The 288,358-nt window shown below is 39.7% G+C and overlaps 3 protein-coding genes and 2 long non-coding RNA genes across 8 annotated transcripts in view; 3 read left to right on the top strand and 2 right to left on the bottom strand.

Moving 5' to 3' along the window:
* Nucleotides 1–72,460, top strand: part of LOC128663604 (uncharacterized) — a 156,857-nt gene extending 84,397 nt beyond the window's left edge. The window contains exons 2-3 of the long non-coding RNA XR_008402889.1: nucleotides 37,618–37,742; nucleotides 72,417–72,460. This is a non-coding gene — a long non-coding RNA (uncharacterized LOC128663604). The remainder of the gene's footprint in view (nucleotides 1–37,617; nucleotides 37,743–72,416) is intronic.
* LOC128663603 (oocyte zinc finger protein XlCOF6-like) lies at nucleotides 23,026–109,611 on the bottom strand. Its single transcript, XM_053718008.1, has 4 exons — nucleotides 109,529–109,611; nucleotides 86,786–86,990; nucleotides 60,317–60,422; nucleotides 23,026–28,405 (listed from the first exon to the last, which is right to left on the bottom strand). Exons 2-4 carry the CDS (start codon nucleotides 86,957–86,959, stop codon nucleotides 26,775–26,777), a joined length of 1,911 nt encoding a protein of 636 aa, XP_053573983.1. The 5' UTR covers nucleotides 86,960–86,990; nucleotides 109,529–109,611; the 3' UTR covers nucleotides 23,026–26,774.
* Nucleotides 109,612–109,831: 220 nt separating this feature from the next.
* LOC128663602 (zinc finger protein 883) lies at nucleotides 109,832–127,333 on the top strand. Of its 4 annotated transcripts, none has more exons than XM_053718004.1 (6): nucleotides 109,835–110,286; nucleotides 111,381–111,468; nucleotides 117,472–117,538; nucleotides 122,627–122,753; nucleotides 123,571–123,648; nucleotides 125,579–127,333. In XM_053718004.1, exons 3-6 carry the CDS (start codon nucleotides 117,512–117,514, stop codon nucleotides 127,171–127,173), a joined length of 1,827 nt encoding a protein of 608 aa, XP_053573979.1. In that variant the 5' UTR covers nucleotides 109,835–110,286; nucleotides 111,381–111,468; nucleotides 117,472–117,511; the 3' UTR covers nucleotides 127,174–127,333. The 4 variants fall into 4 exon arrangements, with proteins under 4 accessions (XP_053573981.1, XP_053573979.1, XP_053573982.1 ...); XM_053718007.1 differs by having other exon boundaries at nucleotides 109,836–110,286; nucleotides 122,667–122,753; XM_053718006.1 differs by lacking the exon at nucleotides 123,571–123,648 and having other exon boundaries at nucleotides 109,832–110,286.
* Nucleotides 127,334–143,823: 16,490 nt separating this feature from the next.
* On the top strand, nucleotides 143,824–287,395 carry POLB (DNA polymerase beta). Its single transcript, XM_053718003.1, has 14 exons — nucleotides 143,824–143,975; nucleotides 167,739–167,796; nucleotides 167,896–167,962; nucleotides 201,441–201,515; nucleotides 202,597–202,655; nucleotides 211,141–211,190; nucleotides 220,007–220,058; nucleotides 232,584–232,638; nucleotides 237,781–237,853; nucleotides 238,727–238,797; nucleotides 241,133–241,219; nucleotides 271,201–271,262; nucleotides 272,128–272,267; nucleotides 285,861–287,395. Exons 1-14 carry the CDS (start codon nucleotides 143,915–143,917, stop codon nucleotides 285,953–285,955), a joined length of 1,005 nt encoding a protein of 334 aa, XP_053573978.1. The 5' UTR covers nucleotides 143,824–143,914; the 3' UTR covers nucleotides 285,956–287,395.
* Nucleotides 162,836–163,441, bottom strand: LOC128663601 (uncharacterized). The gene is made up of 3 exons (XR_008402888.1): nucleotides 163,388–163,441; nucleotides 163,035–163,196; nucleotides 162,836–162,920 (listed from the first exon to the last, which is right to left on the bottom strand). It is a non-coding gene; the product is annotated as an uncharacterized LOC128663601 (long non-coding RNA).
* Nucleotides 287,396–288,358: the final 963 nt, after the last annotated feature.

Here is a 288,358-nt window from a genome sequence, read left to right as displayed (position 1 = left end):
CGGAACTGGATGGATCACTCCCATTACTAGGAGGTCTTGCACACAGCTTAGGAATGCCTCTTTCTTTATCTGGTTTGCTGATAACCTTGAAAGATGAAATCTCCCTTGTGGAGGAGAAGCTTTGAAGTCCAGAAGATATCCCTGAGATATGATCTCCAACGCCCAGGGATCCTGAACATCTCTTGCCCACGCCTGGGCGAAGAGAGAAAGTCTGCCCCCCACTAGATCCGTTTCCGGATAGGGGGGCATTCCTTCATGCTGTCTTGGGGACAGCAGCAGGCTTTCTGGCCTGCTTGCCCTTGTTCCAGGACTGGTTAGGTTTCCAGGCCTGTCTGGAATGAGCAACAGTTCCCTCTTGTTTTGAAGCGGAGGAAGTTGATGCTGCTCCTGCCTTGAAATTTCGAAAGGCACGAAAATTAGACTGTTTGGCCTTTGATTTGGCCCTGTCCTGAGGAAGGGTATGACCCTTGCCTCCAGTAATGTCAGCAATAATTTCCTTCAAGCCAGGCCCGAATAAGGTCTGCCCCTTGAAAGGAATGTTGAGTAATTTAGACTTTGAAGTCACGTCAGCTGACCAGGATTTAAGCCATAGCGCCCTACGCGCCTGGATGGCGAATCCGGAATTCTTAGCCGTTAGTTTAGTCAAATGAACAATGGCATCAGAAACAAATGAGTTAGCTAGCTTAAGCGTTCTAAGCTTGTCAATAATTTCATTCAATGGAGCTGTCTGGATGGCCTCTTCCAGGGCCTCAAACCAGAATGCCGCCGCAGCAGTGACAGACGCAATGCATGCAAGGGGCTGTAAAATAAAACCTTGTTGAATAAACATTTTCTTAAGGTAACCCTCTAATTTTTTATCCATTGGATATGAAAAAGCACAACTGTCCTCAACCGGGATAGTGGTACGCTTTGCTAAAGTAGAAACTGCTCCCTCCACCTTAGGGACCGTCTGCCATAAGTCCCGTGTAGTGGCGTCTATTGGAAACATTTTTCTAAATATAGGAGGTATGGAAAAGGGCACACCGGGTCTATCCCACTCCTTGCTAATAATTTCTGTAAGCCTTTTAGGTATAGGAAAAACGTCAGTACACACCGGCACCGCATAGTATCTATCCAGCCTACACAATTTCTCTGGAATTGCAACTGTGTTACAGTCATTCAGAGCAGCTAATACCTCCCCAAGCAATACACGGAGGTTCTCAAACTGAAATTTAAAATTAGAAATCTCTGAATCAGGTTTCCCCGAGTCAGAGATGTCACCCACAGACTGAAGCTCTCGTCCTCATGTTCTGCATACTGTGACGCAGTATCAGACATGGCTCTAACAGCATTTGCGCGCTCTGTATCTCTCCTAACCCCAGAGCTATCGCGCTTGCCTCTTAATTCAGGCAATCTAGATAATACCTCTGACAGGGTATTATTCATGATTGCAGCCATGTCCTGCAAGGTAATCGCTATGGGCGTCCCTGATGTAATTGGCGCCATATTAGCGTGCGTCCCCTGAGCAGGAGGCGAAGGGTCTGACACGTGGGGAGAGTTAGTCGGCATAACTTCCCCCTCGACAGAACCCTCTGGTGATAATTATTTTATAGATAAAGACTGATCTTTACTGTTTAAGGTGAAATCAATACATTTAGTACACATTCTCCTATGGGGCTCCACCATGGCTTTCAAACATAATGAACAAGTAGGTTCCTCTGTGTCAGACATGTTTAAACAGACTAGCAATGAGACTAGCAAGCTTGGAAAACACTTTAAAACAAGTTTACAAGCAATATAAAAAACGTTACTGCGCCTTTAAGAAACACAAATTTTCCCAAATTTTGAAATAACAGTGAAAAAATGCAGTTACACTAACGAAATTTTTACAGTGTATGTAATAAGTTAGCAGAGCATTGCACCCACTTGCAAATGGATGATTAACCCCTTAATACCAAAAACGGAATAACAAATGACAAAAACGTTTTTTAAACAGTCACAACAACTGCCACAGCTCTACTGTGGCTTTTTACCTCCCTCAATACGACTTTTGAAGCCTTTTGAGCCCTTCAGAGAAGTCCTGGATAATGCAGGAAGAAGCTGGATGTCTGTGTCTGTAATTTTTGCTGTGCAAAAAAACGCCAAAATAGGCCCCTCCCACTCGTATTACAACAGTGGGAAGCCCCAGGGAACTGTTTCTAGGCAAAATTCAAACCAGCCGTGTGGAAAAAACTAGGCCCCAATAAGTTTTATCACCAAACATATGTAAAAAACGAAAAATTGAAGAAATAAACTAAGTATAAAACACCACAGTCCTCTTACGACCTCCATCTTAGTTGAGAGTTGCAAGAGAATGACTGGATATGACAGTGAGGGGAGGAGCTATATAGCAGCTCTGCTGTGGGTGATCCTCTTGCAACTTCCTGTTGGGAAGGAGAATATCCCACAAGTAATGGATGATCCGTGGACTGGATACACTTAACAAGAGAAATACATCTACATGTTAGTCATAGACTAATCTTTTCTTTGAATGCATCATTCTATCTAGCATGTATTTGGTGTTTAATGTCCCTTTAACCAACCACTTGTAATGTCTGGTGTGCGCCTGTAAACGGCAAATTTGCCCCTTTACGGTTGCAAGTTAAGACAGCGCTCCACTCTGGCCCTTCTCTGGACAGTATCACTAGACTTATATTAAAAAAGGTTGTTTTGTTCCGGAGATAGGAGCTGGTGCTTTCTTGACTCAAAGGGATCCTTCAACCTCCAAATCGTATCCGGTAGTCTTTTTCTCCAAACGTTTTTCCCCTGCAAAGAGGAACTACGATGTGGGGAATCATGAACTCCTAGCCATTAAAATGGCTCTTACTGAGAGGCTACATTGGCTAGAGGAAACTACCAACCCTATTCAGATTCTTACCGATCATAAGAACCTGACATACTTGGAAACATCTCATTAACTCAATCCCTGACAGGCCAGGAGGGCCTTATTCCTTTCTCAATTTAATTTTACAGTCTTTTATCTTCCTGGGACCAAGAAAAAGAAGGTTGACACACTCTCCCATCAGTTTCCCCACTCTATGACTCTTCTGAAGCCCCACATCATTCCTTCCTCCTTCCTCCTCTGTGATTGCGATTTTGTGATTCAGATAGAGCATGCAATTTTAAGCAATTTTCTAATTTACTCCTATTATCAATTTTTCTTCGTTCTCTTGCTATCTTTATTTGAAAAAGAAGGCATCTAAGGTTCAGAACTCTGGACAGCACTTTTTTATTGGTGGATTAATTTATCCACCAATTAGCAAGAACAACCCAGGTTGTTCACCAAAAATGGGCCGGCATCTAAACTTACATTCTTGCATTTCAAATAAAGATTCCAAGAGAATAAAGACAATTTGATAATAGGAGTAAATTAGAAAGTTGCTTAAAATGTCATGCTCTATCTGAATCACAAAAGAAAATTTTTGGGTTCAGTGTTCCTTTAACACCTCTCTACTGAAGAGATTATAACATGCTCAGTCATGGAAACCTCCCAAAGCCCCTACTACTCCTGAGATCCTTTTTGTACCTCCTAACCTACGCACTCCTGTGCTATACTAGGCCCATGATACCAAACTATCAGGTCATCCTGGTTTGACAAGAACCTTTAAACTTCTTTCTCTGCATGTTTGGTGGCCTACCATGAATTCCGACTTTCAAGATTATGTCAAGGCTTGTCAGACTTGTTCTGTCAATAAAACTCCCGGATCTTTACCTCATGGCTTACTTCAACCTTTTACCATACCCAAACAACCCTGGACACACATAACCATGGATTTTATTGTGGACCTCCCTCCTTCTGACAGTCATACGGTTATATGGGTTATGGTGGATCAATTTTCCAGGCTTGCTCATTTTGTGCCCTTGGTCAAGTTACCTACTGCCCAAGAGTTAACAACTCTGTTTTTTCTTCATGTAGTACATCTTCATGGTATACCCGTAAATATTGTTTCTGACAGAGGACCTCAATTTGTTTCCACCTTCTGGAGAGCTTTTTACAAATTGAATGGGACAAGGGTTTCCTTGTCTTCCGGTTATCATCCCCAGACCAATGGTCTGACGGACAGAACGAATCATGATCCCAAAACCTATCTTAGAGCTTATGTTGATTCCCAACATACCAATTAGTCTGGACTGTTGCCCTTAGTGGAACTGGCAAGGAACATTCATTGACATTCATCTTTACAATGCTCTCCATTTCAAAGCAATTTACCATCCCTGTGTCTTTCCCCTTTCAGCTCAGTCTATGGGGGTTCCTGCTGCTGATAGTCATTTCACTGACCTTACTACTCATTGGCAGCGTATATGCTCTCAGTTACATTCAACTGTCTCCAGATAAAAGAAGCATGCTGACCATCATCAAGCTACTATTCGTGCCTTTGCAGTAGGTGAGCGAGTCTGGTTCTCTACTCGACATGTTCGCTTATGTCCGCCCTGTTACAAATTGGGTCCTTGCTACATCGGTCCCTACAAGGTCCTCAAAAGACTTTCTCCAGTGGCCTACAAAGTGGCCTTACCCAGAAACATGCATATCCATCTGGTCTTCCACATCTCTCTGCTCAAACCCTACATCACAAACAGATTTACCTCCTCCTCCATGAGATTGCCAGGATCCTAGACTCCAGGTACAGACGCAGGCAACTTCAATACCTCATGCACTGGAAGGGTTACTCTGTGGCAGATAGTTACTGGGTTCCTGTATGTCATGTGCATGCTCCTTCTCTGGTCTCCAGTTTTCATACTGCTCATCCCGCCAAGCCGCATTAAGGGTCCCAACGGAACCCCTTTGATGGGGTGCTTTGTCACGCCTCGCGCTCCGTTGTGGCCATTGCCACAGATGCAGGCGGCTACTTCCGCTTTATATGGCCGTTGCCGTGGACGCAGGTGGCTGCTTCCTGTTACCCTGCCCCTTACTATGGACTCTGCGGTGCTCTGGCGCATTGGATCTGATGTCACCACCACTCCTGGATGTCTCCCTTGGCGCGAACCTGGGTCTATGTAAGTACTTTCTCCCTTACTTACATTGCCCAAGTTTAGGTGTTACTGTTTATGCTCCTGGGTGCATATTTTGCTGATTAACCTCTGAACTGCTGATTGCCTTATTGTTGCTGAACTCTGCCTGTCTCAAGACTATTCTATTGATAAACTTCTGAACTGCTGATTGCCTTATTGTTGCTGAATTCTGCCTGTCTTAAGACCACTCTACTGATTACCCCTGAACTGCTGACTGCCTTATTGTTGCTGAACTCTGCTTACCTGACTACTCTCCAGTTATCCTCTGTAGTGCCGTGAAGGATTGCCCTCTACTGCTTACCTCCTTTACTTACCTGTAATTTTGTTCTGGGATATTTTGTTATCCTTCCACTTGACGCCAGGATAAGAAGACTACTGGCCAAGTTTGGTCTGATATGGAAATATCCCTCGAGCACTACAGGCGAGACTCTCTTATCCTCCAGTTGAAACCAAACCCTTGATGAGAACATTTTGGCTATTTTGTACTGTGTGTCCCAGACCCCTCTCTTACTTAATCCAGGTAATCGAGTTGTCATTCAGGTTACAGTTCAGAAACTCTCTTATTCTGGTACATGGAGGACTAAATGCCTCAAAATATCAAGTGGGCTAAAGCTATATTTATTCTCTGGAATTAACTTGAGAAGGTTTCTAAGGTTTGTCCTAGATTTAAATGTTTATTAAGTGACACCTTTATATTGGACTTAAGTTCATTAATATGATTTACAATTATGTTGTTTATAGTGTTTTCTACTTGAGGTTTTATTATAGCTAGTGTTAGACATTTATTAACTCAAACATAATAGCTTTAGCATCAGCCTATTAGTTAACTTCTTTTCCCATATCCCTGACATGGGTTGGTGGGTTACTTAATAATGGTTGCGATGTATATACCATGCTCTCTGTGGCTGAGACAGTAAGGCTTAGCTGACCCCTCCCCCCCCCCCCATATGTTTATTTTTCTTCTTTTCCTTTTTTGAGTCTATAACCATCTCACTGACCTAATGCGCCTCAATTATATTAGACAGGCTCTATTTTTTTCAATTAATCAATGTATAATATGGTGAACTAGGTCTAACTTCATTGGTACTGATTTAAACTCTTTTATAAAATAATAAAGTGAGAGGAAATAAAAATAAGAACAATAAAGAAAGAATATACCTAACATAAACTGGAAGCCCACAATATTCAGAATTAATTTACAGGAAAGGAGAACAAAATAAATAATGAAAGTATATTGCAAAGTTGTTTTACTACTTATTTTAGAACACCGGTGTAGCTTTTCATTTTTATCCTTTTTGTTGTTGAAATGGAGACTCAGCTGCTTTTCAATCATTCTTGGTGTGTTCTCTAACATGCTAGATTCCAGACTATTGTTTCAAAATGAAGGAGCCATAAAAAACAAAAATGTTCTTTCATGGTTCAGCTAGCATGTGCAATTTAAAAAAGGTTTATGATTAACTTCTGTTGTCAAATATACTTCCCCCCCCCGGTATTCTTTGTTGAAAGGCAGGTAGGTATGCGCAGAAGCACTTTATGCTAACCATTTTATACATTGGCAAGAGTATTATCTGGCGGCAGTGTTTGCTGCCATGTAATGCTCCAACAGGTACACACTACCTACTATAGTATGTTCTTCAACAAAGGATACCATAAGAACTAAACAAAATTGATATCAGAAGTAAAACTTTTTTTTATTTATTTTTATTGTACACTATCTGAATCATGAAAGAAAATGTCTGGCTTTCATGTCCCTTTAATATAGCAATTCTTTTTTAATTGGTTGATGAATTGTTTATACATGGTAACTTCACATTATGTAGCAGTTTGATTCTTCTTTAATGAAACCTACATAATCAGGTGCTATTGAGCACATTGGCTGATTGTTAATATTGGGTATATATATATATACACACAGTTTGTGTACAGAACATGTCGGATCATTTTGAATGTTTTCTCCTTTCCCTTTGAGAATTATAGACTGTTTATGATTGCTACCACTGATACAGCTAGCGGAATTTTTTGAATAAGAATAAGGCTTCCTAACTAAAATACCCAGAACCCTAGCACTTGTGTAACGATTCCCATCTGGAACGTTTACTTGAAATATTTACCACCTCATTTTGAAAAGACATACAGAGATTAACGTTAAATAGGATTTTTTTTCTCCGCTGCTGCTTCACACATCCCTGGAATTCAGGGGTGGACAAGGACAGAATCCTCAGAAGTGGATCTATCACTTTTCAGATCCAAGCAGCACTGTTGCACTAGGTAACCCCTTAATGACCACAGTACTTTTCCATTTTCTGTCCGTTTGGGACCAGGGCTATTTTTACATTTTTGCGGTGAATCAGGCCCATTTATCAAGCTCTGTACGGAGCTTGAAGGGCCGTGTTTCTGGCGAGTCTTCAGACTTGCCAGAAACACAAGTTATGAAGCAGCGGTCTAAAGACCGCTGCTCCATAACCCTGTTCGCCTGCTCTGATCAGGCGGACAGGAATCGCCGGAAATCAACCCGATCGAATACGATCGGGTTGATTAACACCTCCCTGCTGGCGGCCAGCAGGGGGTGGCGTTGCACCAGCAGCTCTTGTGAGCTGCTGGTGAAATGTTAAATGCGGAGAGCGTATTGTTTAGAAATACCCAATGTTTACATGTTCTTTGCAAGTTATAGAGCCATAAATAGCACTTTGCTATTTCTAAACCAGTTTTTTGTCAAAATTAGCGCTAGTTACATTGGAACACTAATATCTTTCAGGAATCCCTGAATATCCATTGACATGTATATATATATTTTTTTAGAAGACATCCCCAAGTATTGATCTAGGTATTGATCTAGGCCCATTTTGCTATATTTCATGCCACCATTTCACCGCCAAATGTGATCAAATTAAAAAAAGTGTTCACTTTTTCACAAACTTTAGGATTCGCACTGAAATTATTTACTAACAACCTATGCAATTATGGAATAAATGGTTGTAAATGCTTCTCTGGGATCCCCTTTGTTCATAAACAGCAGACATATATGGCTTTGGTTTGCTTTTTGGTAATTAGAAGGCCGCTAAATGCCAATGCGCACCACACGTGTATTATGCCTAACAGTGAAGGGGTTAATTAGGGAGCATGTAGGGAGCTTCTAGGGTTAATTTTAGCTTTAGTGTAGTGTAGTAGAGAACCCCAAGTATTGATCTAGGCCCATTTTGGTATAGTTCATGCCACCATTTCACCGCCAAATGCAATCAAATAAAAAAAATTGTTCACATTTTCACTAACTTTTTCACAAACCTTTATGTTTCTCACTGAAATTATTTACAAACAGCTTGTGCAATTATGGCACAAATGGTTGTAAATGCTTCTCTGGGATCCCCTTTATTCAGAAATAGCAGACATATATGACTTTGGCGTTGCTTTTTGGTAATTAGAAGGCTGCTAAATGCTGCTGCGCATCACACATGTATTATGGCTAGCAGTAAAGGGGTTAATTAGGTAGTTTGTATGGAGCTTGCAGGGTTAATTTTAGCTTTAGTGTAGAGATCAGCCTCCCACCTGACACATCCCACCCCCTGATCCCTCCCAAACAGCTTCCTTCCCTCTCCCACAATTGTCCACAAGTACTGGCAGAAAGTCTGCCAGTACTAAAATAAAAGGTATCTTTTTTTTTTTAAGCATATTTACATATGCTGCTGTGTAGAATCCCTCTTTAGCCCCCAACCTCCCTGATTCCCCCCCCCAAACAGCTCTCTAACCCTCCCCCTTTGCCTTATTGGGTGCCATCTTGGGTACTGGCAGAAAAAAATGTTTTTTTATTATTTTTCTCCCGTTTTTTTCTGTAGTGTAGCTTCCCCCATCCAGAGAGCAACCCAACACCCCCTGATGATCATTTGTTTATTTATTTTTTACCTCCTCCCCCCCTTTCCCCACTATTCACTTAAAATTTTCTGTAATGTAGCGGTTCCCACGCACTCCCTCCCCGTGCGCGCGCACGCCCCCACCTCCCCGTGCACGTGCGCACATTCGTGTCCGCCCCAGGTCATCCCCGCACACGATCCCGCCCCCCTCCACATTACCAGGGCCATCGATGGCTGCCATCCGCCTCCCACACAGGCTCCCACCCACCAACGAAGATAGCCATCGATGTCCGGTGCAGAGAGGGCCACAGAGTGGCTCTCTCTGCATCGGATGGCTAAAAAAGGTTATTGCAGGTTGCCTCGATATCGAGGCATCACTGCAATAACCGGAAAGCAGCTGGAAGCAAGCAGGATCGCTTCCAGCTGCTTTCCAGACCAAGGACGTGCAGGGTACCTCCTTTGTCGTTAACTGACTTTTCTCTTGTTAAGTGTAGTCAGTCCACGGGTCATCCATTACTTATGGAATATATCTCTTCCTAACAGGAAGCTGCAAGAGGATCACCCAGCAGAGCTTGCTACATAGCTCCTCCCCTCACATGTCATATTCAGTCATTCTCTTGCAGCCTAACTAGATAGGTCGCTGTGAGAGGTCTGTGGTGTTTTTTAACTTAGTTTATTTCTACAATCAAAAGTTTGTTATTTTAAATGGCACCGGAGTGTGCTGTTTATTCTCAGGCAGCATTAGAAGAAGAATCTGCCTGCGTTTTCTATGATCTTAGCAGACGTAACTAAGATCCACTGGCTGTTCTCATCTGAGGAGTGAGGTAACTTCAGAGAAGGGGAATAGCATGCAGGGCCCCCCTGCAAATGAGGTATGTGCAGTAATTATTTTTCTGAGGAATGGAATTGACTGAGAAAATACTGCTGATACCAATGTAAAGTAAGTTCAGCCTTAAATGCAGTGATAGCGACTGGTATTAGGCTGATGAGTGTGTGTACACTAAATGTATTTTTTCTAAGGAATGGAATTGACTCTGAAAATACTGTTAATACTGAAATAATGTATGAGCCTTAACTGCAGTAAAAGCAACAGGTAGCAGGCTTATTAATAACAATTCATAACTTTTCAAATGTATGTTTAAAACGTTTACTGGCATGTTAATCGTTTTTTGTGAGGTACTTGGTGATAAAACTTATTGGGGCATGATTTTTACCACATGGCCATCTTTGTTTTCTGCATAGAAACAGTTTTCTGAGCTTCCCCACTGTTGTAATATGAGTGGGAGGGGCCTATTTTAGCGCTTTTTTGCGCAGTAAAAATTCAGTCACAATCTGTCTACTTCATCCTCCATGATCCAGATCGTCTCTAGAGAGCTCAGGGGTCTTCAAAATTCATTTTGAGGGAGGTAATCAGTCACAGAGACCTGTGACAGTGTGTTTTGACTGTGAGAAAAACGTTAATTATTAAATTGTTAATCCGTTTTTGGGTATTAAGGGGTTAATCATCCATTTGCTGGTGGGTGCAATCCTTTGCTAACTTAATACATTTACTGTGAAAAAGTGGTTGCTATAACTATTTTGGTTCATTGTTATTTCAACTGTGACAGCTTTTTGTGCTTCTTAAAGGCACAGTAGCGTTTTTTATATTGCTTGTAAATTTATTTAGAAAAGTATTTCCAAGCTTGCTAGTCTCATTGCTAGTCTGTTTAAACATGTCTGACACAGATGAATCTCTTTGTTCACTATGTTTAAAGGCCAATGTGGAGCCCAATAGAAATTTATGTACTAATTGCATTGATGCTACTTTAAATAAAAGTCAATCTTTACATGTAAAGAAATTATCACCAGACAACGAGGGGGAAGTTATGCCGACTAACTCTCTTCACGTGTCAGTACCTTCGCCTCCCGCTCAGGAGGTGCGTGATTTTGTGGCGCCAAGTACATCAGGGAGGCCCTTACAAATCACTTTGCAAGACATGGCTACTGTTATGACAGAAGTATTATCTAAATTGCCAGAATTAAGAGGCAAGCGCGATAGCTCTGGGTTAAGGACAGAGCGCGCGGATGAAGTGAGAGCCATGTCAGATACTGCGTCACAGTTTGCAGAACGTGAAGACGGAGAGCTTCATTCTGTGGGTGACCGATATGATCCAGGGAGACTGGATTCAGAGATTTCTAATTTTAAATATAAGCTTGAGAACCTCCGCATATATCTAGGGGAGGTATTAGCGGCTCTGAATGATTGTAACACGGTTGCAATTCCAGAAAAATTATGTAGGTTGGATAGATACTATGCGGTACCGGTGTGTACTGACGTGTTTCCTATACCTAAAAGGCTTACAGAGATTATTAGCAAGGAGTGGGATAGACCTGGTGTGCCCTTTTCCCCTCCTCCCATATTTAGGAAAATGTTTCCTATAGACGCCACCACACGAGACTTATGGCAGACGGTCCCTAAGGTGGAGGGAGCAGTTTCTACTTTAGCTAAGCGTACCACTATCCCGGTGGAGGATAGTTGTGCCTTTTCAGATCCAATGGATAAGAAATTAGAGGGTTACCTTAAGAAAATGTTTGTTCAACAAGGTTTTATCTTACAGCCCCTTGCATGCATTGCGCCTGTCACTGCTGCGGCAGCATTCTGGTTTGAGTCTCTGGAAGAGACCATTCGCACAGCTCCATTGGATGAAATTATGAACAAGCTTAAAGCACTTAAGCTAGCTAACGCATTTGTTTCTGATGCCGTCGTACATTTAACCAAACTTACGGCTAAGAACTCCGGATTCGCCATCCAAGCGCGCAGAGCGCTATGGCTTAAATCCTGGTCAGCTGACGTGACTTCTAAATCTAAATTGCTTAATATTCCTTTCAAAGGGCAGACCTTATTCGGGCCCGGCTTGAAAGAAATTATAGCTGACATTACGGGAGGTAAGGGCCATGCTCTACCTCAGGACAGGGCCAAATCAAAAGGCCAAACAGTCTAATTTTCGTGCCTTTCGTAACTTCAAGGCTGGAGCAGCATCAACTTCCTCCGCTCCAAAACAGGAAGGAGCTGTTGCTCGTTACAGGCAGGGCTGGAAAGTTAACCAGTCCTGGAACAAGGGCAAGCAGGCCAAGAAACCTGCTGCTGCCCCCAAGACAGCATGAAGAGAGGGCCCCCTATCCGGAAACGGATCTAGTGGGGGGCAGACTTTCTCTCTTCGCCCAGGCTTGGGCAAGAGATGTCCAGGATCCCTGGGCGTTGGAGATCATATCTCAGGGATATCTCCTGGACTTCAAAACTTCTCCTCCACGAGGGAGATTTCATCTTTCAAGGTTATCAGCAAACCAAATAAAGAAAGAGGCGTTTCTACGCTGTGTACAAGACCTTTTACTAATGGGGGTGATCCACCCAGTTCCGCGGACGGAACACGGGCAGGGATTCTATTCAAATCTATTTGTGGTTCCCAAGAAAGAGGGAACCTTCAGACCAATCTTGGACTTAAAAATCCTAAACAAATTTCTAAGAGTTCCATCATTCAAAATGGAAACTATTCGAACCATCCTTCCCATGATCCAAGAGGGTCAGTACATGACCACAGTGGATTTAAAGGATGCCTACCTTCACATACCGATTCACAAGGATCATTATCGGTACCTAAGATTTGCTTTCCTAGACAGGCATTACCAGTTTGTAGCTCTTCCCTTCGGATTAGCTACGGCTCCAAGAATCTTTACAAAAGTTCTGGGCTCACTTCTGGCGGTACTAAGACCGCGAGGCATAGCGGTGACTCCGTACCTAGACGACATTCTGATACAAGCGTCAAGTTTTCAAACTGCCAAGTCTCATACAGAGATAGTTCTGGCATTTCTGAGGTCGCATGGGTGGAAGGTGAACGTGGAAAAGAGTTCTCTATTACCACTTACAAGAGTTCCCTTTCTAGGGACTCTTATAGATTCTGTAGAGATGAAAATTTACCTGACAGAGGCCAGGTTATCAAAACTTCTAAATGCTTGCCGTGTCCTTCATTCCATTCCACACCCGTCAGTAGCTCAGTGCATGGAAGTAATCGGCTTAATGGTAGCGGCAATGGACATAGTACCATTTGCGCGCCTGCATCTCAGACCGCTGCAATTGTGCATGCTAAGTCAGTGGAACGGGGATTACTCAGATTTGTCCCCCCTACTAAGTCTGGATCAAGAGACCAGAGATTCTCTTCATAGGTTGGCTCTCTAGGCCACATCTGTCCAAGGGGATGACCTTTCGCAGGCCAGATTGGACAATTGTAACAACAGACGCCAGCCTTCTAGGCTGGGGCGCAGTCTGGAACTCCCTGAAAGCTCAGGGATTATGGACTCAGGAGGAGAAACTCCTCCCAATAAATATTCTGGAATTAAGACCAATATTCAATGCTCTCCTAGCTTGGCCTCAGTTAGCAACTCTGAGGTTCATCAGATTTCAGTCGGACAACATCACGACTGTGGCTTACATCAACCATCAAGGGGGAACCAGAAGTTCCCTAGCGATGTTGGAAGTCTCAAAGATAATTCGCTGGGCAGAGTCTCACTCTTGCCACCTGTCAGCGATTTACATCCCAGGCGTAGAGAACTGGGAGGCGGATTTTCTAAGTCGCCAGACTTTTCATCCGGGGGAGTGGGAACTTCATCCGGAGGTCTTTGCTCAACTGATTCTTCGTTGGGGCAAACCAGATCTGGATCTCATGGCGTCTCGCCAGAACGCCAAGCTTCCTTGTTACGGATCCAGGTCCAGGGACCCGGGAGCGGTGCTGATAGATGCTCTGACAGCCCCTTGGGTCTTCAACATGGCTTATGTGTTTCCACCATTCCCGATGCTTCCTCGTTTGATTGTCAAGATCAAACAGGAGAGAGCTTCGGTGATTCGTGGCCATGCAGGACCTGGTATGCAGACCTAGTGGACATGTCGTCCTGTCCACCGTGGTCTCTACCTCTGAGACAGGACCTTCTAATTCAGGGTCCTTTCAAACATCCAAATCTAATTTCTCTGAGGCTGACTGCATGGAGATTGAATGCTTGATTCTATCAAAGCGTGGCTTCTCGGAGTCGGTTATTGATACCTTAATACAGGCTAGGAAGCCTGTTACCAGAAAAATTTACCATAAGATATGGCGTAAATATTTATATTGGTGCGAATCCAAGAGTTACTCATGGAGTAAGGTTAGGATTCCTAGGATATAGTCCTTTCTACAAGAGGGTTTAAAAAAGGGCTTATCTGCTAGTTCGTTAAAGGGACAGATTTCTGCTCTGTCTATTCTTCTACACAAACGTCTGGCTGAAGTTCCAGACGTTCAGGTTTTTTGTCAGGCTTTAACTAGGATTAAGCCTGTGTTTAAGACTGTTGCTCCGCCGTGGAGCTTAAACTTAGTTCTTAATGTTCTTCAAGGCGTTCCATTTGAACCCCTTCATTCCATTGATATCAAGCTGTTATCCTGGAAGGTTTTGTTTTTGATGGCTATTTCCTCGGCTCGAAGAGTCTCTGAGTTATCTGCCTTACATTGTGATTCTCCTTATCTGATTTTTCATTCAGACAAGGTAGTTCTGCGTACTAAACCTGGGTTCTTACCTAAGGTAGTTACTAACAGGAATATCAATCAAGAGATTGTTGTTCCATCACTGTGTTCTAACCCTTCTTCAAAGAAGGAACGACTTTTGCATAATTTGGACGTAGTCCGTGCCTTGAAGTTCTATTTGCAGGCAACTAAAGATTTTCGTCAAACTTCTTCCCTGTTTGTCGTTTACTCTGGACAGAGAAGAGGTCAAAAGGCTTCGGCTTCCTCTCTCTCTTTTTGGCTTCGTAGCATAATACGTTTAGCCTATGAGACTGCTGGACAGCAGACTCCTGAAAGGATTACAGCTCATTCTACTAGAGCTGTGGCTTCCACCTGGGCCTTTAAAAATGAGGCCTCTGTTGAACAGATTTGCAAGGCTGCGACTTGGTCTTCGCTTCACACCTTTTCAAAATTTTACAAATTTGACACTTTTGCTTCTTCGGAGGCTATTTTTGGGAGAAAGGTACTTCAGGCAGTGGTTCCTTCTGTTTAATGTTCCTGCCTTGTCCCTCCCTTCATCCGTGTACTTTAGCTTTGGTATTGGTATTCCATAAGTAATGGATGACCCGTGGACTGACTACACTTAACAAGAGAAAACATAATTTCTCCAACATTGGTGTGTCCGGTCCACGGCGTCATCCTTACTTGTGGGATATTCTCTTCCCCAACAGGAAATGGCAAAGAGTCCCAGCAAAGCTGGTCACATGATCTCTCCTAGGCTCCGCCCACCCCAGTCATTCTCTTTGCCGTTGCACAGGCAACATCTCCACGGAGATGGTTAAGAGTTTTTTGGTGTTTAAATTTAGTTTTATTCTTCTATCAAGTGTTTGTTATTTTAAAATAGTGCTGGTATGTACTATTTACTCTGAAACAGAAAAGGATGAAGATTTCTGTTTGTAAGAGGAAGATGATTTTAGCAGACAGTAACTAAAATCGATTGCTGTTTCCACACAGGACTGTTGAGATGAAGTAACTTCAGTTGGGGGAAACAGTTAGCAGACTTTTCTGCTTAAGGTATGACTAGCCATATTTCTAACAAGACCATGTAATGCTGGAAGGCTGTCATTTCCCCTCATGGGGACCGGTAAGCCATTTTCTTAGTTAAACATAAAAAGAATAAAGGGCTTCAAAAAGGGCTTAAAAACTGGTAGACATTTTTCTGGGCTAAAACGATTGCTTTACTAGGCATATTATGTAGATTCTAACTAATATTTGGTATTATAATCTTGGGGAACGTTTAGAAAAACGGCAGGCACTGTGTTGGACGCCTTTTTCAGATGGGGGCCTTTCTAGTTATAGACAGAGCCTCATTTTCGCGCCATTAATGCGCAGTTGTTTTTGGAGAGCAAGGCATGCAGATGCATGTGTCAGGAGCTAAGAATCACTGAAAAAGCTTATAGAAGGCGTCATTTGGTATCGTATTCCCCTCTGGGCTTGGTTGGGTCTCAGCAAAGCATATAGCTGGGACTGTATAGGGGTTAAATGTAAAAATGGCTCCGGTTCCGTTAATTTAAGGGTTAAAGCTCTGAAATTTGGTGTGCAATACTTTTAATGCCTTAAGACACTGTGGTGAAATTTTGGTGAATTTTGAACAATTCCTTCATACTTTTTCACATATTCAGTAATAAAGTGTTTTCAGTTTGAAATTTAAAGTGACAGTAACGGTTTTATTTTAAAACGTTTTTTGTGCTTTGTTGACAAGTTTAAGCCTGTTTAACATGTCTGTACCATCAGATAAGCTATGTTCTATATGTATGAAAGCCAATGTGTCTCCCCATTTAAATTTATGTGATAATTGTGCCATAGTGTCCAAACAAAGTAAGGACAGTAATGCCACAGATAATGATATTGCCCAAGATGATTCCTCAAATGAGGGGAGTAAACATGATACTACATCATCCCCTACTGTGTCTACACCAGTTATGCCCACACAGGAGGCCCCTAGTACATCTAGTGCGCCAATACTTATTACCATGCAACAATTAACGGCTGTAATGGATAACTCCATAGCAAATCTTTTATCCAAAATGCCTACTTATCAGAAAAAGCGCGATTGCTCTGTTTTAAACACTGAAGAGCAAGAGGACGCTGATGATAACTGTTCTGACATACCCTCACACCAATCTCAAGGGGCCATGAGGGAGGTTTTGTCTGATGGAGAAATCTCAGATTCAGGAAAAATTTCTCATCAAGCTGAACCTGATGTTGTGACATTTAAATTTAAATTAGAACATCTCCGCGCACTGCTTAAGGAGGTGTTATCTACTCTGGATGATTGTGACAATTTGGTCATTCCAGAGAAATTATGTAAGATGGACAAGTTCCTAGAGGTTCCGGTGCCCCCCAACGCTTTTCCTATACCCAAGCGGGTGGCGGACATAGTAAATAAAGAGTGGGAAAGGCCCGGCATACCTTTTGTTCCCCCCCTTATATTTAAGAAATTATTTCCTATAGTCGACCCCAGAAAGGACTTATGGCAGACAGTCCCCAAGGTCGAGGGGGCGGTTTCTACTCTAAACAAACGCACTACTATTCCTATCGAAGATAGTTGTGCTTTCAAAGATCCTATGGATAAGAAATTAGAGGGTTTGCTTAAAAAGATTTTTGTACAGCAAGGTTACCTTCTACAACCAATTTCATGCATTGTTCCTGTCACTACGGCAGCGTGTTTCTGGTTCGAGGAACTAGAAAAATCGCTCAGTAAAGAATCTTCGTATGAGGAGGTTATGGACAGAGTTCAAGCACTTAAATTGGCTAACTCTTTTGTTTTAGATGCCGCTTTGCAATTAGCTAGATTAGCGGCGAAAAATTCAGGGTTTGCTATCGTGGCGGGCAGAGCGCTTTGGCTAAAGTCTTGGTCAGCGGATGTGTCTTCCAAGACAAAATTGCTTAACATTCCTTTCAAAGGTAAAACATTATTTGGACCTGATTTGAAAGAGATTATTTCAGACATCACTGGGGGAAAGGGCCACGCCCTCCCACAGGATAGGTCTTTTAAGGCTAAAAATAAGCCTAATTTTCGTCCCTTTCGCAGAAACGGACCAGTCTCTAATTCTGTATCCTCTAAGCAAGAGGGTAATACTTCACAACCCAAACCAGCCTGGAAACCAATGCAAGGCTGGAACAAGGGTAAGCAGGCCAAGAAGCCTACCACTGCTACCAAAACAGCATGAAGGGATAGCCCCCGATCCGGGACCGGATCTAGTGGGGGGCAGACTTTCTCTCTTTGCTCAGGCTTGGGCAAGAGATGTTCAGGATCCTTGGGCGCTAGAAATAGTTTCTCAAGTTTATCTCCTGGAATTCAAGGAACTACCCCCAAGGGGAAGGTTCCACAGGTCTCAATTATCTTCAAACCAAATAAAGAGACAGGCATTCTTACATTGTGTAGAAGACCTGTTAAAGATGGGAGTGATACATCCAGTTCCAATAAGAGAACAAGGAATGGGATTTTATTCCAATCTGTTCATAGTTCCCAAAAAAGAGGGAACATTCAGACCAATTTTGGATCTAAAGATCCTAAACAAATTTCTCAGGGTACCATCGTTCAAAATGGAAACTATTCGAATGATCCTACCTACTATCCAGGAAAATCAATTTATGACTAACGTGGATTTAAAGGATGCGTACCTACATATTCCTATCCACAAGGAACATCATCAGTTCCTAAGGTTCGCTTTTCTGGACAAGCATTACCAGTTTGTGGCACTTCCATTCGGATTAGCCACTGCTCCAAGGATTTTCACAAAGGTACTAGGGTCCCTTCTAGCGGTTCTAAGACCAAGGGGCATTGCAGTAGTACCTTACTTGGACGACATCCTGATTCAAGCGTCGTCCATGTCAAAAGCAAAGGCTCATACGGACATCGTCCTAGCCTTTCTCAGATCTCACGGATGGAAGGTGAACAAAGAAAAAAGTTCTCTGTCCCCGTCAACAAGAGTTCCCTTCTTGGGAACAATAATAGATTCCTTAGAAATGAGGATTTTTCTGACAGAGGTCAGAAAATCAAAACTTCTAAGCTCTTGTCAAGTACTTCACTCTGTTCCTCGTCCTTCCATAGCGCAGTGCATGGAAGTAATAGGATTGATGGTTGCAACAATGGACATAGTTCCTTTTGCACGAATTCATCTAAGACCATTACAACTGTGCATGCTCAGACAGTGGAATGGGGATTATACAGACTTGTCTCCGACGATTCAAGTAGATCAAAAGACCAGAGATTCACTCCGTTGGTGGCTGACCCTGGACAATCTGTCACAGGGAATGAGCTTCCGCAGACCAGAGTGGGTCATTGTCACGACCGACGCCAGTCTAGTGGGCTGGGGCGCGGTCTGGGAATCCCTGAAAGCTCAGGGTCTATGGTCTCGGGAAGAGTCTCTTCTCCCGATAAACATTCTGGAACTGAGAGCGATATTCAATGCTCTCAGAGCTTGGCCTCAACTAGCAAAGGCCAAATTCATAAGGTTTCAGTCAGACAACATGACGACCGTTGCATATATAAATCATCAGGGGGGAACAAGGAGTTCCCTGGCGATGAAAGAAGTGACCAAGATAATTCAATGGGCGGAGGATCACTCCTGCCACTTGTCTGCGATCCACATCCCAGGAGTGGAAAATTGGGAAGCGGATTTTCTGAGTCGTCAGACATTCCATCCGGGGGAGTGGGAACTCCATCCGGAAATCTTTGCCCAAATAACTCAATTATGGAGCATTCCAGACATGGATCTGATGGCCTCTCGTCAGAACTTCAAGGTTCCTTGCTACGGGTCCAGATCCAGGGATCCCAAGGCGACTCTAGTAGATGCACTAGTAGCACCTTGGACCTTCAACCTAGCTTATGTATTCCCACCGTTTCCTCTCATCCCCAGGCTGGTAGCCAGGATCAATCAGGAGAGGGCCTCGGTGATCTTGATAGCTCCTGCGTGGCCACGCAGGACTTGGTATGCAGACCTGGTGATTATGTCATCGGCTCCACCATGGAAGCTACCTTTGAGACAGGACCTTCTTGTTCAGGGTCCATTCGAACATCCGAATCTGGTTTCCCTCCAACTGACGGCTTGGAGATTGAACGCTTGATTTTATCAAAGCGTGGGTTTTCAGATTCTGTAATAGATACTCTGATTCAGGCTAGAAAGCCTGTAACTAGAAAAATTTACCATAAAATATGGAAAAAATATATCTGTTGGTGTGAATCTAAAGGATCCCCATGGAACAAGACAAAAATTCCTAAGATTCTATCCTTTCTACAAGAAGGTTTGGAGAAAGGATTATCTGCAAGTTCTCTGAAGGGACAGATCTCTGCTTTATCTGTTTTACTTCACAAAAGACTGGCAGCTGTGCCAGATGTTCAAGCATTTGTTCAGGCTCTGGTTAGGATCAAGCCTGTTTACAGACCTTTGACTCCTCCCTGGAGTCTAAATCTAGTTCTTTCAGTTCTTCAAGGGGTTCCGTTTGAACCCTTACATTCCGTAGATATTAAGTTATTATCTTGGAAAGTTTTGTTTTTGGTTGCAATTTCTTCTGCAAGAAGAGTTTCAGAGTTATCTGCTCTGCAGTGTTCTCCGCCCTATCTGGTGTTCCATGCAGATAAGGTGGTTTTGCGTACTAAGCCTGGTTTTCTTCCGAAAGTTGTTTCCAACAAAAATATTAACCAGGAGATAGTTGTACCTTCTTTGTGTCCGAATCCAGTTTCAAAGAAGGAACGTTTGTTACACAATTTGGACGTAGTCCGTGCTCTAAAATTCTATTTAGAGGCTACTAAAGATTTCAGACAAACATCTTCCTTGTTTGTTGTTTATTCTGGTAAAAGGAGAGGTCAAAAAGCGACTTCTACCTCTCTTTCCTTTTGGCTTAAAAGCATTATCCGATTGGCTTATGAGACTGCCGGACGGCAGCCTCCTGAAAGAATCACAGCTCACTCCACTAGGGCTGTGGCTTCCACATGGGCCTTCAAGAACGAGGCTTCTGTTGACCAGATATGTAAGGCAGCGACTTGGTCTTCACTGCACACTTTTGCCAAATTTTACAAATTTGATACTTTTGCTTCTTCGGAGGCTATTTTTGGGAGAAAGGTTTTGCAAGCCGTGGTGCCTTCCATTTAGGTGACCTGATTTGCTCCCTCCCTTCATCCGTGTCCTAAAGCTTTGGTATTGGTTCCCACAAGTAAGGATGACGCCGTGGACCGGACACACCAATGTTGGAGAAAACAGAATTTATGCTTACCTGATAAATTACTTTCTCCAACGGTGTGTCCGGTCCACGGCCCGCCCTGGTTTTTTTGATCAGGTCTGATGAATTATTTTCTCTAACCACGGTATCATATGGTTTCTCCTATATATATTTCCTCCTGTCCGTCGGTCGAATGACTGGGGTGGGCGGAGCCTAGGAGGGATCATGTGACCAGCTTTGCTGGGACTCTTTGCCATTTCCTGTTGGGGAAGAGAATATCCCACAAGTAAGGATGACGCCGTGGACCGGACACACCGTTGGAGAAAGTAATTTATCAGGTAAGCATAAATTCTGTTTTATGCTTACCTGATAAATTTATTTCTCTTGTAGTGTAGTCAGTCCACGGCCCGCCCTGTCTTTAAGGCAGACCTAAATTTTAATTAAACTCCAGTCACCACTGCACCCTATGGTTTCTCCTTTCTCGTCTGCTTTGGTCGAATGACTGAATATGACATGTGAGGGGAGGAGCTATGTAGCAAGCTCTGCTGGGTGATCCTCTTGCAGCTTCCTGTTAGGAAGAGATATATTCCATAAGTAATGGATGACCCGTGGACTGACTACACTACAAGAGAAATAAATTTATCAGGTAAGCATAAATTATGTTTTTTTAGACGTACCCTGCACGTCCTCGGTTATTAAAGGGTTAAAAGGGAAACTAAACACATCTCATGCACCACCCTCTAATCATGGGCGCTGCCATTATGGGACCTAAGTTACACTACAGGTATCTACAGGCCGGTGTTCTGTCAGAAAAGCAAATTTATCAGACTAGCGAATGAAAGTGACGTTCCGTCAGCTGTCTGATAGCAAATCCATACTGCGCATGCGCTCCAAAGCGACCTTGTCACAACCTAAAGTTCGTTCTTTATATCTTATTTATATGTGTCTTGTCAGAAGAGCAAATTCATCAAAAAACCGTGCAGCGAGTGGACATAAGTATTATTACTGTACACACGTAATAAAGGTAACACTATCAGTATTTAGTAACACAGCAGTGAGTACCACACGCTCACTGACAAGTGACACGTTAGTGTCCAACGACTGTCAGAAGAGCAAACTTAAGGTTGTGACGTAGTCGCTTTGGAATGAGACGATGAGGAGCGCATGCGCGGTATGGATTTGTTATCAGACAGCTGACGGAGCGTCACTTCCGCTTGCTAGTCTGATGAATTCGCTCTTCTAACAGAACACCGGCACTGGAATGTAATTAAAGTCAGATCTCAACATGGCAGCACCTATGACTAGAGGGAGGCAGGGAATAACCTCAAAACTGTACTATGCTGTATAAAATGTATTTAGTGTTTACTGTCCCTTTTTAAATACTAAATAAATCATTGCTTGAATGTTGTATTCAAAGCAAAGATTAGCCCGTAAAAATGTGTACATGTGTTTTTAAATATTGAAAAAATAATTCCCATAAAGTAGTGGGCATCTCCATATTGGAACTTAGGTTACCTTTTCTGCTGAGGCCAATTAGGAATGGCTTACTAGAGTGTGCAACCAATGACTTGTGGAATAGAGCTGTGTCGGAACTTTCATGTTTAAATAAAACTCAATTTTTTTTCTTTAATGATTCAGATAAATCTTGTGATTTTAAACAATTTTCCAAATTACTTATATTATCTAATTAATTTGTTCTCTCTATATCCTTTGTTGAAATGGATACCTAGGTAGACTTAAAAGGTGCTGATTGGTAGCTGCACATATATGCCTCTTGTCATTGGCTTTCAGCCTCCTGTAGTGCATTGCTGCTTCCTCCACAAAGGATACCAAGAGAATGAAACAAATTAGATAATAGATCATACAGTTTTAAACAACTTTCCAATTTACTTCTATCTGAATCATGAAATAAAAATCATGGGTTTCATGTCCCTTTAACATGAATTGGAAAGCCCACAATATTCAGAATTAATTTACAGGAAAGGAGAACAAAATAAATAATGAAAGTATATTGCAAAGTTGTTTTACTACACGTAATTAAACAATTTATATTAATATCTTAAGGTATTTAATGTCCTTTTAAGCTTTTCTAGTACTCTCACTACATTTTTTCTCACATTGCTATTATTGCTTTTCCATCTCTAGTCTCAAAAGCTGTTCCACTTTCTGCAGTGTTTCCTTTTTTTATCGTCTTCTTGTCTGCTATGCCTCCTCCATGTGTCCTCTCTACATCTTTATGATCATTTCTCTGTACTAAATGTCTCTCTTAATGGTGAGTGCCAAACGGAACTGATTAAAAATATTAGAATTTCAAGTGATAATTCAAAAATAATCTATAATTACCAAAGTCGGTTATGGGCTTCCTAGCATGTGCATATATGTTTAACTATATAAACAAACAAAAAAAGAGGAAACCGAGAAAGTGTTTTTCCCAAGTTTATGAATATACCATACATTACGTAAGCACATAATCATGAAAACATAATTCATACACAATATAGGAACAGTTCAGAAATATAATGAGCCAGAACCTATGAATAACACAATCTTGATATTGCAGTTTAACTCCCCTTGCACCAAATACAGAAAATGTCATCAATATAAAGTTATTTTTTTTATTTATTTTCCTTGGCAATTAGCAATAAAACACTGAGACAATCCTTTGGTGTTCCTCAAAAAGCTACCAGGAACCAAGAAACCAGGCAAAAAACATCATTATAGATAACTTGAAGCAAGTGATTTAATTTCACAAGCTAATTCTGGATGGTCATCGTTTCTCTATTTTAAGTAATATGGTGCTGTACAGTTTTCCCCCTTTAGAGGGCCATTATAGTAAAACAAATTACACGCTCTAATCCGTTGCTGGCTGAGCATCATGGGAAATGTAGTTCCAAAACCTCTGGAGGGCCAAGTTTGAGGATGTCTGCGTTAGAGGATGTAATTTTATGACTATCGACCCTGCAGTACTGGGTTTTTAAACCCAACAAGGGGAAAAACACACAGTAGAACCCACCACTGATCCAATTAGCATCGCTCGTTGCATATCGGAGTTGAGCGGCTAGCACTGCTAATTGACCCAGCGCTAGTTCCACTCGGGACCAGCAGCGCTCTGTGGGTCTTGAGCAGCACTTCTATTGTCTGTTTAACCTGTTGGCAGGGATTAAACACACAGCACTGCAGGGTTTATAGTCATAAAATGACATGCTCTAATGGATTCCAGCATGCACTTTTTCCACTATAATGACCTTTTTAAGTGTTCCCAATTATCAATTTTACCTCCTGGAGTGTAATACATTGTTGTTGTTTTTTGTTTTTACAAACAGCTCCTTTACCTTTATTTTTAAATTTGAAACATCTGTTTTTGCCAGTTGAAACTGCCATCTATACTTAAAATATGAATGTTTGCATGCTCTGTAGAAAAGCTATGTAAACAGTGGGTTAAAGAGCAAATTAACCTCCTGGTTTTAATAAGCAAAAACATATATTTCAAATACAAAAGTAAAACACAAAGGAACACATATACATTTCACAATCTACAGTAGGTATAACAAGTCATTTGGAACACATTAATTTTACAGTACAAATTCCCTTTAAGTTATCTACCAGGATTTGAAATACTTTTTTTAAAACCATTTGATAAAAACGTAAGAATATTATGTTTTATAAAATGACTTTTTTGTGAGTCTACTGCTACAAGGAATGTAGTTACTCTTTTGAAGTGTTAAAATACTTAACAGTTTAAAAGTATATAAGTTGATTTCACACAGTTTTTTTAGGTCTCCTGATTTTAACCACCATAAAACCATAATTTGCAAGTTGCATATTGGTAAAGTATAAAATCACTATAGCACTTAAAGGGACATTATACACTAGATTTGTCTTTGCATAAGTGTTTTCTAGAAGATCCATTTGTATAGCCCAACTGGGAGTTTTTTTTTGTAACAATGTATAGCTTTGTTATTTTTTACTAACATCGTGCTGGTTTTCAGACTCCTAACCAAGCCCCACAGTGTCAGATGTATACACGCGTTTACAGACTCCTGCTGGCTTCTGTTTGTGTTATCTGTCTTTTCATATGCAGGGAAGGGGGGAGAGGAAGAGTCCACCCAGGAACCCAGCCCCTTTTAATTGGGTGTTCCAGCTAATCTCATAAACCGTGCTAAACTGGGAGCTTTTAAGTACGTTTTTAAAAGGTTTTATACTGGATTGTTAGATCAGTATCTGTGCATATTCTTCTTTATAGTAGTATCTATTAAATGCAGTTATATGAAAATGGGTGTATTACATTTAAAGGGATATTCCGATCAAAATTTAAATGCACATAGATGAATTACATTTTTTAATAGAAACCTATTTGCAATATACATGTATTGGCAAAAATGCTTCTAGTAAAAGTTATCACGCACGTGCATGTGAAGCAGAGTTAGATATTTACAGTGCACCAGCATTTTAAATATTGCAGCTGATCAGAGCGTCAGTGGGGTTTGTATCATGTCAGTAATTAACAAATTGAGTCATTATGCGATGATACAAGCACCTTAGTCTCTCTGAGCAAGTGCTGTGTTTAAAATGCTGGTGCACGGTGCATATTTAAATACATTTTTGAAGCAGCTATAGCTTTTATTAGAAGCATATTTGCTAATACCTGTATATTACAAAAATGCTTCTATTCAAAACTGAAATGCATCTATGTGGATTCTGTACGGTCATTTTAAAGTCTTTCAAAAGACCAAGATTCTATGCTTTCCTTGCTTTGTAAAAGGGGACTAATCAATAACATCTTAGGTAGGGATTCTGCTAAAGCATAACTTGACAAGCGTTCAGATCTGGTCCTAAAATAATTGTACAAGTCAAAGTGATTCATTCTCCCTACCTGATAAAGTTAGCCATATTCACTGACCTGCTGATGAGCTCATGTAGGTAAACACTTAAATCAGGTCTGTTCGGGGTACTTGAGGACTGGAGTTGAGAAATGCTACACATTGGACCATCTTACTCAATAAAACTTTGAGCTATTTGTATGTCAATCGCCATCTATTTAATTGGTAGCGCTAGATTAAACATTACTATTTGCAGATTAAAGGGGCATTAAACACTAAATACATTTTGTTATTCCCCGCCTCCCTCTAGTTATTGGTGCGGCCATGTTGAAATCTATCTTTTACTGCATTCTACTGCTGATTTTGCACATGTGCAGCAACTCTCCTTCAGATACTTGCAGTGAAATCTAGGTTCCAATATGGCAGCGCCCATAATTAGAGGGAGGTGCAGAAAATGTATTTAGTGTTTAATGTCCGTTTAAAACCTCATGATGGTTTTTTTTTCCATTCTTGAAATAAATTACAAAACCAATTATTAAAAGAAGGGTTTCCTCTTTTTCTTAACGTGAGATCCTAAAACAAAACGAGCAAAGAAAAATACACAATACTTTTAAGCAGTCATTGGAAGTCAGACCTGATTTAAAATTCTGCATTCCCAAAGAGACACATAAATGTATATAATCACCAGCACATTCTGCTTTCATGTTCTGTTAAAGTATCGGAAACTTATATATGATGTCTCGTTCTACTGATTCAGATTTCTGTATCTCCAATGCTCACACTTGATATGGAAAAACAACCACAAATTGTAATGAGCACAGAATATTACATTCATACATTAAAAATGAAAGGCTTTGTTTGAATATACATATCAATGTTTATGCATTACCATATTTCTGTGTTGAAAGCTCAACGATCAACCTGCTCTTTCCTTCATGTTTAATAAAAGAAATGAACAATATAAAAAAACCAAACAAGTTCACTTAATAGTTACATGTGAAATTCACACAAGTATTTTGAGGATATGGAAGGCTTTCTTGAAACCAGTATTAGAAGTCACAATTGGAGACAATATAGCATGCCAAAAACACCGCATGATGATCTTGCCATATATAGTTAGTACATTTCTGTTTGATGTGCATTTTTGATGAAAAAACAAATAACATAATTATGAGTCCTCAGTTAAACCAAATATCTGTTTTAGATGTACGTTTGTATGCACGAAAAGTTCTTCATAATTCTTTACAGTCTAGGTTGAGTTTGCCTGTGCATGCAATTGTGTAGCTTATCCATGAATATTCTCCTGATCGAAAGAATATATATATCAGCACACCATTTTCTTACATCTAAGATCATGGCTTTAACTCTTTATCACTAACTGGCTCTGCATTTCCAGTCTCACTTTTCGCTTTCGCTACTCCAGTGTTTGGTAATGCATTCCCTCTATTGTGTATTCTCTTATGCTTAATAAGAGTTGAACAATCAGTAAAACTCCTTCCGCAATCATTGCATGTATATGGCTTGACTCCTGTATGGATTCTTTGGTGTTTGGTCAGTGTTGAACTATCTGTAAAGCATTTCCCACAAACATTGCAAGAGTAAGGTCTTTCTCCTGTGTGTATTCTTTGGTGTTTGATCAGTGTTGAATTGTCAATAAAGCTTTTACCACAATCGTTACATACAAATGGCCTTTCACCTGTGTGTATCCTCTGGTGCTTGACAAGAGTTGAGCTATCAGTAAAGCTTTTACCACATACTGTGCAAGGAAATGGTTTTTCACCAGTATGGAACCTCTGGTGAACTATCAGATGAGAATTACAAGAGAAAGCTTTCCCACACACAGTACATATATACGGTTTTTCACCTGTATGAGTCCTCTGATGCTTAACAAGAGTGGACCTGGCAGCAAAGTTTCTTCCACATAAAAGACAAGAAAAAGGTTTTTCCCCTGTATGTGTCCTTCTGTGTTTAATTAGAGATGAACCATCGATAAAGCACTTCTCACACTGTGAACATGCAAAAGGCTTTTCACCTGTGTGCGTTCTCTGATGTTTAACAAGGGCAGATTTCTTAGTGTATCTATTTCCACACGTAGGACATACAAAAGGTTTTTCACCAGTATGTACCCGCTGATGTATTACAAGTGTGGAGCTATCCGTAAAACTTTTACCACATTCCCTACAAACAAATGGTCTTTCTCCTGTGTGAGACCTCTGGTGGACAATAAGATGGGAATTGCATGCATAGGTTTTGCCACATTCATTGCAAGCATAGGGTTTCTCCCCTGTATGACTTCTACGGTGGACTACTAGTGTAGAATTTTCAGTGAACCTTTTTCCACAGTCCGTGCATTCAAAAGACTTTTCTCCTGTGTGAATTCTTTGATGCTTAACAAGATTTGAGCGGTCAGTAAAACTTTTCCCACACACTATGCACATAAACGACTTCTCTCTAGTGTGGATTCTGTGATGTTTTACTAAATTTGATCTATCTGTAAAACATTTTCCACATACACTACACGGAAATGGTTTCTCTCCTGTATGAATCCTCTCGTGTTTTACTAAAGATGGGCGATCAGTAAAACTCTTTGTGCAGTAACTACAAGAGAACGGTCTTTCTCCTGCATGGATCCTCTGGTGTATCACAAGGTGCGAGTTGTATGAAAAAGCCTTTCCGCATACATTGCATGCATGTGGTTTCTCATTAGTGTGAGTCTTTTGGTGTTTAAGAAACTGAGTGCTATCTGTAAAACTCCTTCCACATTCAATGCACAAATAAGTTGTAACGTCTAGAGGGCTAATAATTTTCCCTGTTTTTGAATCAATTGTTTTGTATGTACCAGAACCACCTACTCCAAAGGTTTCCTCTATATTGTACCCATACATTTCTGATTCATTTTGAATCAATTCATCATCTTCTACAGTAAAATGCTGTGGCTTGCTTGTACTTTGAGACTCCGCTTCATTGTTTGCAGTCTCTGAATCTATATGTCAAGAAAAAAAAAATTATTTTACAAAAAATAAGTTAAATTTAATATACCCACCAACATAGCCTGCACCCTTTAGATAAAATTATGTATACCAAAACTAAGCAAACCAACAGAAAAAAAGTATTTCTAAGAATAGAAGAAAAGTCTGTATAAGGCCAAATTGAAAAAAATATATATAATTAAAGTTCAAATCTACTTCACATCTCCGAAGAAAGGTTACTGCCCAGGCGCTCCTCGTCCTCCTCATTCACAATGTGTATCTGAAATCAAATAACACGAGGGCGCCACATGGCCTAGTACAGTCACAAACAAGTTATAGAAGTAATACAACAATAACACTCACAAGTGTTTAGCACCTCCAGGTGCTGTATAAACAGACTGGGACCTATCAGTCTCACAGCTAACTGCGCTCCACATCAATGCAGCAACCAGAGACTTCCACTCTCATAGCGGCAGGCAGCAGCAGCAACTCTATACCTTTTTTATGACTGTACTAGGCCATGTGGCGCCCTTGAGTTATTGGACTTCAAATGTAATATACAGCCCCCCCAATTGTAGAATCCTTATATAAAAAAACTGTAATAAATTCTACACATACAAAACTTTTGTATACAAACAGATATTAAACAGGATATTCTAATGTGCTTTGAGCGTGTCATTTTTGCATTACTCATCCTCTTTAGTATGTGTTAAAGCCCCACAAAAGGGTTACACATAGGTCCTGCCCAGGGTCCACAAGCACGAAACGGTAGGTGATTGGCAGATATATGTGACTGCCACTTCTGACTGGCTCACTAGCCATGTTCTGCTCCAGCGCTACCTTTCCAGGGATTAAACACAGAGGGTTGATCACATTCCTTTAGAGAAGTTTAATTAAAGGGACATGAAACCCAAAAATGTTCTTTCATGATTTAGGTAGAACATACAATTTTAAACAACTTTCTTATTTACTTCTATTATCTAATTTGTTTTATTATCTTGGTATAATTTGTTGAAGTAGCAGCAATGCACTACTGGTTGCTGACTGAACACATGGGTGAGTCAATGACAATCGGTATATATATATATATATATGCAGCCACCAATCAGCAGCTAGAACCTAGGTTCTTTGCTGCTCCTGAGCTTACATAGATAAACCTTTTCAGCAAAGGATAACAAGAGAAGGAAGCAAATTAAATAAAAGAAGTACATCGCAAAGTTGTTAAAAAAATGTATTCTATATCTGAATTATGAAAGAAAAATTTTGGTTTTCATGTCCCTTTAATAATTTTTCTACAAAATTCACCATTAAAGTTTATGTAGATTTTTTTATTGCTGAATCATTTGAAAAGCTTTTCTAAAGGATTGTGATGAAATCCAAAAGTAAGTTAAAAGGGATATGAACCCAAAAAATGTATTTTGTGATTCAGAGCATACAATTAAAAATATTTTTTTTTTTTTCCTATTGACTTCTATTATCAAATGTGTTTCATCTTCGTTCCATGATATTCTGTGTTAAAGAGATACCTAGTTGGGCACCTGGAGCACTAAATAGCAAAACATAGTGCTGCCATCTAATGCTCTTGCAAATGGATAACATTCTTGCAAAACTGCTGCCGTATTGTGCTCTAGAAATGGGCCGGCTCCTAAGCTTATGTCCTTACTTTTTAACAAAATATACCAAGATACCGAATTAAAATTGATAATAGCAGTAAATTAGAAGGTTGTTTAAAGGGATAGGAAACCCAAAGATTTTCTTTCATGATTCAGATAGAGCATGCAATTTTAAGCAAGTTTCAAATGTACTCCTATTTTAAAATTTTCTTTGTTCTCTTGGTATCTTTATTTGAAAAGCAGGAATGTAAGCTTAAGAGCCAGCCCATTTTTGGTTTAGCACCTGGGTAACGCTTGCTTGATTGGTAGCTAAATGAGAAAGTTCTGGATTTCATGTCCCTTTAAGTATTGACATTTTTAGTTTAGGTTGGGATACCACGGGTAAAAACAGCTTTTTCAAATGATGAAATAAAAAGGTAAATGAGTTATTTGTGAACAATTTAACCCCTTAGTGACCACAGCACTTTCCAATTTTCTTACCATTTTGGACCAGTGCTATTTTTGCATTTCTGCAATGTTTGCGTTTAGCTGTAATTTTCCATTTACTGTACCCACACATATTATATACCGTTTTTCTCACTATTAAATGGACTTTCTAAAGATAATATTATTTTCATCATCCTATAATATAAAAAGGCCAAGTGTGTTTGTCCGAAGCTGTCATGCACAGTAGAGACAGCGCGAGGACAAACACACCTAGCCTTAGAGTCTACCTGATCATCATCTGCTGTCCGCAACGTGACAACGGTGGGTGGGAGTGGGTGTGGCTGGGAGTGATGTGGGCGGAACTGGGTGTGGTCGCGAAAAAGAGATCAAAAGAGTGTGGGAGAGAGAAAGATCGAGAGAGCAAAAGAGAGGGGAGAGAGCAAAAGAGAGGGAAAAGAGCAAAATAGGGGGAGAGAGAGCAAAATAGGGGGGGAGAGAGCGCGAGAGCAAAATAGGGGAAGAGAGAGCGAGAGCAAAAGAGGGGGGGAGAGAGAGAAAAAGAGGGGAGAGAGAGAAAAAGAGGGGAGAGAGCAAAAGAGAGGGGGAGAGAGAGCGAGCAAAAGAGGGGGGGAGAAAGGAAAAAAAAGAGAGAGAGAGAGGGGGAGAACAAAAGAGAGGGGGAGAGAGAGCAAAAGAGGGGGGAAAAGAGAGGTGGAAGAGAGAGAGAGAACAAAAGAGAGGGGGGGGATCAAAAGAGGGGGGGGAGAAAGAAAAAAAAAAGAAAGAGAGGGGGGAGAGAGAGCAAAAGAGAGGGGGGAGAAAGAGAGCAAAAGAGAGGGGGGAGAGAGCGCAAAAGAGAGGGGGGAGAGAGAGAGCGCAAAAGAGAGGGGGGAGAGAGAGCGCAAAAGAGAGGGGGGGAGAGAGAGCGCACAAGAGAGGGGGAGAGAGGGCAAAAGAGAGGGGGGAGAGAGCAAAAGAGAGGGGTGGGAGAGAGAGCAAAGGGTGGGACCGCTGTACTGCAAAAAATGGCCCATGTGAACGGGCTTTAGGACTAGTATCTTATAATTTACTATAAATGTTTTTATAAAATATGATGAAAAAATGGAAAAAAACAACACACTTTTTCTAACTTTGACCCCCAAAATCTGTTACACATCTACAGCCACCAAAAAACACCCATGCTAAATAGTTTCAAAATTTTGTCCTGAGTTTAGAAATACCCAATGTTTACATGTTCTTTGCTTTTTTTGCACGTCATAGGGCAATAAGTACAAGTGCTATTTCCAAATCATTTTTTTCTCTCCAAAATTAGAGATAGTTACATTGTAACACTGATATCTGTTAGGAATCCCTGACTATCCCTTGACATGTATATATTTTTTTGTAGTAGACAACCCAAAGTATTGATCTAGGCCCATGTTGGTATACTTCATTCCACCATTTCACCGCCAAATGCAAACAAAAAAAAATTGTTCACTTTTTCACAAACTTTAGGTTTCTCACTGAAATTATTTACAAACAGCTTGTGCAATTATGCCACAAATGGTTGTAAATGCTTCTCGGAGATCCCATTTGTTAAGAAATAGCAGACATATATGGCTTTGGCATTGCTTTTTGGTAATTAGAAGGCCGCTAAATGCTGCTGCGCACCACATTTGTATTATGCCCAGCAGTGAAGGGGTTAATTAGGTAGCTTGTAGGGAGCTTACAGGGTTAATTTTAGTGTAGTAGACAACCCAAAGTATTGATCTAGGCCCATTTTGGTATATTTCATGCCACCATTGCACTGCTAAATTAGATCAAATAAAAAAGAAACAAATGTTCACTTTTTCACAAACTTTAGGTTTCTACCTGAAATTATTTATAAACAGCTTGTGCAATTATGGCACAAATGGTTGTAAATGCTTCTCTGGGATCCCCTTTGTTCAGAAATAGCAGACATATATGGTTTTGGCTATGCTTTTTGGTAATTAGAAAGCTGCTAAATGCCGCTGCGCACGACACGTGTAGTATGCCCAGCAGTGAAGGAGTTAATTAGGGCGCATGTAGGGTTAATTTTAGCTTTAGTGTAGAGATCAGCCTCCCACCTGACACATCCCACCCCCGATCCCTCCCTGACCACTCTCAAACAGCTCTCTTCCCTCCCCCACCCCACAATTGTCATCCCCATCTTAAGTACTGGCATAAAGTCTGCCAGTACTAAAATAAAAGCATTTAAAAAAAAAATATATATATATATATATATATATATATATTATTTTTTTTTTATATATATTTTGCAGTGTAGGATCCCCCGTAGCCCCCAACCTCCCTGAACCCCCCCAAACAGCTCTCTAACCCACCCCTCTCTACCTACTTGCCACCATCTCGGGTACTGGCAGCTGCCTGCCAGTACCCACTTTGTAACATGTTTTATTTTTAAAAGACCCCATTCCGTAGTGTAGCTGCCCCCCCCAATACCCTCCCCCTCCCAGATCCATTTAGCAACCCTGATTCCCCCCTCTCCAAACTACCCGGCACTCACATCTAGGGGCAGGAGTGGTCCCACCCACCTCCTGCCCCTCACACACAGGGTGGCCCTCTCAGCATTGGATGGTTAGTAAAGGGTATTGCACAATGCCTCAACATCGAGGCATCGCTGCAATACCCAGAAATCAGCTTGAAGCGATCATGATCGCTTCCAGTGCTTGAAACCCCAGAAGATGTGTCAGGCACGTCCTTAATCCGTAACTGTATTTTTTTCGTAGGACGTGCCTGACACGTCCTCGGTCCCCAAGGGGTTAATACACTCCAGCAGATAAGCCGGATAATTGGCAACAAATTAAAGGGGAGAAAAATACACTGTCCCTTTAATTGTAGTCTTTACTGTCCCTTAATCATATGACCCTGCAGAGTAATGGAAATAGTGGCAACGGTGTTAGTTTAAGCAAATATCAACCCCTTCATTTTTGGTTTGCTATTTGAAATGTGATACGCATTACGTGATATTATTCATAAATCTTACATATATATTTTTGATATCAAGCTATTTTATGCACTTAATCTACTAGGGACACACAAGAAGATTCCGTTTCAATAGAGTCAATATACTTATTCGTGTTAACATTACTCTTTGCTCTGACAAATAAGAAGAGTGTGTCTTATTTAAGTTAATTTGTGAATGAGTTTTGACATCATTCCCTCATGATCATTTTTTTTGAAAAACGCAATTAAAATTTAAATTTTCTTTCAATATACATGGAGAGGCATAAGAGGAGGAGATATAGAACAAATGCTGCTCCAATCTGAATGCCGCTGGATTTTTTGGCTTAATACCCTTACACCCAATGGGATTAACGAACAGGATGGATTTGCGGCATTCCTGTAAATGAACAATAGGTGACTTTTAATGTGCATATAGATCAATAATCCATGACTGAAGGAACAGTAACACTATTGTAATAACTCATATAGGGATAAACTACCATACTGGCACGAATGATAGTCCTAGAATTGTAGCAGATGACGTTTGGGAAATTACAGTACAAAATAAATTATGATTATAACCACTGTAATAAGAGATACACTTTAGCATATTTCATCTTATGATTGCATAACAATACTCTTTGCTTTTATAAATAAGAATAGTGTGTTCAATTTAAGTCAATTGGTGGATTAGTGTTGACATTATTCTTTTATTATCGTTTGTTGAAAAACGCAATTACATTTGGTTAATCCACTAATGGGCAGGATCTGCACTATAGTGATAATATTGGCTGAAATATTGCAAACAATGTCCCCCCTTTTTTGATTTGCTATTTGAAATGTGATACGCATTACGTGATATTATTCATAAATCTTACATATAGATTTTTGATATCAAGCTATTTTATGCACTTAATCTACTAGGGACACACAAGAAGATTCCGTTTCAATAGAGTCACTATACTTATTCGTGTTAACATTACTCTTTGCTCTGACAGATAAGAAGAGTGTGTCTTATTTAAGTCAATTTGTGAATGAGTTTTGACATCATTCTCTCATGATCGTTTTTTGAAAAACGCAATTAAAATTTAAATTTTCTATCAATATATATGGAGAGGCTTTATTTATTTATTTTTCTACATCAATAGAGTATTTACATTCGTGTGATATAGGAAGGATGTTGACATCATTCTCTTATGATCGTTTTTTGAAAAACGCAATCAAATTTTCTATCAACATACATGGAGAGGATTTATGCATCAATTGAGGATTTTCCTATGTGTGACATAGGAAGGATGAATCTCATTATATGTGTGTTGAAATGTGTGAATGAAAATCTGTCATTGGTAATGAATGCAGATTTTTGTATTGTAAGACACTTTCGAATCCAATTAGTGGATAGAATTAATCTTAATCTGACCAGGTGGGAGTGACAATTTTGAGTAAGCTAGGCTGACATCTTTCAATGCTCCTGACACCTATTACTTGATTTTGAAACAATGTAGCGAATATCTAATATCTTATATTACAAAATTGTTTCAACATGTTACTAGCCTGACATCTGCTTGATGTGATCATGTGATGAATCTTTAACCAATTATGTTAAGCCTCTTGTGATAGGCTGCATCTAGAGGTGTGTGCTTAGAACCAATTTCTATTGGTCAATGACGATACAAATACCGGGTTGGGGCCCTGACTCTGGTTAGCCTCTGAGAAAGCCGTGCTAGCGGCGAAATGTACATCAGGCATTGTCTGTGTGCATGAGACTTGCTAATTTGTGTTTACCTGGGACCTTTCTAAGCTCATATTGATATGGCAATTGCCTTCCTTAATCAGTCATTTATAAACCGTTTCCTCTCCTGCTCTAGATACCAGTATTGCTCAGATTAGGTAATGTTGTTGGGGTCAATCCCCTTTTTAGATTAGCTTTAGAGCAATCCGTGTATTCTCTGAGCCCTGAGGGTTACGGTGTATTTGAACTATTACCCAGGGAAGTAATTCTGTTTTTGAAGTCTCACACACACAGTCCTGATCTGTTTCTTAATCTAAGTTTTAAATGTATGTCTCACATATTTATGTTATACATTTGGTACTATTTACCACCCTTTTTATTCTATCATTAGTAAAAGTTACGTTTTAATAACCAGTTCTTGACACAATCCGGTTTTCAATGCATACTGTTACTATATAGTGTTTTGTGAGTGCTGGGTACTGTCAAACTTCTCTCTCTTTTTTGGACCCTGCAGAGTACAAGACGCGTAAGGGATTCATTCCTTTACCTTGCTGGACACTTTTTTAAAATTTTTAATATGTTACAATAAAGCCTAGCTTTTAACTTTATTGTTTTCCGGAGTGCTGCCTTTTCCCACTTTGTATTTTGCTATGCGCGGCTTCCACAGCCGTTTGGCTTGCACCACGCCACAGTGTTTCAGTTTCTGACCTCCTTCGCCACCCATAGCTCTGTGCCACTCTCAAGATGGAAGCATAAGGATCGTTAGCAGCTCTTTGGAGCTGTGCTGTTTGCTTGCTTATATCTCATTAGAGCTGGACATATCCCTGTAACTAGAGCGCTTTTGGAACACACACACACACACACATATATATATATATATATATATATATATATATATATATATACATACATACACACACACACAATTCAAAAATGAAAAGCACTCACCGGGTCTTAAATGCTGAAAAGTTTTACTTTATTAAGGTGGCATTTTGGGTTTTATCCCGTCCTCAAACCAACATCAAACATACATACATTACCTACCAAACTTAAATACAAGCCAAATCCCCACCCGCAGTGCTGTCTGTGGCGTACCGGAAATCACAGCAACCACGTGGTGCATCTTCATGTCATGCGTTGCTATGGTGACCGGACGCCACTCGGCAGCCCTGGTGAAATTAAAAACAAAATGATCAGATGGTTAAAAACAAAGGAGACAGTAGCAGGTAAGCATACATTGCGCTATGTAACAAAGGGATGTAGAAGATCTGCCGCAGTCCGCAGATACAAAAATCAAAATAACAGCATGCAAGCTAAATTGTGATACAATTGGCTAAGGCTAAGCAATCACCATGTAGTGTATAGCTAACGCCCCTAAGCAAAGAAATAGCTGTAAACTACTGCTGGATATCCCGAATCTACTCCAATGGTTGCCATGGACGGATAATAGTGCAAGCTTACGCTCAAATATATTAGTCCCAATGGCAACCTGCACTTTAAAGTTCCCAACGAAATGTACTTATACAACACTATCATTAAAATAAGGCATATACCAAAACAGAAAGAACAAGAGGGCATGTAAGAGAGTACAATCCAAAAAACATAATGTAATCAAACAAATTTTGAGATATTAACATTATAGGTGTACCTCCAAATATAGATGTACCCTCATGGAAATGAAAAATATTGCAAAAAAATTGATAAAATATCCAACAATTATCCAAAAACGTATCTTGTAAATATATAAGAACCAAAAATCAAAAAATTTTATTAAATTGAAACATGTTTCTATATGTTAGTAATTGACATAGAAAAATTGTTACTACAAAAAAATTAATTAAATAAATAAATTAAAAAAAAATATGTGTAATGAATCCAATGGATCAAGGCCTCTCATAAATAGCAATGCCAATCAAAGTGGACATTTAGTCCTTGTGGTGACATGGTGCCCAGTTCAAATATCCATCTGGCTTCTTGTTGCAGCAACATCTTAGCACGGTCCCCTCCTCTAAGTGGCACAGGTATGTGGTCGATAATTATATATTTGAGGTCGGACACTTTGTGATTTGCTTGAGCAAAGTGCCTGGCCACAGGCTAATCTGATGTACCCTTTTCTAGGGCCGTGAAGCAAATCACAAAGTACCCTCTTGTTCTTTCTGTTTTGGTATATGCCTTATTTTAATGATAGTGTTGTATAGGTACATTTCGTTGGGAACTTTAAAGTCCAAGTTGCCATTGGGACGAATATATTTGGGATATCCAGCAATAGTTTACAGCTGTTTCTTTGCTTAGGGGCGTTGGCTATACACTACATGGTGATTGACTTAGCCTTAGCCAATTGTATCACAATTTAGCTTGCATGCTGTTATTTTGAGTTTTGTATCTGCGGAAGATTTTCTACATCCCGTTGTTACATAGCACAATGTATGCTTACCTGCTATTGTCTCCTTTGTTTTTAACCATCTGATCATTTTGTTTTTAATTTCACCAGGGTTGCCGAGTGGAGTCAAGTCACCATAGCAACGCATGACGTGTAGATGCACCACGTGGTTGCTGTGATTTGCGGTACGCCAAGGACAGCACTGCGGGTGGCGATTTGGTTCGTATTTAAGTTTGGTAGGTAATGTATGTATGTTTGATGTTGTTTTGAGGACAGGATAAAACCCGAAACGTCACCTTAACCCCTTAATGACCACAGCGCTTTTCAATTTTCTGTCCGTTTGGGACCAAGGCTATTTTTACATTTTTGCAGTGTTTGTGTTTAGCTGTAATTTTCCTCTTACTCATTTACTGTACCCACACATATTATATACCGTTTTTCTCGCCATTAAATGGACTTTCAAAAGATACCATTATTTTCATCATATCTTATAATTTACTATTAAATTTTTTATAAAATATGAGGAAAAAATGGAAAAAAAACACACTTTTTCTAACATTGACCCCCAAAATCTGTTACACATCTACAACCACCAAATAAAAACCATGCTAAATAGTTTCTAAATTTTGTCCTGAGTTTAGAAATACCCAATGTTTACATGTTCTTTGTTTTTTTTGCAAGTTATAGGGGCATAAATACAAGTAGCACTTTGCTATTTCCAAACCACTTTTTTTCAAAATTAGCGCTAGTTACATTGGGACGCTGATATCTTTCAGGAATCAGATATTTTAAATATATGAAAGGCGCTTTATGGAGCTGAGGGAAAAAAAGGTTTGTTTTTTATATCAAAAATTTGATAAATGAAGTATTAGCTACCATGTATCAATATATAAGACCCCTATGGGTATAAGAGGCAATGTGTATAATAAATCACACTATTTTTGTTGAAATAATAAATAGAATTTAATCAATACAGATATTCAATAAAAAGTATGTTGTGGCCACAACTGTTATAAAATCGTATATTGATAACATAACTATGTTTACACTGTACTGTTCTAATGGACCTGATATATTCAGCGTTAAATCTAATAGTGACTGTTTTAAAAAAAACAATGTAGTTCAATTCAAATATTGCAAAATAATGCCAACAATATTGTGAGAATACAGGTAGATTAACACTAATAGTGAAGAAATGCAGATAGAATAACACTAGCTACGTATCTATAAGCTGCACGAATAACTGACATTTTACTCACATGAAAACACGGATAAAAATATCTGCACTGATTTAACTACTCACACAATTTTGGAATGTGTTAAAACAATCTTTGGAGATCAACTGCACTTTAACATTGCCGTCACATTAAAGTATTGGCAAACAGCCATATTGGATGCCATTTAAATTTGTATCAGTGTTCAAAGACACTCACGATGTATTGATACATATTGAATAGTGCATTTCTTCACTATTAGTGTTATTCTATCTGCATTTCTTCACTATTAGCGTTATTCTATCTGCATTTCTTCACTATTAGTGTTAATCTACCTGTATTCTCACAATATTGTTGGCATTATTTTGCAATATTTGAATTGAACTACATTGTTTTGTTTTTTTAAAACAGTCACTATTAGATTTAACTCTGAATATATCAGGTCCATTAGAACAGTACAGTGTAAACATAGTTATGTTATCAATATACGATTTTATAACAGTTGTGGCCACAACATACTTTTTATTGAATATTTGTATATTTGTATTGATTAAATTCTATTTATTATTTCAACAAAATAGTGTGATTTATTATACACATTGCCTCTTATACCCATAGGGGTCTTATATATCGATACATGGTAGCTAATACTTAATTTATCAATTTTTTTATATAAAAAACAAACCTTTTTTTCCCTCAGCTCCATAAAGCGCCTTTCATATATTTAAAATATCTGATTCCTGTCAATTGACTAAGTTAAAAGATCTTAGTCTATTCTGAAAAGCTAAGAGGGTGAGACAGTGTCCAGACTACTTTTGTTAATTTCACTGATATCTTTTAGGAATCCCTGAATATCCAGTGACATGTATATATTTTTTTTTTAGAAGACATCCCAAAGTATAGATCTAGGCCCATTTTGCTATATTTTATGTCACCATTTCACGCCAAATGCGATCAAATAAAAACATAATTTATGCTTACCTGATAAATTCCTTTCTCCTGTAGTGTGATCAGTCCACGGGTCATCATTACTTCTGGGATATTAACTCCTCCCCAACAGGAAGTGCAAGAGGATCACCCAGCAGAGCTGCTATATAGCTCCTCCCCTCTACGTCACACCCAGTCATTCGACCAAGAACCAACGAGAAAGGAGAAGCTAAAGGGTGCAGTGGTGACTGGAGTAGAATTTAAAATTTCAGACCTGCCATAAAAAACAGGGCGGGCCGTGGACTGATCACACTACAGGAGAAAGGAATTTATCAGGTAAGCATAAATTATGTTTTCTCCTGTTAAGTGTGATCAGTCCACGGGTCATCATTACTTCTGGGATACCAATACCAAAGCAAAAGTACACGGATGACGGGAGGGATAGGCAGGATCTTTATACAGAAGGAACCACTGCCTGAAGAACCTTTCTCCCAAAAATAGCCTCCGAAGAAGCAAAAGTGTCAAATTTGTAAAATTTGGAAAAAGTATGAAGCGAAGACCAAGTTGCAGCCTTTCAAATCTGTTCAACAGAGGCCTCATTCTTAAAGACCCAAGTGGAAGCCACAGCTCTAGTGGAATGAGCTGTAATTCTTTCAGGAGGCTGCTGTCCAGCAGTCTCATAGGCTAAACGTATTATGCTACGAAGCCAAAAAGAGAGAGAGGTAGCCGAAGCTTTTTGACCTCTCCTCTGACCAGAGTAAATGACAAACAGGGAAGATGTTTGTCGAAAATCTTTAGTTGCCTGTAAATAAAATTTTAGGGCACGAACTACATCTAGATTGTGCAGAAGTCGTTCCTTCTTTGAGGAAGGATTAGGACACAAGGATGGAACAACAATCTCCTGATTGATATTCCTGTTAGTGACTACCTTAGGTAAGAACCCAGGTTTAGTACGCAGAACTACCTTATCCGAGTGAAAAATCAGATAAGGAGAATCACAATGTAAGGCTGATAACTCAGAGACTCTCGAGCCGAGGAAATAGCCATTAGGAATAGAACTTTCCAAGATAACAATTTTATATCAACTGAATGAAGGGGTTCAAACGGAACGCCCTGTAAAACGTTAAGAACAAGGTTTAAACTCCATGGCGGAGCAACAGTTTTAAACACAGGCTTAATCCTGGCCAAAGCCTGACAAAAAGCCTGAACGTCTGGAACTTCTGACAGACGTTTGTGTAACAAAATGGACAGAGCTGAGATCTGTCCCTTTAAAGAACTAGCGGATAAACCCTTTTCTAAACCCTCTTGTAGAAAAGACAATATCCTAGGAATCCTAACCTTACTCCAAGAGTAACCTTTGGATTCGCACCAATACAGGTATTTACGCCATATTTTATGATAAATCTTTCTGGTAACAGGTTTCCTAGCCTGTATCAGGGTATCAATTACTGACTCAGAGAATCCACGCTTTGATAAAATCAAGCGTTCAATCTCCAGGCAGTCAGCTTCAGAGAAATTAGATTTTGATGTTTGAAAGGACCCTGAATCAGAAGGTCCTGTCTCAGAGGCAGAGACCAAGGTGGACAGGATGACATGTCCACTAGATCTGCATACCAAGTCCTGCGTGGCCATGCAGGCGCTATTAGAATCACTGATGCTCTCTCCTGTTTGATTCTGGCAATCAATTGAGGAAGCATCGGGAAGGGTGGAAACACATAAGCCATCCCGAAGGTCCAAGGTGCTGTCAAAGCATCTATCAGAACCGCTCCCAGATCCCTGGATCTGGACCCGTAACGAGGAAGCTTGGCGTTCTGTCGAGACGCCATGAGATCTATCTCTGGTTTGCCCCAACGTCGAAGTATTTGGGCAAAGACCTCCGGATGAAGTTCCCACTCCCCCGGATGAAAAGTCTGACGACTTAGGAAATCCGCCTCCCAGTTCTCCACTCCCGGGATGTGGATTGCTGACAGGTGGCAAGAGTGAGACTCTGCCCAGCGAATTATCTTTGATACTTCCATCATAGCTAGGGAGCTTCTTGTCCCTCCCTGATGGTTGATGTAGGCTACAGTCGTGATGTTGTCCGACTGAAACCTGATGAACCCCCGAGTTGTTAACTGGGGCCAAGCCAGAAGGGCATTGAGAACTGCTCTCAATTCCAGAATGTTTATTGGCAGGAGACTCTCCTCCTGAGTCCATGATCCCTGAGCCTTCAGGGAATTCCAGACAGCGCCCCAACCTAACAGGCTGGCGTCTGTTGTTACAATTGTCCAATTTGGCCTGCTGAATGGCATCCCCTTGGACAGATGTGGCCGAGAAAGCCACCACAGAAGAGAATTCCTGGTCTCTTGATCCAGATTCAGAGTGGGGGACAAGTCTGAGTAATCCCCATTCCACTGACTTAGCATGCACAATTGCAGCGGTCTGAGGTGTAGGCGTGCAAAGGGGACTATGTCCATTGCCGCTACCATTAAGCCGATTACCTCCATACATTGAGCCACTGACGGGTGTTGAATGGAATGAAGGGCACGGCAGGCGTTTTGAAGTTTTGTTAACCTGTCTTCTGTCAGGTAAATCTTCATTTCTACAGAATCTATAAGAGTCCCCAAGAAGGGAACTGTTGTGAGTGGAACGAGAGAACTCTTCTTTTCGTTTACCTTCCACCCATGCGATCTTAGAAATGCCAGTACAAATTCTGTATGAGACTTGGCAGTTTGAAAGCTTGAAGCTTGAATCAGAATGTCGTCTAGGTATGGAGCTACCGAGATTCCTCGCGGTCTTAGTACCGCCAGAAGAGCCCCCAGAACCTTTGTGAAGATTCTTGGAGCCGTAGCCAACCCGAATGGAAGAGCTACAAACTGGTAATGCCTGTCTAGGAAGGCAAACCTTAGATACCGGAAATGATCTCTGTGAATCGGTATGTGAAGGTAAGCATCCTTTAAATCCACTGTGGTCATGTACTGACCCTTTTGGATCATGGGTAGGATTGTCCGAATAGTTTCCATTTTGAACGATGGAACTTTTAGGAATTTGTTTAGGATCTTTAAATCCAAGATTGGTCTGAAGGTTCCTTCTTTCTTGGGAACCACAAACAGATTTGAGTAAAACCCCTGTCCGTGTTCCGACCGCGGAACCGGATGGATCACACCCATTAATAAAAGATCTTGTACACAGCGTAGAAATGCCTCTTTCTTTATTTGGTTTGTTGACAACCTTGACAGATGGAATCTCCCTTTTGGGGGAGAGGATTTGAAGTCCAGAAGATATCCCTGAGATATGATCTCTAACGCCCAGGGATCCTGGACATCTCTTGCCCAAGCCTGGGCGAAGAGAGAAAGTCTGCCCCCCACTAGATCCGGTCCCGGATCGGGGGCCCTCAATTCATGCTGTCTTAGGGGCAGCAGCAGGTTTTCTGGCCTGCTTGCCCTTGTTCCAGGACTGGTTAGGTCTCCAGCCTTGTCTGTAGCGAGCAACAGCTCCTTCCTGTTTTGGTGCAGAGGAAGTTGATGCTGCTCCTGTCTTGAAATTACGAAAGGAACGAAAATTAGACTGTCTAGCCTTCGGCTTGGCTCTGTCTTGAGGCAGGGCGTGGCCTTTACCTCCTGTAATGTCAGCGATAATTTCCTTCAAACCGGGCCCGAATAAGGTCTGCCCTTTGAAAGGTATGTTGAGTAACTTAGATTTTGAAGTAACATCAGCTGACCAGGATTTTAGCCACAGTGCTCTGCGTGCCTGAATGGCGAATCCGGAATTCTTAGCCGTAAGTTTAGTTAAATGTACAACGGCGTCTGAAACAAATGAATTAGCTAGCTTAATTGTTTTAAGCTTGTTTGAAATTTCCTCTATAGTTATTGAGTCAAGAGTCTCTTCCAGGGACTCGGACCAAAAGGCTGATGCGGCCGTGACAGACGCAATACATGCAAGAGGTTGTAATATAAAACCTTGTTGAACAAACATTTTCTTAAGGTAACCTTCTAATTTTTTATCCATTGGATCAGAAAAAGCACAGCTATCCTCCACCGGGATAGTGGTACGCTTAGCCAGAGTCGAAACCGCTCCCTCCACCTTAGGGATCGTCTGCCATAAGTCCTGTGTGGTGGCGTCTATTGGAAACATTTTTCTAAATACAGGAGGGGGGGAAAAGGGCACACCGGGCCTATCCCACTCCTTAGTAATTATCTCTGTAAGCCTCTTAGGTATAGGAAATACGTCAGTACTCGCCGGTACCGCATAGTATCTATCCAGCCTACATAATTTCTCTGGAATTGCAACGGTGTTACAATCATTCAGAGCCGCTAATACCTCCCCTAACAGTACGCGGAGGTTATCAAGCTTAAACTTAAAATTAGAAATGTCTGAATCCACTCTAATGGGATCAGAACCGTCACCTGCAGATTGAAGCTCTCCGTCCTCATGTTCCGCATACTGTGACCCAGTATCTGACATGGCCCTAGTATTATCAGCGCACTCTGTTCTCACCCCAGAGTGGTCCCGCTTCCCTCTAAGTTCTGGCAATTTTGACAAAACCTCAGTCATAACATTAGCCATGTCCTGCAATGTGATTTGTAATGGCCGCCCTGAAGTACTCGGCGCTACAATATCACGCACCCCCCGAGCGGGAGATGCAGGTACTGACACGTGAGGGGAGTTAGACGGCATAACTTTCCTCTCGTTGTCTGGTGAAAGCTGTTCAATTTGTACAGATTGACTTTTATTTAAAGTAGCATCAATACAATTAGTACATAAATTTCTATTGGGCTCCACTTTGGCTTTAGCACATATAGCACAGAGATATTCCTCTGAGTCAGACATGTTTTAACACACTAGCAAATAACCAGCAAACTTGGAAATACTTTTCAATTCACTTTTATAAATAGTATGCAAAAACGCACTGTGCCTTTAAGAAGCACAGAAGGATATGACAGTTGAGTACAATAAAACAGATAATTTTATGAAAAACAAACTTTTTTCTCAGTAAAAATACAATCTTAGCAAAGGATTGCTCCCATTAGTAATGGATAACTAGCCCTTTAATAGCAGAAAAAAAGTACAGAATGTAACGTTTTTTATCACAGTCAAGCACAATCTCACAGGTCTGCTGTGAGTGATTACCTCCCTCAAAATAACTTTTGAAGACCCCTGAGCTCTGTAGAGACGAACCGGATCATGCAGGGAAGAAAAAACAGACTTGTGACTGAATTTCTGATGCGTAGTAAAAGCGCCAAATTCAGCCCCTCCCCCTCACACACAACAGTAAGTAAACTGTCATAAATCCAACAAAATGCCCGCCAAGTGGATAAAACTAATGCCCAAATAAGTTTTCACCCAGTACCTCAGAAATATAAACGATTTTACATCAATAAATGTATTTGTCATAAAAAGCCTGCTGCAAGCCGTTTTAACTGCAAAATAGGCTAAAGTTTTATGTAAACAGTATTATTTCAGTGAAATGCCATTCCCCAGAATACTGAAGTGAAAATATACATACATTACAGCCTGATACCAGTTACTACTACTGCATTTAAGGCTGAACTTACTTTATATAGGTATTTGCAGTATTTTCTAGTCAATTCCATTCTCAGAAAATAATATGCTGCTACATACCTCTTTGAAGGTGAACCTGCCCGCTGTCCCCTGATCTGAAGTTTACCTCACCCCTCAGATGGCCGAGAACAGCAACATGATCTTAACTACTCCGGTTAAAATCATATAGAAACTCAGGTAGATTCTTCTTCAAATTCTCCCTGAGAATGAACAACACACTCCGGTGCTGTTTTAAAATAACAAACTTTTGATTGAAGTTATAAAAACTAAGTATAATCACCACAGTCCTCTCACACATCCTATCTATTAGTTGGGTGCAAGAGAATGACTAGGTGTGACGTAGAGGGGAGGAGCTATATAGCAGCTCTGCTGGGTGATCCTCTTGCACTTCCTGTTGGGGAGGAGTTAATATCCCAGAAGTAATGATGACCCGTGGACTGATCACACTTAACAGGAGAAATAAATTGTTCACTTTTTCACAAATGTTTTCACAAACTTTAGGTTTCTCACTGAAATTATTTACAAACAACTTATGCAATTATAGCATACATGGTTGTAAATGCTTCTCTGGGATCCCCTTTGTTCAGAAATAGCAGACATATATGGCTTTGGCTTTGCTTTTTGGTAATTAGAAGGCTGCTAAATGCCACTGCGCACCACACGTGTATTATGCCCAGCAGTGAAGGGGTTAATTAGGGAGCATAAATAATAAATTTTAAATTATCCCAAAATAAAAAGTGCAAAAAGCATATAATACTAGCTGACTTTTAAAGGGGTATGTTAGAAACGACTTGAACAAATAATCCAACACTGTTGTGACAATAAGGCAATTCACTGATTACAATTTGATAAATAACATTTAATGAAAAACAAACAAAAAATTAAAAAACATTTAATACATTTCTCTGATTTAATAGAACAGTTAATAAGCTTCACTTCAACATAAAAACCATATGGTAATACTAATCCACACTAAAAAATAGCACTCAATCTAAGTTAACCTAGATAGCAGGCTTTCTATGTGTACCTAATATTCACAGTATAATAATAGAATGGTAAAAAAGTTAAAACCAATAAGCAGAGTAAGATGTAGGGCTAATCGTTTCTGCTCGCTAGTTTGGAACCGGATGTTGTAAACCTGAAACACTGTCTGTAATGTTATTGGTGACTAAATTTTGACAGGCACAGTCTCTCAAGTCACAGTTGATAGGACTCCAAATAGATCGTTTTCTGTTTATGAAGAAGGTGAAATAACAGTAGTTCTTAAAGTGCAATATAACCAAAAGAATTCAAATCTTCACCCTAACTTTTAAGGGTCCTTGTAAAAGTCAGTAGTGAGCACTTACCCGGTGCTCCGGTGCTATGGGCGGGGCTTTATCTTCCGCTCACCTGTAACGCACCTTGTGTATCTTTTCGTCGGTGACAATCTTACAATTATTCAGTAGGTAGATTGTAAGCTTCAAAGTGTGCACACTTTCGATCCTCCTTAGATTGATGCTCCTACCGTCTTCGCTCAGTAGTCAAATCCACTTGGTTCTGGCATTACGGTCCTGGGAGCTTCTTGATTACAAGTCTTTTTCAAAACAAGCCGGATACTGGTATGGTCTACGTGTTTCAGCTCACCAGGGAGCCTTTGTCAAGATACCTTCCTCCAGCTGTGATCCCTTTTTAAAGGATTCCTCCATTAACCCTATATGTGCCTTCAAAATAATCAGTTGTTCCTTCTTTCATTATTTAATGTGCCCTGTATTTTTGTGCATTACAAGTCACCAATTTCAGTGCAGGTTATACCGGTTAGCAAGTTACTAAAATGTCCTCATGTAAACAATGTCAGTGTAAAAATTATGACTTTATTCTAGTTTCTACATTTGTTAATCTATTTTAAAAATATAACAGTTAATTGCCTCACAATCGCCAACTAATGGTTCACAACCCTACAAACATATCTATCCCTAATATTAAGATTTCAGTCTTTTTTAAAAAATTATTATCTGTTTATTTAAATAAAAAATAATTCCACAAAAAATTATTTTCCTGCTTGGGTTCGAACTCGCAGACCTTATAACTGCAGTCTGACCATCTAACCATTATGCTATATTGGGAGTTATCTCGATAGGATTTCAATTTTAAAATTTGGCCTTTAACTAGCTTATATGTAATCCGATAAGTAATCATAGATTATCTATTTGTCATATATCTTAATGGTTGATTGGCTTAAATTAGATTTGTAAAAACAAATCTTTCCTAACTAGGGCTCGAACTCATAGCCCTTACGGTCAGAGTCTAACTTCTTATCCATTGTGCTATGATGGAAGTTCAAAGGGATCGAATTCTCTCCTTCTATATAACCTTGAGTTGTTAAATATTTAGATACAACAGATGGTCTATAAAGAAAATAAAATAAATATATTTTCTCCAACATAGGTGTGTCCGGTCCACGGCGTCATCCTTACTTGTGGGATATTCTCTTCCCCAACAGGAAATGGCAAAGAGCCCAGCAAAGCTGGTCACATGATCCCTCCTAGGCTCCGCCTACCCCAGTCATTCTCTTTGCCGTTGTACAGGCAACATCTCCACGGAGATGGCTTAGAGTTTTTTAGTGTTTAACTGTAGTTTTTATTATTCAATCAAGAGTTTGTTATTTTAAAATAGTGCTGGTATGTACTATTTACTCAGAAACAGAAAAGAGATGAAGATTTCTGTTTGTATGAGGAAAATGATTTTAGCACCGTAACTAAAATCCATGGCTGTTCCACACAGGACTGTTGAGAGCAATTAACTTCAGTTGGGGGAACAGTGTGCAGTCTCTTACTGCTTGAGGTATGACACATTCTAACAAGACGATGTAATGCTGGAAGCTGTCATTTTCCCTATGGGATCCGGTAAGCCATGTTTATTAAGATAGTAAATAAGGGCTTCACAAGGGCTTATTAAGACTGTAGACTTTTTCTGGGCTAAATCGATTCATTATTAACACTTATTTAGCCTTGAGGAATCATTTATTCTGGGTATTTTGATATGATTATATCGGCAGGCACTGTTTTAGACACCTTATTCTTTAGGGACTTTCCCTAATCATAGTCAGAGCCTCATTTTCGCGCCGGTATGGCGCACTTGTTTTTGAGGACAGCATGGCATGCAGCTGCATGTGTGTGGAGCTCTGATACATAGAAAAGTCTTTCTGAAGGCATCATTTGGTATCGTATTCCCCTTTGGGCTTGGTTGGGTCTCAGCAAAGCAGATTCCAGGGACTGTAAAGGGGTTAAATATAAAAACGGCTCCGGTTCCGTTATTTTAAGGGTTAAAGCTTCCAAATTTGGTGTGCAATACTTTTAAGGCTTTAAGACAATGTGGTGAAATTTTGGTGAATTTTGAACAATTCCTTCATACTTTTTCGCAATTGCAATAATAAAGTGTGTTTAGTTTAAAATTTAAAGTGACAGTAACGGTTTTATTTTAAAACGTTTTTTGTGCTTTGTTATCAAGTTTATGCCTGTTTAACATGTCTGAACTACCAGATAGATTGTGTTCTGACTGTGGGGAAACCAAGGTTCCTTCTCATTTAACTATATGTATTTTATGTCATAAAAAAATTTAGTAAAAATGATGCCCAAGATGATTCCTCAAGTGAGGGGAGTAAGCATGGTACTGCATCATCCCCTCCTTCGTCTACACCAGTCTTGCCCATACAGGAGGCCCCTAGTACATCTAGTGCGCCAATACTCCTTACTATGCAACATTTAACGGCTGTAATGGATAATTCTATCAAAAACATTTTAGCCAATATGCCCACTTATCAGCGAAAGCGCGACTGCTCTGTTTTAGAAAATTCTGTAGAGCATGAGAACGCTGATGATATGGTTTCTGAAGGGCCCCTACACCAATCTGAGGGGGCCAGGGAGGTTTTGTCTGAGGGAGAAATTTCAGATTCAGGAAACATTTCTCAACAAGCTGAACCTGATGTGATTACTTTTAAATTTAAGTTGGAACATCTCCGCGCTCTGCTTAAGGAGGTGTTATCCAATTTGGATGATTGTGATTATCTGGTCATTCCAGAACCACTATGTAAAATGGAAAAGTTCTTAGTGGCCCCGGGGCCCCCCGAAGCTTTTCCTATATCCAAGCGGGTGGCGTACATTGTTAGAAAGAATGGGACAGGCCCGGTATACCTTTAGTACCTCCCCCCATATTTATAAAATTGTTTTCCTATAGTCGACCCCAGAAAGGACTGATGGCAGACAGTCCCCAAGGTCGAGGGGGCGGTTTCTACTCTACACAAGCGCGCCACTATACCCATAGAAGATAGTTGTGCTTTCCAAGATCCTATGGATAAAAAATTAGAAGGTCTGCTAAAGATGTTTGTTCAGCAAGGTTCCCTTCTACAACCAATTGCATGCATTGTCCCTGTCACTGCAGCCGCGTGTTTCTAGTTTGATGAGCTAGGAAAGGCGATTATTAGTAATTCTTCTTCTTATGAGGAGATTATGGACAGAATTCGTGCTCTTAAATTGGCTAATTCTTTCACCCTAGACGCCACCTTGCAATTGACTAGGTTAGCGGCGAAAAAATTCTGGGTTTGCTATTGTGGCGCAGAGCGCTTGGTTAAAATCTTGGGCAGCGGATGCGTCTTCCAAGAACAAATTGCTTGACATTCCTTTCAAGGGGAAAACACTCTTTGGCCCTGACTTGAAAGAGATTATCTCTGATATCACTGGGGGCAAGGGCCACGCCCTTCCTCAGGATAGGTCTTTTCAAGACCAAAAATAAACCTAAGTTTCGTCCCTTTCGCAGAAACGGATCAGCCCCAAGGGCTACGTCCTCTAAGCAGGAAGGTAATACTTCTCAAGCCAATCCAGCCTGGAGACCTATGCAAGGCTGGAGCAAAGGAAAGCAGGCCAGGAAACCTGCCACTGCTACCAAGACAGCATGAAATGCGGGCCCCCGATCCGGGACCGGATCTGGTGGGGGGCAGACTCTCTCTCTTCGCTCAGGCTTGGGAAAGAGATGTTCTGGATCCTTGGGCGCTAGAAATAGTCTCCCAAGGTTATTCTCTGGAGTTCAAGGGGCTTCCTCCAAGGGGGAGGTTCCACAGGTCTCAGTTGTCTTCAGACCACATAAGAAGACAGGCATTCTTACATTGGGTAGAAGACCTGCTAAAAATGGGAGTGATTCATCCTGTTCCATTAGGAGAACAAGGGATGGGGTTCTACTCCAATCTGTTCATAGTTCCCAAAAAAGAGGGAACGTTCAGACCAATCTTAGATCTCAAGATCTTGAACAAGTTTCTCAAGGTTCCATCGTTCAAGATGGAAACCATTCGAAAACTTCTTCCTTCCATCCAGGAAGGTCAATTCATGACCAAGGTGGATTTCAAGGATGCGTATCTACATATTCCTATCCACAAGGAACATCATCGGTTCCTAAGGTTTGCATTCCTGGACAAGCATTTCCAGTTCGTGGCATTTTCTTTCGGATTAGCCACTGCTCCTAGGATTTTCTCATAGGTACTAGGGTCCCTTCTGGCGGTGCTAAGACCAAGGGGCATTGCTGTAGTACCTTACTTGGACGACATTCTGATTCGAGCGTCGTCCCTTCCTCAAGTAAAGGCTCACACGGACATTGTCCTGGCCTTTCTCAGATCTCACGGATGGAAAGTGAACGTGGAAAAGAGTTCTCTATCTCCGTCAACGAGGGTTCCCTTCTTGGGAACTATAATAGACTCCTTAGAAATGAGGATTTTTCTGACAGAAGCCAGTAAAACAAAACTTCTAGACTCTTGTCGGATACTTCATTCCGTTCCTCTTCCTTCCATAGCGCAGTGCATGGAAGTGATAGGTTTGATGGTAGCGGCAATGGACATAGTTCCTTTTGTGCGCATTCATCTAAGACCATTACAACTGTTCATGCTCAGTCAGTGGAATGGGGACTATTCAGACTTGTCTCCGAAGATACAAGTAAATCAGAGGACCAGAGACTCATTCCGTTGGTGGCTGTCCCTGGACAACCTGTCACAAGGGATGACCTTCCGCAGACCAGAGTGGGTCATTGTCACGACCGACGCCAGTCTGATGGGCTGGGGCGCGGTCTGGGGATCCCTGAAAGCTCAGGGTCTTTGGTCTCGGGTAGAATCTCTTCTACCGATAAATATTCTGGAACTGAGAGCGATATTCAATGCTCTCAAAGCTTGGCCTCAGCTAGCGAGGGCCAAGTTCATACATCAACCATCAGGGGGGAACAAGGAGTTCCCTAGCGATGGAAGAAGTGACCAAAATCATTCTATGGGCGGAGTCTCACTCCTGCCACCTGTCTGCTATCCACATCCCAGGAGTGGAAAATTGGGAAGCGGATTTTCTGAGTCGTCAGACATTGCATCCGGGGGAGTGGGAACTCCATCCGGAAATCTTTGCCCAAGTCACTCAACCGTGGGGCATTCCAGACATGGATCTGATGGCCTCTCGTCAGAACTTCAGAGTTCCTTACTACGGGTACAGATCCAGGGATCCCAAGGCGGCTCTAGTGGATGCACTAGTAGCACCTTGGACCTTCAAACTAGCTTATGTGTTCCCGCCGTTTCCTCTCATCCCCAGGCTGGTAGCCAGGATCAATCAGGAGAGGGCGTCGGTGATTTTGATAGCTCCTGCGTGGCCACGCAGGACTTGGTATGCAGATCTGGTGAATATGTCATCGGCTCCACCATGGAAGCTACCTTTGACAGACCTTCTTGTTCTAGGTCCGTTCGACCCACTCCAGCTGACTGTTTGGAGATTGAACGCTTGATCTTATCAAAGCGAGGGTTTTCAGATTCTGTTATTAATACTCTTGTTCAGGCCTGAAAGCCTGTAACCAGAAAAATTACCACATAATTTGGTATATCTGTTGGTGTGAATCTGCAGGATTCCCTTGGGACAAGGTTAAGATTCCTAAGAGTCTATCCTTCCTTCGAGAAGGATTGAAAAAAGGATTATCTGCAAGTTCCTTGATGGGACAGATTTCTGCCTTGTCTGTGTTACTTCACAAAAAAGCTGGCAGCTGTGCCGGATGTTCTAGCCTTTGTTCAGGCTCTGGTTAAAATCAAGCCTGTTTACAAAATTTTGACTCCTCCTGGGAGTCTCAACCTAGTTCTTTCAGTTCTTCAGGGGGTTCCGTTTGAACCCTTACATTCCGTTGATATTAAGTTATTATCTTGGAAAGTTTTGTTTTTGGTTGCAATTTCTTCTGCTAGAAGAGTTTCAGAATTATCTGCTCTGCAGTGTTCTTCTCCTTATCTGGTGTTCCATGCAGATAAGGTGGTTTTGCGTACTAAACCTGGTTTTCTTCCAAAAGTTGTTTCTAACAAAAACATTAACCAGGAGATAGTTGTGCCTTCTTTGTGTCCTAATCCAGTTTCAAAGAAGGAACGTTTGTTGCACAACTTGGATGTAGTTCGTGCTCTCAAGGTTTACTTAGCAGCTACTAAGGATTTCAGACAAACTTTGTCTTTGTTTGTTGTTTATTCTGGTAAACGGAGAGGTCAAAAAGCAACTTCTACCTCTCTCTCCTTCTGGATTAAAAGCATTATCCGATTGGCTTATGAGACTGCCGGACGGCAGCCTCCTGAAAGAATCACAGCTCACTCCACTAGGGCTGTGGCTTCCACATGGGCCTTCAAGAACGAGGCTTCTGTTGATCAGATATGTAAGGCAGCGACTTGGTCTTCACTGCACACTTTTTCTAAATTTTACAAATTTGATACTTTTGCTTCTTCTGAGGCTATTTTTGGGAGAAAGGTTTTGCAAGCCGTGGTGCCTTCCATTTAGGTGACCTGATTTGCTCCCTCCCTTCATCCGTGTCCTAAAGCTTTGGTATTGGTTCCCACAAGTAAGGATGACGCCGTGGACCGGACACACCTATGTTGGAGAAAACAGAATTTATGTTTACCTGATAAATTACTTTCTCCAACGGTGTGTCCGGTCCACGGCCCGCCCTGGTTTTTTTAATCAGGTCTGATAATTTATTTTCTTTAACTACAGTCACCACGGTAACATATGGTTTCTCCTATGCAAATATTCCTCCTTAACGTCGGTCGAATGACTGGGGTAGGCGGAGCCTAGGAGGGATCATGTGACCAGCTTTGCTGGGCTCTTTGCCATTTCCTGTTGGGGAAGAGAATATCCCACAAGTAAGGATGACGCCGTGGACCGGACACACCGTTGGAGAAAGTAATTTATCAGGTAAACATAAATTCTGTTTTTATTTTAAAGATATTTTTTAAAATAACAGGGTGGACTCGAACCTCGGACCTATTGTGTGTAAAGCCTAAGCACTAGCCACTCAACTATTAGCTCGTTGGAGAATTCTTACTTCTATTTGGGTATTTAAAGGATAAATTATTATATTAATGGGCTTTGTTCTTAGACATTTGGTTGTGAATCGTGGACAATTATTGTTCCTAAAAGGGACATAGAAGTGTTATTTCGTGGATGTTAATCATAGTCAATCTGTTAATTCACCCCAAGGACATATATATATTTGATCAACTTTCTTAACCAGTATGTTATCTACAATATTTAAATACAGTATAATCTCGTTAGTTTTGATGGACATACTAAATCCTTCTATTTATATAAGGGCATTCAAGTCCATTTCACTATTCAGCCCTTTGGGGTGGAGTGTACCGAAATTATATATAAATTCTGCTTCTTGTCTGAGCAACTTTTTATTAGTATTCCCTCTTCTTCCATCCTGCACTATTTTCTTAATGCCCCAGAATTTTAGTGTTTCTGTGTTGCCTTTATGAACCTCTTTGAAATGTTTATACAGAGTTGTGTCTTCTCTTTCGTGCTCTATTGCTAACAGGTGTTCACGTATACGGTCTTTCAATTTCCGTCCTGTTTGGCCAAAATACCTTAGATTACAGTCACATTGTAGCATATAGATAATATTTGTATCAGTGCATCTTATGATATCTGTTATATTCGTGATTCTCCCGTCTTTCTCGGACTTGATCTGTTTTAATTTCGTACTATGTTTACAGGACTTACATTGGTGGCAGGGGAAAAACCCCTCTATCTTATTACCCTCAAGTGTTCTATATCCTCTATTGCACATTTCATTCCCCCTTTTGTACTCACTCGGAGCCAATATCGTTTTTAAATTCTTAGCTTTTCTGTAAATAAAATTGGGGTTTCTTCCTAAGTTTGGGCCTATTATGGGGTCTTTCAATAAAAGATGCCAGTGTTTTCTAACCAATTTTTGAAACTGTTTGTGATGGGCTGAATAGGTCGTGATTATGGGTATATCCATTGTCTCTTTTAGGAGTCTGTTTTGAACAGAGGGCTTTCCTTTGCTCCCACCTCCAAACTTAATAAGTTTGAACATTATGTAAACATTAATCAATTCATAAGAAAATTAACTTTAAAAAAGTACTTTTTAAAGAATTCTATCAAAGATACCAAACCCTCAGAGACTGAAGATAAATTTATTCACACTAATTTTAGACAAAAATCCCAGTTCTTCCCAACACAAGAAAAAGGGAACTATATAGAATCCTTCGAGAAATTGGTTAAGCAGGATTTGGAGGATATTGATACCAAACAAACCAAGAATATGAAGTGGAATCTGAGTCTGAAGGAAAAATCGATATTAAAAGATTTACAAGACAGGACCGATATAGTCATTAAACAGGCCGATAAAGGGGGTGGAGTGGTAATTATGAGTAATACTTATTATTTAACTGAAGCATACAGACTACTGAATGATACAACAACATATAAAAAATTGCTTAGTGACCCAGGGGATGAATTTCAAGGGAGACTTAAAATATTGCTTGATGATGCAAAACTAACTAATTTGGTGACTGATTCAGAGTATAATTTCTTGTTGATTAAGAACTTCAGAACCCCCATATTTTACTTCTTACCAAAGATCCACAAGGATCTCAAGGAACCCCCAGGACGCCCGATTATATCGGGCATAGATTCAATAACGTCTAATATGTCCCAATATATTGACTATTTCTTGCAAAACTACGTGAAAGAACTTCCCTCATATCTATCAGATTCGGCACATTTCTTAAGAATACTCAAAGAGATCCAATGGGAACCAAATTTTGTGCTGGTCACCTGCGATGTTAGCTCACTTTATACTAACATAGAGCATAATTTAGGAATACAAGCTATAGAAGACTTTATGAGACAGGACTCAGAGATGACCAGCACACAAAGAGATTTCCTATTGAAATGTATAAAATTTATCTTGAATAACAATTATTTCAAGTTTGAGAACAGTTATTTTTTGCAGATAAAGGGTACGGCTATGGGCACAAGGTTCGCACCAAGTTATGCTAACTTATTCATGGGGGTCTTTGAAAGAGAACTAATAACAAGATCCCCATGGGGTGCGAACCTTGTGCTCTACAGACGTTATATTGACGATTTGTTTTTCGTCTGGAAGGGGGACATAGAATTATTAGATATTTTCATTAATGACCTTAACTCCAATAACTTTGGTTTACAATTCACATATGAATCTAGTAAGGAAAAAATTAATTATTCAGACATAGAAATTGAGATAATCAATAATGCAATTAAAACAAAGACCTTTTTTAAAAAGGTTGATTCTAACAATTATATTGATTCTGCGAGTTGTCACCATAGCCAATGGAAAAAGAACATACCAAAGGGTCAACTGATGCGTGTTAGGAGGAATTGCACAGATCTAGTGGACTTTGAGAAACAATCAAAAGTACTAATAAAAAGATTTGAAGAGAAGGGTTATGACACTTTAAAGATCTTAGAGACTGTGGATGAAGTTAAAAAGATGGACAGGGAGGAACTACTAAGAAAAAAGAAAAACCTCATAAGGGGAAGCTAAAAGAGACAATGGATATACCCATAATCATGACCTATTCAGCCCATCACAAACAGTTTCAAAAATTGGTTAGAAAACACTGGCATCTTTTATTGAAAGACCCCATAATAGGCCCAAACTTAGGAAGAAACCCCAATTTTATTTACAGAAAAGCTAATAATTTAAAAACGATATTGGCTCCGAGTGAGTACAAAAGGGGGAATGAAATGTGCAATAGAGGATATAGAACACTTGAGGGTAATAAGATAGAGGGGTTTTTCCCCTGCCACCAATGTAAGTCCTGTAAACATAGTACGAAATTAAAACAGATCAAGTCCGAGAAAGACGGGAGAATCACGAATATAACAGATATCATAAGATGCACTGATACAAATATTATCTATATGCTACAATGTGACTGTAATCTAAGGTATTTTGGCCAAACAGGACGGAAATTGAAAGACCGTATACGTGAACACCTGTTAGCAATAGAGCACGAAAGAGAAGACACAACTCTGTATAAACATTTCAAAGAGGTTCATAAAGGCAACACAGAAACACTAAAATTCTGGGGCATTAAGAAAATAGTGCAGGATGGAAGAAGAGGGAATACTAATAAAAAGTTGCTCAGACAAGAAGCAGAATTTATATATAATTTCGGTACACTCCACCCCAAAGGGCTGAATAGTGAAATGGACTTGAATGCCCTTATATAAATAGAAGGATTTAGTATGTCCATCAAAACTAACAAGATTATACTGTATTTAAATATTGTAGATAACATACTGGTTAAGAAAGTTGATCAAATATATATATGTCCTTGGGGTGAATTAACAGATTGACTATGATTAACATCCACGAAATAACACTTCTATGTCCCTTTTAGGAACAATAATTGTCCACGATTCACAACCAAATGTCTAAGAACAAAGCCCATTAATATAATAATTTATCCTTTAAATACCCAAATAGAAGTAAGAATTCTCCAACGAGCTAATAGTTGAGTGGCTAGTGCTTAGGCTTTACACACAATAGGTCCGAGGTTCGAGTCCACCCTGTTATTTTAAAAAATATCTTTAAAATAAAAATATATTTATTTTATTTTCTTTACAGACCATCTGTTGTATCTAAATATTTAACAACTCAAGGTTATATAGAAGGAGAGAATTCGATCCCTTTGAACTTCCATCATAGCACAATGGATAAGAAGTTAGACTCTGACCGTAAGGGCTATGAGTTCGAGCCCTAGTTAGGAAAGATTTGTTTTTACAAATCTAATTTAAGCCAATCAACCATTAAGATATATGACAAATAGATAATCTATGATTACTTATCGGATTATATATAAGCTAGTTAAAGGCCAAATTTTAAAATTGAAATCCTATCGAGATAACTCCCAATATAGCATAATGGTTAGATGGTCAGACTGCAGTTATAAGGTCTGCGAGTTCGAACCCAAGCAGGAAAATAATTTTTTGTGGAATTATTTTTTATTTAAATAAACAGATAATAATTTTTTAAAAAAGACTGGAATCTTAATATTAGGGATAGATATGTTTGTAGGGTTGTGAACCATTAGTTGGCGATTGTGAGGCAATTAACTGTTATATTTTTAAAATAGATTAACAAATGTAGAAACTAGAATAAAGTCATAATTTTTACACTGACATTGTTTACATGAGGACATTTTAGTAACTTGCTAACCGGTATAACCTGCACTGAAATTGGTGACTTGTAATGCACAAAAATACAGGGCACATTAAATAATGAAAGAAGGAAGGAACAACTGATTATTTTGAAGGCACATATAGGGTTAATGGAGGAATCCTTTAAAAAGGGATCACAGCTGGAGGAAGGTATCTTGACAAAGGCTCCCTGGTGAGCTGAAACGCGTAGACCATACCAGTATCCGGCTTGTTTTGAAAAAGACTTGTAATCAAGAAGCTCCCAGGACCGTAATGCCAGAACCAAGTGGATTTGACTACTGAGCGAAGACGGTAGGAGCATCAATCTAAGGAGGATCGAAAGTGTGCACACTTTGAAGCTTACAATCTACCTACTGAATAATTGTAAGATTGTCACCGACGAAAAGATACACAAGGTGCGTTACAGGTGAGCGGAAGATAAAGCCCCGCCCATAGCACCGGAGCACCGGGTAAGTGCTCACTACTGACTTTTACAAGGACCCTTAAAAGTTAGGGTGAAGATTTGAATTCTTTTGGTTATATTGCACTTTAAGAACTACTGTTATTTCACCTTCTTCATAAACAGAAAACGATCTATTTGGAGTCCTATCAACTGTGACTTGAGAGACTGTGCCTGTCAAAATTTAGTCACCAATAACATTACAGACAGTGTTTCAGGTTTACAACATCCGGTTCCAAACTAGCGAGCAGAAACGATTAGCCCTACATCTTACTCTGCTTATTGGTTTTAACTTTTTTACCATTCTATTATTATACTGTGAATATTAGGTACACATAGAAAGCCTGCTATCTATTAGGTTAACTTAGATTGAGTGCTATTTTTTAGTGTGGATTAGTATTACCATATGGTTTTTATGTTGAAGTGAAGCTTATTAACTGTTCTATTAAATCAGAGAAATGTATTAAATGTTTTTTAATTTTTTGTTTGTTTTCATTAAATGTTATTTATCAAATTGTAATCAGTGAATTGCCTTATTGTCACAACAGTGTTGGATTATTTGTTCAAGTCGTTTCTAACATACCCCTTTAAAAGTCAGCTAGTATTATATGCTTTTTGCACTTTTTATTTTGGGATAATTTAAAATTTATTATTTAGGTTTAAACACCAGATAGCCTTTGGCGCCTTCTCCAACCACCTTTTTCTCTTCTTTTAGATATTATTGCACTAATTGTGAGAAGTGCAATTAGGAGAAAGGCATTTCTGGTTTAGCTTGTTCACAGCATACACACCTCCTTTTTTGTACTTAATTAGGGAGCTTTTAGGGTTAATTTTAGATTTAGTGTAGTGTAGTAGACAACCCCAAGTATTGATCTAGGCCCATTTTGGTATATTTCATGCCACCATTTCACCGTCAAATGCGATCAAATTAAAAAAAACAACTAAATTTTTCACAATTTTAGGTTTCTCACTGAAATTATTTACAAACAGCTTGTGCAATTATGGCACAAATGTTTGTAAATGCTTCTCTGGAATCCCCTTTGTTCAGAAATAGCAGACATATATGAGTTTGGCGTTGCTTTTTGGTAATTAGAAGGCCGCTAAATACTGCTGCGCATCACACGTGTATTATGGCTAACAGTGAAGGGGTTAATTAGGTAGTTTGTAGGGAGCTTTCAGGGTTAATTTTAGCTTTAGTGTAGAGATCTGCCTCCCACCTGACACATCCCACCCCCTGATCCCTCCCAAACAGCTCCCTTCCATCCCCCACCCCACAATTGTCCCCGCCATCTTAAGTACTGGCAGAAAGTCTGCCAGTACTAAAATAAAAGTTTTGTTTTTTTTTTTTAAAAAAATTATAGCATATTTACATATGCTACTGTGTAGGATCCCCCCCTTAGCCCCCAACCTCCCTGATCCCCCCCCCAAAAACAGCTCTCTAACCCTCCCCCTCTGCCTTATTGGGGGCCATCTTGGGTACTGGCAGCTGTTTTTTTTTCTTTTTTTTTTTGCCGTTTTTTTCTGTAGTGTAGCTCCCCCCCACACACACACACAGACTAACCCCCACCACCTAACAGATGGTTTTTTTAAATATATTTTCCCCGCATTTTTTCATTTTTGTACACTTTTTTTCTGTAGTGTAGCGGTTCCCACCCGCTCCGCCCCCCTCCAGATCAGCAGGGCCATCGATGGCCGCCACCCGCCAACGAAAATAGCCACCGATCTACGGTGCAGAGAGGGCCACAGAGTGGCTCTCTCTGCACCAGATGGCTAAAAATTTTTATTGCAGGATGCCTTGATATCGAGGCATCCTGCAATAACCGGAAAGCAGCTGGAAGTGATCAGGATCGCTTCCAGCTGCTTTCCAGACCGAGGACGTGCAGGGTACGTCCTTGGTCGTTAACTGACTTTCTTTTGAGGACGTACCCTGCATGTCCTTGGTCGTTAAGGGGTTAATAAAGTAAAAACTTTTCAGCATTTAAGACCCGGTGAGTGCCTTTCATTTTTGAATTGTGTATATTTGACTTAAAGTGTACCCTGGCTAGAAGCTATGGATTATTATAATTGGTACTGTGAGTGCTGCACCACCAATGACTGTATATGTGTATATAATAAATATTTAATAAACCTTTATCTAATCCCTCTTTATTATATACCTCTAGTGCAGTTATTATCTGATATCACAGTCTTCTGCTTGTCTGCTAAATGCTGATTATCTTCTTCCAATAAGTCCTCTTCATCTCCGTAATACATAACAGGAATCTAAAATAAGCAAAAAATTAAAGTAAATGGCAGTATGAAAATGTTACGTATGTTGAGGTCTCACTTGTGTACAAACTCATTGTCCATTGTATTTGTTTATGGTTTCATAAAATTATACCTCTAAGACATAAGAATGATGATGATGATGAGATATCTACCCTGACACTCTACCCTGTCTAGAGGATATCAGGAAAAAAATGGATACTATTAAGGTAAATAAAACTCCAGGACCAGATGGAATACACCCAAGGGTGTTACGGGAACTTAGCACTGTTATAGAAAAACATATCTTAATTTTTCAAGACTCATTGGGGGGTAGTTATCAAGCCGTCAACCTCAAATACGCTGGAATTCCGCAGCGTATTTGTGGCGAGGCTGATTCGCCTTAGTTATCAAAGGCTTCAGACCGGCAAAAGTAGAATTTTGTCACGTAAATTTCGATCCGCCGGACTCCGTCCGACACAGATCGATTCTTATGTCACTCCAGATGTTCCGCACACAAGTGCGGCACAATCTCACTACTTTTGCTAGTTATCAAAAAACTAGCAGGTACGCTCGGCACTTTTCCGGCCCAGCTTACCTGGTTTTCAAACCGCCAGGCTGGAGGCGGCGGATCCCATAGGAATCAATGGGAGTCTGACCATAGCGAAAGTAGAAGTTCGCTGCTGCCAGACATCCCATTCATTCCTATGGGAGCTGTCTACACCTAACACCCTAACATGTACCCCGAGTCTAAACACCTCTAATCTGTCCCCCCTACACCGCCGCAACTAAATAAATGTATTACCCCCTAAACCGCCGCTCCCGGAGCCCACCGCAAGCTACTCTATACCTATTAACCCCTAAACCGCCGCTCCCGGAGCCCACCGCCAACTACATTATACCTAGTAACCCCTATCCTGCCCCCCCTATACCGCCGCCCTCTATAATAAATGTATTAACCCCTATCCTGCCGATCCCGCACCTCACCGCAACTAAATAAATAGTTTAACCCCTAAACCGCCGCTCCCGGACCCCGCAACCTATAATACATTTATTAACCCCTATCCTGCCCCCCCTACACTGTTGCCACCTATATTAAATTTATTAACCCCTATCCTGCCCACCACTACACCGCCGCCACTGTAATAAAATTATTAACCCCTAAACCTAAGTCTAACACTAACACCCCCCTAACTTAAATATTAATTAAATAAATCTAAATAATATTTCTATTATTAACTAAGTTAATCCTATTTAAAACTAAATACTTACCTTTAAAATAAACCCTAATATAGCTACAATATAAATAATAATTATATTGTAGCTATATTAGGATTTATTTTTAGTTTACAGGTAACTTTCAATTTATTTTAACTAGGTACAATAGCTATTAAATAGTTATTAACTATCTAATAGCTTACCTAGCTAAAATAAAGAGAAATTTACCTGTAAAATAAAAACTAACCTAAGTTACAATTACACCTAACACTACACTATACTTTAATAAATTATTCCTATTTAAAACTAAATACTTACCTGTAAAATAAACCCTAAGATAGCTACAATGTAATTAATAATTACATTGTAGCTATCTTAGGATTTATATTTATTTTACAGGTAACTTTGTATTTATTTTAGCTAGTTAGAATAGTTATTAAATAGTTATTAACTATTTAATAACTACCTAGCTAAAAGAAATACAAAATTACCTGTAAAATAAATCCTAACCTAATTTACAATTAAACCTAACACTACACTATCATTAAATAAATTAAATAAACTACCTACAAATAACTACAATTATATACAATTACATAAACTAACTAAAGTACAAAAAATAAAAAAAGCTTAGTTACAAAAAATAAAAAAAATAAGTTACAAACATTTAAAAACATATTACAACAATTTTAAGCTACTTACACCTAATCTAAGCCCCCTAATAAAATAACAAACCCCCCAAAATAAAAAAATGCCCTACCCTATTCTACATTAAAAAAGTTCAAAGCTCTTTTACCTTACCAGCCCTTAAAAGGGCCTTTTGTGGGGGCATGCCCCAAAGTTCAGCTCTTTTGCCTGTAAAAGAAAAATACAACCCCCCCCAACATTAAAACCCACCACCCACATACCCCTAATCTAACCCAAACCCCCCTTAAAATAACCTAACACTAATCCCCTGAAGATCATCCTACCTTTAGTTGTCTTCACTCAGCCGAGCCACCGATGGAACTGAAGAGGACATCCGGACCGGCAGAAGTTATCCTCCAAGGGGAGCTGAAGAAATCTTCCATCCGATGAAGTGATCCTCCAAGCGGCGCTGAAGAAATCTTCCATCCGGGCGAGGTCATCTTCCAAGAGGCGCTGAAGAAGTCTTCTATCCGGGCGAGGTCATCGGCGAAGCCGGGTCTTGAATCTTCATCCCGCCGACGCGGAACATCCTCCTTTCCCGACGAACTACCGACGAATGAAGGTTCCTTTAAGGGACGTCTTCCAAGATGGCGTCCCTTCAATTCCGATTGGCTGATAGGATTCTATCAGCCAATCGGAATTAAGGTAGGAAAAATCTGATTGGCTGATGAAATCAGCCAATCAGATTCAAGTTCAATCCGATTGGCTGATCCAATCAGCCAATCAGATTGAGCTCGCATTCTATTGGCTGATTGGAACAGCCAATAGAATGCGAGCTCAATCTGATAGGCTGATTGGATCAGCCAATCGGATTGAACTTGAATCTGATTGGCTGATTCCATCAGCCAATCAGAATTTTCCTACCTTAATTCCGATTGGCTGATAGAATCCTATCAGCCAATCGGAATTGAAGGGACGCCATCTTGGATGACGTCCCTTAAAGGAGCCTTCATTCGTCGGTAGTTCGTCGGGAAAGGAGGGGGTTTGTTATTTTATTAGGGGGCTTAGATTAGGTGTAAGTAGCTTAAAATTGTTGTAATATGTTTTTAAATGTTTGTAACTTATTTTTTTTATTTTTTGTACTTTATTTAGTTTATGTAATTGTATTTAATTGTAGTTATTTGTAGGTAGTTTATTTAATTTATTTAATGATAGTGTAGTGTTAGGTTTAATTGTAAATTAGGTTAGGATTTATTTTACAGGTAATTTTGTATTTCTTTTAGCTAGGTAGTTATTAAATAGTTAATAACTATTTAATAACTATTCTAACTAGCTAAAATTGAAAGTTACCTGTAAACTAAAAATAAATCCTAAGATGGCTACAATATAATTATTATTTATATTGTAGCTATATTAGGGTTTATTTTAAAGGTAAGTAATTAGTTTTAAATAGGATTAACTTAGTTAATAATAGAAATATTATTTAGATTTATTTAATTAATATTTAAGTTAGGGGGGTGTTAGGGTTAGTGTTAGACTTAGGTTTAGGGGTTAATAATTTTATTGTAGTGGGGGGCAGGATAGGGGTTAATAAATTTAATATAGGTTGCGGCGGGTTCAGGGAGCGGCGGTTTAGGGGCTAAACTATTTATTTATTTGCGGCGAGGTGCGGGATCAGCAGGATAGGGGTTAATAACTTTATTATAGAGGGCGACGGTATAGGGGGGGCAGGATAGGGGTTACTAGGTATAATGTAGGTGGCAGCGGTGTCCGGGAGCGGAGGTTTAGGGGTTAATACATTTATAAGACTTGCGGCGGGGTCTAGGAGCGGCGGATTAGGGGTTAATACATTTATAAGACTTGCGGCAGGGTCTAGGAGCGGCGGTTTAGGGGTTAGTAACTTTATTTAGTTGCGGGGGGCTCCGGGGGCGCCAGTATAGGGGTTAGAGCAGTGTAGTTTAGTGTGAGTGCTTAGTGACAGGCTAGCAAGAAAGCTGTCAAACAGCCGAAGAGCAGCGAGATCGGATGAGTGATAACTCTCACAGTCCGCTGCTCATCGCCCCGCGGCTTTTTGACAGCTTTTTTTGATAACTTAGGCGTATTTTTTCAGGTCCGCGGCGGCGAAGGTAGGCGAGCTTAGGCGGGCGTATTGGGCCGAAGAAGGCAGGAAAGTTGACACGATGATAACTACCCCCCATTATCCTCAGGCATAGTACCCCAGGACTGGTGCAAAGCTGATGTGGTGCCACTCTTCAAAAAGGGAAGCAGGGATGATCTAGGAAGCTATAGACCAGTTAGTCTGAAATCAATAGTGGGGAAGTTATTTGAAGGGATTATATTGATGAGCATATTTGTGTAAACAAGATTATGAGTTCTAATCAGCATGGTTTTATGAGAAATAGATCATGTCAAACTAATCTAATTAGATTCTATGAGGAAGGAAGTAAAAATATAGCTAAAGGGGAATCAGTTGATGTGATATACTTAGATTTTGACAAGGGGTTTGATACAGTGCCACATGAGAGATTAATGCACACAATTAAGGGACTGGGAATAGTTGAAAATGTTAGTTTATGGATAAATAACTGGATAAAAGATAGGGAGCAACGAGTAGTAGTGAATGGGTCATACTCAGATTGGACAAAGGTAATCAGTGGAGTCCCCCAGGGATCAGTACTGGGCCCTGTTCTTTTTAATACTTTTATTAACGACTTGGAGCAAGGATTAAATAGCGACATCTCTATTTTTGCAGATGATACTAAGTAAGGTCATTAGGTCTGAGCAGGATGAACTTTCTTTACAAAGGTATCTGCAATAATTATATGTATGGGCAGGGAAATGGAAAATTTAATTTAATACGGGAAAATGAAAGGTTCTACATTTTAGAAGATAAAATAAGCAGGCAACTTATTATTTAAATGGGACAAGATTTGAGAGTAGTTATAGATAACAAGCTAAAGTGCGTGCACAATGAAGGGCAGCAGCTTGAAAGGCTAATAAGATACTAGCATGTATTAAAAGAGGCATTGATTAAAAGGAGGAAAGCATAATTCTGTCACTATATAAATCCCTGGTAAGACCTCACCTTGAGTATGGAGTGCAGTTCTGGGGACCGATTACAAAAAAAATATTGCGGAACTAGAAAAAGTTCAGAGAAGGGCCACAAAGCTAATAAGGGGAATGGAGAATTTTATCTATGAGGAGAGGCTAGCCAAACTGGGTCTGTTTTCTCTAGAAAAAAGGCGCTTGAGAGGTGACATGATTACTTTATATAAATATATTCAAGGCCCATTTACAGAGATGGCAGAAGCTCCATTTATTCCAAGAAAATTGTTTGTGACAAGAGGTTGCAATTTAAGGTTGTATGTTTAATGTCCCTTTAAGCTCAACTGAAGCTTTTTGTAAGTATATTAGATTTGTATAGGTTGAACTCGATTGGACTTCGGTCTTTTTTGAACCTCTTCTACTATGTTTCTCAGTTTCCAAATAATAATTTTATGCATTATTTCATATCCATAGCTTTATTTAGGACACAAATTCTATAAACCATTGACACAGTAAACTGATCAAATTCATTGGATATAATAAACTGACCAAATTGATGCTCACACACTTTTTTCCTTGATGCTTCATGATGATTGACTCAAAAAGTGGAATTAGCCCAAACCGACATAAAACCCAATTTTTTTTTATCATGATTAAGACAGAGCATGCAATGTTAAACAACTTTTCAATTTGTTTCTATTATCAGATATGTGTCATTCTTTTGTTATCCTTTGTTGAAGGAGCAGCAATACACTACTTGGTGCTAGCTGAACCCATGAGGTGAGACAATGACAAGAGGCATATATGTACAGCCACTAATCAGCAGCTAGCTCCCAGTAGTGCACTGCTGTTCCTGAGCTAGGTATGCTTTTAACAAATGATCCCAACCGAACAAAGAAGATAATAGAAGTAAATTAGAAAGTTGTTGCATGCCCTGTCTGAATCGTGAAAGTCTAATTTTGACTTTACTTTTCTTTTGAAAAGTAAATAACTTTATTTAAAATGATGACACTAAAGAATACAATTTAGATATCAGCGAGAAATTTGAACTTTTAAAGGCAGAGAATTGTTTCCAGCTTGACGTAGAATGTCACAACATTATAATAAAAAACTAAAAATAAAGTGGATTTTCAGTGGTCGCTTAGCAAAGTGCTAAACTTACCCTTTCTGTACTACAGCCCCTTGCTAAAATCAGTGCCCACGGCACAGAGCTCTGCTCTCAATGAGGTGATGTTTCAACCTATAAACTAATAGCCATGCTAGTCATTTGATAGTGTTCTGTATGCTAGCACGGCTATTGGAGCTACGGAACAGAAAGGGTGAGTTTAGCAACCTTTTTTTTACCAAGTGATCACTGAAAGTCTAATTTATTATTAATGATAGTAAATCCTAGCGTTTTTCTTTTTCAAAAGGCTCACTTTAAAGGCAATCTTCAACTGAAAAAAAAAAAGGAAAGAACTGAAACTGTAGAAATATGAACGTATCCACGCGATTTTGGAGAAAATTCAAAATTTGTGGAATTGATAAGGAATTGCAAGGGAAATTCCGGTCTTTACATCACTAACCAAAAATTGTCTCAGTCCTTAAAGGACCAGTCAACACAGTAGATTTGCATAATCAACAAATGCAAGATAACAAGACAATGCAATAGCACTTAGTCTGAAATTCAAATGAGTAGTAGATTTTTTTTTCTGACAATTTTAAAAGTTATGTCTTTTTCCACTCCCCCTGTACCATGTGACAGCCATCAGCCAATCACAAATGCATACACGTACCATGTGACAGCCATCAGCCATTTGCAAATGCATACACATTTATTCTTGCACATGCTCAATAGGACCTGGTGACTCAAAAAGTTTAAATATAAAAATATTGTGCACATTTTTTTAAATGGAAGTAAATTGGAAAGTTGTTTAAAATGGCATGCTCTATGTGAATAATTAAAGTTTAATTTTGATTGAGTGTCCCTTTAAAGTATACCTTATCTGTTACAGGTTTATAGCTTTCAGATATGTAGAAATTACTATAGGTGATAACTGTTGCCTATAAGAACGAATGATTCTATAACCAACTCCTCAGTGCAAGCTATGTTTTGGTAACTAAATTAAACTAATACTAAAAAAAGCTAAAACTGTGTCTTTGTGCCTCTTGATCTTTGAAATCACTTAGAGATTGCATCCAGAGCAAAAATAGATTTGGGGCCCAGCTGTTGCACAATACTTGGGCTTCTTGTTTTCCCTTGCTGTGATCAGATCTACTTCCAGAAAAAACCTAAATTGGAATTTTCTGATACATTCCAAAAGTTTAAATAACATGGAATATGAATTGCATAAAAATGTCTGATAATGCCTATAGCTTCTTTCTTTGAAATCCTTTTTTGAACACCCTCCCTGATGTTTTATGTAGGCCATTGTCATTTCAGGTATTTGGAACCAGAAATACCTTTCTGAGCACTAAAACATTTATAGAAAAGTTAACTCCAAAGGAGACCAGCTTCCATATTTTTTAAACTGGGAGAAATGTGTGTCTAGATCAGAGCTTTCCAAACTTTTCATGTCCGCGGCGGCGAAGGTAGGCGAGCTTAGGCGGGCGTATTGGGCCGAAGAAGGCAGGAAAGTTGACACGATGATAACTACCCCCCATTATCCTCAGGCATAGTACCCCAGGACTGGTGCAAAGCTGATGTGGTGCCACTCTTCAAAAAGGGAAGCAGGGATGATCTAGGAAGCTATAGACCAGTTAGTCTGAAATCAATAGTGGGGAAGTTATTTGAAGGGATTATATTGATGAGCATATTTGTGTAAACAAGATTATGAGTTCTAATCAGCATGGTTTTATGAGAAATAGATCATGTCAAACTAATCTAATTAGATTCTATGAGGAAGGAAGTAAAAATATAGCTAAAGGGGAATCAGTTGATGTGATATACTTAGATTTTGACAAGGGGTTTGATACAGTGCCACATGAGAGATTAATGCACACAATTAAGGGACTGGGAATAGTTGAAAATGTTAGTTTATGGATAAATAACTGGATAAAAGATAGGGAGCAACGAGTAGTAGTGAATGGGTCATACTCAGATTGGACAAAGGTAATCAGTGGAGTCCCCCAGGGATCAGTACTGGGCCCTGTTCTTTTTAATACTTTTATTAACGACTTGGAGCAAGGATTAAATAGCGACATCTCTATTTTTGCAGATGATACTAAGTAAGGTCATTAGGTCTGAGCAGGATGAACTTTCTTTACAAAGGTATCTGCAATAATTATATGTATGGGCAGGGAAATGGAAAATTTAATTTAATACGGGAAAATGAAAGGTTCTACATTTTAGAAGATAAAATAAGCAGGCAACTTATTATTTAAATGGGACAAGATTTGAGAGTAGTTATAGATAACAAGCTAAAGTGCGTGCACAATGAAGGGCAGCAGCTTGAAAGGCTAATAAGATACTAGCATGTATTAAAAGAGGCATTGATTAAAAGGAGGAAAGCATAATTCTGTCACTATATAAATCCCTGGTAAGACCTCACCTTGAGTATGGAGTGCAGTTCTGGGGACCGATTACAAAAAAAATATTGCGGAACTAGAAAAAGTTCAGAGAAGGGCCACAAAGCTAATAAGGGGAATGGAGAATTTTATCTATGAGGAGAGGCTAGCCAAACTGGGTCTGTTTTCTCTAGAAAAAAGGCGCTTGAAAGGTGACATGATTACTTTATATAAATATATTCAAGGCCCATTTACAGAGATGGCAGAAGCTCCATTTATTCCAAGAAAATTGTTTGTGACAAGAGGTTGCAATTTAAGGTTGTATGTTTAATGTCCCTTTAAGCTCAACTGAAGCTTTTTGTAAGTATATTAGATTTGTATAGGTTGAACTCGATTGGACTTCGGTCTTTTTTGAACCTCTTCTACTATGTTTCTCAGTTTCCAAATAATAATTTTATGCATTATTTCATATCCATAGCTTTATTTAGGACACAAATTCTATAAACTATTGACACAGTAAACTGATCAAATTCATTGGATATAATAAACTGACCAAATTGATGCTCACACACTTTTTTCCTTGATGCTTCATGATGATTGACTCAAAAAGTGGAATTAGCCCAAACCGACATAAAACCCAATTTTTTTTTTATCATGATTAAGACAGAGCATGCAATGTTAAACAACTTTTCAATTTGTTTCTATTATCAGATATGTGTCATTCTTTTGTTATCCTTTGTTGAAGGAGCAGCAATACACTACTTGGTGCTAGCTGAACCCATGAGGTGAGACAATGACAAGAGGCATATATGTACAGCCACTAATCAGCAGCTAGCTCCCAGTAGTGCACTGCTGTTCCTGAGCTAGGTATGCTTTTAACAAATGATCCCAACCGAACAAAGAAGATAATAGAAGTAAATTAGAAAGTTGTTGCATGCCCTGTCTGAATCGTGAAAGTCTAATTTTGACTTTACTTTTCTTTTGAAAAGTAAATAACTTTATTTAAAATGATGACACTAAAGAATACAATTTAGATATCAGCGAGAAATTTGAACTTTTAAAGGCAGAGAATTGTTTCCAGCTTGACGTAGAATGTCACAACATTATAATAAAAAACTAAAAATAAAGTGGATTTAGCAACCTTTTTTTTACCAAGTGATCACTGAAAGTCTAATTTATTATTAATGATAGTAAATCCTAGCGTTTTTCTTTTTCAAAAGGCTCACTTTAAAGGCAATCTTCAACTGAAAAAAAAAAAGGAAAGAACTGAAACTGTAGAAATATGAACGTATCCACGCGATTTTGGAGAAAATTCAAAATTTGTGGAATTGATAAGGAATTGCAAGGGAAATTCCGGTCTTTACATCACTAACCAAAAATTGTCTCAGTCCTTAAAGGACCAGTCAACACAGTAGATTTGCATAATCAACAAATGCAAGATAACAAGACAATGCAATAGCACTTAGTCTGAAATTCAAATGAGTAGTAGATTTTTTTTTCTGACAATTTTAAAAGTTATGTCTTTTTCCACTCCCCCTGTACCATGTGACAGCCATCAGCCAATCACAAATGCATACACGTACCATGTGACAGCCATCAGCCATTTGCAAATGCATACACATTTATTCTTGCACATGCTCAATAGGACCTGGTGACTCAAAAAGTTTAAATATAAAAATATTGTGCACATTTTTTTAAATGGAAGTAAATTGGAAAGTTGTTTAAAATGGCATGCTCTATGTGAATAATTAAAGTTTAATTTTGATTGAGTGTCCCTTTAAAGTATACCTTATCTGTTACAGGTTTATAGCTTTCAGATATGTAGAAATTACTATAGGTGATAACTGTTGCCTATAAGAACGAATGATTCTATAACCAACTCCTCAGTGCAAGCTATGTTTTGGTAACTAAATTAAACTAATACTAAAAAAAGCTAAAACTGTGTCTTTGTGCCTCTTGATCTTTGAAATCACTTAGAGATTGCATCCAGAGCAAAAATAGATTTGGGGCCCAGCTGTTGCACAATACTTGGGCTTCTTGTTTTCCCTTGCTGTGATCAGATCTACTTCCAGAAAAAACCTAAATTGGAATTTTCTGATACATTCCAAAAGTTTAAATAACATGGAATATGAATTGCATAAAAATGTCTGATAATGCCTATAGCTTCTTTCTTTGAAATCCTTTTTTGAACACCCTCCCTGATGTTTTATGTAGGCCATTGTCATTTCAGGTATTTGGAACCAGAAATACCTTTCTGAGCACTAAAACATTTATAGAAAAGTTAACTCCAAAGGAGACCAGCTTCCATATTTTTTAAACTGGGAGAAATGTGTGTCTAGATCAGAGCTTTCCAAACTTTTCATGTCGGCGACACACTTTTTAGACCTACATCATTTCGCGACACAGTAATTCAGTTGTACTAGCAAACAGGAGGTTAAACTAACTTGTTTTAAGAGAAACGGACACATACATAAATGATATAATAACAAAATATATTTACAAGTAGCAGTACAACAGTAACAGTGCAAGAATTCAAAAAAAGTTTAATAACACCAATAGTTACTTACTATTTTAATGGGATGAACACAGTTTCTGAATATTTGGTGGAATATTAGACACTCGCATTTTTAAGCTTCCCCTTCCTATCCATATATCAAGAGCAGGAACAGCAATGCACTACTGGGAGCTAGCTGCAAAAAAAATCCACTGACTTCAGCTCAGCGTTTAAGCTGCCGCCCTCAGAGCTCGGTGAGTCCGATTGACTACTGCCCACGCTGCAAACACACTGCTGTCCCACTCACTGATTACACGTGCAGCCACGAGCCGATTGAGGAGACTACACGTGCAGTCATTTAAAAAAATTAAAATTTTAAAAAAATTGTGCTGAAGCAGGGACACACCTACACACTGCTGCCGACACACAGTTTGGAAAGCACTGGTCTAGATCAATGCCCAAAAAGCCAATCTGCTTCATCATTGCTGATGTCACACTTTGGTTTACTGAGATCTCATGAGATTTCACCAAAATCTCAAGAGATTTTATAGATGCACACTCCCTTGTAAGTCCCGGAATTAGCATCCTGATTGGCTGTGTAAAGTCCCTTTATAATGGGATGAGGCTATTTGTAGGCAAAATATCTTCGTTTTTTTACATAGTGATGTTCAAGTGATTATTTTTTACTCAGCTTTTCATAGATTTGCTGCATCACTTTCAAGTGCTTCAACATTTGAATATCAGGTTCCTTTAATGGCACTAAAGAGTTCTTGAAATGATTAACCTTTAAAACATATAGTATATGAATCACATTAGATGCGTGACAATAATGTAGTTCAGTTTCTGTACCTTCTTACCTACTTAAAGGGATTTCCACTAACGTGGAAAAATAATCATTGAAACAGTGGGCAATGCAAGGGGAACAAATGCAAAATAAAACATTTTCACTACAAAATCAAATAAATGTCATTTGTAATTCATTATTAAGACCTGTTATTCTGAACTAAGTGATACACTTTTATTTGGATGTTTTGTGAGTTGTGTGATTCTCTGTATTATTTTTAGTTATCTGTAATAGCTTGTTGTTTGTATTCCATCACTGGATTGCAGATTTGTTTCATTAATATAAGTTTTCTCCACAGAAAATTTTGCAAGCTAGCTGTCAATATGAAGTAGCCAGGTGGGGGCAGTGTAATATTTTCTAATACAGGTATTATATATTTTTTTTCTATCCAAAGCAGCCATTAATTGCATAATTTAACATAACTGTATTTAATGATAATTAGTGCAATAAAAATGAACATTTCAAAAAAGGATATCAAGAGAATCAAGCAAATTAGATAATAGAACTTGGAAAGATGTTTAAAATTGTATGCTCTTTCTAAATCAAGAAAGAAAAAAAATGTGGTTTTCATGTCCCTTTAAAAGGGACAGTCAGAGGAGGAGCTAGCCTAGCAAAGGAGACAGACGTGCTGTGCATGAGCTCTCACACAAGCTGCCTATATTTGCACAATAAAGGTGCTTTTCTATACATATTTTAAAAAGAAATCGACATGGCTGAACAGTGGGGGATCTGAGGCATCCGGCAGACAAGAGATTTGCAACTCTGCAAGCAATTAACAGGAAATTTCTGACCGGACCCTGCAGAAACCCAGACGCTACACCGGAGACCAGAGAACCTACACCCCTTCAAAGCCACACCACAAACAATCAGAGCGGTTGAGCAGAAAAACTCCGGTGAGTTAAAAATACATTGGGGGACTCACCCGGGAGTTATTGCAATTAGCGGCAACGAAAAGGCGCGAAACGGCGCCATTACCCAGGGACACCACACTCAGAAACCGGAAGTGAAGGTGGGAGCGAGCTCTGTAACAGACATTTGACTAGGGAACTGTGGGCTGATTTGAGTCGAGAGGGGAAGCGGAGTAAAGTGCCAATAGTAAAGAATTAGCACATACAGCTACAAACACGCCAACTGATCTGTACTAGAGCCTCTTAATCAGATACTCAGACGGCTCAGAAGTGCTAAAGCGATATCAGCAGTTAAAGCACCCGCTCCTTCTCTAGGTTTAAAAACAAACAAGTTGAAAGCAGGGAGGCCTCAGATTCAACCCCTACAGTTACACCAAACACGCCACCCTGTCAATAAAAAGGGAGAAGGTTATTTCTACACTACACACCGTTCACTGCTTTTCCCTTACAATACAGTGTAGCTACCTTAAAGGCTCCATTGCATAGCTGAACCTTCACACTGACTCCTTAACCACAAGACAGAAGTATACATTCAACTACCACTACAAAAGAGCCCTCAAAGTAACGTTCTGCAGGCACATCAGAATCACCTTATCCACTCCTTATCCACATTCTAACGTCTGCTCCTATCACTAAGTGGACATTTAAAAGCTCCCTCCAACAATCAGCTATAGCATAGCAGCAGTGCTATAGGAGGACTTCCTGTCACCTCCCTCTCCTCCCCCCTTTCCTGCCAGCCCAAAGTGGTGGCAGGTCATACCCCTTGAACCTTTTCCCGAGATCATCCTGTGAGGATACCTACCCTGAGGAGAGGGAGATCAATAATTTACAATATTTTATAACTAACCTTGAAGTCACCCTACAACTGAGAAAAGTAACCTACAGTAGACACATTGGGTGCTAAAACACATACCTCTCAGCACTCCCCAGAGTCCAACTACCCTTAACCTACCTCCTGATATACTCCTGGGATACAATAACATAGGAGTACAAGGGTAATAAAATGTAAACTACATCCTAAGAAGAAAAAATTTCTAATGGGGGAACCGAAGGAGATCTAAAATAATAAACATAACACTGATATGAGCCATACCATGTTTTAAAGATTGATAAACATACCTCTTGTTATCCTAAATGAGCTGCCTCCCCGAGACAAACAATTAAAACTGAATCTGGGTTACCACAATCAAAATACAAGTACATACACTGTAAGGCTTTTGATCTGGCAAAAAACAGCTACTCCAGAAGATAGCAGATTCATCCCTAGCAGTAAACAATACCACTCTTTTAGCTATATCTGTGATACGACAAGATGTCCACTAAAAGGCTCACTAAGGGAGACAAAACAACCAAAACAACAGCTGTGTCCACATTCTTCAAGCCATCACAGACAGCTAAACACTTGACAGACACAGAAGCAGAGGAGGAGCTGGACGCTGACCATCAACAATCACCACAAGACAAAAGTCCTTTAACAAAAGCTGACCTCAGAAATTTAGTATCTAAGCAGGACATTGCAGAGAATTTTGACAGGCTATGGGAGAAAATTGACACTATTCACTCATCTGTGACCAGCAGCCTATCCGAAATCAAATCCGACCTACAAGAGATGGGCAATAGAATTGAAACACTAGAAGATCAAAAAGACTCCATGGTGGAACAAATGGACGAAATGTCCCAAACCATGTCCTCACAACAACAACTATTGGAGGAATTCCAGGATAAAATGGAAGATCTGGAGAACAGGAGCAGGAGGAATAACATTCGACTTAAAGGAGTTCCTGAGGAGGTGGGCCCCACAGAAATCCCACGCTATCTTGCCCAACTCTTCACCCAAATCACAAACTCCCCAGCTGACTATGTTTTCCACTTAGAAAGAGCACACAGGGCACTAAAAGCCAAACCCAAACCAGGCCTGCCCCCAAGGGACATAATAATTAAACTAACTTTCTTCCCAGACAAAGAAAAAATCCTACAAGCAGCAAGAAAAAACCCAACTTATAAACACCAGGGCAACGTTATACAATTTTATCAAGACCTCAGTGTCAGAACACTGCAGAGAAGAGGATCCCTGCGCCCTCTTACCACAATGCTCAGAAAACACCAGATACCATATAGATGGGGGTTCCCGTTTGCCCTACACATTATTAAAGACTCCAAAACAATCACACTAAAAGACCCTGAGGATATTCCTGAGATCTGCAACATCCTATCACTGGAGACACCCAGTATCCCAAACACAACACCAAATCAAGAGAAAAACAAAGGCCAAGACAAACACCCAGATTCTCTAAAATGGCAGAATATCAACTATAAAAAACAAAAAATAAAGGAAACAAGAGGGAAAACCTCCTAGATGGTATCCTCTTTGTGGCATGGATACAGGAACTCAAACTATACTTCTTTAGGAGCCTGAGAGTCAGAAAGATTGACTGAGGGAACAATATCCAGAGATAGCCTTCGCTCACCTTGAAAGCATCTGCAACTACAAATCTCTGGACCTTTCCCACCTATCACTCAGAGACTCCTGTTAAGTTTCACTACTAGAAAAGTTATCAGTTGTTATAGAAATTTAATTTCCCCCAAGACAATTTAGTATCATACTAGTTTATGTTTACTCTTAGAATGCATAATATTTTTACTCCTAGGAATCCTCCTGTTGAGGATTCCACAGCACTGTTTGCTATGTTATTAACATTGTATTTTGTTCCTAGCTTCCCTCCCATCCCCAGTGACGACACAACATTCCCTATCAATCACATTTCAGATCGACTACAGCCGGTAATGTCAGGTTTACAGCCCGGAGATCCTCAGGTAATAAAAATCTCACTACACCAATCCAAAACAAACACACTAACATGATCCCCAAAATAAAACTAATATCCCATAATGTTAGGGGACTAAATACTAATATAAAAAGACGGATGGCGATGACACAGTACACCTCTTTACATGCCAACATTCTATTTCTTCAGGAGACCCACCTTCTTAAAGATAATATCCCAAAGTATTGGGCAAAAAATTTTAATACCCATTTTCACTCAACTGCCACATCTAAAAAGCGGGGCACATCCATCCTCATTCATTCTTCACTTAATTTCAAACAGGAAGACACTATCGCAGATACTGAAGGGAGGTATATAATAGTGAAAGGTAGAATTTCAGATACCGAAATTACCCTATGCAATGTTTATGCTCCAAATGAGAATCAGCACAGCTTCTTCCAACAAATTTCAAACTTACTAACACAATGGTCCCACACCAAAATATTTATAGCAGGAGATTTTAACATCACCATGAGACCTATTAACCCGACCGAATCCAAACCCTTAACCAACAAACAAAACAGACACAATCGCATTGTCAAATCAATCCAGGAACACCTACTACCTCATTCCCTCATAGAAACTTGGACAACACTATATGGCTCGACCAACGACACTACATTTTACTCCGCTGCACATAAATCCTACATCAGATTAGATTACATTTATGTAAGTCAGATATTACAACCCTTATTACACAACTCCCAGATACACACTTGCGTATGGTCGGACCACTCGATCCTCACTCTTCAGGTAGAAGGTTTGTGTGACCCAAACAGAAGTAAAACTTGGACCTTTGACAAATCATACATTAGAGACCCCCAAACACATGACAAGGTACTGAGATTACTAACTGAATACTGGCATATAAATATAGATACAGCAACCAATCCAGGTATCACGTGGGCGGCTCATAAAGCGGTCCTAAGGGGGATACTTATTAAGGAAAAAGCGCAGCAGATTAGAAAATATAGACAACAACTAGAACAGTTCTACTCAGAAATTGAGGAATTGGAAAAACGACATAAGCTCACTAAGACAAAGGCCAATGCAAATGCTCTCCACTTAAAAAAAACAGCATTAGCTACACTGCTTCATTCGCAAGCCACCAGAACAATACAACGCCAACAATCACAATATTTTATATTTGCTAATAAGCCTGACAGATTCATGGCGCATAAAATCCGAGAACGCTGTAGAGCCTTAGTAATCTCCGCGATTGAAACACCTCATAACACAGTAACCTCACACCCACAAGAAATTGTAGACACCTTCGCAACATATTACGGTGCCCTATACGATGGGGAAAAAGTCCTACACAACACAGACACTGAAAAACTTACCTCAACCTTCTTCAACCACGACTTACTACAGACTATATCTAAGGAACAATTAGAATCCCTGAATTCCCCCATATCCACTGTAGAGGTACTAGGGGCTATCAAAGACCTCAAACCGGGAAAAGCGGCGGGCCCAGATGGCTTCCCAGGCGACTATTATAAATTGTTTAAAGTAACACTGATTCCACACCTTGTCAAACTATGTAATCATCTCATGGAAGGGGGGGCCATCCCACCTGAGCTCCTGGCAGCAAAGATAGTTGTAATTCCCAAACCAGGGAGAGATCACAAGAAATGCCAAAATTACCGCCCAATATCCCTGATTAACCAAGATCTTAAAATATTTACAAAGATATTGGCAAACAGATTAAAACATATTATACCACACCTAGTCCACCCAGATCAGGTGGGCTTTGTCAAAGGTAGGGAAGCTCCAGACAATATCCGCAAAGTCACCAACTTAATTCAGACCTTAAATGAAACACAAACGCCTTCTCTGCTCTTATCATTAGACGCGGAGAAGGCGTTTGATAGAATTGACTGGAATTATATGTTTGTAGTAATGCATAAAATGGGGTTTGAGGGGGCATTCATTAAGGCACTAAAAGCTGTCTATTCCATGCCGGGAGCTCAGGTTTCATCTGCAGGATACAAATCACAACCCTTCCCAATTCGTAATGGGACTAGACAAGGTTGCCCTTTGTCTCCATTACTTTTCGCTCTTTGCATTGAACCTCTGGCCGCCAAAATCCGCTCTCAATTAGACATCTCGGGAGTTAAGTTAGCTAAGGTGGAACATAAATTGGCTTTGTTTGCGGACGATATTTTATTGACTGTGACTAACCCCTTAGTATCATTACCCAACCTTTACCAAACATTAGCAACCTTCTCTGCCATATCGGGATTCAAAATAAACACAGAAAAGTGTGAAGCTCTACCCATTGCACTACCACAAATGACTCAGACGCTATTAGAAACTAATTTCAATTTTAAATGGATGAAACATTCATTAAAATACCTTGGAGTTCACCTTCCTTCCTGCCCTTCACATCTATACAAAGTAAATTATATCCCATTGTTCAAACAAATTAAAAAAGATTTATCAAAGTGGAAAACCTATAAATTTTCATGGCTAGACAGAGTGGCCGCGGTTAAGATGACAATCTTGCCAAGGATCTTGTATCTCTTTAGAACACTCCCTATCCAAATTGTCAAAACAGATATAGACTCATTGCAAAAAGAGATACTAATTTATATAAGAGGAGACAAAACGAACAGGATTGCTAAATCAATCCTGACTAGACACAGGACTCTGGGAGGCATTGGGGTCCCCAATTTAATGGAATATTACCACGCCGCCAGATTAGCACAAGATAGTCTATTACTAAAAAGAAATAAAGAAATTATCTGGCCCACTCTAGAAACAATGCTAGGTGGTTGGGGGGAAATGGATACCATTATCTGGGATCCTGAGAAAACACAATCCAAACAAGAATCATATAGACCTTACACTACAAACACCACAATAACAACTTGGAAGAAAGCAAAAACCAAATACAATCTTATTCCACAATATTCCTTATATATCCCGATAAAATATATTTTGCCCAGAGAGCTCTGGGATCAACTGCAGAAATGGGAAAATAAGGGTCTCTATAGAGTAGCAGACTTTATAGAGGGAGGAACTACACTTACATTTAACCAACTTCAAGAAAAATTATCCCCCTTGAAATTGAGATGGTATTTATACCTACAGAGTCATTCAGCCACCCAGATATATCTGAAACACCCAAGAGAAAGGTACACCGCGCCACTAGAACATCTTTGTAAATCGCAAGAACGAGATAAACATACTATTTCTATCCTCTATACAAATATTCAAATATCACAGAATAAAATCAAAACCCCTGCTATGATAGCTTGGGAAAGGGATCTCCACATTTCTAAAGAAACTAAAGAATGGGAAACGATATTTCTAAAGGCTGAGAAGGGACTTATAAGTGTAGACCTTAAGGAGAACATAATCAAGACTATACACCGATGGTATCTAACACCCATTAGAACGGCTCATATGCACACACAGGGAAGTCCCTTATGTTACAGAGGGTGTGGAGAGGCAGGAACATATAAACATATGTGGTGGGACTGCAAAGAAATTACAGGGATATGGCAACAGCTATCCTCCTTCCTTAGTCACATACTGAACGAAAATATAGATCTTACCATACAACAGGCCCTTCTACACATAAATATTAGTACACTTAATAAACATATCAACACATTTATTAGGATATTGTGTACAATCACAAGGACATGTATAGCCAGATATTGGAAGACAGGCAGCCCAACCTGGACAGAAATTTATAATAAAATCCAATATACATATACTATGTATGAGCTGGCATCTCACACCTTAGACAATAGAGAAACTTTCCTAGCGATATGGTATTACTGGATAGCTAAATAAAACATTGAAACACAAAAATAATGAGCGATCTTACCTACTGCGAAATCACTCCCTAATAATTACAACAGGTTGTGTCGTCACTCCCCCCCCCCCCCCCCCCTTCCCCTTTTTATACCCTATTTATATAATTTTACCTCCTAAGGAGGATATACCTCTTTAAAGTTAATTTATGTAGAGTTAATTCAGGTGACCTCAGATACTGTGAAACTGCTACCGTAACTCAACAACAGGTTAATATGGAAGTTAAATTAGATATTTGCTCTACCCCTTAAGAGAGATTCCCTAACACTATAGAAGATACTCAAATAAATCATCACGTGAAAAAGATGACCTACGAATATTACCACCTATCTATCATCCCAGAACTTAAAAGGACATTCAAATATCTTTGGGAATGTGTAGAGCACGGTAAACCTTACCACATTAGCTATATTGTTTGCTACATAAATGATGTTATATTGATTGTCTTCTTCCTAACCTTCATGCAGAGGGAACTACATGGAGGGGAAGGTATGTCTGTAATTGGTTTTCAAAGTTTCAAAATAATGACAATAAAAAAATATTTAAACATAAAAGGGACAGTCAACACAAAAATTGTTGTTGTTTAAAAAGATAGATAATGCCTTTACTACCCATTCCTCAACTATGCACAACCAACATGGTTATTATTAATATACTTTACAACCTTTAAATCTCTTAATTTCTGTCAGTTTCTAAGTCCCTAAAGACAGCCCCATAATCACAAGCTTTTGTATTTGCTTTTCACATCAGGGGAAGCTAGTTCATGTGAGCCATATAGATAACATTGTGCTGACGCCCGTGGATTCTAAAAACACAGCACTAATTGGCTTAAATGCAAGTCAATAGATAAAGTCATGTGATCGGGGGCCGTCAGAAGATGCTTAAAAACAAGGTAATCACAGAAGTAAAAAGTGTATTAAATTAACCATGTTTTCTGTGCAAAACAAAGGGAATCAGTAATAAAGGAATTACCTATCTTTTATAACAACAATAAAAAAATTGAATTTACTGTCCCTTTAATGTTAGTTTTCATACTTCCTTTACGGCGGCCAATTATGCAGGAGCTTGTTTATATTGGTTCCTATGCCAGCCAATCACTATATAAGAATGTATTTCTGCATTCCGCAGACTTTTGGAGTTAAATACAGGTACAATAAATAATAAAAGTGCATTGCAAAGTTTTGTGATTTAACTTAAATTAAACATTGTACTAGGAATGACATTTTGAGTTTACTGATGTCCCTTTAAGCTTCTACAGCAAACATATTTTTATTCTCTATTTATTGATAACTGAAGTATAAAAGAAGCACAAAAAAAGTCAATAAGGAAACAAAATCCACATTCTTTTATAATTGGCATCATCTATGGAAAAATAAATACAAGTGAGCTCAAGCATAACTAACAGGAAACATTCCAGAATGAATGTGAGAATATAAAGGTAGATAGCTATTTCTGCAGGCGGACAGGCTCGCAAGTAGTGAACCTGTCCTCCTGCAATCGCCACTTGCGATGTTGTATCGCATGGCAACATTTAACATTGCACAAGGGGAGTGTCGGGGTGATTTATCTCGCCACTTCTAAGGTGGCAGAGAAAAAAAAGAAGTGGTTTCTGGTTCTTAATTCTCCACATAGCCGAAAAAGCTGCAAATGTAGTTTAAAAAATGTAGCCGTATGAGTACACAAAAATTTGAGTAGCCCTTCATTTTCACTAAAATATTCTTCCTCCTACTAAATAATTGCAGCATCTGTCTTTTACATTTAAAGGGACACTAAATGCAAATGTTTTCTTTAATGATTCAGATAGAGCATGCAATTTTAAGCAACTTTTTAATTTACTTCTGATATCAATTTTTCTTTGTTCTCTTGCTATCTTTATTTAAATAGCAGGAATGTGATGCATAGGAGCCGGCCCATTTTTGGTTGAGAACCTGGGTTATGCTTGCTTATTGGTGGGTAAATGTCAGCCTCCAATAAGCAAGAGCTATCCATGGTGCTGACCCTAAAATGGTCTGGCTGCTAAGATTTACATTCATGATTTTCAAATAAAGATAGCAAGAGAACAAAGAAAAATTGATAATAGGAGTAAATTAGAAAGCTATTTAAAATTGCATGCTCTATCTGAATCATGAAAGTTTCATTTTGACTCTCAAGTCTCTTGTCCTCAAATAGTTAAATGATTAGCTTTCATGATCTATTTCTTCCAACTATTAACATAGTGAACTTTTTATATGGTATCTTCAATTTGATGATTTTTTTCCAGTTCATACAATAAAAACAGAATTTATGTTTACCTGATAAATTACTTTCTCCAACGGTGTGTCCGGTCCACGGCGTCATCCTTACTTGTGGGATATTCTCTTCCCCAACAGGAAATGGCAAAGAGCCCAGCAAAGCTGGTCACATGATCCCTCCTAGGCTCCGCCTACCCCAGTCATTCGACCGACGTTAAGGAGGAATATTTGCATAGGAGAAACCATATGATACCGTGGTGACTGTAGTTAAAGAAAATAAATTATCAGACCTGATTAAAAAACCAGGGCGGGCCGTGGACCGGACACACCGTTGGAGAAAGTAATTTATCAGGTAAACATAAATTCTGTTTTCTCCAACATAGGTGTGTCCGGTCCACGGCGTCATCCTTACTTGTGGGAACCAATACCAAAGCTTTAGGACACGGATGAAGGGAGGGAGCAAATCAGGTCACCTAAAAGGAAGGCACCACGGCTTGCAAAACCTTTCTCCCAAAAATAGCCTCAGAAGAAGCAAAAGTATCAAACTTGTAAAATTTGGTAAAAGTGTGCAGTGAAGACCAAGTCGCTGCCCTACATATCTGATCAACAGAAGCCTCGTTCTTGAAGGCCCATGTGGAAGCCACAGCCCTAGTGGAATGAGCTGTGATTCTTTCAGGAGGCTGCCGTCCGGCAGTCACATAAGCCAATCTGATGATGCTTTTAATCCAAAAAGAGAGAGAGGTAGAAGTTGCTTTTTGACCTCTCCTTTTACCAGAATAAACAACAAACAAGGAAGATGTTTGTCTAAAATCCTTTGTAGCATCTAAATAGAATTTTAGAGCGCGAACAACATCCAAATTGTGCAACAAACGTTCCTTCTTCGAAACTGGTTTCGGACACAAAGAAGGCACGACTATCTCCTGGTTAATGTTTTTGTTAGAAACAACTTTTGGAAGAAAACCAGGTTTAGTACGTAAAACCAACTTATCTGCATGGAACACCAGATAAGGAGGAGAACACTGCAGAGCAGATAATTCTGAAACTCTTCTAGCAGAAGAAATTGCAACCAAAAACAAAACTTTCCAAGATAATAACTTAATATCAACGGAATGTAAGGGTTCAAACGGAACCCCCTGAAGAACTGAAAGAACTAAGTTGAGACTCCAAGGAGGAGTCAAAGGTTTGTAAACAGGCTTGATTCTAACCAGAGCCTGAACAAAGGCTTGAACATCTGGCACAGCTGCCAGCTTTTTGTGAAGTAACACAGACAAGGCAGAAATCTGTCCCTTCAAGGAACTTGCAGATAATCCTTTCTCCAATCCTTCTTGAAGAAAGGATAGAATCTTAGGAATCTTTACCTTGTCCCAAGGGAATCCTTTAGATTCACACCAACAGATATATTTTTTCCATATTTTGTGGAAAATTTTTCTAGTTACAGGCTTTCTGGCCTGAACAAGAGTATCAATAACAGAATCTGAGAACCCTCGTTTTGATAAGATCAAGCGTTTGACAAGAGTTTAGAAGTTTTGTTTTTCTGGCCTCTGTCAGAAAAATCCTCATTTCTAAGGAGTCTATTATTGTTCCCAAGAAGGGAACCCTTGTCGACGGAGATAGAGAACTCTTTTCCACGTTCACTTTCCATCCGTGAGATCTGAGAAAGGCCAGGACTATGTCCGTGTGAGCCTTTGCTTGAGGAAGGGACGACGCTTGAATCAGAATGTCGTCCAAGTAAGGAACTACTGCAATGCCCCTTGGTCTTAGTACCGCTAGAAGGGACTCTAGTACCTTTGTGAAAATCCTTGGAGCAGTGGCTAATCCGAAAGGAAGCGCCACGAACTGGTAATGCTTGTCCAGGAATGCGAACCTTAGGAACCGATGATGTTCCTTGTGGATAGGAATATGTAGATACGCATCCTTTAAATCCACCGTGGTCATGAATTGACCTTCCTGGATGGAAGGAAGAATTGTTCGAATGGTTTCCATTTTGAACGATGGAACCTTGAGAAACTTGTTTAAGATCTTGAGATCTAAAATTGGTCTGAACGTTCCCTCTTTTTTGGGAACTATGAACAGATTGGAGTAGAACCCCATCCCTTGTTCTCCTAATGGAACAGGATGAATCACTCCCATTTTTAACAGGTCTTCTACACAATGTAAGAATGCCTGTCTCTTTATGTGGTCTGAAGACAATTGAGACCTGTGGAACCTCCCCCTTGGGGGAAGCCCCTTGAATTCCAGAAGATAACCTTGGGAGACTATTTCTAGTGCCCAAGGATCCAGAACATCTCTTGCCCAAGCCTGAGCGAAGAGAGAGAGTCTGCCCCCCACCAGATCCGGTCCCGGATCGGGGGCCAACATTTCATGCTGTCTTGGTAGCAGTGGCAGGTTTCTTGGCCTGCTTTCCCTTGTTCCAGCCTTGCATTGGTCTCCAGGCTGGCTTGGCTTGAGAAGTATTACCCTCTTGCTTAGAGGACGTAGCACTTGGGGCTGGTCCGTTTCTACGAAAGGGACGAAAATTAGGTTTATTTTTGGCCTTGAAAGACCTATCCTGAGGAAGGGCGTGGCCCTTACCCCCAGTGATATCAGAGATAATCTCTTTCAAGTCAGGGCCAAACAGCGTTTTCCCCTTGAAAGGAATGTTAAGTAGTTTGTTCTTGGAAGACGCATCCGCTGACCAAGATTTCAACCAAAGCGCTCTGCGCGCCACAATAGCAAACCCAGAATTTTTCGCCGCTAACCTAGCCAATTGCAAAGTGGCGTCTAGGGTGAAAGAATTAGCCAATTTGAGAGCACGGATTCTGTCCATAATCTCCTCATAAGGAGGAGAATCACTATCGATCGCCTTTACTAGCTCATCGAACCAGAAACACGCGGCTGTAGTGACAGGGACAATGCATGAAATTGGTTGTAGAAGGTAACCTTGCTGAACAAACATCTTTTTAAGCAAACCTTCTAATTTTTTATCCATAGGATCTTTGAAAGCACAACTATCTTCTATGGGTATAGTGGTGCGTTTGTTTAAAGTAGAAACCGCTCCCTCGACCTTGGGGACTGTCTGCCATAAGTCCTTTCTGGGGTCGACCATAGGAAACAATTTTTTAAATATGGGGGGAGGGACGAAAGGTATACCGGGCCTTTCCCATTCTTTATTTACAATGTCCGCCACCCGCTTGGGTATAGGAAAAGCTTCTGGGAGCCCCGGGACCTCTAGGAACTTGTCCATTTTACATAGTTTCTCTGGGATGATCAAATTCTCACAATCATCCAGAGTGGATAATACCTCCTTAAGCAGAGCGCGGAGATGTTCCAACTTAAATTTAAATGTAATCACATCGGGTTCAGCTTGTTGAGAAATTTTCCCTGAATCTGAAATTTCTCCCTCAGACAAAACCTCCCTGGCCCCCTCAGACTGGTGTAGGGGCATTTCAGAACCATTATCATCAGCGTCCTCATGCTCTTCAGTATCTAAAACAGAGCAGTCGCGCTTACGCTGATAAGTGGGCATTTTGGCTAAAATGTTTTTGATAGAATTATCCATTACAGCCGTTAATTGTTGCATAGTAAGGAGTATTGGCGCGCTAGATGTACTAGGGGCCTCCTGAGTGGGCAAGACTGGTGTAGACGAAGGAGGGAATGATGCAGTACCATGCTTACTCCCCTCACTTGAGGAATCATCTTGGGCATCATTTTCAGTGTCACATAAATCACATCTATTTAAATGAGAAGGAACCTTGGCTTCCCCACATACAGAACACAGTCTATCTGGTAGTTCAGACATGTTAAACAGGCATAAACTTGATAACAAAGTACAAAAAACGTTTTAAAATAAAACCGTTACTGTCACTTTAAATTTTAAACTGAACACACTTTATTACTGCAATTGCGAAAAAGTATGAAGGAATTGTTCAAAATTTCACCACAGTGTCTTAAAGCCTTAAAAATATTGCACACCAAATTTGGAAGCTTTAACCCTTAAAATAACGGAACCGGAGCCGTTTTTATCTTTAACCCCTTTACAGTCCCTGGTATCTGCTTTGCTGAGACCCAACCAAGCCCAAAGGGGAATACGATACCAAATGACGCCTTCAGAAAGTCTTTTCTATGTATCAGAGCTCCTCACACATGCGACTGCATGTCATGCTTCTCAAAAACAAGTGCGCAATACCGGCGCGAAAATGAGGCTCTGCCTATGATTAGGGAAAGCCCCTAGAGAATAAGGAGTCTAAAACAGTGCCTGCCGATATTATTTTACAAAAATACCCAGATTAAATGATTCCTCAAGGCTAAATATGTGTATATATGAATCGATTTAGCCCAGAAAATGTCTACAGTCTTAATAAGCCCTTGTGAAGCCCTTATTTACTGTCTGAATAAAAATGGCTTACCGGATCCCATAGGGAAAATGACAGCTTCCAGCATTACATCGTCTTGTTAGAATGTGTCATACCTCAAGCAGCAAAAGACTGCTCACTGTTCCCCCAACTGAAGTTAATTCCTCTCAACAGTCCTGTGTTGAACAGCCATGGATTTTAGTAACGGTTGCTAAAATCATTTTCCTCTTACAAACAGAAATCTTCATCTCTTTTCTGTTTCAGAGTAAATAGTACATACCAGCACTATTTTAAAATAACAAACTCTTGATTGAATAATAAAAACTACAGTTAAACACTAAAAAACTCTAAGCCATCTCCGTGGAGATGTTGCCTGTACAACGGCAAAGAGAATGACTGGGGTAGGCGGAGCCTAGGAGGGATCATGTGACCAGCTTTGCTGGGCTCTTTGCCATTTCCTGTTGGGGAAGAGAATATCCCACAAGTAAGGATGACGCCGTGGACCGGACACACCTATGTTGGAGAAAATTGGTTTCTACTTTACCTCCTCCGAATTGTCAGGTGTCTGCTCATTATCAGAAACTGCATCATTAAAGGACGGCTCGTTATACAGAGGTTCTTTGTCAGAGGCGTCTTCATCAGATATGTGCACATTATCCAGGGCCTGGTCAGCATCAGACGTCTGCTCCTCGATCAAACCGGTTTCACCATCGGACATCTTGAGCAGATGGAAAATTCCAAATGAAACACTAGAAAATAAAAAACAAATATGAAGATACATTATGAATGAAAAAGGTGATATATAAATATATATATAATGGGAAACAAAACATTACACTACCCCCCTATTTAAATATCCCATTCGTTGCTCCTCTTTCGACACTACCTATAATTCTTAGCCAGAGGCAATTAGGCAAGGAAAAGAATAGATTTACCCAGTGCCCCATGCAGGGTTTGTAGATAATATCATACACAAAATTATTTACACACAATAACCTAATATATCTTTTAAAAGACAACAAATGATGACATTTCAAAATACTTCTTAAATCACATTATTATTAATGTGTTTCACATTTTTTTGGAGTAAAATGGATGTTCCAGTACTGAAGGGGAAAAAAAAGCATGTAACATTATGACTATTGAACCTACTGTTCTGTTTAACCACAGCAAAAGAGAATGCCACTAGGGACTCGCAGAGCACTGCTCATCCAATCAGCAACTGTTTCCGCTCATGGACCAGCAGTGCTTTGGAAGTCCCAAGCAGCACTTTTACTGTGTGTTTAACCCTTATGGTTAAACAGCACCAGTAGTGTAGGGTGAATAGTCTTAAAATGATATGCTTCTAAAGCTTTTGGGCAATTGTGAGGGATTAAACACAAAGTTTCACTAGCAGTTTAAAAAACATAATTTATGTAAGAACTTACCTGATAAATTCATTTCTTTCATATTAGCAAGAGTCCATGAGCTAGTGACGTATGGGATATACATTCCTACCAGGAGGGGCAAAGTTTCCCAAACCTCAAAATGCCTATAAATACACCCCTCACCACACCCACAATTCAGTTTAACGAATAGCCAAGAAGTGGGGTGATAAGAAAAAAGTGCGAAAGCATATAAAATAAGGAATTGGAATAATTGTGCTTTATACAAAAAAATCAAAACCACCACAAAAAAGGGCGGGCCTCATGGACTCTTGCTAATATGAAAGAAATGAATTTATCAGGTAAGTTCTTACATAAATTATGTTTTCTTTCATGTGATTAGCAAGAGTCCATGAGCTAGTGACGTATGGGATAATGATTACCCAAGATGTGGATCTTTCCACGCAAGAGTCACTAGAGAGGGAGGGATAAAATAAAGACAGCCAATTCCTGCTGAAAATAATCCACACCCAAAATAAAGTTTAATGAAAAACATAAGCAGAAGATTCAAAACTGAAACCGCTGCCTGAAGTACTTTTCTACCAAAAACTGCTTCAGAAGAAGAAAATACATCAAAATGGTAGAATTTAGTAAAAGTATGCAAAGAGGACCAAGTTGCTGCTTTGCAAATCTGATCAATCGAAGCTTCATTCCTAAACGCCCAGGAAGTAGAAACTGACCTAGTAGAATGAGCTGTAATCCTTTGAGGCGGAGATTTACCCGACTCAACATAGGCAAGATGAATTAAAGATTTCAACCAAGATGCCAAAGAAATGGCAGAAGCTTTCTGGCCTTTTCTAGAACCAGAAAAGATAACAAATAAACTAGAAGTCTTTCGGAAAGACTTAGTAGCTTCAACATAATATTTCAAAGCTCTAACAACATCCAAAGAATGCAATGAGTTCTCCTTAGAATTCTTAGGATTAGGACATAATGAAGGAACCACAATTTCCCTACTAATGTTGTTAGAATTCACAACTTTAGGTAAAAATTCAAAAGAAGTTCGCAACACTGCCTTATCCTGATGAAAAATCAGAAAAGGAGACTCACAAGAAAGAGCAGATAATTCAGAAACTCTTCTGGCAGAAGAGATTGCCAAAAGGAACAAAACTTTCCAAGAAAGTAATTTAATGTCCAATGAATGCATAGGTTCAAACGGAGGAGCTTGAAGAGCCCCTAGAACCAAATTCAAACTCCAAGGAGGAGAAATTGACTTAATGACAGGTTTTATACGAACCAAAGCTTGTACAAAACAATGAATATCAGGAAGATTAGCAATCTTTCTGTGAAAAAGAACAGAAAGAGCAGAGATTTGTCCTTTCAAGGAACTTGCGGACAAACCTTTATCTAAACCATCCTGAAGAAACTGTAAAATTCTTGGAATTCTAAAAGAATGCCAAGAAAAATGATGAGAAAGACACCAAGAAATATAAGTCTTCCAGACTCTATAATATATCTCTCTGGATACAGATTTACGAGCCTGTAACATAGTATTAATCACAGAGTCAGAGAAACCTCTTTGACTAAGAATCAAGCGTTCAATCTCCATACCTTTAAATTTAAGGATTTGAGATCCTGATGGAAAAAAGGACCTTGCGACAGAAGGTCTGGTCATAGCGGAAGAGTCAACGGATGGCAAGAGGCCATCCGGACAAGATCCGCATACCAAAACCTGTGAGGCCATGCCGGAGCTACCAGCAGAACAAACGAGCATTCCTTCAGAATCTTGGAGATTACTCTTGGAAGAAGAACTAGAGGCGGAAAGATATAGGCAGGATGATACTTCCAAGGAAGTGACAATGCATCCACTGCTTCCGCTTGAGGATCCCTGGATCTGGACAGATACCTGGGAAGTTTCTTGTTTAGATGAGAGGCCATCAGATCTATTTCTGTAAGTCCCCACATTTGAACAATCTGAAGAAATACCTCTGGGTGAAGAGACCATTCGCCCGGATGTAACGTTTGGCGACTGAGATAATCCGCTTCCCAATTGTCTATACCTGGGATATGAACCGCAGAGATTAGACAGGAGCTGGATTCCGCCCAAACCAGAATTCGAGATACTTCTTTCATAGCCAGAGGACTGCGAGTCCCTCCTTGATGATTGATGTATGCCACAGTTGTGACATTGTCTGTCTGAAAACAAATGAACGATTCTCTCTTCAGAAGAGGCCAAGACTGAAGAGCTCTGAAAATTGCACGGAGTTCCAAAATATTGATCGGTAATCTCACCTCCTGAGATTCCCAAACTCCTTGTGCCGTCAGAGATCCCCACACAGCTCCCCAACCTGTGAGACTTGCATCTGTTGAAATTACAGTCCAGGTCGGAAGCACAAAAGAAGCCCCCTGAATTAAACGATGGTGATCTGTCCACCACGTTAGAGAGTGTCGTACAATCGGTTTTAAAGATATTAATTGAGATATCTTTGTGTAATCCCTGCACCATTGATTCAGCATACAGAGCTGAAGAGGTCGCATGTGAAAACGAGCAAAGGGGATCGCGTCCGATGCAGCAGTCATAAGACCTAGAATTTCCATGCATAAGGCTACCGAAGGGAATGATTGTGACTGAAGGTTTCGACAAGCTGATATCAATTTTAGACGTCTCTTGTCTGTTAAAGACAGAGTCATGGACACTGAATCTATCTGGAAACCCAGAAAAGTTACCCTTGTCTGAGGAATCAATGAACTTTTTGGTAAATTGATCCTCCAACCATGATCTTGAAGAAACAACACAAGTCGATTCGTATGAGATTCTGCTAAATGTAAAGACTGAGCAAGTACCAAGATATCGTCCAAATAAGGAAATACCACAATACCCTGTTCTCTGATTACAGACAGAAGGGCACCGAAAACTTTTGTAAAAATTTTTGGAGCTGTAGCTAGGCCAAACGGCAGAGCCACAAACTGGTAATGCTTGTCCAGAAAAGAGAATCTCAGGAACTGATAATGATCTGGATGAATCGGAATATGCAGATAAGCATCCTGTAAATCTATTGTGGACATATAATGCCCTTGCTAAACAAAAGGCAAGATAGTCCTTACAGTTACCATTTTGAACGTTGGTATCCTTACATAACGATTCAATATTTTTAGATCCAGAACTGGTCTGAAGGAATTCTCCTTCTTTGGTACAATGAAGAGATTTGAATAAAACCCCATCCCCTGTTCCAGAACTGGAACTGGCATAATTACTCCAGCCAACTCTAGATCTGAAACACAATTCAGAAATGCTTGAGCTTTCACTGGATTTACTGGGACACGGGAAAGAAAAAATCTCTTTGCAGGAGGTCTCATCTTGAAACCAATTCTGTACCCTTCTGAAACAATGTTCTGAATCCAAAGATTGTGAACAGAATTGATCCAAATTTCTTTGAAAAAACGTAACCTGCCCCCTACCAGCTGAGCTGGAATGAGGGCCGCACGTTCATGTGGACTTAGAAGCAGGCTTTGCCTTTCTAGAAGGCTTGGATTTATTCCAGACTGGAGATGGTTTCCAAACTGAAACTGCTCCTGAGGATGAAGGATCAGGCTTTTGTTCTTTGTTGAAACGAAAGGAACGAAAACGATTATTAGCCCTGTTTTTACCCTTAGATTTTTTATCCTGTGGTAAAAAAGTTCCTTTCCCACCAGTAACAGTTGAGATAATAGAATCCAACTGAGAACCAAATAATTTGTTACCCTGGAAAGAAATGGAAAGTAGAGTTGATTTAGAAGCCATATCAGCATTCCAAGTTTTAAGCCATAAAGCTCTTCTAGCTAAAATAGCTAGAGACATAAACCTGACATCAACTCTGATAATATCAAAAATGGCATTACAGATAAAATTATTAGCATGCTGAAGAAGAATAATAATATTATGAGAATCATGATCTGTTACTTGTTGCGCTAAAGTCTCCAACCAAAAAGTTGAAGCTGCAGCAACATCAGCCAAAGATATAGCAGGTCTAAGAAGATTACCTGAACACAGATAAGCTTTTCTTAGAAAGGATTCAATTTTCCTATCTAAAGGATCTTTAAACGAAGTACCATCTGACGTAGGAATAGTAGTACGTTTAGCAAGGGTAGAAATAGCCCCATCAACTTTAGGGATTTTGTCCCAAAATTCTAATCTGTCAGACGGCACAGGATATAATTGCTTAAAACGTTTAGAAGGAGTAAATGAATTACCCAATTTATCCCATTCTCTGGAAATTACTTCAGAAATAGCATTAGGAACAGGAAAAACTTCTGGAATAACCACAGGAGATTTAAACACCTTATCTAAACGTTTAGAATTAGTATCAAGAGGACCAGAATCCTCTATTTCTAAAGCAATTAGTACTTCTTTAAGTAAAGAACGAATAAATTCCATTTTAAATAAATATGAAGATTTATCAGCATCAATCTCTGAGACAGAATCCTCTGAACCAGAAGAGTCATCAGAATCAGAATGATGATGTTCATTTAAAAATTCATCTGTAGAGAGAGAAGTTTTAAAAGATTTTTTATGTTTCCTAGAAGGAGAAATAACAGACATAGCCTTCTTGATGGATTCAGAAACAAAATCTCTTATATTATCAGGAACATTCTGCACCTTAGATGTTGAGGGAACTGCAACAGGCAATGGTACATTACTAAAGGAAATATTATCTGCTTTAACAAGTTTGTCATGACAATTAATACAAACAACAGCCGGAGGAATAGCTACCAAAAGTTTACAGCAGATACACTTAGCTTTGGTAGTTCCAGCACTAGACAGCGATTTTCCTGAAGTATCTTCTGACTCAGATGCAACGTGAGACATCTTGCAATATGTAAGAGAAAAAAACAACATATAAAGCAAAATTGATCAAATTCCTTAAATGACAGTTTCAGGAATGGGAAAAAATGCCAATAAACAAGCTTCTAGTAACCAGAAGCAAAGAAAAAATCAGACTGAAATAATGTGGAGACAAAAGCGACGCCCATATTTTTTGGCGCCAAATAATACGCCCACATTGTTTGGCGCCTAAATGCTTTTTGGCGCCAAAAATGATGCCACATCCGGAACGCCGACATTTTTGGCGCAAAAGGACGTCAAAAAATGACGCAACTTCCGGCGACACGTATGACGCCGGAAACAGAAAAGATTTTTTGCGCCAAAAAAGTCTGCGCCAAGAATGACGCAATAAAATGAAGCATTTTCAGCCCCCGCGAGCCTAACAGCCCACAGGGAAAAAAAAGTCAAATTTTTAAGGTAAGAAAAAATGATTGATTCAAACGCATTATCCCAAATATGAAACTGACTGTCTGAAAATAAGGAATGTTGAACATTCTGAGTCAAGGCAAATAAATGTTTGAATACATATATTTAGAACTTTATAAATAAAGTGCCCAACCATAGCTTAGAGTGTCACAGAAAATAAGATTTACTTACCCCAGGACACTCATCTACACGTTTGTAGAAAGCCAAACCAGTACTGAAACGAAAATCAGCAGAGGTAATGGTATATAAATAAGAGTATATCGTCGATCTGAAAAGGGAGGTAAGAGATGAATCTCTACGACCGATAACAGAGAACCTATGAAATAGACCCCGTAGAAGGAGATCACTGCATTCAAATAGGCAATACTCTCCTCACATCCCTCTGACAATCACTGCACGCTGAGAGGAAAACCGGGCTCCAACTTGCTCCGGAGCGCATATCAACGTAGAATCTAGCACAAACTTACTTCACCACCTCCATAGGAGGCAAAGTTTGTAAAACTGAATTGTGGGTGTGGTGAGGGCTGTATTTATAGGCATTTTGAGGTTTGGGAAACTTTGCCCCTCCTGGTAGGAATGTATATCCCATACGTCACTAGCTCATGGACTCTTGCTAATTACATGAAAGAAATGATATATTGTAACAAATTAATAACACTTCGGAGCATTTCATTTGTGCTCTACATACAACATGCCTTTAAAATGGATATGAAACCCAATTTTGTTCTTTCATGATTCAGATAGAGCATGCAATTCTCAGCAACTTTCTAATTTACTCCCATTATATTTTTTTCTTCGTTCTCTTGGTATCTTTATTTGAAAAAGCAAAAATGTAAGCCTAGGAGCCAGCCACCAATCAGCAAGTGCTACCCAGGGTCTGAACCAAAAATGATCCGGCTCCTAAGCTTACATTCCTGCTTTTCAAATAAAGATATCAAGAGAACAAAGCCAAATTTATAATAGGAGTAAATTAGAAAGTTGCTTAAAATTATACCCAATGTGCAATGGTAAGAGGTGTGTATATACTGTATATATATATATATATATATATATATATATATATATATATATATATACACACAGTATATAGCCACCAGTCAGCAGCTAGATCCCAGCTCATGAGCCAACTCAGGTATGCTTTTCAACAAAGGATACCAAATAGAACAAAGCATATTTGGAAAGTTGTTTAAAATGGTATCCTTTCTCTGAACCATGAAATTAAATGTTTGGGTTTCATATCCCTTTAATGGGTTGCAACTGACAATGGACAAGCTCACCTTGCTGGTTTCTCTAAGAAAGGAAACATCAAAGCTCATTTATAAGTCGCCATAGTAACCTGGGGCCATGGATTTGTTGAGTACCATTGTAATTTACTCAATTTTATAATCATATGTAACATTGTTACAGTGCTGTTGGATATGTTGATGCCATTGCCTATAAATAATTATAATTTCTCTTGCAAGATGTATCGAGTCCACGGATTCATCCATACTTCTGGGATACTGGGATATTCTCCTTCCTAACAGGAAGTGGCAAAGAGAGCACCCACAGCAGAGCTGTCTATATAGCTCCTCCCTTAGCTCCACCCCCAGTCATTCTCTTTGCCTACTCTAATGTTAGGAAGGGTAAAGTGAGTGTGGTGACAAAAATGTTAGTTTTTATTTTCTCAAGCAAAAGTTTGTTATTTTAAATGGTACCGGTGTGTACTATTCCCTCTCTGGCAGAAAAGGGATGAAGATTTCTGCAAGGAGGATGACGATCTTAGCACTTTGTAACTAAGATCCACTGCTGTTCCCACAGAGGCTGAGGAGTACAGGAAAACTTCAGTTGGGGGAAAAACGTTTTTCTTTTTATTGAACACTTAACATTTTTTGAGGGACTTTAAGGGGTCATTGTGGTTTATTTAAGGGTTATTAACCCACATGGCTAGTTTAGAAACACTTTGGTGTGTTTCTTTTAGGCCCCACTAACATCGAGTGAGGTGGGAGGGGCCTATTTTCGCGCCTCAGTTGCGCAGTTTCTTTTACTCTGAAGACATCCAGCTGCTTCTCCAGAGGGTCCTGCTGTGTTTGAGGGCCTAAAAGAAGTTTTTTCCCCACAAATCTATCCTAAAGGGCAGGTAGGCGCCACAGCAGAGCTGTGGCAAGGTGCTGAACGTTTTTATACCGGTTTTTGACGTTTTGTCAATCCCGTTTTTCCATTTTCCATTAATCGTTTATTTGTCTGGTTGTGCAAACTTACTAAGGCTTTATCATTCTACTGTAAAAATTTCGTAAAGTTTACTGCTTTTTTACACTGTTTTGCAGAGTTTCTGCATCTTTTTTTTCTCTTAAAGGCACAGTGCCGTTTTTTTTTCTAAGTATTATTTACTTTGAATAAACTGTTTTCCAAGCTTGCTTGTTTCATTACTAGCCTGTTTAACATGTCTGACATCAAGGAAAATCCTTGTTCAATGTGTTTAGAAGCCATTGTGGAACCCCCTCTTAGAATGTGTCCCACTTGCACTGATATGTCTATAAATTATAAAATGCATATTATAGCACTTAAAAATATAGCAATAGATGATTCTCAGACAGAAGGAAATGAGGATTTGCCATCTAGCTCTCCCCAAGTGTCACAACCAGTAACGCCCGCACAAGTGACGCCAAGTACCTCTAGTGCGTCGACTTCATTTACTTTACAAGACATGGCCACAGTTATGAATACAACCCTCACAGAGGTTTTATCTAAACTGCCTGGTTTACAAGGAAAGCATGACAGCTCTGGATTAAGATCAAATGCTGAGCCTTCTGACGCTTTAGTAGCCGTATCCGATATACCCTCACAAGGTTCTGAAGTAGGGGTAAGGGATTTGCTATCTGAGGGAGAGATTTCTGATTCAGGAAAGACGCTTCCTCAGACAGATTCTGATATGACGGCCTTTAAATTTAAGCTTGAACACCTCCGCTTGTTGCTCAGGGAGGTATTAGCGACTCTGGATGATTGTGACCCTATAGTGGTCCCAGAGAAATTGTGTAAAATGGACAAATACTTAGAGGTTCCTGTTTACACTGATGTTTTTCCAGTCCCTAAGAGGATTGTGAATATTGTTACTAAGGACTGGGATAGACCAGGTATACCGTTCGCTCCCCCTCCTGTTTTTAAGAAAATGTTTCCCATATCTGACACCATGCGGGACTCGTGGCAGACGGTTCCTAAGGTGGAGGGAGCTATGTCTACTCTCGCTAAGCGTACAACTATACCTATCGAGGACAGTTGTGCTTTCAAAGATCCTATGGATAAAAAATTAGAGGGTCTCCTAAAGCAAATTTTTGTTCATCAAGGTTTTCTTCTCCAACCTATTGCGTGCATTGTTCCTGTAACTACTGCAGCTGCTTTCTGGTTCGAGGCTCTAGAAGAGGCTCTTCAGATGGAGACTCCATTAGAAGATATTATGGATAGAATTAAGGCACTTAAGTTGGCTAATTCTTTCATTACAGATGCCGCTTTCCAACTGGCTAAATTAGCGGCAAAGAATTCAGGTTTTGCCATTTTAGCATGCAGGGCGTTATGGCTTAAGTCCTGGTCTGCTGATGTGTCATCAAAATCTAAACTTTTGAACATCCCTTTCAAAGGAAAGACCCTATTCGGGCCTGAACTGAAAGAGATTATTTCAGACATCACTGGAGGTAAAGGCCACGCCTTCCCTAAGGATAAAACAAATAAAATGAGGACCAAACAAAATAATTTACGTTCCTTTCGGAACTGCAAGGGTGGTCCCGCTTCAGCTTCCCCTGCTGCAAAGCAAGAGGGGAATTTCACCCAATCCAAGTCAGTCTGGATATATAACCAGGCTTGGAACAAGGGTAAACAGGCCAAGAAGCCTGCTGCTGCCTCCAAGACAGCATGAAGGGGTAGCCCCCGATCCGGGACCGGATCTAGTAGGGGGCAGACTCTATCTCTTCGCTCAGGCTTGGGCAAGAGATGTTCACGATTCCTGGGCTTTAGAAATTGTGTCCCAGGGATATCTTCTGGACTTCAAAGACTCCCCCAAGGGGGAGATTTCACGTTTCTCAATTGTCTGCAAACCAGACAAAGAGAGAGGCGTTCTTACACTGTGTAGAATACCTACATACCATGGGAGTAATCCGCCCAGTTCCAAAAGCGGAACAAGTGTTAGGTTTTTACTCAAACCTGTTTGTGGTTCCCAAAAAAGAGGGAACTTTCAGACCAATCTTGGATCTCAAAATTATAAACAAATTCCTCAGAGTACCATCATTCAAGATGGAGACTATTCGGACTATTCTACCTCTGATCCAGGAGGGTCAATATATGACTACCGTGGACTTAAAGGATGCGTATCTACACATCCCTATTCACAGAAATCATCAATTCTTCAGATTCGCCTTTCTGGACAGGCATTACTAGTTTGTGGCCCTTCCCTTTGGGTTGGCCACGGCTCACAGAATTTTCACAAAGGTGCTAGGGTCCCTTTTGGCTGTTCTAAGACCGCGGGGCATAGCAGTGGCGCCTTATCTAGATGACATCTTAATTCAGGCGTCGACTTTCCAGCTAACCAAGTCTCACACGGACATCGTGTTGGCTTTTCTGAGATCTCACGGGTGGAAGGTGAACATAAAAAAGAGTTCTCTCTTCCCTCTCACAAGAGTTTCCTTCCTAGGGACTCTGATAGACTCGGTAGAAATGAAAATATTTCTGACGGAGGTCAGAAAATCAAAACTCTTAACCACTTGCCGAGCTCTTCATTCCATTCCTCGGCCATCAGTGGCTCAGTGTATGGAGGTAATCGGACTCATGGTAGCGGCAATGGACATAGTTGCCCGCCTACACCTCAGACCACTGCAACTATGCATGCTCAAACAGTGGAATGGGGATTATGCAGATTTATCTCCTCAAATACATCTGGATCAGGAGACCAGAGATTCTCTTCTCTGGTGGTTGTCTCAGGACCACCTGTCTCAGGGAATGTGTTACCTCAGGCCAGAGTGGCTCATAGTAATTACAGATGCCCGCCTGCTAGGCTGGGGTGCAGTCTGGGACTCCCTTAAAGCACAGGGCTTATGGTCTCGGGAGGAAACTCTCCTCCCGATTAACATTCTAGAACTGAGAGCAATATTCAATGCTCTTCAGGGGTGGCCTCAGCTAGCTGCAGCCAAATTCATCAGGTTCCAGTCGGACATCACGACTGTAGCTTATATCAATCATCAAGGAGGAACACAGAGTTCTCTAGTGATGATGGAAGTAACCAAAATAATCCGATGGGCGGAGACTCACTCTTGCCATCTTTCAGCAATCCATATCCCAGGGGTAGAGAACTGGGAGGCGGATTTCCTAAGTCGTCAGACTTTTCATCCGGGGGAGTGGGAGCTCCATCCGGAAGTATTTGCCCAGCTGACTCAGCTATGGGGCACACCAGAATTGGATCTAATGGCGTCCCGTCAGAACGCCAAGCTTCCTTGTTACGGGTCCAGGTCCCAGGATCCCCAGGCGGTACAGGAAAATCTATCTTACAATTTGGCGCAAATATCTTTATGGGTGTGAATCCAAGGGTTACTCATGGAGTAAGATTAGGATTCCTAGAATATTGTCTTTTCTCCAAGAAGGATTGGAGAAGGGATTATCAGCTAGCTCCTTAAAAGGACAGATTTCTGCTTTGTCTATTCTTTTACACAAGCGTCTGGCAGATGTCCCAGACGTTCAAGCATTTAGTCAGGCTTTAGTCAGAATCAAGCCTGTATTCAAACCTATTGCTCCGCCATGGAGCCTAAACTTAGTTCTTAAAGTGAAGGTCAATTTTTGCTAATAGCAATACACCAATCGAAAGCTTAACATCCAAGTATTAAAGTCGCTGATTTTATATTTCTAAAAAACTATTCATTTTCAAATAAAATAGATATATAAAATACCTCCGTTATTGCTATTAGCTCCTCCCCTACCACACTTCCGTATTTCTCTGTAGTGACATCGCTTTCGTTCCTACAAGCGGACTACGCTCGAGCACAACAGCCTATTTTAAATGTGCATTCGTATCTCCCACTCAGTAGCGCATGCGTTTAATAATTCAATGTATCCAAAATAATGAGAGCGGACTACGCATGCGCGTTTCATGAACGAGCATGACGATGATGACGCTACAGAAAAGGGGCTGGACGCCACGGGGGTAGGTAATAGATTGGATCAAAGAATTGTCAATCAATAACGGCAATATGGCGGGCGGATAAAAAAACTGACACAGAGCCGATTTAAAAGGTTAAAAATAAAACTTTTAATATTAGTTATAAAGAATTTCATGAATGAACATCATACTTAATTTACCGAAGCTATTTGAAACTGTTAACCACTACTCCAGACTTGACCTTCACTTTAAAGTTCTTCAAGGGGTTCCGTTTGAACCTATGCATTCCATAGATATTAAGCTTCTATCTTGGAAAGTTCTGTTTTTAGTAGCTATCTCTTCGGCTCAAAGAGTTTCTGAGTTATCTGCTTTACAGTGTGACTCACCTTATCTTGTTTTCCATGCAGATAAGGTGGTTTTGCGTACCAAACCTGGATTCCTTCCTAAAGTTGTTTCTAATAGGAATATAAATCAGGAAATTGTTGTTCCTTCACTGTGTCCTAATCCTTCTTCAAAGAAGGAACGTCTGTTGCACAATCTTGATGTGGTTCGTGCTTTAAAGTTCTACTTACAAGCAACCAAAGATTTCCGTCAAACATCTTCATTGTTTGTTGTTTATTCTGGTAAGCGGAGAGGCCAAAAGGCTACGGCTACCTCTCTTTCTTTTTGGCTGAAAAGCATCATCCGTTTGGCTTATGAGACTGCTGGCCAGCAGCCTCCTGAAAGGATTACTGCTCATTCTACTAGAGCAGTGGATTCCACATGGGCAGCGACTTGGTCTTCGCTTCATACTTTTTCCAAATTTTACAAATTCGATACTTTTGCTTCTTCGGAGGCTATTTTTGGGAGAAAGGTTCTACAAGCAGTGGTGCCTTCCGTTTAAGGTACCTGTCTTGTCCCTCCCTTCATCCGTGTCCTAAAGCTTTGGTATTGGTATCCCACAAGTATGGATGAATCCGTGGACTCGATACATCTTGCCAGAGAAAACAGAATTTATGCTTACCTGATAAATTTCTTTCTCTTGCGATGTATCGAGTCCACGGCCCGCCCTGTTTAAGACAGGTAGTATATTTTTATTTTAAAAAACTTCAGTCACCTCTGCACCTTATAGTTTCTCCTTTTTCTTCCTAGCCTTCGGTCGAATGACTGGGGGGTGGAGCTAAGGTAGGAGCTATATAGACAGCTCTGCTGTGGGTGCTCTTTTTGCCACTTCCTGTTGGGAAGGAGAATATCCCACAAGTATGGACTTGATACATCGCAAGAGAAAGAAATTTATCAGGTAAGCATAAATTATTTATTTTTTTCCACATGGTTTCTACAATCAAGCAAAAACTGGATGTATTATTTCATATATAGACACATAGAATTTGATGTCCTTGTGTTTACCACCTGTATTGGAAATTTATTCCATGAAACTGCCACCCTTTCTGGAAAAAAAATAAAAATAATGCTTCCTCACATTTCACCTGAATCTGTGACCCATAGTTTTGGTATTTCTCTTTTTGTGGGAAATACTTTTAGCTTCCATTTTATTAAGTCACTTCATATACATATTTTGACCATAGAGTCTTTATTAGTACATTTTGGGCCAGATTATAAGTGGAGCGCAATATATCAATTTAGACACAAATGTGCACTGGTATTACGAGTTAGGCGAGTTCGCATTGCACTAAAGCAGTGCGCTATCAAGAGCGCGCTTTCATAGACTCCAATTGGAGCCTTGTTCTGATGTCATCATACACGGCACAGAACCTAAGTGCAGCAAAGGGGTTAAGTAGCGCAGCGATGGGCAACAATTGTAAATATATACTTATATAATATAATATATTTATTTATTGTAATATATATATATTTATGTGTTTATATGTGTATATACAGTATCTCACAAAAGTGAGTACACCCTTCACATTTTTTCATGTGACAACACTGAAGAAATTACACTTTGCTACAATGTAAAGTAGTGAGTGTACAGCCTGTATAACAGTGTAAATTTGCTGTCCCCTCAAAATAACTCAACAAACAGCCATTAATGTCTAAACTGTTGGCAACAAAAGTGAGTACACCCCTAAGTGGACATGTCCAAATTGGGCCCAAAGTGTCAATATTTTGTGTGGCCACCATTATTTTCCAGCATTGAGTTCACCTGTCCTGTGAAACCACTGTATGGTCTTGCCCACCGTGCTGCAGCTCAGTTTCAGGGTCTTGGCAATCTTTTTATAGCCTAGGCCATCTTTATGTAGAGCAACAATTCTTTTTTCCAGTTCCTCAGAGAGTTCTTTGCCATGAGGTGCCATGTTGAACTTCCAGTGACCAGTATGAGAGAGTGTGAGAGAGATAACACCAAATTTAACACACCTGCTCCCCATTCACACCTGTGACCTTGTAACACTAACGAGTCACATGACACCGGGGAAGGAAAATGGCTAATTGGGCCAAATTTGGACATTTCCACTTAGGGGTGTACTCACTTTTGTTGCCAACGGTTTAGACATTAATGGCTGTTTGTTGAGTTATTTTGAGGGGACAGCAAATGTACACTGTTATCTCTGATGAAGCGCATGTGCTCATGCGCGAAACGCGTAAGATTGGAGCTTACCTTGCATCCAGAAAGCCTACTCTGCAATAAACCTTTTTACTGACACTTGGACTCAGCCTTCCTTTTTCCTCATCTTAAATGTACACTGTTATACAGGCTGTACACTCACTACTTTACATTGTAGCAAAGTTTCATTTCTTCAGTGTTGTCACATGAAAAGATATAATAAAATATTTACAAAAATGTAAAGGGTGTACAAACTTTTGTTAAATACTGTACATATATATTTACAGGGAACATACAGTTCACATAGACCGCAATGTAAGAGGTGCTTTTCAGTGCCGTTTACCCCACACCCGCCAACTTTTAACCCCTTAAAAGGGACACTGAACCCAATTTTTTTTCTTTTGTGATTCAGATAGAGCATGCAATTTTAAGCAACTTTCTAATTTACTCCTATTATCAAATTTTCTTCATTCTCTTGGTATCTTTATTTGAAATGCAAGAATGTAAGTTTAGATGCCGGCCCATTTTTGGTGAACAACCTGGGTTGTTCTTGCTGATTGGTGGATAAATTCACCCACCAATAAAAAGTGCTGTCCAGTGGTCTGAACCAAAAAAATAGCTTAGATGCCTTCTTTTTCAAATAAAGATAGCAGGAGGATGAAGAAAAATGAGGATGAAGAAAAATTGATAATAGGAGTAAATTCGAACGTTGCTTAAAATTGCATGTTTTATCTGAATCATGAAAGAAAAAAATTGGGTTCAGTGTCCCTTTAAAACTGCCTAGTGCAATATATATATTTTTTTATGGAAAAAAAAAGAAAAGCTACATTTGCGGAACTTTTAACAAATTAACCAGAGATATGATCTGTGGTAAATGTTCTGAGCGCTAATTACTACCGCGAGGTCACGGTAGCAATAATCAGCCACTTTATTATTTTATTTATTACGCGCCCACATAAAGGGCAAATGTGCCTGTTTGCCGGTACGCAAATAAATTAGTGCTCCACTTGTAATGTAGCCCTTTATATTTTAGACCATGTACTATTTTAGTAGCCCTACTTTGAATAGTTTCTAGTCTATTTATATCCTTCTAGAGATCTGTAAAGTGGCATAAGAACCTTGCTATTTCTGCTGCTGATACCTCTCCCAATGCAACCAAGTATTCTATTGGCTGCAATGCTGTATTGTCTACCAAATGTTAAATCATCTGAAAGAATAAAGTTTGTTTTTTCATGAGGATATCCAGCCAGGGAAACAAATTATGACTTACCAGATAATTTCCTTTCCTTCGATACAGGGAGAGTCCACAGCTGCATTCATTACTGTGGGAAATACAGAAGCTGGCCACCAGGAGGAGGCAAAGAAACCCTAGCCAAAGGCTTAGATGCCTCCCCCACTTCCCTCATCCCCCAGTCATTCTGCCGAGGGAACAAGGAACAGTAGGAGAAATATGAGGGTGAAAAAGGTGCCAGAAGAAAACAACTTAAATTTAGGGCAGCCCACCAGAGAGCACTGGCGGGAGCTGTGGACTCTCCCTGTGTCGAAGGAAAGGAAATTATCTGGTAAGTCATAATTTATGTTTTCCTTCTAAATACAGGGAGAGTCCACCGCTGTATTCATTACTTGTGGGAAATTATACCCAAGCTACAGAGGACACTTAATGCTAACGGGAGGGTACAAATAAGAGGCGGCCCAACCTGAGGGCACCACAGCCTGCAAAAAAAACGAACTCCCGAAGGCTTCCTTGATAGAAGCAAAAAATGAAAAAGAATAAGAATTTTAGGAGGACCAAGCAGCCGCCCAACAATCAGAACCATAGGATCTCCTGTCAGAGACCCAAAAATATGGCACTGCACTCGGACTGAGCCATAAACCTCTGGATAGTCAGATCAAACAGATGATCGTAAGAAACTTCCGTTCAGGAGGAGCACACTCAGAGAATGGATTTCTGCCAGAGCCGTAGTAGGCCTCCGCCCACCACCAAATTCGAGACCCTCCCGTCTACACAGGAGGGACTCACTAACTCAGAAATAATCTTCTCACCAAGAGGTCCCGACTAGCATGGACCCAGAATATCAGACCTCAGAGCAAAATGCTCTACTGAAAAAAAAAACAAGGATAATTGGAAGGAAAATTCTGATATACATATCCCAGAAAACATTCTCACCCTGCTGACAGGAAAGAGACCAAGACAAAACTGCCCCGTGTGAACTAGGATAAAAAAATCCCTAACACTGGTAGATCTGGACCGAACACTGGAGAACGATTCCCCAACCAGTCACCCAAAAAGACTGCCAAGACAGAGACAAAAACCCATCGCTATGTTGAACACTCAGCCTGGGCTGAATCCATCACCACCCACCACAGCGCCAACAAAGGCCTGAAGGTGAATAGGAGGGCAGAACCTATAGTAATTCTAACTTTGTAAGCTGTAAGACAAAGAGCCTTCCTGTCTGACAGACCAAGCCGCATCCAAAGGGTCCAACCTGGTGCCAACCCCAGAACTCAGGTCTAGGTCCACCTCTGAGGATGGATCCGGCAGGAAGCAAATCCCAAAGGTCTACAAGCAGACGCTGGAAAAAACACACGTCCTTGAGAGGTGAAAAAGCAAAATCTGTAACCTTATATTTGAAAATGGTTCAAATTTCCTAAACCAGCCATTTTGTTTTCAGTATTTACACTTTACAGTTATTTGCTTTTTGGCCTCTCTGGGAATCATGTAAAAAGCACAATTATTAGACAAACGCATGAGTAAAGTAGTTTTAATTCCCATGACACACTAGTAAAAACCTTGGTTATTGCTGCTTCGTTAAATTTTAGGATGTATCCCTCCTGAAGATTCAACAGTACTGACAAATTAGATTACATTGAATGTGTTAGTGTATTTAAAAAAAATTAAAAAAAATACTAAAAATAGTTGGACCCTGATAATATTTGACTATGTCTGTTAAAAAATAAACCAACAGGTGGCGTGTCTGCACGGCGATCTTAACCGGTCGCATATTTCAGATCTCCTGCTGAATCTCTTCTAAATCATCATCCCGAAATCAGCTGTATTCCTGACGCCGGAGCCCAGACGCAGACAATAAAGGCCTAGGGTGGCGGCCCATTGTAAGCAGCGCTTCCCCCTTGAGATAGAGGTTTTCAACCGCAACTATCCATCCCAGTAAACCTGCAACGACGTTCCCAACACATTCGATTGCAAAGGAGAAAAGCAAGCGAGAGCGATCACTACGAATAGAAACCATTATATTATACCTAAGATGGCTAACATAAGATGCTTCAGGTTACTACCACTGTCTGCTGGCACGAATTTGTGGCAATCTGCAAGAAGCTCATTAATAATGCTCCTATGAATTTCCTGATGAACAAAATAAATGCTAGCCGTAGATTACTTACAACAGCAGCAGAGGACACATTGGAAAATAAGCGTTGCGCAATGGAATCCCAACTGACATGTCCACAACACGTAAAAACAGCTTCTAATCTACTGCATGGCTCCCTGTGTAACAAACAGGTCTTCATGGTTCCAGAGGAACCCTTAACAATTTTACCAAGGGACTTGACAATGTTAAGCTCAGTGCAACTAACTGGTGCACCACGGAAGGCTCCAAATAAAACCACACAGATGGAAGAATACATGTCACAGACGGAGGCCACAAGGGAGTTAATGGGGTGCTCCACAAAAGGACACCACAAATATATTGTTGCACCTAACATCCGTGATTACCACTGCATCTAAAATCAGCATGGGAGACATTGATCAAACCAAGAGCCCGTATCAACAACAAGCACAACAATCAGATGTATCTTGGACCGTCTCAAAAAAACCTACATGAATGGAAGTAAATTTACTACAGAAAATAGCTGCGAGGGAGTTTAAGGGGGGCTCCCAAAAGACTACTGGCAACAAACCTTTATATCCACCATTTGGGATCAACAAGTTGTCTGAATTCAAAGAAGACATCCCCGAAAGAACCAAGAGCTCACATCACAAGCAGGACATCATAAAACAGATGGACATGTCTGGGGGGAAGCCAAAAAATGAAAACACTGGACTTATCCAGATAATAATGCAGTACAATTACCGTCCGTATGACGATAACAAGGTTTTTATGCAGGCCTTTTCTATCTCATAACCAAATATGCTGTATAAATACATCTTATAAAAGATAGAAATGTTTTTGAGTCACTTGATTGTATTCTATTCTGTTGTTTTTTTTTTAGCATGGCTCTGTTAATTCGTTTGAGAATGTTAAACTATAATCCTAACAGCCGTGTTACACTTCATATTTTGGCAAGCTTATTATTATGACAATATATAGATTATGCAGCAAGCAATATTATCCCATTGCTGACATCAGTATTGCAGGTTCTGTCAACACACTAATGCTATCCCTTTTGCTTGGGTGTTCATGTTGGGGGTCCCTGATGGGACACTTTAGATAAAGCCAGCACATCTAGGGATATTATGCCATCACACTAGCCTGTAAACCGGTATAACACCAGCTTCTCCCCCAAGGCCTGCGGCCGAGGTCAGAAGAGAGACACAATTAGGACATACCTTGTACCTAACAAAGGGATATATAGTAGGCCTTAGAAGATATTGCACAGGAATAACGTATGTTAAACACAATAATTGCTGCAATGAAAATGAAATATCTCTTGTGAAACATATATCACACATACACAGACCAAACATGGCTTCCTCAATTAATCAGGATAATCAGAGTTAGGACCATCTGATTAATATTCTCTTTATTATTATTATTATTGTATAATATGTGTAATCCCTTAGTATAATGCCAAATGCAGAGTTTACTCTTTCTTTCAGATTGTTAAATGATGGCTTAGTTTGGGCCTTTCTTTTTCTTTCTTATTTTATTCTACAAAAACCCCTATACCTAGCAATTGTAAGGATCCAAGAGTGTTCCTCAGCTTTAGTAAAGGGGTCTAAAATGAGGACATCTAGAAAAGGTATACAATCTTGTTGTTTGTTTCTTCTTCAATATTTGTTCCCTTGATGAAATGTATATCTTTATGAGAAATCAGTCTCTGTAATGTTTAACTCCTCAATAAAAATATTTAAAAAAATAAATAAACCAACAGACCAGGGAATTAGAAGACGCAACACAACTTATCATCAAAGTTGTTTACAGTGTGCACGTGACATACTAAAACTGTCAGCACAAGAAGAGTTGTCAAATTAATTTCAATTTTAGAAGGCAAAAATAATATTGAGGAGCCAGACACACTTAGTAGTATACAGACTATAACTATGTGCAGCATAAATGTGCATGGGTGCATTTCAATTTTCAATAGAAGCATTTTTGCAATATACTTCCATTAGCTAAAATGTTTCTAGTAAAATGTATTAGTTTATCAGCAACACGTGCACACATGTTGTGAACACCTGTGCACCAGAATTCAAGCTCAGAGAACTGGTGGTGGTGTGTATTGTGTCTGTGAAGATGTAATTTGTGTCATACAATCCACTGCTTAGTCTCGGCGGTGTGGTGTTTGAATAATGGTGTCCAAGATCTTACAGCATATGTGAGTATACTACAAAAAACCTGTAATAACTTTTACTAGAAGCATTTTTGCTTGTTAATGGAAGAATATTGTAAATATGCTTATATTTAAAAATGCACCCATGCAGATTTCAATTTAAACTTTTTATCCCATTAAAGGGACATTAAACTCAAAACGTTTCATTATTATTATTATCGGTTATTTGTAGAGTGCCAACAGATTCTGCAGCGCTATAAACATAGGCGGAATACAAGGAAACATTTATAGGGATCAGGAGGGTAGAGGGCCCTGCCAAGAGACGCACTGTTGTAGTCAGCTCTAAAGAAGGTGATCTACAAACAGCTGGACTCTTAGGCTTACATGCTAAGGGGGTTCAAGGGGATAGCAATGGAGGAGAGGAAATGGTATAAAGAAAGATTAGTGTAGGTTGTATGCATCCCTGAACAGTATAGTTTTTAGGGAGCGCTTGAAGCTTTCAAAACTAGGGGAGAGTCTTGTTGAGTGAGGCAGAGAGTTCCACAAGATGGGAGCTAGTCTGGAGAAGTCCTGTAAGCGGGAGTGTGAGGAGGTCATGAGCAGAGCGAAGGGGACGGGAGGGAGAGTATCTGGAGACAAGTGTGACCCCAAGACATCGGGCATGCGGGGTAGGGGTAATGATGGAGTTGTCGACAGTTATAGAGAGATTGAGGGTGGAGATTTTGGAAGAAGGAGGGAAAATGAGGAGCTCAGTTTTGGAGAGATTTAGCTTGAGATAGTGAGAGGACATCCAGGAAGAGATGTGAGAAAGACAGTTAATGACACGGATTAGCAAGGAAGGAGATAGGTCTAGTGCAGAGAAGTAGATTTTGGTGTCGTCTACATACAAATGATATACTGGAACGAACCCGTGGGACTTTATTAGGGAACCTAATGATGATGTGTAGATTGAGAAGAGAAGGGGACCGAGGACAGAACCTTGCAGTACCCTAACAGAAAGTGGTGACAGTGCAGAGGAGGCCCCAGAGAAGGCTACACTAAAGGTACGGTTTGACAGGTAGGAAAAGAACCACTGCTGAAGGAGTGGAGGGTTTGGAGCAAAAGAGGGTAGTCAACAGTATCAAAGGCTGCGGACAGATCAAGGAGGATAAGTAGAGAGAAGTGGTAACCCTAACGATTGCTGTCTCTGTGGAGTGATAGGGACAAAATCCAGATTGCAGTGGGTCGAGGAGGGAGTTTAATGTTAGGAAATGGGATAGGCATGCATATACTAGCTTTTCGAGAAGCTTTGAGGCAAGAGGGAGGAGGGAAATACGGCGGTAGTTGGATGGGGAGGTTGGATCGAGAGAAGGTTTTTTGAGGATAGGTGTGACCAGTGCATGTTTCAGAGATGAGAGAAATATACTGGTGCTGAGGGAGAGGTTGTAAATGTGTGTGAGTATAGAGGTAAGGGTAGAAGAGAGGGAGGGGAGCAGCTTTGAGGGAATAGGGTCAAGAGGACACGTAGTGAGGTGAGAGCTCAGTATAGGTGCCAAAACTTCTTCCTCAGTAACAGGGGAGAAAGAGCTAAATTTATGGCTTTGTGGGTTGTGGTTGATTGCGAGAGGATGGAAGTATGGTGAGAGCTGATTTCGTTTTTGATGGAGTCGATTTTGTTATTGAAGTAGCTGGCAAAGTCTTGAGCTGACAGAGAAGTTGTATTAGGGGGTGGGCTTTCATGATTTAGGTAGAACATACAATTTTAAACAACTTTCCAGTTTACTTCTATTATCAAATTGGCTTCATTCTCTTGGCATGTTTTGTTGAAGGAGCAGCAATGCACTACTGGTTCCTAACTGAACACATGGATAAGCCAATGACAAATCTGTATATACAGTATATGCAGCCACCCATGAGCAGCTAGAACCTAGGTTCTTTGCTGCACCTGAGCTTACTTAGATAAACCTTTCAGCAAAGGACAACGAGAGAAGGAAGCAAATTAAATAATAGAAGTAAATTGGAAAGTTGTTTAAAATGTATTCTCTGTCTAAACCATGAATGCCTAATTATGACTTTACCGTCCCTTTAAGATTATCATAAATGTTGACTATAATGCAGATTTCAAAGTCTTATAACGATCCCGGTACGTATAAAATTATAAAAAAAAGAATCTAAAATACTAGGGGTATTAATATGTAAAACATCCTAACCAGTTAACACAAAATAGAATATTTGTCTTACTGATCCAGGGGGACAACATATAATGATACATAGAGATGGAGGATACCTATATATATATATATAGCATCACAAAATAAGGAAAAGCATAAGTCATGTAAACTAAAAATGCAGAAGGTCTTATAATTTATTATATGGGGCTATTTTTAAAAAACATATTTAAATTAGTCATAAAAGATAACTGCGCGTTACAGTACAAATACATGAGTATACAATAACCTTCGCTATACAATCCATTTTTGTAGATTTCTTACCGGAAAAAATCTGGAAGCCTTTGTGTGTTATGGGGAAGGGGGTGTGGCCGGAAATGCGGCCGCTGATTGGTTCTAGCCACGGTAATGGTCTCTTGTCGCTTTGTGTGCTCGGAGTTGTAGTACGTTGAAAAAGCTCTTTCGAGAATCCTTCGTGCTGATTGGCTACACTACTTCCCTTGTGACTAGGGGGGACTTTATTTCCCAATGTGCATTGTATAATAGTGACGATTAAGCTAACTACGTATGTCACATCACTTGAGCTACGCATTGTGGGATTTGTAGTTTTCTAATGCTTTTTATACAAAAGATGTGATGAGCTACTGGACCTCTACTTCCAGAGTGCATTGCTATACAAAGTCTATGCGTTTCATTTCTATCTGTAAACTTATCACTTTTCCACGGTGGTTGCCGGGAATAGTAGTTTTTATTTGCGTACTGCAGGACGGTAACTCCCATAATCTGCTGAGTTTACGCTATTACTTCTTGAAGGACAATTTCAAATATGGAACCACAATTCCCAAGACTCTCTGCAATGTCACATTTCCTTTGTCTAGTTTTAGCCTAAACAACACTCTCTGACCTTTGGTATTTTATACGAATAATAATAGTTTAATTTCAAGCAATTCTTACACGGTGAAAATCAAACGGACTATGGGAATCCATGAACCCACAAGTAATCAAAGCAGATCTTATGAATATTGTACGCGTTAAAAAAGGGGGGATGAGATCTGGCCAAAACAACATACCCCTCGGATCAGGTAACACTAAATCTATATGACTGTGAGCTGCAATGATAACTAGAATTATTATTGTTTTTTGCAAACACGAACAGTAAATTACATGTGCAGTTTTAGCCATTTGTATGGATTAATTAAATAGATTTCTTATTGTTTCTAATTGTGTCACATTTTAATTTTCCTGTGAACTATGTGTTTATTTTCTGATTAATGCTTTATCATCTTTTTACGTGATTTTATATTAGAAGAGTTTCTAATATCATTCAAAATTATCATCAACTAGGTGCACTGACAAGCTACAGGGTTTGACGAGGATGATCTGTTAAAGTAATGGTAAACCCAAGCATTTAACAAACGCTAGTATTTCCCATCACTAAAAATAAACATTTGTTTCTGCCATAGTTTCCTAAAAAAACTGTGTTAAACTCACCCTATCTGTAAGGCAAGTAGACCGCTAACTCAGTGCCTCCGACCGCCCACGGCACAGTGCTTTCTTCAATGAAGTGACATTTTCACCTCTAAACCAATAGCAATGCGTGTCAACTGACATCCTAGCACAGCTATTGGTCTAGATGTGGAAACATCACCTCATTGGAGAAGAGCGCTGTGCCGTGGGCGGCCGGAGGCGCTGAGTTAGCAATATACTGGCCTTACAGATAGGGTGAGTTTAACGCAGTGTTTTAGGAAATAATGACAGAAACTAATGTTTATTTTTAGTGATAGTAAATCCTTGCGTTTGTTATACGCTTGGGTTTACCATCACTTTAATGAAAATATAAAAGGCAGTGTTTGACATTAAAAAGTGAGTTTGTATCTCCCAAATAACTATGCTGAAACCAAACTAATTTGTTTCTTAAAGGGAAATGAAACCCACAAGTTTTCTTTCACTATTCAGATAGAGCATGCAATTTTAAGCAATTGTCTAATTTACCCCTATTATTAATCTTTCTTAATTCTCTTGGTATCTTTATTTGAAAAATCAAGAATGTAAGCTTAGGAGCTGGCCTATTTTTGGTTTAGTACCTAGGTAGTGCTTGCTGATTGGTAACTGCATTAAGTGGCTACATGTACTTGCAGCTTTTTTCAAAGTCTTTTTCTTTTTTTACCCATTACAGATGCCTTTTGGTGAAGCTCAACGTCTTCATACTGGGCACTGCCCTCCTGGAGTGCACATATTCTTGCATCCCAATTGGAACACAGCAGGTGACTGGGAGGATTGCACTGTGGCCACAGTTGATTGGCTCCTGTTCGGGACTAGCAGTTCTTTGTGGCTCCTGCTTGGGACTTTATATATGTGTTTATCCCCTTTGCATGAGTTAAAAACATAGGGCTCCATGATCTAAATTTCACAGGCTCTCTGGGCCTGTGACATTTTCTAAGAAATCTCACCAGTGTTATGAAGTCCCTGCCCTAATTCTATAAAGGTAAAGGGGTGTTCCGTGCTATGTGAAGGTGATGCATACATTACAATAGGACTCACAAGTAATGGCAATCTAAATTGTTCTGCAAAAAATTGTATTGTATGGAAAAATTTAAATTGATATTGAAATTAAGTAAGAAATAACTTTAAGGCATCCAGTAGAAATCATAACAAAACTATACTACACATGCAAAAACCACTGTGAAAATCATATTCATAATACAGAACTTAAAGCGTAAAGTTTTCCTAATTGTTAAAGTGATGGTAAATTCAAGCGTTTAACAAACGCTAGTATTTACCATCACTATAAATCAAGGGGAGTTTAAGTTTTCAAATCTAAAAAAAAAAGTGTGCTAAACTCTGTGATGTTGCACAGCGCTAAGCTCAGCGGCTATGGCCACTCACGGCACATTGGTCTCCTTCAATGAGGTGACGTACCTCTGAACCAATAGCCGTGCATGTCAACTGACAAGGTTCTGTATGCACACAGGGTTATTGGTACAGAGGTGCAAGCGGCACCTCATTGATAGAACACTGGCGGCTGGAACTGCTGAGTTTAGCTTATGTGCAGCAACACAGAAAGGGTGAGTTTAGCACCTTTTTTTTTTAACTGATCACTTAACCCCTTAATGACCGCAGCACTTTTCCATTTTCTGTCCGTTTGGGACCAAGGCTATTTTTACATTTCTGCGGTGTTTGTGTTTAGCTGTAATTTTCCTCTTACTCATTTACTGTACCCACACATATTATATACCGTTTTTCTCGCCATTAAATGGACTTTCTAAAGATACCATTATTTTCATCATATCTTATAATTTACTATTAAAAAAATTATAAAATATGAGGAAAAAATGGAAAAAAAACAATTTTTTCAAACTTTGACCCCCAAAATCTGTTGCACATCTACAACCACCAAAAAACACCCATGCTAAATAGTTTCTAAATTTTGTCCTGAGTTTAGAAATATCCAATGTTTACATGTTCTTTGCTTTTTTTGCAAGTTATAGGGCACTAAATAAAAGTAGCACTTTGCTATTTCCAAACCACTTTTTTTCAAAATTAGCGCTAGTTACATTGGGACACTGATATCTGTCAGGAATCCCTGAATATCCTTTAACATGTGTATATATATATTTTTAGAAGACATTCCAAAGTATTGATCTAGGCCCATTTTGGTATATTTCATGCCACCCTTTCACCGCCAAATGCGATCAAATAAAAAAAAATGTTCACTTTTTCACAAATTTTTTCACAAACTTTAGGTTTCTCACTGAAATCATTTACAAACATCTTGTGCAATTATTGCACAAATGGTTTTAAATGCTTCTCTGGGATCCCCTTTGTTCAGAAATAGCAGACATATATGGCTTTTACGTTGCTTTTTGGTAATTAGAAGGCCGCTAAATGCCACTGCGCACCACACGTGTATTATGTGCAGCAGTGAAGGGGTTAATTAGGGAGCATGTAGGGAGCTTGTAGGGTTAATTTTAGCTTTAGTGTAGTGTAGTAAACAACCCCAAGTATTGATCTAGGCCCATTTTGGTATATTTCATGCCACCATTTCACCGCCAAATGCGATCAAATTAAAAAAAACTTTAAATATTTCACAATTTTAGGTTTCTCACTGAAATTATTTACAAACAGCTTGTGCAATTATGGCACAAATTGTTGTAAATGCTTCTCTGGGATCCCCTTTGTTCAGAAATAGCAGACATATATGGCTTTGGCGTTGATTTTTGGTAGTTAGAAGGTCGCTAAATGCCGCTGCGCATCACACGTATATTATGTCTAGCAGTGAAGGAGTTAATTAGGTAGCTTGTAGGGAGCTTGCAGGGTTAATTTTAGCTTTAGTGTAGAGATCAGACTCCCACCTGACACATCCCACCCCCTGATCCCTCCCAAACAGCTCACTTCCCTCCCCCACCCCACAATTGTCCCCGCCATCTTAAGTACTGGCAGAAAATCTGCCAGTACTAAAATAAAAGTTTTAGGTTTTTAAAAAAAATAAAAAAATAATTCTTCTGCTGTGTAGGACCCCCCTTAGCCCCCAACCTCCCTCATCCCCCCTCAAACAGCTCTTTAACCCCCCCCCCCTCTGCCTTTATTGGGCACCATATTGGGTACTGGCAGCTGTCTGCCAGTACCCAGTTTGAAAAATAATAATGTATTTTTTTATTTTTTTAAAAATATTTTATTTATTTCTGTAGTGTAGCTGCCCCCCCCCTCAACATCCAACCCCCCACCCTCTCCCTGATGCCTTGATTTCAAAATCCCACCCTCCCCAGTCCTCTCTCCCACCCTCCAGATCTACAGCATATTGATGCTGTTTTGATAGACATCACGTGCACGCGCGCGCCCGTGCACGCACCCGCACTAGATCCCTCCCCCCTCCTCCACCAATAACTGCACACCCGCCTCCCTGGATGAGCTCCCACCCACCAACCATAACGGCCATCGGTAGCCGATGCAGAGAGGGCCACAGAGTGGCTCTCTCTGCATCGGATGGCTAAAAACAGTTATTGCAGGATGCCTCAATATTGAGGCATCACTGCAATAACATGAAAGCAGCTGGAAGCTATCAGGATCGCTTCCACTGCTTTCAAAGACCAACGACGTATGGGGTACGTCCTTGGTCATTAACTGCATTTTTTTGCAGGACGTACCCCATACGTCGTTGGTCGTTAAGGGGTTAAACTCACCTTGATTTTTAGTGATGGTAAATCCTAGCACTTGTTAAACACTTGGATTTACCATCACTTTAAATCAGGTCCACTGGCTCTGCTAGTAGGTAGAACAATTGTGTTCCATGGGTGTATTTGAAATTTCTCCGGCAGGTCTGGTGTATTCTCTTACTTAAAGTAATAGTGTAGTCAAAATTAAACTTTCATGATTCAGATAGAGCAGGCAATTTTAAGCAACTTTTTAATTTACTCCTATTAGCAATTTATCTTCGTTCTTTTGGTATCTTTATTTAAAAAAGCAAGCATGTAAGCTTAAAGGGACAGTCTAGTATAAATTAAACTTTCATTATTCAGATAGGACTTTTAATTTTAATCAACTTTCCAATTTACTTTTATCATCAAATTTGCTTTTTTCTCTTGGTATTCTTAGTTTAAACTAAACCTAGGTAGGCTCATATGCTAATTTCTAAACCTTTGAGGGCTGCCTCTTATCTTTTATCTTATCTTTTTAAATCTCTTTTCAACACAAAGAGACAGAAAGTACACATGGACCATATAGATAACACTGTGTTCAGGCACAGAAAGTTATTTAAGATTTAGCACAAAACAATGCTAAATTTAAGACAATAGATAATAAACAGTCACAGTCATGTGATCAGGGGGCTGGAAGAAGGTTCCTAGATACAAGGTAATCACAGAGGTAAAACGTATATTAATATAACTGTGTTGGTTATGCAAAACTGGGGAATGGGTAAAACAATAACAATTCTATGGTAGATTGTCCCTTTAAGATCCAGCCTGTTTTTGGTTCAGCACCTGGGTAGCGCTTGCTGATTAGTGGCTACATTTAGACACCAATCAGCAACCGCTACCCATGTGCTGAACGAAAAATGGGCTGGCTCCTAAACTTACATTCTTGCTTTTTCAAATAAAGATACCAAGAGAAAGAAGAAAAATTGATAAAAGGAGTAAATTAGAAAGTTGCTTAAAATTGCCTGCTCTATCTGAAACCCAAAAGTTTAATTTTGACTAGATTATTCCTTTAACATTTCCCCTGCAGATCGCTCGTTTTTTTCACACAAACTGAAAGGTAGCGAGATTGTGTCAAAATATGCAAAACACTTATTACCTTCACAGAAAAAACTTGTATATGAAAATAGAAGCAATTGTAAGGTACTATACCCTGAAAGCAGATTTGTATTGGCTCCAGTATTTAAAGTGCGCCGCCCCTACTCCCTGCTAACTTTGTTTTCCCTGCAAAGTTTCCCTTTCCATTGCTTTTTATGGGAGACATCTCACAACTTGCAGGGACAGCCCCTTTTTTAGATACTTTTCTGAGGGCAGCCCCTGCAAGTTTCGGCTTGATTTTTCACTTCTGCCCTGGCGATGTTTAGGTCATCTGCATTATTCCCTAAATTTTGTGAGTGGCCCAGCAGTGAAACGATAAATGGATATGAAACCCACAATTTGTCTTTCATGATTCAGATAGAGCTTGCAATTTTAAACAACTTTCTAATTTACTTCTATTATCAAATTGTCTTTGTTCTCAGTATGTATTGTTGAAAAGTAGGGATGTATGCTTAGGAGCCTTCACATTTCTGGAGCACTATGGGGTCGATTTATTAAAGCCTTCAGCAGGCTTCGCCCCCCTACGACTGCAAGTTCTCACAAGAGAACCTGCAGTCCGTATTTAACAAGCAACGTACATTAGACCGCTGCTTCCCTAACCTTTTGCCACCTCTTAGGTGGCGAATTTCAATCTCCCTGGTCTTGTCCGGCCGGGGAGATGAACAGCTCCTGCCCACGCGTGATTGGCTGTGCGTGGTTAGGGAGTGCTAATTAACCCTTCTGCTTGAGCGTTGACTGCGCTAGCAGTAAGCTTTTTGCGCTTTTATTATGAGTTGTTTTTTGCCCGTGTGCTAACCCGAAGAGCGCAAAAAGCCAAACTTTGAATATTGCATGCGCTTTCACATAAATATATGAATATTTCACATTCCAATTTTCTTCACATAGAAGAATATGTTCTATTTAAATGTTCTATTTAAAGAAATATGTTGGTACAATATATATATATATATATATATATATATATATATATATATATATATATATGTGTGTGTATATAGATATAGGAATATCTATTTAGAAACACTTAGAACAAATTCTGCTATGTACAGAACTTTGGAATTTGAAATATTTACAGTATAATACTTTTTTTTTTCTCAAATATGAATATATGATTTTACATGTTTTCATCTAACTGGAAAGGGATCCATTGCACTTATATATATATATATGTGTGTACATATGTATTTATGTGTTTATATGTGTGTGTATGTGTATATATATATATTTGTTTATATGTGTGTACATATGTATATATTGTCTGTTAATACATATATACACATAGTACATATGTACACACATATAAACAAATATATATATATATATATACATATACATCTTTAAACATGTATATGCACGTATCTCTATGTTAAAGCCCTTTGCCTGCCTGATACCTCATATTTGTGAGCCCTTATAACTTTTGTGTGCCATATTTTTTGTGAATTATTTTTTATTAGATAGTGTTATTATGAGTGTAACTTAGGTTACCTTCCCTGCTGTGGCCAATTAGAGACAATTATAAATAGGTCACTAGAGTGTGCAGCCAATGGCTGTGTGGAATAGAACAGTGTTCTGCACTTCCATTTCTAACAGGAACCGAAAAGCTCACAATTTCAGAATGGAATTATAGGAAAAAGGGTCAAAATAAATAATGAAAGTATATCTCAGATATTTTTTATAATATATACAATGTATCATTTTATATTACCAACTCAAAGTGTTCAATACCCCTTTAAGCATCATGCAGCCCCTTCACAATAATTTTTATTCACAAAATAGAAACCATATTATTTCAGCAATTACCAGATATGCACTTTTTAAAAAGCGTCTTATTTTCTTTTTTCTTTTTATCATAATTGATTTGTAGAGTGCCAACAGATTCTGCAGCGCTGTATTATAATTGTTCACTGTATATTTATAACATAAATTTTGTAAAAAAATAATAATAATAATTCTATTTTTAACTTTTTTTCTGTTTAGATGTTATAGATACCTTAAGCTCTGGATTAACAGACGAAAAATGCAGCTAAGCAATTCATTTGAAGAGGTAAGGTACCAATATAGAAGTGGAGGTGTTATGAAGTGGAGAACAAGACGTTAAAGGGACAGTCTAGTAAAAAATTAACTTGCATGATTCAGAAAGAGCATTCAATTTTAAACAACTTTTCTATTGACTTTTAGCATCAAAGTTGCTTTCTTCTCTTGGTAATTCTTTGTTGAAAGCTAAACCTAGGTAGGCTCATATGCTAATTGCTAAGCCCCCTGAGGCCGCCTCTTATCTGAAGAGAGAGAGAGAACGAGAGAGAGAGAGATAACGAGAACTCACAGGAACAAACAACTGGCTCAATAAGGCTACACCTCACTGACGAAGCCCAATGAAGGCCCGAAACGATCGTCTGGGGTTGTTGTGTTCCTTGTTCAGAGTGGAATTGCCTGGTATTTTGGAGCTGGACTGACCGTTATAGGCGGGATCAGACTGATATACTACAGGAAAGTTCTACTCTTTGAAAAGCATTACTGGGCTAAAAAGCTGCACCCAGGTGGTAAATCGCCATAGAACCGGCTGACAAAGGTATTGAGCCGGTTGTTTGTTCCTGTGAGTGCACTTCTCTCTGTATGTATGTATGTATGTATGTGTGTATATATATATATATATATGTATGAATGTGTATATATATATATATATATATATATATATATATATATATATATATATATATATATATATACTGTATATAGGTAGAAAACCCTTTATTGAAACTGCTTGGGACCAGAAAAGGTTTGGATTTTGGAATATTTAAATTAACATTAAAATGGGACAGTTTGGAGAGGTGATGGGACCAAGTGTAAACAACAATATCTTATGTCAGGCAATATTTACATAATATACAGCTTATACATGTAGCCTAAATGTAGTTTTATATCATTTTTAATAGTTTTGTATACATAGTAACACCTACAGGTAGTGATGTGCATGACGAGAACGCCTCGTTGTGTGCATCAAAGGATTTAAATAAATATAGACTAGCATTTGCATTTTGTAATACAAAAACAAACCAAAGACTCAGGCAGAGAAGATTGCTACTTGCAGGCAGGGAAAATAAGTTATTTTTGATCATTTTATTTAAAAAAAAAAAAAAATTAATTAAAAAGTTTGGATTTCAGAATATGTTTGGATTTTGGAATTCTGGGTGGAGAACAGGGTAACAATATTTAGCAATGCTAATTACTTTTGCTAGTGACAGAATAACATAATCAGTAGCTGAAGAATCTGAAACCTTAGACTGGTTGTTTTTCTTAAAGGGATAATGAGGCAGGAAGTTCATGTTGGTTGTGGTTCAAAGTTATACATTTTGTTCTTCTCTCCAACAACCCAAAATAAGAGACCCCAGGTGTCAGATTTTGCTCTGGGAATATATAAGAAGTTAATAAATAGTTTTGGAACATTACTAAGGATGCCACTTAAAATCAAATAGGATTTAATATACATTTTATTATATATTTATGTAATTCATTGTAGAATAGCGCTATCTTCTAATTGACAAATTACAATAAACCAATTACTATTACTCTACCCATTTGCAACACACAGATTTTTTTTTTGTGTACACCCACTGTATTTTTTTTGTAGGATGGGGGCTATATATTTAAAGGGACAGTCTACCATAAAAGATAATCCCTTTATTACCCATTCCCCAGTTTTGCATAACCAACACAGTTATATTAATATACGTTTTACCTCTGTGATTACCTTGTATCTAGGAACCTTCTTCCAGCCCCCTGATCACATGACTGTGACTGTTTATTATCTATTGTCTTAAATTTAGCATTGTTTTGTGCTAAATCTTAAATAACCCCCTATGCCTGAACACAGCGTTATCTATATGGCCCACTTGTACTTTCTGTCTCTTTGTGTTGAAAAGAGATTTAAAAAGCATGGGATAAGAGGCAGCCCTCAAAAGCTTAGAAATTAGCATATGAGCCTACCTAAGTTTAGTTTAAACTAAGAATACCAAGAGAAAAAAGCAAATTTGATGATAAAAGTAAATTGGAAAGTTGATTAAAATTAAAAGTCCTATCTGAATAATGAAAGTTTAATTTATACTAGGCTGTCCCTTTAAGTAGGTTGTCTCACCAACCATGCTAAAATATTACTATTTTTAAAGAGGCATTGATTTTTTATGCACACATGTTTAACGTTTGCAATGCCTGCTGCGTTATATACATGATAGAACATTTTTGAATGTGTTGTCCCTTTAAAGGGACATGAAACCCAAATGTTAAAGGGTCTAGTCCAAAAAAAGAATTAAAAGCGACCGTGTATCTGGCACAGTCATTTTTTTTCCCTCCTCAGTTTAAGGAAGTTTGCAATGAAATCTCATGAGATCACAGTATAGTATAAACTCAGCACTGATTAAGCTTTTTATCCCCAACATCCAGCAGTAGCTGAAAGATAACTGTTCACAGAGCACTTAGTTTTGTGAGCTTAATAAATGTTGAAGTAAAATATTTTCCTTCTTTAGATAAATATGTTCAGGTGATATTTTCTTGTCACCTCAATACAGTTATGTTGCATCACTTTTAAGTGAGTTTGCATTGGGTGTTATGTTCCTTTAAGTATATAAAAGCTAAATTATTGTGTTGGAAAGAATCAGGGAATTGACATCTCGATTGTTACACCATGAAGGGGAGAGATGTATTAGTCCAGGGGTCAGCAACCTTGGGTCCCCAGATGTTTTTGGACTACATTTCCCATAATGCTGAGACACTCTTTAAGGCCCTGTTATTAGTCAGTCAGTCATCCCTCTTGTTCCATGGAGTAATGCACTGGCACTTAGGGGTCGATTTATGGAAGGCTTTCGCCAGCCTTTGACCCCCTACAACTGCAGGTTCTTGCAGTCCCTATTTACAGGGAGTGCAGAATTATTAGGCATATGAGTATTTTGACCACATCATCCTCTTTATGCATGTTGTCTTACTCCAAGCTGTATAGGCTCGAAAGCCTACTACCAATTAAGCATATTAGGTGATGTGCATCTCTGTAATGAGAAGGGGTGTGGTCTAATGACATCAACACCCTATATCAGGTGTGCATAATTATTAGGCAACTTCCTTTCCTTTTGCAAAATGGGTCAAAAGAAGGACTTGACAGGCTCAGAAAAGTCAAAAATAGTGAGATATCTTGCAGAGGGATGCAGCACTCTTAAAATTGCAAAGCTTCTGAAGCGTGATCATCGAACAATCAAGCGTTTCATTCAAAATAGTCAACAGGGTCGCAAGAAGCGTGTGGAAAAACCAAAGCGCAAAATAACTGCCCATGAACTGAGAAAAGTCAAGCGTGCAGCTGCCAAGATGCCACTTGCCACCAGTTTGGCCATATTTCAGAGCTGCAACATCAGTGGAGTGCCCAAAAGCACAAGGTGTGCAATACTCAGAGACATGGCCAAGGTAAGAAAGGCTGAAAGACGACCACCACTGAACAAGACACACAAGCTGAAACGTCAAGACTGGGCCAAGAAATATCTCAAGACTGATTTTTCTAAGGTTTTATGGACTGATGAAATGAGAGTGAGTCTTGATGGACCAGATGGATGGGCCCGTGGCTGGATTGGTAAAGGGCAGAGAGCTCCAGTCCGACTCAGACGCCAGCGAGGTGGAGTACTGGTTTGGGCTGGTATCATCAAAGATGAGCTTGTGGGGCCTTTTCGGGTTGAGGATGGAGTCAAGCTAAACTCCCAATCCTACTGCCAGTTTCTGGAAGACACCTTCTTCAAGCAGTGGTAAAGGAAGAAGTCTGCATCCTTCAAGAAAAACATGATTTTCATGCAGGACAATGCTCCATCACACGCGTCCAAGTACTCCACAGCGTGGCTGGCAAGAAAGGGTATAAAATAAGAAAATCTAATGACATGGCCTCCTTGTTCACCTGATCTGAACCCCATTGAGAACCTTTGGTCCATCATCAAATGTGAGATTTACAAGGAGGGAAAACAGTACACCTCTCTGAACAGTGTCTGGGAGGCTGTGGTTGCTGCTGCACGCAATGTTGATGGTGAACAGATCAAAACACTGACAGAATCCATGGATGGCAGGCTTTTGAGTGTCCTTTCAAAGAAAGGTGGCTATATTGGTCACTGATTTGTTTTTGTTTTGTTTTTTAATGTCAGAAATGTATATTTGTGAATGTTGAGATGTTATATTGGTTTCACTGGTAAAAATAAATAATTGAAATGGGTATATATTTGTTTTTTGTTAAGTTGCCTAATAATTATGCACAGTAATAGTCACCTGCACACACAGATATCCCCCTAAAATAGCTATAACTAAAAACAAACTAAAAACTACTTCCAAAACTATTCAGCTTTGCTATTAATGAGTTTTTTGGGTTCATTGAGAACATGGTTGTTGTTCAATAATAAAATTAATCCTCAAAAATACAACTTGCCTAATAATTCTGCACTCCCTGTATGAAACAGCGGTCATCAGAACGCTGCTTCTCTAACCTTTCACCACCCTTTAGGTGGCGAATTTCAATATCGTCCGACCAGAGAGATTGACTGCTCCTACCCATGCGTGATTGGCTGTGCGCGGGCAGGGGGCAGCATTGCACAAGAGTGCAAAATTACGTTTTTGTGCAATGCTGAATTCCGGCAGTGGAATTCAGTCTGCCAGAGGTGAGCTGCGGTGGACAGGGGCACGTATGTGCGCCCCTGTCCGCTGCAGCTTGCTAAATAAACCCCTTACCGGGGAGGCAGGAGCGATTTTCTTGGTGCCATTAGCACCTTGGCTACTGGAATTGTTGAACCTTGCTTTAAGGAGACAGTGGGATGACAGCATATAGTTAGTTATAAATTCAACTTGATGAGAATATATTCACAATTATGTTTTATTTGGACAGTCCCTTTATCTACACATACCGTTACTTTACTCACATGTTCATGAGCTACTATAACTCAATGATAAGTGCCTAATCTGAGATACCAAACGGTGACCCCGCACTGTACTATTTTTTTGTGACTATTGTTTTTGTATAATTTATTTGTTTTGTGTTCACTTTTATTTTTTTGTTGGCGCTGTTCTAAATTACTGCCATACACTTACATCTCAGATGAACAGTCCAATTAATGTATTTTAGGAACGTATAACATTTGATGATGTGGCTGTGTATTTCTCAGAGGAAGAATGGAAATATTTAGGAGATCGGCAAAGGCTGCTTTATATGGATGTGATGATGGAAAACTTCTTGACTCTTCACTCATTGGGTAAGCCACTGATGATGCCAAGGAACTTCGTTTTTTATAACAGTGAGTTGAGATTCTTCACAAGGGCAATAGAATGTTTAAAGGGACAGCCTAGTCAAAATTAAACTTTCACGGTTCAGATAGGGCATGCAATTTTAAACAACTTTCCAATTTACTTTTATCATCAAATTTGCTTTGTTCCTTTGATATCCTTAGTTGAAAGCTAAACCTAGGTAGGCTCATATGCTAATTTCTAAGCCCTTGAAGGCTACCTCTTATCTCAATGCATTTTGACAGTTTTTTACAGCTAGACTGCACTAGTTCATGTATTTTATATAGATAACATTGTACTAGTTATGAGTCGGCACTTATTGGCTAAAATTCAAGTCTGTCAAAATAACTGAAATAAGGGGTCAGTCTGCAGAGGCTTAGATACAAAGTAATCTCAGAGGTAAAAAGTATATTAATATAACAGTTTTAGTTATGCAAACCTGGGTAATGGGTAATACAAGGATTATTTATATTTTTAAACAATACAAATTCTGGAGAAGACCGTCCCATTAAATATTACACATGATTGGCTTTAGTGTAGGTGAAAAATCCTGACTATGACCCTAGAATACCTAAGGCCAGACACTCTGAGTGTATAAGGTCTCAGAGATACCTTTTGTCCTATCCAGCGAGGTCACTTTACTACTTCACAGCTCTGTTGATGGACAAGGACTTGTCTGTGTTTAAAGAACAACAAAAGTAGCTTTAGTCTGAATCAAGAATATGTAATTTGACTTTAATGTCCATTTTAAGAAATGCTAAAATACATAATTATGTTTTCAAACAGGCTATATACATGAAAGGCCAGAAATCATATCCAGGATTAAACAGGGTCTGGAGGCATTTTGTATGTCTGCACATAGAGGTGAGTCTTTATACTGACTATGATTTATTGACTATAAGCCCATTAAAAATACATTATTTTCATTGCTATTTCTTAAGATCAGGGGGTGCCCATTTTTTTTTGTATGGAAAGGTTAGGTGGTCTCTCTGAAATAAATCCAACTGCTGCTCTTGAAAATTCCAATACCACATGTGGCTGTAATTTGTAGACAAGAAGAAAGGTGGCGAGAGAGTAGAGACATTCTGATTATTAATGAAAAATTACATTATTATTGAAAGAATGCTCTAAACTCTCAATACAACATTAAGAAACTTGCCCCCCTTGATGTAACCTCAGCTCTTGAAGTATGGATTGCGTTCGAAGAGGATTTAAATCCCTGTAGTACATGATTCAGATAGAGCATGCACTTTTAAGCAACTTGCAGGTTCTGAACCAAAAATTGCCCTCCTAAGCTTTACATCCCTGCTTTTCAAATAAAGATACCAAGAGAAAGAAGAAAAAGGAATAGGAGTAAATAAGAAAGTTGCATAAAATTGCATGCATTATCTGAACCATGAAAGAAAAAAAATTTGGGTTTCGTATCCCTTTATTGTGTGAAAAAAATGCTTCTTTGGTTGTCACCCTCTAATGCGAGGAAAAAACCTTTCCAGTTAAAAAAAAAGAGTTCCAATTTGTTGTCATTTAAGCTCTTTTATCTGTTTCTGACATGCATTTACAACAATAAAAAATATATAAAATGGTAATAAAAGACTATTGTCTTTTGATTTAAACCCCTTATTTATAGAGGGGAGTTTAATGGTTTGTTTGAAAAAGTCCCTTTTAGGGAGTAGATCATTTTCATTAAAAGCCTTTAAACGTCCTTGGAGGGTATTTTGTTCAGATTATCTGGAGTGAAATGGAGACCTCTTTTTCGTGCCACCACCCGTTTCCGACACAATCGGAAGGGACGTCACAAGTGGGCTGATCATGCTGTACTATCAGAGTGTGTCTACTCTCTCTCCCTCTTCCTGTGCGCGGTCTCTACCACCTCTATTGATGAATATGATAGATATATTTATATATATTTATATATATATATATATATATATATATATATATATATATGCGAGAGAGAGATATTGCACATATATTAATTGAAAATACAGACATTTAAATGGACAGTAAACACTGTTATATTAATATACTTTTTACCTCTATGACTACCTTGTATCTAAGACTCTGTAGACTGCCTCCTTATCTCAGATCTTTTGACAGACTGCATTTTAGCTACCTTATCTCAGATCTTTTGCCAGACTTGCATTTTAGCCAATTAGTGCAGACTCTTAAATAACTCCCTGGGAGAGAGCAGAATGTTATCTATATAGAACACATTAACAAACATTACATGTTATTAGCTATTCCAGACAGTGAGATAAGAGGTGGACTTCAGAGTCTTAGAAATCGGCCTATAAGCCAATCTAGGTGGGTGGACCACTTAATGCAGTAGAATTACATAATTAACAAGTACATAATAAAATGGCAATGCAATAGCACTCACTCTGAATTTCAATTAAGCAGTAGATTTTTTTTTCCGGCCCCCTGTATCATGTGATAGACATCAGCCAATCATAGACTAGTATATGTATACCCTGTGAGCTTGTGCACATGCTCAGTAGGATCTTGTTCCCTAGAACATGTGAATATAAAGAGATTTGATAATGGAAGTCAATTGGAAAGTGTCTTAAAACTGCATGTTCTATCTGAATCATAAAAGTTTATATTGACTTGAGTGTCCCTTTAACTAAAAATACCAAGAGAAAAAAGTAAATTTGACGATAAAAGTAAATTGGAAAGTTGTTTAAAATGTCATGCCCTATCTGAATCATAAAAGTTTAATTTGGACTGTGCCTTTAACCAATAAAAGTTTTATAAGTGATGAATGTATTTTATAGATAAATGTTCTTTATTGCAGATCTTGGATCCATAAAAATTAAGGAAGAGCCAATAAGTGTGCCAGTAAACCACGTAGATTTGTCAAAGCAAGAGATGAACATATTATTAAAATACCGGCATGTAGAAGATGTTATCGAAAGAAAACAAAGCGATGCTTTTCAGAACTGCAGAGAAAGTTTTGGGGAAGAAATGTCTCAACATAATACAGAAGTTGATGGAAGAGAATATGCAAGAATAGAATTCACATCTTTGTATAATGATACATGCACAGCTAGAAATACTACATCTATACAAGGATACAGTAATAAAGATAATCAGAGCTCCTACATTTTGCAGGATAGTCCCACTTTGAGATCACTGTCACTCTGTCCCTCCAGTAGCACACCTTCCCATGTAAATGATCCAGTTTCACAAAGAAAAACTGAGGAATACCTAACCACACCTCAGGAATACACTGACTCCACCATGCATGACTCCTCCCACATCACACAACAGTTTCCCCCTTGGGTTGTCAGGGCTCAACCCACAGATCTCTCTGACTCTGCCTCTAGCCTCACAGTCCCACATACAGTTGGGGAAATGTTGGAAGATATGGATACATCTGACCATGAAAGTAATGTATGGCATGAAGCAAATCCCAGTAACACTGTTTTTCATAATTCTACTACAGTAGAGAAACTTTATGCTTGCACAGAATGTGGCAAAAACTTTAATCGTAGTTCCCATCTCTTAAGACACAAGAGAATTCATTTAGGTGAGAGACCTTTCTTCTGTGGGAAATGTGGGAAAAGTTTTATTGATAGTTCCCAGCTGGTTATACACCACAGAACCCATACTGGAGAAAAACCTTATGCTTGCAATGGATGTGAAAAAACTTTTATATGTAAGTTACACCTTGTTAGACACCAGAGATCCCACACAGGAGAGAGGCCATATGTCTGTAGTATATGTGAAAAAGGGTTTGCGCAAAGCTCCAATCTGCTGACCCATTTAAGAACGCACACGGGGGAAAAACCGTATTCCTGCATGCATTGTGGAAAGTGCTTTATTAGGAGGTCGCACGTTGTTAGGCATCAGCGCATACACACTGGAGAGGGACCTTACCTTTGTACTGAATGTGGAAAAAGCTTTACTGAAAGCTCAGCTCTTCTAAAACACCAGAGATCTCACACTGGAGAAAAGCCCTATGCGTGTACCAAATGCCAGAAAAACTTCATAGACAAGTCTGCTCTTGCCAATCACCTGAGGACTCACACTGGGGAAAGACCTTACCTATGTAGAGTATGTGGAAAATCATTTACTCACGGCTCGGCTCTCATAAAGCATCGGCGAATTCATACGGGTGAAAAGCCATACACCTGTGGAAACTGTGGGAAAAGTTTTTCTCAGACCTCTGCACTTGCTAACCATGAAAGAACACATACTGGAGAGAAACCATTTTCGTGTACTGACTGTGGTAAATGTTTTACCCAAAGTTCATCTCTCGTCAAACACCAGAGAACACACACTGGGGAGAGGCCGTATTCGTGCACTGAATGTGGCAAAAGCTTTACATACAGTTCAGTTCTTGTAAAACACAGAAGGACACATAACAAAGAGAGACTTTGTACTTAAAGAACGGCATCCACAGACATTTTCCAAAATAGTAAAATGCCCCTTGCCTAATAAAACCAGTGGAAACATGAGTAGAGGGAGAGAGTTGCTTGTTGTAAACACATAACATAAAATTACTGTTAAACCTGAATTGTTTCATAGTAAAGAAATATATTATATAGCAGTGAGTCATGTCTTAGTTTTATTTATATCAAAGTATTAAAACATTATCTTTATACATATTCTAGAGTTTAAATTAACATAGGGCTGCATAAAGTTATTATAATTAAACGGATTGTAAAGTCAAAATTAAACTTTCATGATTCAGATAAAGCATGCAATTTTATACAATTTCCAATTCTATTATGAAATTTGCTTAATTCTCTTGGTATCCTTTGCTTAAGAAGCAACAATGCACTACTGAGAGCTAGCTGAACCCATCTGGTGAGCCAAAGACGAGAGGCATATATATGCTGCCACAAGTTACCAGATAAGGGCAAATGCATAGGTCTGTGTAGGTGGTACAGAGTGTCTCATGAAACAGCATTCAGCTATAACTTCCAGAGGACCTTAAGCACTGTGTATTATCTCGTTTACAGGGCATCTTTTTTGTTAAAATCAATATGGAAAAAACACTTTCAGTGCAAGGAGGCTGTATTAAATTAGTGCTGCAGCCCACTTCTGCAACATATATTTTAATTCTGAGAAGTATTTAGAATTTATTATTTCTAGAGCTTTTCAACTTTAAAGTGAAAGTCAACCCTAGCGTTTGTTAAACGCTAGGATTGACTATTTAAAGAAATAAAGGGGACTTTCATTCATGAAGTATAACATCCTGCAGAAAGCTCCTTTATTTTGTAAGCAATTGCCATTCTTAGCTGCTCAGGCAGCCCATGGCAGAAATGTATTTTGCTAAGAGGTGACATTTTCACCTCCTTAGCAAATACTGTGCGAGAAATCCGGGTCCCAAGGGTGCCAAGCCAGCTTTACCACTCAGCTATTGGCTAAGAAGTGAAAATGTCACCTCTAAAGCAAACAGCGATCTGCAGTGGTCTTCCTTAGCAGATGAGAACGGCGATCGCTTGAAACAAATAAAGGAACTTTCTGCATTAAGTATCTTATACTTCATGAATGAAAGTTCCCTTTATTTGTTTCAATAGTCAATCCTAGCGTTTCAAAAACACTAGGTTTGACTTTCACTTTAAGTATTTGTGGCTGCCCCAATTAAATATGAAGTTCTATTGACAGGTGGGGTTGGTATCGTGGGTCAATGTTCAAGTGTAACCATTTTAAGACAAATAAGTTGTTTTCGTGTTAAGGTTTGAGGTATAACGAGGGTTGTAACAAGGAATTCAGATATGAGACTATACAGTGTTAATGTTGATACTTTGTAAATAAATTTGATAGTTGTTAAAGGTATGGATTTCCGTCGAACAAGATATTTTAGGAATTATAAGCAGTAGTTAGGATTGAGATCTTGAATATAAACTTAGTAAGCAATGATTAGTAAACAACAGTTCAAGGTAACGGTCATTTGTATACTTAAAAGAAAGATGGTAGTTGAATAGAACAATACTCTGCAGACTGCAAATATACTTGCGGTTTTCCTGAGAAGAAGAGTTCCAAATATCTGACTGGCGTCTGGAAGGCCGTTATGAGCAGGGTGTTAGCTGAGAGGATTGAAGCAATATAAACAGCGCGGTTAACTGAGCGGTGCTCCGGTCGCTGTCTGAACAGCGTCTTAGGTGTGAGGAACTAAAGAGGCTGTGTAAACAGCATGACAGGTGAGCAGAGAAGTGAAGCAGCTTGAAGGCAGAAGTTGCAGATCCGGAATACTTGGTAAGTCAAGAAAACAATGGAAGTTGAATTTACAGAATATTAGCACACAGGTAACAAAAGTACTGTAATGAGTGGAAGGTGAAAACAACAAAGTAAAAAGTATATTAACTCCGGACAGTAGTAGCAAAACTAATGCAAAGATCACAAGGCTTTAGCGTTGATCCAAAGAGATTCATAAGGAACAAAATAATCAAGCAACGTTGGTAAAAGGAAGTGACCTTTTATAGGGAGATGAAAAGGAGGTGCCAGTCCTAAATAAACAATACGGAGTATTACACTACCTGAACCATGAAAGTTTAATTTTGACTACTGCTCCTTTAATGTGTTTTCTATTCAACCTTATTTTTACCTTCTTTCTGTCAATGCTGGTCTTGCTGTCAGGTACAAACGATGGTTGCTTTCACGTAGGAAGAACCAGGCTAAAACTGGAAATATTGTCCAAGCTTTGAGTGACAATACTCTTAGCCACTGTCTGTTGCTTTCTTTAGGTTTGCCAAACTAGGTTTGGATAGAGTTGCCTTAGTGGCAAGAATATTATGGCTGTGTCATCTCTCAGTTTATTTGTATTTAAGTATAGAAATAAATTTGTGGGGTTTTTTAAACCTATAATTGTTTATAAGTAGCTAATTTGGCTGAGCCCAATGTTCTCATACATCAAATCCATTTTCATCCCTCAGTTTAAATACATACATAATAAATATTAAAATAAATAAACTAATACAATAAATAATACATAAATACACTTATGACTTTTCTTCAAATCTTCATTAGGGCAACATGTAACAACCATGACAAAATTCTCTAAGCCTAATGTGGAGATCCTATAGCGCACATGCCGAAGGTGGCACACAAAAGATCTTTGCTGGCACACCAACCCTGGACTTCCTCTGCAAATGGGAAACTACAGTTCCCTGCATGCTTTGCCTTAGGAGCAGAACCCTGCGCTTGCTCCCACCGGAAATTATGGGCAAAATGATCTAAATCTCTCCACTCTGCTGAGATTATCTAAGCAGTCTTGTCAGTATTGTGAGGCCCCTCAAAGAATTTTAGAATGACAAATTGTAACTTAAAAATTATTTATCTTACTATGCAGAGTTCTGAAAGTAAATATAAATTGTAGAGTAGCAGTGCACTCCTGGGACCTAGCTGGACACATCAGATGAGCCAATGACAAAGCATATGTGTGTATGCACCAGTAACCAGCTAGCTCTAAGGTTGCTGGTCCTCCACAAAAAAATAACTGAATGACCTGTTTGTGGACAATCGTAGGTGGGGTCACACAATGACCCCCAAAAACTCTATCTTAACCCTTGCTCTTGATCTCATCATGTGTATTTTTCATAGGCTACCAGTTACATAAAAAAACAATACTTTTACCTTTGTGGACTGCCAGTGACACAGATAAACAGAAGTGATTTGATCCCTTTAGTGCACCTCACTTCTTTCTTTTCCATATTTGTAACCTGTTGAGGCTTAGGATGACCTTTTTACACTTAGCTCTCAGGGACTTTAAAAAACTGGACATATAAGTGTCCAGTATTTTTGTGAAGATTCTTCTGGACAGTCTTATAAAATACCAGATTGTCCAGTTAAATACTGGGCACCTGACAAACCCAGCTAGCTCCCAATAGTGCATTGCTGCTCCACATAGTTAAAGGGACCGTAAACACCAAACATTTTATTGTTTAAAAAGGTAGATAATCCCTTTATTTAGCATTCCCCAGTTTTGCACAGCCAACACTGTTATATTAAAGGGATAGTATAGTCAAACTTAAACTTTCATGATTCAGATAGAACCTGTAATTTTAAGAAACTTTCTAATTTACTACTATTATCAAATGTCTTTGTTCTCTTGGTATCTTTATTTTAAAAAGTTAAAGCAGTAAGCTTAGAAGACCATTTTTGGTTCAGCGGTTGCTGATTGGTCTCTAAATGTAACCATCTAATCAGAAAGCGCTACCCAGTTGCTGAACCAAAAATCGTCCTACTCCTAAACTTACTTTCCAGCCTTTTTATAATAAAGATACCAAGAGAACAAATACAAATGTATAATAGGAGTAAATTAGAAAGTCGCTTAAAATTGCATTCTTTATCTGAATCACAAAAGTTTAATTTTGACTACACTGTCCCTTTAATATACCTTTTACCTCTGTGATTACCTTGTATCTAAGCTTCTGCAGACTGGCTCCTTATCTAAGATCGTTTGGCAGACTTGCATGTCAGGCACTTAGTTCTTATTAATTAACTCCACGGGCGTGAGCACAAAGTTTTCTATATGAAACACGTGAACTAACGCCGTCTAGCTGTGAAAAGCTGTCAAATGTATTCAGATAAGAGGTGGCCTTCAAGGGCTTAGAAATTAGTATATGAGTCTACCTAGGTTTAGCTTTCAACTAAGAATACCAAGAGAACAAAGCAAATTTGATGATAAAAGTAAATTGGAGAGTTGCTAAAAATTACATGCCCTATCTGAATCATGAAAGTTTAATTTGGACTTTACTGTCCCTTTAATTTCAGCTTCAGAGTAGCAATGCACTAATGGGATGTAGCCCATCCAGTCTACCCATATTATATGTTATTTTTTCTTAGCATAGCCTTATGCACGTCATAGGCATTTTTTAATTCCTTTACAGTCTTTGTGTTTACCACCTCAATTGGAAGTTTGATCTATGAACCCATCACCCTTTCTGTAAAAAAAAAAAAAATCCTTCCTCACATTTCTCCTGAATCTGCTACCCTCTAACTTGTGACCCCTTGTTTTGGCATTTGTTTTTTTTATGGAAAATGCTTTCATCTTCCACTTTATTAAAGGGACATAAAACACTAAATAAATGCTATATAGAAAGAATAGTCTGAGAATAACAAGTAGATGTATTTTTTAAAGTTTCCTTGGTGGTTTAAATATTGACAAAATAAGTGTAAAGTTTTAGTGTCTATAAAACAACGGGAGCTGCCATGTTGCAACTTAGGTTACCTTCTTTGCTATGGCCAAATAAGGACAGCTATAAATAGGTCACTAGAGTGTGCAGCGAATGGCTGTGTGGAATATAACCATGTTCTGCACTTTAATTTCTAACAGGAGTTGAAAAGCACATGACTGTCAGAATGGAATTACAGGAAAAGGGGATACAATAAATAAAGTATATTGCAGGCTTTACATATGTGTATGTATGTATGTATATATATATATATACACAGAGAGAAATGCACTCACAGGAACGAACAACCAGCTCAATACCATTGTTAGCCTGTTCTATGGTGATTTACCACCTGGGTGCAACTTCTTTTAGCCCAGCAATGCTTTTCACAGAGTAGAACTTTCCTGTAGTATAGCTGAACAAGGAACAAAGCAATACCAGATGATCGTTTCGGCCTTCATTGGGCCTTGTCAGTGAGGTGTAGCAGTATTCCTCTAAGCACACTGAGCAAGGAGTCCACGTCTGGTTTCCCCTTTTTTCCCATAGGGTATACACACAGAGAGAAATGCAGGAAAATTCTACTCTGTGAAAAGCATTGCTGGGCTAAAAGAAGTTGCACCCAGGTGGTAAATCGCCATAGAACAGGCTAACAATGGTATTGAGCTGGTTGTTCGTTCCTGTGAGTGCATTTCTCTCTGTGTGTATTTAGTCTCCCTATGGGAAAAAGGGGAAACCAGACGTGGACTCCTTGCTCAGTGTGCTTAGAGGAATACTGCTACACCTCACTGACGAGGCCCAATGAAGGCCGAAACGATCATCTGGGGTTGCTTTGTTCCTTGTTCAGAGAGGAATTGCCTGGTATTTCGGTGCTGGACTGACCGTAATAGGCGGGATCGGACTGATATACTACTGATATACTACAGGAAAGTTCTACTCTGTGAAAAGCATTGCTGGGCTAAAATAAGTTGCACCCAGGGGGTAAATCGCCATTGAACAGGCTAACAATGGTATTGAGCTGGTTGTTCGTTCCTGTGAGTGCATTTCTCTCTGTGTGTGTATATATATATATATATATATATATATATATATATATATATATATATATATATATATTAGTAAAGAATGGGGATGCACTCCCCAGGATTTCCAAAGTTACCTTTAATGTATTGTTTCGGGGTGTTAACCCCTTCGTTAGACAATACAAAATAACAATACACAACCTACTTACCACCGTGCCTTTTAACCCTTTAATGACCAGACCATTTTTCAATTTTCTTACCCTTAATGACAAAGGCTATTTTTACATTTCTGCTGTGTTTGTGTTTAGCTGTAATTTTCCTCTTATTAATTTACTGTACCCACACATATTATATACCGTTTTTCTCGCCATTAAATGGACTTTCTAAAGATACCATTATTTTCATCATATCTTATAATTTCCTATAAAATTTTTTATAAAATATGAGGAAAAAATTGAAAAAAAACACACTTTTTCTAACCCCCAAAATCTGTTACATATCTACAACCACCAAAAAACACCCATGCTAAATAGTTTCTAAATTTTGTCCTGAGTTTAGAAATACCCAATGTTTACATGTTCTTTACTTTTTTTGCAAGTTATAGGGCAATAAATACAAGTAGCGCTTTGCTATTTCCAAACCACTTTTTTTCAAAATTAGCGCTAGTTACATTGGAACACTGATATCTGTCAGGAAAACCTGAATATCCCTTGACATGTGTATATTTTTTTTTTAGTAGACAACCCCAAGTATTGATCTAGGCCCATTTTGATATATTTCATGCCACCATTTCACCGCCAAATGCGAGCAAATAATAAAAAAAAATTTCATTTTTCACAATTTTAGGTTTCTCACTGAAAGTATTTACAAACAGCTTGTGCTATTATGGCACAAATTGTTGTAAATGCTTCTCTGGGATCCCCTTTGATCAGAAATAGCAGACTTATATGGCTTTGGCATTGCTTTTTGGTAATTAGAAGGCCGCTAAATGCTGCTGAGCACCACACGTAAATTATGCCCAGCAGTGAAGGGGTTAATTAGGTAGGTTGTAGGGAGCTTGCAGGGTTAATTTTAGCTTTAGGGTAGAGATCAGCCTCCCACCTGACACATCCCACCCCCTGATCCCTCCCAAACAGCTCTCTTCCCTCCCCACCCCACAATTGTCCCGCCATCTTAAGTACTGGCAGAAAGTCTGCCAGTACTAAATAAAAGGAGTTTTTTTTTTTTTTTTAATAAAAAAAATAAAATATTTTAGCTGTGATGGACCCCTGCCTTAGCCCCAACCTCCATGATCCCCCCCCCCCCCCCCCCCAGCTCTCTAACCCTCTCCCCTACCTAATTGCTGCCATCTTGGGTACTGGCAGCTGTCTGCCAGTACCCAATTTGCCCCAAAAACAAAAGTATTTTTTTCTCTTTTTGCAATTCTTAATGTTTTCTGTAGTGTAGCAGCCCCCCACAATACCCCCATCCCCCTCCCAGATCCTTATATATTTATTTTTTTTAAATCTTTTTCCCCCCTCTTCCCTCCTCATTGGTGTCAGTGGCCAGCTAATGCGCAAACACACGCGCGCCCTCCGCACGCTCCCGGCATGCACATTGGACTTACAGGAACCGGATGCTGGGTAGCGATGGGCCGCCCACCCGCCTCCCTGTTACGCTCCCACCCACCAACGAATGGCACCATTGCTTCCGGTGCAGAGAGGGCCACAGAGTGGCTCTCTCTGCATCGGAGTCTTCTAAAAAGGTATTGCAGGATGCCTCCATATGGAGGCATCACTGCAATACCCTGAGAGCTGCTGGAAGCGATTGCGATCGTTTCCAGCACTCTGTTAGACAACTGACGTACCAGGTACGTCTATTGTCATTAACTGGTTGTTTTTGCATGACGTTCCTGGTACGTCAGTTGTCATTAAGGGGTTAAACTAACCTAAGTGATACAGTTCCAGGTCAACACCTGCGATGCCACTCCCACAATCAGCAATCAACAGCTGTAGACCCACACTGACCTCTCAGTGTATGTGACTACCTAATCATACAAACACATTATCTAAAAGTGAACACCAAGTGCCCAGAATAATAAGACATTCTGTGAGCGCTGGTGTAACATTTTGAACAAATGTTCACTGGATCTCATACTCCTGGTGGTACAGGAGGTGGGTCGACTACTGCAGGTAACCAGAGTCGAGATTAAAAAATATGAAGGCCAGAATCTACAGAAACTGCAACTGGATACTACGGAGGACTGGCTCAAGAAACTGAATGAACAGGTGAAAGCATATGAAAAAGAGCTTATTGAGTTTAAGAACAACAAGCTGGAGGCGGTCACGAATGACTACAGGGACAAATGGCTGAACCCAAGACCAGAACGATGCCGGGACCAGGGTGGAAGGCAGAAAAGATTCTACTACAGAAAACCCAAGAACCTACAAACAGTGGACAGTTCGGGATCTGCTTCTGAGGGAGAAAATGCCCCACAGCCTAGAAATAACACGGTAACTGAGACCCAAGGGGTAGTTACACTGTCACGCTCAGCTGCTGGGAAGCTCTGCAGTCCTCTCTGTGTGCTTGATTGACAGGTGTCTGAGCCACCCCTTCCTGATGATGTCACAACCAGGCTTTTTATTCTGGCTTCCTGTTTCTCCAGTGTCCGTTTGTTTGTTAACTTTGAGGCTTCTGTTAGGATTTCGCTGAGGAATCTCTCTAACTGCTGCTTTTCTGTTGCCAATCTCTTCAAGGATTTACTATGCTGGATTAACCTTCAACCTCCTGAATACCTGTCTCCAAACAATGCAAGTACTGTTTGTTTTGTGAAACTTTCAAACTTCCTGTTTACCTGCTGCAAACCCTGCATATTCAGACTACTCTGTGTAGTGCAAACTATTCAAATACTGTTATTTCTGTGAATCCTTCAATCTGCATGTTTACCTGTTTCCAAACTCTGCAAATACTATTATTCAGTGTAAACCTTCAAACTGCTGGATATCCTGTTGCCAATCTCCACAAGTACTGATTATCTGTGTTAACCTTCAAACTACCAGCTTACCTGTTGCTATCACTGCAAGTTCTGACAACACAGTGTTAACCTTCAAGCTACCTGATTACATGTTATTAATTCTGCAAGTTCTGACTACACAGTGTTTACCCTCAAACTGCCTGATTACCTGTTGCATACTCTGCAAAGACTGTCTACACAGTGTTAACTCTCAAGCTGCCTGATTACCTGTTGCATACTCTGCAAAGACTGTCTACACAGTGTTAACTCTCAAACTGCCTGATTACCTATTGCATACTCTGCAAAGACTGTCTACTCAGTGTTAACCCTCAAACTGCCTGATTACCTGTTGCATATTCTGCAAAGACTGTCTACACAGTGTTAACCTTCAGACTGCCTGATAACAAATGACCTACTCCTGCATTATTAACTGTTTCCTGTTTTACCCTTCTTCTGTCTGAGTATAAGTGACTATCCCTGCTCTCCTGATTCTGTGGAAGGCATTTCCTGAAACCAGTTCCTTATTCAGAAGCCTATCTGGCTGATATCATGAATTACTTTGGCACAGGCTAACCCTGCTCCATATCGTGAGTACTTTGTTTTTTGGAGGTTGTCGTGGGGTCACGTCCTGGATTAAACTCAGAGTGCAAGGGTGTTGTTTAAGTTCGCCCTTGCATTTGGGTCTACTTCTGGATATTTCCTAACCTGACAGTACAAACGGAACATAATATGGACCCTGACGAGTTATCCAGGGCTGTGGCTCTACAAGGGCAACTTCTAGGAAATCATTCTGCACATTTGCAATCTTTGGATTCCAAGCTTGACCAGATTACTACTCTGCTACATAACCTCTCCGCTCCTTCTCAAGCGACGGTGACTCCTGCTGCCACTGCTACTAGCACCAATGCTGTCTTTAATCCACCTCAAACTGTTGGACAGAATATACCACGAATCCCACTTCCAGATAAATATGACGGTAATCCTGAAGAATGCCGTGGATTCCTTAATCAGTGTCGTTTACACTTCAGAAACAATCCTTAAGTTTTTTCCAATTCTACTTCCAAAATCACCTTTATTATTTTTCTCTTGAAGGGTAAGGCTCTAGCCTGGGTGTCCCCTCTTTTAGAGAAGAATGATCCGTTACTACAGGATGTGGAATTATTTGTGTCCATTTTTTCTTCTGTTTTTGACAAGCCTGGGAGGTCTGCAGCTGCTGAGGCAGGATTGTTGGATCTGAGACAGGGATCCCTTTCGGTAGCTCAATATGCTATTGAATTCAGGACTTTAGCCGCAGAAACTGATTGGAACCATGGAGCCTTACGGGCAGCCTTTCGCAAAGGACTTTGCAAACGCCTTAAGGATGAACTAGTATTTCGGGAACTCCCCGATTCATTGGAGGGTCTTATCAATTTATGTATTACTCTTGACGCCCGGCATTCTGAACGTCTTCAGGAGAGAGATAGGAATCGGAGATCCTTTGTTAAATCTTCATTTCGTCCTCCTATTCGAACCTCAAGTCTTTCTAATAATAATTCCCAATCTCCTGAGTCTGTGGAACCCATGGAAGTAGGAGCTATTAAATTGTCAGAAGCTGAACGCCATAGAAGGCGTACTCTTGGGTTATGTCTGTATTGTGGTACCAAAGGACATTTACTGAAGGACTGTCCTATCCGGCCAGTAAAAGCCAAGGCTTAACTTTTGATAGAGGGACAGAGTTAAGCCAGAATCCCATGTCTTCCCACAATTCTAAACTTTTTGTTCCTGTAACTATCTCTTTTGGAAACACCAAGTTTCGAGCTCAAGCTCTCATCGATTCTGGAGCTCCTGGAGTATTCATTGATTCAAACTTTGCTGACTCTCTCAGGATTCCTCTTCAAGCCAAGAAACAGTTAATTAAGGTAACTACTGTCAGTGGACAGCCTCTAGGTACTGGTATCATAAAACATTCTACCATTCCTCTTCTTTTGACTGTGGGCATACTTCATTCTGAAATTATTCGTTTTGATGTCATCTCTTCTCCCCACATACCATTGATTCTGGGGTTACCTTGGTTGCAGCTTCATGATCCAGTTTTCTCATGGTCTAAAGGAGAACTTATTTCCTGGGGAACTACCTGTTTCAAGCATTGCCTGCAAAATCCCTCTAAACCATCCTGTCCTGTCGTAGCTATGGTGGAAGTTCCTGAATCATTGCCCAATTACTATCATGCCTTTAGTGATGTGTTTTCTAAAAAAGAGGCTGAGACGTTACCTCCACACCGGCTATTTGACTGTCCTATTAAATTGTATTCAGGGGCTCCTCTACCTAAGGGAAGGACCTATCCCCTCTCTCGTCAAGAAAATGTCTCTCTTGAGGAATACATAAAGGACAACTTAGCCAGAGGATTCATTCGTCCTTCCTCTTCACCTGTGGGTGCAGGTTTTTTCTTCATTGGGAAAAAAGATGGAGGTCTTCGTCCCTGTATTGATTATCGAGCCTTGAATCAGATTACTGTCAAAAACAGCTATCCTTTGCCGCTCATTTCTGAGTTATTCGATCGTCTTCAAGGTGCTTCTATTTTTTCCAAGTTAGATCTCCATGGGGCCTACAATCTGGTCAGAATCCGTAAAGGAGACGAATGGAAGACGGCATTTAACACTAGATTTGGTCACTATGAGTATCTAGTAATGCCATTTGGATTATGCAATGCACCAACAGTATTTCAGCACTTTGTTAACGAAATCTTCAGAGATTATCTAAATCAATTTGTTATCATTTACCTCGATGACATTCTAATCTATTCAAAAACATTACAGGAACATGTACATCATGTAAGACTGGTTCTTCAGAGGTTACGAGACAATTCCCTGTTCTCTAAATTGGAGAAATGCTCTTTTCATCAGAGTTCCATCCCCTTTTTGGGGTATATCATTTCTGAATCAGGTTTTGAGATGGATCCTGCTAAACTGTCGGCTATCAAGGACTGGCCCAGAGCAACTACTCTCAAATCCCTGCAGAGGTTTCTTGGCTTTGCCAATTACTATAGAAAGTTTATAAAGAACTTTGCTGACATCACGTCTCCACTCACTTCTCTTACTAAGAAAATGCAAAATTGTAAGAACTGGTCCTCTTCGGCAGTACAGGCTTTTGAAACGCTAAAATCAGCATTTTCTTCTGCACCTCTTCTCAGTCATCCAATTCCTGATTTCCAGTTTATTTTGGAGGTTGATGCTTCCTCTATAGCAGCTGGAGCTGTTCTCTCCCAACGTGATCCGACTACCAGCAAGATACATCCTGTGGCGTTCTTTTCGAAAAAATTCAATCCTGCCGAGTTAAATTATGATGTGGGCAATAAGGAGCTTTTGGCTATAAAATTAGCTTTGGATGAATGGAGGCATTGGTTAGAGGGTACCAGTCAACCTTTTTTCATTCTGACAGATCACAAGAATCTTTTATACCTCCAAACAGCTACACGTCTCAATCCTCGTCAGGCTCGGTGGGCCTTGTTCTTCTCCAGGTTTAATTTTGTACTTTCCTATGTTCCTGGTTCAAAAAATTCCAAGGCAGATGCTTTAACTAGGCAGTTCCAATCTTCTGAACCTTCTCCATTGGATTCAGAACCTATACTACGTCCAGTCAAAGTTTTGGCTCAAGTATCCTCTTTTCCAGTACAGGCTTTACATGCTGCTCAAGTCCGGGTACCATCTTCTTGCAAACTACCTTCTGGTATCCTGTATGTACCCAAAGGATTACGTCTTCAGATTCTACGTTGGGCTCATGACAACATTTCAGCAGGTCATCCGGGAATAACCAATACATTGTGGAAATGAGGGATGTTAAGGATTATATTGCTGCTTGTAGTTCTTGTGCTTCGAACAAACAATCTTCTCATCGACCGTTTGGTCTATTACACCCTCTTCCTATTCCTCATTAACCTTGGTCTCACTTATCCATGGACTTTGTTACAGATCTTCCTGTTTCTGCTGGAAATACGACCATTTGGGTAGTGGTGGATCGGTTCTCCAAGTCTGCTCACTTCATACCTCTTCCAGGCTTGCCTACAGCTCAAAGACTTTCTGAACTCTTTGTTCTACATATATCTCGTTTACATGGTTTTCCCACTGACATAGACTCAGATCGTGGAGTCCAATTTGTTTCCAAATTTTGGAGGTCTTTTTGTAAACACTTCAGAATCAACATATCACTTTCTACTGCACACCATCCTCAATCCAACGAACAGACTGAGCGTGTAAATCAAGCCTTGGAATCTTTTCTAAGACATTATGTAGACCATCACCACTCCAACTGGTCTCAGTTATTGCCTTTGGCGGAATTAGCTCACAACTCACGTTATAACGCCTCATTACAGACCTCTCCCTTTAAGGCAGCTTATGGATTTGAACCTAGAACCTTTCCTATGATTACCAGTTCTACTGAAGTCCCTGGAGCAGATCGTATAGTGAAAAATCTCAGTAATCACTGGCAACTCATTCGTCAAAATCTACTCTCTTCTTCCTTAAGACATAAGAAATATGCTGATCGCAGAAGGTGCAAGGCTCCTTTACTTCGTACTGGAGACAGAGTATTTTTATCCACCAGATTCATACGTCTAAAACAACCTTGTACCAAGTTGGGTCCTAAGTACATTGGACCTTTTCGAATTGTTTCCAGAGTTTGTTCTTCTGCATACCGCCTGGCCTTACCCAAGACTCTCAAGATCCATCCAGTGTTTCATGTCTCCCTACTCAAGCCAGTCATCTACAATCGGTACTCTATCAAGAGTAAACCACCTCCTCCACTTTCCGTAGAGGGAACTTCTGAGTTTGAAGTCAGCCAGATTCTCGATTCCAAGCTACGGGGCAATCGGCTGTACTACCTGGTCCATTGGAAGGGTTATCCTATCTCTGAACGATCTTGGGAACCGGCCTCTCATGTTCATGCTCCAGCTCTTGTCAAGTCTTTTCACAAGAAATACCCTGCCAGGCCCGGTCGGGTCCCCCGGAGGGGTCCTTGAGGAGGGGGCACTGTCACGCTCAGCTGCTGGGAAGCTCTGCAGTCCTCTCTGTGTGCTTGATTGACAGGTGTCTGAGCCACCCCTTCCTGATGATGTCACAACCAGGCTTTTTATTCTGGCTTCCTGTTTCTCCAGTGTCCGTTTGTTTGTTAACTTTGAGGCTTCTGTTAGGATTTCGCTGAGGAATCTCTCTAACTGCTGCTTTTCTGTTGCCAATCTCTTCAAGGACTTACTATGCTGGATTAACCTTCAACCTCCTGAATACCTGTCTCCAAACAATGCAAGTACTGTTTGTTTTGTGAAACTTTCAAACTTCCTGTTTACCTGCTGCAAACCCTGCATATTCAGACTACTCTGTGTAGTGCAAACTATTCAAATACTGTTATTTCTGTAAATCCTTCAATCTGCATGTTTACCTGTTTCCAAACTCTGCAAATACTATTATTCAGTGTAAACCTTCAAACTGCTGGATATCCTGTTGCCAATCTCCACAAGTACTGATTATCTGTGTTAACCTTCAAACTACCAGCTTACCTGTTGCTATCACTGCAAGTTCTGACAACACAGTGTTAACCTTCAAACTACCTGATTACATGCTATTAATTCTGCAAGTTCTGACTACACAGTGTTTACCCTCAAACTGCCTGATTACCTGTTGCATACTCTGCAAAGACTGTCTACACAGTGTTAACTCTCAAGCTGCCTGATTACCTGTTGCATACTCTGCAAAGACTGTCTACACAGTGTTAACTCTCAAACTGCCTGATTACCTATTGCATACTCTGCAAAGACTGTCTACTCAGTGTTAACCCTCAAACTGCCTGATTACCTGTTGCATATTCTGCAAAGACTGTCTACACAGTGTTAACCTTCAGACTGCCTGATAACAAATGACCTACTCCTGCATTATTAACTGTTTCCTGTTTTACCCTTCTTCTGTCTGAGTATAAGTGACTATCCCTGCTCTCCTGATTCTGTGGAAGGCATTTCCTGAAACCAGTTCCTTATTCAGAAGTCTATCTGGCTGATATCATGAATTACTTTGGCACAGGCTAACCCTGCTCCATATCGTGAGTACTTTGTTTTTTGGAGGTTGTCGTGGGGTCACGTCCTGGATTAAACTCAGAGTGCAAGGGTGTTGTTTAAGTTCGCCCTTGCATTTGGGTCTACTTCTGGATATTTCCTAACCTGACATACACGGTCAAAAAACGGAGGAGGCCGAGACCCCCACCCCAGACGTGGGTGGTACAAAGCAAAAGTCGCTCAGACCCCCACGGTAATGAAGAAAAGCATTGTGATTAACCTCAGCTCTTACACGCTCTCAGATACGGAAAAGGACATTTTGAACAAAGGACTATCTTTTATTCCAACACAGAAGACAGATGACTTTGAATTATATACAAAACACATTTCTTAATCATATTTCAGGGTTTATTTTTGTTTTATTATTTGAAGAGTAACAATTGCCTTTAATGTATACAAGTGTATTTGACAACCTGAGCGATTGTGTGTATAGACTCAGCAAGTGTTACCATAGCAGTAATAACCTGTCTGCTGCTAGATCAACTTTCTAACAGAAAACAGGCTGACAAAGATGCTACACAGGAGGGGTGAGAGAAGGGGGGTGCTAGGGTCTTTCCTCCAGCTTCATTACACAAACTAAGCTCCTGTGTCTGACAATTCAGCCCTTCACATTAAAAAACACAAAGTTGAAGATTGTGTCATACCACTGACTTCCAGCAACTCCAGAAGTGAATCAGCTTTCAACATGTGTGGTCTTTTTTTCTTTTTTTTTAACAGAAGTATGGAATTCAGACTAACTTACTAATTCTAGTCGTCTTCTTCTAGTGCATGGTCGAGACTTGCCTGGCTCTTTCCGGAGCCTCCCTCCTCGTCACTGATAGAGTGACATTCCCGCCACTCACTACTGCCTCTCCTCTGAGTCTGAATGCGGGCTGCGCTGCGTCAGGTGTTATGGGCACGCCCCCCCCCAACCCCAGGAAACAAACGTGCTGATGCATGCTTCAAGCCCTCCACTGTACTTACACTTGAGTGTCCAATGTGCACCCGCCGCCAACTTTTTTAATTTACTCCTATTATACATTTTTCTTCATTCTCTTGGTATCTTTATTTGAGCGTAAGCTTTGGAGCCGGCCCATTTTTGGTTCAGCACCTGGGTCGGACTTGCTGATTGGTGGCTACATTTAGATACCAATCAGAAAGCGCTACTCAGGTTCTGAACCAAAAATGGTCCGGATCCTATGCTTACATTCCTGCTGTTTAAATAAAGATACTAAGAGAACGAAGAAAAATTGATAATAGGAGTAAATTAGAAATGTGCTTAAAATTGCATGCTTTATCTGAATCATGAAAGTTTAATTTTGACTAGACTATCCCTTTAAATGAATCTCACTACCTTTACTATCTGTTGTAAAGACTGAACAAAAGTAATTATTTAGACAATTTGCTATTTATCTCCTGCCACTACTGTCTTGAGTCTTACTATCTCTCTAAGCTTTCCTCTTTTCACTGATATGATTTTGTCACTTCTTTTTTTTTTACTACATATTATTGTGCTATATATGCATAGTATTTACCAGCAATTAATAAACAAGGCTCTAGTACACACTTTTTGTGGACAATAGACAATAAAGATTTTGCCTTATACTGGACTGTTTCTTACTTTTCCCTAACCAAGAACAAAATACATTTGTTTGTTTTTTTGTTTTTGTTTTAAATTCTATTTACTACAATAGCCGTGCATGCTTATTTATAGTATTTCAATCGATACTTCCAGGTAAAACATAATTTCAAAAGTATACCTCTGTTTTCTTTTCCCTATACAAAAATGGCTACTGAATATACTAGTTGCCAGGTCTGAGCAGTCTTACGCTTATGACGTATCAACGTGTTACGGCGGCCTGCACTTGCAGAGAAAGTGAATCCACGGCCTCTAGTGGAAAACGTATCCGCAGACAGATACTTAAAAGCCGGTTCCACAATGAGCAAGCGAAAGGCTCCGCAAGAGAGTCTGAATGAAGGGATAACAGATTTCCTGACCGGTGAGAACACGATTAGGGGTTGTCATATGTACATCTGATAAGTTATTGTAACAATGGCTGATGTGGCTGCATTAGTGTAAATGTATAGTATAGCTATATATATGAGCCATGTATGAATTTAGTGGCACTCACAACCAAACATATTAATTATGTCATAATACTGTTACCTTGTTATTATATTTTTACGTGTTATTGATATATTTTCGCTTGACGTGATAAAATAAATGCCATAAAAATGTAAAGTGAATAAAATAGAAAAAAAAGTACCAATAGAACAAAAGACCTCTACAGTGTGGATAAGCATAGCTTAGCTTTATATCCCACACAGCACTACATAATAATGCTATACCTAACACATATTACCATTAAAAATAGTATGTTTTTAAATATGAACACATAATAATGGATCTTGTTCTTTGCATTACAATTTATATTAATTTTATTATTGTACAAAATAAACAAGAATATATATAATACATGTAACAATTGCAAAATCATCATACAAATAAATCTGTGTTGAAAACGTAGTTATACTAACAAGAAACTCATATAGAGTCTACTGTTAAAGAAACACAATTACAGAGTCTAAATAATTGTAACCACATTATGTCAGCATTCAAAATTAACTGTTCATATTGCTGCTATTACATTTGAAAACATGCTTTATGGGATGTTATTTTTATTTGCATATGAGTCAGTGAGCATTTCTTTTATGTTTAGTATAAACTACAGCAGACACAACCAAATGCATTTTTATGAAAATTAAAGGGACATTCTGGTGAAAATTTAAATGCACATAGATGAATTACATCTTTAAATAGAACAATATTTCCAATATACTGTACATGTATTTACAAAAATGTTTCTATTAAAAGTTATAACTGTTTTAGTGTTAATATTTTTTCTATGCACGTGCATGTGAAGCATAACTAGATATTCTCAGTGCACACCAGCATTTTAAGTGCTACAGCTGCTCAGAGTGCCAGTGGGGTTTGTATCATGTCAGCAATTAACAAATGAAACCATTACCAGATGGTAGAAGAACCTTAGGCTTTCTGAGCCGTTGCTGTATTTAAAATGCTGGTGCACGGTGCATACTTAGATACACATTTGAAACAGCTATAGCTTTTATTATAAGCATATTTGCTAATACATGTATATTACAAAAATGCTTATATTCAAATCTGAAATGTATCCATATGTATTCCAGTTGTGTCCCTTTAACTTGATATTATATGTTTTACTTGATCTAATGTATTTTGACCGTCTGAGAGTATACAATTTATTATTTTATAGATATTTCAGAAAAACTGACTAATATACAGTATATACAAACATGTGTATGATGTTGATGTATATGTTTGTTAACCCCTTAAGGACCAAGGACCAAGGACGTACGCCGTACATCCTAAAAATAAATACAGTTAATGACTGAGGACGTATGGCGTACGTCCTTGGTCTTGGAAAGCGGTGGAAGCGATCCTGATCGCTTCCAGCCGCTTTCCGGTTATTGCAGTGATGCCTCGATATCGAGGCATCCTGCAATAACCCCCCTTGGCCATCCGATGCAGAGAAAGCCACTCTGTGGCCATCCCTGCACCGGACATCGATGGCCGGTATCGTTGGTGGGTGGGAGCTAGTCTGGGAGGTGGGTGGGCGGCCATCAATGGGCCGTGTGATGTGGAGGGAGGCAGAATCGTGGGTGGGATTGCCAGGGGATGGACACACGCACGTGCACAGGGGTTGGGCTAGTGCACGGGTAGGAACCGCTACACTACAGAAAAAATATTGTAAAAAAAAGTGGCAGAGAGGGGGCTACAAAAATAAAATTAAAATTATGTAAGGGATCTGGGAGGGGCTGGGGGGTTGGTCTTTGAGGGGACAAGCTACACTACAGAAAAAATATGAAAAATATTAAAAAATATATATTTTACTGTAAACTGGGTGGGGGGTTAGAGAGCTGTTTGGGGGGATCAGGGAGGTTGGGGGCTAAGGGGGGATCCTACAGAGCAGCATATGTAAATATGCCAATTTTTAAAATATATATATATATATATATCAAAGATAGCTTTTATTTTAGTACTGGCAGACTTTCTGCCAGTACTTAACATGGCAGGGACAATTTGTGGGGTGGGGGAGGGAAGAGAGCTGTTTGGGAGGGATCAGGGGGTGTAATGTGTCAGGTGGGAGGCTGATCTCTACACTAAAGCTAAAATTAACCCTGCAAGCTCCCTACATGCTACCTAATTAACCCCTCCACTGCTAGTCATAATACACGTGTAATGCGCAGCGACATTTAGCCGCCTTCTAATTACCAAAAAGCAACGCCAAAGCCATGTATGTCTGCTATTTCTCAACAAAGGGGATCCCAGAGAAGCATTTACAACCATTTGTGCCATAATTGCACAAGCTGTTTGTAAATAATTTCAGTGAGAAGCCTAAACTTAGTGAAAAAGTTTGTAAAAAAAGCGAAGATTTTTTTTTATTTGATCGCATTTGGCGGTGAAATGGTGGCTAGGGTTGCCAGTAGTCTTCCGCAAAAATACCGGACACTCTGCCAGTCACTGGGCACAATCCCCCCCCCCCCCCAAAAAAAAGCTCTACCATAGCCCTTACTCTTGATCCCGCCATCTATATTTATTCAAAAGTGAGCAGTCATTCTACCCCTTGGCTACCATTAACAAACAAATAAATAATTTTACCAGTGACTGACATGAACACATGCAAACAGAATTGATTTGACCCCCTTGACTGCCCCTCACTTCTAACGGAAATATTTTTCTGTTGCCAATTATTGACAAACATAAATGAGCTTCCAAAGTGATCAATAAATCACTGAGTAAAATGTTGTCTCAGAGTCATTGGGAAGGCAAAATAGTTAAATTACATGAAAAATCTGTCAAATTAAATCATAAAAGAACATTCCAAATGTTTACACGTTTCATTAAACAAATCCAAATCCATAAAGCGGAATGCATGTTGTATTTTTTTTTTTTTTAAGGATATTTAGTTAAAATGGTTACCCATTTTAACTGAATATCTTAAAAAAAAAAAATACAACATGCATTACATTTTATGGCTTTGGATTTGTTTTATAGAGTGACCAAGTGTACAGAACACTGGGATGAAAAGCAGTAGCTTGCATCTGCTAACTTTGCTTATAGAACGTGACTATTAATTTATATTTTTATATATTGTTTGATGTAAAATAGAAGATTGGCAGCTTGATAGTAGAGAGTATAAAATTATTATTTATAGGATTGATAGCAGTGTTCAATACCCCTAACGAGTCTTACAATACTTTATAAACTCATGTATTAAGAATCATCTTGCACTGTTGTCAGTTGCAGCTACTTTACAGTCTATTCATTTAAACTGTAAAGCCGACATCCCATCCTGCAAAAACTCATTTCAGGGAGGTGCCCCCCCCCCCGTGCCCCAATTCAATAGTTTAAAATGTTATCACAAAAAGTATGTGAGGAAAAAAATACCCATATAATAAAAAAAAGACAAGATGAACCTTGCATGTATAAATATATATGTAAACAATTTTATAGCTATAAAGTCAGGGGTCAAGTCGAGTGGAAATGCATGGAAACGGAGTTCTTGCACTATTTTAGCAGGAGGAACTAAATTCTGAATTGACAGAGAACAGAAATGCTACAGTAAACACTGCTGCTGCTGGTAGGAGAAGCTGGAGCACAGTCTGGTTAAAGGGATAGCGAGATCCTCTAGTAATGGGCAGTAACACTTCCTATAATACACTAAATGCGGTCCTTCTGTGTGATCACTGCACTGTGGTGCTTACATTTCTGTGTGACTTGCTCTGGGGTTATTTAGCTTCCCTCAGCATAAATAGGACTATTGCACCTTAAGTGGGTGAGATTCTGTGGCAGAGGAGGATTCTCAGGCCCAAAGGCAACCATTCAACCCTTTATTGGATTTAATTTGCTTTCATTAACCAAAGTTTATAGATTATATACATATAAATACAGTGTGTGTGTGTATATTTAAAACAATATTAATTGTGAGGGGGGTGAATGTATTGGCGAGTTCCCACACTTTTTTTTGTAGGATTTGACCCCTGTATAAAGTATGGGAGTCTGCACAATATACAGTATGGGAGTCTGCACAATATACAGTATGGGAGTCTGCACAATATACAGTATGGGAGTCTGCACAATATACAGTTTGGGAGTCTGCACAATATACAGTTTGGGAGTCTGCACAATATAAAGTACGGGAGTCTGCACAATATATAGTATAGAAGTCTGCACAATATACAGTATGGGAATCTGCACAATATAGAGAGTATGGGAGTCTGCACAACTCACCTATATCAAGTCTACTATGTCTCACACTGCACAGGAAGGGGGAGAAAAGTCCAGAGAGGAACGCAGTAACTTTTAACATTGAGCTATAATGGAACAGTGACACCTACAGGTAGAAATGAAAAGTGCAGAAATGAAAAACTTGATTTTCTCTTGCACTGCTCTTTCTGGGATATAGTGTTTAATTTGCGGGTGTCATGGAGCCGCTATTTAAATGCAGGAGACTCCCGGATCTTCCGGGAGAGTTGTGATGTCTGGTAAAGTCTAAAATCAAAGTATGTATCTTTAAATGCACTTTATACACACTCATATGTAATCCTCTAGCGTTCTTCTAAAAGTTCTTCTGAAAGTTGTAGATGCAAGGAAAGGACTAAGAATTAAAAATAGTACTGGGATGCAGTTTCTTAATTTGATTCTTTTTTCTACCTTAATAAAAACAAATGGCTGTCACTAGACCCAAATAGCATAGATGCAGCTAGACATACTGTTAAACAACGTTTACAGTAATGTTGGAATAGTTCCCCTTTAAAACAGCAAAACCCCACTGACAATTTGCTGCTCTTTATTTACATACCTCACATCAGTGATGTGCGCTGACTTCAGAGGCTGGTGAGGCAGTGGCTAGGAATTGGATACGCCTTCATTCTTTAGATATCCTTTGTTGAATCTATCTATATGCAGCCACCAATCAGTAGCTACTGAGCATATTTAGATATGATCAACAAAGGATATCTGGTTTTCTTCATTCTTTTGATATCCTTTGTTGAAAATCATATCTAAATATGCTCAGTAGCTACTGAGCATATTTAGATATGATTTTCAACAAATGATATCAAAAGAATGAAGAAAGCCAGCTATTAGATGTAAATTGGAAAGTTATTTAAAATTGCATGCTCTTTCTAAATCATGAAAGAAAACATATGGGTTTCATGTCCCTTTAAATGGTGTCTTGGAAAACTGGTCAACTTAGTAAACATCTGATTTTAGTCTAAAGGATTGTAACAGAAACTCTTGCCAGATAACAAAATGCTTGCTCTGATTATGAGATCTAGAAATCCAGGCCCATTAAAATATGTTTAAAACATACTTTTTACTTTAATGCTGCAAATTATACTTATAGATTCCTTCATTATCATGGATCTACTTTTTTTGTGTGACTGTTGCAATGTAATTTCAAACATGTGTGAGAAATATCAGGGAATATAAATAGGCACCAAAGTATGTATTTTTCTTTTATTTAATCACTTTCATGCAAAAATACCAATTTTTACTTGAATTCACACTGTCAATTCAAGTAAAAATTTGTATTTTTGCATGAAAGTGATTAAATAAAAGAAAAATACATACTTTTGGTGCCTACTGCCTAATCCTATTTATATTCCCTGATATTTCTCACACATGCTGCCTTGAAATTACATTGCAACAGTCACACAAAAAAAAGTAGATCCATGTCTGATCTCATAGAAGAATCATGGGTTGGGCATCGTGAATATAGATTTAATACTAACAATATATACTCTGTCTCTGGATGAGCATTTTTGTTTTAGTATCACGATGAGACACACTGTAATTGGTGGAGTGCAAAGACACATTTTATTTGTAGCTTGAGCAAGTTGAGCTTCAGGTTCAACTCTAATAAATATATATATATATATATATATATATATATATATATATATATTCCAAATAGATGTATCACCTATAACAATTTTACATTCATTAAAGACAAAATATAAAGGTGTGTATATATATATATATATATATATATATATATATATATATATATATATATATAAAAATATAAACACACATACATATATACACACACACACTCCAAATAGATGTATCACCCATAACAAAGACTAAATATATAAGTGTGTGTGTATATATGTGTATATATATATATATATATATATATATATATATATATATATATATATACACACACACACAGTCACTACACACAAATATAAAAAATAGATGTACCACCTATAACAATTTTACATCTATTAAAAAGAAAATATATAGGTGTGTGTGTGTGTGTGTATATATATATATATATATATATATATATATATATATATATATATATATATATATATATATATATATATATACACACACACACACACATACAGTCACTACACACATATTAAAAATAGATGTACCACCAATAACAAGTTTACATCCATTAAAGACTAAATCTATAAGTGTGTGTATATATATATATATGTGTGTGTGTGTGTACCACCAATAACAAGTTTACACATCCATTAAAGACTAAATATATATGTGTGTGTGTGTATGACTATGTATATATGTGTGTGTGTGTATATATATATATATATATATATATATATATATATATATACATATATATATATATATATATATATATATATATATATATATATATATATATATATATATATATATATATATATATATATATATATATATATATATATATATATATATACATACACACACAGTCACTACACACACATTACAAATAGATGTATCACCACACACTAAACTGGCTATTTTAATAGCTATTCAGAATTTCAGAGTATCCTATACTGTACAAAAAAAAAATCCAGAGTTCATACTAGTGCAGCATTGTAAATTAGACTGTTTTATATATTTAAATGCAATAGTCACACTTGTTAAAACAAAATGAAAGCAGAGCATACTCACTTCAGCAAGAGACAGGATATGATGATGCAGTGAAGATTGAAGCAACAAGCCCCTCCCATGTAAGCTACTGTCCGGTAGCTAGAAGTTGGAGTGTAATTAACCCCCATAGTTGCCAGAAAGGCTGCAATACAGTTGTTGCAGTCCTCTCTGGTAGCTAAGGGTTAAAAGTAGCAAGTTTTTTTTTAATGCAGTGTACTGAGCCAAAAGTAAAGATAAGCAGCAGGATGTGGAGAGGAAAGTTGTGCTCTGTAGCTCTCTCCCTGCCAATTACCCTGCATTTTTCACGGAAGCAGCACATCACTGAGGCTGAGCAGCTTCCTGAGCAAGTCATACAATGATTCTTACAAACTTACACTCACATTTCACTCTATATATGATACACAGAGTGACAACACATAGCCATAAGAGGCTCATACACAGTCTCAGATTAGGCTGGGGAAACTGTCAGCTGTCAGCACGCTGTTGCTGTTGTGGTGGTAGGCACTGCTAGCTGACAATCTGCTGTGCTAGTGCGGCGCGCAACTACCTAATCACATCTGATACTCTTCTATCTAGCTAGTGCTTGCATGATAGTACTGTCTGTCTGCCTGGACTCTGTAACTATACTATTAACCATACCCACGTGCAGCCCCACAACATGTATATACAAGCCATTATTTTATAAGGATATTTTTACTGTGCAGCTAGAGAGTAAGGGAACAGTAAAAATATCCTTATAAAATAATTCACAACTACCCACAATCAGCTGCCGCCTGCCAGTAGAGAGTCACTAGCCAGACTGAACTTACACAACCGGACCGGACACCGGAGGGGGGAAGCAGGTGGAGTCTCAGTCTCACTCCCTTCTCAGTCAAAGTGCACTGCTGTAAATCAATCGTGCAGTCATGAATGTGCTGGTCACTGTCAGCTGCTGCAACGGCTAAGGGCTGCACTGCTATCAATGTCATTGTCAAGGCAGCTAGAGACCCACAGTCTCACTCACTTGCTAATGCGGCGCGCCTGAGCCTCTCTCTTCTGGTCTAGCTCTAGTGTCTCTTCCGGACGTCCCTGTCTCTTCCGGATTGACAAGTTCAATCGCTGATTGGCTGGCGGCACTTGGCTGCGCTCACTCACTGCTCCCGAGGCGTTTAGAGAGCAGCCTCTTGGGAGTGATATGGGCCACGAACTTAGAGACTTAGCCACTGGGTGGCAGTCTCTGCGGGTCTCATAAGAAAACAATCCTCAGACATCCATATTGCGCAACGGGATGGCAGCTGAACAGCTCACAGTCTCCCCTTCGTTGCGCAATATGGATGATTAATTAAAAAAAAAAAAAGAATACGTTTTCATTTGAAGTTTTATAGTGGTTGCGGGCATTGCGGGGGTGGGGGGGGTAGGGTATACAAAAAAAATTAAAATAAAATAAAAAAAAAAGTTCAAAATATATAATATATTTTTATTACAAATTATAACAAAAAAAGTGTAATTACCCACATAGGACAGGTGAGGCGCTGCCTCACCTGCCTCCTATGACTGCACGTCACTGCCTCACATGCTGCTCGCACAGCTGCTCTCTACTACACACTACACAACCTGAACTGTGTTTGATTGCAAGTGGCTGGCAGTGTTAAGTGCAATCTGAACTCAGCTTCTTCACCTAACTAGCATTTGATCTACTTTGAGTGACACCTATCTTCAGCTTTTGGAACTGCTTTTTCTTCAGATTTTACCGGACAGCTGGTCAAATTCCGGACACCTGGCAACCCTAATGGTGGCATGAAATATACCAAAATGGGCCTAGATCAATACTTTGGGTTGTCTTCTACACTACACTAAATCTAAAATTAACCCTACAAGCTCCCTAATTTAACCCCTGCTCTGCTGGACATAATACACGTGTGGAAGCCTTCTAATTACCAAAAAGCAACGTCAAAGCCATATAAATCTGCTATTTTTGAAGAAAGGGGATCCCAGAGAAGCATTTACAACCATTTATGCCATAATTGCATTTCTAAATGATTTCAGTGAGAAACCTAAAATTGTGAATTTTTTTTTTTTTTTAAATTTAATCGCATTTGGCGGTGAAATGGTGGCATGAAATATACCAAAATGGGCCTAGATCAATACTTGGGGTTGTCTACTACACTACACTAAAGCTAAAATCATACCTCCCAAAATTTCAAAATTCAAAAGAGGGACACCCCCCCCCCCCAGCAAAAAATTTAAATGTGGTAGGCGGGGCTTAAAAAATCATAAGACCAAAGTAATATAAATAAAATTCTTAATAAAGTCATACATTTTAATACACTTAGGCAGCAAATCAAACACAAGCTCAAACCACTGGTATGGCTATATGAGCTATGTATTTAATTAGCCTTTGCAAAGACATTGTTAAATATTTTTATCTTAATTGGACATTTAATAATAAATTCTTTAAAACTGCTCTCTGCATTCCCCATTAATATTCTAGATTCTGGCCTTTAAAGTCAGCGAAAATGCACAGTAGCACACTACATAGCATACACTTACACATGCAGATACATACACACACACTACATAGCATACACTTATACATGCAGATACACACACTACATAGCATACATTTATACATGCAGATACACACACACTACATAGCATACCACCAACGACCCAAAACTCAAGGAACACAACAGGCAAACCAACCAACTGCTAGCATAAGACCATTAATAACCTTCAAGCACATCTATAAATGATGAGGCTAAAGCAGACATACCAACAGAGGCAATTAAAATTGCTTTACACACCCTACAGGCAACCCCCCCATAAATCCCAATCAGCTCAAAATATATTGATAGATCGGACCCGATTCCACCTAACCTAGGAGGTACAACAATAAATGGTACAAATCACCAGTCCTGAACCATAACCTCATACAAAATGAAAAAACTACCCTCGCTGTACAAACAAAAAATGACTCATCCCTCTTCTCTAACCCTAATGAAACCACCCAAAAATTTCCAACCCGATTCTATAATCCTGAAACAGGAAAAAAACTGCACCAGAACCAATGATATAAACCACCCATACAATTTTATTACTACATTCACACAAATTACACCCCTGAAGCCAGACACAAACCCAACTAGTAACCAAACCAGCTCAACACAAAGAACCAAAAATCTTCATACTCAAAAATGACTATAAAATATGCAAAGGGGGAACACAATGACACATATGAAGGAAAGAAGAGACATTGAACAGGGCAAAAGGAGGACCTGAACCAAAGAAGTGGAATTACCACCGTCCCTAACTAACATGGCAATGGCCACCACCCAGACAAGTAACCTGACACCTGCCTAAACCTACCCACTACAAAAACTATACTCAAGAGAAGTTGGAATCACTAACAAGACAAGACCCATGTACCACTTAACCCAAAATTCAAGCAGAATGCTCGCACCGGCTCCACAACGGCACCACATGACAAATAAAACCAATCACCAAGAATTGCCACCCAATCAAGAAATATAGCTACCAGAAAGCACACAAAAATTAGAACATTTTAAATTCACTCACACCAAGCATGAACACACACATGATCCCAAATCTTCAACTCAAAGCAAAAGAAGAATACTTAAAAACAAACACCAAAAACTTATCATTATCTTTTTTTTTTTTTTAAATACACACCTAAACATAAAACAATACCCAATACATATATAGTTAAACATATGCATACACAAATACATACATACAAAAAAATACAAGAAAACAGGCATCCAAAGATACACCAACAAAGAGAACCATAAACAGCGGCACAATATACAATTATACACAGAATCCCAAACATCACTTATCAGGGAGTCCCAAAACCTGAAACTCACGACATCCCCAAGCCAGATATCTAAGCCAACCACAGATCAAACTGGATCACAAAAAAAAAATAAGGAGATGGAGCACACAAAAACATAATTTATGTAAGAACTTACCTGATAAATTCATTTCTTTCATATTGGCAAGAGTCCATGAGCTAGTGACATATGGGATATACCATCCTACCAGGAGGGGCAAAGTTTCCCAAACCTCAAAATGCCTATAAATACACCCCTCACCACACCCACAATTCAGTTTAACAAATAGCCAAGCAGTGGGGTAATAAAGAAAGGAGTAGAAAGCATCAACAAAGGAAATTTGGAAATAATTGTGCTTTATACAAAAAATCATAACCACCATAAAAAGGGTGGGCCTCATGGACTCTTGCCAATATGAAAGAAATGAATTTATCAGGTAAGTTCTTACATAAATTATGTTTTCTTTCATGTAATTGGCAAGAGTCCATGAGCTAGTGACATATGGGATATCAATACCCAAGATGTGGAGTCTTCCACTCAAGAGTCACTAGAGAGGGAGGGAATAAAATAAAAACAGCCATATACTGCTGAAAAAATTAGTCCACAACCAAAAAAAATAAGTTTATTTCCATTTGAAAGAAAAAAACTTAAATCAAAAGCAGAAGAAAGGCCTTCTGACCTTTCCTAGGAAAATATAACAAAAAGACTAGTAGTCTTCCTGAAATCTTTAGTAGCTTCAACATAATATTTCAAAGCTCTCACCACATCCAAAGAATGTAAGGATCTTTCCAAAGGATTCTTAGGATTAGGAGACAAGGAAGGGACAACAATTTCTCTACTAATGTTGTTAGAATTCACAACCTTAGGAAAAAATTCAAAAGAAGCACGCAAAACCGCCTTATCCTGATGAAAAATTAGAAAAGGAGATTCACAAGAAAGAGCAGATAGCTCAGAAACTCTTCTAGCAGAAGAGATGGCCAAAAGGAACAACACTTTCCAAGAAAGTAGTTTAATGCCCAAAGAATGCATAGGCTCAAATAGAGGAGCCTGTAAAGCCTTCAGAACCAAATTAAGACTCCAATGAAGAGAAATTGATTTAATGACAGGCTGAATACGAACTAAAGCCTGTACAAAGCAGTGTATATCAGGACGTATAGCAATCTTTCTGTGAAATAAAACAGAAAGAGCAGAGATTTGTCCTTTCAAGGAACTTGCAGACAAAACCTTATCCAAACCATCCTGAAGAAACTGTAAAATTCTAGGAATTCTAAAAGAATGCCAAGAAAATTTATGAGAAGAACACCATGAAATGTAAGTCTTCCAAACTCTATAATAAATCTTTCTAGAGACAGATTTACGAGCTTGTAACATAGTATTAATCACTAAGTCAGAGAAACCTCTATGACTTAGAACTAAGCGTTCAATTTCCATACTTTCAAATTTAATGATTTGAAATCCTGATGGAAAAACGGACCTATACCTACTAGGTCTGGCCGTAACGAAAGTGGCCAAGGCGGGCAACTGGACATCCGAACCAGATACGCATACCAAAACCTGTGTGGCCATGCTGGCGCCACCAGGAACACAAATTATTGTTCCATGATGATTTTGGAAATCACTCTTGGAAGGAGAACTAGAGGCGGGAAGATGTAAGCAGGTTGATAACACCAAGGAAGTGTCAGCGCATCCACTGCTTCCGCCTGAACATCCCTGGACCTGGACAGGTATCTGGGAAGTTTCTTGTTTAGATGAGAGGCCATGAGATCTATCTCTGCAAGACCCCACATCTGAACAAACTGAGAAAACAAATGAACGGTTCTCTCTTTAACAGAGGCCAAAACTGAAGAGATCTGAGAATTGCACGGAGTTCTAAAATATTTAATGGTAATCTTGCCTCTTGAGATTTCCAAACCCCTTCTGCTGTCAGAGATCCCCAAACAGCTCCCCAACCTGAGATACTCACATCTGTTGTGATCACAGTCCAGGTTGGCCGAACAAAAGAAGCCCCTTGAACTAAATGATGGTGATCTATCCACCATGTCAGAGAGTGTCGTACATTGGGATTTAAGGATATTAATTGTGATATCTTTGTATAATCCCTGCATCATTGATTCAGCATACAAAGCTGAAGAGGTGTCATGTGAAAACGAGCAAAGGGGATCGCATCCGATGCTGCAGTCATGAGACCTAAAACTTCCATGCACATAGCCACTTTTTTGAAGGGAATGACTGAGACTGAAGGTGCCGGCAGGCTGCAACCAATTTTAAACGTCTCTTGTCTGTTAGAGACAGAGTCATGGACACTGAATCTATCTGGAAGCCTAAAAAGGTGACCCTTGTCTGAGGAATCAAGAAACTCTTTGGTAAATTGATCCTCTAACCATGTTTCTGAAGAAACAACACTAGTTTATTTGTGTGAGATTTTGCAGAACGTAAAGACTGAGCTAGTACCAAGATATCGTCCAATAAGGAAACACTGCAATACCCTGTTCTCTGATTACTGAGAGTAGGGCACCCAGAACTTTTAAAAAGATTCTTGGAGCTGTTGCTATGCCAAATGGTAATGCTTGTCTAGAAAAAAGAATCTCAGAAACTAATAATGTTCTGGATGAATCGGAATATGAAGGTATGCATCCTGTAAGTCTATTGTGGACATATAATGTCCTTGCTGAACAAAAGGCAGAATAGTCCTTATAGTCACCAACTTGAAAGTTGGTACTCTTACATAACGATTCAAAATTTTCAGATCCAGAACTGGTCTGAATAAATTTTCCTTCTTTGGGACAAAGAATAGATTTGAATAAAACCCCAAACCTTGTTCCAGAAGAGGAACTGGCATGATTACCCCTGAAGACTCCAGGTCTGAAACACACTTCAGGAAAGCCTGAGCTTTTACTGGATTTACTGGGATACGTGAGAGAAAAAATCTTCTCACAGGAGGTCTTACTCTGAATCCTATTCGATACCCTTGAGAGAAAATGCTCTGAATCCATTGATTTTGAACAGATTTTATCCAAATATCCTTGAAAAACCTTAATCTGACCCCTACCAGCTAAACTGGAATGAGGGCCGCACCTTCATGTGGACTTAGGGGTTGACTTTGGTTTCCTAAAAGGCTTGGATTTATTCCAATTTGAGGAAGGCTTCCAATTGGAGGCAGATTCCTTGGAGGAAGGATTTAATTTTTGTTCCTTATTCTGAGGAAAGGAACGAAAACAGTTAGAATCCTTAGATTTACCCTTAGGTTTTTTTATCCTGAGGCAGAAAAACTCCCTTTCCCTTTGAAATAATAGAATCCAACTGGGACCCAAATAAATTATTACCTTGGAAAGAAAGAGATAGTAATCTTAGAAATAGATGTCATATCAGCATTCCAGGATTTAAGCCACAAAGCTCTTCTAGCTAAAATAGCTAAAGACATGGATCTAACATCAATTTTGATATAAAAAAATAGCATCATAAATAAAATGATTAGCATATTGCAGTAAGCAAATAATGCTAGATAAGTCAGAATCCAATTCCTGTTGCGCTAAATTCTCCAACCATAAAGTTAATGCAGCCGCAACATCAGCCAAAGAAATTGCCGGTCTAAGAAGATGACCTGAATATAAATAGGCCTTCCTTAGATAAGATTCAAGCTTCCTATCTAAAGGATCCTTAAAGGAAGTACTATCTTCCATAGGAATAGTGGTACGTTTATCAAGAGTAGAAATAGCCCCATCAACTCTGGGGATCTTTTCCCAAAACTCTATAGATTTTGCTGGTAAAGGATACAATGTTTTAAACCTTGAAGAAGGAAAAAGAAGTACCTGGCTTATTCTATTCCTTTAGAAATCAGAAATAGCCTCAGCAATAGGAAAAACCCCTGGAGAAACCACAGGAGGTTTAAAAACAGCATTTAAACGTTTATTAGACTGAACGTCAAGAGGCCTGGTTACCTCAATATCCAAAGTAATTAACACTTCTTTTAATAAAGAACGCATATACTCAATTTTAAATAAATAAGTAGATTTGTTAGTGTCAATGTCTGAGGAAGGATCTTCTGAATCAGATAGATCCTCATCAGAAGAGGATAAATTATTATGTTGTTGGTCATTTGAAATTTCATCAACTAAATGAGAAGTTTTAAAAGACCTTTTACATTTATTTGAAGGTGGAAATGCAGACAAAGCCTTCAGAATAAAATCAGAAACAAATTCTTTAAAATTTACAGGTATATCATACACATTAGAAGTTGAAGGAACTGCAACTGGCAATGTACTATTACTAATGGATACACTATCTGCATGTAAAAGTTTATCATGATAACTATTACAAATGACATTTGGCGAGATAATTTCTACAATTTTACAACAAATGCACTTAGCTTTGGTTGAACCGATGTCACGCAGCAATGTTCCAGTAGAAGCTTCTGAGGCAGGATCATGTTGAGACATCTTGCAAAATGTAAGATAAAAAACAACATATAAAGCAAAATTATCTATTTCCTTATATGACAGTTTCAGGAATGGGAAAAAATGCAAATAGCCTAGCCCTCTGATAGAAAAAAGCAAGAGGCAAACATCAATGGGGTATTGAAATAATAAAAAAGTTTGGCGCCAAGTATGACGCACAACGTAACTAAACTTTTTTGGCGCCAAAAAAATAACCGGAAATGACACACTCGCGTCACTAATGACGCAACAGTGTGAAAGGTCTCGGCGTCAAGTATGACGCCGGAAGTGACGAACTTGCGTCATAGACGTACTTTTCCGCGCCAAAAAAAATTTTGCGCCAAGAATGACGCAATAAAGTTTAACATTTATCGCACCCGCGGGCCTAATACCGTCCGCAATTTGTAAGAAGTAGTCAATTGAAAAAAAGACTAAACCCCAGGTAAGAAAAAAATTTCATATTAAAAAGATGTTTATATTCCCCAAATATGAAACTGTCAGTCTGCAGAAGGAAATACATGAACCTGACTCATGGCAAATATAAGTACAATACATATATTTAGAACTTTATATAAATGCATAAAGTGCCAAACCATAGCTGAGGTGTCTTAAGAAATAAAAAACATACTTACCAAAAGACACCCATCCACATATAGCAGATAGCCAAACCAGTACTAAAACAGGTATTAGTAGAGGTAATGGTAAATTGAGAGTATATCGTCGATCTGAAAAGGGAGGTAGGAGATGAATCTCTACGACCGATAACAGAGAACCTATGAAATAGACCCCCGTTAGGGAAATCATCGTATTCAATAAGTGATACTCCCTTCACGTCCCTCTGACATTTGCTGTACTCTGAGAGGAATCGGGCTTCAACAATGCTGAGAAGCGCATATCAATGTAGAAATCTTAGCACAACCTTACTTCACCACCTCCATAGGAGGCAAAGTTTGTAAAACTGAATTGTGGGTGTGGTGAGGGGTGTATTTATAGGCATTTTGAGGTTTGGGAAACTTTTCCCCTCCTGGTAGGATTATATATCCCATATGTCACTAGCTCATGGACTCTTGCCAATTACATGAAAGAAAACACACTATATACACAACCACATACAGTATATCCAGCTATATACACATACTGCCTAACCCAAACCCAGGAAAAACCCTACATAAAAAACATAAACGTGACCCAAATTATTCCCCACACCAAACATCCATATAGACCTAACCAAAATATCCCAGGTCTCCTAGCAAGGACCCCAAAACATGTAACCAGCCCACCAACTCCTGACACCTTGCAAAGTGCTGTCAAACATAGTTCTGGGTCCATCTCCCACCAGTCACTTCAGCTGGTCTGTGAGGCATGAATCCTGAACCCAAAGTTGAACGCAGGAAGCCAGAATATCCCAATCTTTGTATAAACATCCCTTTAACTCTTAGCTATGGTACCTTTTTGTTAATTTTTTATTGTTATGATTTGATTGTGTATGTGTGTGTGTATATATATATATATATATATATATATATATATATATATAGTCTCTTTTTTAATTTTTATTTTACAATATGAGTGCTAGCAGTGGCAGATGATGTCTATCTGGTCATCTGCCATAATACTCCTGAGTGGCTGCCTGAAGCTCCTCTTGCGAACAGGCCATAATGCCCCCACAACAGCTACCTGTAGCTCCCCCCATCCTGTACCTGCTCCCGACTCACTCATCTGAAATATGAGGCCCTCACACCCCCATACTATGAACTCCATACCCCTTCCCACTGTCTAACCACTGCTCTGAGAACCTGTACCCTGCCATTCATCTATCTGTCCTCCTGTGGAAATCCCAGTATACTTTACCCTTCAATCTTATGCCACTGTGAAATCCAGCAAGGATGAAATCCTCCAATCAAAGCCTAAGGAAACAAGGGCACCAACCACCAGATCCCTGACATGTTTGTGAACTAGTAAAACAATGGGGCCCCAACAAACTTCATCCAAGGTGCCACATGATAATCCCTCTTAATACCCTCCTCACCTCTACTGTCAACCCGACAAACTCCCATCCATACCTCCCCTAGAGTAACCTATGCTTGTCTCTGCATCCCTCTACCCCTCTAATCAAGCCCCACCACCTCACCTATCAGGCCTCCCAGCCCCCAGGTTCTAGGGTAACCTGTCAAGCTAAAAGTGAAACCATCCCACCCAACCTATCCCTGCCTCTGGAATACCTGCTGCAACAGTTCAGTTGCAGTTCAAGCCCATGATGTGCACACATGGCTCCACATTCTGCTGGTCCACCTACATAAGTCCAAGATCCACTCCTTTCATGGCCCAGTTGCCTACAGATGAAAGCAAATGGGCAAAGACAGCCTGTAACCTGCTCCAGAAGATGCACAGTACCAACTTCCATCACCACATGCTTCCACCCTAGCGAGCCTTTTCCCGCCACCACACTGCTCCTGCTCTCAGCCGTCTGCCTCACTGCACTTGTCCCATGGGGAGTGTGAACCTATTCTCATGTAGTTCAGCCTACTGGCCTCAAGATGACCCCTCCACTTGGCCTACATGGGTTCACGAACCCTTACATTAAATGCTTTTCATTCAGGGTAACCCTGTTTGGCTACCATTAAACATAGCCATCTTTATTTTAAATGAATATTGTTTTACAGGAAAGAGCTTTGTTTCATCTAATAAAATCCACATCAACATGATAAGAAAACTCAATAAATACCCAGAAACTAAAATTCGGTTAACAGAACTGTGCATTTATTCAGAAAATACAATGTGACCAGTGCCAAGGGACACCAGACATGTAAAGGACATCTTTGAAAGCAGTGGAACTGGTTGGAGCTTTCTGCTTGATGATCGTTGTCTTTAGTTAACACAGCACCTGTAAAGATACATATGAGATAGGACAAATTAGATGACAACAGTGGACAAATAGAAAAGATAAAAGAAACAGGCTTGCTATATAGGGACATACATTAAAATTACTGTTTCTTTTTGCTTCTGTTACCCATAAGTAACAACAACATTTAAAAAATTCCATTTTTTTTCATTTAAAATGTGACAAATTCTTTTTTACATTTTAATTTAAACAAATACAGCTGTATCTGGGAAGTTGTTTACATTTTAATGCTTTTTCTATAAAATAATAATAATATAATAAAGGGGAGATACTTCTTTGAGAGAAACAATATTAGGTGCCAAATTTACAGAGAATGTTGAACAAAAAGTGAAGGACTGAGTGGGGGTTATGGCGGATGGACAATATGACATTGGGGGAAGCATTGGATGATGAAGATGAGTGATCCAAATGGTTAAAGGGGAAGAGATAACACAGAGAGACTGATGATCTAAAGCTTCACCAATTCTTTGGGGTCCCTCACAATGTTTTAGAAAACAAATTTAGTTTGAGAGTTGCTTCTCTACCTCTGCAGGAGAGGCACCTATGTAATAATAATATAACAATATAATGGTGAATTTTTTTTTTGTATTTCTCTTTATGCCAGCGAGTTTTTGATAATCAGGCCCTGAATAAGAAGGGGTGAAATGAGGGGTCTAGAGGAGTAATAAAAGCAGCAGATACTTACAGTCTGAGTAATATCTGTGACACAACAACAAAACCGAAAACTCCAAGTCCTCCAAAGGTGATCCACAGCAAAATTTTGGGAAATTTATCTGTGTGGGAAAAGGACATGAAGAATATGTTACACACAGGTTGTTACCGTGGGCCATATTGCTATGTGAGCTCTTTCTATGATACTCTGCTTGTATTACTCAAGCACTAATTACCTGTGGTGAAGATCTTGGGTATCTCGCCAATTGCCTGATACACAGAAGCCACCTTATCCGAGTTGTCATCCGGATAATCAAACCAAAAAGGGGTGGTCTGGGCAGAAGCTGGAGCCAGAGTACTTCCAGTTGGTGTTGGGGCCCTGACATCCTGCAACTGATCTGTGGATAGAAAAAAGACAGAAAGTCAGTATTGAGGACAAAGTGTAATAGTATCTTGTTTTCACCAACATAGTACAAAAAGAAAGTCAAATTAAACAGACAGGAAACTTAAAATTCAGCTCCATATAAAAAGTCTGTGTCTGTTTCTCTTGTCTCTCTCTCTCTGCAGAATTTATTTATTGATAACTCACCTGCTGACAGATCCTGCCAGTTCACGGCTTTTCTCCTTATGGGACGGGATTCTGTAAAGACAAAAAAAAAAATAATCTGATGATTTTCCTCACATTTCTTATCCTCTTGTCCCATTGGGGATGGGAGGCTTCAACAACCTGAATAACATGGAAGTAAAGGGGTTATTTAGTTATATCTACCAAGATCCTTTGTCCTGTCAGCTCCATTACCATAATCTATTTTTTTTTTTTTTCTTATCCACTATTTTTATTTTTAAATCTACTATATTTATTAAGATGATGTGAACCCCTTCACATTATAGTGAGTAACCTCTATATTATATTATAAGAAATTGAAAGCTTTTTAAAAAAATAAAATGTGAATTTAGCACAAAGCTTCTCATTACTATTATTCTATTTTCTTTCAATTATCTGTTTAACTGACATCTTCTCTGATAAAGAGCTGTCCCTTGTGCTATAGCTAAAGCAAAGTTTTATGTAATAGCACAAAGGTATTTCCCCTTCTCATTCTCACTGACATGATACTATATCCTATCCTCCCACCACCCTGTTCCCCCTGTGTCTTTACCTGTGCCCGAAAAAATCAGTAGAGAGATTCCTAAACAAACAGCAAATGCTTGAATCGCCATCATCTTGCAATGAATATGAACATTTACTTGCCTCCTGCCATTATATAGTATACATGTGACATCACTATGACATCATATAGGACAAGGGACAATGGGAAACTGATACTGCATAAACAACAGAGCATTGTACTATAATGTCCTTTATTTATTGTCAATTCAAATTTAGAACATGAACTCTCCCTAGAAATTCTCCTTACACATAGTTTAACATCTCTATTTAGTGTTTCCTATTGCCCCATATAAAGCTTCCTCATATTTCCCTATATAACTTTTCCTATAACTTCTAATGTGCCATATAACATTCCTTAGAACTAGTGGCAGCAAGTGCTTTCCGAGGTTGTTAGGCAGTGGCGGCTCTAGGAACAATATATAGGGGGGGCACATAAGATACCACAGTCAGAACTGGGGGGGCACTAATAATTTTCACCACTAAATATTATTGTATATACATACAAACACACACACACATATATATATATATATATATACACACACTTATATCAACATAGATATAAATACACATACTACACACTCACTCATATATACACACACTCTCATAAACACACATACACACACCCTTACATACACATACATACCCAATCATGCATTACATACATACAAACACTAGACACTCATACATACATACATACGCATACACTCACTCACACTCTCGCTTCATGCACAGCAAAACAATTATATGTATAACATTGACAAACTCAGTTTATCTCACACATTAACACACACAGATACTCACAGACCCGCAAAGACACTGACAAACACACACACCAAGACACACTCACACATACTCACAAACAGACAGAGATACATTTAAAAGTGAAGATTGTGCAGAAGAAAACAAAGTGTGTTTTTTTTGGTTTGTGTTTTATTTACACAGTTTTTACACATCTTGCAAAAGGATTTTTGTACACAAGCCCTGTACGTTGAAACTTTAGGACAAATACGATGGGAATTTAAGGCTATCATAAGAACAAATCTTACACATAGGTAAAAAATTCATTAACGTGATTAAACACATAGGTAAAGTCCTGAACATAGTGCTGCAAGTAATTGCTTTTCTGATTGACTCGCTATGTACTGTTTAAAAGTGGCAATATATAAACTTCTTTCATTGGATTAAACACAATGTCTACCTAGGTCAGTACTGCAAACATTAGATTATTTAACTGATTTGAGCATATAATTTTTGCAGCAGATTATCCGTAAAGTCTGTGGAGCTTTAAGGCTGTGACACACTGCAAGCGGAGCGGTGCGCAGTATGTAGATGCGGCTGTGCGCGCTCAGTGTGTCCTGCCTTTTCATCTCTGAGCACTCTGAATTGAACTTCAGAAGCGATGCGACGCGGCTGCTTTGCCTCGCGCCGCATCGCTTACAGTGTGTCCCAGCCTTTACGAACAGACTATAGCATAGTTTATGTCTATGAAGTACTGTAACTTGTCCAATCTGTATATCCTCCAGTTTTTTTTTTTTTTTTTTTTTTTTTTTTTGCTCTTTGGGGATCCTGGGTGTTTTCCCACAGAAGCAGAGTTTTTTTTGTGACTTTTGAGACTTTTCCAATTAGTTAAAACCCCTAGTTATCACATTGTCATTTCTCATTTTATCCTAAAATTCATAATCACTTAGGATTGTACAGTTTCCCACTAAACATAGTCACTTTTCCAATCATCAATTTAAATAGCATTAATAGTTGTGCCATTAAATAAACCCTTATGATATAGCAATATTTATAGCAAATAGTCAGTTGTATTTGCCAGTGTTCAGTAACATTTTGCAGCGATATCATGAGGCACATTAGCTCAGCCTCTCTAAGAAGACCCCAGGCACCTTCAGCTAGAACTCACTCACTGTTTATGATGCACAATTGCACATGGCCATGCTGCCTCTCCGTAATACACACACAGCTCTTTCCTCTCCCTGTACAGTCAGGAGGAATGGATAGGATACAGCCTTCAGAGCCCAGAGGGCGGGAGCTCCGCCCCCCAGCTGTTGCTATGACAACATATTGCTGCTAGCTGGGTCTGTTAGGGGGAAGGCTATTGATGTAACACAGATCCTGTCAGTGTGTAATAGAGGATACCTGCGTTAGCTTGGAGGGTCACCCGGTGGGGAGAAGTGTAAAATGTCAGTTTCTTCTATGTAGGCAGCAGGTTCCAGAACAGCAGCTGTGCACAATAAACAACTGTGTGCAGCTGTTTAAACTGATCTGGTTTTGGTCATGGCTGTCATCTCTGCTGGGGGGGTACATGGTAGGGTAAAGACTGATCTGGGGGGGGGCACTTGTCCTCCCTAGCCCCCCCCCTAGTGACGCCTATGTTGTTAGGGCAAAAATTCTCACCTCTGAGAACGCCCAAACTCCACCTCATTCAGGACAGTGTACACTCATTTTCATATAACTGCATGTAATAGACACTACTATAAAGAATAAGATACCGATATAAAAATCCAGTATAAAACTGTTTAAAAACTTACTTAGAAGCTCTCAGTTTAGTTCTGTTAAAAAGGTAGCTGGAAAGCCCATATGAAAAGACCCTTTACACAAACAGGAGCAAGCTGGAGAAGGTAGCTGACGGTATTCTCATAAAACTTTGGGGCTTGGTTAGGAGTCTGAAAATCAGAGCAATGTTATTTAAAAATAAGCAAAACTATACATTTATTTAAAAAAAACACTTTATGGGCTATATAAATAGATCATCTACAAAACATTTACTCAAAGAAAAAATGAGTGTATAATGTCCCTTTAAGCTGCATACCCAGCTTTTCTGGCTATGCGGAGCAGGTTTGCATAAGCAAGCCTGCTGCACCATATTTAAAGCGACAGTCTACTTGAAAATGTTAATTGTTTAAAAAGATAAATAATTCCTTTATTACCCATTCCCCAGTTTTGCAAAATCAACACTGTTATATTAATACATGTTTTACCTCTGTGATTACCTTGTATCTAAGCCTCTGCAGATTGTCCCCTTATCTCAGTTCTTTTGACAGACTTGCATTTTAGCCAATCAGTGCTGACTCATAAATAACTCCACAGGAATGAGCACAATGTTATCTATATGACACACATGAACTAGCACTGTCTAGCTGTGGAAAAACTGTCAAAATCCACTGAGATAAGAGTCGTCTTTCAAGGGCTTAAAAATGATCATATGATCCTACCTAAACTTAGCTTTCAACAAAGAATACCAATGGAACAAAGCCAATTTGATGATAACGTAAATTCGAAAGTTGTTTACAATTGAATGCCCTATCTGAATCCTAAAAGTTTAATTTTGAATAGACTGTCCCTTTCAGAAGCAGAAACTGCTTATTTTTTTTCCTCTCTAACACCTCAGAAGTAGCAAGATCCATTACCCCCGACACACACTCATTTGGAGTGATTGACATACCCTGCTCTAGCGCAATTGGTTGTGGCGGAGTAGGGAATTCTCTTGTGCAATGATAAATTTTGCTCTCTGATGAAACATTGCAAGTGGCAATTGCAGGCGACCGGTTCACTACTTGTAAACCTGTCCACCTGCAGGGACAGTACATTGTTCCTCTAGTCTTCATTTACTACACGATTAGTGTAAAATATATTATGTTTGGCAGATAATTGTCTGTTTATAATGGAGAAGACTCAATGAATGAAGAATTTTCTTTCTGGCTTATATTTTAATTCACATACATCTCCTTACTTATTTTGTTTATACATTTTACTTTATTTTCAGAACTTGCCAACTACGAACGCAATGTGAATAGAGCAATCCATAAATATAATGCATACAGGTGAGAGTCTCAATGTGTCTCTATAATTCCAAGTATCTTTGCATGTTGTCTTTTTTTGTTTTCTTCTTATTTTAAGTAAACCGATTTTTCTTCCAATAGGAAAGCTGCATCTGTGATCTCAAAATACCCCACAAAAATCAAGAGCGGGACAGAAGCTAAAAAACTGGTGAGCATGGTGCTTTTTGTATAATGTAGATATAGCTCTCTGTTATTAACTTGGCCTTAAAGGGACATGAAACCCAATTTTTTCTCTCTCATGATTTAGAAAGAGCATGCAATTTTAAACAACTTTCTAATTTACTTCAATTATCTATTTTGCTTCATTCTCTTGATATCCTTTGCTGAAAAGCATATCTAGATAGGCTCAGAAGCTGCTGATTGGTAGCTGCACACAGATGCCTTGTGTGATTGGCTCTCCCATGTGCATTGCTATTTCTTAAACAAAAGATATCTAAAACATGAAGAAAATTAGATAATAGAAGTAAATTGGAATGATGTTTAAAATTGTATTATCTACCTGAATTATGAAAGAAACATTTTGAGTTTGGTGTTCCTGTAATATAATGCTCGCTTCCAGCTGCTTTCCGGTTATTGCAGTGATGCCTCGATATCGAGGCATCCTGCAATAACCATTTTTAGCCATCTGATGCAGAGAGAGCCACTCTGTGGCCCTCTCTGCACCGGACATTAACGGCTAAGTTCGTTGGTGGGTGGGAGGCGGGTGGCGGCCATCGATGGCCTTTGTGATGCGGAGGGGGGCGGGATCGGAGGCGGGGACGACCGGGGGGGCGCGCACGGACACGGGGAGGCCGGGCGGGCGCGTGCACGGGGAGGGAGCGGGTGGGAACCACTACGCTACAGAACATTTTTACCTAGAAGTGGGGATCAAGGGGGGGATTTTATTTGGTGATCGGTTTGGCTTGTGGGATATTGGACTGTGGGGGGGAAGCTACACTACAGAAACAAATAAAAAAAAAAATAATAAAAAAACATTTTTATTTGCAAACTGGGTACTGGCAGACAGCTGCCAGTACCCAAGATGGCCCCCAATAAGGCAGAGGGGGAGGGTTAGGAAGCTATTTTGGGGGGATCAGGGAGGTTGGGGGCTAAGGGGGGATCCTACATAGCAGCATATGTAAATATGCTAAACATTTTTCTCCTGTTAAGTGTAGTCAGTCCACGGGTCATCCATTACTTATGGGATTATATCTCCTCCCTAACAGGAAGTGCAAGAGGATCACCCAAGCAGAGCTGCTATATAGCTCCTCCCCTCTACGTCATACCCAGTCATTCTCTTGCACCTAACTAATAGATAGGACGTGTGAGAGGACTGTGGTTATTAAAATTAGTTTTTATATCTTCAATCAAAAGTTTGTTATTTTAAACAGCACCGGAGTGTGTTGTTTTTCCTCAGGCAGCTTTAGAAGAAGAATCTACCTGAGTTTATGTATGATCTTAGCGGTCGTAACTAAGATCCATTTGCTGTTCTCGGCCATTCTGAGGAGTGAGGTAACTTCAGAACAGGGGACAGCGGGCAGGGTTCACCTGCAAGGAGGTATGTTGCAGTATATTATTTTCTAGGAATGGAATTGACTAAGAAAATACTGCTAATACCCATATAATGTAAGTGCAGCCTTAAATGCAGTAGTAGCGACTGGTATCAGGCTGATATGTATGTATGTTACACTGAGGTATTTCTGGGGAATGGAACTTCACTAAGAAAATACTGTATACATTTAACTTATATTTGAGCCCCCACTGCAGTGAAATCGAGTAGCAGCAGGCTTATTAGTATCATTTCATAATTTTATTTAAAACGGTTTTCTGGCATGTTAATCGTTTTTCTCTGAGGTACTTGGTGATAAAATTTTTGGGCATTATTTTTCCACATGGCTGTCGTTTATTTATGAATAAATTCAGTTTACTGAGCTTCCCCACTGTTATAATATGAGTGGGAGGGGCTTATTTTGGCGCTTTCTTGCGCAGTAAGAATTCACTCACAGTCTTCCTATTCCTTCCTCCATGATCCAGGACGTCTCTACAGAGCCCAGGGGTCTCCAAAACTAGTTTTGAGGGAGGTAATCACTCACAGCAGACCTGTGAGACTGTGCTTTTGACTGTGATAAAAACGTTTTATATCTGTTATCCGTTTTTTGGGTATTAAGGGGTTAATCATCCATTTGCTGGTGGGTGCAATCCTTTGCTAACTTAATGCATTTACTGTGAAAATTTTGGTTGCTATAACTAATTTGGTTCATTGTTATTTCAACTGTGACAGTTTTTTGTGCTTCTTAAAGGCGAAGTAACGTTTTTTATATTGCTTGTAAATTTATTTCAAAAGTATTTTCCAAGCTTGCTAGTTTCATTGCTAGTCTGTTAAACATGTCTGACACAGAGGAAACTCTTTGTGCAATATGTTCAAAGGCCAATGTGGAGCCCAATAGAAATTTGTGTACTAATTGCATTGATGCTACTTTAAATAAAAGTGTACATGTAAAGAAAATTTCACCAGACAACGAGGGGGAAGTTATGCCGACTAACTCTCCTCACGTGTCAGTACCTTCATCTCCCGCTCGGGAGGTGCGTGATATTGTGGCGCCAAGTACATCAGGGCGGCCCATACAAATCACTTTGCAAGACATGGCTAATGTTATGACTGAAGTATTATCTAAATTGCCAGAAATTAGGGGTAAACGCGACCACTCTGGGGTGAGAACAGAGTGTGCTGATAATATTAGAGCCATGTCTGATACTGCGTCACAATATGCAGAACATGAGGACGGAGAGCTTCATTCTGTGGGTGACGGATCTGATCCAAGTAAACTGGACTCAGACATTTCAAATTTTAAATTTAAGCTTGAGAACCTCCGTGTATTGTTAGGGGAGGTATTAGCGGCTCTGAATGATTGTAACACGGTTGCAATTCCAGAGAAAATGTGTAGGCTGGATAAATATTTTGCGGTACCGACGTGTACTGACGTTTTTCCTATTCCTAAAAGGCTTACAGAAATTATTAACAAGGAGTGGGATAGACCTGGTATGCCCTTTTCTCCCCCTCCTATATTTAGAAAAATGTTTCCAATAGACGCCACCACACGGGACTTATGGCAGACGGTCCCTAAGGTGGAAGGAGCAGTTTCTACTCTGGCTAAACGCACCACTATCCCGGTGGAGGATAGCTGTGCTTTTTCAGATCCAATGGATAAAAAGTTAGAGGGTTACCTTAAGAAAATGTTTGTTCAACAAGGTTTTATATTACAACCCCTTGCATGCATTGCGCCTGTCACGGCTGCGGCGGCATTCTGGTTTGAGTCTCTGGAAGAGACCATTAACTCAGTTACATTGGATGAGATTACAGACAAGCTTAGAGTACTTAAGCTAGCCAATTCATTTATTTCCGATGCCGTAGTACATTTAATTAAACTTACGGCTAAGATTTCAGGATTCGCCATTCAGGCGCGCAGGGCGCTGTGGCTTAAATTTTGGTCAGCCTGTGTGACATCTAAATCTAAATTGCTTAACATACCTTTCAAAGGGCAGACATTGTTCGGGCCCGGTTTGAAAGAAATTATCGCTGACATTACTGGAGGTAAGGGTCATGCCCTGCCTCAAGACAGAGCCAAACCAAGGGCTAGACAGTCTAATTTTCGTGCCTTTCGTAACTTCAAGGCAGGAGCAGCATCAACTTCCTCAGCCCCAAAGCAGGAAGGAACTGTTGCTCGCTACAGACAGGGCTGGAAACCTAACCAGTCCTGGAACAAGGGCAAGCAGGCCAGAAAACCTGCTGCTGCCCCTAAGACAGCATGAAGTGAGGGCCCCCGATCCGGAAACGGATCTAGTGGGGGGCAGACTTTCGCTCTTCGCCCAGGCTTGGGCAAGAGATGTCCAGGATCCCTGGGCGTTAGAGATCATATCTCAGGGATACCTTCTGGACTTCAAAGCTTCTCCTCCAAAAGGGAGATTTCATCTTTCAAGGCTGTCAGCAAACCAGCTAAAGAGAGAAGCGTTTCTACGCTGTGTACAAGACCTTTTACTAATGGGAGTGATCCATCCAGTTCCGCGGTCGGAACACGGACAAGGGTTTTACTCAAATCTGTTCGTGGTTCCCAAAAAAGAGGGAACCTTCAGACCAATTTTGGACTTAAAGATCCTAAACAAGTTCCTAAGAGTTCCATCGTTCAAAATGGAAACTATTCGGACAATCTTACCTATGATCCAAAGGGGTCAATACATGACCACAGTGGATTTAAAGGATGCCTACCTTCACATACCGATTCACAAGGATCATTATCGGTACCTAAGGTTTGCCTTCCTAGACAGGCATTACCAATTTGTTGCTCTTCCCTTCGGGTTAGCCACGGCTCCAAGAATCTTTACAAAGGTTCTGGGCTCTCTTCTGGCGGTACTAAGACCGCAAGGAATTTCGGTAGCTCCGTACCTAGACGACATTCTGATACAAGCGTCAAGTTTCCAGACTGCCAAGTCTCATACAGAGTTAGTTCTGGCATTTCTAAGGTCGCATGGGTGGAAGGTGAACGTAGAAAAGAGTTCCCTGTTGCCACTCACAAGAGTTCCCTTCTTGGGGACTCTTATAGATTCTGTAGAAATGAAAATTTACCTGACAGAAGACAGGTTAACAAAACTTCTAAATGCTTGCCGTGTCCTTCATTCCATTCAACACCCGTCAGTGGCTCAATGCATGGAGGTAATCGGCTTAATGGTAGCGGCAATGGACATAGTACCTTTTGCACGCCTGCATCTCAGACCACTACAATTGTGCATGCTAAGTCAGTGGAATGGGGATTACTCAGATTTGTCCCCTATGCTGAATCTGGATCAAGGGACCAGAGATTCTCTTCTATGGTGGCTTTCTCGGCCACATCTGTCCAGGGGGATGCCCTTCAGCAGGGAAGGCTCAGGGATCATGGACTCAGGAGGAGAGTCTCCTTCCAATAAACATTCTGGAATTGAGAGCAGTTCTCAATGCTCTTCTGGCTTGGCCTCAGCTAGCAACTCTGAGGTTCATCAGGTTCCAGTCGGACAACATCACGACTGTGGCTTACATCAACCATCAGGGAGGGACAAGGAGTTCCCTAGCGATGATGGAAGTCTCAAAGATAATTCGCTGAGTCTCACTCTTGCCACCTGTCAGCGATCCACATCCCAGGCGTGGAGAACTGGGAGGCGGATTTCCTAAGTCGCCAGACTTTTCATCCGGGGGAGTGGGAACTTCACCCGGAGATTTTTGCACAACTGCTTCGGCGTTGGGGCAAAGCAGATCTGGATCTCATGGCGTCTCGCCAGAACGCCAAGCTTCCTTGTTACGGATCAAGATCCAGGGATCCGGAAGCGGTTCTGATAGATGCTCTGACAGCACCCTGGGTCTTCAACATGGCTTATGTGTTTCCACCCTTCCCGATACTTCCTCGTCTGATTGCCAGGATCAAACAGGAGAGAGCATCGGTGATTCTAATAGCGCCTGCGTGGCCACGCAGGACCTGGTATGCAGATCTAGTGGACATGTCGTCCTGTCCACCATGGTCTCTGCCTCTGAGACAGGACCTTCTGGTTCAGGGTCCTTTCAAACATCCAAATCTAATTTCTCTGAGGCTGACTGCTTGGAGATTGAACGCTTGATTCTATCAAAGCGTGGATTCTCGGAGTCAGTGATTGATACCTTGATACAGGCTAGGAAACCTGTTACCAGGAAAATTTACCAAAAAATATGGCGTAAATACTTACATTGGTGCGAATCCAAGAGTTACTCATGGAGTAAGGTCAGGATTCCTAGGATATTGTCTTTTCTACAAGAAGGCTTAGAAAAGGGTTTATCTGCTCGTTCGTTAAAGGGACAGATCTCAGCTCTGTCCATTCTTTTGCACAAGTGTCTGTCAGAAGTTCCAGACGTTCAGGCTTTTTGTCAGGCTTTAGCCAGGATTAAGCCTGTGTTTAAAACTGTTGCTCCGCCATGGAGCTTAAACTTAGTTCTTAACGTTTTGCAGGGTGTTCCGTTTGAACCCCTTCATTCCATTGATATCAAGCTGTTATCTTGGAAAGTTCTGTTTTTAATGGCTATTTCCTCGGCTCGAAGAGTCTCTGAGTTATCAGCCTTACATTGTGATTCCCCTTATCTGATTTTTCATTCAGACAAGGTAGTTCTGCGTACTAAACCTGGGTTCTTACCTAAGGTAGTCACTAACAAGAATATCAATCAAGAGATTGTTGTTCCTTCATTGTGCCCTAATCCTTCCTCAAAGAAGGAAAGACTTCTGCACAATCTGGACGTTGTCCGGGCCCTGAAATTCTATTTACAGGCAACTAAAGATTTTCGACAAACTTCTTCCCTGTTTGTCGTTTATTCGGGACAGAGGAGAGGTCAAAAGGCTTCGGCTACCTCTCTCTCTTTTTGGCTTCGTAGCATAATACGTTTAGCCTATGAGACTGCTGGACAGCAGCCTCCTGAAAGAATTACAGCTCATTCTACCAGAGCTGTGGCTTCCACTTGGGCCTTTAAAAATGAGGCCTCTGTTGAACAGATTTGCAAGGCTGCAACTTGGTCTTCACTTCACACCTTTTCAAAATTTTAGAAATTTGACACTTTTGCTTCTTCGGAGGCTGTTTTTGGGAGAAAGGTTCTTCAGGCAGTGGTTCCTTCCGTGTAAAGGTCCTGCCTGTCCCTCCCGTCATCCGTGTACTTTTAGCTTTGGTATTGGTATCCCATAAGTAATGGATGACCCGTGGACTGACTACACTTAACAGGAGAAAACATAATTTATGCTTACCTGATAAATTCCTTTCTCCTGTAGTGTAGTCAGTCCACGGCCCGCCCTGTTTTTTACGGCAGGTCTAAATTTTAAATTAAACTCCAGTCACCACTGCACCCTATAGTTTCTCCTTTCTCGTTTGGTTTTGGTCGAATGACTGGGTATGACGTAGAGGGGAGGAGCTATATAGCAGCTCTGCTTGGGTGATCCTCTTGCACTTCCTGTTAGGGAGGAGATATAATCCCATAAGTAATGGATGACCCGTGGACTGACTACACTACAGGAGAAAGGAATTTATCAGGTAAGCATAAATTATGTTTGTTTTTGTTTTTTTTTTAAATACCTTTTATTTTAGTACTGGCAGACTTTCTGCCAGTACTTAAGATGGCGGGGACAATTGTGGGGTGGGGGAGGGAAGAGAGCTGTTTGGGAGGGATCAGGGGGTGGGATGTGTCAGGTGGGAGTCTGATCTCTACACTAAAGCTAACATTAACCCTGAAAGCTCCCTACAAACTACCTAATTAACCCCTTCACTGCTGGCCATAATACACATGTGATGCGCAGCAGCATTTAGCGGCCTTCTAATTACCAAAAAGCAACGCCAAAGCCATATATGTCTGCTATTTCTGAACAAAGGGGATCCCAGAAAAGCATTTACAACCATTTGTGCCATAATTGCACAAGCTGTTTGTAAATAATTTTAGTGAGAAACCTAAAGTTTGAAAAAGTTAACAATTTTTTTTTATTTGATTGCTTTTGGCGGTGAAATGGTGGCATGAAATATACCAAAATGGGCCTAGATCAATACTTGGGGTTGTCTACTACACTACACTAGAGCTAAAATTAACCATAGAAGCTCCCTACATGCTCCCTAATTAACCCATTCACTGCTGGGCATAATACACGTGTGGTGCGCAGTGGCATTTAGCAGCCTTCTAATTACCAAAAAGCAAAGCCAAAGCCATATATGTCTGCTATTTATAAACAAAGGGGATCCCAGAGAAGCATTTACAACCATTTATGCCATAATTTCATGAGTTGTTTGTAAATAATTTCAGTGAGAAACCTAAAGTTTGTGAAAAAGTGAAAAAAATTTTTTATTTGATCGCATTTGGCGGTGAAATGGTGGCATGAAATATAGCAAAATGGGCCTAGATCAATACTTTGGGATGTCTTCTAAAAAAAAATATATACATGTCAATGGATATTCAGAGATTCCTGAAAGATATTAGTGTCCCAATGTAACTAGCGCTAATTTTGAAAAAAAGTGGTTTGGAAATGGCAAAGTGCTACTTGTATTTATTGCCCTATAACTTGCAAAAAAAGTACATAACATGTAAACATTTGGTATTTCTAAACTCAGGACAAAATTTAGAAACTATTTAGCATGGGTGTTTTTTGGTGGTTGTAGATGTGTAACAGATTTTGGGGGTCAACGTTAGAAAAAGTGGGTTTTTTTTGGTTTTTTTCATCATATTTTGTATTTTTTTTTTATAGCAAATTATAAGATATGATGAAAATAATTGTAGATTTTGAAAGTCCATTTAATGGCGAGAAAAACGGTATATAATATGTGTGGGTACAGTAAATGAGTAAGAGGAAAATTACAGCTAAACACAAACACCGCAAAAATGTAAAAATAGCCTTGGTCCCAAACGGACAGAAAATGGGAAAGTGCTGTGGTCATTAAGGGGTTAAACATGGCACTTGCTCAGAGAGCCTAAGGTTCTTGTCACATCTGGTAATGACTCAATTTGTTAATTGCTGACATGAAACAAGCCCCCCTGTCTCCCTGTGCTGCTGCAGTATTTAAAATACTGGTGCACTGAGAATATCTAGCTATGCTTCACATGCACGTGCAGAGAAAAACGCTAACACTAAAACAGTGATAACTTTTTCTAGAAGCATTTTTGGCAATACATTTATATAACAAATTTGTTTATATTACAAAATGTAATTCATCTATGTAAATTACAATTTTCACCATAATCTCCATTTAATGTGTTTTAAAGGGACATGAAATACTTTTTTTTTTTTTGTGTGTGTGATTCAGATAGAGAATACAATTTTAAACAACTTTATAATTTACTTCTATTATATAACTTGCTTAACCCCTTAATGACCTGCACGTCCTCTGTCTGGAAAGCAGCTGGAAGCGATCCTGCTCACTTCCAGCCGCTTTTTCGGTTATTGCAGTGATGCCTCGATATCGAGGCATCCTGCAATAACCCTGCATGGCCATCCGATGCAGAGAGAGCAACTCTGTGGCCCTCTCTGCACCGGACATCGATGGCCGGTATCGTTGGTGGGTGGGAGGCGGGTGGGCGCCCATCAATGGGCCGTGTGATGTGGAGGGGGGTGGGACCGACGGGGGCGGCGCATGGATGCGTGCGCGTGCACAGGGGGCGACAGGCGTGTACGGGCGGGAGCGGGTGCGAACCGCTACACTACAGAAAAGGTTAACGTTAATAAGTGGGAGAAAAGGGGGGATTTAATATTATTATATAAAGAATCTAAGGGAACTGGCAGGGGTGGGGGGGTAGGTCTTTGGGGGGAAAGCTACACTACAGAAAAGGGCAATTTAAAAAAAAAAAAAAAAAAAAAAAAGAGCATAATTTCTGTCTAAACTGGGTACTGGCAGACAGCTGCCAGTACCCAAGATGGCGCCCATTAAGGTCGAGAGGGAGGGTTAGAGAGCTATCTGGTGGGGGATCAGTGAGGTTGGGGGCTAAGGGGGGATTCTACACAGCAGCATATGTAAATATGCTAAAAAAAACACAACCCCAAATATACCTTTTTATTTTAATACTGGCAGACTTTCTGCCAGTACTTAAAGTGAAGGTAAACTTACCTATATATTGAAATAGAATTCAATTATATGTCACAAATAAATATGAGTTTCATTCATCAACCTGTATGAAATGATCTTAGAAATAAAGTTATAGCCGTATAAAAGCTATATTTTAAGCTGATAACAATCAACCCATTTTTTTTTTGTTTTTTTTTCCTCTTGATCACGTTCTTCAAACTACCAACTGAAATTCTGGCCGTTAGGCGGCCGTGGATCTACGTCACCCGCCTACTATTCAAAAAGCGCATGCGCTACTGTCCTATTCTACATCTTGTACTCCAGCGCGCGCTCCCGTTTGCGCATGCGTAGTAGCTTTAATTCAGACCACCTACAGCAAATATTGTTACAAACGTGTCCGGTCAAAAAAAAAAAATGCTGATCTCTCAATCGCACAACATAGCACTGAATGAACAGTGTATAGTTGTTCCTTCAGCGCTATGTTGCTGTTAGGGTTGGGTGCTGTACTTTAATTTCACCTTACTTATCCTGAAATTGTGCTACTCACAAGACCTTCAGATTGAAGCCTTACTAACTAATTCTTACACGGACTTCTACAAACTAATGTCTGTGTGCACAGCTCACGATAACTGTTTCCTGACGATCATCCAAGGACTCACCCGGTCTCATACCGGCTCCAGAGGTACCACTTCAGTACTCACCTCGCTAGGAAGGCATTGCTCAAATACGTCCAAGAGACCAGTCAAATACAAGTTGCCACATCCGATAACGGTAACTCCGCTCTCAGCTGACTCTGTCTCAGGCTATCCTGCACATCACTCGCTTAGCCTGTCAGCAATTCCAGCAAGCTGATTGGACATCTCAAACACACCCCCAGGGACACTGAACGGCTCGCACCAAACGCACTCAGAACAGCCATGCGCATTGGTCATAGAAATCGGAGGTTTACGCATGCGCAATGCTTACGATCGTCGTGTACGAGCTTTGGAGATGCGCATAGAGCGGGTGGGACCGCTCTATACGTAACAGCCTAAAAAATCCAGAAGCTGAGGTGGGGTGGAGTTTACACGCTAACGGTAGGCAGCTTACTATAGTAAAAAAAAATAGAAATAAGTGATATAAAATAGAATAAATTTAGCGAACAGCTTATTATGTTAGCCAATGATGCATTAATGTCTTGAAAACATGAAAACTTTACCTTCACTTTAAGATGGCGGGGACAATTGTGGGGTGGGAGAGGGAAGAGAGCTGTTTGGGAGGGATCAGGGGTTCTGATGTTTCAGGTGGGAGGCTGATCTCTATACTAAAGCTAAAATTAACCCTGCAAGCTACCTACAAGCTACCTAATTAACCCCTTCACTGCTAGCCATAATACACGTGTGATGAGCTGCGGCATTTAGCGGCCTTCTAATTACCAAAAAGCAACGCCAAAACCATATATGTCTGCTATTGCTAAACAAAGGGGGTCCCAGAGAAGCATTTACAACCATTTGTGCCATAATTGCACAAGCTGTTTGTAAATAATTTCAGTGAGAAACCTAAAGTTTGTGAAAAAGGGAACAATTTATTTTATTTTATCGCATTTAGCAGTGAAATGGTGGCATGAAATATACCAAAATGGGCCTAGATCAATACTTTGGGTTGTCTACTACACTAAAGCTACTATTGGGGGCTACTATTATTATTGCCTCTGCATCATTTTATTATTCGGTGTTTTAATATAGATATATTCAATATTCAATTTGTACAAGAGTGGATCCACATCTTATTGTTTTTATTGTCATTTATTACCACTGTACCCACTGTGGCATGTTTTATTCTTGTGTAAAGTACTAGATTTACAATTAAAATATTTCTAAATACACACTCTACACATTGTACAACACCTAGCCCATTTGAGGCGCTCTGAACACATTTATTTTCTTAGTACATTTTCCAAGCTAGCTAGTTAGCCCACTGTTCAGAGCTATAGGTGCTCGTCCTTGGCGCTATACCCCATCGAAATCCAAAGCTAAAATTAACTCTACAAGCTCCCTAATTTACCCCTGCACTGCTGGGCATAATACACGTGTGGTGCGCAGCGGCATTTAGCGGCCTTCTACCAAAAAGCAACGCCAAAGCCATATATCTACAAAGAAAAAACAAAACTAATGGCACTACTATATAGTAGTGCCATTAGTTCTGTTTTTTCTTTGTAGAAATCAAATTACCTAGTTTCACTAGGTTTATCTAATAGAGCACACTAGAAAATCTAATCCAACATGGCAAATAAGTTAGAACAAGATAGAATTACTAGAAATAACAAACGCCTGACAGACTTTCAAGAGGTGTTCAATGAACCACAATCTCAAAACTTGGAACCAACCCCTGATAGATTAGATCACTGATTTTCAACCTTTTTTTTGCCGTGGCATACTTTTTTACATTAAAAAAATCCTGCGGCACACCACCATCCCAAAATTTTACAAAATCACACATTGTAGCCTAATACAGCATATATATATATATATATATATATATATATATATATACACACTGTACTGTGCTGTCATGCTATGCCTTCTACAAACTATATATGGCATATTGACATTCATTCACAAACAATCATAATGATTGTCTGTGAATGAATGTCAATATGTCATGGTTGTAAATGATGCCTGGTGAGCCTTTCACATACCTCCCAATATTTCAAAATTTGAAAGAGGGACACCCCGCACTGGGAAAAGTGTTATCTGTGGAGCACAAGTTTATATGTGGAGCACCTCCCTCTTCCTCTCCAGTGAGTCTCCAGTCATGTTCCTTGTGCTGAGAAGGAATGTGAGTGACGTGACCTGGCTGGAACTGTTCTGGAGGAGGAGCAAAGCTGCGCCAGCATGCATGGGGGATTGAAGTGTCGCGTGGTGCCGGCTCTAGGCATGTGTTGTGGTGGGTGGGGGTTCCTTCCAAGTGTGAACACAGGTCGGGGAGGCGAGCTGTTGCTGCGCAGTTACCCTCAGTCATCATCTCACTCAAAATAAAAAAATGGCCCAGAATAAAAAACAAGCAAAATTTAAAAAATATGTCACACTGTTGTCAGTCTGCCGCGGCACACCTGAGGATCTCTCACGGCACACTGGTTGAAAAACACTGGATAAGATACACTATTACGAGAACTCCACAAGAAAAGTGTGGTGGAATCACCATTTCTTTGACAAGTATATAGAGAGAAACCTAATCCCCAGGGGGCTTAGAATACAGCTGTTCCTAGCATTTGAATTTAAACAACCAGAATTGACTACTGAATGGGAAACAGCATTATCAGAGTGCTCTAATAAATTAATGGGCATTCTGATAAAACATGATATAGCAGAGTATGACAGACTCGAAGAGCTTATTAAAACTCAGAATACACAACTTAATTTGAAACATTAAAAGAATTTGATACCTCCTATAAAAAATACCAGAAAGAACTGGACAAATATGAGGCAGACATAAAGCAGACAAAAATGGGAAAATTAAACAGAGATATAGAGGACTTCCAGAATAATAGGGTTTACAAATGGAAAAGAAAATTTAACCCCAAGAACACTTCTAATCACCAGAGAATAACCATCATCCACAGTGATACAGATACAGAAGGGGAGGAATCTGATAATCCCAATACTGAACTATCTAATTATAATCCCTCTGCTGAAACCTCGACTCACTCTGAAATTAGAAAGAGAGTTTTTTTTTAGAGGAAGGTACAAATTTAAATTCAGACCCACCAGAAGAGGTAGGGGGGCCAACAAAAAGGCAACAAGAACGAGAAGTGTAAGAGAAACACGACAAGGGAACAAGCCATACAAGAGAAGTCCCAGCCCCTTCTCAAGAATCAAAATGAAACAATGAAACTTTTGAATCTATCTAATAAAATGTTATCTGAAGACCACATTTCATTATTATCTAAAGGTCTGTCTTTTTGCCCCAGTGTTTCACTTGATAAATTCGAAAATATCAAAGACATACAACTATATCTAAGAAAACTACTTTTGAGGAAACAATATTCGGATATGCAAAATCAAAGATATTCAGGCATAGAATATAATTGGACTGTAGAAGATTTATCTCTCCTACAAGACATGGAAGATTTATTACAAGAAAATGAACCAGACCCACAACATAACTGGCGGAATAACTTGACAGTTAAATCCAAATACATACCAACTTCCTCAAAAAGTCCAAGTATACAGATATTTAATAACATTGTATGCAAAGAAATATCTGAGTTATCAGTAAGACCACCGCCAATGAATTTAACTAAACAAGAAAAACGAGCTCTATCTGAAATCCAAGATTGGGATGATGTCATTATACATAAAGCTGACAAGGGTGGCAATATTGTCATCTGGCCCACTGAACAGTACCTTAAAGAAGCCAACAAACAACTAACCGATCAGACCTGCTACAAAAAATTGTGGTGTAATCCAACTGAACAGTTCCATACTCAGTATAATGATCTGATAACTAACGCCAGAGTCAATAATATTATCACAAACAAGGAGAAAAGGTTTCTGACAGTAAACCATCCTAAAGTAGCCACCTTCTATTTAATCCCCAAAGTGCACAAAAACCTAAAACACCCACCAGGCCGCCCCATAGTGTTGGGTAATGAAAATCTTACAGAGAAAGCAAGTCAATACATTGACATAAGATTGAGAGAATTTTTAACTCAAATACCCTTCTTCATCAAGGACACTATGGAAACCTTACAGCAACTTCAAGACATTCAACTTGGACCCTCTATGTGGCTGGTGACTGCAGATGTAGAAGCCCTCTACACTAGCGTTAAACACGACTTTGGCTTGGAAGCAGTACAATACTATCTCAATATGACAAATGAGGAAGATCTGAATCATAATAATTTTATTTTAAAATTATTAGAATTTGTACACAAAAAGAATTACTTTGTCTTTAACAACCAATTTTACCTGCAGTGTAGAGGGACGGCCATGGGCACCGCCTGTGCACCCACTTACGCCAACCTATTTTTAGGTTGGTGGGAACATAATACAGTCTTTACTACAAACAACGATGAATTCACTCAGCATGTCCCTCTCTGGCTGAGATACATTGACGATATCCTAATGATATGGGAAGGACCGGAAGAGAAACTGAAGAGGTTCCTAGACATCTTGAATCACAATAATCTAAATATCAAACTAACATATGAATGTAGTCAAACGGAGATCACATTCTTGGATTTGAGATTGTTTAAAAAAGCAAATGGGAAGCTAGGAACAGACTTATTCCGAAAGGAGACAGCTACTAACACATTACTGTTTAGCACAAGTGCACATGCTCCATGTACAATCAAATCCCTCCCAATAGGGGAATTTTTACGAACAAGGAGGAATTGTTCAGAAGATGAACTATACCAGAAGAGAGCAACAGAAGTAGCCAGTCGTCTCAGCCAGAGAGGGTACAGCAGATCCTCTATCAAGAAGGCCAAGCATAGAGCCTACAAGACAAACCGACAAGATCTATTAAAACCTAAATCACGAAAGAAGGATGATAAAACAAGACTTGTATTAACTTACAATGCACAGAGCAATGAGATAATTAAAATAATCCAAAAACATTGGCATATCCTACAATCAGACAAGGTGTTGGAAAAACTGATAGGACCCAAAATAGAGGTGAGCTACAGAAGAACAAAAAACCTAAAAGATCTATTGAGTCCCAGTCACTTTGTGCTTAAAAACAAGAAAACCATGAGAGGTAAGATACCCAATGGTTCATATTCATGTGGATCCTGTTCAAGTTGTAAATTCTTGAAAAAGACCACGACAGTGAAAGATAGATTCAACAAAATACATAACATCAAATCTTTCATTAACTGCAATACCACTGGAGTAATTTATGTCCTAAGCTGCCAATGTCCGAAGATCTATGTCGGAATGACGACCCGCAAACTACACACACGGTTGCAGGAACACGTACGAAATATAAACAATGCAGCAAAGGACCTAAAAAACAAAAAAAACATCACATCAGTGGCACAAAATTTCTACAAATACCATCAGGGCAAACCGAATACTCTACAGTGTTTTGGAGTGCAAAAAGTCAAATTTGGCATAAGAGGTGGAGACAAAGAGAAACTACTGCTACAATACGAAAGTAGATGGATCTACCTATTAAATGCCATCCAACCTAATGGGTTGAATGAACATAACAATTATGTTTCCTATCTGTAAATTAAGCAGCATGCTATAAGTCAATAAGAATGACAATAAAGCATATACATATAAACTGTAGATATAAGAAAGTTATCAGGATTGACTATTGCTGCAGATTTTACGTAATAGTAAAATCAAACAGACATAAGACAACTTAAAAATACATAAAAAATGAAAACCTATAAAATACAAGACATAGTAACTCAGACATCTTATCATACTCACAATTAATTTCCATGGTCTATGTAATAGACAAGATATGGGACATCATTCACTGCCTAATAACGATCAATGATGAATGACATCATTCACTGCCTAATAACGTTCAATGATGAATGAGATTGAAATAAATCTCACACTAGTTGGGTTATTATAACACTACAATCAAGTTTTGCACATAATAGAAGAATAATATGTTACACTAATATATCACATATGCAATGTCATCGCATATATTGTATTACACACGTGGCACGTCACATGGTTTACCTTTTTCTCACTCTCATGAGGACACGTTTATCAATTTTTTAAATTTTTTATTATTATTTTTTATTTTATGTTCATCATCTTTTCCTTAATCCAGCACTCGTCATTAGTATAATCACATATAGTATAATTTTTAATAACGTATCATCAATTATTTCCAGGCACATTATCATCATGTTAAGTTCACTTTTTATAAGATGTTATTTCACTTTCATTCCTATTTCCATCCATAATCTACAACTTTTTAATTTTAAATCCGAACTATGTAAAATAACTTTATATGTACTACCTTTTATCATTGTTTATTTTCCATCCCTTATTCTTCATTTTCTATGTTTAATGATATCCTCTTAGGCAAGACAACAAGACTTATCTAACATTGTTTGCATTGATTTGCACTTAATTTGAATATACAGGTAGTCCTCAGTTTACGCCGGGGTTAGGTTCCAGAAGGAATGGTTGTAAATCAAAACCGTTGTAAATTGAAACCCAGTTTATAATGTAAGTCAATGGGAGGTGAGGGAGATAGGTTCCAGGCCCCTCTCAAAATTGTCATAAGTAACACCTAATACATTATTTTTAAAGCTTTGAAATGAAGACTTTACATGGTAGACAGCATTACAAACCTAATAAAATAATCACACAACACAGAATATATAATTAAACTAAGTTAAATGAACAAAAAACATTTGCTAAAGAGCATTATAAACCTAATAAAATAATCACACAACACAGACTTCACTTACATTTTTCTGCAAACAGTTTTTCTATGCAGTCCAATCTGGACTGAGTTATAGACAGGAAGATCTTGTTCCTTTGAAATCTGCTCGATAGCTCAGGTCTGGTTAAACTGATTAATTTCAGCTTGCTTGGCTTTGCTGCAACACAAGCGGCACCTACTGGCTATTTTAATACATGCACTGCTTCTCAATGCTTTTCAATAGCAGTCACATGACTGGAAAAAACCTGTTCCATTTCTCATGTTTGACATTGTAATATGAAGCATAGGTAACAAACAACCAGTGGATACATTTAATATGAATAGTGAAGCATGTAATCATTATCCATTATAAAGCACTTACAATACTCTAATGACGATTATTATAGTCATATTATGATACCAATTCTACACTTTTATAAACTGACAATGGACAATTAATCAGTGCTATCAAATGTTATGTATTGATGAATTTTAATAGGATTTCCTAAATAATATCTAATTCCATACAAAGATCTGCATTCATTTGTCATCTGAATTTCTTAAGAGTGTCTCCCACCTTATAAATTCATTTAATTATAATATCCCCTTAACACTACTTAATATCAACCAGTATACAATAATTAAGCACAATTTCCCCAAAGCAGCAAATGGACATACATTGATATACTGTAATCACTTACAGAAACAACTCAATAACATTAATATAGATAGAATTTCTATAATTCTATTCACGACAAGTTCAGAACCCTTGCTGACAACTATCCAATAAGGTATCAGATAACATCCAGCCGGAACGTCAGAATGATTATGATTGGCCCATAAAAACACCCACTCTGATAGGCGATGTCGTCATAACAAGGGGAGGAATGGGAGTCGATAAAAGACCGCGCCGAACGCCGCGCCGTACCCTTTGAGAAAGCCACGATGGTGGCGAAACATGTTAGGGCTTAGCTAGTTGATATGCTTAAAAGCACAACTTTTTAATAGCAGATGGTTAGATGAGTGGTTATACCGATTAGCGTGGTTGATAAAAAATATAAAAACTTTTCTGATACTAGTCATGTTGCGGCTGTGAGCCGATAATAATCACACATTGTGGTCAGTTTGTTTAATTGAACGCTAAACGGACAATACACTCCTGAAGCGTTGTTGATTTTAAAACAAACTTCTCTGACACAAGTTATGTTGTGGCTGCCAGCCGATAATAATTAATTATATAGTGTGTTCAGCATGTTGAATTGAATGCTATTCGGACAACACACTCTCTTTAAGCTGCAGCAGTATCAATATAGAAACGGAACACAGACTTTCTTAACTGATGTAGTCTTTACTAATACTGAATTATAATGCATCCTGAGTTGGAGATTTATTGAATAACAACATTATTCGAATAGAAATATATAGCTATTACATACTTTAATCGCTGTACCCTATCATTAAAAGTTATCTTAGTATATACCGTTGAAACCTCCATAACAACTATAACATTCAGAATTATTATAGCAGAAGTCTCTGAAATCTATAAAACTGTTGTAGTTTTGTGTGATAATATTAAATTGGTAACACGATAGCAAGCTATTTTTATAACTAACTTAAAACTCCCATATATTGACCTCCAATTGGGAGTGAGCAGGTATCAGTCTTAGGAATCTCCATAGATAACTATATATTTACAGCCCAGACATTTATATGATATCCCTATAAGAATTATTTATCACTAATGACAACAGTGATTGGAGGAGGAGTATTCAATTTCCTCTAACCTAAGAACATATTACTAGTGATAATTTAACGGCATTATATCTATACTATAGAGTATCCTATGAAACTATACATTGAGGTCTATTTAATGTGACTTTATATAAAAGATACTATCAACTGATGACAATTTACATCAAAGACTAAAATTGATATGAAATAACGCTATTATAGCGCAAGATTGAATCTTAGCCTACTGAATATCAATACAAAGTTGCACCTAACACGAATACCCATACCTAAAAATATTCTATAATTTCTATGTATTAGAATAAAATACTTCCTCCACTTTGTTGTGAATTATCATCAGTTGATAATACCAAAGGCTAAAATAGATATGAAATAACGCTATTAGAGCGCAATATTGATTCTTAGCCTACTTAATACCAATATTAAGTTGTACCTAACACGAATTCCCATATCCAAAAATATTCTATAATCTCTACGTATTAGAATATAATAATTTCCCCACTTTGGAAATTTGATCCCAGATAAAGACTGCACATCATAAGTCACTGTCTGTGTTGAACAGAATACGCAGCACATTATAACCTCATCTACATTCTGTGTTTTTAATATATTATATGTTTGTTTGTGGATTAATTTTTAAGTGATACCTAATAAAGGTTATATTTTAATTGTTTCACGGGTAACACCGTTTCCCTCCCCCCTACCGATTGTTCTAACCCTGAGCCACTTTTCTTAGGATAGAGTGCTTCACAAGTGTACATCTCTTTCAATCCAAGGATTGAAATTCCCTGTTTCTTGCCAAAGCCATATATGTCTGCTATTTCTGAACAAAGGGGATCCCAGAGAAGCATTTACAACCATTTATGCCATAATTGCACAAGCTGTTTGTAAATGATTTCAGTGAGAAACCTAAAATTGTGAAAAAGGGAACGTTTTTTTTTTTATTTGGTGTTGAAATGGTGGCATGAAATATACCAAAATGGGCCTAGATCAATACTTGGGGTTGTCTACTACACTACACTAAAGCTAAAATTACCCCAAAAGCTCCCTACATGCTCCCTAATTAACCCCTTCACTCCTGGGCATAATTCACGTGTGGTGCGCAGCAGCATTTAGTGGCCTAATTACCAAAAAGCAATGCCAAAGCCATATATGTCTGCTATTTCTGAACAAATGGGATCCCAGAGAAAAATTTACAACCATTTAAGCCATAATTGCACAAGCTGTTTGTAAATAATTTCAGTGAGAAACCGAAAGTTTGTGAAAAAATTTGTGAAAAAGTGAACGATTTTTTGTATTTGATCGCATTTGGCCATGAAATGGTGGTATGAAATATACTAAAATGGGTCCAGATCAATACTTTGGGATGTCTTCTAAAAAAAATATATACATGTTAAGGGTTATTCAGGGATTCCTGAGAGATATCAGTGTTCCAATGTAACTAGCGCTAATTTTGAAAAAAGTGGTTTGGAAATAGCAAAGTGCTACTTGTATTTATTGCCCTATAACTTGCAAAAAAAGCAAAGAACATGTAAACATTGGATATTTCTAAACTCAGGACAAAATTTAGAAACTATTTAGCATGGGTGTTTTTTGGTGGTTGTAGATGTGTAACAAATTTTGGGGGTCAAAGTTAGAAAAAGTGTGTTTTTTTTTCAAATTTTTTCCTCATATTTTATAAAAATTTTTTATAGTAAATTATAAGATATGATGAAAATAATGGTATCTTTAGAAAGTCCATTTAATGGCGAGAAAAACGGTATATAATATGTGTGGGTACAGTAAATAAGTAAGAGAAAAATTACAGATAAACACAAACACCGCAAAAATGTAAAAATAGCCTTGGTCCTTAAAGGGACATGAAAATGGAAAAGTGCTGTGGTCATAAACCCCTTAACGACTGAGGACGTGCAGGGTACGTCCTCAAAAGAAAGTCAGTTAACGACCAAGGACGTACCCTGCACTTCCTCATTCTGGAAAGCAGCTGGAAGCGATCCTGATCACTTCCAGCTGCTTTCCGGTTATTGCAGGATGCCTCGATATCGAGGCTTCCTGCAATAAATTTTTTTAGCCATCCGGTGTAGAGAGAGCCACTCTGTGGCCCTCTCTGCACCAGAGATCCGTGGCTATTTTCGTTGGTGGGTGGGAGGCGGGTGGCGTCCATCGATGGCCATGCTGATCTGGAGGGGGCGGGATCGTGGGCGGGGATGGCCGGGGGGGCGCGCAGGGACGCGCGCACGTGCACGGGGGGCGGGGGCGTGCACAGGGAGGGAGCGGGTGGGAACGGCTACACTACAAAAAAAAATTGTACAAAACTGAAACAATGGGGGAAAATTATATTAAAATATAAATCTCAGTTAGGTGGTGGGGGTTGGTTTGTGTGGGGGGGAAGCTACACTACAGAAAAAATAGAAAATAAATGAAAAAAAAACACATTTCTCCTGTTAAGTGTGGTCAGTCCACGGGTCATCATTACTTCTGGGATATTATCTCCTCCCCTACAGGAAGTGCAAGAGGATTCACCCAGCAGAGCTGCTATATAGCCCCTCCCCTCTACGTCACCTCCAGTCATTCTCTTGCACCCAACGAATAGATAGGATGTGTGAGAGGACTGTGGTGATTTAATTAGTTTATTACCTTCAATCAAAAGTTTGTTATTTTATAATAGCACCGGAGTGTGTTATTCATTCTCTGGTAGAATTTGAAGAAGAATCTACCTGAGTTTTTTTCTATGATTTTAGCCGGAGTAGTTAAGATCATATTGCTGTTTCTCGGCCATCTGAGGAGAGGTAAACTTCAGATCAGGGGACAGCGGGCAGATTAATCTGCAAAGAGGTATGTAGCAGTTTGTTATTTTCTGACATGGAATTGATGAGAAAATCCTGCCATACCGTTATAATGTAAACTCAGCCTTAAATGCAGTAGATGTAGCTGGTATCAGGCTGTCATGTATGTATATTTTACACTTCAGTATTCTGGGGGATGGTACTTCACTGGATTTATACTGTATGCATAGACTTAACCTAATTTGCAGGGACTTGCAATAGGTTTTAAATAACAATTAATTTATTGAGGTTAAACGTTTTTTTGCTGGCATGTAAAAACGTTTATTTCTCTGAGGTACTGGGTGAAAAAATGTTTTGGGCACTATTTTTTCCACTTGGCAATAGTTTTGTTTAATTTAAAGCAGTTCACTGATCTCTCTCACTGTTATGTGTGAGGGGGAGGGGCCATTTTTGGCGCTTTTACTACGCATCAAAAAACTCAGTCAGAGGTTCATTTTCTTCCTGCATGATCCGGTTCATCTCTACAGAACTCAGGGATCTCCAAAGCCTTTTTTGAGGGAGGTAATCATCACAGCAGAGCTGTGAAGAGTGTAGTTGACTGTGATAAAAAACGTTTGTTTGTGTATTTTTTCTGCTGCCAGGGTTAGTTATCCTTGCTAATGGGAACAATCCTTTGCTAAAATTGTTTATTTCTTACAAGGATTTGATGCTATAACTTAATTATTTTCAACTGTCATAATTTTTTCTGTGCTTCTTATAAGCACAGTTCGTTTTCATATTATTGTAAATTACTTAAAAAAGCATTTCCAAATTGCTAGTTAATTGCTAGTGTGTTAAACATGTCTGATTCAGAGGAAGATACATGTGCTATATGTGCTAATGCCAAAGTGGAGCCCAATAGAAATTTATGTACTAACTGTATTGATGCTACTTTAAATAAAAGTCAATCTGTACAAATTGAACATATTTCACCAGACAACGAGGGGAGAGTTATGCCGACTAACTCGCCTCACGTGTCAGTACCTACATCTCCCGCTCGGGAGGTGCGTGATATTGTAGCGCCGAGTACATCTGGGCGGCCATTTCAAATCACATTACAGGATATGGCTACTGTTATGACTGAAGTTTTGGCTAAATTACCAGAACTTAGAGGCAAGCGTGATCACTCTGGGGTGAGAACAGAGTGTGCTGATAATATTAGGGCCATGTCAGACACTGCGTCACAGGCGGCAGAACATGAGGACGGAGAACTTCATTCTGTGGGTGACGGTTCTGATCCAAATAGATTGGATTCAGATATTTCAAACTTTAAATTTAAGCTGGAAAACCTCTGTGTATTACTAGGGGAGGTGTTAGCGGCTCTGAATGATTGTAACACAGTTGCAATACCAGAGAAAATGTGTAGGTTGGATAAATATTTTGCGGTACCGGCGAGTACTGATGTTTTTCCTATACCTAAGAGACTTACTGAAATTGTTACTAAGGAGTGGGATAGGCCCGGTGTACCGTTCTCACCCCCTCCGATATTTAGAAAAATGTTTCCAATAGACGCCACCACACGGGACTTATGGCAAACGGTCCCTAAGGTGGAGGGAGCAGTTTCTACTTTAGCTAAGCGTACCACTATCCCGGTGGAGGATAGCTGTGCCTTTTCAGATCCAATGGATAAAAAATTAGAGGGTTACCTTAAGAAAATGTTTGTTCAACAAGGTTTTATATTGCAACCTCTTGCATGTATTGCGCCTGTCACGGCTGCAGCAGCATTTTGGTTTGAGTCTCTGGAAGAGACACTTCAATCATCTACACTAGATGAGATTACAGACAAACTTAAAGCCCTTAAGTTAGCTAACTCATTTATTTCAGATGCCGTAGTACATTTAACTAAACTTACGGCTAAGAATTCCGGATTTGCCATTCAGGCACGCAGAGCACTGTGGCTAAAATCCTGGTCAGCTGATGTTACTTCTAAATCTAAATTGCTTAATATACCTTTCAAAGGGCAAACCTTGTTCGGGCCCGGGTTGAAGGAGATTATCGCTGACATTACAGGAGGTAAAGGCCATGCCCTGCCTCAGGACAAAGCCAAACCTAGGGCTAGACAGTCTAATTTTCGTTCCTTTCGTAATTTCAAAGCAGGAACAGCATCAACCTCCTCTGCACCAAAACAGGAAGGAGCTGTTGCTCGCTACAGACAAGGCTGGAAACCTAACCAGTCCTGGAACAAGGGCAAGCAGGCCAGGAAACCTGCTGCTGCCCCTAAGACAGCATGAATCGAGGGCCCCCGATCCGGGACCGGATCTAGTAGGGGGCAGACTTTCTCTCTTCGCCCAGGCTTGGGCAAGAGATGTTCAGGATCCCTGGGCGTTAGAGATCATATCTCAGGGATACCTTCTGGACTTCAAATCCTCTCCCCCAAGAGGGAGATTTCATCTGTCAAGGTTATCAACAAACCAAATAAAGAAAGCAGTGTTCCTACGCTGCGTACAAGATCTTTTATTAATGGGAGTGATCCATCCAGTTCCGCGGTCGGAACAAGGACAAGGGTTTTACTCAAATCTGTTTGTAGTTCCCAAAAAAGAGGGAACTTTCAGGCCAATCTTGGATTTAAAGATCCTAAACAAATTCCTAAGAGTTCCATCGTTCAAGATGGAAACGATTCGAACAATTTTGCCCATGATCCAAGAGGGTCAGTACATGACCACAGTGGATTTAAAGGATGCTTACCTTCACATACCGATTCACAGAGATCATTACCGGTATCTAAGGTTTGCCTTTCTAGACAGGCATTACCAGTTTGTAGCTCTTCCATTCGGACTGGCTACGGCTCCAAGAATCTTCACAAAGGTTCTGGGTACTCTTCTGGCGGTACTAAGACCGCGAGGAATTTCGGTAGCTCCGTACCTAGACGACATTCTGATACAAGCTTCAAGCTTTCAAACTGCCAAGTCTCATACAGAGTTAGTACTGGCATTTCTAAGGTCGCATGGATGGAAGGTGAACGAAAAGAAGAGTTCTCTCTTTCCACTCACAAGAGTTCCCTTCTTGGGGACTCTGATAGATTCTGTAGAAATGAAGATTTACCTGACAGAAGACAGGTTAACAAAGCTTCAAAATGCATGCCGGGTCCTTCATTCCATTCAACACCCGTCAGTAGCTCAATGCATGGAGGTGATCGGCTTAATGGTAGCGGCAATGGACGTAGTACCTTTTGCACGCCTACATCTCAGACCGCTGCAATTGTGCATGCTAAGTCAGTGGAATGGGGATTACTCAGATTTGTCCCCCACTCTGAATCTGAATCAAGAGACCAGAAACTCTCTTCTATGGTGGCTTTATCGGCCACACCTGTCCAGGGGGATGCCATTCAGCAGGCCAGACTGGTCAATTGTAACAACAGACGTCAGCCTACTAGGTTGGGGCGCTGTCTGGAATTCTCTGAAGGCTCAGGGACTATGGAATCAGGAGGAGAGTCTCCTTCCAATAAACATTCTGGAATTGAGAGCAGTTCTCAATGCCCTTCTGGCTTGGCCCCAGTTAACAACTCGGGGGTTCATCAGGTTTCAGTCGGACAACATCACGACTGTAGCTTACATCAACCATCAGGGAGGGACAAGAAGCTCCCTAGCAATGATGGAAGTATCAAAGATAATTCGCTGGGCAGAGTCTCACTCTTGCCATCTGTCTGCAATCCACATCCCGGGAGTGGAGAACTGGGAGGCGGATTTCTTAAGTCGTCAGACTTTTCATCCGGGGGAGTGGGAACTTCATCCGGAGGTCTTTGCCCAGATACTTCGACGTTGGGGCAAACCAGAGATAGATCTCATGGCGTCTCGTCAGAACGCCAAGCTTCCTCGCTACGGGTCCAGATCCAGGGATCCGGGAGCGGTTCTGATAGATGCTTTGACAGCACCTTGGACCTTCGGGATGGCTTATGTGTTTCCACCCTTCCCGATGCTTCCTCGATTGATTGCCAGAATCAAGCAGGAGAGAGCATCAGTGATTCTAATAGCACCTGCATGGCCACGCAGGACTTGGTATGCAGATCTAGTGGACATGTCATCCTGTCCGCCTTGGTCTCTACCTCTGAAACAGGACCTTCTGATCCAGGGTCCATTCAAACATCAAAATCTAACTTCTCTGAAGCTGACTGCTTGGAAATTGAACGCTTGATTTTATCAAAACGTGGGTTTTCTGAGCCAGTTATTGATACCTTAATACAGGCTAGGAAGCCTGTTACCAGAAGGATTTACCATAAAATATGGCGTAAATACTTATATTGGTGCGAATCCAAGAGTTACTCATGGAGTAAGGTTAGGATTCCAAGGATATTGTCTTTTCTACAAGAAGGTTTAGAAAAGGGGTTATCCGCTAGTTCTTTAAAGGGACAGATTTCAGCTCTGTCCATTCTTTTACACAAACGTCTGTCAGAAGTTCCGGACGTTCAAGCTTTTTGTCAGGCTTTAGCTAGGATCAAGCCTGTGTTTAAAACTGTTGCTCCACCATGGAGTTTGAACTTAGTTCTTAATGTTTTACAGGGTGTTCCGTTTGAACCTCTTCATTCCATTGATATCAAGTTGTTATCTTGGAAAGTTCTGTTTTTAATGGCTATTTCCTCAGCTCGAAGAGTCTCTGAGTTATCTGCCTTACATTGTGATTCTCCTTATCTGATTTTTCATTCAGACAAGGTAGTTCTGCGTTCTAAACCTGGGTTCCTACCTAAGGTGGTCACTAACAGGAATATCAATCAAGAGATTGTTGTTCCATCCTTGTGTCCTAATCCTTCCTCGAAGAAGGAACGTCTGCTACACAATCTAGATGTAGTCCGTGCCCTGAAATTTTATCTACAGGCAACTAAGGAGTTTCGGCAAACGTCTTCTCTGTTTGTCGTTTATTCTGGCCAGAGGAGAGGTCAAAAAGCTTCGGCTACCTCTCTCTCGTTTTGGCTTCGTAGCATAATACGATTAGCCTATGAGACTGCTGGACAGCAGCCTCCTGAAAGAATTACAGCTCATTCTACTAGAGCTGTGGCTTCCACTTGGGCCTTTAAGAATGAGGCTTCTGTTGAACAGATTTGCAAGGCTGCAACTTGGTCTTCTCTTCATACTTTTTACAAATTTTACAAATTTGACACTTTTGCTTCTTCGGAGGCTGTTTTTGGGAGAAAGGTTCTTCAGGCAGTGGTTCCCTCCGTATAAAGAGCCTGCCTGTCCCTCCCGTCATCCGTGTACTTTTGCTTTGGTATTGGTATCCCAGAAGTAATGATGACCCGTGGACTGACCACACTTAACAGGAGAAAACAAAATTTATGCTTACCTGATAAATTCCTTTCTCCTGTAGTGTGGTCAGTCCACGGCCCGCCCTGTTTTTTATGGCAGGCTAAAGATTTTTTTGGATTATACTCCAGTCACCACTACACCCTTGGGCTTCTCCTTTCTCGTTGGTCCTTTGGTCGAATGACTGGAGGTGACGTAGAGGGGAGGAGCTATATAGCAGCTCTGCTGGGTGAATCCTCTTGCACTTCCTGTGGGGGAGGAGATAATATCCCAGAAGTAATGATGACCCGTGGACTGACCACACTACAGGAGAAAGGAATTTATCAGGTAAGCATAAATTTTGTTTTTTTTTCTGCAAACTGGGTACTGGCAGACAGCTGACAGTACCCAAGATGGCCCCCAATAAGGCAGAGGGGGAGGGTTAGAGAGCTGTTTTGGGGGGGAACAGGGAGGTTGGGGGCTAAGGGGGGGATCCTACACAGTAGCATATGTAAATATGCTAAAAAATGTTTTTGTTGTTTTTTTTTTTTTTTTTTTTTTTAAAAAACCTTTTATTTGAGTACTGGCAGAATTTCTGCCAGTACTTAAGATGGCTGGGACAATTGTGGGGTGGGGGAGGGAAGGGAGCTGTTTGGGAGGGATCAGGGGGTGGGATGTGTCAGGTGGGAGGCTGATCTCTACACTAAAGCTAAAATTTACCCTGCAAGCTCCCTACAAACTACCTAATTAACCCCTTCACTGCTAGCCATAATACACGTGTGATGCGCAGCAGTATTTAGCGGCCTTCTAATTACCAAAAAGCAATGCCAAAGTCATATATGTTTGCTATTTCTGAACAAAGGGGATCCCAGAGAAGCATTTACAACCATTTATGCCATAATTGAAAAAGCTGTTTGTAAATAATTTCAGTGAGAAACCTAAAATTGTGAAAAATTTAGCATTTTTTTTTAATTTGATCGCATTTGGCGGTGAAATAGTGGCATGAAATATACCAAAATGGGCCTAGATCAAGGGTTGTCTACTACACTACACTAAATCTAAAATTAACCCTAGAAGCTCCCTAATTAACCCCTTTACTGCTGGGTATAATACATGTGTGGTGCGCAGTGGTATTTAGCAGCCTTCTAATTACCAAAAAGCAAAGCCAAAGCCATATATGTCTGCTATTTCTGAACAAAGGGGATCCCAGAGAAGCATTTACAACCATTTATGCTATAATTGCATAAGTTGTTTGTAAATAATTTCAGTGAGAAACCTAAAGTTTGTGAAAAAAATTGTGAAAAAGTGAACAATTTTTTTTCTATTTTTTATTTGATCGCATTTGGCGGTAAAATGGTGGCATGAAATATAGCAAAATGGGCCTAGATCAATACTTTGGGATGTCTTCTAAAAAAAAATATATACATGTCAATGTATATTCAGGGATTCCTGAAAGATATCAGTGTTCCAATGTAACTAGCGCTAATTTTGAAAAAAAGTGGTTTGGAAATAGCAAAGTGCTACTTGTATTTATGGGCCTATAACTTGCAAAAAAAACAAAGTGCATGTAAACATTGGGTATTTCTAAACTCTGGATAAAATTTAGAAACTATTTAGCATGGTTTTTTTTTTGGTGGTTGTAGATGTGTAACAAATTTTGGGGGTCAAAGTTAGAAAAAGTGTTTTTTTTTTTCATTTTTTCCTCATATTTTATAATTTTTTTATAGTAAATTATAAGATATGATGAAAATAATGGTATTTTTAGAAAGTCCATTTAATGGCGAGAAAAACGGTATATAATATGTGTGGGTACAGTAAATGAGTAAGAGGAAAATTACAGCTAAACACAAACACCGCAGAAATGTAAAAATAGCCTTGGTCCCAAACGGACAGAAAATGGAAAAGTGCTGCGGTCATTAAGGGGTTAAAGGGATTACTGAACCCAATTTTTTTTTTTCCGTGATTCAGATAGAGCATGCGATTTTAAGCAACTTTCTAATTTACTTCCATTATCATTTTTTCTTTGTTCTCTTGGTATCTTTATTTGAAAAAGCAGGAATGTAAGCTTACGAGACGGTTTACCACCCTGGATAGTGCCAATCAGAATCAAGTTCAATCCGATTGGCTGATTCAATCAGCCAATAAGATTGAGCTCGCATTCTATTGGCTGTTCCAATCAGCCAATAGAATGCGAGCTCAATCTGATTGGCTGATCGGATCAGCCAATCGGATTGAACTTGATTCTGATTGGCTGATTCCATCAGCCAATCAGAATTTTCCTACCTTAATTCCGATTGGCTGATAGAATCCTATCAACCAATCGGAATTTGAGGGACGCCATCTTGGATGACGTCCCTTAAAGGAACCGTCATTCGTCGGGAAGTCGTCGGAAGAAGAAGATAGGTCCGCGGTGGAGGTCTTCAAGATGGAGCCGGTCCTCATCGGATGAAGATAGAAGATGCCGCTTGGAAGAAGATGGTTGCCGTTCCTGATCTACTCTTCTTCCCGGATAGGATGAAGACTTTGGAGCCTCTTCTGGACTTCTTCAGCCGTCGGATGATGGATGTCTAGCCCCCGCTTGGGCTTGGATGAAGATTTCGGAGCCTGGAACGATCAGTGATACCTGGCATGGTGAAGACAAGGTAGGAAGATCTTCAGGGGCTTAGTGTTAGGTTTATTTAAGGGGGGTTTGGGTTAGATTAAGGGTATGTGGGTGGTGGGTTGTAATGTTGGGGGGGGTATTGTATGTTTTTTTTTTTACAGGCAAAAGAGCTGAATTATTTGGGGCATGCCCCGCAAATGGCCCTTTTCAGGGCTGGTAAGGTAAAAGAGCTTTGAACTTTTGTAATTTAGAATAGGGTAGGGCAATTTTTTATTTTGGGGGTCTTTGTTATTTTATTAGGGGGCTTAGAGTAGGTGTAATTAGTTTAAAATTGTTGTAATTTTTTTCTAATGTTTGTAAATATTTTTTTATTTTTTGTAACTTAGTTCTTTTTTTATTTTTTGTACTTTAGTTAGTTTATTTAATTGTATTTATTTGTAGGAATTGTATTTAATTTATTTATTGATAGTGTAGTGTTAGGTTTAATTGTAACTTAGGTTAGGATTTATTTTACAGGTAATTTTGTAATTATTTTAACTAGGTAGCTATTAACTAGTAAATAACTATTTAATAGCTATTGTACCTGGTTAAAATTATTACAAAGTTGCCTGTAAAATAAATATTAATCCTAAAATAGCTGAGATATAATTATAATTTATATTGTAGCTATATTAGGATTTATTTTACAGGTAAGTATTTAGATTTAAATAGGAATAATTTATTTAATAAGACTTAATTTATTTCGTTAGATAAAAATTATATTTAACTTAGGGGGGTGTTAGTGTTAGGGTTAGAATTAGCTTAACCCCTTAACGACCGAGGACGTGCAGGGTACGTCCTCAAAAAAAAGGCAGTTAATGCCTGAGAACGTACCCTGCACGTCCTCGGTTTGGAAAGCAGCTGGAAGCGATCCTGCTCGCTTCCAGCTGCTTTCCGGTTATTGCAGTGATGCCTCGATATGGAGGCATCCTGCAATAACCTTTGGTAGCCATCCGGTGCAGAGAGAGCCACTCTGTGGCCCTCTCTGCACCGGAGATCGGTGGCTACCTGCGTTGGTGGGTGGGAGCCGGACCGGGAGGCGGGTGGCGGCCATCGATGGCCCTGGTTATGTGCAGGGGGGGCGGGATCGTGGGCGGGGACGAGCAGGGGCGCGCACGGACGCGCGCGCGTGCACGGGAGGGCGGGGGCGGGCGCGTGCACGGGGAGGGAGCGGGTGGGAACCGCTACACTACAGAAAATGATTTAATAAAAAATGTATAAATTTCGAAATCTTTAAAAAAAAAAAAGATCAGCAAGGTGGTGGGGGTTTGTCTGTGTGGGGGGGGGAAGCTACACTACAGAAAAAAGCCCCAAAAAAATAAAAAAGCACTTTTTTTTGCAAACTGGGTACTGGCAGACAGCTGCCAGTACCCAAGATGGCCCCCAATGAGGCAGAGGGGAGGGTTAGAGAGCGGTTTTGGGGGGGATCAGGGAGGTTGGGGGCTAAGGGGGGGATCCTACACCCTAGCATATGTAAATATGCTAAAAAATTTTTTATTTTTTTTAAAAAACCCTTTTATTTTAGTACTGGCAGACTTTCTGCCAGTACTTAAGATGGCGGGGACAATTGTGGGGTGGGGGAGGGAAGGGAGCTGTTTGGGAGGGATCAGGGGGTGGGATGTGTCAGGTGGGAGGCTGATCTCTACACTAAAGCTAAAATTAACCCTGCAAGCTCCCTACAAACTCCCTAATTAACCCCTTCACTGCTAGCCATAATACACGTGTGAGGCGCAGCAGGATTTAGCGGCCTTCTAATTACCAGAAAGCAACGCCAAAGTCATATATGTCTGCTATTTCTGAACAAAGGGGATCCCAGACAAGTATTTACAACCATTTGTGCCATAAGTGCACAAGCTGTTTGTAAATTATTTCAGTGAGAAACCTAAAATTGTGAAAAATTTAACTTTTTTTTCAATTTGATCGCATTTGGCGGTGAAATGGTGGCATGAAATATACCAAAATGTGCCTAGATCAATACTTGGGGTTGTCTACTATACTACACTAAAGCTAAAATTAACCCTACAAGCTCCCTAAAAGCTCCCTAATTAACCCCTTAACTGCTGGGCATAATACACTTGTGGTGCGCAGTGGCATTTAGCGGCCTTCTAATTACCAAAAAGCAACGCCAAAGCCATATATGTCTGCTATTTCTGAACAAAGGGGATCCCAGAGAAGAATTTACAACCATGTATGCCATAATTGCACAAGTTGTTTGTAAATAATTTCAGTGAGAAACCAAAAGTTTGTGAAAAAATTTGTGAAAAAGTGAACGATTTTTTGTATTTGATCGCATTTGGCGGTGAAATGGTGGTATGAAATATACCAAAATTGTCCTAGATCAATACTTTGGGATGTCTACTAAAAAAAAATATATACATGTCAAGGGATATTCAGGGATTCCTGAAAGATATTAGTGTTCTAATGTAACTAGCGCTAATTTTGGAAAAAAGTGGTTTGGAAATAGCAAAGTGCTACTTGTATTTATGGCCCTATAACTTGCACAAAAAGCAAAGAACATGTAAACATTGGGTATTTCTAAACTCAGGACAAAATTTTGAAACTATTTAGCATGGGTGTTTTTTGGTGGTTGTAGATATGTAACAGATTTTGGGGGTCAAAGTTAGAAAAAGTGTGTTTTTTTCAATTTTTCCTCATATTTTATATTTTTTTTTATAGTAAATTATAAGATATGATGAAAATAATGGTATCTTTAGAAAGTCCATTTAGTGGCGAGAAAAACGGTATATAATATGTGTGGGTACAGTAAATGAGTAAGAGGAAAATTACAGCTAAACACAAACACCGCAAAAATGTAAAAATAGCCTTGGTCCCAAACGGACAGAAAATGGAAAAGTGCTGTGGTCATTAAGGGGTTAATGGGTTAAACAATTTATTAGAGTAGCGTGAGCTCCGATCGGCAGATTAGGGGTTAATACTTGAAGTTAGGTGTCGGCGATGTTAGGGAGGGCAGATTAGGGGTTAATACTATTTATTATAGGGTTATTGAGGCGGGAGTGACGCGGATTAGGGGTTAATACATTTATTATACTAGCGGTGAGCTCCGGTCGGCAGATTAGGGGTTAATAATTGTAGGTAGCTGGCGGCGACGTTGTGGGGGGCAGATTAGGGGTTAATAAATATAATATAGGGGTCAGCGGTGTTAGGGGCAGCAGATTAGGGGTACATAGGGATAACGTAGTTGGCGGCGGTATACAGAGCGGCAGATTAGGGGTTAAAAAAAATAAATATAGTGGCGGCGATGTGGGGGGACCTCGGTTTAGGGGTACATAGGTAGTTTATGGGTGTTAGTGTACTTTAGAGCACAGTAGTTAAGAGCTTTATAAACCGGCGTTAGCCCAGAAAGCTCATAACTACTGACTTTTTTCTGCGGCTGGAGTTTTGTCGTTAGATTTCTAACGCTCAGTTCAGCCACGACTCTAAATACCAGCGTTAGAAAGATCCCATTGAAAAGATAGGATACGCAAATGGCGTAGGGGGATCTGCGGTATGGAAAAGTTGCGGCTGGAAAGTGAGCGTTAGACCCTTTAATGACTGGCTCCAAATACCAGAGGGCGGTAAAAACCAGCGTTAGGAGCCTCTAACGCTGGTTTTGACGGCTACCGCCCAACTCTAAATCTAGGCCTTAGAAAATTATCAAAATATGTTATCTGGTATGAGGTGCAGCTGTATATTCCTATCAGTTCATACAGATCAACATAGTTCTCACACTTTGGTTTATAGTGTATATGTGTGTGTGTGTATATATATATATATATATATATATATATATATATATATATACACACACTTTATCACAAAATAGCCTCATAATTAAGCTAACATTACTTGCACAATTTAGAAAGTTAGATTATTCATTGTTTTGATGTCAAAGATATTAAAAGTGGCATAAATAGCAACAGTGATCAAGAACTAAGCGGTAAAATAGATGGATGTGCATTAAATAACGGTTTATATATACCTATTCAATTTGTATGTCTTGGATTTTGAATCAAACCCAGACAAATTAAACAACCTCAAATTTCAAAGCAACATATTGCAGGTTACATTTGATCTCCATGGTAGGGAGTATCGTAAAGTAATAGAACAAAATACTTATTCTTATTTCAATTTGGTATAAGCAAGAGGTTTTAACTAAACAAAACATATGTAATATAAAACTGATGCTGTATGGAAATTAGTAACATTCTGCACATAAGCCACAGACTGGCAATCTAAGAGAATTTTATCCTTTTTTTGCAGGATGGAGTTGGAGCCAAAATAGCTGAGAAGATTGATGAATTTTTGGCAACGGGAAAGCTCCGCAAACTTGAAAAGGTACAGTTCCCTACCTTGTTATATACGATGTAGGTATTAAAAAGTGTTCTGTGCCATTGCTTCAGAGGAACTTGAATTCATGCAGGAAAATTGTCAAAGAGAAAGGTCAAAAATAAAAAAATGTACATGGATGCATTGCAATTTTAAATAGAAGCATTTTTGCAATATACTTCCATTAGCAAAAATGCTTCTATAAAAGTTATTACAGATTTTCTGCACCATACGCACATATCCTGCTAGGGCCTGTGAACCAGTAGTGCAGGGTCGATAGTCATAAAATTACATGCTCTAACGCATTTTAATTTTTCAGTAATTATGTTCCTTTTAAGGGACATTACACACCTTCTATATTTAATAATTTTTCTTTTTTAAAAGAAAATAACTTGCTGATTAATGTTTTTTTAATATGCTGTTGATGGCTTACCTTCATATGCAATTTTTTGTGCTTTTAAAAATTCTGACTAAACCATCGCCTGCATAACACAGTGAGCGCCGCATTATTGTAATGTACATTACTCTGATGACGAGTCACGTGATACACGCTCCTGTGACCATTAATGTGCATGCACATAACCTTTTCCACTGCATCTATTAGGCTCACTCACGCATTTGATTTGATTTGAGAGCAAACTTCATAGAGATTTGAATAACAGCTGTGTTTGAGGAGCGCATCAGTCATTTACATTATACATTTACAATAATTTATTCTTATTAAAATATTGTATAATACATTTAGGGGGAATAGATTTGAATAGGGGAGCTTCAGCTGGCAGACCTCTTGAGCCAGCGAGGTACAGTCATGATCGCAGCAACCGAAGTGAAGTGTGTCTTGGCTAATGCTGGAGAGCACAATATCTGCATGCGTGTGCGCTCACAGCTATATACAAAGACATCCGGATTAATGCACATCATCACTATATGTTTACTTGATGTAAAGTTTCTGTATTGCAATATTTAGTTTTTATAAATCGTGATGATTCAGTTGCAGTGTAGAAAGAGTATATTGTCCCATTTTGTTTTAATCTATCCATGCTACTATATTATATATAGAAATTAAAGCCTGACTTGTGTTTTTCTGCAGATCCGCAAAGATGACACAAGCTCATCCATTAATTTTCTCACCAGGGTTACTGGAATAGGGTGAGTACCTCTGCTTCGTTTAACTTGTTATTAGGAGGTGAGAGAGCATAGCAGAATGTTAGTAATATTTAGTTGTTTTTTTTTCACATCCCTGAGCTATGTTTGAACAGCAATATGAGTCTTGCATTTGAGTCTGGAAAACCAATAAATTATTATAGGGAAAGGAAACCCCAAAATGTTCTTGATTTGGATAGAACATACAATTTTAAACAACTTTCCAATTTACTTATATTATCAAATTTGCTTCATTCTCTTGTTATCCATTACTGAAGGAACAGCATTGCACTAAAGGTAGCTAGCTGAACAGATCTAATCAGCCAATCACAAGAGACAAATGTGTGCAGGCACCAATCAGCAGCTAGCTCCCACTAGTGTATGATATGAGCGTATTTTTTTTCAAAAAGGGATACCAAGAGAACGAAGCACATTTGAAAATTGAAGTGAATTTAAAAGTGTCTTAAAATGACCTGCTCTATCTGAATCATGCAAGTTTAATTTTGGCTTTCCTATCCCTTTAAATAATGCAATGTAGAAAAAAAACTAGGTAGAATTATGGTGGCAAAGCTTTATTTCTGGTTTTAATGACAGAATAAAACAGACAAAGTTATTAGATAATAAAAGGGACATGAAATCCACAATTTTTCTTTCATGATTTACACAGAGATAGAAAGAAAACAAAGTACCATAGATTTTTTTTTTCTCCCAAATTATCGAATTAACTTGTACACTTGTCTGGAGCACTTTATGGCAGCAATTTATGTAAGCTTTTGTTTACTTTTCCCTCCCACCCTAAGCTTCTATGTTGTCACATGCTTTTAAAAGGTGGATTATCGGTTTTACATTAACAATCATGATAGCAAAATCATTATTTGCAATAGTAACCAAGTTGAATCAATACAAGGGCAGGCTACCAGTCTGCACATGTGCAAACAGAGTTTGTGCTATATCTGAATATTAGTTTGTGATTGGTTAGCAGGGGTTCTTTTGTTCTGGTGGACAGGGAAATCCGTGAAAAGAATAAACTTAAAACAATATACTTATCTGACCAAAATAATGCTGCAGTTTTCATTAAAAAAAGGTTCATAATCATGTAGTTTATAATTTTGTGTTTAATGTTCGATCTTAGAGTTTAATTTTAGAGGGTTGTAACCACTGTTACTGTTAGTTTTTCCATTAATTGGATCCAAGTCCATATGGTACCTTATACCAGCGAGAATCATGGACTGTAAGACAGAATGGTTCCGGGAATTTGTAGAAGGCTTCATTTTCTTTCCTAAGACATGGAGAGTCCACAACGTCATTCCAATTACTAGTGGGAATATCACTCCTGGCCAGCAGGAGGAGGCAAAGAGCACCACAGCAAAGCTGTTAAGTGTCACTCCCCTACCCATAATCCCCAGTCATTCTCTTTGCCTCTGTCAATGGAGTAGGTGAAGTTTGGTGTCTGAAGAAATTAATTCTTTTTTCGGGTATTTTTTACTGCAAGCAAGGATTTGGGTTTAGCTGAGTCCACGTCAATCTCTTCAGTAGAGTAGTGGTGGCTTTTAAGCAGTTAAGAAGTTGTGAGGTGGTCCTTACTTTGTTTCCTAACATATTGCTGCCCTAGTTATAGAAAGCCAGAGTTGGTTACTCTGTTCTTTCTTTTTTCTACAGGTCAATGTAAGGAGTATGTGTCCTTTCACACCTTGTAAGCGGTCGTCCTGCCTGACAGCTGGATTGCAGGTAAGTGCTTTTGTCTTTTAGGTAGAGACTTTCACTTAAAGGGAAAGTCTACACCAGAATGTTTATTGTTTGAAAAGATAGATAATCCCTTTATTACCAATTCCCTAGTTTTGCATAACCAATACAGTTATAATAATACACCTTTTATCTTTGTGATTACCTTGTATCTAAGCCTTTTACAAACTGCCCCCTTATTTCAATTCTTTTGACAGACATCCATTTTAGCCAATAAGAGCTTGCTCACTGGAACTCCACGTGCGTGAGCACAGTGTTATCTATATGATAAACGTGAACTAACACCCTCTAGTGGTGAAAAACTGTCAAAATGCCCTGAGAGAAGAGGCGGCCTTCAAGGGCTTAGAAATTAGCATATGAATCTCCTAGGTTTAGCTTTCAACTAAGAATACCAAGAGAACAAAGCAACATTGGTGATAAAAGTAAATTGGAAAATTATTTAAAATTACATTCTCTATCTGAATCATGAAAGTTTATTTTGGACTAGACTGTCCCCCCCTTTAATGAAGAATATCTGCAACTTTTATTGTGACATGCTGTATAATTTATATAGGATACTTATAGGCAGGGTGCAGGCACTGTATTGTGACTAATGCTTCCTCTGTGGAAGTGGAGACTAAGGGGTTAATTCTTTATTATGTAATAAGGCATTTCCCTCATTGCGTTCCTTTTTATGGCTCATATATTTTATATTCATATGGGTTTATGAATAGTAGGAGGTGTTTATGTGCCAGGGACTCTGGCGGTTAAACTGTCTCTTAGAAAAGCGCACTTTTTATTTTAGCTGTGCAGTTTCTAGCCGGAAGGTCATGTGACCCGCTTTTCCGCTTCAGCGTGTTAAGCTGAGCAGCGTCTTCTCTGTTACAGGCATTTCTGGGGTTCCCTTGTTCGTCAGGAGAGCTCTGTTTCTTTTTGGCATATTTCAAAACGGAGGTCAGGTAAGACACCTAAGTCAGGCTGAGGTGTGGAGGTCCTGATTTAGTTTTTGTTAGCTTGCAATACGTAGCGTTAAACGCTCTGAGGTACTTAAAGTGACAGTACCAATTTAAAATTATTTAATAAAATGTCTCAATTATTTTTGGGGGTTTTCTTATTGAATATTATGGACATGGAGCAATACTCTGTGTCTTTTGACAAATGCTTACTATGCCTTGAGGCACAGATTGTTTTGCCTATGCAATTCTGTGCTGCATGCTTAGCTAAAACTCTTGAATGTAAATATAGATTGTTGCCCTCTGAGCCCAATGTCTCTCAGGATGATGCTGTTCAGGCAATTCCACAGCTTTCTCCTCAAACGTCCCAAGCCTCAATGGCGTCGCATACAGTGCCCTGCAGTTCCTCTCAGCGTCCTGGAGGAGTTTATGTGCCATCAGATTTTGCGGCTCAGACTTCTTCTGCAAGAGGAAATCTAAAAAAAAATCAGTGTGTAAGGTGTCTGTTCCGTCTGCTGCTACGCAGGTTGTCCTCCCTCATAAGTTTGATGGGGAGGATACCTCGGTAGCCTCTGAGGGTGAAATCTCAGATTCGGACAGTATAATTCCTTCATCTTATACTGAAGAAGTTAACCTCAGATTTAAGCTTGAACATCTTCGTGTACTGTTAAAGAAGGTATTGGCTACTTTGTACGACTCCAGTACTTCTATTGTTGTCAACCCTAAGAAATCTAGTAAACTTAATAAATACTATGATGTTCCTTCCTCTGTAGAAGTATTTCCTGTTCCAGACCGTGTGACGGAGATTATTATTTTACAGGAATGGGAGAAGCCAGGGATACCTTTTCTCCCCGTTTCCCGTTTTTAAAAAGATGTTTCCTGTTGCTGACTCCATTAAAGATTCATTGCGCACGGTGCCTAAAGTAGAAGAGAATATTTTTTCTCTGGCTAAGAGGACTATGATCCCTATAGAGGATAGCTGATCTTTTAAGGATCCAATGGACAAGAAGCTGGGGGCTTATTTGAAAAAGATGTATGTTCATCAGGGTCTTCAATGGCAACCTGCAGTTTGTATTGCCACAGTAGCAAGTGCTGCATCTTATTGGTGCAATGCCTTGTCTTAATAAATTTTAGTTGAAACTCCTTTTAGAGGAGATCCAAAATAGGATTAAGGCTCTCAAACTAGCCAATTCCTTTATTTCTGATGCTAACATGCAAGTTATTAGACTGGGAGCTAAGATGTCTGGCTTCACTGTACTAGCCCGCAGAGCTTTGTGGCTAAAATCTTGGTCAGCAGATGTTACCTCCAAGTCTAAGCTTCTGGCGCTTCCTTACAAGGGTAAAACCTTGTTTGGACCTGGTCTAGCAGAAATAATTTTTAAGATTACGGGTGGACTTAGAGGATGTCAAAGTAATTTTCGTTCCTTTCGTAACTTCAAAGGTCAAAAGTCTTCCTTTCTTCCTCTTCCAAGCAGGAACAGTCCAAGTCTTCTTGGAAACCCAATCAGTCTTGGAACAAGAGGAAGCAATCAAAGAAACCTGCAGCTGAGTCTAAGTCAGCATGAAGGGTCAGCTCCTGGTCCGGGATCGGATCAGGTGGGGGGCAGACTTTCCCTGTTTTGTCAACAATGGATATGAGATGTTCCAGATTCTTGGGCTGTGAACATAGTATCTCAGAGCTACAAAATATAATTCAAATCTCTTTCAGTTCAACTAAGAGAACAGGGTCTAGGATTTTACTCAAATCTGTTTGTGGTCCCCAAAAAAGATGGAACTTTTCGACCCATTTTAGATCTGAAGTGTCTCAACAAATTTCTCAGGGTACCGTCCTTCAAAATGGAAACCATTCGTTCCATTCTTCCTTTGGTCCAAGAGGGTCAGTTAATGACGACCATAGACCTGAAGGATGCGTATCTTCATGTTCCCATCCACAGGGATCATCACAAATTCCTGAGGTTCACTTTTCTAGACAAGCACTTTCAGTTTGTGGCTCTTCCGTTTGGCCTTGCCACAGCTCCCAGAATTTTCTCAAAGGCTCTCTTGGCAGTGGTCAGGTCTCGGGGTATTGCAGTAGCACCCTACCTGGATGACGTATTGGTTCAGGCACCATCTTTTCAACAAGCAAACTCTCATACAGAGATCTTGTTGTCTTTTCTACGTTCCCACGGATGGAAAGTGAATCTGGAGAATAGTTCCCTTGTTCCAGCTACAAGGGTGGTTTTCTTAGGGACCATAATAGATTCCCTTATCTATGAAAATATTTCTAACAGAGGTCAGGAAATCCAAAATTCTCTCTTCTTGCCTCTCTTTACAGTCTTCTGTTCGGCCATCAGTGGCTCAATGTATGGAGGTAATTGGTCTGATGGTCACTTCCATGGACATCATTCCCTTTGCTCGATTCCATTTGAGAGCTCTACAATTATGCATGCTCAGACAATGGAACGGAGACCATTCGGATCTGTCTCAGAGGATAGATCTAGACCAGTCGACAAGAGATTCTCTCCTGTGGTGGTTTTCTCAGGAGCATCTGTCTCAGGGCACATGCTTCCGGAGACCTTCCTGGGCGATTGTGACCACGGACGCCAGCTTGCTAGGCTGGGAAGGAGTCTGGGACTCGTTAAAGGCGCAGGAACTATGGACTCGGGAGGAGTCTGCTCTCCCCATAAACATCTTGGAGTTGAGAGCGATTTACAATGCTCTAATGGCTTGGTCTCAATTGTCCCTTGGAGTATGGTCAGGATTCCTAGAATTTTGTCCTTTCTCCATTATCTGCATTTCTGCACTATCTATTCTTTTACATAAGCGTCTGGCAGATGTGCCAGATGTTCAATCTTTTTGTCAAGCCCTGGTCAGAATCAGGCCTGTGTTTAAACCTGTTGCTCCCCCTTGGAGCCTTAACCTTGCTCTTAAAGTTTTGCAGCAGGCTCCGTTTGAGCCAATGCATTTCATAGATATAAAGTTGTTATCTTGGAAGGTTTGTTTCTTATTGCTATCTCTTCTGCTCGGAGAGTTTCGGAACTCTCAGCTTTGCAGTGTGATTCGCCTTACCTTATCTTTCATGCGGATAAGGCGGTTCTTTTTACTAAATTGGGTTTTTTCCATAAAGTGGTTTCGGGATAGAAATATTAATCAGGAAATTGTTGTTCCTTCTCTCTATCCTAATCCTTCTTCTCATAAAGAACGTCTGTTGCACAACTTGGATGTTGTGCGTGCTCTAAAATTCTACCTACAGGCGACTAAGAATTTTCGCCAGTCTTCTGCCCTGTTTGTTTGTTTTTTAGAAAGCGTAAGGGTCAGAAGGCTACCTCTACTTATCTTTCCCTCTGGTTGAGAAGTATAATTCTCCTGAGAGAATTACAGCTCATTCCACTAGGGCTGTCTCCTCTTCTTGGGCTTTCAAAAATGAAGCTTCTGTGGAACAGATTTGCAGCGCTGCAACTTGGTCCTCTCTGCATACTTTTTCCAAATTTGATACTTTTGCCTCGGCTGAGGCCTCTTGGGAGAAAGGTTCTTCAAGCGGTGGTGCCTTCTATTAAGTCTGCCCGTCTTGTTCTCCCTCCCTATTCATTCCGTGTCCTCTAGCTTGGGTATTGGTTCCCACTAGTAATTGGAATGACGTTGTGGACTCTCCATGTCTTAGGAAAGAAAACAAAATGTATGCTTACCTGATAAATTTCTTTCTTTCTTTCCGGACATGGAGAGTCCACGACCCCACCCTTATTTAAGACAATTATTTTTTACTAAACCTCAGGCACCTCTACACCTTTGTGTTATTCCTTTTTCCATTTCCCTTTGATCGAATGACTGGGGATTATGGGTAGGGGAGGGACACTTAACAGCTTTGCTGTGGTACTCTTTGCCTCCTCCTGCTGGCCAGGAGTGATATCCCCACTAGTAATTGGAATGATGTTGTGGTCTCCCCATGTCCGGAAAGAAATTTATCAGGTAAGCATAAATGTTGTTTTTATCTTGAATTGTCATAAGGACAACTGCAGCAAAAGAAAATCAAGGATGCACATGTTTATACGTAAACCTATTCAGATCTAGGGTTCCCAGCTCAGCCATGTTTTCCTGGACATTTATGAGTTATACATGCTGCAGGGTTTGCAGAGAGGAACATTAATAGTGCTGATGAGTGTCACTATTTGTGTGCTGTCCAGGGTTGAAATTCATAGTCCTACCTGCTTACCCTGCAGCATGTATAACACCTAAATTTACAAGTAAACATGGCTGAGGTGGCAACCCTATTCAGAGCATTGTAGGTTAGTGTGAAAATTAAAACACAAACAAAATAAATGGTGACTAAACATCATATCACTTTACTAACACAGGACTTTTCCTATAAAGCTTAAACGAAACCGGCTTCCTCTAATCATGTTGTGCACCCCGTCCATCTCGTGAGGCCACGCCGTGATTGGAGGAAGCCAGTTTCGTCATTGCTGTGCTAAGTACAGCATGAGAAGTGGCAGAGGATTGCCAGTCCGGGTTTACTAAAGAATAGGTAAGTATTTAAAAAACAAAACACACGCTGCAATGTAAAGTTTTATGAATGAAAGTGCCCCTGTTTTTAATAGTATTTGTAAAAACTGGGCACTCATTCATTCAACTTTACATTCACTTTAATGAGACTAAAGATACAATTAAGCTTTCATGATTCAGATAGAGCAGGCAATTTTATACAACTTTCCAATGTAGTTCTATTATCTAATTTGCGTTGTTCTCTTGGTATTCTTTGTTAAAGAGTACACCTAGGTAGGCTGATAGCAGCTCAAGAGTGTGCACGTGTCTATAACGGTCTATGGCAGCAGTGTTTGTAACTACTGTATGTATAACTGATAACATTGCTATAAACAATGTTGCAAGCACTGCTGTGAGATGGCTAAAGACACGTGCACTCCCTAAGCTCAGCTAGGTGTACTCTATAACAAAGGATACCAAGAGAACTAAGTAAAAGTAATTATAAGGAAGTTGCTTAAAACGTCTCTAGCCAATCAAAGTTTAATTTTAACTTTACTGTCCCTTTAACAATAGTGTACATCAGCAATTAAACACTGTGTTGTAAATTATCTATATTTGAAATAAATACATTAGAATATTTAAAAAGTGTTGTTTTATTATTGTGATTTACATTGTTTTGCAGTTCAGGGGCATACCACTTGTAAAAAAAAAAATGAATATTAGATAAAGCTATATAATAACTAAGTAGTAGATAGATATCCTAGACTGAGGGTTCCACCTGAAAATATTGTTTATTCTGAAAAACAAAAATAAAATGGGGTGCCACAAAGCATATCCTGTGCACAGGAAACACTGTATTGCTACTCATATTTATATTTTCTTATATAATAATACCCCTTCTAAAGCTCCTTAAATACATATTAAAGTTCCACTTTATTGAAGCATATCATTTTAGCACCTGCAACTCTGTGTTTTAAGCGCCACAAAGTGTTTAAACACATTGTTAAAGAACTACTTGGGAGCCACTGAGAACTGCTGGTCCTGAATCGAAACTGCCAAAGACCCAGTCAAATTGAAATAATATTTTTTTTAGCAATTTGCATCTGAACCATGAAAGTTTATTTTTTATTTTCATGCCCCTATAACTGTTTCATCATATTGTTGTTATGGTGCATCTCATTGTCCCTTTAAACTGAGTATAAAAATACTATTAAAAACGGGGCACTTTCATTCATGAAATTACTGTTATTTTTTCTTTAGCTAACATGGATACCAGTGCTTTACCTCTATATGTCTCTCTCTCTCTCTCTCTCTCTACCCATGGTTATTAGATTAGTAATACTCCTTTTTTTATTCAGGCCTGCAGCTGCTCGCAAGTTGTTTGATGAAGGAATCAAAACATTAGATGGTAAGTATTATACAGATTTATTTAGTATTTACAGACATGGGTCAGAACTTTCTGTTTCAAAGTGCACAAATTTACATAGTTACATAGGAGATGAGGTTGAAAGAAGACAAAAATTGTTATCATGTTTAATTATTTTGCTCTTGTTAGCAACAAAACAAACTTAGAATGTATTTATCTTTGGATATACTATCCAAGTTGATGGTATCGACAGTATTTCTGATTCTTTTAAGTAAATAGTACCAATGTTAAAGGGATGGTAAACTCAATGTAATGTGAGATGCATGAATCAGATTCATATATTTAAACACTAGTGTTTTATTCTATTTTATACTTGCATTTTCTTATTTTATTATATTCTAATCTTGATCCGTTACGTTATCCAAATCGGCCCCATGATATAGTGCTTGTTCTTCTCTGTGACATGTACAGCAGTTTCTCCAGCTTTATATGTCACTCACCAAGCATGCTCCTGACATCGATAGTAAATAGCGCATGCGCAAATTCTAACTTGTCAATGAACCAAGTAAACATTAAATCACGAGATTCATTGTTTACTTCGTTCATGGATAGAGAACAAGAACGCTGTTTAGGTTTTCTTACCCCTAGCAAAAACAAGCAATCAAATTTATCAGCATAAGTATGTTACCTGCGTAGCCAGACAATTGAACGCATGTGCAAAAAAATCGTGAACGCGCATAGTGTCTAAATAACTGCTTGTTTTTGATTCGCTGAACGTAATGAATGAATTTTGCACTTGCACATTTTTAACCAAGATGCTAGTTGCCTCGCATAATGACAAATGTAAACAAGCCCGTAGACACGTATTTTGATTGGACGCGTCTGAGCAATAGATTTCTTCTAGCGAGGGGGGCCGGAGGGGAAACACAATGAATATAAAAGTAATTGATTAATTTACATAACATTTTTACATACACTTCATTAAGAGAAAAAAACATACGCAAATTTATTCTGCTACAAACTATTTGTTACTGATAGATGACAGAACGGAGTTTACCATCCCTTTAAATATAACTGAACAAATGTAAAAGTTAGTGGAGGAGCTGAAAATATGTTGTAAAGTTTATTCCACTTTTTTGTGGTAAAATTTAATTTAAAGGGACATAAAAGTGCAAAAAGAAATTTCTGTAATATATTTGAAAATGTTATTATTGTACGATTGTCTGTATATAAAAATGTGTTTAACTCCAGAGCAGCAATACACTACTGGGAGCTAGCTGAACACATCTGGTGAGACAATGACAAGAGGCATATGTGCCTATCTACTACTGCTTGCTTTTAATACAGTTAAAACTAGATTTTAACTTGGCAGCACCCATGACTAGAGGGAAGGGAGAAATAACCTCAGTACTAAGCATATCAAATATGTTTGTGTTATCCAGCTGTGTGGGGGCAGTGTAATATTATAACAAATATTTCTGTTATTTAAAAATGTTAATTAAGCTATCCAAAGCACAAATCAATTGCATTATGTAACAAAAATTGATTTAAAGGGACAGTCTACACCAACATTTTTATTGTTTAAATTTAAAAAGATAAATAATCCCTTTATTCCCCATTCCCAAGTTTTGCATAACTATGTTGTATTAATATGTTTTACCTCTGTGATTACTTAGTCTCAGTTACTTAGTCACAGTCTAAGACTGCTTGTGACTGACATGCAGTTTAGCCAATCAGTGCAGACTCTTAAATAACTTCACGGGAGTGAGCACAATGTTATCTATATGACACACATGAACTAGTACTGTCTAACTGTGAAAAACTTTCAGAATGCTCTGAGCTAAGAGGCGGTTTTCAACGGTTTAGAAATCAGTTTGAGCCTAGATAGGTTTAGCTTTTCAAAAATACCACCAAGGGAACAAAGCAAATTTCTCTTGTTAAGTGTATCCAGTCCACGGATCATCCATTACTTATGGGATATTAACTCCTCCCCAACAGGAAGTGCAAGAGGATTCACCCAGCAGAGCTGCTATATAGCTCCTCCCCTAACTGCCATTACCAGTCATTCTCTTGCACCCAACGAATAGATAGGATGTGTGAGAGGACTGTGGTGATTATACTTAGTTTCATACCTTCAATCAAAAGTTTGTTATTTTATAATAGCACCGGAGTGTGTTATTCCTTCTCTGGTAGAATTTGAAGAAGAATCTACCTGAGTTTTTCTATGATTTTAGCCGGAGTAGTTAAGATCATATTGCTGTTTCTCGGCCATCTGAGGAGAGGTAAACTTCAGATCAGGGGACAGCGGGCAGATTAATCTGCAAAGAGGTATGTAGCAGCTTATTATTTTCTGACAATGGAATTGATGAGAAAATTCTGCCATACCGATATAATGTAAACTCAGCCTTAAATGCAGTAGCAGCAACTGGTATCAGGCTGTCATGTATGTATATTTTACACTTCAGTATTCTGGGGAATGGCACTTCACTGGAATTATACTGTATGCATAAAACTTTAGCCTAATTTGCAGGGACTAGCAACAGGCTTTTTAATAACACTCAATTTATTAATGTTAAACGTTTTTTGCTGGCATGTAAAATCGTTTAATTTTCTGAGGTACTGGGTGAAAAAATGTTTTGGGCACTATTTTTTTCCACTTGGCAGTCGTTTTATTTAATTTATGACAGTTTACTGATCTCTCTCACTGTTATGTGTGAGGGGGAGGGACCTTTTTTGGTGCTTTTGCTACGCATCAAAAAATTCAGTCAGAAGTTTATTGTCTTCCCTGCATGATCCGGTTCATCTCTACAGAACTCAGGGGTCTTCAAAACTTGTTTTGAGGGAGGTAATCACTCACAGCAGAGCTGTGAGATTGTAGTTGACTGTGATAAAAAAAAAAAAAACGTTTATTTCTGTATTTTTTTTTATTTTTTTTTTCTGCTATCAGGGTTAGTTATCCTTTGCTAATGGGAGCAATCCTTTGCTAAAATTGTGTTTTTTTACAAAGATTTGATGCTATAACTTTTCAGTTTATTAATTTTCAACTGTCATAACTTTTTCTGTGCTTCTTATAGGCACAGTACGTTTTCATATTATAGTAAATTACTTGAAAAGTATTTCCAAGTTGCTAGTTTATTTGCTAGTGTGTTAAACATGTCTGATTCAGAGGAAGATATCTGTGCTATATGTGCTAAAGCCAAAGTGGAGCCCAATAGAAATTTATGTACTAACTGTATTGATGCTACTTTAAATAAAAGTCAATCTGTACAAATTGAACATATTTCACCAAACAACGAGGGGAGAGTTATGCCGACTAACTCGCCTCACGTGTCAGTACCTGCATCTCCCGCTCGGGAGGTGCGTGATATTGTAGCGCCGAGTACATCTGGGCGGCCATTACAAATCACATTACAGGATATGGCTACTGTTATGACTGAAGTTTTGGCTAAATTACCAGAACTAAGAGGTAAGCGTGATCACTCTGGGGTGAGAACAGAGTGCGCTGATAATATTAGGGCCATGTCAGACACTGCGTCACAATTTGCAGAACATGAGGACGGAGAGCTTCATTCTGCGGGTGACGGTTCTGATCCAAACAAACTGGATTCAGATATTTCAAATTTGAAATTTAAGCTGGAAAACCTCCGTGTATTACTAGGGGAGGTGTTAGCGGCTCTGAATGATTGTAACACAGTTGCAATACCAGAGAAAATGTGTAGGTTGGATAAATATTTTGCGGTACCGGCGAGTACTGACGTTTTTCCTATACCTAAGAGACTTACTGAAATTGTTACTAAGGAGTGGGATAGACCCGGTGTGCCGTTCTCACCCCCTCCGATATTTAGAAAGATGTTTCCAATAGACGCCACCACACGGGACTTATGGCAAACGGTCCCTAAGGTGGAGGGAGCAGTTTCTACTTTAGCTAAGCGTACCACTATCCCGGTGGAGGATAGCTGTGCCTTTTCAGATCCAATGGATAAAAAGTTAGAGGGTTACCTTAAGAAAATGTTTGTTCAACAAGGTTTTATATTGCAACCTCTTGCATGCATTGCGCCTGTCACGGCTGCAGCAGCATTTTGGTTTGAGTCTCTGGAAGAGACACTTGAATCAGCTCCATTAGATGAGATTACACACAAGCTTAAAGCCCTTAAGTTAGCTAACTCATTTATTTCAGATGCCGTAGTACATTTAACTAAACTTACGGCTAAGAATTCCGGATTCGCCATTCAGGCACGCAGAGCACTGTGGCTAAAATCCTGGTCAGCTGACGTTACTTCTAAATCTAAATTGCTTAATATACCTTTCAAAGGGCAGACCTTATTCGGGCCCGGGTTGAAAGAAATTATCGCTGACATTACAGGAGGTAAAGGCCATGCCCTGCCTCAAGACAGAGCCAAACCTAAGGCTAGACAGTCTAATTTTCGTTCCTTTCGTAATTTCAAAGCAGGAGCAGCATCAACTTCCTCTGCACCAAAACAGGAAGGAGCTGTTGCTCGCTACAGACAAGGCTGGAGACCTAACCAGTCCTGGAACAAGGGCAAGCAGGCCAGGAAACCTGCTGCTGCCCCTAAGACAGCATGAATCGAGGGCCCCCGATCCGGGAACGGATCTAGTGGGGGGCAGACTTTCTCTCTTCGCCCAGGCTTGGGCAAGAGATGTCCAGGATCCCTGGGCGTTAGAGATCATATCTCAGGGATACCTTCTAGACTTCAAATTCTCTCCCCCAAGAGGGAGATTTCATCTGTCAAGGTTGTCAACAAACCAAATAAAGAAAGAGGCGTTTCTACGCTGCGTACAAGATCTTTTATTAATGGGAGTGATCCATCCGGTTCCGCGGTCGGAACAAGGACAAGGGTTTTACTCAAATCTGTTTGTGGTTCCCAAAAAAGAGGGAACTTTCAGGCCAATCTTGGATTTAAAGATCCTAAACAAATTCCTAAGAGTTCCATCGTTCAAAATGGAAACTATTCGGACAATTTTACCCATGATCCAAAAGGGTCAGTACATGACCACAGTGGATTTAAAGGATGCTTACCTTCACATACCGATTCACAAAGATCATTACCGGTATCTAAGGTTTGCCTTTCTAGACAGGCATTACCAGTTTGTAGCTCTTCCATTCGGATTGGCTACGGCTCCGAGAATCTTCACAAAGGTTCTGTGTGCTCTTCTGGCGGTACTAAGACCGCGAGGAATTGCGGTAGCTCCGTACCTAGACGACATTCTGATACAAGCTTCAAGCTTTCAAACTGCCAAGTCTCATACAGAGTTAGTACTGGCATTTCTAAGGTCGCATGGATGGAAGGTGAACGAAAAGAAGAGTTCTCTCTTTCCACTCACAAGAGTTCCCTTCTTGGGGACTCTTATAGATTCTGTAGAAATGAAGATTTACCTGACAGAAGACAGGTTAACAAAGCTTCAAAATGCATGCCGTGTCCTTCATTGCATTCAACACCCGTCAGTAGCTCAATGCATGGAGGTGATCGGCTTAATGGTAGCAGCAATGGACATAGTACCCTTTGCACGTCTACATCTCAGACCGCTGCAATTGTGCATGCTAAGTCAGTGGAATGGGGATTACTCAGACTTGTCCCCTACTCTGAATCTGGATCAAGAGACCAGAAATTCTCTTCTATGGTGGCTTTCTCGGCCACATCTGTCCAGGGGGATGCCATTCAGCAGGCCGGACTGGACAATTGTAACAACAGACGCCAGCCTACTAGGTTGGGGCGCTGTCTGGAATTCTCTGAAGGCTCAGGGACAATGGAATCAGGAGGAGAGTCTCCTACCAATAAACATTCTGGAATTGAGAGCAGTTCTCAATGCCCTTCTGGCTTGGCCCCAGTTAACAACTCGGGGGTTCATCAGGTTTCAGTCGGACAACATCACGACTGTAGCTTACATCAACCATCAGGGAGGGACAAGAAGCTCCCTAGCAATGATGGAAGTATCAAAGATAATTCGCTGGGCAGAGTCTCACTCTTGCCACCTGTCAGCAATCCACATCCCGGGAGTGGAGAACTGGGAGGCGGATTTCTTAAGTCGTCAGACTTTTCATCCGGGGGAGTGGGAACTTCATCCGGAGGTCTTTGCCCAAATACTTCGACGTTGGGGCAAACCAGAGATAGATCTCAAGGCGTCTCGACAGAACGCCAAGCTTCCTCGTTACGGGTCCAGATCCAGGGATCCGGGAGCGGTTCTGATAGATGCTTTGACAGCACCTTGGACCTTCGGGATGGCTTATGTGTTTCCACCCTTCCCGATGCTTCCTCGATTGATTGCCAGAATCAAACAGGAGAGAGCATCAGTGATTCTAATAACGCCTGCATGGCCACGCAGGACTTGGTATGCAGATCTAGTGGACATGTCATCCTGTCCACCTTGGTCGCTACCTCTGAAACAGGACCTTCTGATCCAGGGTCCCTTCAAACATCAAAATCTAATTTCTCTGAAGCTGACTGCTTGGAAATTGAACGCTTGATTTTATCAAAACGTGGTTTTTCTGAGTCAGTTATTGATACCTTAATACAGGCTAGGAAGCCTGTTACCAGAAAGATTTACCATAAGATATGGCGCAAATACTTATATTGGTGCGAATCCAAGAGTTACTCATGGAGTAAGGTTAGGATTCCGAGGATATTGTCTTTTCTACAAGAAGGTTTAGAAAAGGGTTTATCCGCTAGTTCCTTAAAGGGACAGATTTCAGCTCTGTCCATTCTTTTACACAACGTCTGTCAGAAGTTCCGGACGTTCAAGCTTTTTGTCAGGCTTTAGCTAGGATCAAGCCTGTGTTTAAAACTGTTGCTCCACCATGGAGTTTGAACTTAGTTCTTAATGTTTTACAGGGGGTTTCGTTTGAACCCCTTCATTCCATTGATATCAAGTTGTTATCTTGGAAAGTTCTGTTTTTAATGGCGATTTCCTCGGCTCGAAGAGTCTCTGAGTTATCTGCCTTACATTGTGATTCTCCTTATCTGATTTTTCATTCAGACAAGGTAGTTCTGCGTACTAAACCTGGGTTCCTACCTAAGGTGGTCACTAACAGGAATATCAATCAAGAGATTGTGGTTACATCTTTGTGTCCTAATCCTTCTTCGAAAAAGGAACGTCTGCTACACAATCTAGATGTAGTCCGTGCCCTGAAATTTTATCTACAGGCAACTAAGGATTTTCGACAAACGTCTTCCCTGTTTGTCGTTTATTCTGGTCAGAGGAGAGGTCAAAAAGCTTCGGCTACCTCTCTCTCCTTTTGGCTTCGTAGCATAATACGGTTAGCCTATGAGACTGCTGGACAGCAGCCTCCTGAAAGAATTACAGCACATTCTACTAAAGCTGTGGCTTCCACTTGGGCCTTTAAGAATGAGGCTTCTGTTGAACAGATTTGCAAGGCTGCAACTTGGTCTTCTCTTCATACTTTTTCCAAATTTTACAAATTTGACACTTTTGCTTCTTCGGAGGCTGTTTTTGGGAGAAAGGTTCTTCAGGCAGTGGTTCCTTCCGTATAAAGAGCCTGCCTGTCCCTCCCGTCATCCGTGTACTTTAGCTTTGGTATTGGTATCCCATAAGTAATGGATGATCCGTGGACTGGATACACTTAACAAGAGAAAACATAATTTATGCTTACCTGATAAATTTATTTCTCTTGTAGTGTATCCAGTCCACGGCCCGCCCTGTCACTTTAAGGCAGGTAATTTTTCCATTAAACTACAGTCACCACTGTACCCTATGGTTTTCCTTTCTCTGCATGTTTTCGGTCGAATGACTGGTAATGGCAGTTAGGGGAGGAGCTATATAGCAGCTCTGCTGGGTGAATCCTCTTGCACTTCCTGTTGGGGAGGAGTTAATATCCCATAAGTAATGGATGATCCGTGGACTGGATACACTACAAGAGAAATAAATTTATCAGGTAAGCATAAATTATGTTTTTATGTTAAAAGTAAATGGAAAAGTTGTTTAAAATTGCATGCCCTATCTGAATCATGAAAGTTTAATTTTGACTAGACTACCCCTTTAATGATCATTTATGAAACATACATTGAAAAAATGAAATATTAGCCAACTTTACCTTGATATTACCTTACATTTTAGCCGGTTGGTCAATAAAATCAGCTGGGTGGTGTTCCTGAGGAGAACACTGTATTTTAGTGTTTAATGTCCCTTTAAAATAAGTTCCATATAAAAAAAAAACTTTTCAGGAAAAAAAAAATACTGTGATACTTTACTTAAAATTATTTTCTATAAGTAAAAATCTTCAAGTGGGAGCTGTATTTTTGGCTTTTCAATTTTAACCTATAACAAATAAAGAATTACAACAATTACTTTTAGTGCGCCAGTCAGCAGTCTTTATTTTGCCTTAAAAATATGAAGTAAAATAGTTAAACTGAATATAGTACAGCAGTATCAGTTGTGTACTGTCTACTAATTCTCATTTGTACCTATGAATAAATGAACATTAGCAGGAAGTACCTATCAGCCAATGACAATTAGCAGGAAGTGACTATTATCCAATGAGCATTAGCAGGAAGTACCTATTAGTAAATGAGCATTAGTAGGTATTGTACAATTTCATTTTCAATGTAAACATTTTAAACTGCTTTTAACATATTTACCATTTTAATATATTTAAATGCCATCAGAAAAAAAATAAGTGCAGTATTCCTTCAAATGGACATTACATGGCATGGTTTAATGTTTGTCATTTATATGAAAAAAACTCCATTGTAAAACAATTAATGTATTAAAAAAAATGTTAATTTACACTTTAATTTTTTTTGTTGAGTTTTAAAAATTGGTTTGTATTTACAGATTTCCGATATCCAGAAATGTTATATGGTTTTTTTTTAAATTTATTCTAGACCTTAGGAAGAATGAACACAAATTAAATCACCACCAGAAAATAGGTTTAAAGTGAGTACTCCTCTAAAGCCATTCTAAGCATATTCATGTTTGTTCTGCTATAAATGCGTCTTTGTTTTGCTATTTTATATTACTGCATTGATTGATTTCTGAAGCTTTACTTACTTATTTAAAGTACAACAATAAAATGATCTAACATGCTAGAGTATTTTATTATTGCACTATAAGCAAAAGGGGTTAGCTGAATAGTTGATGTCATCTCTGGGTCAGCAATGCACTACTATTTGTGAGTTGAACACGGCTGCTGAGCCTATCGGAGATGGCATATATGTGTAGCCCCCAATCATCTGTGTTCAACACAGGATTGGTATTGCATTCCCTGTACAGATCTGACTATATCTATGTGTTTAACTTCTTTGTGGTAGTTACACACACAGTTCTCTACAAGCAATAGTGTAATAATTAAATGCTTTAGCACATTAGAACGGTTTTATTATTGTGCCTTTATTTACCTTTTAAGATTTAACTTGGAATCAAAAGGAAGGCCCAGCATTGATCCGAAGGGTTGTTTTTAGACATGAGGGGATATGACTCAGTTGTAGATGAGTCTCTACTTCTGTAGTATGCCCTAGACCAGCCGTGAGATTACAATAAGCAAAGAACAGAAGCATATACAGTGTATACAAAATTGAATTTGGTGCAAGAGCTCTTTTAGGTCTGCAGAATCCTTGGGAAACCACAGGACCCAAGCAGCAATTTCAAATGAAACCATAACCCCTTTGTAAGAACCCTGTAAACTAACTATGTGCAAAAGATAGCACTAGCAGTACATCTATAAGTTCTGAGCAGTAGTTTGTTGTATGTTTTCCTCAGATATGTTTTGTACAACAAATTGATAAAAAGGAGGAGCATCACTGAAAGAATTCTTATAATCCAAAAAGTTTATTTAATTAATGTTTAAAAAGTATTAGCGACAAATGCATCTAAAAATTGTGCTTAAAATATCATTAAATATAAGTGCATAATAAAAAGACAAAGCAATAGCACTTAGTCTGAACATTTAAATGAACAGTAGATTCTTTTTCTGACAAATTTCCAAATTTACTTTAATTTGCTGACTATTGGGTAATAAGACAATTACCTCAGTTGTTGACTGGAACCACAAAAGGAGGAGATGCGCTGCAGGAAGTAGATATCTCTAGACGAGTCATTTAGTACACAGGTATACTCAAGCAGATCAGAAGAGCGGTCAATAAGGAAGCCAAAAGTCAGTCAGAAGCCATACATCATAAAAGGATGAGATAAACTTGTAAGCCAGGAAACAGTTCCAAAGGTTTTTAGCCAGTAAGTCCGTCCTCGGGCAAAAATGTACACAGGGGTCAGACAGATAACAAAATCCAAATAACTTGCCAGATTCAGTAACAGGAGGACAGGCCAGGAACAAGTTTGCTAAGGTGTTCAAATGAAAATAACCGAGCACAAAATGGGAGACAGAGATGATCTGTAAACACTTTACATTCCGACCTGGCTCAAAAGGTACATCAGGGGTTACTTCCGATAGGAAAAACATAAATAGCGCTATCCAAGAACACATACAGACAGTGTATGCAGAACAGGCAGCGCACAGAGCCCCGCCTGCTGCTCTTAGCCAAAGGCTTCTTAGTGAGGCCCTGAGTCCTCACAGCGCAGACCCTCCAGAGAGAGCGCCGCCACCAGTCCTGACAGCGAGACTCCTAAAGTGCTCCAGGACCTGACGCCTGGTAAGTGTAGCACAGGCCCCCTGTATCATGTGACAACCAATCATATATGTATATACTGTGAACTCTTGCACATGTTCAGATAGTGCTGGTGCCTCAGAAATTGTGCATATAAAAAAACTGTGCGCAATTTGCATGTTCTATGTGAATCATGACTTTTTAAGCTGTTGGCTCTGACTTTTTTGTTGTTGTAAAAAGACTGATATCATAGACCATTAACCATGTTTTCTGCAAGTATATTCCAAAACATACTAAAGATCTCAGGTAGAGATTGAAAGACTGGTAGATCTCGCTGACAAGCTTCAGAAACCTTTACATCCCCACTCACGTAAGAAAAAAGATCACCAGGGTTTTATAGAAGACTATCTTAAAAACTCTGAATAATGGTGAAAAAAGATAATAATGTAATTCAATTAGAGAAGAACTGATAATGACCATATTAAGTCCAAGGCTGGATTGGCCTACCAAGACACCAGGAGATTTCCCAGTGGGCCACAGCAGCTGGGGTTGGCCAGCTACAACTTAAGTAGGTGGTGCTGCTGGTGAGGCGATGCAGCCTATAACTTCTCTTCTTTTTTCCTCTGAGCTTTAAGTATTAAAGGGACATAAAACCAAAAACATCTCTTTCTCCAACATAGGTGTGTCCGGTCCACGGCGTCATCCTTACTTGTGGGATATTCTCTTCCCCAACAGGAAATGGCAAAGAGCCCAGCAAAGCTGGTCACATGATCCCTCCTAGGCTCCGCCTTCCCCAGTCATTCTCTTTGCCGTTGCATAGGCAACATCTCCACGGAGATGGCTAAGAGTTTTTTGGGGGCCTTTTCTAGTCATAGGCAGAGCCTCATTTTCGCGCCACTAATGCGCAGTTGTTTTTGAGAAGCATGGCATGCAGATGCATGTGTGAGGAGCTCAGATCCACTGAAAAAGCTTATTGAAGGCGTCATTTGGTATCGTATTCCCCTCTGGGCTTGGTTGGGTCTCAGCAAAGCAGATACCAGGGACTGTATAGGGGTTAAATGTAAAAACGGCTCCGGTTCCGTTATTTTAAGAGTTAAAGCTTTCAAATTTGGTGTGCAATACTTTTAAGGCTTTAAGTCACTGTGGTGAAATTTTGGTGAATTTTGAACAATTCCTTCATACTTTTGCGCATATTCAGTAATAAAGTGTGTTCAGTTTAAAATTTAAAGTGACAGTAACGGTTTTATTTTAAAACGTTCTTTGTGCTTTGTTATCAAGTTTATGCCTATTAACATGTCTGAACTATCAGATAGACGATGTTCTGTATGTTCGGAAGCCAAGGTTCCTCTCCATTTAAATATATGTGATGAATGTGACAAACAAAGTAGGGACAATGATGCCACTGATAATAATGTTGCCCAAAATGATTCCTTAAGTGAGGGGAGTAAGCATGGTACTGCATCATCTCCTATGTCTACACCAGTCTTGCCCACTCAGGAGGTCCCTAGTGCATCTAGTGCGCCAATCCTCCTTACTATGCAACAATTAACGGCTGTAATGGATAATTCTATTAAAAACATTTTAGCCAAAATGCCCACTTATCAGCGAAAGCGCGACTGCTCTGTTTTAGATACTGAAGAGCATGAGGACGCTGATGATAATGGTTCTGACATGCCCTTACACCAGTCTGAAGGGGCCAGGGAGGTTTTGTCTGAGGGAGAAATTTCAGATTCAGGAAAAATTTCTCAACAAGCTGAACCTGACGTTATTACATTCAAATTTAAATTGGAACATCTCCGCGCTCTGCTTAAGGAGGTGTTATCTACTCTGGATGATTGTGACAATTTGGTCATTCCAGAGAAATTATGTAAGATGGACAAGTTCCTAGAGGTCCCGGTGCCCCCCGAAGCTTTTCCTATACCCAAGCGGGTGGCGGACATTGTAAATAAAGAATGGGAAAGGCCCGGCATACCTTTTGTCCCTCCCCCTATATTTAAGAAATTATTTCCTATGGTCGACCCCAGGAAGGACTTATGGCAGACAGTCCCCAAGGTCGAGGGGGCGGTTTCTACTCTAAACAAACGCACCACTATCCCTATAGAAGATAGTTGTGCTTTCAAAGATCCTATGGATAAAAAATTAGAGGGTTTGGTTAAAAAGATGTTTGTTCAGCAAGGTTACCTTCTACAACCAATTTCATGCATTGTTCCTGTCACTACAGCAGCGTGTTTCTGGTTCGAAGAACTAGAAAAGTCGCTCAATAAAGCATCTTCTTATGAGGAGGTTATGGACAGAGTTCAAGCACTTAAATTGGCTAACTCTTTTACCTTAGACGCCACTTTGCAATTAGCTAGATTAGCGGCGAAAAATTCAGGTTTTGCTATTGTGGCGCGCAGAGCGCTTTGGCTAAAGTCTTGGTCAGCGGATGTGTCCTCCAAGAACAAATTGCTTAACATCCCTTTCAAGGGGAAAACGCTGTTTGGCCCTGACTTGAAAGAGATTATTTCAGACATCACTGGGGGAAAGGGCCACGCCCTTCCTCAGGATAGGTCTTTTAAGGCTAAAAATAAAACTAATTTTCGTCCCTTTCGCAGAAACGGACCAGCCTCAAATTCTACATCCTCTAAGCAAGAGGGTAATTCTTCTCAAACCAAGCCAGCCTGGAGACCGATGCAAGGCTGGAACAAAGGTAAGCAGGCCAAGAAGCCTGCTACCGCTACCAAGACAGCATGAGATGCTGGCCCCCGATCCGGGACCGGATCTGGTGGGGGGCAGACTCTCTCTCTTCGCTCAGGCTTGGGCAAGAGATGTTCAGGATCCTTGGGCGCTAGAAATAGTTTCTCAAGGTTATCTCCTGGAATTCAAGGAACTACCCCCAAGGGGAAGGTTCCACAGGTCTCAATTGTCTTCAGACCAAATAAAAAGACAGGCATTCTTACATTGTGTAGAAGACCTGTCAAAAATGGGAGTGATTCATCCTGTTCCATTAGGAGAACAAGGGATGGGGTTTTACTCCAATCTGTTCATAGTTCCCAAAACAGAGGGAACATTCAGGCCAATTTTGGATCTCAAGATCCTAAACAAATTTCTCAGGGTTCCATCGTTCAAAATGGAAACCATTCGGACAATTCTTCCTACCATCCAGGAAGGTCAATTCATGACCACGGTGGATTTAAAGGATGCGTATCTACATATTCCTATCCACAAGGAACATCATCGGTTCCTAAGATTCGCCTTTCTGGACAAGCATTACCAGTTTGTGGCACTTCCATTCGGATTAGCCACTGCTCCAAGAATTTTCACAAAGGTACTAGGGTCCCTTCTAGCGGTGCTAAGGCCAAGGGGCATTGCAGTAGTACCTTACTTGGATGACATACTAATTCAAGCGTCGTCTCTGCCACAAGCAAAGGCTCATACGGACATTGTCCTAGCTTTTCTCAGATCTCACGGGTGGAAAGTGAACGTAGAAAAAAGCTCTCTATTCCCGTCAACAAGAGTTCCCTTCTTGGGAACAATAATAGACTCCTTAGAAATGAAGATTTTTCTGACAGAGGCCAGAAAATCAAAACTTCTAAGCTCTTGTCAAGTACTTCATTCTGTTCTTCTTCCTTCCATAGCGCAGTGCATGGAAGTAATAGGTTTGATGGTTGCGGCAATGGACATAGTTCCTTTTGTGCGAATTCATCTAAGACCATTACAACTGTGCATGCTCAGACAGTGGAATGGGGATTATACAGACTTGTCCCCGACGATCCAAGTAGATCAGAGGACCAGAGATTCACTCCGTTGGTGGCTGACCCTGGACAACCTGTCTCAAGGGATGAGCTTCCGCAGACCAGAGTGGGTCATTGTCACGACCGACGCCAGTCTGGTGGGCTGGGGCGCGGTCTGGAAATCCCTGAAAGCTCAGGGTCTATGGTCTCGGGAAGAATCTCTGGAAGAAGTGACCAAAGTAATTCAATGGGCGGAGATTCACTCCTGCCACTTGTCTGCAATCCACATCCCAGGAGTGGAAAATTGGGAAGCGGATTTTCTGAGTCGTCAGACATTTCATCCGGGGGAGTGGGAACTCCATCCGGATATCTTTGCCCACATAACTCAATTATGGGGCATTCCAGACATGGATCTGATGGCGTCTCGTCAGAACTTCAAGGTTCCTTGCTACGGGTCCAGATCCAGGGATCCCAAGGCGACTCTAGTAGATGCACTAGTAGCGCCCTGGACCTTCAACCTAGCTTATGTATTCCCACCGTTTCCTCTCATTCCCAGGCTGGTAGCCAGGATCAATCAGGAGAGGGCTTCGGTGATCTTGATAGCTCCTGCGTGGCCACGCAGAACTTGGTATGCAGACCTGGTGAATATGTCATCGGCTCCACCATGGAAGCTACCTTTGAGACGGGACCTTCTTGTTCAAGGTCCGTTCGAACATCCGAATCTGGCCTCACTCCAACTGACTGCTTGGAGATTGAACGCTTGATTTTATCAAAGCGTGGGTTCTCAGATTCTGTCATTGATACTCTTATTCAGGCTAGAAAGCCTGTAACTAGAAAAATTTACCATAAAGTATGGAAGAAATATATCTGTTGGTGCCAAACGAAAGGATTCCCATGGAACAGGATAAAAATTCCTAAGATTCTATCCTTTCTACAAGAGGGTTTGGAGAAAGGATTATCTGCAAGTTCTTTGAAGGGACAGATTTCTGCTTTATCTGTTTTACTTCACAAAAAGCTGGCGGCTGTGCCAGATGTTCAGGCTTTTGTTCAGGCTCTGGTTAGAATCAAGCCTGTTTACAAACCTTTGACTCCTCCTTGGAGTCTCAATTTAGTTCTTTCAGTTCTTCAAGGGGTTCCGTTTGAACCCTTACATTCCGTAGATATTAAGTTATTATCTTGGAAAGTTTTGTTTTTGGTTGCAATTTCTTCTGCTAGAAGAGTTTCAGAGTTATCTGCTCTTCAGTGTTCTCCTCCTTATCTGGTGTTCCATGCAGATAAGGTGGTTTTGCGTACTAAACCTGGTTTCCTTCCGAAAGTTGTTTCTAACAAAAATATTAACCAGGAGATAGTTGTACCTTCTTTGTGTCCGAATCCAGTTTCAAAGAAGGAACGTTTGTTGCACAATTTGGATGTAGTTCGTGCTCTAAAATTCTATTTAGAGGCTACAAAGGATTTCAGACAAACATCTTCCTTGTTTGTTGTTTATTCTGGTAAAAGGAGAGGTCAAAAAGCAACTTCTACCTCTCTCTCTTTTTGGCTTAAAAGCATCATCCGATTGGCTTATGAGACTGCCGGACGGCAGCCTCCTGAAAGAATCACAGCTCACTCCACTAGGGCTGTGGCTTCCACATGGGCCTTCAAGAAGAGGCTTCTGTTGATCAGATATGTAAGGCAGCGACTTGGTCTTCACTGCACACTTTTACCAAATTTTACAAATTTGATACTTTTGCTTCTTCTGAGGCTATTTTTGGGAGAAAGGTTTTGCAAGCCGTGGTGCCTTCCATCTAGGTGACCTGATTTGCTCCCTCCCATCATCCGTGTCCTAAAGCTTTGGTATTGGTTCCCACAAGTAAGGATGACGCCGTGGACCGGACACACCTATGTTGGAGAAAACAGAATTTATGCTTACCTGATAAATTACTTTCTCCAACGGTGTGTCCGGTCCACGGCCCGCCCTGGTTTTTTAATCAGGTCTGATGAATTATTTTCTCTAACTACAGTCACCACGGTATCATATGATTTCTCCTATGCATATTCCTCCTTTACGTCGGTCGAATGACTGGGGAAGGCGGAGCCTAGGAGGGATCATGTGACCAGCTTTGCTGGGCTCTTTGCCATTTCCTGTTGGGGAAGAGAATATCCCACAAGTAAGGATGACGCCGTGGACCGGACACACCGTTGGAGAACGTAATTTATCAGGTAAGCATAAATTCTGTTTTCGTGATTCAAGTACAACATAAAATTTTAAACAACTTTCCATTTTACTTCTATTATCAAATTTGCTTCATTCTTTTGGTACCATTTGTTGAAGGAGCAAAACTGGTTTCTAACTGAACACATGGGTGAGCCAATGACAATCTGTTTATATATTCAGCCACCAATCAGCAGCTAGAACCTAGGTTATTTGCTGCTCCTGAGCTTTCCTAGATAAACCTTTCAGCAAAGGATAACAAGAGAAGGAAGCAAATTAAATAATAGAAGTAAATTGGAAAGTTGTTTAAAATTGTATGCTCTGTTTAAAGCATGAATGTCTAATTTGACTTTACTGTCTCTCTAAGGTCACAAAATATTTCCTTGTGAGTTGTATTTCCTAGGCCATTCAGTAGCCTTTGTTTGAATCTTTTGTAGTCAAGTCACACTGTTTTGAGTGTCTTCCCCAAATAAAAACATAATTTATGTAAGAACTTACCTGATAAATTCATTTCTTTCATATTAGCAAGAGTCCATGAGCTAGTGACGTATGGGATATACATTCCTACCAGGAGGGGCAAAGTTTCCCAAACCTCAAAATGCCTATAAATACACCCCTCACCACACCCACAAATCAGTTTAACGAATAGCCAAGAAGTGGGGTGATAAGAAAAAAGTGCGAAAGCATAAAAAATAAGGAATTGGAATAATTGTGCTTTATACAAAAAAATCATAACCACCACATAAAGGGTGGGCCTCATGGACTCTTGCTAATATGAAAGAAATGAATTTATCAGGTAAGTTCTTACATAAATTATGTTTTCTTTCATGTAATTAGCAAGAGTCCATGAGCTAGTGACGTATGGGATAATGAATACCCAAGATGTGGATCTTCCACGCAAGAGTCACTAGAGAGGGAGGGATAAAATAAAGACAGCCAATTCCGCTGTAAAATAATCCACACCCCAAACAAAGTTTAAATCTCATAATGAAAAAAACTGAAATTAAAAGCAGAAGAATCAAACTGAAACAGCTGCCTGAAGTACCTTTCTACCAAAGACTGCTTCAGAAGAAGAAAATACATCAAAATGGTAGAATTTAGTAAAAGTATGCAAAGAAGACCAAGTTGCTGCTTTGCAAATCTGATCAACCGAAGCTTCGTTCCTAAATGTCCAGGAAGTAGAAACTGACCTAGTCGAATGAGCTGTAATCCTTTGAGGCGGAGTTCTACCCGACTCAACATAAGCATGATGAATCAAAGACTTTAACCAAGACGCCAAAGAAATGCCAGAGGCCTTCTGACCTTTCCTAGAACCAGAAAAGATAACAAATAGACTAGAAGTCTTTCGGAAATCTTTAGTAGCTTCAACATAATATTTCAAAGCTCTAACTACATCCAAAGAATGCAACGATCTTTCCTTAGAGTTCTTAGGATTAGGACACAATGAAGGAACCACAATTGATTATTCATATGCATTATCCCAAATAATGAAACTGACTGTCTGAAATAAGGAATATCGAACATCCTGAATCAAGGCAAATAAATGTTTAAACACATATATTTAGAACTTTTATAAAAAAGTGCCCAACCATAGCTTAGAGTGTCACAAAAAATAAGACTTACTTACCCCAGGACACTCATCTACATGTAGTAGAAAGCCAAACCAGTACTGAAACGAGAATCAGTAGAGGTAATGGTATATATAAGAGTATATCGTTGATCTGAAAATGGAGGTAAGAGATGAATCTCTACGACCGATAACAGAGAACCTATGAAATAGACCCCGTAGAAGGAGATCGTTGAATTCAAATAGGCAATACTCTCTTCACATCCCTCAGACATTCATTGCGCACTGAGAGGAAAACCGGGCTCCAGCCTGCTGCGAAGCGCATATCAACGAAGAATCTAGCACAAACTTACTTCACCACCTCCACGGGAGGCAAAGTTTGTAAAACTGATTTGTGGGTGTGGTGAGGGGTGTATTTATAGGCATTTTGAGGTTTGGGAAACTTTGCCCCTCCTGGTAGGAATGTATATCCCATACGTCACTAGCTCATGGACTCTTGCTAATTACATGAAAGAAACTATGGATAATCATTTTCATACCATAAAAGGAAATCCTGGATGAAATTGGGTTGTATGGTACCTTTATTATAATAACAATCTGGCATTTTGATAAAAAAAAAAAAAAATATTGGGGGAAGGAGTATCCCATTAATCCCCATGAGAAAAATGGGACGTGTGTACGGACTCAAAGCACAATAGGGCTGGTCTTTACATTTTTCCAGGGCTGCTTTTTATGCTCAATTCAGCTCTGGCTAAGACTAGACATGACTATTTTTTTTTTTTTTTTTTTTGTTAAATTGTTTTTTACTGAGGTTGAATAACACATTGGCAACAGTCTCATCAACAGAATACATTGTACAACTTATATTATACTGGCATGACATTACACAGTGGGCACCTCATTTTTTAAATCTTATAGGTTTTGCGAGCTCCTCAGACAAGCAGGTCCAGTCGTGGGACCAAAAGTTAAACAAAACAATTGAGGATATGTCAACGTAGATAATAGTAAAGATTGCAATTTCAGCTTATGTGGGATAAATACAGATTATGAAGTGCATATACAATATCAATATAGTAAAACATAATAAAGGCATCAGGGTAACTCTGTAGAGATCATCATTTGGGAAAACATGGAGCATAGTCTCTCTCAGTTGTTATTGTAATCCAATAACCATTAGTACTGAGCCTCTATTAGAACATAGGCAATCTCAAAACTATTATCTTGAGTAAACTTCAGGAAACAGGAAATCACTACAAAATCAATGATCCTGTGTTGAACCCCTGTGAGCCATTCTATCATGGTGCAGGGAAAAAAAACTAAGTCGTGGCTCTACAGGTAGGGCAGAGACTACTAAACTCTGCCAAAAGGGTGTGCAGAGAGAAAGGGAATCATCCCCAACCGCACAGAAGTAATGAGGGGGAGGGGGAAAGGGGAAGAGGAGGGGGAGGAGAAGGAGGGGGAGAAGGAGGGGGAGGAGGAGGTGGGGGGAGGAGGAAAAGCCAAAAATGACAGATCTTACTATATTGTTAACTTACACTCCTAACGTAGAGCCCAGAGATATTGATAGAGCAGCTTAACATTATGACTATCTGAATAAGGACAACTAAGCATGTGGACAGCCCAGACTAGAGTATACATTTCAGACAAAAGCTCTAGGTTAATCATACATGGCAATATAATGATAAAATATGTAGGCTATCATCCTGTCTATCCATATAACATTGATACTAAGCATTTATATCTGTATGGGCCATAGTTATCATGCAAGAAGTGACAAGAAATATAATATATATAAGAACTCGTTCCACACATGTGTATAACATCTGACATAGGTCTCCCAATTGATACCCATAACTATAGACAACTATGCGGTGTCAGCAGAGTGCTATAACACTCAGGAGCCTGAGCCTGGAATTATTCAGTATAGGGGCTCCTTAATCTTTAGAAAGGAGATAGAAAATATAGGGTTGTTAGTTTACAGGCTTAATGGCAGACTTCAACACAGCTGGAGTGTAGATATGATAACAGGCCGCTAACTAGTGAGAAGGCCAACGCTCCTAGGTAAATGTTTCCTAAATAGTAAACAAATGTAGCACAGGTCAGCTGTTAGTACTCAGTTCATATGTAGGAGCTGCCAGACTTTAGATCCTCATCGTTGCTCTGGAACTCAGATACAGTTAATCTGGGGAGACCCAGAGGGACATAAATATTTATGACAATGGTTGCTTAAGACTAGCGCTGTTAATAGCATGTTATCTCATGTATAGTCTAAAGTCTGCCCAGTCACCTCTAGCAGAATAATGACAAGCTAGTAGCCATAGGTGAGGGCTAAAAGATGAACAATTGTATGTGTTATATCCACCGCAGACAAATATGACGGGCAATATGGAGGAGCAGGGGGTAATCCTCTAGTGGGGATCTGACTATGTGTCATCATGGGCCGATTTCTAATCGCAAGTGAGAGGGAGCCTCCAACCGACCGAAGCACTAAGTTTCTTGTATATCCTACAGCTGCTCCGGCAGTCATACCTGCCTCCCATAGGTCCCGCTCACCCCGTTTGCATGCAGTCAAACCCTCCAACGATCAGATGGGAGCAGCCAGCCTGGGGGGCCGATGGAAAGCAATGACACCAGGTCCAGGATAGTAGAGCACCATGAAAGTGACCCCAGTCGGGCCGTCGTAGCGTGACCGCATGGCTCTTTCCAAGGGGGGACGCGGATAACAGAGCGCGACCTCTGCTCCGATCCACAGGGTCTATGCCCGCCTGCAAATGTTCATGCTGAGCTGCTCCCCCTGCAGTCATGTCTCTCATAACGACAAAGGACGGGCAGGGCTCCTTATCGGTATCTGCACTCACCAGTGCCTTCAGCGGGAGGCCCTCCCTTGGATCCACATACACTGTGTCCCGCTGTGACTCCGGTGCAGCCTCCCGCTCCTCAGCAGCGGCGATGTGGCGTGAATGTGCCTCTTGGATTTTTTTCAGTGAGAGCGTCTAGTCTCTCGCACATTCGCTGTCCATGTTCCTCCAGTAACTGCCTGATGTCCGAATACAGCACAGGGATCTTCATGGCAGATAGTAGCATCTCCTCAATCAAAATGGCGCTTCAGTGCGAGACAGAGAGCTCTGGATCAATTTTTCAGCTAAATAGTAGTTATACAGGCACTAGTTTGCTATTCACATGGCCAAGGCTTCTTTACTTGTCGCCGTCCTTCCAATACCAGTCATTTAGTCTGGTTTTATCAAGGGTAGTTCATGTTTTCTAAAGCTGAGATCAGGAGCTCTTAATCAATGCGTCTTCTAGCAATGGTGGTTGGCTCCGCCCCCTAGACATGACTATTTTCATGTACAATGCAGAATAATATAATAATCTTTATTTTCAATCCCCCAGATATTTTGATGAATTTGAGTTGCGCATCCCTCGGAAGGAAATGTTACAGATGCAGGTAAGTTAGATATTGTAGTTATTCCCTCTCTTCATTATGTAATAACATCTATGTGTTGCAGGTAAAGTCAGATATTGGGTAATCCTAGGATTACTCGGGTAAAGCGGATATTACCCAAAATGCTGTGGGTAAAGCCCGTGTAACATCATAAATCTCCTCAGAGTGCATTGAGTCACCACATCAAACATATATAGCATGCACTGTAATTCACGCATCTTCACTTTTTTTTTTTTTGCTCCATCTGGGGGGTTCAAGGGGGGTGAAGCCCCCTTGTAAACCTCATTCTCCAAGGTTTACTTGGGGTGGATGCCAGAGGATTGGCAGGGCACCTTCCTTGAACCCCCCCCCCATGTGGAAGCAAAAAAAAAATAGTGTAGATGGGGGAGTTACACTACATCGGGCTTTACCCACACCCACTTAGGTAATGTCCGTTTTACCCAATTACCTGGATTTCTAACTTTACCCGTAACATATGTATACATAGTTTGGTAAAATACACACAATTAAAGGATATTGAAACCAAAAATGCTTGTGACATGCATATGAAATAACTATGATTAACCCTTTCGAGTGCTAAGCACTTTCCCACCTGGGTGCTAAGATTTTTTAAGGTTTTTTTTTTTTTTTTTTTTTTTTTTTTTTTGTTCAAAATTTTATTTACTTTTTTTTTTTTTTTTTTCTTCAGACCCCCAACTTACACTGTTGGAAAGGTTGGGCGATTACCTTTCCAATGGTGGGTATTGGGGGTCTATAGCTGCTTAGATGCCTGAGATAAAGGCTTCTAAGCAGCATGCCCCTGCTCCTATACTTAACATTGTTAAGTATAAATAAAGTTGCGCGGTGATGTCATCACTTTATAGAGCGTGATGTCACAGCGCATAACATGAAGCCCCGGCGATGCCTGTCACTATGTAGGCCCGATCTCCGGGGTAGGAGCGGGTGGGAGCCCCCAGATCTCCCTCAAGGTGGGAGAGTGCTAGTGACGGCTCAGAGCCGTCATTAGCATTTAAAGGGTTAAATATAGTAAAGGGATATGAAAAGCAAACATTTTCTTTTGGGATTCAAACAAAGCACAACATTTACTTCTATTATCAAATTTGCTTCATTCCCATGATATTCTGTGTTAAAGAGATACCTTGGTAGGCATCTGGAGCATGGCAGAAAATGGTGCTGCCATCTAGTGCTCTTGCAAATGGATATCATTTTTGTAAAACGGCTGCCGTATTGTGCTCCAGAAATGAGCCGGCTACTAAGCATACATCCTTGCTTTTCAACCAAAGATACCAAGAGAACGAAGAGAAAATAGAAGTAAATTAGAAAGTTGTTTAAAATTGCATGCATTCAATAAATGCTAGATAGAATGACCTATTCAAAGCAAAGATTAGCCTGAGAATAATATGCAGATGTGTTTTTTTTGCCATATTGCAACCTAGGTTCTCCTCCCTGCTAAGGGCAGTTGGGGACAGGTATAAAAGGCTCACTAGAGTGTGCAATTAATGTCAGTGTGGCATATTGCAGTGTTATAATGGGACGTTGAACACTTTGATAGATTGTATAAACAAACTAAATTCTGCAATGTACTTTCATTATTTATTTTGTCCCCTTTTCTTGTAATTCTATTCTAAAATTGTGAGCTTTCCAGTTCCTGTTGGAAATGGAAGTGTAGAACACTGTTATATTCCAGACTTCACAGGGGCTGAACTCAAGGAATGCTAAAAAAAAGGGCAGACCCTCCAGCACTGCAAGATCTCACACATGATTCTAGACAAGCAAATTTTGCTATATTACTCTAAGGGGTGTTTGCTGCATTTCTATTTGTGAAGGAGACACAAGCACACTGCAATACAGCATTGCAGGATAGTTTTGTTACACTTACACTTTGTGCTTTGTATTTTATATCACTTTACACTTCAGATTAAGTCTGAATGTTTCAGTATTATTATATTTAAAGGCTCATGAAACTCACATTTTTTCTATCATGATTCAGTTAAAGCATACCATTTTTAAACAACTTTTCATTTCACTTCTATTATCAAATCTCTATTCTCTTGTTATACTAAGCTGAAGGAGCAGCAATGCTTTAATGGGAGCTAGCTGAACACATCACCAATCACCAGCTAGATCCCAGTAGCGTATGATATGTATGTATTCTTTTTCAACAACAGATACCAAGAGAATAAAGTACATTTGGAAGTAGAAGTGAATATAAAAGTGTCTTAAAATTGCATACTCAATATGAATCATACAAGTTTAATTTTAACTTTCCTATCCCTTTTAAGGTTTGCTCTTTCTATTTTCTATTTTAATACATTTAGATCCAGCCGTGATTTTATAAATTCTAATTATGTTTTAAAAGTTTCGTTGTTACTTTAACAAATTAGGATCATACTGTCAGGTTTAACTTATCGATGGAATCTTTTTATATATGAACCACACAGTTTCACAAGAAGTCGGGATCAAATAAATATGTAACCCCTGTTTTGATCATAAACTGTGGGTCAACTATAGGAGTTGAAGTGAAGAAGTTTCTGAAAAGAGAAACTTAACAATTAGATTAGATCAGCACTAATAATTAACTGTAGTTTATTGAGGATAGGACATTAACTAGTATGATCATACCCCAGTTGTGGGATTATAAATGTTTTCATTACACCAACAAATGTTAACTTCAGAGAGCAATACATTGCCAGTTATCTTATAACTAAACTACAGTTTTGGTGTAGATAGAGAGGATACACTTAGATAGAGATCAATATCAAAGAATAATACTTAACTGTTCAAATATAGTATCAAATCTGTGGGTTACGTTTATCACAGATACAAGGATCCAGTATTATGTTAGGCTTACAGTTCAAGCAGAGATGGTCACAGCTTTAGTGAAAATGATATGCGGTTATAGCACTTACTGACACAAACTTTGTATATTTATGTGTATCTTTTACAATTATGTTGCACTTTGTATTTTCTCTATTGTTAATTAAGGCACTGCTTCAGAAAGTGGGAGGGGCAAGGGAATTTCTTGGTCTTAACAGGGGAATTTCCAGGGTATGTCTGAAGCTCTCTCACAAGTCTTGTGAAATGCTGTAAGCATTTTAAACAAACTGGGCTCACTAAATTATCTCACTTGCTGTATGAAGGTGAAGTTTGCTCAGAATTCACAATTCACTTACTTAACGGACAGAAAAGTAATATATTCTAATCTCATCTCTCTGTGAGTTCAGCCTCTTTGAAGTCTGCGCTACAATTTCTCTCCATACTAGAGAATCTTTGATTATCGGGCCCATAGAAAGTAATGAAGCTCTCTTGGAAACTAAAACTGTCGGTTTTTCAGTTTTATTTTAAATAGAATAAATACAAAGTGGAATGTAATTTGTAAAATATATGCATACATATACATAGTGTAATCCTAATTTGTTAAAGTTACACAGAAACTGTCAAAGCATAATCAGAATTTGTGAAATCACACTCCTAAATACACTGCTGTATATAAAATACAAAATATAAATTGCAAAGTTTAAATGTAATAAAACTTAATCTGAAGTCTAAAGTAATATAAAATACAAAGCACAATTGTAAATGCAGAAAAGCTCGCATGTCATGCAGTGCTATGAAAAGTTGTTTAAAATTGTATGATCTATCTGAAATTTTTGTGTTTCGTGTCTTTTTTTTTTTTAATAACAAGCATTTGACAATTGGTTATTTTTTCATTAGGCTTTATATTTCTTCTGATAATGCATGAGCATGTATGATCAGATTATATTTATTTTATAGATTCAAAATTGTGCTTATTGTGGTGCAATCTACTTGCCTGGCAAAGATTTACCGTAGTGTGTAGTAGTGATGAGTAAGTTAGTTCTTCCATATCAGATGCTTTTTCATATGATACAAAATTATAAGTTTTGAATAAGAAGTCATAAGCATAAGTTAGCATATTTTACTCTACCCTAAGGGAGGGTGTGCATATCTGACTCAACAATAGTTTACAATCTATAACCTAACCGTCTCTAAAATAAAAAGTAATAACAGAATAATAAAACTGCTACAGTATTCTAATTATACCGTGCCTTCCAAAATTATTCAGAAAAATTATCATTGTTTTCTGGATTATAAATTATATATACTTAAATTTTCTCAAACAATAGCTTCATAACTCTTAATTAATAATTAAAGGAATATGAAACCCAATTTTTTTCTTTTATGATTCGGATAGAGCATGCAATTTTAAGCAACTTTCTAAATTACTCCTATTATCAATGTAGGCACCAACAAATCGGCAAGCGCTACCCAGGTGCTGAACAAAAAATGGGCTGGCTCCTAAGCTTACATTCTTGCTTTTCAAATAAAGATATTACGAGAACAAAGGAAATTGATAATAAAAATGCATGCTCAAAAAAAATGGGTTTCATATTACTTTATGTATTTCTCAGTAGATATTTTAAAATAAAAACTGAAATATACTGCTTGCATAAGTATTTAATGCCCTCATTATTATTTAGTCAAGCAACCGTGTGCTGTAATAACAGCTTTAAGACATTTCTCCCAAGCTTCAGCTTTTTAGCAGACTTAAATAGGTTTTGTACAGTAATTGCCCTATATTTAGCTCCATCCATTCTTTCTTCGTTTCTCACAATATTCCCCAGGCCCTGCTGATATAAATAATCCACAGCATGATTCTGTCACAAATTGACGTCACTGTAGGGATAGTGTTTGTTTAGAAATGGGCACTATTATGTATGTACCACACATGGCGGTTTGAATCTTGGTCAAACAGATTTATCTTGGACCACAAAACCTTTCACCATCTTAGCCGTGTCAGTATTATGGTATTACCAGTATTAGCTGCTTTTGAGTAATGGCTTCTTTCTTGTGACCCTTCCTTACAGGCCGGTTTGATGCAGAGCTCTTGACATTGTTGACTGCTGCAATTTTACTTTTATTTTAGTAAATTGTACATTTTTATTTCTCCTTTATTTTATGTGTGTGAATAACTGTGCAAACCTTGTAACTGAGCATGCTATGAGTCTCCTAAACTTACTAAATGAAGTAGACTAATGCTTCAATCACATACTAGCAGCATTCAGTCAAAAAGTAACTGAACAGAGCATATTTACATATGTATTATTGTGTTTTATATATTTTTAGGATATTGCTCTTGATAAAGTGAAAAACCTAGATCCGGAATACATTGGGACTGTGTGCGGAAGCTTTAGACGAGGTAATTGTTGTCACATTTCTTCATTCTAAAATCAGATAACTTTCTGTTAAACACCATTTCCTTCTGTACATGGTAAGAACTTTTATTATTGTACTATTGCTTGTATATAATTATGTGTTTTAACCCCTGCAAAGGGATTAAATACATGATTAAAGTCTGCTTCAGAGCCGTAATGCACTACTGAGAGCTAGCTGAAAACATCTGGTGAGCCAATGGCAAGAAACGTGTGTAGCCACCAATCAGCGGCTAGGTCCCAGTAGTGCATTGCTTCTGAGCCTACCTAGGTATGATTTTCAATAAAGGATACAAAGAGAATTCCCAGATCACCAGCAAGCTCCAGGTAGCGTAGGATATGTACATATTCCTTTTTAACAAAGAATACCAAGAGAACAAAGTAAATTTGAAAAGTGGATTTAAAAGTACCTTCAAAATTAAACTTGCATGATTGGGTAGAACTTGTCATTTTATGTTCCTGTCCCTTTAAGCTGAATAAAGAAAAATCCTGACATTTATATGAAGAAGCAGCTTTTAAAGTTATTTTATTTTGATGAAAAAGGCAACATAAAAGTGCATTGTCAGAAAACATTTTATTATTACTGTTTTTCTGCAAGAGTCAAGTCAATTCCAGAGTAGTAATGAACAACTGGGAGCTAGCTGAACACATCTGGTGAGCTAATGACAAGAGACATATATGTGCAGAGCTGTGTCTGTATAGTAGCCTATAGCAACTACTATTCAACCTCACTTCCATTGGCCTCTCTCTCCTCCATGACCTTCAATATGTATTTCCCAGTCCATTTCTGCTTATGATGTGCCCTCTGTGTTCACTGTCCACCTCACATTTTTACCCCTCATTGTTATCATCTTCTGCAGGTGCAGAATCAAGTGGGGATATGGATATCTTACTAACCCATCCTGATTTCACTTCAGAGTCTACCAAACAGGTAACTAATTCTATTCAACCAATATTTAAAGTAATATTGCAGTGTTCTGCATATTCACATATGTTGTGGTGACATCATTGCAGAAAATGGGTCTTCTATTACTACTGTCTGGGGAGAGTAAAAAAAAGTAACTATATGTAATAAAACAGCAAGACATTACAAAAACAACTTTTGTTTTAGCTATGTGGACAGCTTGATATTGAGACCTTGAAATTTCAAATAGTCCACTAAACCCTTTGCTATCTTTAATATTGGGTGAACTAGTATTTTATTCAAATAAATACAGAAAGAGAAGCAATTTGCCAGGAAAGAACAACAGCTCAGTTGTTTGTTTTATGGTCTGGTCACCACCTGGAAGTAGCTTCTTTTAGTCCAATTGTGCTTTTCACAGAGAACTTTCCTGAAGTATATCAGTCTGATTCCTCCTAACAAGGTCTGTCCAGCCCAGAAATATTAGACCATTCCCCTCTGAACTAAGGAAAAGGCAACCCCAGACTGATCTACTTCAGGAAAGAGACAATAGATAGAGGGGCCTCTATCTATTGTCTCTTTCTACAGATTGCCTTCTATTGGATGCCGTTAGAGAGCTGCCCTTATGATCAGCTAGCTGGACTGCTGTTGAAATCCAGCTTGCTCCTATTGGCATAATTGATTACCTTATATACAAGTGAGTACCCTGTGTTCGTCCTACATCAGCTATATATAAGAATCATCATTGATCTGCACCATTGGCGCCTCTTCCCTTTGTGTTTCTTTACTTCAGGAAAGTTATTCTTTATGAGAAGCGCTATTGGAGGGATTGCCTGGTATTTTGAATTTGGGCTGACACTTAGGTGGGATCAGACTGACATACTTCTGGAAAGTTCTTCTTTATGAGAAGCGCTACTGGAGGGATTGCCTGGTATTTTGGGTCTAGACTGACACCTAGTTAGGTGGGATCAGACTGACATACTTCAGGAAAGTTCTTCTTTATGAAAAGTGCTATTGGAGGCATTGCCTGGTATTTCGGGGTTGGACCTACCTGGTAAGGCGGAATCGGACTGATATACTTCAGGAAAGTTGTTCTTTGTGAAAAGCATTATTTGGCAAAAGAAGCTGCTCCCAGGTAGTAAGTCGCCATAGATCAAGCTATTGAGCAGTTGTTCGATCCTGAGAGAGAGCTTCTCTTTCTCTATGTATATGTAATATGACCCTGGGGATGTCTCCCTGAGGGAGATAGGGGAAATCAGACATGGACTCCTTGCCCAGTGTGCTTAGAGGAATATGGCTGCACCTTACTGACGAGCCCCAAAGTAGGCCTAAACGATCGTCTGGGGTTGCCATGTTCCTTGTTCAGATAGGGATTGCCTGGTATTTTGGATCTGGACTGACCTTGTTGGGCAGGATCAGACTGATATACTTCAGGAAAGTTCTTCTTTGTGAAAAGAATAATTGAGCTAAAAGAAGCTGCTCCCAGGTAGTAAGTCGCCATAGATCAAGCTATTAAGCAGTTGTTCGATCCTGAGAGAGAGTTTCTCTTTCTGTATGTATTTGTATTTTTTTTCTGTCTAATTATTTATCTTCACTCATTCATATGCTCAATAATAATGGTAGCATTTAATCACTAACTCATCATATCTCACTAGCAGTTAGGTAAACAAAACTAAAATTCCATAGTGCTGAATTGACAATATGTTCGTTTCAAGTTGTACAATAAAACAAAGCTTAATAGAGCTGGAAGAAAAATTATAGGGTATATTATTTTTTTTAAAGTATTGTGGTGTTTTATACAGAAATGTTAGATATGTACTAAGAATATAAAAAAAAATTACAGTATGATAAAAACATTGCCTATTGCATCCTAATTAACATGTATATTTCTATAAAAATATAGACCAGCAAACAAACTTTAAAGGGACAGTAAATTTAAAATTACACATTTCAATGGTGTAGAAAGAGCGTGCAATTAAAAAAAAATATAAAAAAAATTCCAATTTACTTCTGTTATGTAATTTCTTTTCTCAAATGTGCTTAGTATTTTTGATATTCTTTGTTGAAAAGCATACCTAGATAGGCTCATAGGAACTCAGGAGCGTGCATTTGTATTTAGAATTCTATGGCTTTGCTACAAACATTGTTGCAGCTAAAAACATGCTCCTGAGTTCCTGTGAGCCTAAGTTTATTCTTTAACAATAGTCACCAAGAGAACAAAGCAAATTTGATAATAGAAATACAGTACATTTTTTAAAACCTTCTATTTGAACCATGAAAGTTTTTTTTGTTTTGACTTTACTGGCCCTTTAAACATCATAAGCAATGTGTAACATCACATATAACCTGTAGATTCTTATTTCAGCCTCACCTGTTGCACCAGGTGGTGCAGTGCTTGGAGGACTGCGGATTTATTACAGACACGTTGGTAAAGGGAGACACTAAATTTATGGTAAGTGTGTGCACACACTATAAGTAATCTTACTTTAAAGGGACATTTGGCCAAATGCGGTAACTAACCCTTCCATTTTTGCTTTTAATCTTAGCTGAGAGCTTGTAAGTGAGTGCTGGACTTTCTCTGTGTGTTGAAGTGCCAGTGAGTACCCAGGGCTAAGCATGTTGCAGGGTCATGGGATGTGTACCCAGTCCAATCTGAGACTGCAGTCCCCTCTATATGTGTGTATGTATGTGTGTGTGTGTGTGTGTGTGTGTGTGTATATATATATATATATATATATATATATATATATATATATTATGCTCCAATGTGGGATACAGTATTCACTTAAATGCAATATACAGCAGCCGGGGTGTGGTTCAAAGTAATCAACGCAAGCAAACTCCTCAGGAACAGCACTCTCCGTTTTTTAATCACTTTATTTACGGCTAGATTACGAGTTTTGCTTTAAGAGCTGCTCGGTAATAACTTGCAAGTTATTGCACCGCTCACTTCCCTACATCGCTGGTATTACCAAAAACCCGGCGTTAACAGGCAAGAAGTGAGCGTAAAGCAAAATTGAGCTCCATACCGCACTCCAATACCAGCGCTGCTGAAAGCTGCGGTGAGCTGGTTTTACGTGCTCGTGCACGATTTCCCCATAGACGTCAATGGGGAGAGCCGGCTGAAAAAAAGCCTAACACCTGCAAAAAAGCAGCGTAAAGTTCCGTAACGCAGCCCCATTGATTCCTATGGGGAAACAAAATTTATGTTTACACCTAACACCCTAACATGAACCCCGAGTCTAAACACCCCATATCTTACACTTATTAACCCCTAATCCCCGACATCGCAGACACTTACATTATACTTATTAACCCCTAATCTGCCGTACCGGACATCGCCACCACTATAATAAACATATTAAACCCTAAACCGCTGCACTCCCGCATCACAAACAATAGTTAAATATTATCAACCCCTAACATCGCCGCCACCTACATTTATTAACCCCTAATCTGCCGCCCCCCCCAACGTCGCCGCCACTATACTAAATTTATTAACCGCTAAACCTAAGTCTAACCCTAACACCCCCTAACTTAAATATAATTAAAATAAATCTAAATAAAACCTACTATCATTACCTAACTAATTCCTATTTAAAACTAAATACTTACCTGTAAAATAAACCCTAAGCTAGCTACAATATAACTAATAGTTACATTGTATCTAGCTTAGGTTTTATTTTTACAGGCAAGTTTGTATTTATTTTAACTAGGTAGAATAGTTACTAAATAGTTATTAACTATTTACTAGGTACCTAGTTAAAATAAATACAAATGTACCTGTAAAATAAAACCTAACCTGAGTTACACTAGCACCTAACCTTACACTACAATTAAATCAATTACATAAATTAAATACAATTATCTAAATTACAAAAACAAACACTAAATTACACAAAATAAAAAAAGAAATGATCAGATATTTAAACTAATTACACCTAATCTAATATCCCTATCAAAATAAAAAAGCCCCCCCAAAATAAAAAAACTTAGCCTAAACTAAACTACCAATAGCCCTTAAAAGGGCCTTTTGCAGGGCATTGCCCCAAAGAAATCAGCCCTTTTACCTGTAAAAAAAAAAATACAAACAACCCCCCAACAGTAAAACCCACCACCCACACAACCAACCCCCCAAATAAAATCCTAACTAAAAAAACCTAAGCTCCCCATTGCCCTGAAAAGGGCATTTGTATGGGCATTGCCCTTAAAAGGGCATTTAGCTCTTTTTCAAGTGCCCAAACCCTAATCTAAAAATAAAACCCATCCAATAAACCCTTAAAAAAATACCTAACACTAACCCCCGAAGATCCACTTACAGTTTCAAAAACTGTAAGTGGATCTTCGGGGGTTAGTGTTAAGTTAATGTTCCAGGACTGGTTAGGTTTCCAGGCCTGTCTGGAATGAGCAACAGTTCCCTCTTGTTTTGAAGCGGAGGAAGTTGATGCTGCTTCTGCCTTGAAATTTCGAAAGGCACGAAAATTAGACTGTTTGGCCTTTGATTTGGCCCTGTCCTGAGGAAGGGTATGACCCTTGCCTCCAGTAATGTCAGCAATAATTTCCTTCAAGCCAGGCCCGAATAAGGTCTGCCCCTTGAAAGGAATGTTGAGTAATTTAGACTTTGAAGTCACGTCAGCTGACCAGGATTTAAGCCATAGCGCCCTACGCGCCTGGATGGCGAATCCGGAATTCTTAGCCGTTAGTTTAGTCAAATGAACAATGGCATCAGAAACAAATGAGTTAGCTAGCTTAAGCGTTCTAAGCTTGTCAATAATTTCATTCAATGGAGCTGTATGGATGGCCTCTTCCAGGGCCTCAAACCAGAATGCCGCCGCAGCAGTGACAGGCGCAATGCATGCAAGGGGCTGTAAAATAAAACCTTGTTGAATAAACATTTTCTTAAGGTAACCCTCCAATTTTTTTATCCATTGGATCTGAAAAAGCACAACTGTCCTCAACCCGGGATAGTGGTACGCTTTGCTAAAGTAAAAACTGCTCCCTCCACCTTAGGGACCGTCTGCCATAAGTCCCGTGTAGTGGCGTCTATTGGAAACATTTTTCTAAATATAGGAGGTGGGGAAAAGGGCACACCGGGTCTATCCCACTCCTTGCTAATAATTTCTGTAAGCCTTTTAGGTATAGGAAAAACATCAGTACACACCGGCACCGCATAGTATTTATCCAGCCTACACAATTTCTCTGGAACTGCAACTGTGTTACAGTCATTCAGAGCAGCTAATACCTCCCCAAGCAATACACGGAGGTTCTCAAGCTTAAATTTAAAATTAGAAATCTCTGTATCAGGTTTCCCCGAGTCAGAGATGTCACCCACAGACTGAAGCTCTCCGTCCTCATGTTCTGCATACTGTGACGCAGTATCAGACATGGCTCTTACAGCATTTGCGCGCTCTGTATCTCTCCTAACCCCAGAGCTATAGCGCTTGCCTCTTAATTCAGGCAATCTGGATAATACCTCTGACAGGGTATTATTCATGATTGCAGCCATGTCCTGCAAGGTAATCGCTATGGGCGTCCCTGATGTAAATGGCGCCATACTAGCGTGCGTCCCCTGAGCGGGAGGCGAAGGGTCTGACACGTGGGGAGAGTTAGTCGGCATAACTTCCCCCTCGACAGAACCCTCTGGTGATAATTATTTTATAGATAAAGACTGATCTTTACTGTTTAAGGTGAAATCAATACATTTAGTACACATTCTCCTATGGGGCACCACCATGGCTTTCAAACATAATGAACAAGTAGGTTCCTCAGTGTCAGACATGTTTAAACAGACTAGCAATGAGACTAGCAAGCTTGGAAAACACTTTAAAACAAGTTTACAAGCAATATAAAAACGTTACTGCGCCTTTAAGAAACACAAATTTTGTCCAAATTTGAAATAACAGTGAAAAAAGGCAGTTACACTAACGAAATTTTTACAGTGTATGTAATAAGTTAGCAAAGCATTGCACCCACTTGCAAATGGATGATTAACCCCTTAATACCAAAAACGGAATAATAAATGACAAAAACGTTTTTCAAACAGTCACAATAACTGCCACAGCTCTACTGTGGCTTTTTACCTCCCTCAATACGACTTTTGAAGCCTTTTGAGCCCTTCAGAGAAGTCCTGGATCATGCAGGAAGAAGCTGGATTTCTGTGTCTGCGCAAAAAAGCGCTAAAATAGGCCCCTCCCACTCATATTACAACAGTGGAAAGCCTCAGGGAACTGTTTCTAGGCAAAATTCAAGCCAGCCATGTGGAAAAAACTAGGCCCTAATAAGTTTTATCACCAAACATATATAAAAAACGATTAAACATGCCAGCAAACATTTTAAAATACACTTTCTCCAACATTGGTGTGTCCGGTCCACGGCGTCATCCTTACTTGTGGGATATTCTCTTCCCCAACAGGAAATGGCAAAGAGTCCCAGCAAAGCTGGCCATATAGTCCCTCCTAGGCTCCGCCCACCCCAGTCATTCTCTTTGCCGTTGCACAGGCAACATCTCCACGGAGATGGTTAAGAGTTTTTTGGTGTTTAAATGTAGTTTTTATTCTTCTATCAAGTGTTTGTTATTTTAAAATAGTGCTGGTATGTACTATTTACTCTGAAACAGAAAAGGATGAAGATTTCTGTTTGTGAGAGGAAGATGATTTTAGCAGACAGTAACTAAAATCGATTGCTGTTTCCACATAGGACTGTTGAGATGAAGTAACTTCAGTTGGGGGAAGCAGTTAGCAGACTTTTCTGCTTAAGGTATGACTAGCCATATTTCTAACAAGACTGTGTAATGCTGGAAGGCTGTCATTTCCCCTCATGGGGACCGATAAGCCATTTTCTTAGTCAAACAAACAGAATAAAGGGCTTAATATGGGCTAAAAAACTGGTAGACATTTTTATGGGCTAAATCGATTGCTTTATTTGAGCATATTATTCAGATTTAGGCTAACAATTGGCATTTATAATCTTGGGGAACGTTTATAAAACGGCAGGCACTGTGTTAGACACCTTTTTCAGTCAGGGGGCCTTTCTAGTTATAGACTGAGCCTCATTTTCGCGCCATTACTGCGCAGTTGTTTTTTGAGAGCAGGGCATGCAGATGCATGTGTGAGGATCTAAAAATCACTGAAAAAGCTTCTAGAAGGCGTCATTTGGTATCGTATTCCCCTCTGGGCTTGGTTGGGTCTCAGCAAAGACTATAGCTGGGACTGTATAGGGGTTAAATTTATTTATTTTAAGGGTTAAAGCTCTGAAATTTGGTGTGCAATACTTTTAATGCTTTAAGACACTGTGGTGAAATTTTGGTAATTTTTGAACGATTCCTTCATACTTTTTCACATATTCAGTAATAAAGTGTTTTCTGTTTGAAATTTAAAGAGACAGTAACGGTTTTATTTTAAAACGTTTTTTGTGTTTTGTTGACAAGTTTAAGCCTGTTTAACATGTCTGTACCTTCAGATAAGCTATGTTCTATATGTATGAAAGCCAATGTGTCTCCCCATTTAAATTTATGTGATAATTGTGCTATAGCGTCCAAACAAAGTAAGGACAGTACTGCCACAGATAATGATATTGCCCAAGATGATTCCTCAAATGAGGGGAGTAAACATGATACTACATCATCTCCTACTGTGTCTACACCAGTTTTGCCCATGCAGGAGGCCCCTAGTACATCTAGTGCGCCAATACTTATTACCATGCAACAATTAACGGCTGTAATGGATAACTCCATAGCAAATCTTTTATCCAAAATGCCTACTTATCAGAGAAAGCGCGATTGCTCTGTTTTAAACACTGAAGAGCAAGAGGGCGCTGATGATAATTGTTCTGTCATACCCTCACACCAATCTGAAGGGGCCATGAGGGAGGTTTTGTCTGATGGAGAAATCTCAGATTCAGGAAAAATTTCTCATCAAGCTGAACCTGATGTTGTGACATTTAAATTTAAATTAGAACATCTCCGCGCACTGCTTAAGGAGGTGTTATCTACTCTGGATGATTGTGACAACTTGGTCATTCCAGAGAAATTATGCAAGATGGACAAGTTCCTAGAGGTTCCGGTGCCCCCCGACGCTTTTCCTATACCCAAGCGGGTGGCGGACATAGTAAATAAGGAGTGGGAAAAGCCCGGCATACCTTTTGTTCCCCCCCCTATATTTAAGAAATTATTTCCTATGGTCGACCCCAGAAAGGACTTATGGCAGACAGTCCCCAAGGTCGAGGGGGCAGTTTCTACTCTAAACAAACGCACTACTATTCCTATCGAAGATAGTTGTGCTTTCAAAGATCCTATGGATAAAAAATTGGAAGGTTTGCTTAAAAAGATTTTTGTACAGCAAGGCTACCTTCTACAACCAATTTCATGCATTGTTCCTGTCACTACGGCAGCGTGGTTCTGGTTCGAGGAACTAGAAAAGTCGCTCAGTAGAGAAACTCCATATGAGGAGGTTATGGACAGAGTTCACGCACTTAAATTGGCTAACTCTTTTATTTTAGATGCCGCTTTGCAATTAGCTAGATTAGCGGCGAAAAATTCAGGGTTTGCTATCGTGGCGCGCAGAGCGCTTTGGCTAAAGTCTTGGTCAGCGGATGTGTCATCCAAGACAAAATTGCTTAACATCCCTTTCAAAGGTAAAACTTTATTTGGACCAGAATTGAAAGAGATTACTTCAGACATCACTGGGGGAAAGGGCCACGCCCTTCCACAGGATAGGTCTTTTAAGGCTAAAAATAAGCCTAATTTTCGTCCCTTTCGCAGAAACGGACCGCCCTCTAATTCTGCATCCTCTAAGCAAGAGGGTAATGCCTCACAACCCAAACCAGCCTGGAAACCAATGCAAGGCTGGAACAAGGGTAAGCAGGCCAAGAAGCCTGCCACTGCTAACAAAACAGCATGAAGGAGTAGCCCCCGATCCGGGACCGGATCTAGTGGGGGGCAGACTCTCTCTCTTTGCTCAGGCTTGGGCAAGAGGTGTTCAGGATCCTTGGGCGCTAGAAATAGTTTCTCAAGGTTATCTCCTGGAATTCAAGGAACTACCCCCAAGGGGAAGGTTCCACAGTTCTCACTTATCCTCAAACCAAATAAAGAGACAGGCATTCTTACATTGTTTAGAAGACCTGTTAAAGATGGGAGTGATACACCCAGTTCCAATAAAGGAACAAGGAATGGGATTTTATTCCAATCTGTTCGTAGTTCCCAAAAAAGAGGGAACGTTCAGACCAATTTTGGATTTGAAGATCCTAAACAAATTTCTCAGGGTACCATCGTTCAAAATGGAAACTATTCGAACGATTCTACCCACCATCCAGGAAAGTCAATTTATGACTACCGTGGATCTAAAGGATGCGTACCTACATATTCCTATCCACAAAGAACATTATCAGTTCCTAAGGTTCGCTTTTCTGGACAAGCATTACCAGTTTGTGGCCCTCCCATTCGGATTAGCCACTGCTCCAAGGATTTTCACAAAGGTGCTAGGGTCCCTTCTAGCGGTTCTAAGACCAAGGGGCATTGCAGTAGTACCTTACTTGGACGACATTCTAATATATGCATCGTCCCTGTCAAAAGCAAAGGCTCATACGGACATCGTTCTAGCCTTTCTCAGATCTCACGGATGGAAGGTGAACAAAGAAAAAAGTTCTCTGTCCCCGTCGACAAGAGTTCCCTTCTTGGGAACAATAATAGATTCCTTAGAAATGAGGATTTTTCTGACAGAGGTCAGAAAATCAAAACTTCTAAGCTCTTGTCAAGTGCTTCATTCTGTTCCTCGTCCTTCCATAGCGCAGTGCATGGAAGTAGTAGGATTGATGGTTGCAACAATGGACATAGTTCCTTTTGCACGAATTCATCTAAGACCATTACAACTGTGCATGCTCAAACAGTGGAATGGGGATTATACAGACTTGTCTCCAATGATTCAAGTAGATCAAAAGACCAGAGATTCACTCCGTTGGTGGCTGACCCTGGACCATCTGTCCCAGGGAATGAGCTTCCGCAGACCAGAGTGGGTCATTGTCACGACCGACGCCAGTCTAGTGGGCTGGGGCGCGGTCTGGGAATCCCTGAAAGCTCAGGGTCTATGATCTCGGGAAGAGTCTCTTTTCCCGATAAACATTCTGGAACTGAGAGCGATATTCAATGCTCTCAGAGCTTGGCCTCAACTAGCAAAGGCCAAATTCATAAGGTTCCAATCAGACAACATGACGACCGTTGCATATATCAATCATCAGGGGGGAACAAGGAGTTCCCTGGTGATGAAAGAAGTGACCAAAATAATTCAATGGGCGGAGGATCACTCCTGCCACTTGTCTGCGATCCACATCCCAGGAGTGGAAAATTGGGAAGCAGATTTTCTGAGTCGTCAGACATTCCATCCGGGGGAGTGGGAACTCCATCCGGAAATCTTTGCCCAAATAACTCAATTATGGGGCATTCCAGACATGGATCTGATGGCGTCTCGTCAGAACTTCAAGGTTCCTTGCTACGGGTCCAGATCCAGGGATCCCAAGGCGACTCTAGTAGATGCACTAGTAGCACCTTGGACCTTCAACCTAGCTTATGTATTCCCACCGTTTCCTCTCATTCCCAGGCTGGTAGCCAGGATCAATCAGGAGAGGGCCTCGGTGATCTTGATAGCTCCTGCGTGGCCACGCAGGACTTGGTATGCAGACCTGGTGAATATGTCATCGGCTCCACCATGGAAGCTACCTTTGAGACAGGACCTTCTTGTTCAGGGTCCATTCGAACATCCAAATCTGGTCTCCCTCCAACTGACGGCTTGGAGATTGAACGCTTGATTCTATCAAAGCGTGGGTTTTCAGATTCTGTTATAGATACTCTGGTTCAGGCCAGAAAACCTGTAACTAGAAAAATTTACCATAAAATATGGAAAAAATATATCTGTTGGTGTGAATCCAAAGGATTCCCATGGAATAAGATAAAAATTCCTAAGATTCTCTCCTTTCTACAAGAAGGTTTGGAGAAAGGATTATCTGCAAGTTCTCTAAAGGGACAGATCTCTGCTTTATCTGTCTTACTACACAAAAGACTGGCAGCTGTGCCAGATGTTCAAGCATTTGTTCAGGCTCTGGTTAGGATCAAGCCTGTTTACAGACCTTTGACTCCTCCCTGGAGTCTAAATCTAGTTCTTTCAGTTCTTCAAGGGGTTCCGTTTGAATCTTTACATTCCATAGATATTAAGTTACTATCTTGGAAAGTTTTGTTTTTAGTTGCAATTTCTTCTGCTAGAAGAGTTTCAGAGTTATCTGCTCTGCAGTGTTCTCCGCCCTATCTGGTGTTCCATGCAGATAAGGTGGTTTTGCGTACTAAGCCTGGTTTTCTTCCTAAAGTTGTTTCTAACAAAAATATTAACCAGGAGATAGTTGTACCTTCTTTGTGTCCGAATCCAGTTTCAAAGAAGGAACGTTTGTTACACAATTTGGACGTTGTCTGTGCTCTAAAGTTCTATTTAGAGGCTACTAAAGATTTCAGACAAACATCTTCCTTGTTTGTTGTTTATTCTGGTAAAAGGAGAGGTCAAAAAGCGACTTCTACCTCTCTTTCCTTTTGGCTTAAAAGCATTATCCGATTGGCTTATGAGACTGCCGGAAGGCAAGCCTCCTGAAAGAATCACAGCTCACTCCACTAGGGCTGTGGCTTCTGTTGACCAGATATGTAAGGCAGCGACTTGGTCTTCACTGCACACTTTTGCCAAATTTTACAAATTTGATACTTTTGCTTCTTCGGAGGCTATTTTTGGGACAAAGGTTTTGCAAGCTGTGGTGCCTTCCGTTTAGGTAACCTGATTTGCTCCCTCCCTTCATCCGTGTCCTAAAGCTTTGGTATTGGTTCCCACAAGTAAGGATGACGCCATGGACCGGACACACCAATGTTGGAGAAAACAGAATTTATGCTTACCTGATAAATTACTTTCTCCAACGGTGTGTCCGGTCCACGGCCCGCCCTGGTTTTTTAATCAGGTCTGATGAATTATTTTCTCTAACTACAGTCACCACGGTACCATTTGGTTTCTCCTATATATATTTCCTCCTGTCCGTCGGTCGAATGACTGGGGTGGGCGGAGCCTAGGATGGACTATATGGCCAGCTTTGCTGGGACTCTTTGCCATTTCCTGTTGGGGAAGAGAATATCCCACAAGTAAGGATGACTCCGTGGACCGGACACACCGTTGGAGAAAGTAATTTATCAGGTAAGCATAAATTCTGTTTTTCTCCAACATTGGTGTGTCTGGTCCACGGCGTCATCCTTACTTGTGGGAAATATCTCTTCCCCAACAGGAAATGGCAAAGAGTCCCAGCAAAGCTGGCCATATAGTCCCTCCTAGGCTCCGCCCACCCCAGTCATTCTCTTTGCCGTTGCACAGGCAACATCTCCACGGAGATGGTTAAGAGTTTTTTGGTGTTTAAATGTAGTTTTTATTCTTCTATCAAGTGTTTGTTATTTTAAAATAGTGCTGGTATGTACTATTTACTCTAAAACAGAAAAGGATGAAGATTTCTGTTTGTGAGAGGAAGATGATTTTAGCAGACAGTAACTAAAATCGATTGCTGTTTCCACATAGGACTGTTGAGATGAAGTAACTTCAGTTGGGGGAAGCAGTTAGCAGACTTTTCTGCTTAAGGTATGACTAGCCATATTTCTAACAAGACGATGTAATGCTGGAAGGCTGTCATTTCCCCTCATGGGGACCGGTAAGCCATTTTCTTAGTCAAACAAACAGAATAAAGGGCTTATTATGGGCTAAAAAACTGGTAGACATTTTTATGGGCTAAATTGATTGCTTTATTAGGGCATTTTATTCATATTTATGCTGACAATTTGCATTTATAAACTTGGGGTACATTTATTATACGGCAGGCACTGTGTTAGACACCTTTTCCAGTCAGTGGGCCTTCCTAGTTGTAGACTGAGCCTAATTTTCGCGCCATTACTGCGCAGTTGTTTTTTGAGAGCAGGGCATGCAGATGCATGTGTGAGGATCTAAAAATTGCTGGAAAAGCTTCTAGAAGGCGTCAATTGGTATCGTATTCCCCTCTGGGCTTGGTTGGGTCTCGGCAAAGACTATAGCTGGGACTGTATAGGGGTTAAATTTATAAACGGCTCCGGTTCCGTTATTTTAAGGGTTAAAGCTCTGAAATTTGGTGTGCAATACTATTAATGCTTTAAGACACTGTGGTGAAATTTTGGTAATTTTTGAACAATTCCTTCATACTTTTTCACATATTCAGTAATAAAGTGTTTTCTGTTTAAAATTTAAAGAGACAGTAACGGTTTTGTTTTAAAACGATTTTTGTGCTTTGTTGACAAGTTTAAGCCTGTTTAACATGTCTGTACCTTCAGATAAGCTATGTTCTATATGTATGAAAGCCAATGTGTCTCCCCATTTAAATTTATGTGATAATTGTGCCATAGCGTCCAAACAAAGTAAGGACAGTACTGCCACAGATAATGAAATTGCCCAAGATGATTCCTCAGATGAGGGGAGTAAACATGATACTACATCATCTCCTACTGTGTCTACACCAGTTTTGCCCACGCAGGAGGCCCCTAGTACATCTAGTGCGCCAATGCTTATTACCATGCAACAATTAACGGCTGTAATGGATAACTCCATAGCAAATATTTTATCCAAAATGCCTACTTATCAGAGAAAGCGCGATTGCTCTGTTTTAAACACTGAAGAGCAGGAGGGCGCTGATGATAATTGTTCTGTCATACCCTCACACCAATCTGAAGGGGCCATGAGGGAGGTTTTGTCAGATGGAGAAATTTCAGATTCAGGAAAAATTTCTCAACAAGCTGAACCTGATGTTGTGACATTTAAATTTAAATTAGAACATCTCCGCGCACTGCTTAAGGAGGTGTTATCTACTCTGGATGATTGTGACAACTTGGTCATTCCAGAGAAATTATGCAAGATGGACAAGTTCCTAGAGGTTCCGGTGCACCCCGACGCTTTTCCTATACCCAAGCGGGTGGCGGACATAGTAAATACGGAGTGGGAAAAGCCCGGCATACCTTTTGTTCCCCCCCCTATATTTAAGAAATTATTTCCTATGGTCGACCCCAGAAAGGACTTATGGCAGACAGTCCCTAAGGTCGAGGGGGCAGTTTCTACTCTAAACAAACGCACTACTATTCCTATCGAAGATAGTTGTGCTTTCAAAGATCCTATGGATAAAAAATTGGAAGGTTTGCTTAAAAAGATTTTTGTACAGCAAGGTTACCTTCTACAACCAATTTTGTGCATTGTTCCTGTCACTACAGCAGCGTGGTTCTGGTTCGAGGAACTAGAAAAGTCGCTCAGTAGAGAGACTCCATATGAGGAGGTTATGGACAGAGTTCACGCACTTAAATTGGTTAACTCTTTTATTTTAGATGCCGCTTTGCAATTAGCTAGATTAGCGGCAAAAAATTCAGGGTTTGCTATTGTGGCGCTCAGAGCGCTTTGGCTAAAGTCTTGGTCAGCGGATGTGTCATCCAAGACAAAATTGCTTAACATCCCTTTCAAAGGTAAAACTCTATTTGGACCAGAATTGAAAGAGATTATTTCAGACATCACTGGGGGAAAGGGCCACGCCCTTCCACAAGATAGGTCTTTCAAGGCTAAAAATAAGTCTAATTTTCGTTCCTTTCGCAATTTCAGGAACGGACCGGCCTCTAATTCTGCATCCTCTAAGCAAGAGGGTAATGCCTCACAACCCAAACCAGCCTGGAAACCGATGCAAGGCTGGAACAAGGGTAAGCAGGCCAAGAAGCCTGCCGCTGCTAACAAAACAGCATGAAGGAGTAGCCCCCGATCCGGGACCGGATCTAGTGGGGGGCAGACTCTCTCTCTCTCTTTGCTCAGGCTTGGGAAAGAGATGTTCAGGATCCCTGGGCGCTAGAAATAGTTTCTCAAGGTTATCTCCTGGAATTCAAGGAACTACCCCCAAGGGGAAGGTTCCACATGTCTCACTTATCCTCAAACCAAATAAAGAGACAGGCATTCTTACATTGTGTAGAAGACCTGTTAAAGATGGGAGTGATACACCCAGTTCCAATAAAGGAACAAGGAATGGGATTTTATTCCAATCTGTTCGTAGTTCTCAAAAAAGAGGGAACTTTCAGACCAATTTTGGATTTGAAGATCCTAAACAAATTTCTCAGGGTACCATCGTTCAAGATGGAAACCATTCGAACGATTCTACCCACTATCCAGGAAAGTCAATTTATGACTACCGTGGATCTAAAGGATGCGTACCTACATATTCCTATCCACAAAGAACATCATCAGTTCCTAAGGTTCGCTTTTCTGGACAAGCATTACCAGTTTGTGGCCCTCCCATTCGGGTTAGCCACTGCTCCAAGGATTTTCACAAAGGTGCTAGGGTCCCTTCTAGCGGTTCTAAGACCATGGGGCATTGCAGTAGTACCTTACTTGGACGACATTCTAATTCAAGCGTCGTCCCTGTCAAAAGCAAAGGCTCATACAGACATCGTTCTGGCCTTTCTCAGATCACACGGATGGAAGGTGAACATAGAAAAAAGTTCTCTGTCTCCGTCGACAAGAGTTCCCTTCTTGGGAACAATAATAGATTCCTTAGAAATGAGGATTTTTCTGACAGAGGTCAGAAAATCAAAACTTCTAAGCTCTTGTCAAGTTCTTCATTCTGTTCCTCGTCCTTCCATCGCGCAGTGCATGGAAGTAGTAGGGTTGATGGTTGCAGCAATGGACATAGTTCCTTTTGCACGAATTCATCTAAGACCATTACAACTGTGCATGCTCAAACAGTGGAATGGGGACTATACAGACTTGTCTCCAATGATTCAAGTAGATCAGAAGACCAGAGATTCACTCCGTTGGTGGCTGACCCTGGACCATCTGTCCCAGGGAATGAGCTTCCGCAGACCAGAGTGGGTCATTGTCACGACCGACGCCAGTCTAGTGGGCTGGGGCGCGGTCTGGGAATCCCTGAAAGCTCAGGGTCTATGGTCTCGGGAAGAGTCTCTTCTCCCGATAAACATTCTGGAACTGAGAGCGATATTCAATGCTCTCAGGGCTTGGCCTAAGCTAGCAAAGGCCAGATTCATAAGGTTCCAATCAGACAACATGACGACCGTTGCGTATATCAATCATCAGGGGGGAACAAGGAGTTCCCTGGCGATGAAAGAAGTGACCAAAATAATTCAATGGGCGGAGGATCACTCCTGCCACCTGTCTGCGATCCACATCCCAGGTGTGGAAAACTGGGAGGCGGATTTTCTGAGTCGTCAGACATTCCATCCGGGGGAGTGGGAACTCCATCCGGAGATCTTTGCCCAAATAACTCAATTATGGGGCATTCCAGACATGGATCTGATGGCGTCTCGTCAGAACTTCAAGGTTCCTTGCTACGGGTCCAGATCCAGGGATCCCAAGGCGACTCTAGTAGATGCACTAGTAGCACCTTGGACCTTCAACCTAGCTTATGTATTTCCACCATTTCCTCTCATTCCCAGGCTGGTAGCCAGGATCAATCAGGAGAGGGCCTCGGTGATCTTGATAGCTCCTGCGTGGCCACGCAGGACTTGGTATGCAGACCTGGTGAATATGTCATCGGCTCCACCATGGAAGCTACCTTTTAGACAGGACCTTCTTGTTCAGGGTCCATTCAAACATCCAAATCTGACGGCTTGGAGATTGAACGCTTGATTCTATCGAAGCGTGGGTTTTCAGATTCTGTGATAGATACTCTGGTTCAGGCCAGAAAACCGGTAACTAGAAAGATTTACCATAAAATATGGAAAAGATATATCTGTTGGTGTGAATCCAAAGGATTCCCATGGAATAAGATAAAAATTCCTAAGATTCTCTCCTTTCTACAAGAAGGTTTGGAGAAAGGATTATCTGCAAGTTCTCTAAAGGGACAGATCTCTGCTTTATCTTTCTTACTACACAAAAGACTGGCAGCTGTGCCAGATGTTCAAGCATTTGTTCAGGCTCTGGTTAGGATCAAGCCTGTTTACAGACCTTTGACACCTCCCTGGAGTCTAAATCTAGTTCTTTCAGTTCTTCAAGGGGTTCCGTTTGAACCTTTACATTCCATAGATATTAAGTTACTATCTTGGAAAGTTTTGTTTTTGGTTGCAATTTCTTCTGCTAGAAGAGTTTCAGAGTTATCTGCTCTGCAGTGTTCTCCGCCCTATCTGGTGTTCCATGCAGATAAGGTGGTTTTGCGTACTAAGCCTGGTTCTTCCTAAGGTTGTTTCTAACAAAAATATTAACCAGGAGATAGTTGTACCTTCTTTATGTCCGAATCCAGTTTCAAAGAAGGAACGTTTGTTACACAATTTGGACGTAGTCCGTGCTCTAAAATTCTATTTAGAGGCTACAAAAGATTTCAGACAAACATCTTCCTTGTTTGTTGTTTATTCTGGTAAAAGGAGAGGTCAAAAAGCATCATCCGATTGGCTTATGAGACTGCCGGACGGCAGCCTCCTGAAAGAATCACAGCTCGTGGACCGGACACACCAATGTTGGAGAAAACAGAATTTATGCTTACCTGATAAATTACTTTCTCCAACGGTGTGTCCGGTCCACGGCCCGCCCTGGTTTTTTAATCAGGTCTGATGAATTATTTTCTCTAACTACAGTCACCACGGTACCATATGGTTTCTCCTATATATATTTCCTCCTGTCCGTCGGTCGAATGACTGGGGTGGGCGGAGCCTAGGAGGGACTATATGGCCAGCTTTGCTGGGACTCTTTGCCATTTCCTGTTGGGGAAGAGATATTTCCCACAGGTAAGGATGACGCCGTGGACCGGACACACCGTTGGAGAAAGTAATTTATCAGGTAAGCATAAATTCTGTTTTATAAGAGTATGTATCTCTATTAATAAGCCTGATACCAGTCGCTATCACTGCATTTAAGGCTTTACTTACATTACTTCGGTATCAGCAGCATTTTCTAGCAAATTCCATCCCTAGAAAAAAAAATTAACTGCACATACCTTATTGCAGGTAAACCTGCACGCCATTCCCCCTCTGAAGTTACCTCACTCCTCAGAATATGTGAGAACAGCAAAGGATCTTAGTTACTTCTGCTAAGATCATAGAAAACGCAGGCAGATTCTTCTTCTAAATACTGCCTGAGATAAACAGTACACTCCGGTACCATTTAAAAATAACAAACTTTTGATTGAAGAAATAAACTAAGTATAAAACACCACAGTCCTCTTACGACCTCCATCTTAGTTGAGAGTTGCAAGAGAATGACTGGATATGGCAGTGAGGGGAGGAGCTATATAGCAGCTCTGCTGTGGGTGATCCTCTTGCAACTTCCTGTTGGGAAGGAGAATATCCCACAAGTAATGGATGATCCGTGGACTGGATACACTTAACATGAGAAAGAGCCTTAAAGTGATGGTAAACTCTCCCCTTTTTAAAATCAGATCTGGAATGTAAGTGCTATTTCTCCAACATAGGTGTGTCCGGTCCACGGCGTCATCCTTACTTGTGGGATATTCTCTTCCCCAACAGGAAATGGCAAAGAGCCCAGCAAAGCTGGTCACATGATCCCTCCTAGGCTCCGCCTACCCCAGTCATTCTCTTTGCCGTTGTACAGGCAACATCTCCACGGAGATGGCTTAGAGTTTTTTAGTGTTTAACTGTAGTTTTTATTATTCAATCAAGAGTTTGTTATTTTAAAATAGTGCTGGTATGTACTATTTACTCTGAAACAGAAAAGAGATGAAGATTTCTGTTTGTAAGAGGAAAATGATTTTAGCAACCGTTACTAAAATCGATGGCTGTTCCACACAGGACTGTTGAGAGGAATTAACTTCAGTTGAGGGAACAGTGAGCAGAATTTTACTGCTTGAGGTATGACACACTCTAACAAGACGATGTAATGCTGGAAGCTGTCATTTTCCCTATGGGATCCGGTAAGCCATTTTTATTACAGACAATAAATAAGGGCTTCACAAGGGCTTTTTAAGACTGTAGACATTTTCTGGGCTAAATCGATTCATATAATAAACATATTTAGCCTTGAGGAATCATTTTAATCTGGGTATTTTGTAAAATAATATCGGCAGGCACTGTTTGGGACACCTTATTCTCTAGGGGCTTTCCCTTATCATAGGCAGAGTCTCATTTTCGCGCCGGTATTGCGCACTTGTTTTTGAGAAGCATGACATGCAGTCGCATGTGTGAGGAGCTCTGATACATAGAAAAGACTTTCTGAAGGCGTCATTTGGTATCGTATTCCCCTTTGGGCTTGGTTGGGTCTCAGCAAAGCAGATACCAGGGACTGTAAAGGGGTTAAAGATAAAAACGGCTCCGGTTCCGTTATTTTAAGGGTTAAAGCTTCCAAATTTGGTGTGCAATACTTTTAAGGCTTTAAGACACTGTGGTGAAATTTTGGTGAATTTTGAACAATTCCTTCATACTTTTTCGCAATTGCAGTAATAAAGTGTGTTCAGTTTAAAATTTAAAGTGACAGTAACGGTTTTATTTTAAAACGTTTTTTGTACTTTGTTATCAAGTTTATGCCTGTTTAACATGTCTGAACTACCAGATAGACTGTGTTCTGAATGTGGGGAAGCCAAGGTTCCTTCTCATTTAAATAGATGTGATTTATGTGACACAAAATTTAGAGAAAATGATGCCCAAGATGATTCCTCAAGTGAGGGGAGTAAGCATGGTACTGCATCATCCCCTCCTTCGTCTACACCAGTCTTGCCCACTCAGGAGGCCCCTAGTACATCTAGCGCGCCAATACTCCTTACTATGCAACAATTAACGGCTGTAATGGATAATTCTATCAAAAACATTTTAGCCAAAATGCCCACTTATCAGCGTAAGCGCGACTGCTCTGTTTTAGATAATGCTGAAGAGCATGAGGACGCTGATGATATTGTTTCTGAAGGGCCCCTACACCAGTCTGAGGGGGCCAGGGAGGTTTTGTCTGAGGGAGAAATTTCAGATTCAGGGAAAATTTCTCAACAAGCTGAACCTGATGTGATTACATTTAAATTTAAGTTGGAACATCTCCGCGCTCTGCTTAAGGAGGTGTTATCCACTCTGGATGATTGTGAGAATTTGATCATCCCAGAGAAACTATGTAAAATGGACAAGTTCCTAGAGGTCCCGGGGCCCCCAGAAGCTTTTCCTATACCCAAGCGGGTGGCGGACATTGTAAATAAAGAATGGGAAAGGCCCGGTATACCTTTCGTCCCTCCCCCCATATTTAAAAAATTGTTTCCTATGGTCGACCCCAGAAAGGACTTATGGCAGACAGTCCCCAAGGTCGAGGGGGGCGGTTTCTACTTTAAACAAACGCACCACTATACCCATAGAAGATAGTTGTGCTTTCAAAGATCCTATGGATAAAAAATTAGAAGGTTTGCTTAAAAAGATGTTTGTTCAGCAAGGTTACCTTCTACAACCAATTTCATGCATTGTCCCTGTCACTACAGCCGCGTGTTTCTGGTTCGATGAGCTAGAAAAGGCGATCACTAGTGATTCTCCTCCTTATGAGGAGATTATGGACAGCTTCCGTGCTCTCAAATTGGCTAATTCTTTCACCCTTGACGCCACTTTGCAATTGGCTAGGTTAGCGGCGAAAAATTCTGGGTTTGCTATTGTGGCGCGCAGAGCGCTTTGGTTGAAATCTTGGTCAGCGAATGCGTCTTCCAAGAACAAATTGCTTAACATTCCTTTCAAGGGGAAAACGCTGTTTGGCCCTGACTTGAAAGAGATTATCTCTGATATCACTGGGGGCAAGGGCCACGCCCTTCCTCAGGATAGGTCTTTCAAGGCCAAAAATAAACCTAATTTTCGTCCCTTTCGTAGAAACGGACCAGCCCCAAGTGCTACGTCCTCTAAGCAAGAGGGTAATACTTCTCAAGCCAAGCCAGCCTGGAGACCAATGCAAGGCTGGAACAAGGGAAAGCAGGCCAAGAAACCTGCCACTGCTACCAAGACAGCATGAACTGTTGGCCCCCGATCCGGGACCGGATCTGGTGGGGGGCAGACTCTCTCTCTTCGCTCAGGCTTGGGCAAGAGATGTTCTGGATCCTTGGGCACTAGAAATAGTCTCCCAAGGTTATCTTCTGGAATTCAAAGGGCTTCCCCCAAGGGGGAGGTTCCACAGGTCTCAATTGTCTTCAGACCACATAAAAAAACAGGCATTCTTACATTGTGTAGAAGACCTGTTAAAAATGGGAGTGATTCATCCTGTTCCATTAGGGGAACAAGGGATGGGGTTCTACTCCAATCTGTTCGTAGTTCCCAAAAAAGAGGGAACGTTCAGACCAATCTTAGATCTCAAGATCCTAAACAAGTTTCTCAAGGTTCCATCGTTCAAAATGGAAACCATTCGAACAATTCTTCCTTCCATCCAGGAAGGTCAATTCATGACCACGGTGGATTTAAAGGATGCGTATCTACATATTCCTATCCACAAGGAACATCATCGGTTCCTAAGGTTCGCATTCCTGGACAAGCATTACCAGTTCGTGGCACTTCCTTTCGGATTAGCCACTGCTCCAAGGATTTTCACAAAGGTACTAGGGTCCCTTCTAGCGGTGCTAAGACCAAGGGGCATTGCAGTAGTACCTTACTTGGACGACATTCTGATTCAAGCGTCGTCCCTTCCTCAAGCAAAGGCTCACACGGACATAGTCCTGGCCTTTCTCAGATCTCACGGATGGAAAGTGAACGTAGAAAAAAGTTCTCTATCTCCGTCAACAAGGGTTCCCTTCTTGGGAACAATAATAGACTCCTTAGAAATGAGGATTTTTCTGACAGAGGCCAGAAAAACAAAACTTCTAAACTCTTGTCAAATACTTCATTCCGTTCCTCTTCCTTCCATAGCGCAGTGCATGGAAGTAATAGGTTTGATGGTAGCGGCAATGGACATAGTTCCTTTTGCGCGCATTCATCTAAGACCATTACAACTGTGCATGCTCAGTCAGTGGAATGGGGTCTATACAGACTTGTCTCCGACGATACAAGTAAATCAGAGGACCAGAGATTCACTCCGTTGGTGGCTGTCCCTGGACAACCTGTCACAAGGGATGAACTTCCGCAGGCCAGAGTGGGTCATTGTCACGACCGACGCCAGTCTGATGGGCTGGGGCGCGGTCTGGGGACCCCTGAAAGCTCTGGGTCTTTGGTCTCGGGAAGAATCTCTTCTACCGATAAATATTCTGGAACTGAGAGCGATACTCAATGCTCTCAAGGCTTGGCCTCAGCTAGCAAAGGCCAAGTTCATACGGTTTCAATCAGACAACATGACGACTGTTGCGTACATCAACCATCAGGGGGGAACAAGGAGTTCCCTGGCGATGGAAGAAGTGACCAAAATCATTCAATGGGCGGAGACTCACTCCTGCCACCTGTCTGCAATCCACATCCCAGGAGTGGAAAATTGGGAAGCGGATTTTCTGAGTCGTCAGACATTACATCCGGGGGAGTGGGAACTCCATCCGGAAATCTTTGCCCAAATTACTCAACTGTGGGGCATTCCAGACATGGATCTGATGGCCTCTCGTCAGAACTTCAAGGTTCCTTGCTACGGGTCCAGATCCAGGGATCCCAAGGCGACTCTAGTAGATGCACTAGTAGCACCTTGGACCTTCAAACTAGCTTATGTATTCCCGCCGTTTCCTCTCATCCCCAGGCTGGTAGCCAGGATCAATCAGGAGAGGGCATCGGTGATCTTGATAGCTCCTGCGTGGCCACGCAGGACTTGGTATGCAGATCTGGTGAATATGTCATCGGCTCCACCATGGAAGCTACCTTTGAGACGAGACCTTCTTGTTCAAGGTCCGTTCGAACATCCGAATCTGGTCTCACTCCAACTGACTGCTTGGAGATTGAACGCTTGATCTTATCAAAGCGAGGGTTCTCAGATTCTGTTATTGATACTCTTGTTCAGGCCAGAAAGCCTGTAACCAGAATAATTTACCACAAAATATGGAAAAAATATATCTGTTGGTGTGAATCTAAAGGATTCCCTTGGGACAAGGTAAAAATTCCTAAGATTCTATCCTTTCTTCAAGAAGGATTGGAGAAAGGATTATCTGCAAGTTCCTTGAAGGGACAGATTTCTGCCTTGTCTGTGTTACTTCACAAAAGTTGGCAGCTGTGCCAGATGTTCAAGCCTTTGTTCAGGCTCTGGTTAGAATCAAGCCTGTTTACAAACCTTTGACTCCTCCTTGGAGTCTCAACTTAGTTCTTTCAGTTCTTCAGGGGGTTCCGTTTGAACCCTTACATTCCGTTGATATTAAGTTATTATCTTGGAAAGTTTTGTTTTTGGTTGCAATTTCTTCTGCTAGAAGAGTTTCAGAATTATCTGCTCTGCAGTGTTCTCCTCCTTATCTGGTGTTCCATGCAGATAAGGTGGTTTTACGTACTAAACCTGGTTTTCTTCCGAAAGTTGTTTCTAACAAAAACATTAACCAGGAGATAGTCGTGCCTTCTTTGTGTCCGAATCCAGTTTCAAAGAAGGAACGTTTGTTGCACAATTTGGATGTTGTTCGCGCTCTAAAATTCTATTTAGATGCTACAAAGGATTTTAGACAAACATCTTCCTTGTTTGTTGTTTACTCTGGTAAAAGGAGAGGTCAAAAAGCAACTTCTACCTCTCTCTCTTTTTGGATTAAAAGCATCATCAGATTGGCTTATGAGACTGCCGGACGGCAGCCTCCTGAAAGAATCACAGCTCATTCCACTAGGGCTGTGGCTTCCACATGGGCCTTCAAGAACGAGGCTTCTGTTGATCAGATATGTCGGGCAGCGACTTGGTCTTCACTGCACACTTTTACCAAATTTTACAAGTTTGATACTTTTGCTTCTTCTGAGGCTATTTTTGGGAGAAAGGTTTTGCAAGCCGTGGTGCCTTCCATTTAGGTGACCTGATTTGCTCCCTCCCTTCATCCGTGTCCTAAAGCTTTGGTATTGGTTCCCACAAGTAAGGATGACGCCGTGGACCGGACACACCTATGTTGGAGAAAACAGAATTTATGTTTACCTGATAAATTACTTTCTCCAACGGTGTGTCCGGTCCACGGCCCGCCCTGGTTTTTTAATCAGGTCTGATAATTTATTTTCTTTAACTACAGTCACCACGGTATCATATGGTTTCTCCTATGCAAATATTCCTCCTTTACGTCGGTCGAATGACTGGGGTAGGCGGAGCCTAGGAGGGATCATGTGACCAGCTTTGCTGGGCTCTTTGCCATTTCCTGTTGGGGAAGAGAATATCCCACAAGTAAGGATGACGCCGTGGACCGGACACACCGTTGGAGAAAGTAATTTATCAGGTAAACATAAATTCTGTTTTTAGATGGCGTTTTATTCATAATGTGTAATGAAGATGCGCTATAACTCAGTTATTAATATAGATATGAAATTCAAATACCCCACGTTACACCACCCACTTCAAAAGTCAATTTTCCTGTCAGCTAAATGATTGAATTACTCTCCAATCAATACTCTAGCGACAACAAAAGTGCCAGATGGGGAGAGCGCTGATTGGACAACAATTCAATCTGTTAGCTCACAGAAAATTTTACTTTTGAAGTGGGCGGAGGAGCATGCAGTATTTGAATTTCATATCTATATTAAAAAGCATGTTATACTGCATCTTCATTACAGCTAATGAATTAAACTCCATCTAAAATAGCGCTTACATTCCAGATCTGATTTTAAAAAGGGGAGAGTTTACCATCACTTTAACGCTGCTTTTTCACTCATACCGCAAAACTCGTAATCTAGCCGTTAGTTATTTAACGTTTTCGGGGTTTCCCCCGTCCTCAGACTAAAAGATACAAAAAAAACATGACAACTTACCACCATAAATAGTGTTCCGATCACCAAATGAATGCCCATTGGATACCGCCAGCGTCTTTCCAGCGCAACTGCGCATGCGCCAAAGACAATACGGAATCACGAAAGGGACAATCCACTAAAAGATTTAAACAGACACGCACTGTGAGAAATACAACTCCTACCCATAAACAGAACTGTGTTACAATCAATTTGTAGTTATTAAACGATTTACATTTAAAGGGACAGTCTAGTCAAAATTAAACTTTCATTATTCAGAGGACTTGTAATTGTAATCAACTTTCCCATTTACTTTTATCATCAAATTTGCTTTTTTCTCTTGGTATTCTTAGTTTAAACTAAACATAGATAGGCTCATATGCTAATTTCTAAGCCATTGAAGGCTGCCTCTAATCACAGGCTTTTAAAATTTATTTTCAACACAAAGAGACAGAAAGTACACATGGGCCATATAGATAACACTGTGTTCAGGCACAGGGGGTTATTTAAGATTTAGCACAAAACAATGCTAAATTTAACCCCTTAAGGACCAGCGACGTACCCTGTATGTCGCTGGCCTTTTTTTGGGACTTGATTGTTTTATAGCGCGGTCTTGCCACCAGCGTTGAGACTGCTCTATTCCACAAAGCCTGCGGGAGGGAGGGCATTAATAGCGTGTTCTTGCTAGACTTGTGCTATTATGTCCTGAAAAAACCCTTAACGACCAGTGACATACAGGGTACATTGTGGTCATTAAGGGGTTAAGACAATAGATACTAAACAGTCACAGTCATGTGATCAGGGGGCTGGAAGAAGGTTCCTAGATACAAGGTAATCACAGAGGTAAAAAGTATATTAATATAACTGTGTTGGTTATGCAAAACTGGGGAATGGGTAATAAAGGGATTATCTATCTTTTAAAACAATAACAATTCTATTGTAGACTGTCCCTTTAAATGAAGCATATCATCTTTACTAGACCGAAAAGTGGTTATTAATTCTTATATGAACAAAATATGTAATACGCTATAACTATACTATCAGATAAAGGCAAAAAATCTTAAATAAGGCATATCATGCCTACTCATAAATAAGAATGCCTATATGAACAAACAATCAATGCGCTATGTCTAGTCTATCAGGGAAGAACAAGAAACAATTTACTAGTGTGCTTACTTCAAGCTATTTAGCGATTTGCTGGTGTCACAGCTGAAAAGGGTGATCCGTAACAATACTGAAGAAGAAAAAAGGAATAAACAACTTTCTAAAATGGAGTTAAAGGGACAGTCTAGGCCAAAGTAAACTTTCATGATTCAGATAGAGCATGTAATTTTAAACAATTTTCCAATTTACTTTTATCACCAATTTTGCTTTGTTCTCTTGGTATTCTTAGTTGAAAGCTTAACCTAGGAGGTTCATATGCTAATTTCTTAGACCTTGAAGGCCACCTCTTTCAGAATGCATTTTAACAGTTTTTCACCACTAGAGGGTGTTAGTTCATGTATTTCATATAGATGTGCTCGTTCACGTGAAGTTATCTGGGAGCAGGCACTGATTGGCTAAACTGCAAGCCTGTCAAAAGAACTGAAATAAAGGGGCAGTTTGCAGAGGCTTAGATACAAGATAATCACAGAGGTTAAAAGTATATTAATATAACTGTGTTGGTTATGCAAAACTGGTGAATGGGTAATAAAGGGATTATCTATCTTTTAAAACAATAAAAATTTGGGTGTAGACTGTCCCTTTAAGGTTCCCATGTATTATGCCCAGCAGTGAAGGGGTTAATTAGGTAGCTTGTAGGGTTAATTTTAGCTTTAGTGTAGAGATCATCCTCCCATCTGTCACACCCCACCCCCTGATCCCTCCTTGACCCCTCTCAAACAGCTCTCTTCCCTCCCCCACCTCACAATTGTCACCGCCATCTTAAGTACTGGCAGAAAGTCTGCCAGTACTAAAATAAAAGGCTTATATATATATTTTTTTTTTCTCCATATATTCTGCAGTGTTGGATCCCCCCTTAGCCCCCAAACTCCCTGATTTCCCTCCCCCCAAACAGCTCTCTAACCCTTCCCCCTCTACCTATTTGCCACCATCTTGGGTACTGGCAGCTGTACCCAGTTTGCTAAAAAATAAAATATTTTTTTATAAAAAGAAGCAGAATGCTGCTATGATAAAACGTTCATTTTATTGGATATTATAAAACTTGATGCAAACATGCAGTAACAAGTGCTTAAAACAGCTGTTCATGTCATAAACAGGCCAGTCTGACGCGTTTCGGCTGTTTCGCCTTATTCATAGACTCAATATTCTGAATTTACCTGTGGAGCTATATAAGCCCCCTCACAATCTCATTGGTTGCCTGTAGACGTGAATAAACTCTCTCCTCCCCTTTAGCTCGTCCGTCATTGATTGTGTGTACTCCCATTTTCTACATATCCTCCCTATCTATTCGACTACAAGTGATGAATATAATGATACTATGACAGAATCAGTTCACTTTTATTGACATACATGACTAGTGACAAAAATATATATTTAATTCATCTGTCTATGTGTGTGTGCACAAACCGGGGTCACGCCTCCTGTACTTAGGCTACTAAGGCTGTAAAAAGTCTACGCTGTGGACTAAATGCTACTTCACGCAAAGTGTCCACTTACCCCCCATGAAATACACACACACTCACACAGATCTCTTTGAAAGTATCTATTCATCGATCACATTCTAGAACATCATCTACTCATACTCATTATTTCAATAGCCATTGTCATCATAGAATACCACAGTGTCTCACTCTCATGATCTTGTTTGTCTACCAATGACTACTGTCTGAACTATGTATGTCAGTTCCATGTACTATACTTAATTTATTAAACCATTTCACTTAATCATGATTGATATTTAGGCTATATTTGCCAACATCAATACTGCAGTATATTCAGGCATCTTAAATAGTATAATTTATCTACCCTCTGTGCTCAACTACACAATTTCTGTGGGGATCAACTATGATGCCTGCTGAATGTTTAAAAAAATATATAAGTTGGGGATGTAGACTAAAGGCTGCTAAACTCAAGATAGGGGAAATTAATATTTCAATCATGTCACCCCCCAATATGATACTGATCTTCTGTCATTATATCTGGTTCTGAGTGTCCCTATATTTGTAGGTACTAATCGGGCATTATAGAAATATCCTCACTTTTCCCAGAAATTAATGATATCATCTGTTATATTCATACCGGCTGGTCTTCGTGTATTGAGTGTAAAGATCCAATAAGCCTCCCTACGGAAGAGCTCTTGAACCCTATCACCCCCTCTCGGTTTTTTCTTGATTACGTCAATAATCATCCACCTGAAGGTGCTGACATTACCCTGATGATCAAAGAGGAAGTGTTTGGCAACCCCAGTAGTGGTCTTGTCTTTCTCTATGTCATTGAGGTGCTCCCGGATTCTAGCTCGGGCCTCTCTCGAGGTACACCCTACATACTGTAGATTACAATGGGTACATTGTACCATATAGATGACAAATTCTGTTCTGCAGTTTGTGCACATCTTACAATTGTAAACCTTTTGTGTAGAAGCTGACTGAAATACCTTCGTAATAGATGTGTAGCTGCAAGCTGTGCAGCTTCTAGTGCCACACTTGTAGTGACCCTTACAGGTTAACCAACTACTGTCTTTCTTGGGTTTCTTTAGCATACTTGGAGAGATCATATTACCAATTGTAACATTTCTTCTCGATACAAATCTGCAACCTTTCTCAATGATATTTTTCAAGATATCATCTCCTCGTAGAATCTGCAGATTCTTTTTAATGATATTACAGACCTTGTTATACTGGCTAGTATAAGTGGTTACAAATGTGATCTCACTTCTATCTTCCTTTCTAAGTGATTTAGGCTGCAGTAATGTTTCTCTGGGTATGCTTTCAACATCCCTTAAGGCCCTCACAATTGGGCCCTCCGGATAACCCCTTTCTCTCAATTTCTGAATCAGTATGTTACTCTCTTTTTCATAATCTGAAGTATCTGAGCAGTTGCGCTTAGCTCTAATGAGCTGTCCTTTCGCCACGCCATAATGCATATGGCGTGGATGGCAACTTCTAGCGTGGATCAAAGAATTCGCTGAAATGGGCTTGGTGTAGAGCACTGTCTTTACGTTCCCAGCAATGGTGTCACCTATTAAAGTGACATCCAAAAAGTCCACCTTCTCTATATCAAAACAAAACGTAAATGACAGACCTACATCATTGCTGTTAAGGTATTTGACAAACTGTTCACTGGTTTCTCTACTCCCTGCCCAGACGAACAAAAGGTCGTCTATATAACGTTTATAACCCACTAACCACTCACCGAAGGGGTTCGTATCTGCAAAGACGTGGGATAGTTCCCACCAGCCCATGAACAAATTGGCATAGGCTGGTGCGAACTTGGCTCCCATCGCCGTCCCACGTCTCTGCAGATAGAAATGGTCCCCAAAGGTAAAGTAGTTGTGGTTCAGCAAGAATTCGATGACACGTAGAATGTAATTCTTTAGCTCTGATGTATAATCACTCAGCAAATCAAGCATATATTTTACAGCATTTAAACCCTTATTGTGTAGGATGGCGGAATATAATCCTACCACATCTACTGTCAGCCAGCAATACTCTTGCTGCCAACTGATTTCTCCCATACACTTTAACAAATGTTGGGTGTCCCGTAAGAAAGTTGGTAACTTCCATACTAAGGGTTGAAGTAGAGATTCAATCCAATTGGATAAATTTTCGAAAAGGGAGCCGATCCCAGATACGATTGGTCTCCCCTTAACATTCTCAATGGACTTGTGCACCTTTGGTAAGTGATGAAAAATGGGTATCACTGGTTCTTTGACATATAAGTACTCAAAGGTGCACAAGTCCATTACACCTTCCTCCAATCCGTCATCTAAAAGATCTCTAAGTTCTGATTGAAATCTTATCGTTGGATCACAGGGCAAGCTCAAATAAACCTCCATATCCCCCAGCTGTCTTTTTGCTTCTTGTATGTAATTCATTTCTGATATGACAACTATGGTGCCGCCCTTGTCGGCATTTTTAATGACTATGCCCTGTCTGTCTTTCAATCTCTGCAGTCCTATCTGTTCTGCATGTGTGAGATTATGTCTTTGCTTGCCACTTTCTGATTTTAATTTAATAAGATCCTCCTCCACCCTTTTGTGGAAGCTCTCCAATGCCTCACCTCTGAAATGGGTGGGATAAAATTTGGATCTAGTTTTAAAACCAGTGTGGCTACCTTTCTCTGTAGTGGTGTCCCTACTTTCTTTCTCCAATTGGCTTAATGTCAGTAAATAAATTGCGTCTTTATATAAAAAACAGTCATTCATGATGTGTCTTTCATTGGACTTCAGGGCATTTTCACTCCCTGTTCTAGTGAACGAACAAATTTATTCACATCCATGAGAGTGTCAAATACCCTGAAGTCCGCTGATGGAACAAAATTAAGTCCCAGTTCTAAGACCTTTGTTTCTTCTGTGGTCAACTCAATACTTGCAAGATTAATTACCCTCATATGTTGTATTTGTTTCTTTTCCCTCTCCTCAGTGTGTATTGTTCGCGTCTGACTTGAGGATCTTTGCCTCTTCCCCTTCCTGCTCCTGCTGTCCCTCCCCCTTGTCCCCTGTCCTCTGCCTCGCAAAAAACCTGAGCCTCCACGGGTATTGAGGTTGGTGTGAGTTGTGAGTCTAGGGCATTGGAGTACCTGTTCAATCTATTCCCTCCTCTACCCCTGTTCTTAAGGATTCCCACAGTCCCAACCGGGTTAGGGTAAAGGGAGCTGTCACTGGCACTCACAGTAATGGATGGCAAACTCTCATTAAATGTACCAGAGGGGCTTTCTTCCTCAGATGAGCCCCCACTGGTTGCATAGTCAACAAAGTCTCTAATCTCATTTTCTTCACTTGAGTCGGTATCCACAAAAGTCACTTGTTTCTTGCCTACTTCTGGTAACTGCCCTTTTGCTCCAGGTGTATTCCCTTTCTTGTTGTTATATCTCCTGAATAGTCTCATCCTCCTTGGGTTTTGTGAATTCCATTGATACACTCGGTTATTAGTATAGTCCTCTGTGTCTCTGACAAACTTGCGGTATTTCTGTCTGTCTATATCTTTCTTGAAATTGTCTATTGTCTGTCTGAGTATTGAGTCAAGTTGTTCATATTTCTCATGATCAATGAATTTATTTAAATCCTTCTGTATGTCCTTTATCTGCCTCCTAGTTTCTTCTAACTTGTAATTCTTATATTTAATGATAAGATTCATCAGTCTGATGGAACATTCTGTAAGAATATCATTCCATTCATTAATGAACCATTCTTCCGTTACTTGAAATGATGGATACTTTCTAATTCTGAGACCTCTTGGTATCATCCTAATATCAACATATTTCTCAAGAGATCTCCTATCCCACCAAACCTGATACTCTTTCGTTAAAGTCTTTTCCATTAGTAGAAAAATATCTGAAATGTCTTTGGTTTGTGTTTGGGGATTGAAAGTATCTTTAAGTGTGGGTCTGTTCCGGTCAATGTCTTCTAAGCTTGTAAGGGAGTAAAAGTTACTGCATGTTGCTCTACTGTCTTCCATATTTAGAGATGTCTGATACCCTTTGATAATAGTTTGGTAACAGACAATCCAATTAATTTGCTTTCTGAATATGAAGATATTCATATATATATATTTTTTCCTGTAGTGTAGCAGCCCCCCCTCAATATCGTGTCCCCCTCCCAGATCCCTTTACCAACATTTATTCCCCCCCCCCCCCCCCCCCCTCCTAAACTTTCCTAAATTATCCCCCTAAGTTCCTAAACTTTCCTCTGTTATCAGTGACATGGGGCTGTAGCCAAAGAACAAGCTTTAAGGAGAGTGTAAATTATGTCCATACTCAAAGCTGATATCAGCACTGCCAGAACAATGGATCTTATACTTATTTTTAACTCCTTTAGCTGTGAATTTTTTAACAAGTGTCAGTGGCACTTTTTATATATACATAATTCTTGATTTAAAATATTGTATTTTTATTTTTGACGTCACTCCCTTTAATGCTGAATCATGGGCCTCATTTTTTTACATCAATTGCGGCTTATCATGTGACACTAGCAGCTATTCATTTCTTTGCATACTGCAAGTGAATGAACCATCCATGCTTTCTGTAGTTTAATATAATGACGAACTTAGTGATTGTAAACTTGAGCATAGAATTTAAAAGAATAGAAAAGAATTTAAAAAATGAATGAGACTTTCATCCATCAAATGTGTAGGTTATACTTATCTTCTGATGACTCATCTGCAATCCCCTGGGCGTGACGTTTGTGCAAAGGGGCTGAATGCTCCGGGGTGAAACAATGATTTGTGGATTGCAGATGAGTTATCTGTCAATCAATTGACGAATATGGCGGGCGGAGGAACAGCGCTTACCGTTCTGGCATTACAAGCTGAAAATATCAGAAGATAAGTATATCCTACACATTTGATGAATGAAAGTCTCATTCATTTTTTAAATTCTTTCCTATGACTTGAGCGACTATACTCAAGTTTACAATCACTTTAATGTCACTTATTTTGTTTTCCTTTTTTTTTCAGGGGGTTTGTCAGCTGCCACCTGAAGGGGATAAAGAGTACCCACACCGCAGAATTGATATTCGGTAATTACAAGTTACAAACCTTGTGTTGATGAATTATATGGACATTTTCTCTTTGTTGAAAGGTAGCACAGGAAGCTGGCCAACACTTCTGTTGTCTTGTTATAGAATAATATATCAGTCCTGTCTAAAATGTTTACTTTTTTAAAACAAATGTTTAAAAGGAACCCCTCTTTATGAGCCAACAAAAATACTTTAAAAGGACAGTAAACAGTTTGTAATTGCAAGACATTTTTGTTATCTTGCTATATAATAACAAACAGGCAAGTTTTTTTTGTTTTTTTTTAAAAACAGATCATCTTGTTTGCTGCAATTATTTTTCATTAGCCATACTCCAGTCAGAACGTGCCTGATGTGGAGGAACCAATCTGGGCTTGAGTTTGCAGCTGAGAAGAGTAGTCACATACCTAATGTTAGTAGATGTGTGATGTTTAGGAGTTTTTTTTTATTGGTTAAAGCCAATCAGGAACTCGTATGTAGCAGGGTTTGCGTTTAGAAGTCTGCATTGTGCTTTCTCATTTCTAAAAATTAAGAGAATTGGTGAAATAATTTCTCAAAGTTGTTTTACTGAGCATAAGTAACACCTCAATGTGTTTAATGTCCCTTTAGAGTGATTAAACAGTGACTTTTTTATTGTAGCAGTTAATTTATAATGGTCTCTAACTGGCCTCAGAAGAGGAGATTAGGTAACATAATATTTTCAGGGGTTAAACACATGGTTATGTGCAAGCAATAGTGCAATAATAAATTGCTGTAACATCTTAGAACATTTTTTTGTGTCCTTTTATATCCCTTTAAGATTTTTTTCCCCTATGTTTTGTTAAATGCTATTTTGTGTTGTTGTTTTTTGTAATTTTTCTCAACCTAGGCTAATCCCAAAAGACCAGTATTACTGTGGAGTGCTCTATTTCACTGGCAGCGATATATTCAACAAGAACATGCGTACTCATGCACTGGAGAAGGGTTTCACCTTGAATGAATATACCCTACGTCCACTGGGAGTCACAGGTTTGTTAATTCCCTATCTAATTCCCTTTACTGTATTTTTATTGTTTAAAAGTTTTAGTTTTTTGTAATGGTCGTAAAAAAAAAAATCTGTCATGGAAATATATTTAAAAAGAACCCATATGGAAATGTTTTTAAAAGTCAGTTATGCAGTTTTAGAAGTTATATTTTATTCCTGTTATATTAATACACTTGCTCCTCTGTGATTACCTTGTATCTAAGCCTCTACAGTCTGACTGCCCCCTTATCTCAGTTCTTTTGACAGACTTGCATTTCTCCAACATTGGTGTGTCCGGTCCACGGCGTCATCCATTACTTGTGGGATATTCTCCTCCCCTACAGGGAAAGGCAAGGAGAGCACACAGCAGAGCTGTCCATATAGCTCCCCCTCTAGCTCCGCCCCCCAGTCATTCTCCTTGCCGCTCTGAACAAGTAGCATCTCCTCGGGGATGGTGAGGAGTTTGTGGTGTTAGTTGTAGTTTTTTATATCTTCTATCAAGAGTTTGTTATTTTAAAATAGTGCTGGCTTGTACTATTTACTCTACAACAGAAAAGTGATGAAGATTTCTGTTAAGAGGAATATGATTTTAGCACAAGTAACTAGAATCCATTGCTGTTACCACGCAGGACTGTTGAAACAAGAGAACTTCAGTTGGGGGTAACAGTTTGCAGACTCATCTGCTTCAGGTATGACTAGTCTCCTTCTAACAACACAGGCTAATGCTAGATGACAGTCATTTTTCCCCTCAGGGAAAACGGTAAGCCATTTTTCTTTCACCTCAGCAAAAAAGATAACAGGCTTCCCCTTTTTGATTTTTATGCTGGTAGACACTGTTAGGGGCAAAATCGATTGGTTTTTATTACAATATGATGGCAATTGAAATGTTTTATAAGCTCATATACACTTGGGAACGTTTTTTATTGATCTGGCATGTTTTAGACACCTAAATCTAGTCAGGAAGGCCCCTTCACTCTAGTGTGCTGAGGGAGGAAGCCTCATTTTGGTGCTTCAGCTGTGCAGTTGATTTCAAGGCAGTGCATGCAGTTTTCATGTGAGAGGGTCCTGTGACTCAGAAAGTGACTCCAGAAGGCTTATTTCTGTGGATGATTGACCCCTAAGGAAGGTAAAATGCTGCAGCAATACTGTAGCAGGGATTGTAGTGTATAAAAACGGTTAAATCCAACAATTAGCTCTGGTTTGCTTGTTTTAAGAGCTAGAGTCTTCATATTTGCTGTGCAATACTTTCTAAGCATTAAGACACTGGGGTCCAAATTTCATAAAAATCGGATATTGCCTTCATAGTTTTTTGAACATTCAGAAATAAAGTGTGTAATGTTATTATTTAAAGAGACAGTAACGTTTTTGTTTAAAATCGTTTTTATTGCATTGTTTGCCTGCCTAAATCTGTTTAACATGTCTATGCCATCAGATAACCTATGTTCTGTGTGTGTAGAGACAAATGTGTTCCCCCTTTGAGTGTTTGTGATAATTGTGCCATAGCGTCCAAACAAAATAAGGACAGCTCTGTTACATTTCATAATGTTGCCCAAGATAATTTATCTAATGAAGGTAGTGAGGATAATTCTACATCCTCTCCTTCTGTGTCTACACCAGCTTTGCCCGCGCAGGCGACACCTAGCGCGCCAGTGCTTATTTCTATGCAACAATTAACAGCAGTAGTGGATAATTCTATAGCAAATCTTTTATCCAAACTGCCAGCATTTCAGAGAAAGCGTGATTGTTCAGTTTTAAATACAGATAAAAAAAGGATGAACAATCAGACGCTGACGATGCCTTATCTATTTTACCCTCACATCAATCGGAATTGGCTGTGAGGGAAGGTCTGTCTGAGGGTGAAATTTCAGACTCAGGAAAAATTTCTCAACAGGCAGAACCTGATATAGTAGCATTTAAATTTAAGCTAGAACATCTCCGCGCTTTGCTTAAGGAGGTATTAGCTACTCTGGATGACTGTGATTCTGTAGTAGTACCAGAGAAGTTGTGCAAATTGGACAAATTTTTAGAGGTCCCAGTGCACGAAGACGCTTTCCAATACCCAAGAGGGTAGCGAGCATAGTGGATAAGGAGTGGGAGAAGCCAGGTGTACGCTTTGCCCCACCTCCTATATTTAAGAAAATGTTTCCCATAGTAGACCCTAGAAGGGACACATGGCAGACGGTCCCGAAGGTTGAGGGAGCTGTTTCAACACTAGCGAAGCGCACAACTATTCCTATAGAGGACAGCTGCGCTTTCAAAGATCCTATGGATAAAAATTGGAAGGATTGCTTAAAAAAGATTTTTGTTCAACAAGGGTTCATCCTTCAACCAGCTACGTGTGTTATTACTGTCACTTCAGCGGCGTCCTTTTGGTTCGAGGAACTAGAAAGGTCGCTCCAGAAAGAGACTTCCTATGAAGAAGTCATGGACAGAATTCACGCATTAAAGTTAGCTAATTCCTTTATATTGGATGCCGCTTTTCAAATAACGAAATTGGCGGCGAAAAACTCAGGTTTTGCTATAGTAGCGCGGAGGGCGCTTTGGCTAAAATCCTGGTCGGCAGATGTGTCGTCCAAGACTAAGTTACTTAATATTCCTTTCAAGGGTAAGACCCTTTTTGGGCCGGAATTGAAGGAAATTATTTCAGACATCACTGGGGGTAAGGGCCATGCCCTCCCACAGCATAGGCCTTTTAAGGCTAAGAACAAGTCTAATTTTCGTTCCTTTCACAATTTCAGGAACGGACCGGCTAATAACTCCACTGCCGCTAGACAAGAAGGTAACGCGGCCCAGCCCAAACCCGCTTGGAAGCCCATGCAAGGCTGGAACAAGGGTAAACAGACCAAGAAACCTGCTGCTGCTACCAAGACAGCATGAAGGGGTAGCCCCCGATCCGGGACCGGATCTGGTAGGGGGCAGACTATCTCTCTTCGCTCAGGCTTGGGCAAGAGATGTTCCGGATCCCTGGGTACTAGAAATAGTCTCCAAGGGATACCTGCTAGAGTTCAAGGGACTTCCTCCAAAGGGAAGATTCCACCTGTCTCACTTATCTTCAGACCAGATAAAGAAACAGGCATTCTTACATTGTGTAAGAGACCTATCAAAAATGGGAGTGATAAACCCAGTCCCCACCGGGGAACAAGGTCTAGGTTTTTACTCAAACCTGTTTGTGGTTCCCAAAAAAGAGGGAACTTTCAGGCCAATCCTGGATTTAAAGATATTAAACAATTTCCTCAGAGTTCCATCCTTCACGTGGCTCTTCCATTCGGTTTAGCCACCGCTCCCAGAATTTTCTCAAAGGTGCTAGGGTCCCTTCTAGCGGTCCTAAGGCCGAGGGGCATCGCTGTAGCACCTTATCTAGACGACATCCTAATCCAAGCGTCATTTCTTTCCAAAGCGAGGGCCCACACAGACATTGTGTTGGCTTTTCTCAGATCTCACGGGTGGAAGGTGAACATAGAAAAGAGTTCACTGTCACCGTCCACAAGGGTTCCGTTTCTGGGAACAATAATAGATTCTATGGAAATGAAGATCTTCCTGACAGAAGTCAGAAAGTTAAAGCTTCTAAACGCTTGTCAAGTTCTTCATTCTATTCCTCAACCCTCCATAGCTCGGTGCATGGAAGTAATAGGACTAATGGTCGCAGCAATGGACGTGGTTCCTTTTGCTCGAATTCATCTAAGACCATTACAGCTGTGCATGCTCAATCAGTGGAATGGGGACTATACAGACTTGTCTCCCCAAATTCAAGTAGACCAGGTAACCAGGGACTCACTTCTCTGGTGGTTGACCCAGGATCACCTGTCTCAGGGAATGAGTTTCCGCAGACCGGAGTGGGTCATTGTCACGACCGACGCCAGCCTCTTGGGGTGGGGCGCGGTCTGGGACTCCCTGAAAGCTCAGGGCCTATGGTCTCGGGAAGAGTCGCTTCTCCCGATAAACATTTTGGAACTAAGAGCAATATTCAATGCGCTCCTGGCTTGACCTCAGCTAGCGAAAGCCAGGTTCATAAGATTTCAGTCGGACAACATAACGACTGTTGCGTACATCAATCATCAGGGGGGAACAAAGAGTTCCCTAGCGATGAAGGAAGTAACCAAGATCATCCAATGGGCAGAGAATCACTCCTGCCATCTATCTGCTATTCACATCCCAGGAGTAGACAACTGGGAGGCGGACTATTTGAGTCGTCAGACTTTCCATCCGGGGGAGTGGGAACTCCACCCGGAGGTCTTTGCTCAGTTAACCCAATTATGGGGCATTCCAGACATGGATCTAATGGCGTCCCGTCAGAACGTCAAGATTCCTTGTTACGGGTCCAGATCCAGGGATCCCAAGGCGATTCTAGTGGATGCATTAGTGGCGCCTTGGTCGTTCAACCTAGCGTATGTGTTTCCACCGTTTCCTCTCCTTCCCAGGCTCATAGCCAGGATCAAACAGGAAAAGGCCTCGGTGATTCTGATAGCTCCTGCGTGGCCACGCAGGACTTGGTATGCAGACCTGGTGAATATGTCATCGGCTCCACCATGGAAACTACCTTTGAGACAGGATCTTCTAGTACAAGGTCCATTCGAACATCCAAATCTAGTTTCTCTGCAGCTGACTGCTTGGAAATTGAACGCTTGATTTTATCCAAACGTGGGTTTTCGAATTCTGTGACAGATACTCTGGTCCAAGCCAGAAAACCTGTGACTAGAAAGATTTACCATAAAATATGACGTAAATATTTCTGTTGGTGTGAATCCAAGGGATTCTCCTGGAGTAAAATAAAAATTCCAAGGATTCTCTCCTTTCTCCAAGAAGGTTTGGATAAAGGGTTGTCCGCTAGTTCTCTAAAGGGACAGATTTCTGCTTTATCTGTCTTGTTACACAAACGACTGGCAGCTGTGCCAGATGTACAAGCTTTTGTTCAGGCTTTGGTTAGAATCAAGCCTGTTTACAGAACCATGACTCCTCCTTGGAGTCTAAATTTAGTTCTTTCAGTTCTTCGAGGGGTTCCGTTTGAACCTTTACATTCCATAAATATTAAGTTATTATCTTGGAAAGTACTGTTTTTGGGTGCTATTTCTTCTGCTAGAAGAGTTTCTGAATTATCTGCTTTGCAGTGTAATCCACCCTATCTGGTTTTCCATTCAGATAAGGTTGTTTTGCGTACTAAGCCTGGTTTTCTTCCAAAAGTTGTTTCCAACAAGAATATTAACCAGGAAATAGTTGTTCCTTCTCTGTGTCCGAAACCAGTTTCAAAGAAGGAACGTTTATTACACAATTTAGATGTTGTTCGTGCTTTAAAGTTCTATTTAGAAGCAACAAAAGATTTTAGACAAACCTCATCCTTGTTTGTCGTTTACTCTGGTAAGAGGAGAGATCAAAAAGCTTCTGCTACCTCTCTCTCTTTCTGGCTAAAAAGCATTATCCGATTGGCCTATGAGACTGCCGGACGACAGCCTCCTGACCGAATCACAGCTCACTCTACTAGGGCTGTGGCTTCCACATGGGCCTACAAGAACGAGGCTTCTTTTGATCAGATATGTAAGGCAGCGACTTGGTATTCTCTGCACACTTTTGCCAAATTCTACAAATTTGATACTTATGCTTCTTCGGAGGCTATTTTTGGGAGAAAGGTTTTGCAAGCCGTGGTGCCTTCCATTTAGGTAACCTGATTTGCTCCCTCCCTTCATCCGTGTCCTAAAGCTTTGGTATTGGTTCCCACAAGTAATGGATGACGCCGTGGACCGGACACACCAATGTTGGAGAAAACAGAATTTATGCTTACCTGATAAATTACTTTCTCCAACGGTGTGTCCGGTCCACGGCCCGCCCTGGTTTTCCTAATCAGATTGAAAATTTTTTTTGTCTTTATACACTACAGTCACCACGGCACCCTATAGTTTCTCCTTTTTCTCCTAACCGTCGGTCGAATGACTGGGGGGCGGAGCTAGAGGGGGAGCTATATGGACAGCTCTGCTGTGTGCTCTCCTTGCCTTTCCCTGTAGGGGAGGAGAATATCCCACAAGTAATGGATGACGCCGTGGACCGGACACACCGTTGGAGAAAGTAATTTATCAGGTAAGCATAAATTCTGTTTTTAGCCAATCAGTGCTGACTCATAAATATGTCAGTGGGAGTGAGCACAATGTTATATATTTGGCACACATGAACTAGCGCTGTCTGGCTGGGAAAAGCTGTTAAAATGCAGTGAGATACAAGGCAACCTTAAATGGCGTCAAAATCAGTTTATGAATACCAAGAGAACCAAATTTTATGATAAAAGTTGTTTAAAATTGCATGTCCTATCTGAATCATTAAAGTTTAATTTTTAATTGACTGTCCCTTTAAAGGGAAAATATTTTTGTTTTTAAACAAATGTGGTAGTGTTATCCCTAAGTTAAACATTTTGCAACATACATTAATCAAATATTATAAACAATTTTAGAGATATGTTTATTTTAAAAATATATTAATTCCACTGCCACCAAAAAACAACGGAATTTAACTCCAATAAATCAGAGTCGCACGACTCGCCTGGATTTCGGAGCGTGCACACATCAGTGATTCTGCAGCCTCTGTGAGTTCAGGCTGCAGCGTTCTACTCACATGTTCCTCAAACTCGCTCCCCATTTTAGAGGTGTTTGGAAATTTTGATGCAAGGCACTATTTAACTGAGTTTAAAATAAGGATTTAAGATACTTACAATTTTTTAAAATAAATATTATAGATATTATTAGTGAGATCTTTAATTGCTTTTATTATGGTCCTTTAATTAAAATACCTGAACCTGCTGAATAAAATGTGCTATGCCTGTTGAGTTTTTTTGTTTTTGACTAACAATGGCAATGTGGAGTTGTGCTTTTCAGCCAGTAAATATTAATATTGCCGTATCCATTGTAAACCGACACGCATTTACTGTTTCATTGTGAATTTAAAAAGTTTTTTTTATTTATTATATATATTTTTAAAATAGAAACCAAGGACCCCGTTTATTAATATTCAGACAAAGGTCCCAGGCAGGGAACCTGTCACCCCAAGTTAATGCAGAGCAAGGCAGCCTCTGCTCCCCGCATTTAACATTGCACAAGCAAATGCTTGCGCATCTCTATCCCTGCACTTGCGCTACATTTTTTGAATCACCCTAGGTGGATCTGTCCAGGGTAATTTAAATTTACCACCTCAGGGGCGGCATAGAGCAAGGTTCTTCAAACCACAGGTCGGGACCAATTATTGGGTTGCAACACCATGTTTACTAGGTTGCGACATATGTGTATTGTAGAAGAGTGTGTATGTGTTGTAGAAGAGTGTGTATGTGTTGTAGAAGAGTGTGTATGTGTTGTAGAAGAGTGTGTATGTGTTGTAGAAGAGTGTGTATGTGTTGTAGAAGAGTGTGTATGTGTTGTAGAAGAGTGTGTATGTGTTGTAGAAGAGTGTGTGTGTGTGTTGTATGAGAGTGCATGTGTGGTGTGTGAGTGTTATTACTTTTTTAAAATCAGGAATCACACACATTTTACTCACTTTGCCAAAAATTACAGCTATCTTGTTGTATATTACAGAAATTTTCAAACCAAGCATAAAAATAGGTTTGCAAACATATTCGGTATCATTGCACTGGGTCTTGGGGGGGAAAAAACCCTGGCATAGAGGTTTGGAAGCAGTAGTCTTGTGGTTGTGGACTCGCATGAACAAGCCTGTACCAGTAGAGGTCGGAAACTGCATCTGCGGCATTATAAATGGAGCCAAAAGAGTTGCACTTGTCAAGGGTATCCAGATATTCTTGAACTATAGGATTTATCTTCCTAAAGGGACATTTAATACCTTATGATTTGGGTGTTTAAAAAAATAATATTGTACTCATTTGTAACCGTGGTTTTCAAAATGCTGCAAATTGCCTAAAGGAAAGTTTGAAAACCAAGGTTACAGATTTTGCTGTTTGGCCTCTTTAAGGAACATGGGATGAGCACAAAAGCATTTGTTTAATGTCCTTAAACCTTATGACGTTCTATTTCGTCCTAACCGTGCTGGGCTTTAGCACCGTTAGGACGAAATACAACGTCCTAACAGTTTGGCTGTCCTGAAGCCAACGGTGCTTCCAGGATTCGATTGCGGCCTGGAGGGCGTGCCTAGCGTCATAGGGACGCCCCCTGACCCAATCCCATCATTGAAATCTCGTGATTGGGTGCACGATCGCAGGATTTCAATTTGTTTACATCGGAACATTGTTCCGATGTAGACAACATAACCCTGTTGTTAAAGGGGCAGTCTACACTAAAATTGTTATTGTTTGTAAAGATAGATAATGCCTTTACTACCCATTCCCCCGCTTTGCACAACCAACACAGTTATATTTATATACTTTTATAACATTTATACCTCTAAATTTCTGCCTGTTTCTAAGTCACAATAGACATCCTCTTATCACATGCTTTTGTATTTGCTTTACGCAACTTTATGTTGACGTCCGGGGAGTTATTTAAAGGATTACTTTCTTTTACGATTTTGAATACAAACTACGAACATATTATATTTCATAATCATATATTGAAACTTACTGACCAATATTTTCATAAAAACGAATCATCCAAACGTTTTATATTTCATATTTCTTATTCGGCCATGACGTCACCTTTTCCAACCCACAAGTTTTGGCACTACGTGTTGAAAATCACTAACCTATCAAATTGCGATTTTATGCATATCATTAGCTGCATATTCGTTCCTATTAAGCATGCGCATAAATATGCCACTACTCCACCCTTACGGAAAAAGTCACCAGGACAGGTATCGAGTTTATATCACTTACCCGGTGAGGGATAGCATAGCCATTAGGCACACCATCTACCTCCATCCGAGCAGGGGTTGTGATTTCACTCCCACTAAACTTTGTATGTGGACAGATACCCGAGTGACTATATGTACGAGTAATTGTTTGTGGCTTTTTAAGATTTTTTTTTATCTGGTTTTAAATAAATGCGTTTTACCTAAAGCAGCAGTCTGCAATTGGTGTTATACTGGGTACCTGGCAGTATAAAACCAGGTGTGCGTCTAAACCTAGAATCTGGCTGGCTCTATCAAGTGTGAGTAACCCCTTGGCGGGACTACAGGGGTGAATATTATCTACCTTTTTAAAAAATGTATTGCACTATATCCAGACTTTTTGCTTACTATAGAAACTATTCAGTTTCAACGTCTTATCTCTTGCCAACTATTTAGTGGTGGTTACGATGCAGAGTCTTTTGACAAGGCTAAGGTATGTTCAAATATTGGTCATGGAGCTTGCAGCTATATCCCTTCTTCTGTAGAATCGATGATATAGTCCTTGAATGCATATTTAAGTAGGCAACCCATCAGGCCCGGTATATCAGTAAGGTTTATTAACATTTTCTTACCTCCCTATGGTTAACTCACTCAACAGGGAGACATGGAGGCCCACTTTGAGTGCCCGTATGAGAGAAAGAAAGAAGGAAACAGTCTGAGACTAGAATCGGTTAAGGGTGGTGGGAAAGGGGTGGGGTATATGGGGGAAAAAAATAAAATAATAATCTGCAGAGTCCAGTAGGTTTTTGAGTTCTCCCACTCAGAATAGTGGTCAGGTCCATGAGCCCCCAAACCGCATCTAGGGGCCTCTACCTTCCCATATTAATTGCATGTATTCGTGCGTGACTAATTTACCAATTTTCAGGTAGTGATATCTCTCCAGCCCGAGCAGGTCTCTTGTCCGGTTCCTCCACTCCTCCAGACTCGGAACTTGTAGCTTCTTCCAGTGTTGGGGTATAAGGCACTTGGCACAATTCAGCATTAGGAGGAATAGGCGTTGTTTGGCCTCCTCCTTAATTTTGGGGAGGTTATGATAAATTAAATAGTGTGGGTTGGGAGGTATGATTATATTCAGAAGTCTGCTGCCCTCACTAAATACGTTATCCCAAAAGGGGTGTAATAGAGGGCAAGTCCACCAGATGTGAAGGAGGGTTCCTCCCCGCACCCCAATACCGCTGGTATTGGGGTAGATTCTTTTCAGCCTTTGTGGGGTCAGATACCATCGACTGAGGAATTTATAATGCATCTCCTGGAACCTCAAGGAGACCGATGCTTTTTTGGCTTTATCAAATATTTTAAGCTAAGTTTTGGCGTCAATCTCCAAACCTAGATCTCTGTTCCAGGCTTCTGCATATGTTGGAAGTATTGTTTCGTCTTTTACAATCAACATTCTATAAATAATTGAGATCAAGTGACTCGGGGTGTGTCCCGATGTGCATAACGCCTCAAAGAATGTGTTTTGTCTCGTGAAGGAGTCTTTCGCCTTGTGCGTGTGAAAGAAATGGTGAAACTGGGCCACTCGGAACCAGGAGGAGAACAGTCATGCATCCAACATGGCAAATTCACCCTGGGTCTTTATCTTCCTCTGGTGAAGGGCATTTGCAACGATCGCTTCCGAAAGAGGATAGGAGGAGCCTGGGACGTGAGCTTTAATTGCTATGCCCAAGTCTGGGTTGTCACGCATTGGAGTATTAGGCGACTGAACAGATGAGATTCGGCTCTCCCGGCAAACCACTCTGTCCCAATCCTGGAAGATATCCTTGAGTAATGGATAAAGCTGCAACTGTTTTGGTCAGTTTGCTGGGGAAACCCATGCGAGCAAGCCCACATTTCCCCTCAGTAGGATCTCATCATCTATTTCTATCCATGCCCTATCAGCTTGGCAGCGACACAGTTCCACCAGTCTCTGCATGCTGATGGCTCTGCAGTATTCTTCAAGCTTGGGGACTCCCAGGCCCCCCCGACACCTAGGGTGATAGTTCTTTTACAAACTCTTGGTCTCAGTCCATTCCAGATGTAGGACTCAATTGCGGACTGTATTTGACAGATATAATGAGATGCTGACGCAAGGGGGATGGTCTGCATTATGTATAACACCCTAATATAATGAGATGCTGACGCAAGGGGGATGGTCTGCATTATGTATAACACCCTAGGTAGAATATTCATTTTTACCACATGTATGTGTCCCAGCCATGATATGGTTTTATTCTTCCAGTTCGCCAAGTCTCTCAGGACCTCATCTCTAATACTTTTGTAGTTCAAGTTGACTAACTCTGCGACAGAGGGGGTCAATGTAATACCCAAGTATTTTAATTGGCTCTGTGCAATCTTTAATGGACACTGCATCCGCAGGGCATCCATAACATTAGCCGATTCCCGTGATGCCCAACATCTCCGATTTTTGTGGGATTTAAAAGGAAATTGGACACCCTGCTATATGCCTCTATCTCCACTAGGCATGCTTGTAGAGAAGGGACGGTATCAGTCAGGGTAAAAAGGACATCATCAGCATACATTGATCTTTATACCTTTGATGTTAACGTTGGAGCGAATCTTGCAACCCAAGACTACCATTGAGAGCGGGAATATGAGGGGTGACAATGGGCACCCCTGTCTCATGCCATTGGAAATCCGGAATGTTCTGGAAAACATGCCATTCACTCGAACTCTCGCATTCGGCGAGGAGTATAAAGAAAATATCCTATTGATTATGCTCTGACCGAGTCCCGTCTTTTGCAGGGTAAGACGCAGAAACAGCCAATTGACCCTATCAAACGCCTTCTCGGCGTCCGTAGACACTTGTTTCAGCGGTACCGAGTTGGCGCATGCATGCGTCATGAGCTGTATGATCTTGATGGTATTATCCCGTGCCTCTCTTGAGGGAATAAATCCCACTTGGTCTGTGGAGACAAGTCGTGGCATATATCTATTTAATCGGGTGGCTAAGATCTTGGCGAGTATTTTGATGTCGGAGTTAAGCAATGATATAGGCCTGTAACTACTCGGCTGGTTCTCGGGTTTGTCCGGTTTAGGTATTACTGTAATGAATGCCTCTAGCATCGTGTTTACTAAGGTCGGCAACTCAGATAGTTGGTTAAAGGTCTGAAGCAGATATGGTACCAGCGCATTACAAAATGTCTTATAGTATCTAGCCCCAAACCTGTCTGGGCCTGGACTTTTGCCTGTCGGGAGTTCTTTAATGGCACGTGATATTTCCTCTGCTGTGAAAGGGGCCTCCAGTTGTTCCGATTCTTCCTTTGTGAGCTTCGGCAAGTTCACTTCGGATAGATAAATAATAGATTGCTCAGTGGGAGGCATGTTTAACTATGTATTTCTAATAAGATGTTAAGAATAAAAATAGAATAAATAGTAAGATTGCTTATTACTTAGGTGATTCTACAAAAGTACACAGCTTAACTGTAAAATGTATACTCTTTATCTATGTATTTCTAATAAGCAGTTCAGAAAACATAAATACGATAATTATTAATATTGCTCGTTATTACTAGGGTGATTCCATAAAATTCACGGCTTAACTGTAAATTATTTACACTGTAACTTGTATTTATAAGAAGCTGTTAAGAATATAATAATACAATAAGTATTATCATTGCTCGTTATTACTAGGGAGATTCTAGTACACGACTTACCTGTCAAAATGCTGCTCAATCTTGTGATGTCTGATCGATAGAGCGGGTCTACTATGTTCCAGCCCGTCTTTCAGGGAGTGGCGTTTGCGGTGACGTCGCGCAAACTTGCGAATAGCAAATTTTTTTTTTAAGCGCCATTTTGAAACATAGGTATTATACACGGATTGGAAAGGAGCGAATGATACCCACGGAGTGGGTTTGGAAATCAATAAGATTAGAAAAGAAGATTGCGGATAAACGGTGAATATATGGTTATGAGATGATAATGAGAAAAGCCTTATTTGGGATAGTTAATTTGTAATAGGCATAGTAAATTTTTACTTACAGTGACCCTTTAAGCTTTAGCACAACACAGTAATAAATGCAAGTCAATAGATAATAAATAAAATGTCATGTGATCAGGGGGCTGTCAGAAGATGCTTAGATACAAGGTAATATCAGAGGTAAAAAGTATATTAATATAACTGTGTTGGTTGTGCAAAAATGGGGAATGGGTAACAAAGGGATTATCTATCTTTTAAAACAATACATTTTTTAATGTAGACTGTCCCTTTAAGTAGATAAATCATGTAGTTCAGGAATATTTGGAAACCGTTGATCAATTATTTACTGTATATTGTATGAAAAATAGAAATACAAATATTGTACAATGTACAGTGCCCAAAACAAACCTGTAGCAAATTGTAGGACTCCAGTCCTGTATTAAAGGGACAGTCTAGTCAAAATTTTATCATCATATTTGCTTTGTTCTTTTGGTATTTTTTGTTGAAAGCTAAACCTAGATAGGCTCATATGATAATTTCTAAGCCCTTGAAGGCTGCCTCTTATATCAGTGCATATTGACATTTTTTTCACTAGACAGTGCTAGTTCATGTGTGCCAGATAACATTGTGCTCACTCACATGGAGTTATTTATGATTCAGTACTGATTGGCTAAAATGCAAGTCTTTCAAAAAAACTGAAATACGGGGGCAGTTTGCAGAGGCTTAGATACAAAGTAATCATAGAGGTAAAAAGTGTATTAATATAACTGTGTGGGTTATACAAAACTGGAGAATGGGTAATAAAGGGATTCTCTATCTTTTTAAACAATAAAAATTCTGTCCCTTTAACATTACTTTTTTTTTACCCCCTCTATAGGGTTAGCTGGGGAGCCTCTCCCTGTTGACAGCGAGAAGGACATTTTTGACTACATCCAGTGGAAGTACCGTGAACCAAAGGAAAGAAGCGAGTGAGACTCTTTCACCAATACAGTTCCTTCTGCAATGCTGTAAAGTTCACCAAATAATCTGAGATAAACTACTGGCCTGTTGAGAAAACATCCATTACTAAAAACATTGATAGTATCAGAAATGTGTGTAATACTTTCTAATGCCGGGAACATGTGAACGAATAAAAGTGCTGTGTTTTTAAGAGGTATAATGCGAAGTGCATGCATGTTGTAGGTTTGTAAGTATGAGATATTAATGTAGCGTAAAAGAGAGGGGTTGTGAAGATACCCTATGATAATATAGTGTGTATTTTATCATAAGAAAACGGTATTAAAAGGACAGTGTACCCTAAATTTTCCCCCTATATTTTGTTCCCAATGGTCCATTTCACTTGCTGAAATGTATTAAAATAGTTTGCAAAAAGAAAATTTATATTTATTTTGATATTTGAAATAGCTGATTTTGTCACTGTATCCCTACCTATACTGAAAGTTTCTATATTTGAGTATTGGCTATAGAAAAGTTGTGCCAGCAGAATAATTTACACTCCCAGTGGGGGTTATGAGAAAAAATGATATAAAAACAAAATTTATGCTTACCTGATAAATTTATTTCCGTGAATGGAGAGTACACAATTTCATTCCAATTAAAAATTATATAAAATGTTAATTCTCTTTAAGTATTGGCATTTGGCATACAGATAGATAATATAAAGAAACACGTGTGTACACAAAGTGATAAAATAAAGAGATCTGATTTCCCTGATTTTTCAAAGAGCAAAACCACCTATTTTATCTAAAATAAAAAAAAACCAAAAGAAGCAGTTTCTCATACATTTTATACTCTGCAGCTGGTAATACGAGTCATTGGAAACGCATTAAGGGTAAACTTACAGGACACTGTCCCTTTAAGATAGATTATTTATTTAAATAAGTTAGTGTCTTATCTCAAAATGAATTGTTATACTGTAATTTAAACTGTGATCATGTGCGTAAGACACGCTGCTGTCTTATAATTGTTTTTTTAATACATTCTTTAAAATATACCAAAACTCGTTTACCCTACTATGCAGAATAATGCATAGATACTGTCTGTTTTTAGACACTTCCTCTGTATTTATCTTTATATAAATATTTGTTTCGCATTTTTAGCCCAATATTGTGTTTTACAGGAAATTATATTATATACGTAATATAGCTGTTTATCGGCTCTCTCATGTCAGGATTTCGGGGCATTTGATGAAACAATGTAAATTCATGTTATTTTAAATAAAGTTTTCTTTAGCCTTATTTAAGGTGCTCTATAAAGAGATTAGAGCTACAAAAACAAGTATTTTAATTTTATGTTGTTAAGAGTGAGTGGTTTTCTTGTAATTTTTATTATAACATAGGCTATGTCTGTTACAATTTTTTTTTATTTTTTTTTATGTGAAATGGAGAAAACAATAAATTATATTGGGCTATTTTTTATGTGTCCTGCTTTTATAAACAGTCCGAATATATCCACAACATTATACTTTATTCATATCTTAGTATCTTAAAACTGAAGAACCTTGGATTTGGATAAGCATATAATGCATATGCTTGTATTGATCCTCATTGGTTGCTATATATAAAAAAAATATATATGTTTTCACAATTTATTATGTCAGTTTCTTCATTCTCTGGCTCAAATTATGTGGGGGGATTTGAAGATTCTAGGGAACCTATAGGAGAAGCCTAAAGAAAAAATCAGCATTTAAATGTTCAATATTTATAAGCATTTAGAAATGGAGGTTTTGTTTATCACATAGATAGATATCTACTAAATGATGAAAAAGTTAATGCATAGCAAAAATCTAACGTAATATGAGCATGCCCAGATGATATTTTTAGTACTGGATTATTATTATTATACCGCTAAACAAAACTAATGATATATTACTTTCTTAATTGGACTGGGAACACCCAATCCTGTTACATATCTTGTTTTCATATTTTTATCCAACCCATACACAAGAAAGGAATTTGGGTTCTGAACTTTTTTTTTTTTTTTATCTCTTTTTGATATTTTACTTTTTTCTTTTGTTATTCAGAAAGATACTTCTATTGTCTAATTTTTGTTCTCTTGAGATCCTTTGTTGAAAGGGATAACTAGGTAGACTCAGGAGGTGCTGATTGATGGCTGTACATATATGCCTCTTGTTATTGGGTTTGTTAGCTCCCAGTAGTGCATTGCTGCTTCTTCAACAAAGGATACCAAAAGAATGAAGCAAATTATACAATAGAAGGAAGTTGAAAGTTGTTTAAAATTGAATTCTCTGTCTGAATCAGGAAATAAAAAAATGTGGGTTTTATGTTCCTTTAAAGTTTCTTGGTACACGTTCTAAGTATATGTGGAGAACAACGGTATTGAAGGGGTTTATTAACCCCTTCAGTACCATTAATT

The sequence above is a fragment of the Bombina bombina genome, chromosome 6 (assembly GCF_027579735.1).
Source record: "Bombina bombina isolate aBomBom1 chromosome 6, aBomBom1.pri, whole genome shotgun sequence".
Classification (NCBI taxonomy): domain Eukaryota; kingdom Metazoa; phylum Chordata; class Amphibia; order Anura; family Bombinatoridae; genus Bombina; species Bombina bombina.
The sequence above is the reverse complement of the archived record's forward strand: the minus strand, read 5'-3'. Positions and strand labels throughout refer to the sequence as shown.

What these genes read in the sequence shown, in the direction of transcription:
- POLB (XM_053718003.1), top strand. Translation starts at nt 143,915, where the DNA reads ATGAGCAAGCGAAAGGCTCCGCAAGAGAGTCTGAATGAAGGGATAACA. An exon ending in AGGAATCAAAACATTAGATG is followed by an intron (nt 211,191 to 220,006) that starts GTAAGTATTATA and finishes AATTTATTCTAG; the next exon opens with ACCTTAGGAAGAATGAACAC. An exon ending in AGGGAGACACTAAATTTATG is followed by an intron (nt 241,220 to 271,200) that starts GTAAGTGTGTGC and finishes TTTTTTTTTCAG; the next exon opens with GGGGTTTGTCAGCTGCCACC.
- LOC128663602 (XM_053718004.1), top strand. Translation starts at nt 117,512, where the DNA reads ATGCAGCTAAGCAATTCATTTGAAGAG. An exon ending in TAAGCAATTCATTTGAAGAG is followed by an intron (nt 117,539 to 122,626) that starts GTAAGGTACCAA and finishes AATGTATTTTAG; the next exon opens with GAACGTATAACATTTGATGA. An exon ending in TTGTATGTCTGCACATAGAG is followed by an intron (nt 123,649 to 125,578) that starts GTGAGTCTTTAT and finishes TCTTTATTGCAG; the next exon opens with ATCTTGGATCCATAAAAATT.
- LOC128663603 (XM_053718008.1), bottom strand. Translation starts at nt 86,959, where the DNA reads ATGTCCGATGGTGAAACCGGTTTGATCGAGGAGCAGACGTCTGATGCT. An exon ending in CACCTGACAATTCGGAGGAG is followed by an intron (nt 60,423 to 86,785) that starts GTAAAGTAGAAA and finishes TGCTTATTTTAG; the next exon opens with ATTCCTGTTATGTATTACGG. An exon ending in AGATAATAACTGCACTAGAG is followed by an intron (nt 28,406 to 60,316) that starts GTATATAATAAA and finishes CTTGACATATAG; the next exon opens with ATTCAGAGACTGCAAACAAT.